Genomic DNA, 288358 nt, shown 5'->3' on the forward strand with positions numbered 1-288358 from the left:
TTTGCTCTGAGTTAATTGTGAGGTACTTTTTGTAATGCCAAAAACGGACTGATATAACAGAGTGCATCATTGTTACATCTTACTCTGCCTTGAAATGTATTTCCTACCCTCCCCACCCCCCCATGAAAGCCTGAAATCCTGACATTTTTTTTGTTTGGCCAGTCCTGGGGCTTGAACTCAGAGTCTGGGCACTGTCCTTGGACACTTTTTGCTCAAGGCTAGCACTCTGCCATTTGAGCCACAGCACCACTTCCGGCCTTTTCTGAGTATGTGGTACCAAAAAATAGAACCCAGGGCTTCATACATGCTAGGCAAACACTCTACCACTACGCTAGACTTCTGGCCCTGAAAATGGGACATTTTAAACTAGGCGCCCCCAAAGGAAATATGAGTTGGAGATTTTGTTCCTCGTATTTTGGAAAATAATTACAGTTTGGTATTTTATCATGTTTCTGTCTGAAGAAGGATCATGTCAATTAAAGGAGACACCATCAGGGTGAAGATTATTAGCTGCTTTTGGAATCACATCAGGGTAATTTTCCTTTCTCTATAATTAATACTGATCATATATTTGCTTAAAATTGAAGTTTCTGAGAGGGCAAGTAATTTAGGTAAAAGGTCAAACTCAAGCCTTTGGTTTTTTGGGGGATTATAAATGAAAATTTAATAAGTATGGTTTTGCTGAGTTATGTCTGCTTATGCAATATTTTCTTTTTGTTCCAAACAAGGAACATTTTGGATAACCAATGAGGCAATATAATCTAGAAAGCTCCTCTAGGAAAAACTATAGGGTAAGGTGTCATTTATCTGAAATAGAAATGTTTTGGATTTTGAATTATGATTTTATTGGAATAGTTGTGTATACATAATATCACACCTTGGAGAAGGAACTGAAGTCTTAATAGAAGACTCATTTATGCTCCTTACACACCATTAATGACAGAAGGGAATGTTACATTATTTTTGGAATATATATATATATATGTATATATAGTTTTACTATGATCTGTCCCATGAGGTTAGGTATGCCATTTTCATGTGCGGTATAATTCAGAAAATGAAACACTCTATTTATTTTTTTAAATAAAACTATATATATTTAAAAAATACAGTTTTGTTGTCACTAAGGTGTTGTACTGAGTGGGTTCCATTTCATAAACGAGGTAATGAGTATATTTCTTTCTCTTTCCTTCACTTCCCCCAGTTTCTACTTCCCCTCCTTGCCTGTAGTTCTGTAGTTTATTTACAGTTTTATATTGAATAGCATGATTGTATTTGTTCACCTTTCCTCCCTCCCTTTCTGGGTCCTATCTTTACTCCCCCGAAAAAGAAAAAAACCCAAAGCACAAACACCACCACTGCTACCCCTCCCCCTCGCCCCCATTCTTTTCAATCAATAGGAGGAGTTACACTTTTGGGCTCCCCTAGTTTGATTGTGGGGGAATGCCTAGAGTCCTCTATAGTTTATCATGTCAAGTTATATTTTAGATCTAATTTCCATGCGCCCTTTGTCTCTCTGAGTTTGGCTTCCTTTCACTTTTTTTTTAAAGAAATTAACATGATTTGTTTTAGGTCCCTCTATGCAAATGACATAACACTGTAATTTCTAATGGATGAGTAAAATTCCATTGTGTATAGATACCCTATTTTATTGATCCACTTATCTATCGTAGGGCATCTGGGCTGTTAGGAATTTTGATTTTGGAATCAAGGACATTGTCCTATAAAAGCACCTTGTAATTGCACTTTGCCATTTGGGAACGTTCGTATCTGGAGATGAAAAATGCCAATGAAGAGTCAAAGTCAAGAAGCCAAAAAGACTTACTATAGTAAATTTTGTGACCTGAAATTAGATTTCGCTGTTTTCTTTCACTCACGGAGCTTTGCATGGTTACATTTGGAAGAAGAATTTTCCGTGGTCCAGGGAGTATCATTTGCTTAAAGCATGGCAATCTGTGTTACTGTAGATTCAGTATACCCTCCATGGTAAAGTGACCTCATTTCAGATGATACACTTCCCTTTTTTTAAGTTTCCCGAGGGCCAGATTATAAGATAGTACACGTAATACTCACAGTAAAATAACATTGCCAGCTGGGAAGGTAGCTTAGTGGTAGAATGCCTGCCTAGCATGCATGAAGCCCTGGGTTTGATTCCTCAGTACCCCATACACAGAAAAAGCTTGAAGTGGTGCTGTGGCTCAAGTGGTAGAATGCTAGCCTTGTGCAAAGGAAGCTCAAGGACAGTGCCTAGGTGCTGAGTTCAAGCCCCAGAACTGGCAAAAAAATAACACTGTGGATTAGTTTCACATGTAGTATGCTTCAGTCATGTCTGGAAAGTTCCTGAAAGGTCACAGCACTGCACATCCCACCCTGTTCAAGGCTGATTGTTGACCAAACAGTATGCATAGCAGTACGCATAAGAAGCAGGATGAGAAGCAATTTCCCAGGATCCTTTCCACTGAGCCACGTGGAAGTGCCATCAGGGAAGCAAGCAGAAAGAGAGCCGTCCCGAGATCATCTTTCCCTTACCTACTTCCCAGTGACTTCCGCATGCAAAGTGTTATACACAGTATGCATTGTACATTTAGCCCAAGTGTCTCTCGTCCTCTAATCTCTGTTGGAGATTCATTTTATTCTATAATACAATAGCTTCCTGGAATTTCTCCTCCCTTTCTCTCTTCCTTTTCTGAATTTTAACAGATGAAGTTTCTAGCAAATCTGTGCAATTTTGAGAAGGTTTTGCTATTCAATTCCAATTTGTGAAAATGTTGGCAAAAACCAACAAGCCCTTATACCACTTTGCTTGAAGCTTTTATACTCATCATTTTCTTTTGCAAATGCAGCTCAAAGGAGGGTGGCATCATATATGATTAGGCTCTTGGTTTTCTTTTTTTTTTCCATGTTGTAATTAATAGAAGGGTTACATTATATTCACCAGATAGAAGGTGCATTACTTCACATACATTGATACCCTTTCTCATGTTTTGGTCCCCATTTCCCTTTATCCACCCCCACCCCTCATCTTGTTTTCCCCCCTTCCCTATCCTATTTCAAATAACCAAATACACATATATCCAATATATCAGATAACAAGATGAAATACTGTAACAATATGAGATAACCAAGGGACAGCAAAAGAGATGAGAGATAACATAGTACATTAAGGGCAACTTGTGTTTTTTAAACTAAATTAGGATAAAAAGATCTGGATATCGATGTTTTGGGTCTTGAATGTACTTAATAATCTTAGCATGCAAAGGCCAAATGGAAAAGTAAAGAATCAGAGTTTTGGAAGTGGCGCTGTGGCTCAAGAGTAGGGTGATAGCCTTGAGCTGAAAAGCTCAGGGACAATGCCCAGACCCAAAGTTCAAGTCCCATGACCAACCCTCCCCCCCTCCCCCAAAATCAGAGATTTGTTGACATTTCCTTAGATAGTCTCCAAAATGTCCTGTGTCTCTCAATGTTCATTTTGTTAATTGTTGTCATATCCAAGCTGGACAAATGGAGGCATCTTTGAAAGGTCAACTGATAATTCCTCCTCTCTCCCCACAACTCTCCCCTCCCCTCCTTCCTACTTCCTCGTTCCCTCCTTTACTCTCTGTCTTTTCTTCTCTCCCCTCCTGTTTCCTCTTTTTCCCTCTCCTTCCTTTTGCTCTGTGTTGCTTTATCTGTTCCTTTTCATTCCTCTACAGGAATAGCTTAGAGGTGAGAATTGTTAGGTCGGGGAGGAGAAACAGCCTCTTTTTACTCAGGTTGTCTGATCATTTCCTTTCAGGTAGCTTGGATTGCCATGGCTTTTACCTCATGTCTTGTGTACCATTTCTTTTCACTTTATCTCTTCCTTCCTGCACATGGCAACTGGTGTAATTCTTCCTACATGAGACTTTCATCAATTTAGTCTTGAAGGGGCTAATCCTAATCCTGGAAGGGGCTGACATGCACGTTCAACCTCCAGATACCTTTCAGAGACAAATCACAACGAGTCCTCACAACTGCTGCATAATAAGGGCTTTCTTCAACTCTGAGTCTTGCGCTGGATATTTCCACGCATGTTATCATGCCCTGCCTCTGCGAGTCTTACCATTCTTCTGTGCTTGCCCTGAATTCTCCCTTCTGAGGGCGGTTCTCTCTGATCATCAGAGCTCATCAGGCTGTATTTCAGGTGACCTCAGCCACCATCGGATGAAAGACAGCCACTGTGCTGATTGCCACCAGAACACAGCTGTCTGTGAACCCAGGGGGCTCTGCTTTCTCACAGTTTTATATTTTATTTTAATTAAACAATGTTCTTTTAGATTTAAACACAGGGTTTCAAGCATGTGCTCATGCCCGAGCATTTATACAAAGATGTGTGTAATGGATCTGTTGTGACATTTCTTCGACTTGCTCCTATTTGGGGACTTTCTTCAAGCTATTGACATCACTGTGTGTGTGCTAGATTCCATGTCGGCATTTTCCTTCCTCTTCCCAGAAGGTGTCACTGAAGACTGTTAGAAAACAACCAAGGTATACAGCCCTTCCTCAAGTGGATCTCCAGTGGCTCAAGGTCCTTGCCTCTCCAGGGGACAACAGGTCTTCCCGAGCACTGGCTAATGCCTATGTCACGAGCGCTGCCAGACCCAAGGCTGACAAAAGCGTCCTGAATAGGATTCCCAAGCTGGAAGGGGCGACAGCTCAGCGTTCACTCAGCCTTTGCCTAGCGAGTACTAGGAGATAAGGGTTGGATCTTCAGAACTGGATTTTAAAAATGTACTTGATTTCAGTATGGGAAAAGTGAAAAAATTGGGTGAAATATGATACTCTCCCATCCCACTGATTCATTTGCTACTTTTATACACTATTTACAAGACAAACCATGTTTAGATTGTAAGAATGAGTTTAGATTTTGACTGATGTTGGGACTCAGTAAGACATTCTTAGAGGTAGAAATCCATGGAAAATGTGTTCATGGGACAAAGTCAGACATGACAAGTGAACCAAGTGCCAGTGGCATCTAGCTGTGAGCCAAGCTATTCAGGAGGCTGAGGTCTTGAAGATTGAAGTTCAAAGGTAGTCTGAGCAGAAAATGGAATGAGACTCCATCTCCAGTTAATCAGCAAAAATGCTAGGTGGTTAGCAAGGCTCAAATGATATAGACTAGTGTGACCAAGATACCTGAGAAAGAGTAGGATGTCCTGAGTTCAAGTTCCTGAACAGGCGCAAAAGGAGAAATAAAGGAAAGAAAGTTAAAAATCTGAATTTCCATAGACCTATTGACTAGAATTTTCAGGTTAGGCTAATCCCATTCCTTGGAAATGGATTCCCTGGATTGATATTGCTACTAGTAACAACTCTCATAAATTAAAAATCTGGAAAAATGTGCCTTTGATGATACAATAGCTTTATTTGTACTTAAATCATCAATCATCTATAAGATAAGATCGTCTTCTTTATAACTTTGGCAACAAAAGCTCTGATGTCAGCTGCAAAAGGACAGAGTTGAGATTTAAATTTAGGGTGTCTGACCCTGTGGTTCAATTTTTCCATCAATCCACGTGGGGAAGGATTTAGAGATGGGGCTTCAAGGTCTCCATAGTGACTTCATAGGTCTCCATAGTGTCTCCATAGTTAGAGATCAGCATAACATGGTAATAGTTCAGTATACATGTCCTAGAGCAATAAGACTTATCCTTGTAATACTTAGGGAGATCACAATTCTTAATTACATTTTGTTTATAATTATATGCTATTTATGTACTATTTGTCATCAGTCCCCTGCGAGGGCAGAAAAATCATTGTTTGATTGATTCTGAGATGTATTTTTCACATTTTAATATCTACGAACTTGGAACTGCATCTTAAAATTGATCTTGTGTTTAAATTTAATTGGCGTCATTTAAATTTTGGGGGGGGAGAGTTGCATAAAATAACTATAGTTCACAGTTAGAATTTTGAAATGCTTGAATGTCTGTTTTTATGTGTGAAGTTTGTAGCCCAGAGTCTGTCCCAATTTGTTGAATGAGTGAGTGAATGAATGAATGAATGAATGAAAGTAGGGCTTTAATCTTACCCTTATCCTTTCTGGATAAAGTCTCCAGTCTATCTGTGGCTCACCCTTGTTCTCCGTAATTCCTGACCTAGAATTTGTACCAGCATTGTCATCTGTGAAGGTGGTTCTCGTACACAATGGGCACAAGAGCTCTCATGGGTAAGGTCGTGCAGACTGAAGCCTGGGAGAAACTGTAGACAAACTTTCCCAACTTTCCAAGGAGCAGTGCTCGATGGACTCTTTTCTAACCAGAAGCAATTTACTTCTTTGAGACAGAAATGGAAAGTAGAATAGGTGTCAGTTGTAGGTTAGGCTCATGCTGTGCTTTTGTCTGCGTTGATGACAATGGCTCTCAGGGATCTTCAAGGAGATTCTTTAAGACACTGGCTGCCGCTCCCTCAAACACAAGGGTGAAATTCAGCCACAGGGGCTTGGAAGATTTTGCAGTTTGCTGGAAAGCTTCAAGGGAATTGAGAATGAGTCTGCCAAACTCAGAATGGTTGCCATCAGCCATCAGCTTTCTGAGAGCTATGTAGTTCACAGATGGCTCTGAACGAGGGTGGTGCCTGCCGAGCCCAGCCAAGAGGGAGTGCGGGCTGAAATGCAGCTAATGAAAGACCAGTGATGTGAGAGTCGCAGGTTTACTGTCATTTTTATTACCTTTAAGTAGCTGTGCAGAGGTGTTCCTGGCCAACACACGAGTTTGTGACTACAATGCCTCTTGTCCCACGTGGCCCCTTTCATCATGGGCCCATCCCACCCCCCACCCCTCCCCTCAATTTTCTTGACTTTGTAGGACATACATAGGATGTTATGACTACATTCTCCTCCTGCTTCTTCTCTTCATTTGTCCACGCCCTTCCCCTTGAACACACTCACTCCCCCCCCCCCACTTTTCAAATGCCAGTTTCCTGGTATTCATTTCGTTGGACTTTGAGTTCGTTTTTCAAGGAATTATGCCATTTGAATTCTCCACTACATATACCAGACTTCGGTTAATACATGTTGTACACTTGCATACAACCTCATATATGTTTATCTGTATATTTTTACATTAGGTCATGTAAGAAAAAATATGTGGCTATTGTCTCTGTGATCTCTCAAGTTTTTTATTTTTCTAGGTCTATCGAATTCTTTGCACAGAATGTAGTATTCTTCCCAAAGGAAGGAGTAAACTTCCGTTGCATTTGTGATGCTAGTAGAACTTGAACTCAGGGCCTAGGTACTGTCTTTTAGCTTTTGTATTCAAGGCTAGCTCTACCACTTGAGACATAGCTCTTGCTTTTTGGTCGTTAATTGGAGATAAGAGTCTCAGACTTTTCTTCCTGGGCTGGCTTTGAACTATGATCTTCAGATCTTTGCATCCTGAGTAGCTGGACTTACAGGCCTGAGCCACCAGTGCTGGCACCAGTACCTAGCAGGGTCACCTGCTGATAGCAGATTCCAGGATCTGATCACTGCTTATGAACAGGGAGGATCAGACTATCCTGCCAGTCTCTACACCTTTTCCACAGCACCCCGAGGAGAGGGCTCTGTGCTTTCATTTATAGTTACAACAGGAAACAGCTGCTTATCAGCACACAGAGACTGAATTGAAAATACCGTGGGTCTTGACAGTAGCTTAATGGTAGAGAATATGTCAAGTATATATGAGGCCTTGGGCCAAACACACACACACATACACACACACATACACACACATACACACACATACACACACATACACACATACACACACATACACACACATACACACATACACACACACATACACATATACACACATACACATACACACACATACACACATACACACACATACACACACATACACACACATACACACATACACACACATACACACACATACACACACATACACACACACACATACACACACATACACACACATACACACACACATACACACACACACACATACACATATACACACATACACATACACACACATACACACATACACACACATACACACACATACACACACATACACACATACACACACATACACACACATACACACACATACACACACACACATACACACACATACACACACATACACACACATACACACACACACATACACATATACACACATACACATACACACACATACACACATACACACACATACACACATACACACATACACACACATACACACACATACACACACATACACACACACATACACACACATACACACACATACACACACATACACACACACATAAACACACACACATACACACATACACACACATACACACACATACACACACATACACACACATACACACATACACACACATACACACATACACACACATACACACAGACATACACACACATACACATACACATACACATACACACACATAAACACACACACATACACACACATACACACATACACACATACACACATACACACACATACACACACATACACACACACATACACACATACACACACATACACACACATACACACACATACACACAGACATACACACACACATACACATACACATACACACACATACACACACATACACACACACCCATACACACACACCCATACACACACATACACACACACATACACACACATACACACACATACACACACATACACACACATACACACACATACACATACACACACACACATACACACACATACACACAGCTTCACTTTCTTTCTCTTTCCTTCCTTACTTCCTTTCTTCCTTCCTTCCATCCTTCCCTTCCTTCCCTTCCTTCCTTCCATCCATCCTCTCTCCCTCCCTCCCTCCCTCCCTTCCTTCTTTCCTTCCTTCCTTCCTTCCCTCCTTCCTTCTTTCCTTCTTCCAGTCCTGGGGCGTGAACTCAGGGCCTGAGCACTGTCCCTAGGCTTTTTTTTTTTTCTCAAGGCTAGAGCTCTACCACTTGAGCCACAGCACCACTTCTTCCAGCTTTTTTCTATGTATGTAGTACCGAGGAATTGAACCCAGGTCCTCATGTATGCTAGGCAAGCACTCTACAAACTCCTGGTCGCAAGAGCTTTCTTTGAAGTTCTCTTTTCTCTTTCTAAGGCAGTTCCTTAGAACAGACCCAATTTCTGTGAGTCATTTCCCCAAAGAGCTCATCAATGGAGGGATAAAGGAGGGATGTGTGTGGGGACTGACACACAGCCCCCCCCCTACAAATATGAAACCTAGAACAGGTGTCTCTCTCCCTTTGACAGTACCCACACTCTCTTCGAGCGTCCCCCTGTCTTTCTGCTTCTGTCTGCTTGTCTGTTTGCTTACCTACCCAATAAAACTCTGCCAAGCTTTCTTAGCATAAAATAAAGAAAGTCCAGACCTGATATTGTACTAAAGCTCAACTAATATTCAGGCCTAAATGTTGTCTTTCTAGTAACACTACATATGGGGCCACCCCAGGCACTGGCTGTGAAATAGCAAATTCCCCACATTCAGACACCAAATGAACCCCCTGGCTTTGCAGTCAGTTTCTGGTGAGGGTGACTCAAGGCTTTTCCTGCCCTAACTAGCCTTGGATGATCAGATCAAATTTGAGTTGCTGGGCTTTGCATTCCTAGGACTAAATCCCAGATTCAACCCTCTCAGCCTTTGCCCAGGCGAAAGACCTGGTGAAGCCCTGGGCAGTGTTGGTTCACCTTGTCATTACAACGAAGATGATCAAGATGTTTAGCCACACAGAATGAATTGCCTTGGTCTCTGTGTGTGTGCAACTGTATGAACATGAGTAATTTATGGACACTGTTTGCTATTTGCATATGAAATAGCTGCTTGTTCTTCACCAGGGGAGAAAATATCTCCTTGGGGTCACAATTAGCCTATCGAGCAATTAGTCACAATTAGTCACAATGCTGGCAGTTCATTGTGCACACAAAGTTGTTTAGATCAAGTAAGACTGAATTTCTTGAGCAATATATTCAAAGCTGTGGCTTTCTATTGTGATATGGTTTCAAGTTTCTCAGTGTTCAAAGAAATTCTTTAAGCATCTCTATTGACTCAAAGCTCATTGTTGAGCAGTGTATAGAATTCAATGCACATCAAAAGTTATGGCGCAATGGGCAGTGAAAGGGCTTTGATTGTTTGAGAAACATGATTAAAGGTTGAGGTTAAACTGTACAGGGTGTAAACAATATTACCCTAACAACAAGGAGTTTTGGAACAGAGGACAGGCCCCAGGCCAACAGCTCCAGAAGGAAGCTGAGCGGCGCAGGCAGAATTTTCATATTCATTCTTGTCAGTGTGGTGAGAAATACATTCGAATGAGGACTGGAAAAAAGTTACATTCTAGCTTACGAGGGACTTGTGTGAGAGTCTGTTGGATAATTAGATCTCCTGGAAGTTAGAAGAACATTCTGGAAGAGTTGGCTCTGGCCTGTCCATTAGTATACAGATAGCTGTGATGTTCAGAATTGGCAGGAGACAGCTGTGGAAGCAGAGTGTCAGCCGGGTTTTAACGGTAAGCAGCTAGGGTCTGTTCTTGGACTCCTCAGTGCCTTTATGATTTGCATCCTTGGTAGTTCTAGTATTCAGGTGGGCAGAGACCCAGGAGTGAGTCTGAAAACTGTGTTTGCTTCCTAACTCTGGTCGGTGCATACGCCTACATGATGATATTATGGATAAAGAAAGATTTGTAGCCTTTGGCCCTCTGCACGGTGCTGTCTAATTCATAGCCATATGTAGAAATTCAAGCAGTATCTTAAAAATTTTATTTTATTATCAGGGTGATATATAGAGGGGCCACAGTTATATTTGTTTTGTTTTGTTTTTTCCAGTCCTGGGCTTGAGCTCAGGGCCTGAGCACTGTCCTTGGATCTTCTCAAGGCTAGAGTTCTACCACTTGAGCCTCAGCCCCACTTCCGGCTTTTTTTCTATGTATGTGGTACCGAGGAATTGAACCCGGGTCTTCATGCATGCTAGGCAAGCACTTTAACCACTAGGCCAAACTCCCGGCCCCCACAGTTATATTTGTATGGGAGTGAATACATTACCTCTTGAACACTGATATTCCTTCCCATGTTTTTCTCCTACTCTCCACCCCGAATTGTAGAGTTCATTTCAAACATACTGTCATGAATATCGTTATTACACTGGTTCATCCTTTGTCCTTTGTCTCATCCTCTGTTTTTCCTCTTCCCTTCCATATTTCAAACAAACAAATAAAAGTATATACAATACACCAGGTACCAAAGTCAGATACAATAACAACAGGGGATAAACCATAAGGGGGAAAAATGAGAAAAGAAATAACTTCACATAGTACATTAAAAGTAACAACCACAAAGATAAACCTCTTGTTTCATATCCTGGAGTTCATTTTGCTTAGCCTTATCCTATATGGTCTTTTTTTTGTCAGTCCTGGGGCTTGAACTCAGGGCCTGGGCACTGTCCTTGGACTTTCTCAAGGCTTGAGCTCTACCACTTGAGCCACAGCACCACTTCCGGCTTCCCCCCCCCCCCCCCCCATGTATGTTGTACAGAGGAATCAAACCCCAGTCTTTGTGCATGTGAGGCAAGCACTCTACCACTAGGCCAAACTCCCAGCCTCTATATGGGTCTTTTTTTTTTTTTTTAAAGATCTTTAAGTAGTTGTACAAAGAGGTTTTAGTTTAACGTGTTGGTTTGTGAGTACAATGCATCTTGACCAACGTCCGAGCTTTCTTCATTCTCCTCCATCTCTCCCAATCCCTCTGTCCTCTCATTGTTCCTGGTTCCATTTTCACACGTGTATATTGACTTATGACTATATTTCGCCCCTTCCCCTCTCCATTCATCTGCCCCCTCCTCTTGGTTTCACCTTCCATCCCAACATATGCTCCTGCTTAATGGTATTCAGTTTGTTAAATGTTAAATGAGTTGTTCAAAGGAGTTGTACCATGGGAATCTTCTCATGCAGCATCTTTTGGGAAGATGTTTTCCTGAGGCCTAAACCACATTCAATACATTCTTTCAAACCTGCAAATGATAGTTGGTCCATAGAGCTAGTTAAGGCAGAGTCTAGGCTTCAACATTTCTAGGTTCTGAGCCTCTCCTCCTCTCCTTCTATGTGTTGGGAAATGAGTCACATCCACATGGATGGTCAAATATAAGGCTGTGCCTTCGGAGTCACAGTGAAGAATGAAGAATGGGCTCAGAGCCACTGCAGCAGAATTTTCTACCATAAATGCATACAGAGGGCATTGCAATTTCTACTGTCAATTAGGGTCAGGAGAAAATGGTCTTAAGATTTCACACTGGCCTATAATTCCTTTTGAACTTGAGCAAGGAGCTTGGTTGTGGCTTGGAGTGGGGGAGGGGGGGAATGTGTTGCAGAGAGAATGCTCTGCACTTTCTGAGTACTCTACCACCTGCCTCAATTTCCCCAAGCCCATGCATCCTTCTTAGGGAACAGTCTTTCAGCCAGGCTCTTGGTTCATCTGCCAGCAACAATTCTTCCTCCTTGTAGGCCTCCTCTGAGAAGCCCCTCTGACACTTCAGAGGGAAGCACGAGCTTCCCTCCCTGCACACTCTCATTGGGCTTTGATGGAGTCCTGATGCACACCTGCAGTGAAATGACATTTGTCTACAATTTCTTTCTCTCCAGAGCATGAGTTCCTGGAGGGTCGGGATTACATCCCCTCCATGGACTAAACTTTTCACATACCTGAATTTTTCTTTGCTTTTGCTTTTTATTACAGAGTGTAAAGTAGCAATTGTAATCCTTGGGTGTAATTAATAAATTAGGTTCTTCTAATCTAAGCTACCTTTCAAGTATTTGGAGGTTTCATTTATGTGTTTTGAGTGTTAGTTTTAGTCACTGCACTAAAGTATGACAGTAAAAGAAGTAACCTTGATAATATTACAGTATATTGTATCAATATTCATTTTCTAGTTAGTGCACTCACATTGTTAAATAATAACTTTGTGACCTGAAATAAACAGGTTCTAAATCTACTCAACATAAAAACTATAGGCCTAAGCTTACTTAAGTTTGGCCTGGAACTAGTACTATAATAATACTATATTTTAAGTAGGTTACAGTAATAATAATTGGCTTTATCCACAAATATTCATGCCAATAATAACCTAATTTACCATAGCTCTATGAGTTTAAAAAAGGCAAGATATTCCTCTTTCACCTTGTAAAACCAATCCAAATGTTTCTCAAGAAAAAAATCCCAAAAATCAAAAAGGAAAGAAATGAATTCTGCATGTATTCAGTTGCAAAATATAGTCCATAACTGATGTTTGTCTTCTTTCTGCAAGTACTAGGTTGTAATTGTATAGTTATTCTAATGGCCTGATGGGACTTGATGATTCTGTTTTTCTTTTCCTTCCCTCACATAGAGTTTATTCATTTATCTTAGTTCCCTAACTTGAAAGGAAAACCCACACTTTTGTTGACTTTAAGGTAAAAGGAACAACTTGAAAGATACATGATGTTCCTGTTGATTGTTAAAATTCATCCGTTTGGGTACAGATTGTTACTGGTGCTTGTATTTATGCAGGAGAAGGTGGCTGCTCTTGGAACCTTAGTCTGCTCCCAGGTGTCTCTAACCCGCAGTTCTTATTTGGGGAGAGCTGTGGGGGAGGCACACCTCTTTCCCTGTGAACAGGCGCTGTGGGAGGCCAGCCCTTGTTTGCAGGAAGGTGTGTACTGGAGACCAAGACACAAAGGACCTTCCCTCTCCGATGTCTTTTGAAAGCTGAAAGGCTGTCACTTTTGTTATTCTCTCGCAAAATGGGTAAATTGGTTCCAGTGTTCTCTGTTAATCAGGCCCGGACTTGTTTGTGTTGAGCAGTAACCTTTCACATGGAGCAGTCAAAGCTCTTTCCTTGGGGCTGTGGAAGACAAATGACTTTAGAATTTTGTATCCCTGAGCCTCCAAAGATTATAGTTGTGCAAGAGGTACAATATGGAGACTGTCTCTCTACGCAGTATCAACTCACTCCCCAGTGAGCTTGACCGGGTGATACTCATCAGTTACACCCGCTTTTCACCTTGAGTCTTTGGACATGACTGCCCATTTGAGTGTCTGGGCCCCACTCCTGCCCAGTTAAGTCTTTTTTTGGGGGGTGAGGTACAGACCCGGGCCATGCAAAGTTACACTAAGTCTCACTTGCAGTTCAGGAATTGGGTGCGTGGGAAACAGATTTTTAAATTAGAATCTGGATGATGGAAAGTGGTGAGAAGGGAGGCTGTGGTAATGGAGTTACCCCTCCAACAGGTTTTGCGTTGGTTTTGGTGAAAAGCTTATACCTACTAAATAGTAAAGAGAAAATCTTTTATTTGTCTGGGAAGACTGACAGAGAGGGCGATTAATCAATGAGATTTCGAGAGGCTTGAAAACCCTAGTGAAACCCCCAAAGCTTGTTGGACAGGAAATTAGCTCCTTCTCTGTGTAAGCATGTCTCTTGGCGATGGAGGGGGAGGTTGGCTCTGTTCAGTAAAGGAGGGCTTCAACAGGCACCTGCAGGAAGCCGATTAGCCAGGCTGGAGTCTCTGTCTCTTCAGGTAACCACTTCACTGAAGAGCTCTTAATACAGGAAGGAAGCACAGAGCTGCCTCAACAGCTGTGGCCCTTCATAGACTGGAGAAAAGAGCAGGGGAAGGCAAGGCAAGATGAAAACAGTGGTTAAAGGTGCAGGGTTTCTCACCTTTGGTCCTCCCAGCCAATCACAGAGCACATGAGGAGTGAAAGAGTCCTCCCAGCCAATCACAGAAGACATTTGGATGGGCCAAAGAGCATCTTGGAGTGTTGCCAGAGGAAGTGTACCTTGTGGGTTAAAAGGAAAAAGCTAGAGGACAAGGAGGGAGGCAGAAATGAATAAGTCAACCACTTCCCTCAGTGTCTATGATTTAACACATTTAAATGTGATGTCAGCTCAGCAATGTAGTTATTTATGCTGCAAATATATGCGTGTGTATGAGACAGATTGGGTTTCCCAAAGCATTGCAGAACCAAGGACCTATTGGCTGAATTTTGTTCCACAATTATGGCTCCATATTGATCAGTGTTAATGTATGTAGCTCTTATTTGGGAGTGCTTTGTAATGAGTCACTCGGTTAATTTAGCCACTGATTGTTTATCATAGGGGTGGGAAGATGGGGAGTCACCCTCTTACACACCCCTGATCAGGGTCACCAGCAATATGTCTGCAAAGACATGTTGTTCCTGGAAATTCAGTGCAGCTAGTCAACTTGGACCCTTGTGTCTGGCATGAGAAGAATTCAGAGAAAGTGATAGAAAAGTTTTATTAGGCAAGAAATACGATGCAGAGAAAGAGATGATGCAGCATGATAACAGGTGAAGATGGCATGTTAATTCATCTTTTGTCATCTTCTGGGTACAGACATAAGCCTGCAGATTCCCTAGAGGAACAGTTAGGAGCAGGGAACACGACTATGCACAGTTTAAGAGTCCTGATTACAGTATTATTAATTATTACTATTATTATTTAGACAGGATCTCACTACATATCCTTGGGTGGCTTTAAGCTCAAAATCCTTTTGCTTCTGTTTCCTGAATAACGGGAACACAGTGTGTGTCACCATACCTGCTGTCTTAGGCCCGCTTTTGGTTTCCTGTCTCTGAGTGTTCCACTTGTTTCAAAGGCCAGTATGGGAAACCAACTTCAGAAAACTACTCACCTGATTGCTTACTGCCATCTCTGAGCACAAGGTATTCTCAGGGCTGAGCGTATGGATCAGCCATGCATAGATCTGACCACTGCTTATTTGGCATTATTCACTTTTTTTGTTTTAGTGAAAGACAACCTCTCTCATGCTAGGACAGCTTAGTAAGTCAGTGTGGGCCGAGACTAACTACAGCTCAAGCTGTGAGGACTGAGGTCACGTGAATGTCTCTAGGAGACTGAACAGTTTAAGGAAGAACATATCCAACTTCACATGCTTTGAAAAATAGCTTTGGAAAACTTTTATTTTAAGAACATGCTCATCATTCTTTTTTTTGTATACATAAAATTTCTTTGGAAGATAATTTCCTCTGTGACAGGTAAAAATTAGAATAATTACTGTTCTGTTTTAGGGACCTATCTCTTTCTTCCGACATTACAATATATATATATATATATTTCTTCATATGGAATCTCTTGAAATCAGGTCATGGAGTAATGTGTTGGATGGGAGAATCTTATTTAAGTGTCTTCTTTGGAAGCCTGTAGTTTTTTCCCCCCCCATCTTGAATCTTCCACGTTCCTACTTGTATTTTTTTTTTCCTGGCCATTGAGCCTTTGTTGCATGTTTTGTTTTGGGCTGACCCCTGTGTTCTCAAGCTGTTACAGTCATTTGCTACAAACTCAGAGGGATCAGTTGAGGACAGTGTTTTATGTCTCCAGGCCAGAAGGTAGAAAACAGTTCAAAACAACAAGGCATCTTTCTGGTTTTAGTGACATTTGGAAATGAACTTCCATTTTCTTCTGTCTGACTTTATGGCATGTAGACTTAGTGTCAAGACCTTTATAGAAAATGGCAAGAATATTGGTAGATTTTAGACTTTGTACTAAGACCTTTTTTTTTTTTTAAGAAAAATGGCTAGAATATTGGTAAATTGTTTATTTTTCTTTAAAAACCTAAACCTCTACCTCTTTCTTGATTGGACTGTCTCTCAGGTAATTCTTCAAGTTTGGGGAAATAAATTTAAATTGAATAGGAATAGCAATGCTCTTTCAGTCTCTTCTTCCCATTCCTTTGTCCCATTTCCCTCTCCCTTCCCCCACCTTTCTCCTTCTCCCTCTTACTCTCCCTCTCCTCTCATTCTTTCTTCTCCATCCCCTGCCTGCCTCTACTCTCCCCTCCTCTTTCCAGGTTGTGTTCTGTGTCTTGAAAGAAACCATTCACATTGTAGTTTTTACATTAGAGTAACACTATGTTTTGCACATATATCTATACTATGTCATATTGGTGGTTCTCTGTGAAATATGACATTCATCCCACAATTTTGGTATGTCTGAAGATACTTTCTGCTCTCAGACCTCAATGGTGGGGAGCTGCGGGCATCTATAAAGTAGAGGCCAAATGCTCTTGCCATGCACTGGTGCAAGAATGCGCCCCTGCCCTATAACATCAATTGTGCTAGATTGAGAGCCTGAATATCTATCTGCATTTCTTCTTATTTGCAGTGGTGGGTCAGCCTCTCTCATCTGTGCACTGCCCGTCTGTATTTAGAATATTCAAAGTTCATTCAGTGGATACTCTTCCCGGTCCCTGGGCATGCTATCTCCATTTTCTGACTGCTTCCACTTTCTGTAAGCTGTCAGTGAGGAGCTTCTCAGTGCTGCGGAGTTCAACATCTCTCTCTCCTGATTTGAAACTCATCAGTGACTCTGTGGACTCTAGATAATGTTTACGATTTCTAATGTGTTCCCACCCCAATATTTTATAATCAGACTTATTTCCCCTTTCCCACTGTGATTTCATAGTCCTTTTATTCAGAGTGCCTTCAGGTGTTTTCCTAGGCTCCTTACCTTTGTGAAGAAATGACTCAAATCCTTGGAGCTTGGCCAGCGTTCTTCCAATGCAGGCTTAAACCCCTCCACTGAAGGCTCTCTCTCTCGGTCTCAATCTCTTTCTCTTTTGTGCTGTTTCTCTCTCTCTCCTTCTCTCTCTGTCTCTGTCTCCCTCTCTCTCCACACGCCAATACTGGGGCTTGATCTCAGGGTCTGTGTGCTTTCCCTTAGGTTTTCATTTGTTCAAAGTTAGCCTCTATCACTTGATCCACAGCTCCACTTGCAGCTTTTTGTTGGTTAATTGGAGATAAGAGTCTAATGGACTTTCCTGCTTGGGCTAGCTTCAAAACCCCATTCCTCAGATCTCAGCATCCTCAGCATGTAGGATTTCTGTGTGAACCACTGGCCCCAGGCTTGAAAGCTCTCTTCTTAATCCCATTGCCACCTCTTGCTAGCCCTACACTAGGTGAGGAGGCCCTCTCTTTTGCTTCTTCTCTGAAGAGGAGGATTGGGGGCCAATATGTCTGATTCTCCTTTGAAGAATCATCTGTGAATGATTTATGTATGTATTTATGTACTTATTTATTTATTGAGGTTACTGAGTTTTAGTCCTCATTACAGCTCTGGCATATATTTAGAGTTTAATAAAAGTTTCTTAGTTAAAAGAAGAGATATAGAAGGGTCAGAAGCCATCGTTCCTTCTCCCTGAAGGGATCATTGGTGAACATTAAAAGCATCGTGCTTAAAGAAGTGGATTAGAACATAATTGCAAATCAAAGGAAAAATAGTTGAGTAAACGGTGGTACCTTCATGTTGAATATTTTACAGTAATTACTTAGGTTGAAACAATCTGTATTAAAGTAAAAAGCAGCAGCGATGTATTGTTAGGGCAGAGATACATAAACAAATTTTATGATGTGATATAAATACAGATGTGTGCACATGTTTGCAGATGTTTGTATGAGCTCTGCGCATGGAAACGGCCAACACTGGTTTCTGACCACATTTCATTACCACCAACCACTGGTGGTGAAGAAGTGAGCAGCCAGACTCAGCAGTGAACTCTAGGAGCAGATAGGAAGCAGCAGACAAACAAGAAAGATAGGAGACAAGGCCGAAGAATATTACTTTAATGACAGAGCTAAGAAATATTACCAAAGCAATTATTATTGTGTAGCTGTGAAATGCTTCGAGGGGCAGAGAAGCAAGTCCGTGAAGATTTAGAACAAATGTTAGCACCGGCAATTTCTGGATGGCAGATGATTTTTATGTCTTGTTGCTTATCTGTATTAAGCAATTTCAAAACAACGAGCACACCTTATTTCCATTAGAAACACAGTGGTACTTCTAAAAATAGAAGGTTCTACATAAAAAGTGCTACCATTAAGCTGTCTTATTACTCAAATCCCTGAGGCAGGAAAGAAAAAACAATTGTATGAAATGTTTACAGAATGAATCTATTTGAGAACAAGGGTTGATTCCTTTCCTTTCAGCAAAGACTGAAGGAAGAGAAGGAAGCCAAGCGAGCTCATCTGGACGGAAGGCATGCCTACCTGCTAGACATTGTAGCTTCCTGTGTGGACCTGAGCAGAGCGGAAGTGGAGGATGCCATTCTTGAGGGGAACCAGGTGTGGCTTTCTCTCTGACTCAGTTGTGGAGCACACAAGCAGTTTCTAGACACCAGCTTTTGGTGGGATCTTGTGTGATGTGTTAGAGGAAAAAATGCTTTCTCTGACGTGAATGGGGCTCAGAATCCAGGGGGCTTTTTTCATCTCCATGTAATGATAGTTTTTGCCCCTATGGTCTGAGTCCCAAAATTCTAACAGCAAGGCCTGTGTCTTGACATCCAATGAGGCTGAACTTTTATGTCAGTTAGGAACCTGAGGTTGAGGAGAAAAAGCTCCTCTCAAGCTGAACTACTAATGAGTTGTTTGTATGTATGTGTGTATGTGTGTATGTATGTATGTATGTATGTATGTATGTATGTATGTATTCACTGATTCTATTTGTCTGGCCACTAGACACATACTTAACTTTATGACAGTTGACTACTAAAATGGTGGAAGATGGCCATATGTATTCCCATAGTTGCTGCCTTTAAATATCTGTCATGTCTACTTGGCTAATGGGGTTTCTGACTGGAGACTGAAAATCCCTTGTATTGAAGTCTAGAAAATTAGCAAAAATGAAAAAACAGTTCTTTTTTCCAATTTGCATATGCAGCAGATATTTCTATTTCTACATTGCTTCTTTGAATTAACTTTTCACTGTGGTGAGACATTTGTTCCTTTGGGGTTATTATGTTGGGAAAACAACTCCCTTCTATGTGGGGTGCATTGGATATAAAACGCCTGTTTGAAGGAGACTCATGACAACAATTGTACTTTTAAAAAAATGCCATCCATGCTGATTTAAATGCAGATTTTAATTCAAACAAAGTGATTATTTTGCCTTTTCCTTTCTCCAGATTGAAAGGATAGACCAACTTTTTGCTGTTGGAGGCCTCCGTCACCTCATGTTTTACTATCAAGATGTGGAGGTGGCAGAAACAGGTATTGAAATATGCTGAGGGGCTGGAAGTGTAGCTCAGTTGGTAGACCACTAGCCAGTGAATGAAAGCAGCAGGTACTGTCTTGGACCTAAAAAAAAAAGTAAATTAAATATGGTGAGACATATCCCAGCAATGTCATTAGACTTGTCTTTGAGTGTCATGAAGAAGAAAACGGTTGGGCAACTAGCCAGGCTTCTCATACCTCAGTGGGTGCCACCGGTGTGGTGGAAATGGCTTGGGGGAGAGGGTGACTTCACCCAGTACAAGGGTGGAGAAGGGTGGGCAAAGCCACTGTGATCCCACTTTATTTCATTTGCTGTGCTAGAACTAGGGGAATAATAATTTTATTTTGAGACTTCCTTTTCTCATACTTAGTTCATTCTATGAGATTCTGTTCTAAAATGTCCAGTAGGCATCTGTTTTTACTGTATAACAGAAATGCTTGCCATAAGCATAAAACCATTTTTTTCCCCAGTGAATTCTCATTGTATTTTCTGCTGATTCTGATTTAAGTATGTAGTGTGGAATGACAGATTTAGTTGTTTTTCACTTAGGAAGAATTTGCAAATCTTTTTTGTAGTTTCAAATGGCTTGTCATGTTATATTTTAAGTAGATTAATATAATTTTTTTTGAGAGAGGGTCTTGCCACAGAGCTAAGGAAGGTGAGGAATTTATCGTCTCCTGTCCCTGCCTCTTGAGATTATAGGTGTTACCATCATTCCTGGTTCTCAGCCGGATTACGAGTGTTACCATTATGCCTGGTTGGTTAATACCATTTTTATGGCCAAACAGGGGCATACTAAATATACATTTATTCAAATATTATATATATCCTTTTATGACCCTGTTCAAAAAGTTGGAAAGTGGTTACTGATCTTGGTATGTAATACCAAAACACATTTTTTAACAGCTAAAGAAAAGATGTGTACACATCCTAAGTGACTGGCATTTCTTTAGTTACCAGTGTCACATTTTGTGCTCGGAAAGCTCATTACCTTTTGATTGACAAATGAAAAGGCACAAGTTTTGATTTTTACCTCAGATCAAAACATGAGCTGAAAGGGAACACCATTTTCTGTGAACTTGGTTAAGCTTTCCTTCCTGTGTAAATTTCACATGCAATAAGAAGGTTAACAGGATATAAACACAGATGCCACAACATGCTCAGAGAGAGAGAGAAGAGAGAGGAGGGGAAGGAGGGAGAGAGATAGAGATAGATGGAGGTGGGGGAGAGCACAGCAGAAGTAGAGACCCTGTTGGTTTTAAGACATGGCCTTTGACCTTGGCTTTGCCACCCACCAGTTGTCTGGGAGAGCACACTGCCTCCTGGTGGTTGTGAGTTTTATTTTATTTATTTGAAAATACTAAAAAAATCACAGGGTTACAGTTACATAAGTCAGGCAAAGACTACATTTCTTTTTGGTCAGTGTCAGGGACAGTGTCAAGGGAAGAGGTGACATTGTCCAAAACATTGTGAGTTTTAATAATACAGACAGAGTACCTGGCAGAGATCCTGGAATACAGCATCTGTTTTCTCACTGTGCCCTGGAACAAGAAATTTAAAATGAACTGTGATCTGGAATCAAGCAGGATTTTTGTTTTTACGTCTCTTAGGAATCAGGCTTGAGATATGCAAGGGGCTTAAGTGTCTGAAGCATAGGGGCAAGACAGTAATGGTAGCTTTTTAACAAGGAAACTTCATCCAAGAAGTGACTGGTAGATAGAAAAACAACATTTGTGATCTTGAAGTTCTTTTACATTTGCAGGGCAAGTGGATGCTCCAGCAGGGGTTGGTCCTGTTTCTGGAAAGACGAGGAAACCTAAGGTGTTTGTGACTGAGGGGAAAGATGCTGCTCTTACTGGAGTGTGTGTGTTCTTCATCAGGTGTGACCCTTCCAAAGCCATCACCTCGGAGAACATCCACCGGGTAGGGGACAATCGCCTATTGTGCATTTCTCCAAATTATATAAACTGCACACAAAGAATGCTTCCTTGTGGAGAGACCACGGTGTGTTATGGGAGTCCAGACTACTTTGAAAGCTTTGGAAAAAAGTTGTCTTTCTTTCTCTCTCTCTCCTTCCTTTCCTTTCTCTCTCTCTTTTTCTTTCTTTCTTTCTTTCTTTCTTTCTTTCTTTCTTTCTTTCCTTCTTTCTTTCTGTTTTGGTTGTTGTTGTTAGTTGTGGAACTTGAACTCAGACAGTGGGCTCTGTCCCTGAACTGTTTTGCTTAAGGCGATCACTCTACCACTTGGGGCCACAGCTCCACGTCTGTTTTTTTGAGGTATTAATTGGAGATATGAGTTTTCATGGGACTTTTCTGTCTGGGCTGGCTTTGAACCATGATCCTCAGATTTCAGCTTTTCAAGTAGCTAGGATTATAGGCATAAGCAAGCCACTGGTGCCTGGTGAAAAAAAAAAAGTAGTGTAAAGTAACAAAGTAGTGCTTTTTGTTTAAAACATTTAAAACAAGCTATTAATAGGACATAAATCTTTAAATCTTTTGATAAAGAGGGCCTCATTATTACATAATTTAATAAATTAACAAACTGACCTGAAATTATTTCTGTGTAAACAGTGAAAGTTTGTCTTTTGAAAAGTATTTCCTATAGATTATTTTCCTCATGGAGAAGTTTGCTGCACTTACAATAAGATTTTTAACAGTGGCTCTCTAACTTTATTTTGTATATAAAGTACACTATTCAAGTATTCCGTCCCCTGATGTGTGCATTCTTGAACAAATACACCAGACAGCGTCTTCTGTGATGTGTTTTCTGTTTTATTTATTTCATCCTTTTATTTAGATGATTCTACATTAGGATGGCGTAAAACTTACTTTCTCAACCAGGGTATGAAAATAATAATTTGCTGAGTAACTTCACTGGATATCTGGTTAACTAACAAACAACATTTGGAAATGACTTCATGGCTGTTTCCATTGAGGGTAGTTTTTACTGGAAACAATCTCCCATTTGTTTCCAGGAGGTGAGCTTCAATGTGTTAGATACGGCAGATGGCGGTCTGCTAAACTCTGTGAGATGCTTGTTCTCTGATATCTTCATACCTGCACTCAAGGCCTCAAGCCATGGCTGGGGGGAGCTAGAGGGTCTTCAAGATGCATCGAGCATTCGACAGGAGTTCCTGAGTTCTCTGGAAGGTTTTGTGGGCATCCTGACTGGTGCACAGGAGAGCTTGAAGGAGAAGGTAAGAAAGAATGGGTACTCCTATATAAACGACCAGATTAACAAGGTAATATTTGTCTCTCTCTCTGTCTCTCTCTCTGTCTCTCTCTCTCTGTCTCTCTCTGTCTCTGTCTCTGTCTCTGTCTCTGTCTCTCTCTCTCTCTCTCTCTCTAGGGTCATGGGGCTTGAACATGGCCTGGGTAATGTCCCTGAGCTTTTCAGCTCAAGGCTACCACCCTACCCTTGAGTAAATCCCCACTTCCCTTTTCTAGAGGTTAATTGGAGATAAGAGTCTCAAGTCCTTTTGTGCCTGGGCTGGCTTTGAACCTTGATCCTCAGATCTCAGTCTCCTGAGTAGCTAGGAATACAGGCGTGAGCCACCACCCCTGGCTCAGTAGATGATATTTCTTTTTTTTAATGTTCTTCCTATATGTTACATTATATTCACAGATAGAAGGTACATAACTTCATAAACATTGATACCCTTTCTCATGACATGGTCCCCATTTCCCTCCCACCCTCCCCCCACTTACAGATGATATTTCTTATACATGATCTTCATTCCACCATGCTGAAAAATCTTCCACAATGTTGTAGGCCATTTTCTTGGCTTGCAGGATATGATGGCAAATTCGCCATGATAAATGCTTTTGGGGGCTCTCTAGAAATGTTGGCAATGATGTAGGATTTTACGCACCAGATGTTTGGCAGTGAAGACAGGAATACGAAATACTGTGACACTGATGGATGAAAGGAATTTGGAGCCACAGTGGTGTGTGTGTGTGTGCACATGACATAGGTGATGGGTGGAAAGTGAGGTGAAGCGCTGGTGGTAAAGTGCTAGAAGAAGGAAAGAGGAATTGGTATGGCTGGAAAAAGCATGGTCAATGTGTGAATTGTCTTCTGCATGACTTGGGCTCCTAAGCACATTGATAATTGTGTGTTTGGAGGTGGTGATGAGGGGGAGAAGGGGAGGAGATGAGCTAACAAACACCTGGAAGGTGAAAGGTCAGGTCAGTCTTGATGGGGAAAGAGAGGAATGGGGTCTACGGTAACCATGGCAATGTAGCTCTTCTCTTCCTCTCTAGATAATACTAATTCCATTAGAATACCTAGAGGGAACAATCTGCTCACTAAAGCATGTAGAGCTGGGCAGCGGAGTAATAGGGGCAGGGCGGCTACAGTTGTTGATGCATTGTATTCCCAGTTAACTGTACTGCAGCAAAGACAAAATGGCAGGTTGGACCAGTGGAACTGCTGGCATTCCATCCCCCAAAGAAGTGCTTGCAAATGGCCCCACATCATGTGGTAGTGTGAGTATTCAAAAAGTGAGGTGGCCTCCTCTTCTCCACCTTAGGAAGATCCATTCTCTCTGGGCCAGACGTGGCTGTGGCATCAGGTCAGTGCCCGGTGGGCCTGATGGCATGGCATCCTGCAGGAGGGCTGGAAGACTCAGGATAGTGGCAGCAGAGCCATGTGGGAACACATTGAGCAGGAAGGCTAGTTCTCAGGTTAATGGAACCTAGTGGCACATTTTTTTTGCCAGTCCTGGGCTTGAACTCAGGGCCTGAGCAATGTCCTTGAATTTTCTCAAGGTTAGAACTCTACCACTTGAGCCTTAGCACCACCTCCAGCTCTTTTCTATGCATGTGGTACCTTCATGCATGCTAGGCAAGCACTCTACCACTAGGCCAAACTCCCAACCCTTTTGTGTTAATTTCCTTCATGCTGTTGGTTCCATTCTCTTTGGTTTTGAAACTTTTTGAATAATTTCCAAGTTCTTACTAATTTTGTGGTCTTGTTACGTGTTCTCTCTTCCATTTTCTTCCTTCCCTTCCATTCTCCCCTCCCTTCTTTCTGTCTCTTTCTCTTTCTCTGTTTCTCTTTCTTTCTCTCCCTGGAGGGAGTATTACATACTGGGTCTTGTCCTTCAAATAACCTTGGTGGAGGGAACAAGATAGTATAGATCAGACACACAATATCTGTGGATCTAAATGTTTACCCCAAAGTGTATGCATTTTTAATAACAAAAACCATCACATTAATATGACTTATTCCATCTTCATTTTAATTTTGAAGGTAAATCTTCAAAAGTGTGACATATTTGAGCTGAAAGCCCTGAAGAAACCTATGGATTACTTGGCTCTAGCCAGCAACCCAGAGACTCTGGAAAAAGTGGAAACCTGTATGAAAGCATGGATCAAGCAGACAGAGCAGGTAATTTCTGGAAACTGGTTTCAGATACTCCATTCTGGAATTGGTCTGAGGAGGACATCAATTAGGACGTTCCCCTGCCAACAATCTGGCTGTGCAGAAGAAGGTGAGAGCTTGGGAGGGACAAGAGAGAGTGAGGAAAGGGCCACACTGAGCAAAATGCATGGTAGCCACATGCTGCTTTGTTGACAGAATGACAACTCCTTTGTGTAAAACATGATAAAATTAAAAAAAAAAAGATGATAAAAATTAAAAGTAAATGAAAAAAGCCTGAAATAAAATCAGATGACTTTACATACTTGAATAACTGGAAGACTATAATTTACAAAAATTATTTTTGGAGAAGTTACCAGTAAAAACTTAACAGTAAAAATGTAATTCACTGTGTCCTCCAAAGGAGAACTTGATCTTTAAACCTTTTGGAAAAGTCTTAAAGGAAGTTGGACATTATATAAAAAAAAGAAGCATATGAGCTGGGAGTTTGGCCTAGTGGCAGATTGCTTGCCTAGCATGCACGAAGATCAGGGTTTTATTCCTCTGTACTATATACATAGAAAAAAGCCGGTAAGGCTCAAGTGGTAGAGCTCTAGCCTTGAGAAAGTCCAAGGCCAATGCTCAGGACTGGTAAAAAAAAAAAATCATACTTTAGAGTAACCAGCTAAGGTATGGGCTTTTCCAAAGGCGTATTGCTCCAGAGTAGTACAGAAAAATGAAAGGTCATAGAGCTTCCTGGATCCCAGGCCTTCCAGAACCTCCGTCACATACTTTTAATAAGTAGGTTTCAGTTAGGCAGGTGGCCATCTTTTGTTGAAGTTTAACGAATGGGTACATGTAAAGATGGAAAGGAGTCATCATTTGAAGTGTGATTGTGCATTGTGCATTGTGATTGTGGTAGTGTGATTTGTTTCTGTTGACTTTCTAACTTTCATCCCTCCAGCCTCATGCAATTCTTTATGTTCTTTCCATACATTGGAAGGTCCTAGCTGAAAACAACCAGCTGAGGAAGGAAGCTGACGATGTAGGACCCCGGGCAGAGTTAGAACATTGGAAAAAGAGGCTCTCCAAATTTAACTATCTTTTGGATCAGCTAAAAGGCCCAGATGTGAAGGCTGTGCTGGTTGTGCTGGCTGCAGCCAAGTCGAAGCTTCTCAAGGTTCTCAGCTCTATTTTGTGCCTTATAACATGAGTAGACATCCATAATTGCGTACAGTGATAAGGGAGAGTATTATCATATGGATGCGAAAAGTCTTTCCAGACTGGATAACATTATTCTTTCTTTCATATATTTTTTATTGTAATTAATAGAAGGGTTACATGATATTTACCAGATAGAAGGTGCATTAATTCACATACATTGATACCCTTTTACATTGAATACTATGGAAATAATCTCTAGACATTGGGTGGCTTTCCACATGAGTAGGTGTATTATAGTGGGCATTGCATATAATTAAACTACAATGATGATAAAATTTCATACACATATGCATATACACATACAATGAATTCAGACCAACATGATGTAATAAAAACTTACCTGATTTATGTTAATTTTTTGGTTCTGCTGTGGTAAAAAATTACTGCAAAACTTAGCAACTGAAAGGAGCAAATGCTTTTCTTTTTCTTTTTCTTTTTTTTTTGTGCATCATGGGGTTTGAACGCTGGGCCTGGGTGCTGTCCCTGAGTTTTTCAGTTCAAGGCTATCACCCTCCCCCTGGAGCCACAGCCCCACTTCCCATTGTCTAGTGATTAACTGGAGATAAGAGTCTCACATTCTTTAGTGCCTGGGCTGGCGTTGTCCCTGAGCTCTTCAGCTCAAGGCTACCACTGTATCCTTGAGCCAAGCCAAGTTTTCTAGAGGTTAACTGGAGGGAAGAGTCTCAGGTCTTTTTGTGCCTGGGCTGGCTTTGAACCTTGATCTTCCGATCTCAGCCTCCTGAGTAGCTAGGATTACAGACGTGAGCTACCATGCCTGGCTCCAGCAAATACTTTTCTGTCTCCATATATGGATGAGAGAGGGACACTTGGATGGAAGAGGCACCCAGCCATCAGGAAAGCTTTGAGGCTTAATCCCAGGGTGACATCACCAATTCGCTCCCCTTCCACTTATTAGAAAGAAGTTCTATCAAGTCCATGATCAAGAGGATGAGATGGTTCAGGGCATGACAGGAGGACAGAGTGGTGATTACAGGGGGACAGCTGGTGTTGTGACGACTATTAGTTGCTATTTGCATAGATACTTCTTCCAGTTCATGATGATTATTCAGATAGCAATTATTTCAACAAATGTGCTTTTTAGATTTGCCTCATAGCAGGGCTCAAAGAAATACGTAAGACCATTCAGTAGAAATATAACCAGTAGAATTTTCAGGAAGTTTTATAGGTTTACTTGCGCTAAATCATTTCCTGTTATTATTTTTCGATTCTGGATCTTTCTGCTTTGAAGTCTCTAGTTCAGAGCATAATCTTGACATATGATTGATAAGTAATAAATAAATAACAGCAATATCAGTCAGTGGGAAAAAGTACAAGTATATGGATAGGGGAAAGGGACCTCTGACTGAAAGAGGAATAGAATAAAAATATTGGAATGAGGTACAAGGTGGATCCAGTGGGCCGAAAGCAGGAAGATGTGGGTTTTCAAGAAGGTACTGTACTCTTGGTATACTCTGGTAACTATAAAATGGGGTTTAAACATTGCTCAAAACATTTAAATGGCTTTTTAGCATAGTATTGATTCTCAGCCGTTTGGGATTCAGTTTTGTGCAGGTTGCAGAGAATAAATGTAGTTTGACCAAATGACTTGCAGTAGCCTTTAGTGGGTCTTCTACTGGAGTTTTTCTGTGAGGAGTAACATTGAAATTGCTTTCTTGTATTGTACTTAGACTTGGCGGGAGACAGATATTCGAATCACTGATGCAGCCAACGAGGCAAAAGACAATGTCAAGTATTTGTACACACTTGAAAAATGTTGTGATCCTTTGTACAGCAGTGATCCTGTGAGTTTCTGCTCCTGTCGTTTACTGACAACCCTTTACACACTAGCAAACCTAAATGCTAAGCTTTGGTTCGTAGATATTACAGCTGTGGGGAAGTCTTAGAAAAATTTCATTCTCAAAGCCATATATATATATATATATTATAACTGTCTCATCTATCTATCTATCTATCTATCTATCTATCTATCTATCTATCTGTCTCTATCACCTATCAAAGACCTTAAAGATGTACTATACTTAAAACTTTATTGTATATTAATTACATTTTTGTATTTAAATGGTCCAGTTGACATTCTGGATTACACTTTAAAATACTGTGGAGATGGCTACTAGTTGGCATTTAAAAATTATCTTTGAATTTATAAAAAGTGTCTGTTATTCATTACAAAATCAATAATGGTCATTACCAGGAAGTTTATGTTTCTTGTGTGGAAATAGAATTTGATGAAATATATACATATGTATATACACAAATATAAAATGACAGCAGTCAACTTTTTGTAAAAGATATTCATACTAGGCATTAAGTACTTAGAATTAAGCTTCACTTAGTCTAAAAAGATGGAGTGATAAGGCTTTTACTATTAGAATTTTTCTGAATTTGGCATTTTTTTCTGAAAACTTTTGTAATGCCTTCCAGATATCCATGATTGATGCCATTCCTATACTTATAAATGCCATTAAAATGATCTACAGTATCTCTCTCTACTATAACACCTCAGAGAAGATCACATCTTTGTTTGTGAAGGTAAGCATGGAGTATAGATTTGATGGATGATCATATATTTATCTGCCAATAGTCAATTTTCTGAAAAATAAAATTTACCACATTGGTTTAATCCATTCTCTCTCTCTCTCTCTCTCTCTCTCTCTCTCTCTCTCTCTCTCTCTTTCTCTCTCTCTCTCTCTCTCTCTCTCTCTCTCTCTCTCTCTCTCTCTCTCTCTCTCTCTCTCTCTCTCTCTCTCTCAGACACACACACACACACACACACACACACACACACACATATACTCACAGCTGTGGTACTGGATTTGAACTTATGGCCTCGCACTTGCTAGACAAGCCCTCTACCATTTGAGCTACCTTACTAGTCTGCATCTTACAAGTTAAGAAGATCTTAGTCCATTGGTAGAGAGAATTAAGTTTATGTGAAAAGTGAAGTCTAGCACATAAAGCATGATTTCCCAAAGTAATTACTACAATAAATATTTTTTATTTATATCATAAAAACAAAATAAGATTCTTTTGGGGATTTCTTTCCTTGTGTGATTTAGCATATCAATTTTTCTTCTAGTGGACCAATTTTAATTAAAGAAAACTATTTAATTGGCTCTTTTCTGTTTCATATTTTATATGCCACTCTTCCACATTTATTTAATGCCACAGTTGTTTACTTGGTGGTATGAGGAGAGTAATAAAGGCACTTACAATGTTTCAGTAATGTCTAAAGTAATTAGAATGGTTCTGCCCAAACCATAATGAAGCTTAAACCTTCTGTCCTAACGCAGAAGCATTCACAGTGAGCCCAGCTGCCATTCGCCTTTAGATCAGCTACTAAGAAGTTAATGACACTTTTTCATATTCAGGGTAGACCTTTTTAACGTTATTTTAAAATAGAAGAACTTGTGACCGACCCATGCTTTATATTCTAGTTGTGAGGAAGGAAGCAAAAACGATCCCTGGGAATAGAGGCCTAGCGTTGGGCCTTCCAGAACCTCCAGCTCTGGCTGGGGATGGTGCGGGATTCTTTCTCAGCATCTGGTTACATAGAAGCTGCATGTCGGTCCCAGAGAGGGCAGCTTCGGGGTAAGGGAGAGTCCAGGGTCTGGTTACACCATGAATCTAGATTTCATGTGTAGTATTTGCAAAGACTTTGTTTGTTTGTTTTTAGAAAGAAAGCTTGTCAGATTACCACTATCCCAAACCATTTTCATCAGAAGTGACCTTGCCCTGGCTGGTCTTATTTTGTTCCCCATATTATCCTGAGCATCCAACCTCACGTCCTCCCCAGCAGTTAGGGAAGACAATTAGCTCTGCATTTGCTTTGTTAAAAAAGCAACCAAGACGTTCTAAATAGGAGGCTTTTTTTTAAAGGCTGGATAAAATCTTGGAGTTTTTCAAGTGTTGGTGATCTTCTTTTGACCTTCCACTGCCAGCCATGGCTCCATGAAATATCAAGGTGGCCTGCACTTTACATGGTGCCAGTCAACGGTGTGGCAGGTGTGAGAACACGTTGACTGAGCAGATCAGGCAGACTCTCATCAGGGAAGTGAGTCCCCGGTTGGCTAACACTTCCTTCTGCATACAGGGTGGCGCTGGAGGTTCGTTTTCCACAGTGCTTCCAATTCTGATTTCAAACAATTTAGACAGTATTAAAGGGTCAGTGCTTGATCACAGTTGTAAGGGGAAAATGAATCCAAAGCTCAAATCTCTGAGTAGTAGAGTTGATGACTCAACTTTGATTTATAATCCCCAGTTGTTATATGCACCTAAGATCATCTTATTGGAAAATTCCAGGTGACCAATCAGATGATATCTGCCTGTAAAGCCTATATCACCAACAGTGGGACTGCCTCTATCTGGAATCAGCCACAAGATGTGGTGATGGAAAAAATACTCTCTGCAATTAGACTTAAGCAGGTAATAGTAATTTATTGAGATTTTGCTATTTTTGAGGTCATCTTATTGAGCAATTATATGATTGGTTGCTACACAAGAACAGTAAATCTTTACTGTTAAGAAACTTGAATGGTAATGAACTTTCTCAGAAACTTACTTCCCTTATTCTACTTTTGTTGGGATCCTCTCATGTCACACCGAGTTCTGGAGACACATGGATGAGTACAAGGAGGTGGGTTTCTTCCAACATCTTGGAGACCAGTGGGAAATCATAGGGCAAAGCCTATTTTGAGTTGCACCAGTAGTAATTGTCTAAAAGCCCAGAAGATGGGAAGAGAGGACATTTCAAGCAGACAGATAAACATGAAGGACAAAATTGAGGAGTTAGGCATCTTCATCCTAACTTTGCTTTTTTTTGACAGCCCTTGAACTCAGGGCCTGAGCCCTGTCCTTGGGCTTTTTTTCCCCTCAAGGCCAGACCTCTACCACTTGAGCCACAGCACCACTTCTGGCTTTTTCCTATGTATATGGGGCTGAGGAATTGAACCTGGATCTTCACGTATGCTAGGCAAGCACTCTACCACTAGGCCAAACTCCCGGCCTGAGGTGGTGATTTTAGTAGCTTTATGTTCCTTTTGTTATTGGTTGTGAGACTTGAACCCAGTGCCGTGTATATGCTAGGTGCTCTCTGTCACAGAGCCATACGCCCACCATTGTATGCTTCCTTTCTCATTCTTGGCTTTTAATTTGCAGGAATATCAGCACTGCTTTCACCAGACAAAGCAAAAGCTTAAGCAAAATCCAAATGAAAAGCAATTTGAATTTAGTGAGATGTATATTTTTGGAAAATTTGAAACTTTTCACCGACGTCTATCCAAGATAATGGACATCTTTAAAACCTTCAAGACATACTCAGTCCTTCAAGAATCTAAAATTGAAGGGCTGGATGACTTAATCATTAAATTTCAGGTATTATGTGGTACTATTATCCATTACCAACTTGTAATATCTTAAATAAACTGTGGTATTTAGGATGATTCAAATCATCAGTCTATAATACAAGAGAATCTTATTTGTATAATAATCTTTTAAAAATAGTCTTAATATGTTATTTTTACATATGTGATTATGACAAGAACTTACCAGTAGTTTAAAATTAAATGACATTAGGAAAAGGATTCTTATATTAGCACAAGGAAAGTATATAAACAGAGCTTCTATTTCATTTATTCACACAGGAACTATTTAATTATGAACATATTACATCTCAAGCATTATTTGATGCTGACTTTCATGTGACATTCAATTATGTGTTTTAGTCATTTTTGACACATTCTGAAAATATAAAGAAAGAGATTTTATTGTAGCTCCAAAATTACAATTATTTCAGTTTTTTTTCTGCTTTGTACTGTGAGGATATCTTTGGGATGAATCTCAGTTTTAAAAGTGGATGCAATGAGATGAACACATTTTGAAGATATTTTTCCCCTGGTAGGACCAGGCTTGAACTCAGGGCCTGGGCTCTGTCCCTGATTGCTCAAGGCTACCACTGTACCACTTTAAGTTACAGAACCACTTCTGGTATTTTCTGAGTTTATCTGGTATTTTCTGAGTTTATTGGAGCTAAGAATCTCTCAAACTTTCCTGCCCAGGTTGGCTTTAACTGTGATCTCAAATCTCAACCTCCTGAGTAGTTAGGATTACAGGCATGAGTCACTGGTGCCAGGTTCATTCTAAAGATTTTGAAAGGGTAAAGTTACAAACTGTTTTTGCATGCTTAATGTGGATATGATCAACTTATTTTTAAGGCCAGTAACATTAATAGTTAAAAGATTTTTTTTCTTTCTTGAATTCGAAAAATATCTTACAATTTGCTACGACAATTACTTTTTATATCTTAACAGTTTAGATCAATATAGGAATCTTTAATTTCTTGACTCTATCCGATTTGGGAGAGAGAGTTTTATTTAAATGAAGTAGATATGTGTCATTTCCAAGGAGAAGACGTTGTGTTTCAAAAGTGTGGTTACATAAAGACAGGATGGACTTATTTTTTCACTTTAGAGTCTTCTGAAATTTTTCCCAATTTTCATGAAAAAACAAAATGTTTGTGAGCACGTTTCAGAGTATTTTTAAGAAATTGAATTGTACATCTAAATGCAGAAAGAAGTCTTTTCTAAACTGTTTAAAATTACTGGGAAGCTGCCTTGAAAATGTAAAGTAAAGTAAGTACTGACTGGAATGGATACAACAAATGGAGATAAGGTGAAGATGGCTTATGAAACCATGACTAGAGGACTGAATGTGTCAGTGCCAGTGTGAGAAACTCAAAATGGCACCAGGGGAACAAATGTTACATGGTTTGCGACACCTCTTCCTCCTCCTTCTTTCCCCTCTTCATCTTCCTCCTTAGTTCCTCTGACCCTTCCTCCTGCTCTTTCCCTCTCTCCTCCTCCTCTTCCTCCCCCTCTTCCTCCTTCTAACTTTCAGTTCACTCCTCCCTCCACTCTGAGAAATCTTACCTATAGATTATTATTTTTCCCCCTCTTTGGCCTCCAGAAGAGTTGATTTAGAAAGTTACAAAGTTTATACAGTTCTATCAATTGAACAATTTGCATTGATGTTTCAGTGGAATTGACATTGAAAAAGAGCTAGTGGACAGAAAGTCAGTCTTCTCCATATGAATTCTATGCATCCATCAACATGGCAGATACCGGAGTGTGAGAATGGCTCAGTACCTGGATAGGAATGAGCATGGAGCATTTTAGCTCATTATTGAAAGCAAACAAAGCACATGGCAATAGTAGCTTCAAGGAGATGAATTGCCTGTTTTTTTTTTTTTAACCTCCCTCCTCAGTATAGATTTGTCAGGAAAGCAGGAAGAAACTAATTCTAGAGAGTTTTGAAGTGGTAGATTTTGCTTTATATTTCATTTATCTGTAGATATTATAACATGATTATTTTTTCCCATGTTAGTTGGTGTTCCTTTAAAACCTCATTTATTTTCTGAAATAGTTTAAATTCTTCCACCAAAGTGTCCTAATCAGTTCTACTCAAGGATTCTTTTAAAATTATTTCAGATGTGAAAAAAATTGAGAAAAATTCTCTCCTAATACTTAAATGTGGCTCTTAATATTTTCAAAAATGCAAACTATTTCAAAATGATTTAGATCCAGAATGGCAGTATTACATTGCTTATAACATAGTAAGGCAGAACAAAGTGAGAACTAAAAACACAGGCTCTATTTATTTATCATTTTATTTGAATTTTTATCTTTGAGTACCTGTACAAAGGTAGCATCTGAATACAATGAATCATGGTCAGTGTCACCCATTTCATTGTAAACATATATTTTTTTTTTATTGTCGGGGTAATATATAGAGGGGTAACAGAGACATTCATCAGGTAGTAGGTACATTACTTCTCACACATTGATCCCCCTTCTCATGATTTTTCCCCATTTCCTTTCCCCCACTCCCTCCCAATTATCTTGCTTTCCCCCTCCCATTCCTATTTCAAATAAACAAATATATACAATATACCAGATAACAAATCAGATACAGTAACAATATGAGATTAACCATAAGGACAAAAAAAGAGAAGAGAAATAACATAGTACATTAAGAACAACAATCACACAAGATAAAGCTCTTGTTTCCTTATTTTAGGGGAAATGCTTATATGTTTTCTGTGTTTAAAGATCATGTTTAGTGACATAGTACAAGAATATTGAAATAATATCTTATTTCTTTCACCTTTCAGGACATTGTTGCAACCATAAAAAGAAAGGAATATGATTTCTTAGACCAGAGGAAAACGGATTTTGATCAGGATTATGAAGAATTTTGCAAGCAGATTGATGAACTCCATGTAGGTTGCATAATGAAACTCTTGTAGACAGTGACATGTTTATTTTCTTTTTTCTTTGTAATTCTGCTAATGCCATCATTCAAAAAAGAGAGTCATCTTTATTGCAGAGGTGACTGACCACAACTTGGATACATTTTCTTTTTATTATTATTTTTAGGTAGTTGGACAACGGAATTGACAATCAACAAAACAATTTATGAATACAACGTATCTTGATTAGTGTTCTGCCTTTAAACATCCTCACCCGTCCCTCCCCTCCCCACTCCTCACCTCACTCTTCTTAATTTGTAGGATGTACATTGGATTCTTCACTACATTTTCCATCTCTTCTCTTCATGCCTCTACTCTTTTTCTCTGGGACCTTGCCCCACCCTTTTAAGTACCCACTTCCTGGTGTTTTATTTTGCAGAAGTTTTGTCTTTCAAAGAAATTACACTATTTGATATCTCCTGTGTATCTACTATATTTCACATGAGCGATGGAGGGCTATTTATTTATCTTGGTTGTGGGGCTTGAACTCTGGGCCTTGGTGCTGCTCCTGAGCCCTTTTGCTCAAGGCTAGCGCTCTGTTATTTGGAGCCACAGTGCCTCTTCTGTTTTCTAGTGGTTAATTAGAAATAAGCATCTCATGGACTTTCTTGCCTGGGCTGGTGTTGAACCTTGATCCTCAGATCTCAGCCTCCAGAGTAGCTAGGCTGACAGGCATGAGCCATCTGTGCCTGTCTGTCTAATTTTTTTCTTGTTTTAAAGGGTCAGGAATACAGCTTGAAATTATAGACTTATACCTGCTTTCTATTTTTGTTTTTAAGAGCGTTAATGCTCCTCTTTTGTTGAAACCCGGTTTCTGTTTGTTTTGTCATAATGATGATTACAATCAGAGGTTAGTCGAGCAAACTATCAGCAGACTATCAGGACTGCAGCTTAGAAACCTTTGACACACAGGGCTCTTCATGTTCCTTTGTCTCCATACTCACTGCAGCCAGCCATCCTGAGCACGGAGAGCCCTATGGACTCCTGAGATCAGAGCTCAGAACAGACCTGTCTCCCACTCCCTGGGGCGGTGTTTGCATAGCCTGGATCTTGTAGAAACCTTTGTTACTAAGATAGGGGAACCAAAGAACTTCATTTTTTTTTCTTTTTGCCAGTCCTGGGGCTTGAATTCAGGGCCTGAGCACTGTCCCTGGTATTTCTGAAGGCTAGCACTCTACCACTTGATCTACAGCATCACATCTGGCTTTTTCTATGTATGTGGTACTGAGGTATTGAACCTAGGGCTTCATGCATGCTAGGCAAGCACTCTACCACTAGGCCATGCTTCCACCCAAGGAACTTTATTTTTAAGCTTTAATTATAATCATACATGGAGGTTCTTATTACTTTTCTTTTATAGAGCAATAAACAAGGTACAATGAGAAATCACCTGCCCAAGTCGCAGAGCTGACAGGTGGTAGAGCTGGGGTCAAACACAAGCGGTCTGGCTTGAGAGTGCAAAATCTGGACCGTCACACCCTGCTACACATCTCACTGATGACAAGAGACACCATTTACAGAACCTGAGCACCTGTGTACTCGAGCAGGCTGATGCAGACACTGGGCTCTGATCTCATGCTTTTGAATGTGGACACAGTTGTGAATCTGTACTCTGTGTTCTACAGTCATGATCTGTTTGGCAAGTCTCTGTCCGTGTTTCCTTGGGGACTTCTGACCACGGAGGCGTCAGTAGCTTGTATGTGATGTGGAGTTAGAGAGAGTGCTCTTGGAGGAAAGGAATTGTATTTTCTTATTTGCTAATATGAAGATGAAGATTGATGGTTAAGTATTTACTGTACAATAGTGACCTAGTAGGTGGGTTATGAATTCAGAAAAGATATCTGATTTGTCACCTGGAATTTTCCCAGTGTTTCCAGGCATGTTGGTGCAGACCCACAATTCCTGCCCTTGGCAGGTCATGAGTTCAAAGTCATATGGGTAGTTGGGTTGATCTCATCTCCAAACAACAAAAAACCCCAACAAAAACAAATTAATAACCCAAACTCAAACAAGAAAAAGAATTGAAAGTGTTAACTTGTTGCTCACAACCAGGTTTTGTGCTGTTTTAGAATGAGTTACAGAAGTTCATGGATGTTACGTTTGAAAAGATTAAAAACACCAATCAAGCTCTAAGTATGTTAAAGAAATTTGAAAGGTAAGAGAAAAATATTGAAATATTTCCCCAAGTTCTAATTTTTAGCATTTTATTATCATTGCTATTATTATAATTTTATACTCAAATGGAAAGAAAAGCCTACTTCTTAAGTTTTCAAAGGACTTAGAGCATTAATTCTATGGAGGATTAAGGATTTGCTTTATTTTGGCAAATAGAGAATACTCTTACCTAGAAATACTTTGTGGCTGTCTACACTAATATTGTCTAATGTTTAAGTAAATTGAAAAAATTACTGTCAGGTAGCTAGTTTTACCCACACATTATTTTGATTTTTTTTTTTTATTTTCTTCTTGTCGGTTATTGGCTTGAACTCAGGACTTCTTAGCTCTTTTGCTCAAGGCTAGTGCTCTACCACTTTGAACCACAGTGGTGGCTAATTGGAGATGAGAGTCTCATGGACTTTCCTGCCCAGGGTGGCTTTGAATTGTAATCCTCAGATCTCAGCCTCCTGAGTGGCTAGGATTACAGCTGTGAGCCACGCTCACCTACCTTACTTTGATTCTTTGACTACACCATACAGCTGTCAACATTTTTGTTTTTATTAACCTATGTTTAAAAACAAATGCTGATAAATTAGATTAGTGAATATTCATTAATAATGAACTTATCCATTTCCCTTTACTTTGCTGTGTGTTTAATCAGATTGAACATTCCTGACCTTGGTATCGATGACAAATACCAATTGATCTTGGAGAATTATGGGGCTGACATTGATATGATTGCAAAACTGTATACAGCGCAGAAACTGGATCCTCCTCTGGCTCGAGATCAGCCCCCCATCGCCGGGAAGATCTTGTGGGCCCGCCAGCTCTTCCACAGGATGGAGCAGCCCATGCAGCTGTTCCAGCAGCATCCGGCCGTGCTGCGGACGGCAGAGGCCAAGCCCGTCATCCGCTCTTACAACAGGACGGCCAGGGTCCTCCTGGAGTTTGAGATCTTGTACCATAGGGCCTGGCTGCAACAGGTGAGCCCCGAATTGTCTTTGTGGACTCTGGTACACAGAAGTCATCTCAAGCAGGAAAGTCTGTGAGACTCTCATCGCCAATAAACTACCAAAGAGAGTTGGAAACAGAGCTGTGACTCAAGTGGTAGAGTGCTAGCCTTGAGCAAAAGAAGCTCAGGGATGGCACCAGACCCCATGTTCAAGCACCAGGACTGTACACACACAGAAACAAAACAAAACAGACAAAACAAAACCAGACTCCTAAGTGAAAAAAAAAAATTCTTGGGGCCGGGAGTTTGGCCTAGTGGTAGAGTGCTTGCTTAGCATGCACAAAGACCCAGATTCAATTCCTCGGTACCACCTACGTAGAAAAAAAAAAGCCAGAAGTGGTGTTATGGCTCAAGTGGTAGAGCTCTAGCCTTGAGAAAGTCCAAGTGCTCAGGCCCTGAGCACAAGCCCAGGTCTGGCAAAAAAAAATTCTTTCATTCTCCTTGACTCAGGTAGGTTATGTGTGTAATCTCAGCTACTTAGGAGGCTAAGATATTAGAATTGTGGTTCAAAACCAGCCCAGGAAGGAAAGCTCATGAGATTCTAATTTCCAAAATAATTATCAAAAATCCATAAGTGGAGCTGTGGCTCAGGTAGTAGAATGCCAGCCTTGTGCTGCCTACGGGATAGTACCCAGGTCCTGAGTTCAAGACCCAGTACTAGCACAAATACCCACAACTCCCTCCACCCCCACACAGCTTGCATTACCATATTCATTAGATTTTCTTTTTAAAATTCAGTAAGATCTTGAGGAAGGCTCAGTAATAGACCGCTTGACTAATAAGCATTAGGCTTTGGTTTAGCATAAGTGCTAGGTGCCTAATGAACATTAGCTCTAGAAGCTCCAGAACTGGAAAATAAATCAATGAGATCCTGAAGGTGTCAGTAAATACCAGTACCTTTGTTAAACAAAGTCATTTTCTTTGACTGTACTCATGCTTAATCAAATTATGCTCCCCTATATTTGTAATATTTTTGTAGAAATGATGTCCTTGCAGTTGTATTCATTGCATTTCTAGATGAGTGAAAGCAGGCTGAGAAACTTTTATTAGGAAAAATAACTGAGTAGGCATAAGTGTACCATTGAGATTAAGGGTCTTGAAGGTCATTGGTATAGCTGTGTCCTTTTATCTTTCATGTGGGGAGACATGAATGAATTTTATTGTTTTGAATTATCTGTGCAACATCACTATCAAAAAACCTGAAGGCTATTTTCTGATCAGGAATTTAGGAGAAGAGTGAGGAAGCCAATAATAATAATAATAATAATAATAATAATAATAATAAGTAGACTGAATAAGTGTTCTGCCATTTAGTAACATCCCTGGCTTCCTTATTTTCAGAAATACCTGAGCCACACACTGTCTTTATAAAACTTTTTGGTAGTGATCCTGTTGCTTCCTCCTGACAGATTGAAGAAATTCACAAGGGTCTTGAGGTTTCTCTACTGGTGAAGGCGCCCGGCACGGGGGAATGGTTTGTAAACTTTGATCCTCAGATACTCATCTTATTTCGAGAAACAGAGTGCATGCGCCAGATGGGGCTGCCAGTCTCACCACTGGCCGCGTCCCTTTTCCAGAAGCGGGATGGGCACAAAAAGAACTTCAGTAACATGAAGGTATAGTGCTTCCATCTTTTTCTGTTTTCTAATCAACTCTGGAATTCATTTTAAAAGTTAGTGGTATATTATATCAGAAGATCAAACACGCCAAGAATGACTGAAGTGGAAAGAGTGCCAGAGACCAGGCTGCCCAGCGGGCTTGGGCCAGACTGGTGCAGATCTTACAGGCCAAGATTTGAAAGGATGGAGTTAAACATAATGTGATTTAATTGGAGGATTTTGAACTAGCAAAAGTTTCATGACCTTGGTGATAGAAGCCATCCTTGCTGCTGGGTGGGAAGTGGGTGGGGGAGGGCAGAAGACTGGGAGGCTGATTTGTGGACTGTTGCATTGGTCCAATGGCTTGATGAGATGGCAACAGAGTTGCAGAGTTATTCATGGACTCAGAGTTCATGCCAACAGGCAGGTCAAGAGGAAACTCAAGGAGAGTTGGAGCGGAGCCTCCCTGAACTGTGAACGTTGATTTCTGAATGATAGATAGCATGCAGGTCCTGGCTGTGGCTCCACTTGTGAAAATGGCACAGGCCTGGACTAGTTTATTTTGGAAGTCCAATGGAAAGCTGCAGTATTTCAGACACCTGGTTGAGATGCTAGCCATGTAATTTGAAATGTGATGTAACGAGTTCATTGCAGCAGTCAGTCTATGGAATGCTGTCATATTACTATCTTTGTTCCGGATGAAAAATTCTTAGGGAGTGAAAACAGAAAGAAGTAGAAGGCTACTGGATTAAGCACATACACCAAAATATGATAAAACTCCCAGTACGCAGATAAAATTAATTATTGGATTTGAAGTGGGTAGGCGAGAAAAGCATAGCAAGGATTGGCTGCTAGGGACAGATGCCACTATACAGAGATGGGATCCAGTGGTTCAAGAGGAGTCAGACATACAGTCCTGGTATTAGGCAACATGAAGAGGAGTACTTAAGCTCTTTAGCAGTTAAAATCATCTGATAACATTAAGGCCATGTGTTTGCTTTACATTTGAAACCATGTTTATGCTCATCATTAATTCTGTGCCAGCTAGGTGGAACAGGTGGAACAGTGCCGGAGCCAGCCGGCAGCAAACCAGGGTTTGCAGATTGGGATTCCTGAAATAGGGGGCAGGGACTAGGAAAAAATAGAAGAGAGACAAACAGATGGGGTTCGGGAGGACTACAGCCCAAGTCAGCAGCCCAAGAAGACTGTGAGTTCAAGACTGCCGCCTAAGACTGTAGCGCAGTTTATTTCAAGTTCCGACCTTAAATACTCTTCTTAGAACTAGGGAACTGCCAGAGTCTACATTCATACAAAATAGTAATCAAGTCACAAATAAGATAAATGAGAAGCAATTAACATTGCCCAAAGTCATCTTGATAAGTGATTGACATTGCTTAAAGTCATCATGATAAGAACTGATTGACATTGCTTAAAGTTATCATGATAAGAACTACTTCCTTGTGTACACAATTGTGTGGGTCCAAGGTCACTGACCCCACAGTAGGTCACTGACCCCACAGTCGGTCCCCAACAGAACAGAATATATGATCATTTTATAGATGAGAAAACAGTGGGTCTAAGAAGTGAAGTGAGTTAGTTTAGGTCTCACAGCTAAGTGACAGAATTAGAAACAGCCCCAGACTTGGTGTCTATTGTCTTTTCATTATATTCTGTTGTTGAAAAGGAAATATTGGCAAGAGACAGACAATCCTCAACTGTGGACTGATGAAGTAGTAGACATTGTATTGGTATTGTGTGAATTGTTCTTGCACATGAGGAAAATGGTTTAGTTAATCCACACTTTCACAAAAAAGTTTTTTTTATTAAGAAACCATATCTATACAACTGTAAAATCAGTAATAAATAATGTTTTCCCCAAAATGGTTGCTTTACTTATTTGTTGTGGAGATACACAACTACCAAGTGTAGCAACTTTTTCAAAAAGAAAGATTTTGTGCTTAAAAGATTTGGGAAAGTCTTAAATGATGCACTTCACTGAGATTGTAGCCTGAGCACCTTGTAAGAACTTCATGTGGCTAGTAGAATTTTTCACATGGCCACTCAGGAGTGAATGTGCAGTGAACAAGAAGGAGGCCACGCAGCCTTTAATGGCAGCCCTGCATGTCTCAAAGATTCCATGCTGTTGTATCCTGTTGGGTTTTGTGAGCCCACGCAGTGTCACAGGAGGGTAGACCCAGTGAACTCACCTAGAGCCACAGGAGGGTAGACTCAGCCCCATGAGTGCAGGAGAGGCAAAGAATGTTTCAAAGCCAGCACAGCTGCAAACAGCAGCTTCAGGAAGTAGATTATTATCTGGTTGACATCTTGAAGGAGTTAAAGGTTCCTGGTCCATACAGGCAGCTGTGAAGAGGATATGTACTGGCATGTTCGTGGCAAATTTACCATGTTGGATAGCTCACAATGGTTTCCAGGCTTCTACGATTAGTATGCCAAAGAGAGTTTGTTTTATTTGTCTCTTCCTTGGAAAACAGTGGAAACTAGAAAGACCAGTGGGCTAGCTGATGATGAGGAGTGTAGATTCCAAAACCAATTTTATGTGGATTCAGACCATTATCCTTGGGTAAATTACTTTACCTTCTAAATTTCCATTTCTCATTTGTGAAAAAGGATGAATAATAGCTACTGGGGTTAAGGGATTAAAGGTGAGAAGTAGAAAGCTGGCTGGAGGCAGACGCCATGAGCCCTCTCCGAGATAGAATAAAAAAATGATGGGTATTGAGAAACAGGTAAGCAGGGGCTAAAAGCCTTAGAAAATGTATAAGTAGCTATTAATAGATTCACCCAATTTAGACTTTTCTAAAGGGGCTTTCATGGAAATTGAAAGGGTATTATAGAAATTATAGAAAAGTATTGTATGAAGAAAGAATTATGGAGCCCACGGGAAATGTTGGGCTCCACAAAATTCTCTAAGCCTTTTTTAAACCTTTATGGTAGATTTCTCAGAATCCTCAATATTAATTGTAACTGTCTAAGAGGATAGATAATTGTCTATAGCATTGTTCAAACTTCTCCATTGAGGAATCATTTTTTTGTGTTATAGAATGTCTAGGACTTATACTCTAAAGAAAATATCCTGACAACACAATCTAATATTAAAGCAGTGCCACTAATTATATTATAAACATAAGTTTAAAAGTACTTATATTTTACAAAATCATTACAGTACGCTCAAAGGTAGGCTAAACGTACCATTAGTCTTATTAGAAAATTGTAACCTGTGGATGAAATAGTGACATACGTCAACATCAGACAGAGGGATATTTCACAGGAAAACCAAAATCACAGGTTTTGGCAATCCTTTCTGATACCAACTGATTTCTCAGTTACAGAGAAATGTTGATCATCTCTTATGTCCCATCTATTCTTTCAGGCACACTGAACAGAGCACATTGAATTCTTACTCTTGTAGAATTTATTTAGACACTCCTGGGTGGGGTTATGGATTAATTATCTCTGCATTGCTTTCTCATGGCTGTGAAGCATTCCTGATATGAACAATTTAGAAGAAAGAAATATTTATTTTAGTTCATGATCCCCAAATGTTTCAGGCTGTTAGGCTGCCTCTGTTATTTCTTGGCCTGTAGTGAGGTAGGATACTGTGGTGGCAAAAATATGTAGGGGAAGGGGTGTGTTTAGCTCATAATGGGAAGGAAAGAGAGAATATCCATGAAAACAATACAACTCCAGTGACTGTCTTTTCCCCGTTATGCTCAACCTTGTATAGTTCTACCACCACCAAATAATCTCTTCAAATTTGGAATCCATCAATGAATGAAACCATTGATTACTTCAGAGCCCTCAGGACCTAATCCAATCAAGTTGACAATCAAAATTAGCAATCGGGGTTTATGTCCCCAATTCATTATGAATTGAAAATAATTTTAATTTAAAAATGCATTTTGTAATCTAACTCATGGAACATCATGGCTGAGACTATATTACCTAAACACTAGAGCACTTGCTCTTGTGAAAAGTGTCCTGCTTTCATTTGTGCAAAGTAATCTAACAATGAGTATATTTTCAAACAAAGTGCTGACATTCATGGAGTTAATTGGATGTCTTAATTCTATCCCAAACCACTGTACACATAGGGCAACAGTTGTGTTCCTTCATGATTGCCTGACTGTCTATGGTTCATTGTTCCTCCTAGCATCTGAGAAATGTATCATAACATCTCTTGTTAGCCTAAAAAAAAATCAAAATTGAAACATTCAGAGTACAAGGCGTTGGCAAGTTAGCTCAGTGGAAGAGCATTTGCCTGGCAAGTGTAAGGTCCTAAGTTGGGTCCTCAGCTCTGTAAGAACAAAATATGTCAGAGTAGAGGTTTCTACTGAATACCATTCAATTTCACACAATTGTAAATTGAACTATTGTAAGTCAGGCACTATTTGAGTAATGAAGAAAATAAACATTATGGAATTGTAACTTCTTTGTACAACTGTTTAATAATAAAAAAGGAAATAAGCAATGAGCAATGAAAGAAGGCAAATTGTATTTATTATGTTGCAATGATAGATTCTGTAGAAAAACAGTAAGACAGGGCAGAGAGTATACAAACGGATTTTGGTGATGGCTTATAATCTCAAGTTATCAGAATAAGCCTAATGGAGAAAGTTGGAATAACTTTTTGAAAGAAATGCGAAGGCCCTAAGTAAGGCTACAGATCAGCAAGGTAGATAGGCAGGAAGGAAAGGGGAAGAGTGGTCAGAGATGAGATCAGAGATATAAGAGGGACAACATTGAGTAGGTCATTGTAGACCACGGACCTCTTCAAGTCTTCCTGTAAAGCCCAGACTTAGATGTAACTGTGTAACCACGTACGCAGAAGAGTAACTTGGAAGGTCTCCTCTTGTAGCTGATTGAGCCTAGATGGAATAGGGAGACAACAGTAGACCCTTCCAGTAATTCAGGTGAGTCAGTGGTGGTGGTGGTTGTGGATGTGCTATGGATTGTGCATGGAGGAATCAGGGATGACTCTGTCTCTAGTTTGGGTGGGTAGACTGCAAGGACGGGATTGCTGTGAGCTAAATGGAGAAGTTTTGGGGTGGAACAAGCTTTGAGTTGGGCAGTGTTATGATTGAAGGTATCTGATAGAATCCACCAGAGACACTCAGTTGGCTGTAGCTCTGTGTGAATCTGGAGCTCAAAGTTGACAGGTGAAATCCTTTGTTTTTGGCATATGGACAGTATTTAACATCCTTTAAAGGCACTTGCCGAAATGAGCAATGATTTCTGACCCTCTCTGTGTGTTTGGGTCTTGTATCAAGACCAGAAATCGGTGCTGGTGCACCAGAAACTTTTCATGGTGAATGTGACCCATAGCAGCCATTCAGAGGAACAAAATGTTTTGTGAGCTAAGCATCTGGAATTGAATGAAGCTAGCTGTAACGCCGGCAAAGGTGCTGGTGCTGGCTTCTCACGGTTCAGAAAAGTCATTTCAAGACTTTTCTTCTCTTTTCAGGCTGTGTAGAGGATGGAAAACTCTGATCCTAAAATTCTTCCCCAGTCATAATTTATTAAATTAGGAATTTGCAATTTTAGAGAGGTTTATTGTCCTCTGTCTCTATTTCGTATTATTTCCAGATGCCAGGCTGGAAGAGCCCCACAGTTCACCACTAACCAAAAAGCATCTTTTATGTAAAAGGATACTAACTGATATAAAAAAGGAGACAGTGGTTGACTATTGAACCTCACTTTGTTGTAGATGCTGCTGGCTGAATACCAGCGAGTCAAGTCCAGAGTGCCTCCCGTCCTCGAGCAGCTGATGGCGCCGCACGTGGCGTATGTGAACGAAGCTCTGCAGCCTGGCCTGGCTGCCTTGACCTGGGCGTCGCTGAATATTGAGACATACTTAGAAAACGCTTTGGCAAAGATCAGTGAGTCTGCCTAAATGATTTCTTTCTGGGTCTTTAAAGGCTGTGTCCTTAATCTATGTTGTATCATTTTTAATTAATATCGTGATATTAGCAATGAACTGAAAAGTATGATTCTTTAACTGTTCCATAAGGAATGATAGATACCAAGCTATGTAATCCAGTAATTTCCTAGAAACTGTAAGTATTCGCCATTTAATTTTATCCTGTGAGATTAGCCACATATTTTCATTTATTCTTAATGTTGGACACTAGAATTTGAAGAATGTTTAGAGTTACTCAACTTCTTATACTGATTGTATTTGAAATTTCTTCTCCTATTCCCCCCACTCCACTCCCTGTTTTCTCCACTTCCTTCTCCTCATCCTCCTCCCCTTCTCTTCCTCAGTTTACTCCTCCTCTTCCTACTTTTTCTGTTCCTTCTCTCGGTATACTGAGTTTTACTTCTGGTCCTGTTACTGTATTTTGGGAGCCCCCAGGATGAGGTAGGGCATTATAAATAGGAACATTGTAATCATTATTTTTCCTTAATGAGGGACATATTACTTAATGTTTTAATTTTATTGAAAGGTAATGTACAGAAGGGTTATAGTTATGTAAGTAATATAATGAGGGTATTTCTTGTTGAAAATTGTTACCTCTTTCTTTCCCTCCCGCCTGACTCCCCTGCCCACCACATTGAAAAGTCCGTTTCCATCATAGTGTCTTGTGAGTGTCACTGTGCACTGGTTCATTCTTGGGGTATATGACTTCTTAAAGAATGTGTGATGTGGTGTGCCCCATATTTGATTTCCTGGAATGTATACAGATAAGCTGCATTGGATTCTAGATTCAAATATGCTTGAAGAAGTCACATGGAGCAGTTAGATGTTGGCTTTCTGGAGGGCTTTTTAGAGCCTTTCGTATGGGAGCATGCCATGGGTCTTTCAAAGAGTTCTTGAATGGAACATTTCCAAAGTTCCTTGGCTGCTATCTACACCATATCAACCCCTGACAGATTTTCTTGTGGTAGGCAGGGGTACACAGGATTATGGGGTACACTGGGGTGTAGGACATACAGTTTGGAACATGATAATGATATATTTCTCCCTCCTTAAAACCTTTTGCATTTCCATTCTTTTGTACTTGATGTCATCCATCTTCTTTTTGTGACCAAGCTCTGCCCACTTTTTATAGCCAGGGTCCATCCTCTGCCATTACCTCATTCTCACACTCTACTTCATGTGACCACTTTTCCCTGTGGCTTCCATTGTGTTTACAGCTGGGACCAGAGTCTCTGTGTTTCAGATGCTTTGCGATGATTTAGTCCAATTTCATCTTTCTCCCCAAACTGACTACAAAGGAACGGAAAACTAGGATGTTTCTCATACTTCTTTCTCAATGAGTCTGGTATAGTAGGTACCCACATACTTATGCATTAACAAACCCCATTCCAACGCCTTAACATCATCACCTTTCTGCTTTCTTCTTTCTGGATCATCTAGACACCTCCTGTGATATCTTCTTTTTATTCTTATTTATTTTCTCTTTCTTTCTCCCTTCTGTCTAGTGATTATACCTGGAAGTAGGAACTAGATTATTTAAAAACCTTAATTTTAAACAGCTTGGCTTATTAGTAGGTTTTTCACTGCACTTTTTTTTAATAACTTAGGGCTCAGAAATATAGCTATTTAATTTTGCAGTTGCTGTCTGATGAATAATATCTATGAAGTGCTGGCCTGATGGTGGGGAGTAGAGTGAGGTATCCCCTCACTCTTTATTATTCCTGGTGGATTGGGATAGTTGAGCTTCATAGATTGGGCTCTAGATTCAAAGAAGACTGATGGAGCCTTGGAGATGAGATGGCCAAAGTGTTTCATTCCACTGTCACTCCATTCTGAAGGTAGAGCAACACAAAGTATCTAATTAGGCAACCATGGCCCCATAGTGCTGTACAGATTTGTAGGAGCATTATTAAGCAGGACCCTGAATTAAAAGGTTGCAAAGCTATGATCCAAAGATACTAAATCTCACCTAGTATCAAACATATGCAAACAGCTGAGATGAGTTCAGTCCAGTTCTCTTGATTTTTTAGCCCATATTCTTTCCCAAGTACGTCTCCCCAGGAAATAAAGTAAGGAAATTGGCTAAAAGTCTCTAAGGAGGCATTTATAAAACTCATAAAAGCTTCATAGTAAGAGTTATCACAATCAAATTAGAACAGGCTACCAAGGCAGTCTCCAGGAATATTCTCTCTAGAGAGTTATTAGGATTAGAGTGCTAGCAATTTGAATGTTTTATTAGAATGTTAGCTGGTGAACAAGAAGATAGTTTCTAAAGAAACCTCTTCTTAGCTCTTGTACTCTATTGTATTTTTCTTGATGCAATTTAAATAAAGAAACTAAAGCAGAACAAAAATTGGGTTTCTTCAGGAGACAAATTATGTTAAATTTCAAGAACAGTTGGATTTCTTATTGGATTAAGCATGCCAACTCTTTAAGCTGGTTATTCATATAATGTGTTGAAACAAGTATTAGCATGCTTCAACATGATAGAAAAACTTGTATAGAACTAACTTTGGACACAGTCTATGTATAAATATTGTTTTTTGAAAACCAAATCTGCTCCAACAAGTTGCTACAAATGAAATGGCTTAAAGTAATACAGTCATGGAGTCATATGGAGCAAAACCAGACTGTCACTGGGGATAGCTTCCTTAAATTGTTCCAGGTGCCTGCTGGTCTACAAGCTGGCTGGTGGTCACCCGTGTAGCATCTTCAAGACCCTTCCATCCTACTTCCATGGTCATGTTCTTTCCTGATGTTTCTGACTTCTGAAATGGCTTCTGTCTCTTCTGATTGTTTTATCCCCATGTGGATACTTCAGTACGAGCACCATCTCTAGAGAGCCGTAGCACTTATGCACAGTCCCTTCTCCTTTGGAAGGTAATGATCCTAGGGGATCAGGGAATAGCAGTCCTTGGGGGACCATTTGCATGATTGTTACAAATGACCTTGAAAATGCTTTGCACGATCTGTCAAGTGGAAATAGGTACAAATGTTGGTTCTTTCTTAGTAGTGAATTCTTTAAGCAGTTTTGAGTCTTGAGTGGCATCCCTAGTAATTACCTTAGCAATAATGGAAATTTCAAGGCATTAGGAAGTAAAGCTGTTAACAAATGCATAATAGGATTACAGTACTGGCTTTTGCTGCTAAGGGATGGTATCAGCCTCTTAGGTGAGTATCCATTAGCTATTGTCCCCGCTTGCAGAATTATTGTTGACTTTCTTCAGAGTTGGCCTTTCTATCTATGGAACTTAATGTTTAACATTACCTTAACAAATCAGAACAAGTTTACCTTATGCTGGTAGTATAAAAGAAAAGTGAGAAGTTTACTTTAATCACATTTGTGGAATGTGTCCTATGGAATGGGTATTGGGATAAATGCTGAAGAGGTGAGGATGGAAAGATGAATTCCCAAAGACCAAGACCCAGGAGTGGGAGGTAGGAAGAGGGAGGGTGTTCTCAGGCTATGGTGGTAGTATAGGACAGGGAGTTATCCTGCTCACGGAGACCCACAAACAGCATCCTGAAAGAAGAGACAGCCAGGGAGGCGTGAGCGGGGGCAGCAGTGAAAGGTGGTACGCCATGACAAACAAGTGTGTAACAGCGGATGGGCGCAGGGATGTAAGAAATCTGAGAAGAGTTAGTCTTGAGGTAATGATGTGTTTGCTTATGCTCACTTCATTCCATTAATTTTTTTTTTTTTTTCTGAAGGGGACCTAGAGCTGCTGCTTGACCGGGTCAATGATCTGATTGAGTTCCGCATCACTGCTGTTCTAGAGGAGATGAGCTGCACCCCGCTTTGTGAGCTTCCTCTGGAGCAGCCCCTCACCTGCGAGGAGTTCCTCCAGAGAACGAAGGTCATTCCACTATGGACGCTTGTTATTACCTTGTGAAGATTATTATTTGCTTTTGTTTTTTTTGCCAGTCCTGGAGCTTGAATGCAGGGCCTGGCACTGTCTGTGGACTTTCTCAAGGCTAGTGCTCTTCCACTTGAGCCACAGCACCATTTCTGGCTTTTTCTGTGTATGTGGTACCAGGGAATCAAACCTAGGGCCTTATGCATACTGGACAAGTACTCTACCACTAGGTCACACTGCTGGCCCTTGCTTTTGTTTTGACTTGAACTGACAGCCTGGGCACTGTCCCTGAGCCTTTCATTTGCTCAAGGCTAGTGCTCTGTCACTTTGAGCCACAGCTCAACTTCCAGTTTTTTGGTGATTAGTTGGAGATCAGAGTCTCATAGACTTTCCCCCCTGGGCTGGCTTTGAACTGTGATCTTCAGATCTCAGCTTCCTGAGTAGCTAGGGTTACAGACGTGAGCTATCAGGATCTGGCTAAATTATTCATTTTTTTTGTAATTTGCTTTTCTATAAAGTACATTTGGGGAAGCATACATTAGTTTTATCACTTGTACTTTGATCACTGTATGATAGATGTAATCCAAATGCAGAACCTTCTGATAATAATTTGAAAATAGAGATATATCTCAACAGCTACTTAGATATAGTTAACAAATCTCTTTCTTTTAGATCAGTAGGAAAGGAACACATGTCTTATTTTTCCAGATTTTATAGAGTAGAGCTGTTTTGCTGCAGGGTGGGAAGTGAGCTGGGGTTAACTGATAAAAGAGTTGTTTTGAACAACTCTTGGATTCGATTCCTTCTTTAAGTATTTCTGTACAGCACTGTCCCCAGATGGTGTTTTGTGGTAGAGTTTTGGAGTCATCTCTGAGGTACTTGGGAAAGTCAAGGCATCTGTTCAACCTACTGAGGGTAAAGACTGGACATAAAGCTTTATTGTATTTGAATAGATTCAAATAGAACCTCACAGAAAAGTTCCATTTAACTTTCACACACGTATCTGCAAGTGGAACCTCTTTTCTCTTGTGCTAGGACAGGTCCTGGAAGTAGAGCTCTGCCCTTTGGGGCCATCACATTTGCCTCATGTACAATGTGGCTGTGGCTGTTCTGATGGTCTGAGATCTGCGATGGTGGCCTTGATGTGCTGTCTGTGAAGCCTTGCCAGGAGACTTGTGGCATTCAGTGTCCAGTTTCACTGTTGTCTCTGGGACAAGGGACAGGTGCAGTCTGGAGAATCCCTGTTCAGTCATTCTCATGCAAGGGACAGGTGCAGTCTGGAGAATCCCTGTTCAGTCATTCTCATGTGTTCTTTCTCCCCAAAGACTTAATGAAGAGCTCATTCTTCCTAGCAATAAAAGCATGTATAGTTTCTGCCGAGGCCTGAAGTTTTTAGTTGGGTCTGACTTTGTAGGCACATTCCCTGAGCGTGAACAATCTCATACATGCACAAACAAAGCCGGTACTCACGACAAACTGCATCATATGACCAAGAGTCCAGGCACAGGAAACTGCCCTCAGCAAGGCAGCTGGGGGAAACTTTCCCAGTCTGAGCTTCCTTGCATAGTCCATGGCCAAACTAAGGGGTAAAATCCTTTCTAAGGCTTTCAGTTTCAGTTTCTGTCTTTCTGTATGATGATGACCTTTGGTTCCCCTTAGGTTGTTATTAAACAGGTGAAATATTGTATCTATCTTTTAGAAAAGTCTGTTTGCTTCTTCTCATCACATCAGTAACAGTGTAGACCTGACACTCCATATGATATTTCTGTGTCTGTCTGTCTGTCTGTCTATTTATCTATCTCTGTCTGTCTATTTACTTTTTGGTCAGTTAAACTCAAGGCCTGGGTGCTGTCCCTGAGCTCTTTTGCAAGGCTAGTGCTCTACCATTTTGAGTCGCAATTCTACTTCTGTTTGTTTTGTGTTGTTTTGAGTGGTTAATTGGAGACAAGAGTCTCATAGGAACTTTTCTCCCGGGACTACCTTGGAGCAGTGCTTCTCAGATCTCAGCCTTTTGAGTAGTTATCATTATAGGTATCAGCCATTGGTGCCTGGTCTATTTCTGTTTATTTTTAAAATTATCTGTATGTCTAAGAAATCTCTTGGCTCCATTGTTCAACATTTCACTTTTCAAAATTTCAAGGTAGGCTTTAGAATATTTTAAAAACAGAAAAATTAACATTTTTTTCCATTGCAAAATTAAAATAATGGAAGTATAACTGGATCTAAGGCAATGAGTTCTGAAATTCCCTGTTTCCTATAATGTACATGACTGGCTTGAAATAGCAGTTTTTTTCCCCCCTTAGTTAATATTTTTTCATGGATATTTTTATATTGCTATATGGCTTTCCTTAGCATTATTTTCATGATGATTCAGAATATTTAAATGAGTAGATGAACCATCACTTAGTTATTTGCTTTCATTTCTGGTTTGGGTTTTGCTTGTTCCTCTTTGTCAAGGAGCTTAAGGTATATCACTGAAGCAAGAATTTGTTGATGTAGGCACTTAGAGCTATAAGTTTTCCTCTGAGTTAATCTTTGCTGTGTCTCAGAGGAGCTGCTTCTTTGTGTGTTCATTTTTGTTACATTCTATAAACATTTGAATTTTCAGTGATCTAGTGGTAATTCGACAATGTATTGTTTAGTCTCCATGAGTCAGAGAATTTTCTTTTTTTTCTTTCAGGTTTTTTTCAATTTTATTTATTATCAGGGTGATGTAGAGGGATTACAGTTACATTTATAAGGTACTGAGTACATTACTTCTTGAACATGGTTACCTAATTCAAATAAACAAATAAATATATATACAATGAGCTCTAATTTTATTTCATTGTGGTGATAGAATGTAGGGAATGATTTCAGTATTTCTGAATTTGTACATATTTGTTTTATGACCTCAAATAAGATCTATTTTGGAGAATATTCCAGAAGTTATTGAGAAGAACGTATATTCTTATGCTTCTGGTGAAATAGTCTGTAGATGTCTGTTAAGTCTAGTTGGTCAGTGTGTCTGAGGTTTTCCTGTTGATCTATCCAGATGCAACAGTGATGTGTAAAGTCATCAACAGTCAATGTGTTTGGATCTATGTGTGGTTTTAGGTTAAATAGTATTCATTTGATGAAGTTGGTCTCTGGCGTTTGGGGTATAGCTATTTTGAGTTGTTATATTCTCCTGCGGTAAAGATATCTTTATTAGTATGTACTGTCCTTCTTTGATGTTTCTCCTCACTAACTTTAATTTGAAGCCTATTTTTTCTGAAATTAGTTGCTATTATGGCCCTGTTTGTGGGGGCCACTTGCTTAGTAGGTTTTATTCAGCCTTTCACTGTCACGATATGTTTGCTTTTGTCAGTATGATGCGTCTCTTGAGGACAGCAGATGGATGGGTCTTGCTTTTTGATCCAACTAGTCAGTCTATGTTGTTTAATTGGAGGGCTAAATCCATTAATATTGAGAGTTAGAACCGAGCAGTGTTTTGTAATTCCTGCCATGTTACCCACCTCATCATCCACTGGAAAAGATGATCATGACCAAGGCTGATTTGTCTTCTGGACAAGGCCTGGGGCTGGCGGTTTGGATGAAGGCTACACATCATGGCTCCATTTGCTTTGTGCTGTAGAAATCAAGGCTCTTCACTGAGAGCAACTAGGGAGACTGCAGGTCACAACTTTTGCAGAGCTGGTAGAGGAAAGTGCCCCAGGACCACAGTAGCATTAGAGGCTTGGTTGAGTTTGGGCCATGAATTCTTAGCATCTTTATTGCCATGAGCTGCTTGAGAAAGTGGACAGGGGATCCTCTTGACTCTGTGGCATGAGGAGGTCACAGACCCACGAGCTGATGTTTGATGTGAGCGCTTCAAGAACAATTTAGAGTCTCAAGACTAACTCACCAATGAAGTGTATTTTCTTAGCCTTATTTTTCATCTGGATGTGAATAACTGATTCTGTCTGTGTATATCACCCATCTCTCTGCATATACCTGCCTATCTAACCAACTACAGAATCCATCACAGTGCCCCAAATTATATTAGTTTATAGTTATTCAATTTCCTTTCTGAGAAATGCAAAATCTCACTGGAGGGGAAGGGAATATAGCTGAAGTTAACTAGGAGGTGAGTGTGGCTTGTTAGCAAAGATGGAGGGGAAGAAAGGCAGATTTATGATATAGGAAGGAAATCTCATGGGCAGAGAGGCTACTGACCACTTTTCCTTCCTTGCTGGAGAAGTGTGGTTTATTTGTCCATCCACCCTGCTCCTGGATACCAGGGGGCACTAAAACCTTAGCTGGAGTTCACTGTGGTGTTGCCATGGCTCCTTCTGGGTACTGAAGACCCAAAGAAGCAAGTATGACCCCGGTCTCATCTTTTATTTTGTTTTGTTTTGTTTTTTAGGACCTTTGTGTGAATGGTGCTCAGATACTGCATTTTAAAAGCTCGTTAGTGGAGGAAGCTGTCAATGAGCTGATAAACATGTTGCTGGATGTGGAGGGTGTGGAGAAAGAAGAAAGTGATAAAGCATGCAGTCACACTAATGCTGATTCAAAGAATGAAACTTCAGGTAAGACCTGAGGGTACGAAGGCCAGGTTTTTCTAGGATATTTACTAAAACTATAAAATGTAATTTTCTAACATCAGTGGATTTCACACCTCTATAAACACTGTCCAATTCTCTTATGATATAAATGAATGTGAAATTATGATAAGGAGCATATGTAACGATGTTAAATTGTTATTTACATTTTTTGGTGTTAGAATCTGTCTCTATATAGGTTGTGAGCATTGGCCCTCTTTCCTGTTTGGCTTGTGTTGGTGTAGGCATTTTATCATTAATAGGTAGGATGGATTATGGACTGTAATTTTCCTTGAAGTATATGTAGATTAGAAAATACCATTTGCTAGGTGGGTGTGAATGCCAAGAAGTACCAGACCAGTTGAAGGGTGTGAGGGATGTTGATGGGAGACAGAGTTCCAGGCCTCAGGCTCCCGGAGCCCAGGGTTGCTTTTTACTGATAGTTTGTACGTCTTTCATTGGTTATTTTCTTCCATTGATGAGGAGAGAACTTGATCATTCCATTTGGTGTTCAGACTTCCTTTTCTGTTCTTCAGTGACTTTGTTTTCTAAGACGTGTGACATTAAACATAATGTATCTTAATTTTCTTTCTCATGATACAAAACTATCTTCTCTCTTTCTCTGACTCTTACCTAGTAACAGCAAAAAGAGAAGAAGGAAATTCTGATGCCTTGGCATCCTCCCTCAATACTGGGACTGGCCCAGTCCCAGCAGTAATCACACGAACGAAGAAAGAAACTGAGGTGTTAGAGGAAGAAGCCTGCGAGCTGCTATCTCATTTCAACCATCAAAACGTGGATGCACTTCTGAAGGTTACAAGGAACACACTAGAGGCCATGCGAAAGCGCATTCATGCGTCCCATTCAATTAACTTCAGGGGTAATGATTGTGTATCCACTGCCTTTTATTCTGAGTAGGTACAGGTGTGTGTGTGTGTGTGTGTGTGTGTGTGTGTGCGCGCCTGTGTGCACGTGCACGCGTGCATGCGAGCATTGCTGTTAAATTTAAATAATTGAAAACTCATTGCTTCCTTGTTAAGCCTAAACATGAACTTCAGTCATCACACAACAATTCTACAAAGTCGATGCTCTCATTGCTCATGTAGAAAACACAGAAAACTGGAACATGGACACGTTAAGTTAACATGTTGACAGTTGAGGCAGAGGTAGGAGGATTGTGAGATTGAGACCAATCTATCTCACAAAACAATGACAACAACAACAACAACCCAACCCCAAAAATCTCCTCCAAAAAAATAAAAAAAAATACAATAACAATTCAAATAGGCTGAGTTGGTAAGTGTGAGTGTCTAGCATGCAAGAGTCCCTGGCTTTAATCCTCAGTGAAATTATGTAACACACACACACACACACACACACACACACACACACACACACACACACACACAGAGGCCTACACGCACATACACAACACAAACTCTACATCATTTTTACGTTTTTAGTCTTTTGCAGTAAGATACAAATATGTAAAACGAATGCCTCCTTTTGGAGGGGCGACCGAAGTGGGAGAGTGCCTGCCCACTACGTTTGACGGCCTGAGTTCAAACTCCAGTACCACCAGAAAGGGGATACAGAGAGATTCTGTCATTGCTCCATTACTAGGTTACTACTCTATCTGATTAAGTGGGAAGAGTCTTATCTCTGTCACATTTTGCAAAGCAGCACTTAATTTGCTATTTTGGTGACATTTCAGCTGTCTTCTTCAGTCTTAATGCCTCATACTTTCCAGGAGGTTGGCACTTCCCAAGTGTGCTTCAAAGATCATGAAATGTAGGCTCAGGCCCAGAGTTCAAGTACCATGACTGACCTCCCCCCCAAAAAAAATACAGGCACATTCTGAAATTAAAATTTAAATTAAAAAGAGCAAAAAAGTAATTAAAACTGAAAAATAATAGGGTATTAAAGCTTTTATTTTGAATACTGAAACTTAATGAAATCTTTATAATAGTTAAATAAAAATAGATGGGTAAACCTGAGAATTTTGAAAGAATATTCTGTTTGGTGGCATGAGTTTTCAAATTAGCACATATTATTTGTAAGAGAAATTATATTGTGTATTTGCATATAAAGTTCCCTGATCAAATCTACCCTCTCTATCATTCTTTTTTATCCCATTTTTTTTCTCATTTTGGAAACAATGTCAACAGCATTTGTTCTTCTATTCTTTTTTTTCTTTTGTTAGTCATTGGGGCTTGAATTCTTGGACTGGGCGTTGTCCTTGGGCTCTTCAGCTCAAGGCTACTGCCCTACCCCTTGAGCCACAGTGCCGCTTCTGGTTTTCTAGTAATTAACTGGAGATATGAGTCTCATTGTCTTTAGTGCCTGAGCTGGCTTTGAACCTTGATTCTCAGATCTCAGCCTCTTGAGTGGCTAGGATGACAGGCGTGAGCTTTCTAGAAGACTTTTGTTCTTCTGTTCTTACATGTGTGTGCAATGTAATTTGACCAAATTCACCCTTTTTGTTTGCCCTTCTCATCCTGCTGGTACCTCTCCTCAACAGAACCTATTTCACATTTCTCTCACTCTTTTTTTTTAGTGTATATTAATTGTACAAAGGGATTTCACCATGTTATTTCACAATGCACATATATAAGTCAGATTAACCTCCTCTGTTGATCTTCCCCCATTCTCTCGTGACACCCTTTATTCAATGGCTCTCAGTGAGTTTCCTTACACCACCTTCGTATGTAGATGTAATTTGATATTATTCTCCACCACCATTCTCTTTTCCTTTCCCTTCCCACCTTCCCACAGTCCCACAATTACAGTCACACACCATGTGCACAAATGTATGTGTTTACCTATATAAACACATATATTCCAAATAAGAGAGAAAACATGATCTCATGGCTTTAAAATTTCATTTTACTTGAGAATGGAGGATAGATCCAGGGGAATTAATAGAACTTACAAAATGTGATGCTAAGTATCAAATCATGGTTGCTTCCTAACTTCATATATTACATGCATTTTTACCCATATAAAGTGATTTCCATAATAGAAGTATATTCACACATTTGTACACATGAATCTATATTATATACTTATATATCTACATACAATGTCTAAAGCTTTTATGATATGTTTATTTGTTGAATTACGTTGTAGGGTTCCTTTATAGAGTATATATCAATAAATTGTACTTAGAAAATGACATGGAATTCATTGAAATGGCATTTATTGAGTAAAATCACAGCCTCCAATAGTTTTCATTTATTCACTCATTCAATAAATATTTGCCTGATTAGATACCTATTATGTGTTCTACTAGATACTTTATTTATTGATATTTTGGGTTAGAAATGAAGTATGTCTCATTTTAAATGGTAAATTCTTATTCTCCCATTTCATGTTAACTCAGACAGTGACAGTGCAACCAAGATGAAGCTGAATCATCTCCCCATTTTCCGGGCCAACGTCACGCTGGCCATTCCCAATGTGTCCATGGCCCCTGCCCTGGAGGACATTCAGCAGACACTGAACAAGGCTGTAGAGTGCGTGGTCAGCGTTCCTAAGGGGGTCAGACAGTGGAGTAGTGAGCTGCTGTCCCAGGTAGGGGGCTGACGGAAACCTTTCATTCATTGGCTGTTTCGCTTATGGATAAGGTGAGGCTGAAAAATACCCTTTTGTGTTGCAGAAAAAGATGAATGAAAGGAAAATGGCTGCTTTGCAGAATCATGAAGACAGTGATTCTGAGACTGATATGGGAGAAAATGAATTTCAAGGTATATATTTTTTTAGTTGTCTTTATTCATTTTATTAAAAATATACTATTGTTGTTGTAACACTGATGTACATAAATCAGGTGATGAATACATTTCTTTTTGAACAGTGCCAACCCTTTCCTTGCTCTCAATTTTTCCCTCCAATCCGTTCTACAAGTTGTATGTAGTTCATTTCCACATAGTGTCTCCTGAGTGCCACTGTTGTCTTTGCTCACTCTCTGACCCCCTCCCCCCCAGCTTCCTCAAATGGGTAAACTTATATACAAGATAAAAGATAAAGGAAACAAAAACAGTAACAAAGAAAAGAAAACCCCTTGTTTCCATTCCTTGGAGTTCATTTTGATAAACATTATTTTGTATAATCGTAGGCACATCACTTTCTTTTAAATGGACTTCGTAAAGCAACATTTATAGAGCTTAAATGTACTTCTCTATTTTTTTCTTGTGTAATTCTCAAATCAATTGGGATTGAAACACTAAGTTATGAGCCAGTGTTAAACTTGTCAAGTATCCAGGTGTGCATAGCTTGAGATTTGCTACCGTCATCCTCTCTGCATTTAAGGTGCTCATCACAGCAGATGCATCTGTGATTTTGGTACAATCTGAACATGAGACTGGTACTGGGTGGCCTATGCCTGTTAACCTAGCTAGCTACTGTGGATCTGAGATCTGAGGATCACAGTTAGAATCCAGCTTGGGCTGGAAAGACTGTGAGATTCTTATTTCCATTTGATTACTAAAAATCCAGAAATGGAGCTGTGGCTTAAGTGTTTAGTGCATCAGCATTAGAATGGACAGCACCAAGGCCCTGAGTTCAAGTTCCAGGACCAGCAAAGACTCTAGGACAAGCTGGGTGCTGGTAGCTCACCCCTGTAATCATAGCTACTCAGGAGGTTGAGATCCGAGGATCTCCGTTCAAAGCCAGCCTGGGCACAAAAGTCTATGAGACTCTTATCTCCAATTAACCACCAGAAACCTGGAAGTGGCACTGTGACTCAAGTGGTAGAGTGGTAGCCTTGAACGGAAGAGCTCAGGGACAGTGCCTAGGTCCAGAGTTCAAGTCCCATGACTGACAAAAAAGATACTAGGACAGCAAGAAGAAGGATTTCTGTTTCCTGGTTGAAAGAGCCCGTGTTCATCTGGGTTGAGTGTTTCTTGACATGGAATAGATATTCTTGATCCAGCCCCAAGTGAAAGACCAGGCACTGTGGGGTTTCTCAGCATATCCATGCACTTCCAGAGCCCCAGAAGGTCAGGGCTGCCAATGTCTTCTCTGGTTCTCTCATTCTCCAGGATGGCTAATGTGTACTGCTCTCACGAGTACCATTCCCTCAGTAGCTGTGAAGCTGTATCACTGTTGATGATGGCATATTTTTATTTTCTTATTTTGGCACGTGACTTCCCTCCTCTCTCCCTTTCTCTTTCCCTTTTCCTTCCCCTTCCCCTTCATCTCTGTCTGTCTGTCTGTCTGTCTGTCTGTCTGTCTGTCTGTCTGTCTGTCTGTGTCTTTCAGTGAAGTTCTTCATCAGGGCAGTTAAAGATATCTTCACTGTAACTTCTAGAGAGCTTGCTGGAAGATGACAATTCCTAGAGACCCCCTTCTCCCTGAGCAGCTCCAAACTCAGCCTTGCTTCCCAGAGAACTGCTGGGCTGCTGGGTTCGGTGGCTACAGAAGTGGTGAGACTCCAAGAGGGGTCAAACCTAGGAGGACACAATGGGGCTGGAGCATTACAGCACAGGAAACTTCCACTCTGGAGCAGTGTGGTTAATCCAGTTAGTAAATGTTGACATTGTTCATTTTTCTACTATTTTTTGCTGTTTTTGGTCATGGGACTTGAACTCTGGGCCTGGGTGCTGTCCCTGAGCTCTTCACCTCAAGGCTACCACCCTACCTCTTGAGCCACAGTGCTGCTTCTGGTTTTCTGGTGGTTAGTTGAAGATAAGAGTCTCATAGACTTTAGTGCCTGGGTTGGCTTTGAATCGAGATCCTGAGACCTCACCCCCTTAGGATGACAGGCGTGAGCTGTCACCAGTGCTTTTATAAAGAAGAATATTTTCTCCATCCTTACTTTGCCATAGCTGAAATTGAATCTTTACAATATACTTTCCATATACAGTTAATGTGAACTTTTCTCTCTCTTTCTTTTGCTTAGATGCTTTGGAAATAGCATCTGTAAATTTGCCCATTCCCGTGCAAACCAAGAACTACTATAAGAATGTTTCTGATAACAAAGAGATTGTAAAGTTAGTTTCTGTGCTTAGCACCATCATCCACTCCACCAAAAAGGTAGGTGAAGCGCTGTTTGTCCAGTTGCTTCCCTTATCAGCAGGCACTTGTGTGAACTTGCTCAGTCTGCAGGCCTCACTCTCCCTAGTGCTGTAAGCAAGCTGTGCAAGACATCTTGTCTGTATTCAACAAACATGCACTGGAGACTGTCCGCTGTAGGAATCACTGGACAGAGTCATTATGCTATTTCCTACTGTGTTCTGTGTAACGTCTTAGAGCTTCTCTTAATATGAATGAGTCTAACTTAACAAAATCTGTTAAGTGCTGGCCTGGAGTTTGGCCTAGTGGTAGAGTGCTTGCCTAGCATGCATGAAGACCCGGGTTCGATTCCTAGGTACCACATACATAGAAAAAAGCTGGAAGTGATGCTGAGGCTCAAGTGGTAGAGCTCTAGCCTTGAGAAAAAATCCAAGGATAGTGCTCAGTCCCTGAGCTCAAGCCCAGGACTGGCAAAAAAAAATCTGTTAAATTCTAACTCACAAGTCAGACTGATTTTACAATTCTTCCTCAAAAAGTCATCTAGAATGAGCTTACAGTTCAGTTTTTATGTCTATGTGGTCAGACACATCAAATAGAAATTTGTATATTTTTCCTTATGAAATAAGGTAGTAAAATTTTGTTACTGTGGAAAACAAACATTCTAGATATGGATGTAAATTCAGGTTAGTTTTTCTGTCAGTGTGAGTTTTGTTTTCCCTCAGTTTTGCTTTTAGTTTCAGCAAACTTGTTCTTGCAGTCAGTAAGATTTTTTTAAGAGCTAGATTTGTTTGAAAGCATTCTAAAAATCTACCATTTTCGTAAGCATATGAGGAAATTCTATTTAGTTTTAATGTGCTCCTGAGGGAACCGATGTCTTTACATGTATGCACATTTAATTTTCTTTTCTTGCTACATGAAAGATACTTATATTTCACTTTGGCCTCGGGACAATGTTTATGTAATTCAGCATATAATGACATAGTATCTGCCTTATAGGAGCTAAACTGAATGATAAAGCTAAGTAGAGTATTTAATAAGTATTCAGAGATTGTTTTCAAGTAGGTCAGTAATCATACAGAATATAAAAATATAAGTTGGTGGTAAGATCTATTAATATTCCTGAATATAACCAGATGTGATTATGAAAATCTAGGTATGAAAAGGAGCTGGAATAACCGTACTGTTGGCAACAAAATACTTGCCTGTGTTGTATCATTTTCTGCAGTAATTCTTTTATCTCATATGAGGAAGTGTACAGATTTCATTTTTCTTCAAAATAGTACCAAGGAGTGTCACTTAGAATAACTTGATTTTTTTCCTTCAGATTTATAGTCCAGTAGGATTGTTTCTGGGCAAATGATGTGGACTTTTGTCACAGTACTAGATGTGGCCAGCTCTGCATAGCAGGAGGCCCTCTTGAGAGATTCTGTCTCAGCCTCAGGACAGCCTGTGATCTCTTCCCTATCCTCCTGTTAAAGAGGATTGGATCACAATAAAAATCCAGTGTATGTTTAGTGCATAGATTGGTTCATAATTAACCATAACACTGCCTGGCTTAAAATGATGAACCAGACTAACCAAAATAACCTTAGTAATGACAGTAACTTAAGCAGTTTCAGAATATATAGTTCATATAACTTTTCATATTTTGCACTGTTCCTGATCCTTGAACTCAGGGTTTGGATGCTATCCTGAGCTCCCCCCACCCCCACCCCACCCTCCAAAACTAGCATTTTACCACTCACACTACATTATTTCCAGCTTTTTGGTGGTTAGTTGGAGATAAAAGTCTCATGGAATTTCCTGCCCCATCTGGCTTCCTTAGTTTTCAGCCTCCCCAGTAGTTAGGATTACAGGTGTGAACTACTGGTGCCTGCACATAATTTTCTTCTTTAAGTTTTAGCTTATGCTAACAAGTTCCAGTCTGCTAAAGGCAGAGATACTTTCTGATAAAATGAGAGTAAAACTTACGTAGTGAAGAGATGATGTATTCTTCATATTTTAAGCTCCTGGATGATAAAAGAGCTCAGAGTTCTGAAACTTCTATAGATACTCAGTGATCTTTGATAATCTACTTCTCCAGGTTATTATATATAGATAACTGTCTCAGTGAGGTTGTAGTGGATTTGGGTTAGGGTGGATACGTCAGCCTAGGCCAAGAATCCTGTGTGAAATAAGCAATGGAAGGTTTACTTCTCTGCATTTCCATGCATGGAAAAATCCCAGCACCTATTAAACCTAAGGCTGTGACAAATATTTTAGCTACACCTGGGGAGCTACATTGAGCCTTTCTTGGATTTGATGGATATTGATGCAATGCACTTAAAACACTTGTGCAATTTGGAATAATTTGTACAACTGTGTAATACTCTGTTGTATCAAACATTAAATTTTCTCTTTTGTCAGTTTTTAAATATTTTTCTCATGTAGAAACTCTAAAGTAATAACTGAATTAAAAGTCTGAAGTAATTATATAACTAGATTAGAAACACCTGATTCCAAAGAAGCATGAACATTAGGAATGGGGAGACATTTGAAAAGATTATTTGTAAATAATATGACTTTCTACTACATCAATCCAAGGAACTAACTGAAAAAAGAATGGTGTCCCAACAAGAGTTAGTAATCATTTGAAAGAAAATTATTTTTAGTTGGGCAATTGTTCACTACTGGCTCATGTCTGAAATCCTAGCTACTCATAAGAGGCTGAGATCTGAGGATCACAGTTCAAAGCCAGCTCAGACAGGAATATCCGTGAAACTCTTAATTCTAATTATCCACCAGAAACCCAGAAATGGAGCCAGGGCCCAAAGTGATAGGGTACTAGCTTTGAGTGGCAAAGTTCAGGGACAGTTCCCAGGTGCCCTGAGTTCAAGCCCCATGACAAACAACAAGAAAAAAAGAAAATATTTTAATTTGTAATGCAATGCACTAAACATAAAGTTGAAAATTTTTATGGTTTGTGATGCTGCATAGTTACTATTAAATAACAGGCATTTTTTGGAAAAAAAAAAAGGATTGTCTTGTAATAAGTAGAATAGAGCAGAAGTAATCATACGAAGTACCCACATTTAACAATGTTATCTTCATAGAACTACCGTGAAAATGAAAGAAGCTCAGGAGAAGCCAGCTACTGAAGGTCTAGAAACCTAGTTAAAATATATAGAGAAAAGCATGCAGAAAGCATACAATAAAAGGTGACCAGACTGATCCAGCAGGGCTCTGCTTTCCCATAGCTTGCTACTGGGAGTTGGGTGAAAAAACACTTGGAGGAGCAGCGCTCCACCTAAGGCCTCCACTCTACCAGCCTCCCCTGCTCACCAGGGCGGGGGTCCTTTCATCCACTCAAGCAGTCTTGGCAGCAAACGACTGTTTATTAAAACAGAGCTGTTAAAATGTACATGCCACTCATCAACAGTCATGGAACCATAATGATACTACTGCGAAATACCCTGTGAGCAGGACGTTGGACGTGAAAATTACTTTTAATACTTAAAGCATTTTAAAGGAAAGTTTGGAAAATAAAGCTGAGAAGATGTATTATTATGGAGAACCCGATTTATTTTTTGCCAGTCCTGGGGCTTGAACTCAGAGCCTGAGCACGGTCCTTGGGCTTCCTCAAGATTCTCACTCTACCACTTGAGCCATAGCACCCTTCTGGCTTTTCTGTGTATGTGGTACTGAGGATTCAAAGCTGAGTGCTAGGCAAGCACTCTACCACTAGGCCAAACTCCGGGCCAAGAACCCAATTTTATTTATGAAAAATATTTATACTTTAAAACATGTCAGTGTGGCTTGAACTTGGAGCCTTGGATTCTCATGTGGCTTTCTTTTTTTTGTCTCAGAATTGGTGTTCTACCATTTAAGTCACATTTCCACTTCTGGCTTTTTGCTGGCTAATTGGAAATCAGAGTCTCTGAGATTTGTCTGGGCTAGCATTGGAACTTGAGTCTCAAATCTCAGTTTCTGAGTATCTACGCCAACTGATGCCAAGCAGGGATTTATACATTTTTGTGGGATTTCATGCAATCTCCCAATGGAATTTGGTTTTGTGGGCCCCTCCCCTTCCAGATCTCATCTCAACCTTTCTCCCTCTGTATGTAAGTCCCTAGACAACACATCCATAGGTCCCAATGGAAGTTTCCAGTGTGCTCAGTCAGTGGAGAATCTTGGAGAGCATGTGAGTAGGAAAAAGGAAACAATACTTCAGTCGTGTTGATTGATGGTAGGATCTTAAGCTGCAGTTTTTGACCTGAGTCTAGCTCTAATCCAAAGGGCTTTGTCCATAAGGACTCTTAAGGACATTTTCTTCCAGTTTCTAAACACTGTTGTCTCCATTTTGGCAAGGGACAGGATTGTGATATGGTTTCTGTCCCTGAGTTTCTGCCCACACCATTACATATAACCCAATTCTTCATCATTCCCAGCTAATCATTAACCATGTCCACTAATGGACTTGTCAACAACTCCATGTCAACACCTGCTGTGGGAAAGCTTTCCTTGTAATGTGATATCATTTCAGAGTCTTGCCCTACTCCACAAATCTGTTGTTATCTGTACTCTAGGAAGTTATCGCTTCCATGGATCACTTCAAACGCTATAATCATGTTTGGCAAAAGGAGAAAGAAGAAACCATCAGAACATTTATCATGCAAAACCCATTGCTTTCTGAATTTGAGTCCCAGATTCTTTATTTCCAAAATCTGGAGCAGGAGATTAATGCTGAGCCAGAGTGTATCTGCGTGGGTGCCATTGCTTTGTACACAGGTTGGTTCCTTGTCTTTAAGGCATATAAATTCAGTGGCATAATTATGTCTCTTTTTCCTAGATCAGTACTCCAGAGAGTACTAGCTGCCTTAAAGACTGACTCCTCTTTTATGAGCCTCAAGCTCTAAGACCAATTTGTAGAGTTGTTTTTATTCCCTTCTGTATAATTATTTATTCTGCACTGTTTTGGAGACTTTGCTGCCAAACCTTGAAAATAAAAGCTTTAGAGAAAGGGGATGAATCTGTTGTGTTTACAATTAAAATTCACTCTTGGATTATTAAGTAACAATAAATATTTGAGGCTCAACTCTGAGAATCTTGAAATGTATTTTTCAGCACTTCTAAAGTGAATTTTAATTGTATAAAATAGCTTCAGAAAATGAATTTGTATGTAATGATTAGGAAAATAAGATTCTTTTTTTCTTGTTTATATTTCACGGTTTAGAGGAGTGTAAGTGGAAATGTATTCATTTGGAGTGAACAGCAACATTATATCTTTTTCATACTGGTTCCGGTTTTCAAGTTGAACTGGAGATTTTTTTTTATAGCTGACTTGAAATTTGCCCTTACTGCTGAGACAAGAGCTTGGACAATGGTCGTCGGTCGCCACTGTAACCAAAAGTACAGGGGTGAGATGGAAACCATATTTGCACTTGTTGAAGAGTTCAATAAGAAACTGAATCGTCCAATCAAGGACCTAGATGATATACGGATTGCAATGGCTTCACTGAAAGACATCAGGGAACAACAAATTCATGTCGACTTTCAAGTGGGGCCTATTGAGGTAAACCAGCATCCTTTGTTCATTATGGGAAGGAATAGTTCTGCACGTTGGATGTCCTTTGCTGAAATACTGACCAGAACTGTGCTGGAATCATAATTGGATACTCAAGAACAAAACATCCAGTAATAATGATGCTGAGCCTTTATAGGCTGCCTTTCAGGGCCAGCCTCTCCTTCCAGGCCAGTTCAAGTCCCTAAGATGAAGGCGTCTGGACAAATGAATTATTAATGGGTGCTCACAGCAGAGTCACATAAACAGGACAAGATGGGGAGGAGAATGCAGAGTGAGGATGTGTCCTCAGTTGCAGACTAACTTCACCTTGATTCTGTGGGGGACTCCACAGCAGGACTTGTACCACACAAATCAGTCCCATTTTGAGGCAGGGAGAGTTCCCTTTGTAACCTATTGCAGGGGTGCCATGCTCTCAACATAAGAAGGGTCCATTCGGAAGGAGACAGTTTTCCTGGAAAGAGACATTGTGATCCTCCATATCAGTATTCTCACTAGGTGTGGGTGGCTCACACCTGTAACCCTAGCTACTCAGGAGGATGAGATCTGAGGATCATGGTTTGAAGCCAGCCTAGGCAGGAAAGTCTATAAGATGTATTTCCAATAAACTAGTTAGAAAAAGCCAAAAGTGGCATTGTGGCTCAAGTAGTAAAGTGTTAGACTTGAGCACAAAGAGGCTCAGGGATAGCACACAGGCCCTGAATTGTTCAAGCTCCAGGACTCAGTACTCTTGGTAGCAGTTGAACAGGACCTTGAAGGGGTGCGAAGAGCCTCAAAGTCCTTAGATGCCCCACCTCATCCTATCTTCACCATACCCCACTTCCCATGGAGAAAGCAGGATACCATTTGGGGGCACAAGTACAAGTATCTTCTGTCATGTGTCATAATTTTGAAAGTGCATGCTGAACTTATAATTTTTCAACTACTCACAGAGATCCAGAGATGAGGAAACCCGAGCTGAGCGGCTCCTTCACCCATTCAAGCGCTTGTAGTTGGAAAGCCAGTGTTGCTCGGGGTGACATTGCTGGGGTGGTGTCTCATTCCATCCTCAGGCCATCAACACCTTGCGTGGGTATAGGTGTCTGACTTGCAAAAAATAAGTTTTCCCTCTTGGTGTAGGAGTCGTATGCTCTACTTAACAAACATGGACTTCTGGTAGCAAAGGAAGAGATGGATAAAGTCGACGCCCTGCGCTACGCTTGGGAGAAGCTGCTGGCCCGGGCCGGTGAAGTCCAGAATGAGTTAGTCTCCCTGCAGCCTGGTTTCAGGAAGCAGCTGATCAGCACTGTGGAGGTCTTCTTAAAAGACTGTCACCAGTTTTACGTGAACTATGACTTGGTATGACACTTGGCTTTCTCCATGTGTGTGTTCAGGGAAATGTGAACAGGACCCACTGAATATAACTGTTTAGAATGCTGTGTCAAAATCCTGCAGAAATCTGTAGGCATGGGAATTTTATTTTATTTTCATTCAGCAAAAGCATCTCCATTTCATAATCTCTTCTTTTATAGATTATCATGAATAATTTCAACATAAAATGGCGAGTGTAAGCAGGCTGTTCGCGCTGTTTCACTGGTTTCTTACTGAAGTTGTTAGGTAGCTTTTCAAATACGTGTAGCCAAACATTATTCAAATGCAATTCGTTTTGCTTTCTCCCGTAGCATTCCTTGATTGTACAAGGGTACAGTTGCCTGCTGTGTGTCAGGCACTGTCCTTCATGCCTAAGTGATGAGTGAAACAGATGGCCCTGGTCTCCACACTGAACCATTTGTGTGGGCTTTAATGTAAAATCTTCCAGGGGAGTGTGTCATATGACCAGCTCTACTTCCAGCCAATCATATAACACTGGAGGAGGGGGTTCTTTTATCGAGTGGTCACTCAGTCAAATACCTTCAACTATGTGAAATAAAACTCTCAATTAGTAGCATATGAAACCACACAAGGAATAAAGCTAGGAGATTCAGTCTGTATAATCACTTCATGGATGCAGGGATGCAGAAACCATGCATTTAAGATATTATAAGAAAACCTTGTTGTGATTGTGGCTAACTTTATAAACAGGTTTTAGACTGTTGTAATTTATGAACTAATAGGGTTACTATTTTTCAATATTAACAATATGTACTTCCTCCAGAAAAATCGAAAATATATAGACTCTTCTGGTCTCACAGAAGAGGTAGATAATATTTTAAATATTCAAGATTTCTTAAGTTATGGGGGCTGTAGTATTCATTGACATTATTAAACTAGAAACATATGGCAAAGCAAAACAGCTCAATCCTTTTGTAAGTGAACATACATTTGATTATTTATGTGACACGTTAATGCTAACTTTGATATGTAAATTCTGTAAGTTACTGAAATTTATACTTTGTTTTGCTTCAAGTTTATTTATCTAAATCTTTGTTTCAGAATGGCCCAATGGTTAGCAGCCTGAAACCCCAGGAAGCCAGTGATAGACTAACCATGTTTCAGGTAACCATTTCTGTTTCTAAACAATGAGCCTCTTAGTTGTGTTTTAAATACCCCTGATTTAATAACAAGACATAAAAAATGTAAGATGTGAGATATACTTACATTGCAAAAATTGTGATTCAGTATGGTTACCATTAGAAGTAGTATCTATGAATTAGTTACACTCATTTCTTATTTACATGTGAGGAGAGTTCATGCTTACTTGTTTATTTGTGGGTGTTTTTCTTCTATGTGTTTATGTATTAATTGCTCTGGTGTTTTTTATTAGAATCAGTTTGATAACATTTACCGTAAATACATCACCTACACTGGTGGAGAAGAGCTTTTTGGTTTGCCGGTTACTCAGTATCCTCAGCTTCTTGAGATAAAGAAACAGCTAAGTCTTCTACAGAAAATATACAATTTGTACAACAATGTCATAGAAACTGTAAATGGTTATCAAGATATTCTGTGGTCAGACGTGAATATCGAAAAAATCAACAATGAACTCTTAGAATTCCAGGACAGGTAAGAAGCATAACATTTAGCACATCAGAGTTATGGGATTTTTTTTCAATGCTTTATCTTTCCAAAGGCTGCCAAATTCTTTTTATCTCAGATTTTAGGCATGTCTTTGGAAAGCATTTGTTTGGAAAGCACTATTTGCCACATGGTTGTTTGTTGACATCATATAGTACTTTGTTTCTTTTCCCTTTGAGTGTGTGCTGTGAGGAGACAAGAACATGTCATTTAAACTGGTCCAATCTTGTCATGCTCTTTTCTGTTGACTTTGATTTGTATCACATCTATCAGACATTTGAAGTTTATGTTAGACAATTTCGCAAAGTAAAAGTAATAACCTTATAATTTTTACAAAAGTACTAAAACATTTTAAGCCTTGTGATTTTCCAACATTGTCTGATGATCGGGATCTAAGGAAAATGAGAAATTGTGTGTTTATTAACTAACAGTGGGCCTCACAGTGTGCTTTGTCTTGGTAAGGTCTCAAAATGTGTCTATAGGGTTGAAATAAATGAAAAGGCACCTCCATCCTTCACAATAATGCTCGGAGGGCTGGGAACATGAATCAAGTGGTGGAGTGCCTGCCTACTACTTGGGTAATTGTTGTGAGGGACTGAATACCTCTCTCCTGTCTTGGAGGAGCAATCTCCCGTAACATACACTGGGATGTCATATTAACAGATAGTCTCTAAGACATCAGAGTTCATAATAAGGCAGGTGTTTGAAAAGACTGTTCTTGCCAGCAGACCATCTTAGACCCGAGGAGATATCTGGACTTCTATAAGGGTGTCCTTGGTTGGTTCCTCTTCACAGGTGTCGCAAGCTGCCCCGGGCACTGAAGGATTGGCAGGCTTTTCTGGACCTGAAGAAGACCATTGATGATTTCAGTGAGTGCTGCCCTCTGCTGGAGTACATGGCCAGTGAGGCCATGATGGAGAGGCACTGGGAGCGCATAGCGGCTCTCACTGGTCACCATCTGGATGTGGGGAACGAAACCTGTAAACTAAGAAACATCATGGAGGCACCTCTTCTGAAATACAAAGAGGAGATAGAGGTAGAGTGGATGGAGTGTGGCCTGGTGGGAGATTGGCTGTGGTCTCAGGAGACTGATTCTATAGCATTCCTTTATTATGGAGCAAACCCTGCTTGGCAGTTGAAGACTTGCCCTGGCTGTCATTCATTCTTCAGCAAGTTGATTGAATGCTCGCTAGGGATATGTGCTGTTCTGGGGACAAAAAGATACATGTGTGCATTCATTTCTCACTGAATGATTAGTATAATTAATTATTACATATGAAAGTATAGTTTTGAGCTGGTAGCAAATAGCATTGAAGGAAAAGTTGTCTGTGATAACAGGATTTGTCCTATCTGAGCATGTGTCAGGCAGGGACTTTTGGGGTGGACAGGCAGGGGAAGCTGGGGTGCATATATAAGGGAATATGGCTATGTGGCATGAGGATGATGAGGGACTTTGAAAGTGCAAAGAGCATTTCAGATGGGGGGAATGCCACGTGTGAGGTATTCCATGTGAGTTGGTGTGTGGAGGGACTGTAGAGGAGGGAGGGGGGAGGCAGGGAAGTGCAGGACTCTTAGAACGTGATATCAGTTTTCATCTCAAACATTGGTTAGCCTATCAAGGGAGTTGCTTTTGTTCATAAGTGAAGACACATTTAGGTTTGCATTGTGTAAAAATCACACTGGTAGGAATGTATGGGAAGAACTGGAAGGACACAAGAGGAGAATGAAGAGAAATCACAGAGAGGTCATGAGTAGTCTATGCGAGAGATATTGGTTTGTTGGTAGAGGGGAATGAATGAATGAATGAATGAATGAAGCTGGAGAGGAAAGAACAGATCTAAGGAATGTTCAGGAAGTGAAACTTAGGCAGACTTTGTTGATGGAAGGAACATGGAAAGCACAGGGAGGGGAAAAGAATGAACTGTAAATTTCTTATTGAGGGGTCTGGATAGATGAGCACACGTTTTTATACACACCCAAGTGGTAGTGTGTGAGCATCAGGTTGGATGGCAAGTTGCCAAGATCATAGTCGTGATTTTGGGCAGGCATTGAGTATTTTACAGGTTTAAACATCTAAGGAGGTGCAATAGCTGGATGAATATGGACCTTGTCAGGCAATTGGAAAGGCGCTGAATGCATGTGCTAGGATGAACTCAGTGTGAGAAGCAAGGAGGGCCAAGACAGGGCTGGACCAATGATGAAGAGAAAGAGGAAGCTCCAGAGGAGACTGGCAGAGTGAGCAAATGGACGAGGAGAAATCAGGCTTCCCCTGCTTTCTCTCTCCCGTGCTACATTCATTGACTTTAAACGTCCTGAGGGGAGCAGGGACTTTTTGAATAATTAAAGTTCAAGATTGAGAAGGTGATTGCATCTTCTCTGTCATCTTCTGACACAGATGGGTGGAGAATTGTATACATGAAGGATCTAGGTGGTCATGTATCTTTCCTAGCATCTACACTCTTTATGACACTGTGCTTGGCATCAGGAAACACACGTGTTTGAGAAGTCTATGGAGTAAATAGTGATGACAGGATCTCTACCAAACCTAGAGTCTTAATGCCGCTCTCATGGGGTAAAACAGGACATCTGCATCAGTGCGGTGAAGGAGAGGGACATTGAACAGAAGCTGAAGCAAGTGGTCAATGAATGGGACAACAAAACCTTCACATTCGGCAGCTTTAAAACTCGTGGAGAACTCCTCCTGCGAGGAGACAGCGCCTCGGAAATCATCGCGCACATGGAGGACAGCTTGATGCTGCTGGGCTCTCTCCTGAGCAACAGGTGACAAAGCCAGCTATCTTTGCCCCTCATGTTTGAGAGCCATAGTAAATATTTCAAGGGGAATCAGTACTCAATTCATACTACTTATTCAGTGTTGGAAGCACTTGCTTGGCCTTTAACCGTGGGCACAGCCCACTTCACTCTGGTTGCATGTCACCGTCCTCTGCTTGGGGACGGGATGTCTTTGAGGCTGGCAGTTGGGCACAGTGGTGCTGCATATAACCTGCCATTTGGGTTTCACTGAATGTTTCAGCGTTGCTACTAACAGGCCTTGCCGCACAGCCGGCAGCTCAAGGGCTCCAGGATCCAGTGGGAGCATCGGTCTGCATTCCAGAACATTCATTTCACTTGGGAAATGTTCTTGTCCACGTCTGTGGTCTAGAAACTCTTTGTGGTATCCACATTTCAATGAGATGATAAATCGAATGGAGGCCTTTTGATTGTAATTCTTAGAGATGTCTGATAGTTTGGTACTAATATTAGCCAACTTGTTACACTTTCCAAAAGCAGTTGCTGCTCACTAGAATTTCAAATACATGGTAATCATGTAACATGTGGACAACATGAGATATCAGTTTTACTTTTAATCTACCCATTCCTTGAAATAATATATCTCTTTCCTTCCTTCCTTCCTTCCTTCCTTCCTTCCTTCCTTCCTTCCTTCCTTCCTTCCTTCTTTCCTTCCTTCCTTCTTTCCTTTCTTTTTCCTTCCATTCCTCCCTCCCTCGCTCCCTCTCTCCCTCTTCCTTAGTTGGCAGTACCAATGTACCACACATTTAACCCTCTTTTTCCCTGATTGTTTTTGAGATGAAGTCTTACTTTCTGTCTGGGTGTGCACCTGGCTTGTGTTTTCTATTGTAGCTGGGATTCCAGCCATGTGTTACTACACCCACCTTTTTCTGATCAATAGCAATACAAACCACAGAAATGTGTGGAAAATTAATACACTTATGTTAACATGAAGACAGAAATACAAATTTGTGTTCATGTGACTCATATTTGAGAAGACTTCAAGTAGACTTCATATTATATAGGGTTTGAGAGATCTGTGAAGGAGTAAGAAAGAAAAGAGTCAAGTAATGTGAGGCCATGCAGCAGGTCTTTGGTATGGCTAGAGGCCAAGGAGACGCTGCTACATAGAGTTCAGCTCTGCACTGCAGACGCTTGCTTCACTTTTGCTGCACATCACCCATCTTCAGCTAAAGACATTCTACCTTTAAGCACATTTACTGTTGCCTAGTTTTTCAGATATCATTTGCTTCTTGGGGGGTGTGGTCTCACAAAATTTATAGCAGAGGAACTCTCATTAGGCCATACACTGATTTAAATGCCACTGATGATAATGTCACACTGACTGATTGCTTCTCAGCCACTGAGCCTGTGTAATGTGCATGTAGGAATTTAACATTTTTGTCTTTTAAATCTCTTCTGAGATTAGAAAAATTATGATTCCATGCTTGGTCAAAGCTGCATGCAATACGTCCACAAAATAAGGCAAGCTTTGCTATGTAATTATTTTGTAATAAAATTGTTTTTGTGAAAGAAGCCTCACGTACAAAATTACTCATAAAAGGTTGGAGTGTGTAGTGTGTAGCTTTCTGATGTAAAAGAAGTCTCAAGGTAGGTGGTTCAAGCTTAAAGATGGATTCTACTTTATGATCAGGAGCCTAAGCTTTTTTTTTTTTCTTCTGTCCTGTCCTGGGGCTTGAATTCAGGGCCTTAGCACTGTCTTTGGGTTTTCCTCAAGGCTAGCACTCTACCACTGCAGCCACAGCACCGCTTCCAGGTCTTCATGTATGCTAGGCAAGCACTCTATCACCAGGTCAAACTCCTGGCCCCAGGGGCCTAAGCTTTGTCGGGCTCATTCTTCTGATCTCATTTTCTCTTCAGCCCTTCTATCCAGTGTAGCCACTCACACCTCAGGCAGAAGAGTGCTTCTCCTCATTCACACACACCAGATACACATCAGAAAGTTGTAGACATCCCAGAGCGTGGTCTTTCCACAGAAGGATCCAGTCAGAGTCCTGTGGGGGGCCCAGCGAGCGTCCTTGATACTGATCCTTCCCACACTGTCCCAGTGGACAGCGGAGAGCAGGAAACGAATGATGCAAAGGGTGGGAACTAATGATGCCAAGCTCAAGCCTGTGACTGTATACGGTGGCAAAGGGGCTTGGAAACTCTGTATTTTAGCTGGATAGCTCAGAGCCCACATAGAAATGGGGTTCTGTATTAATAATAAAAAATGACGTTGAGAGGCCTTTGGAAGCCTTTGACAGAAGGGAAGACAGATTAACTATAGGAGAGGCCGGAAAGTGGTGGGTGGTATGTACACATGTGTGCGCATGAGGTTTTAGGCACAAGTACATAGAAACACAAATGGGTTGGACACAGGCAAGTGAAAGTTAGAAAGAGACCCAAAGTAGGCTAAGGAGAGTCCAGGTGTTATGATCATGGTGGAAACTTGCATTTGTTATCTAATTCCCATAGATCAGTTTCTAATTGCTTTATATTATATGGAAAACTAGAGACTTAATGAAATAGATACAGAAAGTCTTTAGAGAGAGTATTTTTTCTTGGCTGTAGCAACAATGGCAAGAATTCAACCCAGCTCTGGAATCTCATGCCTGATTTGTTCCTTAGGAGTCTTTTACTGTGCTTGGATCTAGTTCAAAATAAAAAATAGACTAAGAGAACCTGGTAAATGGTGATAAATGTATCACTTCAAAGGACAGCAACATAATCAAAGTAAGAAACAGATTAAAAACCATATTATTATTTTGTTGGCACTAGAGTTGAATTCAAGCCCTTGCATTTAATAGATAGGCACTCCACAACTTGACCCACTCTTCAAGGCCCCTTTATGTCATATATTTTATTTTACATTATATTCACCAGATAGAAGGTGCATTACTTCACATACATTGATACCCTTTCTCATGTCTTGGTCCCCATTTCCTTCCCGCACCCCACCCTCATCTTGTCTTCCCCTCTTCTCTATCCGATTTCAATAACCAAATACACATATATACATTATATCAGATAACAAGGTGAAATACTCTAACAATATGAGATAACCAAGGGACAGCAAAAGAGATGAGAGGTAACAGTATATTAAGGACAACAATCACACATTATATGGCTTTTGTTTTTATGTCCTGGAGGTCCTTTCATTTAGTGTCATACTATATGGCCTTATCTATCTAGATTTTATTCTATTGTAAATCTCTGCTAGGAGAGCCCAAGGTTTCTACTAATTATGACAAATGAGGGAAGCCATTGAGCCTATGTTCCTTTGAGTCTGGCTTACTTCACTTAATATGATTTTTTTTCTAAGTCTTTCCATTTTTCAAAGCCCCTTTTTACCTTATTTGTGTGTTTTTGCACAGAGTCTTGTGTTTTGTCTTGTGGGATTACATGTGTGTGTTCCTCCACTTGACACTAAAAAAAAGTTGAGTTAAAAAATAATTTTAAATTTGATGACAAGACGAATACAACCAATTCATCATACTGAGCATATTTTTTATTGTAGGTACAATATGCCGTTCAAAGCTCAGATTCAAAAGTGGGTGCAGTACCTTTCCAACTCAACAGATATCATCGAGAACTGGATGACTGTACAAAACTTGTGGATTTATCTAGAAGCTGTCTTTGTAGGAGGAGACATTGCCAAGCAGATGCCCAAGGTTTTGGAATTTTTGTTTATGATTTCATCAGGATCCCCAATTAGAAAAAATACCTAGGAACTTATAACCCCTTAAAGAAAGCAGTCGTGTTAACCTCTATTGAACCTCTCCCCTCGCAGTTTTATTTTTGTGGCTCATTATTTTACTATTCAAGGGAAGTGAGGGGTTGTGGGAAGGAAAGAGTGAGTCTCCAAGAGTAAGACTGCTATGAAACTGTACTGTTTGGTAAAAAAATCCAGAGCTTGAAAAAACAGAGGATGAATTCCTGCATAATTGATATGCTTCTGCAGATAAGTTGAAGGTAGAATTGGGAACAGTGTGGAATTATGGCATAGTTATCTTGACAATGGTTAGATAATTTCTTCTTTTATTACTGACATTTTAAAATAATGTATGCTATGTTATAGGCTCAATTATATCTGTACTGTAAAATTAAAGGGTGGAGGAAATCTGCAAGAAAACGTCTTAACACAAAAGGCCTTTTTCTCAAGATGCTGGCTATATTTTTCTCATCAAATTGCAATTATCTTACTAGGTATATATGGGCAGATTTTGAGATTTTAAAGACATCTTAAACAAATCTCAAGAACTCTTATTCAATTACCACAAGTTGTTTGTTAAATTATAACATCTGAGCAATCTCTTTGAGTTAGAGAAGCATGATTACACTGCATGAATGTTGTCTTCCTTTACTCCTCATAACTTTCACTTTGGTTAAACTGTAGTAGGCAGATCTCTTAATCATTTGTAAATCAGCCTAATTTTTTGACCAGCAGTATTCATACAATTATATTTCAAGCATTTATTCATTTTTGCTTGTATATTTGTGCATACTTTTCTTCTTGGTAGAGGAATCTAAGTCTGGACTTAATGAAAATTTCCACATGAACTGTTTAAGGATCAAAGTAGGTGTATATATATGTATATGAATATATATATATGTGTGTGTGTTGTATACTTTGTAACACAAATACAATTCTGAGAAAAACATTAATCATATCCTTTAAAAATAATGTGTACATTTTCCACTTTTACTGAAAACTTTGTGTGGGCATCGTGCACAGATAGCATGGGAGACCTGTCTTGGTTATAACTCTGGCCTCAGCCAGAGATAGAAGAACGCTTCGTTCTTGGAGAGAGGTTCAAATGTCCTGTTTGACTTCATTCTCTTAGGAGGCCAAGCGCTTTTCCAATATAGACAAATCTTGGGTGAAGATCATGACCCGGGCACACGAGATGCCGAATGTGGTCCAGTGTTGTGTTGGAGATGAAACCATGGGGCAGCTTTTACCACACTTGCTGGAGCAGTTGGAAATATGCCAGAAATCCCTGACTGGGTAAGTTGACTCAAAAGGTATCAGGATCCTGGAGACAACAGGAAGCAGAGGAATGGTTAAAATTTGCCCAAAGTATCTTATTTACTAAGCCTTAGTTCATGTATATTTGCTCTGCTATTAGACTTGAGCCTAGATACTTGTGTACTCATAGGAACTAGAATTGGGGTGGAGATTTTCTTTAGCGAGTCTTTGTATATTTTCTCTAATTTCATGCACGAGTGTCTCAAGCGCTGTAGCATAGAGCCTTTCCACAATTCCTTTATTCTAGAGAACTGTGCTAAGACGCATTGTTAAAACACCATGCTCATAGCCTATAGCGATATCTACCTTAAGGTGAAACTCTTGCAAGTAAGTAGTCCAAAATATACTTTTTAAAAGAAAAATAGACTCTGAAGAATTAGTGATTCTGATCAGCTTTATAAACCTGTCTTGTTATGTCAGATAACCTACTGAAGAGCATGTGATGAAAAGTTGGGTTTTAGTATTTTATGCTATGCCATTTTTTTAAAACCATAATGTTTACTTTGCATGGCCAACTGTGTTGAGGTACCATTGGAGATTCATGCTCTCAGCTTCAAGATGGAGGACTGGTGGGCAGGAACCACAGGCTGGCTCAGTCACCACTGAAAACCCTGCCGAGCTGTCATACCATGACCTACTCATAGCACTTCTCCCTCTTCCTCATCCCTCACCTGCTGCCAAGGACAGGGAGACATACGGACACATGCACACACATAGACTTCCATTTTCTCTTTTTAATTCTTCCTACTCTGCACACATCTTACTATATCACTTGATATTTTTGCATTGTTTTATAACTCCTCAGAGACAGTCTACTGTAAAATTGTCCTCTTCTTCCTCTTCTTCTTCCTCTTTCTGCTGCTGCTGCTGCTGCTGCTTTTTCCTCTCTTCCTCCTGCTTTTCCTTCTTTTATGTCTTTTGATTCTCCTACCGGAGGTTTCATGTAACTCCAGGGTTAACACTGACTTCTCTGATTACATAAAAATATACTCTCCCATGCTACTGAAAACCAGCATAGACCGCAGCATCTTCACACTGCTCAGATCACAGTTCATGTGGAAGTGAAGCGCAAACCTGTCTAGGAACATAATGGCTTTCTTTTTTCTCATCATAGAGATCATATTTCTACATATCTCCTCCCTAGCTGATCTGACTGGATACAAACATTACCTGTTTCCTGATTGGAGTCAGAGCAGACTGCTATAAGGAGGATAATAAATAATAAAACATTGTAGGGAAGTTATTAAGAATAAATATCAAAGTTATACAAACAGCATTGAGACTTTTAAAGTAATAAAACTAAGAAAAGTAAAAAGCCACCACCCAATTAAGTTTTATAGCACATAAGCAAGAGTTTAAGAAAATCAGAGATAGAAGGAAATAGTTTACTGTGCATTGGATTGAGATTCCTAGAAGTATCCACATTTCTCTGTGACCTCTGTTCCGAGAAACACTTATTCTCCATCCTTAGAGCAGGTCCATTCCTTCTCCAAAGTCCTCACCTACCATGAATTTTGCCTTACGTCTCTTTTTCTTTGCCTTTGTTTTGGGAATAAAATGCATCCTTTTTTCTTTTCTTGAAGAATTTAGCTTTTGCCCCAGTTGATGCAGGCTGTTCAGGCAGACAAGGCCAGCATTTGATTGTGGACCATCATGCACCTCTCACACGGGCAGAGGAGGTTTCCATTAGGCCCTGGTTACTGACACACAGCTTCCCATAGTAAAAAGTATGTTCCTAGGATGAGGATTCTGCTATGATATTGGGATGGGGAGTAATACTAATAACAAGACAAAGCAGAAATTTAAGAAAGCCCCTTACATTTAAAACAACCAGTAACATTTCAGAAAGCCATGGCAATGACAGTCACAGTAAGGCTGTGTGTCCTGGTTCAGCAGTGGCCTCAGTTACTCGGCAGCTGAGGCAGGAGAACTGTTTGTGCTCAGGAATGTTAGCAGAGACCAACCAGGGCAAGAGGGTGGGTGGTAGCTTGTTCCAAAAGACTAAAGCAAACCAAACCCAAGGAAAATAATAGCATTTATTAAACCAAACAAACTATAAAGACAACGCAAAAAAGCTTTAAATTAAAATTCAATTCACCCCAGACCCCTAAACCTAAAAAATATGGCCATGATAATTAGGATAAAATAAACTAGAAAATGAAAGTAGAGAGGTCTACATAAGAAAAGTGCTGAAGCCTGAGGGGCTGCTTTAGCATTAGACAGATGTAAACTAGTCTGTTCTGAACAGGAATGTGCTCTGGGTTGTGGTGGCTTTGGGAAGCAGCAAACTTTATTGGTCATCAATCTCTGCAGTTCTCCTCTGTTCCAATGATGGACTTACTCAGTTTCTTTTAAGGTGTTTGCAATGTTATGTGGTCTTTTTTCTGTGTAAAGCTCACACCATATAGCCTGTGTCTATTTTATTTTGTTCTCTACTAAAGAACTACAGGATATGTTTTTTTTTTTTTTTTTTTTGCCAGTCCTGGGCTTGGGCCCTGTCCCTGGGTTTTCTCAAGGCTAGAGTTCTATCACTTGAGCCTCAGCACCACTTCCGGCTTTTTTCTATGTATGTGGTACCGTGGTATGTGGTATGTTGTATATGGTTCATTGCTAAACCAATGAACCAGAGACATTAAATCATGTGGGAAACTCAGATTGTCACACAATTTCTCCTTTCATCTAGGTTTATTAATATGGAGAAAGGTCATTTACAAACGTTTATTCTTTTCCTCCCCACTTAGGTATTTGGAGAAAAAACGAGTTTGCTTTCCTCGGTTCTTCTTTGTCTCAGATCCTGCTCTTCTGGAAATTTTGGGGCAGGCCTCAGACTCCCACACAATCCAAGCTCATTTACTGAATGTATTTGACAACATTAAAACCGTCAAGTTCCATGACAAGGTCTGCCCCACTCTAATTTCTGGCTACCATCTTGAAGCTACTCTAACGCTCTGTTTACAAAAGATTACTTCCTTGTTTCTACTTCTTGGTTCATGAATAAAAACAAACTTTGGGAGCCAACTTTACCTTCAGAGCCATATCATAAGGGTGTACAAGTTCAATAGTACTTTAACTGTGATCAAGAATGCATGGTGTATAGCATTCATGAATTTACAAGCCAGTTAACTAGAAATTTAACAAGACAAAAAAAATCAATGACTTATAATATCCTAGCTGAAGCAGAATTTCTGTGGGGATTGGTTGCTTTTGCTAGATTTCAGTTTTTGGCATACTTTCTTGAAACTATTATTTTATTTTATTTTATTTTGATTTTACGCTATCATGGTTTTAATGCGGCCCAAAAGAAGTCATTCAACTTGTGGGACCTTAACAGCTGCCAAAAGATGTTGAATCCATTCTTTCACCCACATCCTTAGCAAAGTGACCCTTCTCTTTTAACATTGTATTCAGTTATCTAGTACCTCACATAAACCCTTTGTAACATTGATTTATCCATGACAGCATACAATTTAGTTTATAGAGTGACTACAACACGCCAGATGTTGTGTTTGTTAATGGGAATACTCAGGCACAGGGATTCACAGTCTGGAGGGAGGGACAGAAGGGTAAACAAGTGGAGTTTATAGACTGGTTAGCATAGTGGCAGAGCAAGTCCCTCGTAAGCAGGTAAGAATTGGTCCTTAAGGCTGAGCCCCTAGCCATTGCAAGAATGAAGCTTGGTCTTGAAGATTTAAGGAAGGATGGATACTACTCAACACCGAAGTCATTTTTATGCAGTGTGACACTGAAATTTGGCAATCAAATTGCTAACAGATTTGGACATGTGTTATTATGATGCTTGTCTTTAGCACAAGGAATATGGGAATGCCTATCAGGAAAGCTTAATCTGGTGTGTGGGTTATCAGAGAGGCTTGTGCGTTTGTGTTCTTGCCATAAGATTACTAGAGCCAGGTAGGAGGAGAGGAAGATCTTAATTTTGTGAGTTTTGAATCTTATAAAATAATAGCTATTAAATTACATTAAAAATGTGGAAAGGATCTGTGTTGGTGGGAAGCCCTGAAACTTAAGATTCATCAGCTTTTTGCTAATCACTTCTGTCTAGAATCAAGGAGGACTTCTAATGAAGTACTAAGTCTGAGCCCTGAAGAAAAAGATTCCTTTTCATCAAATAATAGAAACAAACATTTGCATTAATTTAATAATTTGTGGTTTTTTTGTTTAATTTCTGTGAACAGTGTGAGGCTGGTAGGGAAGCAGGATGTTTAATGACCAGATGGGAACAAGAGATGTCGTCACAGAACCAACCGTGTGAAGGAAAACCATTAGAACTGGAATCCTGTTGCTTGAAATATAATGTCTCTCTCCTTATGCCTTGCTGCATAGAGACTGAATGCAGTGGCCAGGCTGGGAGCTGGATTTGATTAGAAATCATTGGAACTGAAATTACTTTGTAATTACTCCGTTCTCCTCCATCATACTGACCAGGTTGTTTTTATGTCGACTGGATAATTCTGTGTTGGAGACTGGCAGGCTCATTTCAATTGGGAGTCTCATATATATATATATATATATATGAGACTATATATATATATATATATATATATATATATATATATATATATAGAGAGAGAGAGAGAGAGAGAGAGAGAGAGAGAGAGAGAGAATGCCTGGACATTGTCTCTGAACTTCTTTTGCTCAAACTAGGTGCTCTACCATTTGAGCCACAGCCCCACTTCTGGCTTTTTTTGAGTAGTTTGTTGGATTAGTCTCAAGGTGTTTCCTGCCTAGGTTGGCACCCAACTTCATCTTCAGACCTCAACCTCCTGAGTAGCTAGGATTACAGGTGTGAGCCACGGGCACTTAGCTACCATTTCTCTTTTTAAAATGTTTATCTATCCACTTATTAACTTTTTAAAGAACAGATTTTTCTCCCTCAGAGTATTGATTATTTGTGACTCCATTATAAATATCATGATTAGCTTTTGATAGTTTTGAAAATGACTTTGCATTGAGGTTTGCCTTTTATTTTAAGATCAGCAGTTTAACTTTGTTTAAAAAGTTACGAATGCAGATTCTTCCCCCTTCCACCTAACGCAGATCTATGACAGAATCTTGTCAATCTCCTCAAGAGAGGGTGAGACAGTGGACTTGGATAAGCCTGTCATGGCAGAGGGCAACGTGGAAGTGTGGCTCAATTCTCTGCTGGAGGAGTCCCAGGCTTCATTACACCTTGTGATTCGACAGGCAGCTGCAACTATTCAAGAAACAGGTTTCCAGTTGATTGAATTTCTCTCTTCTTTCCCTGCTCAGGTCAGCATTTTGAAAATATTTTCTATAAAATGGTAGCCCTAAATCTTAAATATTGCCTATTGTGAACTTCACGATGGCCTAATTTAACTCTGGACCAATATGTTTTTTTTTTAAATTGTATTTTATTGCCAGGGTAGTATATAGAGGGGTTACTGATATTATAGTTTTTATAAGAACTTATTAAATATGGATAAACTTAGAAGACTTCAATTAAAATTATTAGGATAAATACATACATATATTACATATACACTTAACTATGCATTTGGGTTGTGAAAATACCTGTCCTAGTTTCTTGAACAAAACAGTGAACAAGCTGGGTGCCAAATGCACGCTGGTAAGCCTGGCTCCTCAGAAGGTTGAGATCTGAGGACTGAAGTTCCAAGCCAGCCATGGCAGGAAATTCCATGAGATTCTCATTTCCAATAAACTACTCAGAAAAAGCCAGAATTAGCTCTGTGGCTCAACCTTGAGAGGAAGAATCTCAGTCCCTGATTTCAAGCCCCAAAAATGGTACAACCCCCCAAAAACATACCCCCCAAAATAGAGAGCAATGTTTTTTTAGTCATTATGACCAGTAAAGGTATTTTAACTTTGTGGTAGTTTGGGAAAAATCAGTTTAAGACATACTCTTTACATGCAAATAACTTAAAATCTGTTCTAGGGAGAAATGTGAGTTAAAGATAGATGATTTAAAATTTTAAGATAAAGCTTATAGTGACATCATAGAGCTTTATATATTTAGTTGCCAGGTAAACACTAGAAATAGAGTTTCCATGGGTTTTAAAATAAGATATTAAAGGCCGGGAGTTTGGCCTAGTGGTTAAAAGTGCTTGCCTAGCATGCACGAAGACCTGGGTTCGATTCCTTGGTACCACATACATAGAAAAAAGCCAGAAGTGATGCTGAGGCTCAAGTGGTAGAGCTCTAGCCTTGAGAAAGTCCAAGGACAGTGCTGAGGCCCTAAGCTCAAGCCCAGGACTGGCAAAAAAAAAATAAGATATTAAACTGATGTAATCAAGTTGCTACATTGACATAGTAATTATAAATTATAATTATTAATTATGGTGTTATTTGTACCAAATTATGCAATATTTAAATATGCAATACATACTTTATAAAAATTTCCATAAGGTTGGATTGTTAGGAATTCAAATGATATGGACCCGAGATTCAGAAGAAGCCCTTAGAAATGCCAAGTTTGATAAAAAAATCATGCAGAAGACCAACCAGTCTTTCCTGGATCTACTAAACACCCTGATCGACTTCACCACCAAGGAGCTGAGTTCTGTCGAGCGAGTGAAATATGAGACATTGATTACTATTCATGTGCACCAAAGGGATATCTTTGATGACTTGGTAAGTTCTTTATTAATGCAGTGGCATATACAAAAAAATAAAAGCAAGCTGGGCGCGGTGGCTCACAGGAGGCTGAGATCTGAGGATCAAGGTTCAAAGCCAGCCCTGGCACAAAGGGACCTGAGATTCTTATCTCCAATTCACCTCCAAAAAAAAAAGGGAAGTGGGGCTTGGATCAAAGGTAGGGCAGTAGCCTTGAGCTGAAGAGCTGAGGGACAGTGCCCAGGCCAAGATCAAGCCCCATGACTCACAAAATAATAAATAAATAAAATAAAAATAAAAATCAAACACTAGACACTGTGTTTACTCACTGAAATTAGGCTGAATTCAAGGAAAAGGTTAAATTCAGGCAGAGAAATCTTTCTGATCAGAGTTGGTTTGTCAGGCTTTCTTTTCATCCTTAAATGGAAATTTCAGATGTGTTCTGCTGATCTATCCTCTGTTACTATGGCACAGTAGGCTGCATTGGCAAGTTCTCTGTGTGATAATCTGACATGCTAAAATGTCACATGGCACCCTGAGAAGTTTCCATTCATCTTGTGCTTTTAATTATTGGTGGAAGATCACCAATTTCTTGCTATGGGGATAACTAGTATTGGCAGTTAGAGCTCGTTAGAGTTTCTTTTAGGGATTTTGATAAATCCCATCCTACAGATCTTTCTACACATTATGTCACTGATTATAAAGTGGACTTTCTTAAAATGACCTTAGGGTATTGTGCATGTTTTCTGCCTTTAAGGAGAAAACAAGGTAGAAGGGAGAGCTGGGAAATTAAAGAAATATGAAATGTGAAAAGAAATAAAATTTGCCACTTGCTGCAAAATGCAATTACTAGATAGGAGGCTAGAGCTCTTACTTTCATAATAATTGTCTGGACTGTATCTCAACCCCATTATGTAAAGAAGATTATGAAAGATTTGTTCTGATGTAATAGATGTAAAAAGACAGCACATTCAAGCTCTTTTGTGCTAATCTCCTCTCTTACTAGTTAAGCACAGTTTGCCTCTCAGAAATTAAGGACTCAGGGTAATTTCAGATTTCTTATTTGTCATGAAAAAATGGTTAGAGTGACTTAAAATTGTGGTTTAAACATTTAGACCACTTAGACATTCAAAGTCTTGGTCTGCTGTAAGTTCACAGAAAAAATAAAGGATTTAAAAATAACTTAGTAGTAAATATTGTCATTATCTTAATAGATAGGCTTCCCCCCCCACCCCATGACATTGTTTAGTACTATCTTTTTACGTGCTAACCTGTTTTCCACAGACTGTATTTTATGTACTATGTATTTGTAGGACTATATTTGTAGCATTATGATATTAGGAATTAAGGAGTATAATATATAAAATAAAAAACAAAACAAGTCTCCCCCTTAACTTACACCATTTAAACCGGTGGGGGCATGGTGAATTCTGTTAGGTTTTCTTTACCTTTGTCTTCTACGGTTTCTTTGTTGATCAATAATTGAATGGGGTCGGGTATGATAAATGATGCCTCTGACTTAATTGGGTAGTCTTTTAGTTCCATTCAAAGCTATTATTAAGTATTTGTTCAGAGAGGTTACAGTTCTCTGTCAGGTGATAAGTAGAATGCATGCTGATCAATGCTGCATCCCCACCCCTACCCTCAAGCCACAGAGTTCAATTTTTATATAATATACATTGAATAGAATCACTTTATGTACTTTATGTTCTGCATAAATAAATACTGATTCCTATGGAATAAATGACTGTCATCTCACTTTTAACCTTCATCTTTTGAATTTCAGTGTCATCTGCATGTCAAGAGCCCTACGGACTTTGAGTGGTTGAAACAATGTAGGTTTTACTTTAATGAAGACTCTGACAAGATGAGCATCCACATCACAGATGTGGCTTTCATATACCAGAATGAATTTTTAGGCTGCACTGACAGGCTTGTCATAACTCCACTCACAGACAGGTGATGGAAAGAAAGATTCTGTGATTTCAAAACCTCTTCTCCCCTCCCAGCAACAGCTTTATTCTCCTCGGTTGTTTGGAGGAGAGCCATTGTCTTCATGTCTCTGTAGGGTTTGGAGTCTCTTTCCTAACAAAGCATTTGTAAATCCTTATTTCTGCTTCCCACCTGTGTCTCCACATTGGACTTTCGTTTGTGTTTGTAATAGACCTGGCTCCCTTCACCTTAGTCTTACAGAGGCAAAGTATAAATGTCTCTGGGGATGTTCAGCAGGCCAGAAAGGCAGCTAATTGCTGTGTGTCACTAACCTAAGCATTTTTTTCCTCTGCTGGTGTACTTAGGATATTTATTGAGTAAATTAGAGCCTGTGGAAATAGGTTCCAAGACCATCAGAGGATGCTTTCGGATTGGCTGCTCTCTCTATCATCAGAGGGTATCAAGAAGTATGAATAGTAGGCATTCTTTCCTATGCAGATATACTTAGGATATTTACTTAGTAAATTAGGCATGGTAAGAGATGAACAACTCTTTAGGAAGAAATGATAAAATATATTGCATAAAGTTATACAAATGTCTTTTATCTCTCAGAATATATACTTGATATTTTTGGACTGCAGTTGATGCCAGATAACAAGAATGGTAGAAAATGACAATTCAGAGAAGGGCCAGAGACAGAGAAAATGTTAACCATGATTTTCAGTAGGAAGGAATGCAATTCGTTACTAACTTCTTTGTGTGAGATGCTCTGAGGGTCTCACAAACACAGGAACAGAGAAACCTTGACAGGTGTCCCTTCCCCATACAGCTTCTCTGATGGCTGTTGGACTGAAGCTCCTTTCAGAGCAGAGAAACTAAGTTCGTGGCTCTCCCAGGGTGCTCACTCACTTTTTTTTCATATTATTTTTTATTGTAATTAATAGAAGGGTTACATTATATTCTCCAGCTAGAAGGTGCATGAATTCATACATTGATAGCCTTTCTCATGTCTTGGTCCCCATTTCTCTCCCCCCCCACGCCCACCCCTCATCTTGTTTCCCCCCCCTTCCCTATTCAATTTCAAATAACCAAATACACATATATCCAATATATCAGATAACAAAGTGAGATACTGTAACAACATGAGATAACCGAGGGACAGCAAAAGAGATGAGAGATAACATAGTACATTAAGGATAACAATCATTCATTATATGGCTTTTGTTTCTATATCCTGGAGGTCCTTTCATTAAGGACATACCATATGGCCTTATATATCTAGGTTTTGCTCTATTGCAAGTCTCTGTCAGGAGAGCCCACGGTTTCTACTGATTATGACAAATGAGGGAAACCATTGAGCCTATGTTCCTTTGAGTCTGGCTTACTTCATTTAATATGATTTTTTCTAAGTCTCTCCATTTCCTAACAAATGGGGTGATGTCATTCTTTCTGACAGCAGCGTAGAATTCCATTGTGTACAAATACCACATCTTGTTGATCCACTCATCACCTGAAAAAGAAACAAAAATGGCCTATAGACACATGAAGAAATGCTCCACATCTCTGGCCATAAAAGAAATGCGAATCAAAACAACTCTAAGATTCCACCTCACTCCAGTTAGAATGGCCAGGAGCAAGAAAACTAATAACAACAGATGCTGGAGGGGATGTGGCCAGGAGGGATCACTATTACACTGTTGGTGGGAGTGCAAACTTGTTCAACCACTATGGAAAGCAGTGTGGCAGTTCCTCAAGACTAAACATAGAGCTCCCCATGACCCAGCAATTCCACTACTTGGCATTTACCCCTAATCCACTAGCACAACGATGTTCATTGCAGCACTATTTACCATAGCAAAGATATGGAACCAACCCAGATGTCCCGCAGTTGATGAGTGGATCACTCTTCATGTATGTAGGATGATTCAACTTAGCTATTTCTTCAGTTTAATTGCAAACCCAACATAGAGCTATAAACCTCGGCATAAGGAGGATTTTCAGGACAGTAGCGAGTGACTAGAGGTGGTAGAGATGTATTTTCTACCCTGAGCAGCTGGAGTGTCCCAGGGTCCAGCATTGAGAGGGCTTGGCTTGTGTCCATGGGATGTGCTAAATCTCAGTTTTACTGTGACTCCAAGAAAAGTTCACCTCCGGGAGCCTCCTTCCTCACCTGGGAATGGAAAAAAAAGTGCAATACTTTCCTCGTAGGAGTCTTTGGGCATTTAATGAGACACAGTGCTCCAGTTACACTGTTGTTATTACAGAGGCTGCTCTGAAAAGGGGGGCAAAAATGCCAAAGGATCTTTGGTTGAAAGGCAAACTGAGAACCTGAGCAGGTGGTCTTCTGATTCGTCCACAGACTGTCTCCTCCGAGCCCAGCTCTGTGTGCTATCAGGGCCTAGCCATTCTTTGCCTTTTTTGGGGGAGCCTTTTATAATAGAGAACCTAGGAGATGTATAGGCGGTGCTGTTCACTGTTCACTCCCCTCTTATGCTGGGAAATGACTTGCTTTCCTGTAAGATCCTTTATATATAGTACAGCCACTAGTGGCCACGCGTTTAAATTGTCTCCTTTGATAACACCAGGTGGTGCTGGTAATCAAGCAATTTAACAGCACATTTTCAATATGAAAAAAAAGTTTTTCCTTCCCAGTTGTTTCTTATAGTCTCTTACCAAATTTATTTGTTAACCTCATAAAGACAGACATGGAAGGCTGAATAGGCTTAATAGATGCTCACCAAGATTCAGGATGTGCTTACTCAGCAATGTATGACAAATACACAAACCATTTTCTCTTGGTGGTATTGGGGTTTGAACAATGCTGGACAAACGCTAATACTCAACTACCTCAAGCTACCCTTGGACTTGATATATAGTCCACGCTTGATGTGTCTTGAGGTGGAGCTGTCGCTTTTGCCTGTAAAGTGCTGGGATTACAGACATGTACCATCATGTCTGGCTTGTTTATATATATATATATATATATTATGTTTGTCAGGTAGTGAATGCATTACTTCTTGAACATTGATACCCCTTACAACATGATGCAATGGAATATTCTGAGCTAGTGAAATGGTTATCAAAATTAAACAAATGAACATATCTATAAGATTATATAGTTAAGATTTCAGACAGACTTTTTTTTTCCAGTCCTGGGGCCTGAACTCAGGGTCTTTTCACTGTCCTTGAGCTTTCTTCAAGGCTAGGGCTCTACCACTTGAGTCACAACACCACTTTTGGCTTTTTCTATGTATGTGGTACTAAGGAATCAAACCCGGGGTCTCATGCATGCTATGTAAACACTCTACTGCTAGGCCAGATTCCCAGCTTGCTCTATTTTTTAAAGATGTTTACAAATGTGTAAAAAGAAAAAAAGCAGAAACTTCTTAGCTTTTCATGGAGGGCACTCAGTAAATGCTATTATATTTGTTGTGCTATCATTACTATTAGCAAAACCTGGAGGCAAGAACTTGGGTCATTTAGCATCACTTTGTAGGAAATGTTTAATAAATGAAGTGGAGAGAAAAAAAAGATTTCAGACAGAATGCGCAGCTAAATTCTACTCTCTTTAGTCTGATCTTTACCATCATACAGTTTTATTAACTGTAACCTTTATGTTTATATTAGACCTGTGTACCTATCCAGCTAATAGAAGTGGTATTGTATCCTTGGATCTGCATCTCCACATTTCTTCATCCTTCTCTGCCTTTGGCAGCCCCTGTCTCATTCTCTGTGTATTCAGCCTTAGCTCTCACCCCTGATACCACTTGTAAGTGGCAGCATGCAGTACTCGTCTTTTTGTGTCTGGCATTTTTCCACTTAGGAAAATGTCCTTCGGGTTTGTATACCTGTGTGCTAAATGGTAGGATTTTCTTCTTTTTTAAAAGGCCAAATAATACTCCAATATATAAATACATTAGACCTTAAAAACCCATTTATCAGCTGACCATTGGGTCATTTCTTGACTGCTGTGAGTAATGCCTTGGTGAACATGACAGTTCTGGTGTCTTTATGAAAGTATTTTAATTCCTATGGGTTTGCACCCAGAGAAGAACTTGCTAAAACATATTTTTTCTTCTCCTGATGCTGTCTTTTAAAAGAACTTTTTATTATAGAGGTGATATACCGAGGGATTACAGTGACAAGAGTCAGGTATTGAGGACATTTCCTTTCATACAATATCTTCGGTTCTTCACTCTCTCCATCTCTACTCACAAGTTGCATAGTTCATTTTCATCAGCTATACTCTTGAATACACCATACATAAGGTAAAGAAGGTAGAGCCATCAAAAACTAAAAACTAACAGAGAAGAAAAGGAGAGGTCTCTTAGAATTCCTTTATTAGAGACCATCTTCTTTTTTTCTTCAGTGTACTGAAACATTTGTAAGGATCAATTTGTTCAAGAATGTGGTTTTGTCAGTCTGGGCTGGTGGCCCAGATTCTCTGCCTTTTAGTTGTGGCTGGCCTCGTCTTCCTGTGATGTCTAGGAAGGTTCCAGGGATGCTGTCCTCCCTGCAGGTGCTACATCACGCTGGCTCAGGCCCTGGGAATGAGCATGGGCGGAGCGCCCGCTGGGCCCGCGGGCACAGGCAAGACAGAAACCACCAAGGACATGGGGCGATGTCTTGGGAAATACGTTGTGGTTTTCAACTGTTCAGACCAGATGGATTTCCGAGGACTTGGACGGATATTTAAAGGTGAGAGTGCTATCTTTTATTCAGTGAGAAACCAGCTGAGGTGGAGTAGCTCATTAAAGCTGTTATTATTAAAAGTGAGTAGTGGAACATAATAGTAAATAAAGCACATGTTTAGCTTGAGTGAGGTCCTATGCTTGATTTCCAATGTCAAAAATCACCAAACCAAACAGAAATCAAGCCAGACCACACTACAATAAACCAAACCAACACAGAAAGAAGAGAAAAAATGTATTTCTGTTCAACAGCTAAATTTCAGTGTGATTGTTTTTCATCTTTGTAATGCTTACTGGAAAATCTTAACTCTTACCACTGTTGTATGTACTAAGTATTAAGATCACTTACCCTTTGTGACTTTGGCTTTATTAATGTTGTTGAGTATTCACAGGGGCACTGTCAAATTGTGAAATCTTTTGGGCCACTTTAGATCTGTTCACCTTCGTTTTTCAACGAACCAGTTGTAGGCTCATTTTGGCAGTTGTATAACGTCATTTTCTTGGCTTTCCCAAACTATTTACTAATTAGATTTCAATTTAATTTCCTTTCCAAGGGTTGGCACAGTCTGGTTCCTGGGGTTGCTTTGATGAATTTAACCGGATCGACTTGCCAGTTCTCTCGGTTGCAGCCCAGCAAATTTCTATTATTCTTACATGTAAAAAGGAGCGGAAAAAATCTTTTATTTTTACTGATGGGGATAATGTGACTATGAACCCCGAATTTGGACTTTTTCTGACTATGGTAAGAAGACACTACAAATGTCTACTAATGTTCAGCCTTTGGTCACAATCTTCCCCTCTTTTTGTGGTCATAGGTCAATCTATGTTTCATGAATAGAAATTGAGACTGTCATTGCCACTCCAATTTAAAAGCCTTTGGAATTAAACAAAGCTCATTAATAACTCATAACTTAGTCTGTCCAGGTAAAAGTGAGATATGTAAATGCATTTTTCTGGTTGTTATTCTAGATTTGTCATGTGTACATAATGAATCTTTTAATGTCATGCCAGTTGTGTCCTTGTTGCCCCAGGATGTATCCTTCATCGTTGGATTTCTTTTCTGTGTAGAATCCTGGCTATGCGGGGCGTCAGGAACTCCCAGAAAACTTGAAGATCAACTTCCGCTCAGTGGCCATGATGGTTCCGGACCGTCAGATCATCATCAGGGTGAAGCTGGCCAGTTGTGGTTTCATTGACAACATTGTTCTGGCCAGGAAGTTCTTCACACTCTACAAGCTGTGTGAGGAGCAACTTTCGAAGCAGGTGTGTTGTTCTCAAGGCTTTTGTGGACTGAGGCATGTTTCCACTTTCTACTGAGTGGAGTGTTTGAAAAAAACCCTAGACAGGATCTTTTTTTATTAACAAATTGACTTTATCTTCATGGATTTTTTTTTTCTGGTGCTAGGGCTTGAACACAGGGCTTGGGCACGGTCCCTTCTACCTCTTCAGCTACAGGTCCGGTTAATTGGAGATAAAAGTCTCACAGATTTTCCTCCTGGGCTGACTTTGAACGGAGATTCTTAGATCTTAGTCTCCTGAATAGCTAGGATTACAGGTCTGAGTTATTGGTACAAAGAACTAGTCTTGGTTTTATTTTTCCAAATAGAGTTACTCCATTTTCTCAGATTCTTCTCATTCATGGAGTTTGACAAAGAAAACTACTAGTTTGCTCTACCCCAGGCTGGCTACTTTTGAGATTGTGTCTTCCTTTCTTCCCCTGGCTGGTCTAGACTAGGGTTCTCCTGCTTTGCCTCTTCTCATAGTTGGGATATCAGACATAAACTACCATATCCAGATTGTTCCTGTTGAGATTGGGGGTCTAAGGAACTCCTTTGCCTGGACTGGCTTTCAAATCTCAGACTTCCACATAACTGGAGATGAATGTACGGAACCATTGGTAGAGATAGAATTTTATTAACTTTTGTTCTGTGCTGGCCTGGAATCATGACACCTCCTCCCCCGCCCCCAATCTCTACTTTTCAAGAAGCTAGGATTATGGGTGTGAACTTCTGATACCTGGGTGTATATGATTAAGAGTAAGTTCAAGAGGATGTCTATGTTCCAAGAGGGAATTTATCCATTTCTACATTTATGTTTTTTTTTTTTTTTGCCAGTCCTGGGCTTGAGCTCAGGGCCTGATCTCTGCCCTTGGACTTTCTCAAGGGTAGAGCTCTACCATTTGAGCCTCACCACTTCTGGCTTTTTTTTTTATGTATGAGGTACTGAGGAATTGAACCCCGGGTCTTTGTGCATGCTAGGCAAGCACTCTACCAGTAGGCCAAACTCCAGGCCCCAGTTCTGATCTTTTCATTTAAACGGATGGCAGTCCTAGGGAAGATTCTTCTGGGTATCAGTAATTTGCTTGCGAACATGCGCTATAGAAATTTTTTGACCCACATTATGTTGAGCTTATTCTGAAAGGAATCCAGTGTTCATTTATTATGGTGGATTTTTTTTTCTCTTGGTGAGCCCAGTGTTCCTCCTCTTCTTCAGGTCCATTATGACTTTGGTCTGCGAAACATTCTGTCAGTCCTGCGGACACTGGGGGCTGCAAAAAGAGCCAACCCCACGGATACGGAGTCCACGATTGTCATGCGTGTGCTGCGTGACATGAACCTTTCCAAATTAGTAAGACTCACAGATGGACGTGCCCCACCTGCTTAGTTATCACTTCCACGCATGAAGCACACATGAGATTTAGAAATATTTATTCAAAATGTTCATTTTAAGTGCTAATTATCACCACAAAGTACTGGAGAGAATAGATATAAATGATAACATTTTCAAGAAGTTCTGTCTACCTTAAAATGTGTGTGTCTTCCAAAAGAATTAAAGAATATTTAAGAAATCTAAGTGAAGGTGCCAGACACTATAAATCATTTCTGTGCTGAGAAGCTAAAATTATTGCCCTCTTTATAGTCTGTAGAACCTAGTAGGAGGTTATATTAAAGTTTACAAATGTATAAGGATTTTACCTTCTTATAAACACTGATGGTCAGTGCTCTGCAGCCTTGAACACATGCAGGATGATAGAACAATATATTTTAATTTAAAGATAACACATATCCATCTGAATGCATTCAATTCCTACCATTCAGAAGTATTTATTTTAGCTTAGATTACAAATTATAGACTGCTATGTTCCCTAATTTGCTTTTATGGAAAAGTTATCATGTAAGTCATGTTTTCTTTCCTTCTTTACTTTTCTCACCTTTATTTGTTTATTTCAATTTTTAAGAAAGAGCGGGAGAATGCTACTCAAAAATGAAGTAGGTGGTATATTATTTACTGATGCCTATGCTAATATAACCTAGATGGTGCTGGGAGTTTCCGCTCTACCTGTCCATTCCTAATGTTTGTGGTAAAATCGCTGTTCTGATTTCTTTCTGTTATATTTTCAGATTGATGAGGATGAGCCCTTATTTTTGAGTCTGATTGAGGATCTCTTCCCAAATATTCTCCTGGACAAGGCTGGTTACCCTGAACTGGAAGCAGCGATTGGCAGACAGGTAACATGTTTCATGCTTCTTCACATGGTGTATCTGCTCACATGGTTCTGTCATGGTGTGTCTGCTCACATGGTTCATGGTTCTTCACATGGTAGATCCGCCCACATCTTTACCTGTAGTACTCCATTCTAGTCCTGAGGCTACAGAGCTATACATCATCCACAGAACTCACAAATTTATGTTGAACTTAGATGTTCAGTTCCATTATCTATGCAACTAAACCTTCACACTATATTTGAACCCAACAATTTATTTCTGCTCACTGTTATATATTTACAGATTTATCATGTACTACAAAAAGTCAGATAAGGAGATAATTAGTTAACACTTAGTTTGTTAGGGAGTGTTACAATTAATTTATCCAAACGATGAACAGACAGTTTACAGAATGAATTATCATTCCTTCTTGGTCCTGTGATTCAGACTTTAACAATTTTAAAACAATATATATATTAAATACTACCATATTTAGTTTTTACTGAGAATGTCTTCAAGGAATTAAAATGCATCTGATAAACATAAACAGATAACATAAAATAAATCTTGTGTGTGTGTGTGTGTGTGTGTGTGTGTGTGTGTGTGTGTGTGTTGGTCCTCGGGTTTGAACTTGGCCTGGGCTCTGTCCTTGAGGTCTTCAGCTCAAGGCTCTTGCCCTATCCTTGAGCCAGTTCCCACTTCCCATTTTCTAGAGGTTAATTGGAGATAAGAGTTTCAGGTCCTTTTGTGCCAGGCTGGCCTTGAACCTTGATCCTCAGATCTCAGCCTCCCGAGTAGCTAGGATTACAGGCCTGAGCCACCGTACCTGCCAAAATAAGTATTTTTCTGAAAGTTTCTTCATAGGAGAGCAAATTGTATCTCAGTAAAAATCAAATGGAGATTTAAATTGAATCTCACTTTGTGATTATAAACTGAACATCTTTGGTAAATTAGTCATTCTGTGCCTCAGTTTCCTAATCTTTACAATGAAAATGAAGATATGAATATTGCCAATCTTTTTATTACTATCTTTGTCTCCGTCTGTCTGTCTATCTGTCAGTCTGTCTGTCTGTCTGTCTGTCTCTGTCTCTCTCTCTGTCTCTCTGTCTCTGTCTCTGTCTCTCTCTCTGTCTGTCTCTGTCTCTGTCTCTGTCTCTCTCTCTCTGTCTCTCTCTCTGTCTCTCTGTCTCTCTGTTATACATATGCATGCTAGGGCTTGAAATTAGGGCTAGGAACTGTCCTTGAGGTCAAGGTTAGAGCTCTACCACTTGAGACACAGCTTGACTTTTGGTGTTTTGTTCATTAACTGGGAATAAAAGTCTTCTGGACTGTCCTGCGCAGGCTGGCTTTGAGCCCTGATTTTCAGATCTCAGTCTCTTGAGTAGCTAGGATTCTAGGCTTGAGCCATGGGTGCTCAGCTCATCATTTACTCTTAAAAATTACCAAAAAACCCCCTTTGTTTAATTTGCTGAACTTTCAAAGATTGTATAAGGGATTGCAACTTAATATTTCCTTGTAAGTGCCCAGTGCATGTTGAGTCACCCCTTTGGTAATTCTCTCCATCCTGTCTGCTTCATCATTTCATTCTGAACATTAATTAGAATAGTGTTTGACACGGTGTAACTTCCATGCTCGGTTATTTGACTGATTAAAACTACAAAGATGCCGGGCACCAAAGGCTCATGCCTGTAATCCTAGCTACTCAAGAGTCTGAGGTCTGAGAATTGTACTTCAATGTCTGCCTGGGCAGAACGAACAGTCTAGGAGATTCTTATCTCCAATTAACCACCAGAAAACTGAAGTGACACTGTGGCTCAAAGTTGAAGAGTGCTAGCCTTAAACAAAAAAGCTCAGGAACAACACCAGGCCCCAAGTTCAATCCTTATGACTGATTAATTGAAAAAAAACCCCACAGATATAGTCAGAATTGAAACTATAAAGACTGCTTGAAATAAGTTTTTTTTATCAAATTTCAACCAACCACAGATGCTATGCATTTTTCTATTTACAAAATTATATTTTAATAAAGCATTCAAAATGCAGTTTTGTTATTTGAACCTTCATTCTTAAATTGCTCCTTGGATGTATGTTCAATAATAATATATGTGAATTCAATTCCCAAAGAGAAATGCAGACATTTCTTACTAGCTTGAGATAATATTTTGATGATGTTGAGCTTTTTTTGTATATTCTAATTTTTTTGTGTTACAGATCTTTATTTTGGTAAAATGGACACCATAAAATTTCTCAAATTAGCTTCACGCTGCAGTGTTCAGCCTAGCTGTAGTAGGTCCAGTGACATTGTTGATTCATCCCTGCCATCTCTCCTCTGAATGCTTTCACTTCACCACATGAAGACTCTGAACCTATTTAACACTATCCTCTCCCTGTTGCTCTTGCCACCCTATGTCTACGCATTTCTAAGTACGCTGGTAAGTCTAGATCCGTGTGGATGTTGTCCACTGTGGGCATTTTGTTATGCTTCAGGTTGAAGAAGCTGGCTTAATCAACCACCCTCCCTGGAAACTGAAGGTCATCCAGCTGTTTGAAACACAGAGGGTGAGGCATGGAATGATGACACTGGGACCGAGTGGAGCAGGGAAGACCACTTGTATCCACACCTTGATGAAGGCCATGACAGGTATGGGACAGCTGTGACAGGTATGGGACAGGCACATTCACTGCCCTGGGGACATTAGTGAAATGGTTGTAACCCATGTGAGGGCCCAAGAGGGAGACAAAGGGACACAAAATGTATTAATGCATTTTTATAGGAAGAAATGTTGCTTTACTGAGTATTAAATACATTTGAGGGGTGGCATATTAAGTTAATGGACCAGAGAGAAAGGCATTATGATTTCACTGTGCTGTATGTTTTGTATGTTGTGTCATTTAATTTTTGTGATCATCTTGAGAGATGGCTATTGTTATCCTTCTTCAGTACAAAAAAGTTGAGGCTCAAGATCACAGAGATGGGAAGTGATACAATTCAGGGCCCCTTAACAAAAACCCAGTTTTTGCCCCAGTTTACCACTTCTCAATTAATGCAAAATATAATACTACCTCCCCATGTCAAAAATAATTTCAAGTCCAAAAGTCTTAAACTTTGTGAAACTTTCTGAATCCACTTAGAGTTAAATATTATTTTGGTTATGTTAAATAAATGCATTAAATTTCCAAACATTGATTGCTAAGCTTTACATCTAGGTTGATTATCCAGGTCAACTCAGGACAATTCCATATGGCTTTTATATTATCTAATCCACACTGAACAACATTGAACATTGATAACTTTTCCTAAGTATATGATTAGCATGTAGCCATGACAGAGCAGAGTTCAAAATTTCATAGGATTTTGGAATGTTTGAATGAAACAAACCTCTCCTTAGGAGAGAGATGCTGGTTGGGTTTTTCCAGTCAATTCATGGATCTTTGGTGCCTCGATGTCGGTACACTGTTGGAGGTTATCTAAAATTGCCAGTATTTGTCGTATGGCCATGTGAAACCTGGGTTTTTATCTTGGTTTGATCTTGGTCCCTCAGGTGTCAGGACACTGTGAATTCTATATAGTAGGAATCTATCAGAATGGCCTCAGATAGAGATGAGCTCTGCTCTGTATTTACAACTACATTCCATCTAAGAATTCATACTTACAGTATTTGTAACATCGTTTTACGTGTAAGCTACTAAGATTATTTTATATACTTTCAAGTGATTTTATGCTCTTCCTATCAAACTGTACTAAATAGTTTCTACATATTTTCTAGTGGTCAGGGGATTTGAACTCGGGGCCTTCTGCTTGCTAGGCAGATGGCTCTACAGCTGCCCCATGTCTCCAGCCCTTTTTGCACTGGTTAGTTGTTTTTTTTTTTTAAAGATTTTATTAACATTGATGTTTGAACTGGCTAATTTAATATGGTATCTCTTGTATTGTCCAGCTGAGTACCTGGACCACTATCTGCTTATTTTTAGGATCTCTTCTGCAACTAGGAAGACAGGCATGTGTACCCTGCCCAGCTTTCACTTGAGAAAGGATTGTTGCAAACTCTTGCCTTCCAATCTCCCTTGCCCAAGGAGCTAGGATTACAACTCAACATGAAATTCCTCTGAGGAAGACTTTTCCTGAATAGAGGCAAAGGAGATCAAAATGTTTTCTAAGGAGCTATAGAAAGTCATAGACAACAAGTGTCACTTTATCTGAGGCTTAAGAAGAACAGATGGATAAATGGCATTTTAGCAGAAAGAGCAGCGTTTTCTATAGCAGTATTTCCTCCTATAGAATGAAGACCAAGTAGAGTGTTTGCATGGATCATATATAATTCGTTTGTGGGGTGAGAGTGCAGAAGATGTGGGTGGATCCAAAGGTATAACAGGTGCAGTTGTTATACAAGGCCATACTCCTTCACCCCTCCTTTAATGTACAGATGACTGAGTGGGAGAGTATTCCATTTCTTTACCAGTACCAATTGTAGCAGTGTCGACTAGTTGATTTTTAGCTTAAGAACTTTGCTTGAAGTCAGGGAACTGGCTCAGCCTAGAAATCAGAGTTGGATGAGAATTAATGTTCCTATGGCATCCAAACCCTTAACGAATGGGGAGGAAAAAAATGAATGGCCAACAGCCCACACTTCCTTTCAGAGGACCTTCTGTGTTTGGCCAGTTCACGGATCACCCTCTCACGTTTGCATGCCTTTATTTTAACTGCTAATATTCAAGTCCTTGTTTCAGGCTCTTCATTCAGAAGAGTCCATACTAGGGCAGGAGGGCTGGGACAAGAGTTTTGTAAGTCACACTAAAACCTTTGGCTTTTCTATAGTAATAAAAACAGTTTGGTACTGGCATAAGAATAGGCCTTCAAAACAATGGAGCAGAATAGAAGAGCCAGAAATAAGCCAACAAACATATAGCCACCTAATATTTGATTAGGGAGTCAATTAAAAAAAGGGTTGGAAGAAAGACAGCCTCTTCAACAAATGGTGCTAGCAAAGTTGGATATCTACATGCAGGAAACTGAAGCTAGATCCTCAAATATCACCCTGCACCAAAATCAATTCTAAATGGATGGAAGACCTTGATGTAAGGCCAGATAACATGAAAATATTATAGGAATGGATAGGGGAAACACTAGGGCTCCTGAGCATGGGTTGGCTCTTCCTTAGTAAAGATCCAGAATCACAACAAATCAAAGAGAGGCTGGATGAATGGTAGTGTATCAAACTGAAGATCGTCATGGCAAAGGATGTTGCTAACAAGACTAACAGAAAGCCCACAAATTAGGAGATGATCTTCACTAGCTATATAATAGACAAGTGTGTTATATCTAAAATATACTTAGAATTCAAAAAATTAACCCAAAATAAACCCTCAAAAACTCCACAATGCAATCAATAAATAGACCAAAGACATAAAGAGAGATTTCTCAGAAGAAGTAAGAATAGCCAATGGACACATAAATTTTTTTTCAACATCTCTGGCCACAAAAGAAATGCAAATCAAAATAACAATGAGATTCTACCTCACCTCAGTTTGAATGGCCATTATCAAGAAAAGTAACAAATGCTGGTGGAGATGTGGCCAAATGAGAATTCTATTACACTATTGATGGGAATATAAACTTTGTCAACCACTCTGGAAGGAGTGGGGAGATATCTCAAAAGACTAAACAAAGAATTCCCCTATGGCCCAGCAAGCCCACTCCTGGGCATTAATCCAGTGGACCACAAAGAAGGCCATAGTAAAGCTACCAGCACAACCAGGTTCACTACAGCATTGTAGGATATGGAATCAACCTAGATGCTCCTCAGTAGACAAATAATGAATGTTTTTGCCAGTCCTGGGGCTTTAACTCAGGGCCTGAGCACTGCCCTTGGGCTTTCTCAAGGCTAGAGCTCTTCCGCTTGAGCCACAGCACCACTTTCAGCTTTTCCTGTGTATGTGGTACAGAAGAATCGTACCCGGGTCTTTGTTCATGCTAGGCAAGCACTCTACCACTAGGTCAAACTCCTGCCCCCCTTCAGTGGACAAATAGATCAAGACAATGTGATATATATATATATATATATATATATATAATGGAATTCCACTTTTTCATCAGAAAGTATGGTAATGTACCATTTGTAGGGAAATGGGAAGACCTGGAAAAATTATATTAAGCAAAGTAAGCCAGACCCAAAGAAACATAGGTTACAAGTTTTTCCTCATTTGTTGTAACTAGAAAGTGAATGATTAAAATATACATACATACTGGGACCTGTATAGGAGTGGATCACAAAGACTCACTAGCTATGTGTATATGATCATATAAAATAATATTTTATGAAATGAACTCCCCAAAGAAGAAAACAGGGTATTTTTTTCAGTTGCTGTTGCTGAATTTGTTTTCTTTTCACTTGTCTTGTTTGTTAGTTTATATGTCTTTGGGACGGTAAGGGGGTGCACCGAAAAGGTGGAACAAAGGGTGAGCCAATAGACAGTGGTATTCACTGGACACTATGTAGGAAATGAACTGTATGTCTTGTGGTTGTGGCTGGGAGGGAAAAATTAGGGAGAGAGTAAGGGAAGGGGTGACAGGGTTCAAAAATAATTTTACTCATGTAAGTATAACCCCTCTGTATATCACCTCTAAATAATAATAAAATATTTCAAAAAATAGAACTTGGCTTTTATTCTATAGATCATGGGATGCATGTGACAGGGAGTGACATGTAGTTTCTGTGTATAGATGGCCAGCTGGTATGAAGAAGAGCTTAGGGTAGGGAACTGGAGGGGGAAATCTCAGGGCCTTAGGAGCAAAGGAAAGGTTCCTCTGCTACAGCAAGGTCCATGAAGTTGATGTCACCAAGACTGAGCCAAGAAATACTTCTGAAGAGAGTGAAGAAGCACTTAGTTTAACCAACATAGTGAAAGTTAAGCACTTTTCCCCTAGCGTGTGCTTATTAAAATTTATGAAAAGATTTTATGCTATCTTAAATGAAAATGATGGAAATCTAGCAACCATAATAATGAAGTAATTTTGACAGTTTTTTGTATGTGTAACATATCAAGTTCAGTTGTCGCTTACGAAACTCACACATTTTAAGATTTTTCTGACCTTTTGCAAAGTGTGATTCAATTGAAAAAAAATGTAGTATCACTAGAGTGTCACGGATGGTATCATTTGTAAGTGGTATCATTTGTGGTGAAGTTGTACTTCAGTGCTGTAAAACAGAATAAATAATTCTCCTGATAGTTTTTGTGGTTTCTGAAAATTGGACACATAGTTCCATTTTTGAAATGGTGTCTCAAGATATTCCAGAGACACATTCGAGGACATATACCCCTCTCCCCCATGTCAGACCACTACAGAGTCCTAATGAATAATTGGTCCACATAAAAATGGAAACCAAAAAGACCATGGGCTGCATGCCATCTGTAAGTGGGGGATCCAAGCATGATAATTAAGCAAATTAAGCCCCAAGAACACTAGAGATGATGATATATATCTTAATCCAAAGTCTAGGGACTATGGAATGAAATATCCCATATCTCCCAAATCCCATAGATCCTCTAGGCAGGAAGGAAAACAGGAGACTCCCTTCTTCTGTGCCTTTGTTTTGTTGGTGTCAACAGATGTTAACTATCTGTGATACTTGTGTTACTGAGTCCACAGGTTAAAGTACGGGTCTAATCCAGAAACATTTTTTTATACAAATACTCAGAAACAGTTCTTAATGTGGAAATTAATGTGGCCAGTGATGATGGCATAGAAAAGTAATAATCACAGTGGGTTTTACTGTAATATCTTTTCTAATGTGTACGTTCACATTGGCTTGTGCTCGTTGATCTTTCACACATGTATGTATTTTAGTATCTGTTTTCTGATTTTGTATTGGATTTGGATTCTGATTTTGTATTTTAAATATATGTCATTCTTCTGCTCATTACCTATAGGGCAGATGCATGCAGGATCTTAGACCATTTAGTAGTAGTTTTTAGGATGGGAAGGATATATTAAAATCATTTTTTTGAGCTTGGCTACAAAATAAAGCCCTTGATTTGCACAAAATTTATTTAGTTTATCTTTTCCAAGATAAGCAAAGGAAGGTATGAGCAAATCAAAGCTGCAAATGGACAGAATGAGTCATTGTCTGCATTTTAGGAACAAGATTTAATCTTGTATCAGAAATCAAAGATTCTTTGGGCTGTAAAATATAAAGGAGTTCCAGACTTTAACAGTATGTTCACCATTTCAGCATGATATGTTTAAAAAAATCTTATGACAAATACATTATTCTTTTATAGACTATAGAAAAGTACCATAGTCGATAAAGTACAATGAGGCTAATCAGGATAACTTGGAATGTAATGTGACATATATTTCCAGTGTAATTTTGCGTGTTTTATATTTTGATAGTTTGCTGACAGAACACCACAGATTAGTGTAATGTTCCTTTGTATTGGTTTATTCTACCTCTGAGATACTTAAATGTGGATTTATCTGGTATAGATTGTGGAAAACCACACCGGGAGATGAGGATGAATCCTAAAGCCATTACTGCCCCTCAGATGTTTGGTCGGCTGGATGTGGCCACAAATGATTGGACTGATGGAATATTTTCTACCCTTTGGAGGAAAACATTGAGAGCTAAAAAAGGTAGGATATGAACTACAAGTATTATTAGGTCTTTAACATGAACTTCTAATTAAAATACATGGTGGCTGGATAGAATTCACAAAGTAGCAGTCTTCTTTACAGCATGTGAATATCAAGACTAAGTCACATCACTACCATATTAGTAAATGTTGAAATAATGACATTATTGATTAGTGTCTTTAAGCTACCCTTTCAAAGCATTCTGTTAAGACTATATTTTCATACCCTTTTGTCATCTTACAAAAAATAGACGGAAAAATTTTCTTAAGGAAAATTAATAGCATTGAATAGTGATTTTTACCACAAGTATTTTCATTGAATGTTTTCCAAGTGCTGCTAATTTAAAAAAAAATTCCCATAGTAGATCATAGTAGAAAATGATCTTCTTGGAGCATAAAATTTCATGTCAAAAATGAAACCAGAAAATTACTCTGTATGGATGGACACCTATTGGGTTCTTTCAGCAAATGTGTTAAGATCTAGTGGCTTGGTGGGCACTGTTTTTTCACTTATTGATGTGTTCTTAGAATGCAGCTCCAATGGAAGGGGTGCCCTCAGCACCCCTTCTCATGTCTGAGTGAGCAGAGCAAAGGCAAGGGGAGCACAGTGGCAGGGGAGGGAGCGGCTATTTATTCTCACTTCCTGAGCTCAGCCTTGAAGGGTTGGATAGCAGCTTCCTGCTGGTAAGTGGCAAAAGTAGCATCAGTGAAGTTCTTAGATAAGGGAAGTAGTGGATTGACTGTCCATGTGAAATAAAAATCACCGCATTTCTAAAGTGCTCTTCTAAGCAGTTATTTTACTAGGAAAAATCCAATTTTGTTTCTATTTTGATGTAGAAATCTAGTGTAAATGTAGATCCAAGTGGAATATTTTTTTCTTTTCCCCTAAATCGGTGTCAGATGCTTACTCTTTCAAAGGGACTTGTGGTTAGACCACCGGTTCACTTCCATTGAGGTTGAGTGAGCTAACTTAGAATTCTCAAAGCATTGCACTGAAAATAGGATATACACAAGTAGCTGCATAGCAAAGAAAAATTGGAACCACATACTTGGGCAGGATGTTAGTTGGGGAGAGAAGAAGCTGGTATTTAGTAAGAGAAACATTATTACAAGGTCAAATTCCTACATCTACTGTCACAGCCTCTGCATTCTGCTGTATTTACCTTTTTTTTTTTTACTATTATTTCTGTGTTTAGATAACTCTTGTTAGATTTTGTCCCTTGTCTCCTGAAATTATACTATGAAGGACTTTTTAGACTCTGGTTTGTCAAATACAGACTGCTAATTCTCAGTTAGACTTGCTCTCAGTACCACTGTCAGAGGTAATCACTCCCTTTCTAGAACCTTCCTCCCTTGGCCCTAGAGATTCTTTATCTTGCTTATTTCTCTCCAACCTCCATTTATTGGGAGATCTGGATGAGAGAGAAGTCAGCTACAGAAAATGTACAAGGAATTTAGATGCTTCATTACCTTGGGACTCCTATCTTTCTCTATGCATTTTATTTAGAAGAAATGGACCCAGTCTCACGGCTTTAAATGTTATATCTAAATTGAATTCTTTCATATTTTAATCTCCAGCCCTGATCTCTCCCTTGAGCTCCCAACCAAACAACTCTCCTGGGATTTCTGAGACATTATCAAGTGCAAGCAGAATTTATTCCACAGCTCCGCCTCCCTTGCCCCATCTACCTTGTGTATTATGCATATATACCTCTCCTGCCTTCATATTGCTAGTCAGGTTCAACTTTTTCCCTGGAACATATTCACTTGTGTTAGTTCCTTTGGGCTGCTACAGCACAGTAGCATTCTACCATAGATCAGATGGACTGTAGACCATAGGTATTTATTTCTCCCAGGTCCAAAGGTATCAGATAGCAGGGTACCAGTGTGGCTGGGTTCTGAGGAGGGTCTTCTTTCTGGTGGGCAGACTACTAGCTTTATATCCTCACATATACAGGAGTAAGGGATCCTTTTCTTATAAAAAGGCACTGTTGTTATTCAGCACTTAGTAACCTCTCAAAGGCCCAATTCCATCACCGTGGAATTAGAATTTTAACATATAAACTTTGAGAGGCCCCTCTATAAAACAAAACAAAACAAATCAAAACAGAAAAACAAAGCAAAAGAATTTAAGAGGCAAAACAGTACATTGCATTGCCCTATGCTTGTTTCTGTCTCTGGGTCTTTGCACTTTTTATTTCTAGACTAGAACATAGTACTTCTAGAGCTTTCCATTACTTTGTTCTCTGTGTGAAATCTTTCACTGATCCTCTTATTTTTACTCCTGCAACCTGCTTAGCCTGTGTCATCTTCCTCTCTGCCTATTTGTTTTGCTCTCTATCTCTTAAAGTTCTCTGAAGGCAAAGCATTATTTTATTTACTATAGTATCTCCAGACTCTAGAACAATACAGACGGCTGCTGAATGGATGTCCAGTGAACAAATAACGTTTTTGAGTTGATTGTGGCTCTCATGTAATTTCTGTATAAAGACTTTGAGAAGTCCAATATGCTGAAATAATCTTTTAGATCAACCTTTTCTTGAAAATCATTAAAATTATATTCAGTTCTAGCACTTCTTAAAACTTAATAGCTATGCATGGGCCTGGAGTTTGGCCTAGTGATAGAGTGCTTGCCTAGCATGCAGGAAGCCCTGGGTTCAATTCCTCTGTACCACATACATAGAAAAAAAACCAGAAGGGGTGCTGTGGCTTAAGCTGTAGAGCACTAGGCTTGAGGAAAACCCAAGGACAGCATTCAGGCCCTGAATTCAAGCCCCAGGACTGTCAAAAAAACCCCCAACTTACTAGCTGTACATAACTGTTTATGTTTGTTTTTCCTCTTTGGTGTCTTAGGGGAACATATCTGGATAGTTCTTGATGGCCCAGTCGATGCCATCTGGATTGAGAATCTGAATTCTGTTTTGGATGATAATAAAACACTAACCCTTGCCAATGGGGACCGGATTCCCATGGCTCCAAACTGTAAGATCGTTTTTGAACCCCACAACATTGATAATGCTTCTCCTGCCACCGTCTCGAGGAATGGAATGGTTTTCATGAGCTCTTCTGTTCTCGACTGGAGTCCCATTCTTGAGGTAATCTGAACCCTTTTCTAGCATAATTTCAAAAAGAAAAAATAGATCTTTTAGCAGGATTTGAGTGTTTGTCCTAGAATTTTCTGTGTTAGGCAGAGCAATTGATTTTTTATTCTGATGTTTATGGAAGACCTTTGGTTGCAGGGACATACAAATCTTGATTGCACCTCAAACTCTGCGTTCTAATCACTTTTAAACTCTAATTTCCAGTAACTGCCTGGCCCACATGACTCAATAATCCTGCCAAACTGTGTCTGAGGATTGAATAAGTAAAATTGTATTTGATCACTTCGGGGATTTCTGGTAGTTTTAAAGGATAGTTGTTCTCATAAAGTTCGGGACTAGACATTTTTAGATATTAACTTAAAGTCAATTTGTTAAAATCACATATAAGGAGTTTTTTTTTATAAGATCCAGTAATCATACTATTAACTTTAAATTTGCACTTGGATATAATATTTGAGATAATATCTTCAGTTCATGAGCAAGTATATATTATTACCACCAATATATTAAGGATATATCAAATTAGAATTAGATTAAAACTGAGTGCCCTGTATACTTACATATTTTAACTAAATCAATACTGTATTATAACAGGATTTCTTTGTCATTGCTAATCAGATTTATTATCTTTATATACATTTGGATTTTGAAAATAGTTTTGCTTGCGCATTTCCCAGTTTAAATAAGATAGATGTTCATTTTACTTTCCCATCACATTCTTTTCTCTAATTTCAATGTGGATATAGCCTAACTTTTATTAATGTCTTTCCAGAAGTCCTACAACTCTGTGGTGCAAAAAGGTCTAGATTGGGAAACATAAGAAGAGGTTTAGGGGAGGATCAATCATATAGAGAAACAATGCTGACATAATTGAGCCTGTCACTACAAAGTTTTCTAAAGATTTAATCTTTCATAATTAAATTATTGGTCTACTGAAGAAAATAAAGGTCAGGATTGTTTTGGACCTACCTTTCTGAAATCAGCAACAGTTCTTAAAAATACAATGGGTTGGTCACTTCCCAATTCTGCCACACTAGAATTTCTGGGAAGACCTAGGACTTCTCACATGGAGCTGCATCACAACAGACTCTCCATACAGCTGTGCTTGGTAACTATGGATCCAACAAACCCTAAGGGGAATGGATTTATGAGAGTTTTCCAAAAGATTTGTTTCACAAAGATTGATGAGAAATATTTTTATATTAGTAGGCAATACATAGAATTTTTTTATATAAACTTCTATTACAGTCTCTCTGGATTGAAGCTGAATGAGACCTTTCATATAAGAGCTATGTGTATCTGATAAAAATTTATAAGCCTTTAAATAATTTAGTTTCCTGTGGGAATGAATAGACAGAAGCAAACCTCACCCTGGGATAGATTGGAAATGGTAGACAGGGCAAGGCAGCTCTGAGATAGACATTAGAAAGGCAGACTCATTGAGATAGAGGTGGGAGGTAAGAGGTGGGATTCCATGGGCCTAGCTGCTGGGCGAATGTCCCCTTTTCTGTGCTATCCACTCTAAAATACTGGTATATTTTTGTTGAAGTAGAACAGAGCAGATTCATGAATTATATAAAAATTCAGAATTCACGTTTGTGGGTCCCTATTGAGGGATGAGTTAATCTCTTCAAGAGAATTTGCCTCAGTATAGGAAATGGATGTATGTTAAATGATATTTTGTTATGAATACCATGCACTTTCTTAACATAGGGTTTCCCAAATTATTTATTTTTCTCACCATTCCTTCATATTTTTCTATGATATCTGTTGATTAAATTAGAAAAATGAAAAGAAACTACTGATTGTGGCCAATTTTTGTATCCCATTTAAAGAAATGGAGTGTGGCTTTCCTTCCATCAGTTACTGCCATCTGGATATCTACTTCCTTTCTTCTAGTGTGTTTTAATGAAGAGCTGAAGACTTGTTCTGCATTTGGCTTCATAGCCTCAGTATACATGTTATGGAGTCAATTATATTTGTAGATGTGGAGGTCAGACTCCTGGGCTTTGTATTCTGGCCTGGCTACAAACAAATGGTGATGGGATGCTGACAGGTTACCAAACCTCTTTAGGCCTCAGTTTCCTCATCTGTGAAAGGGGATAATAATAGTTCCCATTTCATGTACTTGCTTTGAAGAGTTAAATGAGGGAATATGTCAAAGCCATTATACAGCAAGGCCTTGTGTATCTTCAGGGCAGCATAACTATCACTTATTATTATTAATAAGTGATAGTTTGGAAAACAGTTTTCTTCAAATAGTCATTTTCCTGTTAGGTTCATAGGTGTGACTAATGCACCTGTCGTGAACTCACAGGGTTTTCTTAAGAAACGCTCCCCGCAAGAGGCTGACATTCTGCGCCAGTTGTACACAGAGACTTTCCCGGATCTGTATCACTTCAGTGTTCAGAACCTAGAGTACAAGATGGAGCTTCTGGAGGCCTTTGTGGTCACACAGAGCATCAACATGCTGCAGGGCCTCATTCCTTCAAAGGTCAGTGCTCCCTGGAAGGCCCTTCTGAACGAGTTCTCCCCTGCAGACATTAGAAATGGAAACTAGATCTGCCCAGAAAGAAGTGGGGAAGGGTCAGGGATGTGTTCATCTCTATGTCGATGTACATATCTGTATTTATATATTACTTTTGGCTTTCTCAAAGCAATGTGCGATTTCGTTGCTGGTTAACAAAATCACCTAGTTTACTTAAAAAACAAAAACCAAACCAAACAAAACAACCCTCCTCTGCCTTCAGCGCCCTGCTTCGTCCTGAACTTGGGAGAAAATCTTCTGTTCCTTTCCTTTCATTGAGCCAAGTTCTGGTTTAGGAATGAAGGCATTCAAATCCTAGATTCATAAGGCCATACAGGATGAGGCTAAATGAAAGGATCTCTGGGACATGGAAACAAGAGCTTTCTCTTGTGCGATTGTTGTTCCTAATGTACTATGTTATTTCTCTTCTCTTTTGTTGCCCTTTGGTTAATCTCATATTGTTATTGTATCTGACTTTGTTACCTGGTAAATTGTATATAGGTTTATTTGTTTATTTGAAATAGGAAAGGGAAGGGGGGGGAAACAAGATGATTGGGAGGGGGTGGGAAATGGGGACAAAAACATGAGGAGGGGCATCAATGTGTGAGAAGTAATGCATTACTGCCTGGAGAATGTAACTGTAACCCCTCTGTACAGTACAGTAATAAAAACAAAGAAGTAGCATTCAAAGCAGGGCGCCTGTTGTGTCCCCAGGAGCAGGGCGGCGAGCTGGGGCCAGAGCACCTGGCCAGGCTGTTCGTCTTCGGCCTGCTGTGGAGCCTGGGCGCAGGGCTGGAGCCGGAGGGGCGCCAGCGCCTAGAGCTCTGGCTGCGCGCACGGACCCAGCCCGCGCTGCCCCTGCCCCCGGCCGAGGACCCCGGGGACACCATGTTTGACTACTTCGTGACACCCGAAGGTGAGTGGTCCGGGCGAGGCTTAGCCTACTCCCGAAATGTCTAAAAAACTATCCTAAAAGACTTCAGGGTGAACTTGAAACGGAGATGTCCTTGAAAGGTCACCATTATGCACAGATGATGTCCACTCAATATTTGGTTGGTGAGGTAAGGAAAGTGGGGGAAGAAAATCTTCTCCTTAGTTCCATTTCAGCCATCCACTCGATGTAAGTGAACACTGCATATACAAATTGTCGGCTGAAGTACATTTCTTACCCAATATGAGTCTCGGGGTTTGTAGATTTAACTATTTCTCCAAACACATATTTTGGAATCTCTTTATCTGCTTCTAAGAATACTTCTGTGTGCAGATCCAAACATAAAGCAGTATGCATACATAGAATGCACGGCATACACGAAATTACATAGTATTTACATGTGCGTGTAACTCTGCCTCACCCCGCTGTCATATCTCAGTCTATGCTTCTGTCTCTTTCTCTACAAGCTGTCTCATCCAAGAGTGTTTCAGGTAATTTAAAAGCTTGGGAAATATGACATTAAAAATGACCATGCAGGCACATGCTGCTCCCACTCAGTTCTGTTATTTTTGCATGCTCTATATAGTAAAAAAAATCATATTTTCTGAGTGACTATCACTTCGGAATAATACCTTAAGGAACACTGAACAAGCCAGCTCATGTGCAGATCCATCCACCGGCCCTGGAGGTCTCTAACATTGATTTTTATCATGTGGGAGCATTTGGGAGGCATCCTCATGAGATCTGAAGATGTCTGCTGTTTAAAGGAGTTGTTCATGACTGAGCGGGGGCTGTGCGTGATCTTGGCTCCCCAGGGACCTGGCTGCACTGGAGGGCACGCACCCCAGAATATGTGTACCCTGCACAGGCCTCTCCTGAGTACAGCTCCATCCTGGTGCCCAATGTTGACAACGTGAGAACCGACTTTCTAATCAGCACCATCGCTAAGCAGGGCAAGGTAAGGCCTCCTGCTTCTATTGAAGAAGAGAATATTTGGACAAAGCCACTAGGAAACATACAGAATTCTTCATTTTTAGAATAATTTCTGATCCTGGCTGGAATAAATGAGCATATCTCTCTCTCTCTCTCTCTCTCTCTCTCTCTCTCTCTCTCTCTCTCTCTCTCTCTCTCTCTCTCTCTCTCTCTCTCTCTCTCTCTCTCTCTCTCTCTCTCTCTTTTCCCCAGTCCTGGGCTTAAGCTCAGGGCTTGAGCACTGTCCTTGGATTTTTCTCAAGGCTAGAACTCGACCACTTCAGCCTCAGCACCACTTCTGGCTTTTTCTAAGTATGTGATACCAAAAAATCGAACAAGTAAATGTTGACTTATTTCTTCAAAGAGAAATCATTAAAAATTAAAAAATAAAGTTGATCTGGTTTGCTAGGATTATCAAGTGCAGTATGGTTACCTAAACCAAAGCCTCACTGGTGGAACAATTAATTTCCTTTCTCACAGTTTTGGAGGCTAGAAGTTTTCAGGGTCGACTTCTTCAGTGGCCCTGCTTCTTGGTTTGTAAAGGACACCTCTTTGTGTCTTCCGTGGCCTTTTTTGTTTGTATACATCTCCGGTGTGTCCTCTTTCTGTAAGGACACCAGTTAGAGTGAATTAGGTTCACTTTTTATCAGTCTGTTTTTCAAGAGCCCTCTCTCCAAATGCAGTTACTTTGAGAGATTCTGGGTTTTAAATCTTCCACATATGAATTGGGAGATGCCATACTATCTAACTCATTTCATTTCATCCTCAATTCTTTTATTTTAGGCTGTGCTATTGATTGGGGAGCAGGGAACAGCCAAAACAGTCATAATTAAAGCATTCATGTCAAAATATGATCCTGAGTGTCATATGACCAAGAGTCTGAACTTTTCTTCTGCCACTACTCCGCTGATGTTCCAGGTACAGCTTCTTCCTTAATGCACATTAAACTGAAATTAGCAATTAAACAGAGATCTGAGAGACTCAGATCTCTGCTTTTCTACTTGAGTCCACTGGGGCTTTCTCTGGGTTTTAGTAGCCATAAAATAACCTGTACATTGTCTTCAATTATCTCTATTTTTCAATACAGCAGAATTTCTTTTTAGCTAAACTATACTGTATAATCTTAAATTATGGAGAATTACAAAAGTTTATGTGATGTGCTACAGACCAAGAATCTATTGAAAATCTTCATGTAGGAAAGCTTGGGAACATGCAAATATCCCAAACTAGAAGAAATGCCATTTATGCCTGCTATGATAACTGCTTTTCTGTGGATATTGCTGTTTCTCTAGCCTTTAGAGTCTTTTGTGTCGTCTTTGATGACTTTTTTTTTTCTCCATTTCTGGTGCAGATACTATAGCTTGAACTCAGCCTGGGAACTCTCTTAGCTTTTTAACTTAGAGCACACTTACACTTCCAGCTTTTTGCTGGTTAATTGGAGGGAGATAAAAGCTTCAGGGGCTCTTCTATCCAGGCTGGCTTCAAACTGTGATTTTCAGACCTGGATGACACATGTGAGTCAAGGATGTGGACATATCTAAAGAAATGCCTTGTACATGTCTTCCTATTTCTCCATGTACCCGTTCTTCTCTACATAATCCATTGCTCTGTGATTCTCTGGTTTACTAGCATGGAAGAATCCTGAGCAACTCTCTAAGTCTTTTCTTTCAGTCCAGATTTTTTTCTCTCTTCCAATCTTGTATTTCCTGAGTTTTTCATTTCCCTTTGTGTTCCCGATTCACATTTCACCATGGCTCCTACAATGAATTAGATCAGTTACACAAAGGTAACAAAAACCTTGGATGCTTAGCTGAGAAAATATATAATCTCATTTATATCATATATTCTATCACACCATACCCTATCATAGTGAGAAAAAATTGCATTGCTTTCATTAGTAAAACTTCTAGGACTAACCAGGCTTGTGATGGCTGACAGATTCTTTTTCTCTGGTCCTAAACTGTGCCAAACTTTACTGAAATTGAGGATGAAATTCTAAATGTTGATTCGTATCTCAATCATTTGCAAACTCTCTTATTTTTATTAGATTATTAATAAATTGTCAAAATTCCAAACTCACGAAATGTAGTCTTTGATGGACTTTGTTGTTCTTATTAAAATGAAAATATCAGCAAAATGGAGATTGTTGGGAAAGCGTGGCTAAATCATGACTTTTATCACTTAATTAAATCGATGACAGCAGAGTGCCAATAAACTAAAACCATTGATTAAATTTCCAAATAAGGTTGTCAACTTCATTAAACATCTCTGTTTGAGATGGACTTTCTAATATTGCCTTGCCTTCTATCAAACAAATCCCATTTATACAGTGTCTCGTGGGAAGGTCTGGATGAAAGGTCAATGTTAAATTGTAGAGACAGCATTGGTATTTTTGCGCATGGGGAAAGAAAGGCACATTAAATTATCCTAGACTGGCAAGATGCTTATATTATCATATTTTATTTGTATTGGTTTTCATGTTATTTGCAAATTCAGAAAACCATATAATAATTTTCTAGAAATAATACCATATTGAAGTACAATACTTAGAAGAACAAGAAAGAAGGTTTTGGAAACATAAAAATAAAAACTGTTTTTTTTTTAGATTCCCCTTATCTGATACACAACTGCTTTAGGTAGTTCTCTCTTTTATTTCAGGGTTAAGAGCTATGTGTCACAGCTTCTTTTCCAGTCTGGACACATTCCAAAATCACCTGCTTTGTTTATTGACTGAGCCTGCTTTAACTGTTGAGTACCAAGGCTCTCTATTAAGCAAGATTCATTAATTTTAGTAAGCTTTCAATTAGCCAAACTGCACAAAATTAACTTTCTCACTATAACTTTCACCCATGCATATTAGACAGAGTGGATATAACAGAGCCTTTGTCTTTGTTTCATAATTATCTGGAGCCCGACCAAAATGAATTGGTCGAGGAGGTCGTAGACGTTGCCGGTCCCTTCTGTCACCATGATGATGCACTGTGTCATCAAGACCAGCCCCCTGCCATTGCTTACCAGGGCTCCCTTGTCTTTTGCCAGCATGTTGGATTTACATCTTTCATAGGTGGACTGATACATGTCTCTCTTTGCCTAGGGCAGTCCACTGTCTTACTTCCACTATCTGAAGTGAATAATTTGTTGTAGCTTCCCCCCACCTCCAAAGGGTCTAGTTTGGATAAAAATTCTCAGTGTGGGAAGGAAAAGACGAAAGTGAAAATTAAGAGAAAGGAAGTTCTTTGTCTTTTCTCTCTGGCCCTTTCTTCTCTCCTCCTTCCCTAACTTCTTTGCTTTGGCTTTAGTTACTTTTCTTAAAGGGAGTTGCATTCTTGCCGAGGCTAACCTAAGACTTTCATCCTCCTACCTCTGACACCCATGTTACTGGAAAAAAAAGCACAACTCATCACACCTGGCTTATTTTGTTGAGATCGGAGTCTTGGTATTTTTTTTTTTTACCTGGAGTGGCTTACAACCATAATTCTCTCCATCTCTTCTTCCAAGAACTTAGGATTATAGACCAGAATTTTCATGTCCAGCTACTTAACAGAATTTATTTTATTTTTTAACTTAAATCAACATTTTTATGAAATTAAGTCATTTACAATCATGACTATAACTGTATGCATTTTCTTGTGTTAAAATCTTTTTTTCCCACATTTTATCTATTTGTCTTTAAATAGTTGCACATAGGAGTTGCTATTAAATAAAGCAGTTTATGAATACAAAAATATATCTTGATTCATGTCACCCCTTTTACGTTCTCACCCAGCCCTGCCAACCCACATTTTCCTTCACTTTTCTGAATTTTGTAAGATATGCATTGAATTCATGTCTTCATTCTCCCCACCCTCTCCTCCTTTTTAGCCTCACTCCTTACCTTTCAATGCCCACCTCCTGCTGTTTATTATATTGAACTTTTGAGTTTGACTATCTAAGGAACTGCACTATTTAAGTTCTCCTGTGAATCTACCCTACTGCAGTTAATACATTTGTGCTAACCACCCAACATATTCAGCTATATGTTTATAAGTTAGAGTTTGCTTTTATATATGAGGGAAAACATACATCTTTGTTTCTCTGGACCTGACTTACTTCATTTAACATAATTTTTAAAGGTCTTTCCATTTCTTTGCAAATGATACCATATTATTCTTTCTAATGAATAAATATAATTCCATTGTGTTTATATACCACATTTTCTTGATCCATTTGCCTATCAAGGGACATCTCGGCAGATTGCATATCTTGGCTATGATAAGTAGTGCTGCAACAGACATGGTTGTGCTGGTGGCTTTACTTTATCCTGGTTTGTAACCTTTTGGGTAAATGCCCAGGAGTGGACTTGCTGGATCATAAGGTAGTTCTATCTTTAAAAATATTAAGGAATGTTTGTAATACTTTCCAGAGGGGTTGAACAAGTATATATTCTCTCCAACAGTGTATTAGCATTCAGTTTTGGCCTCATCCTTGCCAGCATCTGTATTTGTTTGTTTCCTTGATAAAAGACAGACTACAGAATGGGAGAGTTTTTGTTAGTTATACATGAGACAAGGCATAATATCTAGAATACACAGAGAAGTTAAAGAATTAAATCATCAATAAACAACACTCCAATTAATAAATGGGCTAATTAGCTATAGAGAGTCTTCTCAAAAGAAGTAAAAATGGTCAGTAGCCACATGAAGAAATGCTCCACATCTCTGGCCATAAAGAAAATTCAAATCAAAACAACATTGAAATTCCATCTCACTCCATTATCAAGCCACATTTATTATTAGTGAAAGATTTTTAAATGAATATGTTATTTAGGTATTAGATTTTAGCAAAGGGACCAAGTTCTTTAATTTTTTATCTTTTAGCAAATAACACATATGTAGACTTAAAATTAAGTTCATTTCAGTCTAGCTGTATACAGTTTTGCTTAAAAGAGACAGGAGCTTAAACAGAGATTCACATAGAAATAAACATTTACATTTGTATTATGAATTAAGTGTGTATACATTCTTTTCTCACATATATCATTATATGCATGAATATATAGACACTTAATTCTGAATTTCTATTCAGAAATATTAAGTAGTAAATTAAATCACAAAATTGGTAAGTGGGAAAAGTAGCTTAATATTTTTTATTCTGAATTTAAACCCAGTCAGAGTTGGGTCAGACTGCACGTTATGAAGATTCTGCATTGTATCCTATATACAGAGTCAGTTGGGAACTACACAAAGCCAAGAACTGGGAAATGCACAATCTCCTCAATTATATGAGTTCCTGCCAGTATTGCTTCCAATGCAAGCTTCTTTCCTTAATTATATGAGACTCTGCCAATACCCCCTTCCCATGCAAGCTTCTGCTCTCCTCAATTATATAAGACCCTGTCGGTACCCCTTCCAAAGAAAGTTGGCCATGATTTTAGGGGAACTTAATGTTTACATTATATTGCTTTTCATGAATTCAATTTTTTTTGGCCAGTCCTGGGGCTTTAGCTCAGGGCCTGAGTACTGTCCTGGGCATTCTCAAGGTTAGCACTCTACCACTTGAGCCACAGCACCATTTCCAGCTTTTTCTGTGTATGTGGTACTGAAGAATTGAACCTGTGTCTTTGTGCATGCTAGGCAAGCACTCTAGCACTAGCCCAAACTACCAACCCTAAACTTAATGTTTACATTATATTGCTTTTTATGAATTGCAGGAAACTGAACTGCCTCTAACTTTATAATTCCTAGCTTAGAGCAAAGGATGAGAATTTCCTTCTCTCCATTCCTAAACTTACCACCTCGCCTCGTTTTTACTTCTAAATAAGTCAGCCACACAACTGGAGCTAGTGTTTACACTCCATTTCTGTACAGTTAGACAGAAAACAAGACCAGAATCATATTTATGGCTATAGCATGCATAAGGTGATATCATACTATGATTCTTTACTTCCAGAGTAAAGTTATTGCTTATCTGTAGAAAGTATAGATTTCTCTTTGTCTAGTTCTGTGCTAGAGATTTCAGTTTTTTAAAAATCAATAGCTAGGTTGAAGGAAATGACATTATGGAAAATCTTTCATCTAAGTCAATATGTCATAAAGTGTGTTTAGTTAATGGTAATCCTGTGTGCCTGTTACTTTTGGTTTAGAAATGAATTCTCTAGGAATATGTAAATAAGATTTCTATAATGAATCCATAGACACCCAGAGACAAGCATCATTATTCTGTATGAACTAGAGAGGCTAAAGGGACCAGACAGCAAGGTATCAGAACCAAGAGATTAAGAAAGACTGTTTAAGGATAAGTGACTGGTATCACAGAGTTCCTTGAAGGTCAGTCATTGGGGTCCTGTAAAGGGTTGACAGGGTGACATGGTACTTTAGAGACTTCTTTTTAGCTGCAGAGTAGAAAACATGATGGGAGAAAGATGGCTGTAACTGGAGAGACCCAAGAGCAGTCGTAGTAATAGTTCCTTAGTAGGAGATTGGGCTGGACCATAATCTAGAAGGGAATGTGGGAAGAGAAGGAAGCAAACTTTGTAAAGAATATTTAGTAAGAGGAGTTTGTATTTGGACATGTTGATTTTTTTTAATGATGCTATGTATGGATTATTCACATTGGAAGTACAGTGAGAGACAGCAATTTAGATGTCTTCTAAATGTCCTATTAGAAGATGCAGCTATTGTATTTCAAGCCTTCAGGCAGGTCCTACCAAACTTTAAAATTCATTTGGCAATTATAGAATAGGCAGCAATTCCACAAACATATGAAAGTTTCAACTTTGAGGCTCACAAGCAACTTTACTTTCTCCTTCTTTGTGTGTGTGTGTGTGTGTGTGTGTGTGTGTGTGTGTATGTGTGTGTGTGAGAGAGAGAGGGGGGAAGGAGAGAGAGAGAGGGAGAACAGAGAGAGAGAGAGGAAGAACAGAGAGAGAGAGAGAGAGAGAGAGAAAGAGAGAGAGAGAGAGAGAGAGAGAGAGAGAGAGAGAGAGAGAGAGAGAGAGAGAGAGAGAGAGAGAGAGAGAGAAAGGGCGAGAGAGAATTGAGAATTTAGCACTTTATCAGGGTCATAACCAAAGTATAGGTATGTGGTATAATTCTAAATGTATTATTCTAATTATCCCACCTGTGGCTTTTTATCTCTTCGAGAGACTCATAAGACATAAAATCTTCACATGCTAAAGAATTCTCATTAATAGACATAGATGTCTGTTAATGGGAAGGCCCTGGGTTTGCTACAGGGGGTTGTCAGGAGATTACTAATTGGTTTATGCATTTAAATTCATTGAGAGACAGAGGTAAATTTAATCTAGGACTATTCAACAGTGTGTTTTTATGTCAGGGGAATATGAACTTTTTGCTATTGTAGTATTTCATGGGAGGGTTGTTTTGTAATTGAATGAGGGGTGCGGCATTTGCATATCTTTCTGTTAAAATGATGGAAGAATTCATATCACTCATTAAAATGGTGATGGAACTTACAGTTGACAATTATTGCAAAAATTTCCAAGGACACATGTATGTCTTTTTTGTTGCATCTTGGTGGCTTTTATGGTTGCATCTGGATTAAAAAAATCATTTTTAACTGGTTTACCCTTTATCATGAAATAAAATGTTTGGATAGGAAAAGAATTCGTTTGATCTCTGCAAACCTTTACTTTCCTTCCCATATTTACATGTCATCTATAACACAATTTGAAATCATGTGTGAGTTCATTGCTACAATTGTAGCAATGGCATGAGAGTTTTAGGATTTTGAGCTTGTAGAGGCTAAGGGCTTTGGAGCTCTCTGTGTTTTTGTCTCTGTGCTGGACTCTTGAACAATTAACTGATTTCCAAATCAGTTCATAATACTATGGAAAGAGTCTGAGATCTCCATCATCTTCCCTACCCCTTTAACTCTTTCAGTGCTCTTTTAATGCTCTTTGCTGCATTGATAATTTTTTTTTTGGCCAGTCGTAGGGCTTGAACTCAGGACTTGAGCACTGTCCTTGGGCTCTACCACTTGAGCCAGCACCATTTCTGGCTTTTTATGTGTATATAGTACCTAGGGCTTCGTGCATGCCAGGTGAGCAAGCTACCACTAAGCCACACTCCCGGCCCCAGAAAGTTTTTAAGAAAACACAATGGGTCTACTCTTCTACCACCTAAATTTCAGACTGTAGGAATGAGAGCAGAGACTCAAGTGGGTTTTATTCTTTTCCTATGTTGAACTGGAGACTGAGAAGCCATTTGGTGTGATTGCTTCTGCCAGGATTGGGTGAGGTTACAGGAATTGCTTGCCTTCCTTCTCTGAGGACCATAGTCCTTGGTCTATGACAAACATGCAGCTCGGGAAATAGGCTTTATAAAGCTTTAGGCAGTAGTCCTTTTCGGCATTATCTTTGATTATAGGATAGGGTTTGCAAAACTGGGGCCTTCCAGTCATGGGGAAGATGATGTCATCTGTATGGACACAATAAGACAAAACTAAATCATGTAACATGGGCAGAACAATTTCATCGCATTCAGTTTTTATATGGATCAGAGCTTCATTGACTCCTCAAGTAAGACATGTGCAAAGGCTGTGAATATTAAACAAAATAATGTAGGTACTTTATAGATTGTTTGATGTGTTTTTTTTGAGGGAGGAGCTTTTGTTTTGCTTGCTTTTTAGTAATTGACATGATGTAAGAGAAATTTCTCAGTCTGTCATTGACTTCTTTTTTAACAGAGGACAATAGAGAGTTATGTGGATAAACGAATGGGTACAACCTACGGTCCTCCAGCAGGAAAGAAGATGACTATATTTATTGATGATGTGAATATGCCAATAATCAATGAATGGGGAGATCAGGTACATTGATCTGATTGTGCATTTTATTTCTTTGAGCATCAGTTTATTCTCTGATGAATAAATACTTTATACTTTTGAAGCCTACAGTTCTTGAATTCCAGTGTTCCTTCGTGCTTCAGAGCACTCAAGGAGTGCAGAGCTGTGAAGGGCATTTTCACTCTGTAAGTTGTCTTCTTTAGGTTACTAATGAGATAGTACGACAGCTAATGGAACAGAATGGGTTCTATAACCTAGAGAAGCCCGGGGAGTTTACCGGCATCGTGGACATCCAGTTTTTGGCTGCTATGATCCATCCTGGAGGTGGACGCAACGACATACCCCAAAGACTCAAGCGGCAGTTCTCCATCTTTAACTGCACCTTGCCTTCTGATGCCTCCATGGACAAGATCTTTGGTAAAATGGATGGGAAATGGGGAGTGAAAGAACACCTGCTTGTGCTTCTAGGAGAAACTCTTCTTCCAGAGGGGACCACGGAAAGAACCTTGGTGGCTCCTTAGTCCACAACCTCATCACTATCTGGTGTTTACTCTCATAAAGTGTTGTGTTATAGATACGAATACGTTGGGTTTCCTAATAGATCTTTCCTAACTTTTTTTTCTTACTGTTATTTATTTTATGATCTTTAAGTAGTTGTACAAAGGAGTTGCCATTTAGAAAAGTAGTTTAAAGGTAGAAGAATAAACGGGGTGGAGAATGGGGACAAGGCAAGCCCCAAGTCGTACCACAGAACGGAGGAAAAATATGGGAAGAGATAGGTTGTATGGGGGTGAAGTTGTTGAAAGGATAACACAGACCCAAATGTATTATATACATATATTATTTGTAAATGACAAAAAAGTCAATACACAACCTAAAAATAAAGAAAACTGAAGGAAGGTGTGGGTTGGGAGAAAAAGTTTAAGAATGTATCTTGCATCAGTGTGGCTTGGTTTAATTTTATTTAGGTGACTATCAACAGCTTTTGCAAGCAGGAAGACTAAACCTTAAATGAACTTAGAAATTACATGGCTTCCTCATGAAATGTCTGGTTACTTTTCCTTTATGCTAAAGCTATATGTTGCTGATATTTGAGGCAACACATGTAACAGTTTTGTCCAAAGGAATGATGATTCATAGAGCAGATAACTACCCCAGTCTGGTTATCAGAATAATGGACAGAATTGTAATTGACCGATTAAATATGTTTTAGTCAAAGATAAGTTAGTTGAAGTTAGTTGAAGCCCAATATACCATTATATATATTTAACTGAGCAAAGAAACATGTCTTTATGACTGATTGTGGAATGATTTCATTTTTAGAAAAAGAATATAAATTGGTGAACAACTCCTTGTTGAGATAAAACTCATGAAGGCTACTAAAATTAATTTCTGGCTGACTACAGTGTCATCTTATTACCCTCAGGCTAGGAGAGTATGGTTGTAATCTGCCTACAGTCATAGCAGTGGCGAGGTTTGGAAACCAAATGACATTTGAATTATCTAAACTCAAGAAATGTAAAGAGGGTTAGAAAGAAGGACCATGGTGGCTTTTAATTATTCTTGAAGGCTTGGGAAAATTTGCAGATAAGCATATGCAAATTTTTAATAATGTATGGAAAGGCAATAGCAGAATGGTGAAATCTTTTAACAAATATTTTTCATATTTTTTACAAGTCATCTTTATAAATTCTTCATTTGATATAATTAAATGAGTGTAGTAAGAGTTTTTAGTAGCAGTGCCTCCCTTTTGTCTTATCCTGTCTCCCTCCTTCCTCCCCCTGCTTTTTCCTTGTAGTTCTGGGGATAGAATCCAGGGCCTTGTGCATGCTAGGCAAGAGCTCAGTCAGTGGATCACAAACCTACTCTCAGTAGTTTCGATTAAGCATTTAATAATATGAATATAAAAAGAAAATAAATTTATTTTCTTTCCTATGTGGCTGTTAAAAATGTGTAATTACATTTGTTCAAATTCTGCATTGTAGTATTTTTCAATTTAACTGAGTTTCTTCAACATGTTGTGATCTCCCTTTATAGGAGTGATTGGGGTTGGCCACTACTGTACCCAGCGGGGTTTCTCAGAGGAAGTGAGAGACACCGTTGTGACATTGGTACCACTGACCCGTTGCCTGTGGCAGAGGACCAAGGTTAAAATGCTCCCAACTCCTGCAAAATTCCACTACGTGTTCAACCTTCGAGATCTCTCTAGGATCTGGCAGGGAATGCTGAACACCACTTCAGAGGTCATCCAAGAACCTGATGTAAGTGATATTTAGTAGCAGAAACTAAGTAACCATGCCATTTATCCTACAATCTAGATATTTTTAGTTTTGACTTTTATGTAAAAAAAATAGAAAAAATTATCTTAGGCCATTTCAGCATGCTTATACCTTTCCTCATTGGTCACCAACTAACATGAATAAGGGGAAAAATAAATACATATGAACATTTTAAGATCCAATTATCTTAGGCTTATGCTTAAGGAAATAGTATACACAACTATTTATAATTTCTAAAATCAAAAACAATTGAATTCAGTTTATATTTTTTGTATACTAAATAATGGATGATTTTTATGTTAGCATTAGTCTTCATATTTTAAGTTTGACTTTTAGGCTAAAAATGTAATTATTTCTATAAATAAACATTCAGAACGAAAGAAACCATTTCTTGTTAACCATCCATGATTTTGGCCATATAACAAGATACACTCAAATAATTGTCCATGCTACTAAAAACCAAAAGGAAGCAGAAGAGTTGAACATTTAATACAAAAATAAGCATTTGTCCATATACTGAATTGGATTGTGCTCCATATACTGAATTAGATTGTGCTCAGTGCTAGAAGAATTCTATTAGATGTAAGAGCGTGATATTAAAAATCCAGTCTGCCTTTTCTTTCCCTCTTGCAAAGCATGGCCTCTGGCTAACGTTGAATTGGCCTCTTTTGCAGCCTCTCTTGAGCGTAGGTGGTAGGTGAGCAAAGGAGGTTTGGGGAATTTCTCCCATTAATTCAGAACAGTGAATTATTATTGTGATGTCATTAAACAATAAAATGTCATGAAGCCCCTCAAATGTTGAACTTTGAAACACTCTACAAGCCTGCCCCAGATGTTCATAAGTAGATAACCACACTTGCTAACTTGAAGATTAGACACTGATGTGGGAAAACTCACAGTCATTTTAACAGAGAATCGAGAGACGGCTTAGTGTCAGCGGATATTTTTAAGCTGAAAATTTTCTCAATATTATTAGTGAGCTTATGGAATTGTAGAATGTTATTAGAATATTATCCAGTATCTGAGTATCCATTTTCAATTTTTTTGATGATTATTTTAAGTCAGTGTAAACAATTCCAGCAATTGGAATCATAATAAACTTCTGTCTTAATGGAACTGTTGAATATATTCTACTGTACTTTGCTTTTCTGGCATCCAAACAGTATTTAATTATTAGCTATATAGTATGCTAAGCTAAAATCATTAATCAAAGTAAAGAATTTCCATTAGTCTTTGAGAAACAATAACGAACTGAGATAAACATTTGCCTATCAGGCCAAGGTTATAATAAAATTATTTTTCTCAACTTACAGTGAACTTTGTTTCTTTCAGATTACGTGATTGTTTTGTTCAGATACCTGTGCTTTGTCCATATATCAAACAGATTCATTTAACATAAACATAAAACCTTTTCTTAGAATACCAGCCTGTTGGTTGATTAGAGTGACTTATTGTTTTGTGAAGGTATTTTGTTTAGATTTAGAGAACTGCAAAAGAATAAATTTTAGGGCCGGGAATTTGGCCTAGTGGTTAAAGTGCTTGCCTAGCATGCATGAAGACCCGGGTTCGATTCCTCGGTACCACATACATAGAAAAAAGCCAGAAATGGTGCTGAGGCTCAAGTGGTAGAGCTCTAGCCTTGAGAAAGTCCAAGGACAGTGCTCAGGCCCTGAGCTCAAGCCCAGGACTGGCAAAAAAAAAAAAAGAAAAAGAATAAATTTTACTTTCCCATTAATATTAGTTGAACAAGACCAATTTGAAATGAAATGTGGGATTTTTTTTTTTTTGCCAGTCTTGGGGTTGGAACTCAGGGTCTGAGCACAGTCTTTGGGCTTTCTGCAAGGCTAGGGCTCTGCCACTTGAGTCACAACACCTCTTCCGGCTTTTTTATGTATGTGGTAGCAAAGAATTGAACCCTGGTGTTAGTGCATGCTAGGCAAGCACTCTATCACTAGGCCAAACTCCCAGCCCTGGGCATATTTTAACCCTAATTTTTATAGAAATTATATTCATATTTAAGTTGTTGTAAAAATAGGTTACCATTTACCATGCCAATTTATAAGTGCCATGCATCTTGATGAATAGTAACCTTAACCTTTAGAGTATTGCATTTTAAGTACAGAAAGACAATTCTCTATAAAACCCCAAGTTATCTTTCCCATCATTCCCAAGTAATTACTCATTTAATCACACTGTCTGCAGGAGCTGTTAAAGCTTTGGAAACATGAATGCAAGCGTGTGATCGCTGACCGTTTCACAGTGTCTGATGATGTGACCTGGTTTGATAAGGCTTTAGCTCATTTGGTAGAGGAAGAATTTGGTGATGAGAAGAAACTCTTGGTAGATTGTGGAATTGATGCATACTTTGTGGATTTCTTGAGGGATGCACCTGAAGCTACAGGTAAACTATTGGAGCAGAATTTAAAATTCTCTAAACAGTGTTCTTAAGGGGGATTCTGAAGGCAGAAGGTCAATTTCCAGAAGTTGAGGTTATGCCTAACATGGTAATGAAACAAGCCTGAGACAAAGTCGGTGACCAATAAACATAGCATGGATAGATAAATGAGTGATTATGGAGTTCAAAGATTAATGACTCCAATGCTGATTATTCTTGGATATTAAATAAATTAGGAAGGCAGGACAGAGAAGAAAATAACTAGGCACATGTAGTCTATCAGAGGTAGTTTAGAGGAAGGAATCAGTGCACATTAGCTAGATGTCAATGAACAACTTTGAACCTCACTCTCATGTATGAAAATGTGAGTAGATGCATGGTGGGCCCTGTGGGAAATAAGCAAAATGTCATCTGTGGAGTCACGTGGGCATCTGTGGACTATAGTCACAACCAAATGGTGGCAAAATGAGAAGTGTTATTAGGATCATCTGAATGTTGAAAATAAAAATAAAATTCTTCAAATTACAAGTGGCTGTGCAATATAATTACAAAGAGCTATGGTTCCATGAAAAGTTGATATTTATGACTTTTCTAATGAAAAGAGGTAGTACTCTGATTATTTCTCCTCAGAAATAACTGGGCATGGAGAATTATTATTCTTTCTTTTAATAGCTCCTTCCCAAACTGTGAATGAGTCTTAAATTAATTTGCATAATTTAAAAAGCATTTGGAAGTACCTACTATTTTCATCTTCAAAAATAGTTGCAAGTGGTCAGGCAGTCTCTGATTAATTTTGGTAACAATTTGACTCATGAAAATTATTTGCATGCTAGGCTTGGTGGAACCCACATGTTTTCCTAGCATTCAGAGGCAGGAGGATCAAGAGTTTGAGACCATACTAGATTACACAGTAAGACCTTGTCTCATAAAACAAACACAAGCAAAACATTTTAGACTGATAGTTGCAAAATGATGTTTTGTTGGCTATGTAATCAGAGAGAAATGAATATATTCTTTGTATCTTAAATCAAATACATAATAATATTTCATAAGGGCATAGACAATTAGAATTTATGTAGTGCATGTATTTTATACTACATGTATTTCATTTTCTCTAATTCAGAAGGATAATTAATAGGTTCTAATTTTCAAGGAGTAAAGCCTAACTTTAGGGGACAGAACAGATACCAGTGAGGAACCCATAAAGTTCTGTGACTTCAAACCATTTTGTTTCTCAAAGTTTGAGCTGAGCATTGGTGAATACATTGTGAGTATTGAAGTTTGAGGAGAGAGAGCTTTGCAAATAGATCAAAATTCCCAGCTTTATCATAAAGAGGCTAATTGTATTGTCACTTCAAAATAATTATGTACAACAAGATTTGGAAAATCTATTCCTTTGTTACTTGGTGAATTGCTAAGTTATTTTCTGGTATATTCAACCAAAGTATTACTTTTTCCACTTGCAATTACAACTGAGAGTGAATTTATATAGGCCCAATTTAGCACTTTTGGCATTAAGCTTTACAGTTCGTTTTGGAAAAGTATTGTCTATTATGAGCTTTAGATTTTTAAATAGTATTTTAATTTTAATATACTTTATCAGTGACATAATGCAATGTTTACTTAAGAAATTACTTTTCTGCTTTCTTTTAACCTTTCCCCTTCATTTCCTAAAACTGACATATTTTCCCAATTAATTTGAAATTTCTCAATCATAATAGTTTTCTGGGCAAATGCAATGACCTTTTCCTTTATAATCTTACTTAAAAATCATGTGATTCTTGACCTTCCTTGTGAGTTTTGACATTAAGTCTCTCCATACTTTTGACTTTCACTTTAGCCATTAAACTCATATCTCTGGGAGAATCTTTGGTTAATTGTCAGTTGTGATTAAATTCAGTGAATACATTTTGTGTACATAAGGTCATATAGGATGAGACTAAAAGAAATGAACTCTAGGATATGGAAACAAGAGCTTTATTTTGTGTGATTGTTGTTCTTAATTTACTATGTCATTTCTCTTATCTTTTTTGCCCTTATGGTTTATCTCATATTGTTACTGTATCTGACTTTGTTACCTGGTATATTGTATATACCTTTATTTGTTTATTTGAAACAAGGAAGGGAATGGGGGAAACACGATGATTGGGAGGGGGTGGGGGAAGGAAAAAGGGACAAAAACATGAGAAGGGGTATCAATGTGTGAGAAGTAATGCACTTACTATCTGATGAATGTAACTGTAGCCCCTCTTTACATTATCCCAACAATAAAAAAAAATGTAAAAAACAAAAAGGGCTGGGAGTTTAGCCTAGTGGTAGAGTGCTTGCCTAGCATGCACAAAGACCCAGGTTTGATTTCTCATTACCACATACATAGAAAAAAAAGCCAGAAGTGGTGCTGAGGCTCAAGTGGTAGAGCTCTAGCCTTGAGAAAGTCCAAGGCAGTGCTCAGGCCCTGAGTTCAAGCCCCAGGACTGGCAAAAAAAAGGTAAAAAAAATAAAAGAAAATGGCTTTTGTTTATTTTTTGTCAGTCATGGGGCTTGGACTGTGGGCCTGTCCCTGAGCTCTTCAGAAGAGCACAAGGCTACCACCCTACACTTGAGCCACAGTCCCACTTCTGGTTAATTGGAGATAAGAATCTTATGACCTTTAGTGCCTGGGCTGACTTTGAACAATGATCTTCAGATCTCAGCCTCCTGAGTAACTAGGATTACAGGTGTGAGCTACCAGTACTCAGTGAAAATGAGTACTAGATCTGGAAGAATTATACCTAACCATGATCCTAAAAATCCCAATGCTTTTTGCCATTTCCTGCTTTCTTCTTTTTTTCCCCTTAAATATAAATAACCTGACATGGGGATGGAAATTGATATTATGCAGCATTGAATTACAGAGACATGAGTGTACTAATTTAGATCGAAGTTAATGGTGAAGTCTAGGAATGTGAGGATGCTTAAGAGTTTCTTCTTCCTTACCAAAGGAGAAACTCCTGAGGAGATGGATGCTGAAATGCCCAAAGTTTATGAGCCAGTTGAGTCCTTCGATCACCTGAGGGAGCGTCTGAACATGTTCCTGCAGCTGTACAATGAGAGTGTCCGCGGTGCTGGCATGGACATGGTGTTTTTCGCCGATGCCATGATCCACTTAGTGAAGGTACCATGGCTTCACTTCACGAAGTGACTGGCAGTTGCTTTCCCACCACATGCCCCTGGTCCTTCCTTTTCATCTCCTGGAGGAGTATGAGCATTAAAGCAAACTCAAGGCTCACTTCCAGTCTAACTTCCATGCTGACTGTATCAGGTTATACCTTGTAAGTTTAAAATAAGAGCACATGTACTTCCAACATGTGATGCCATTATTGTCTTCACTGTTCTGCACGGCTTCCACCTCAGTGTTGTCATCACATGGGATAAATGTGGTGGACATTTGAGTTCAAAGCCCAAGAGAAGGCTGCTATATTTTTTAAAATCATGTAGTGATTATCACTATGAAAGAAGTGCATGGGCCAGGAGTGTGGCTTACTGGTAGAGAGCTAGCCTAGCATGCATGAAGCTCTATGATTGATTCCTGCTACCACGTACACAGAAACGGCCAGAAATGGTGCTGAGTGTCAAGAAAAAGAAAAAAAAAAGAAGTGCATAAACCATGGAGACATTAAGCTAGGTGAAGCAAGCCAAACAGACAAATGTTGTAGGATTCATTCAAACCATGCTTGGTATGGGATTATTAAAAATGATAAAGTCAGGCCAAGAGTGTAGTCTAGTGGTAGAGGGCTTACCTAGCATGCACTAAGCTCTGTGTTTGATTCCTCCATACCACATACAGAGAAAAAGCTGGAAGTGGTGCTGTGGCTCAAGTGGGAGAGCGCTAGTCTTGAGCAAAAAGTGTTCAAGTACAGTACCTAGGCCTTGAGTTCTGGGGGAAAAAAAGTCAGCCAGTAGAGTGCAGCCCCATCTAGGGACTGGGTGGAGAGGGGAACACACCGGGAGTTGGTCGTAAATGAGTAGTCTCAGTTTTCCAAGATAGAATACGCTGTGCCCAGTAGTATTAAATTATATGCTTTATACTCTTTATGATAGTGAATTTGCTTATGGGTATTGATCATCTAAAACCAGTGTAGAAACAATTGCCTTTTAGTAGGTGAAAATTGGATTGGAATGACATCTACTGGGAAAGTTCTCTCTTAGTTTCATTACAGTATCTATTATTTTTAGGATACCTGGCCATTAGAGGTTGGAAGTAAAATATATTAGTTTACTTATGTGACTATATGCTAGTTTACTTATGTGATGTAGTTAGATATCTCATATGAAGTCCATTGTTGTTGATATTCTTCCTTTGCTGACCACAGTTGCTTTTTCAGATTATATCCTTAGAAAAAAGTCAGTTTGAGGTTAACTTCCTTTACTTAGGTTTAACCAAGAAGAATAATCTCATAAACATGTGTTTCCTCTGGGAATCTTAGATCCTCTTGCTGGATCGTAGAAATGGAGAGATTTGAGAGCTTGTGATAATGGGGTTTGCCTATCTGATTATTTTTTCATTCCAGGAAGGAAGACAAGGAAAACATTTATGTAAGGATGCATTGGGTCTGGGAGAAAGAGGAAGGTAGAGGTAGAGGTAGAGGGCTGCTTTGGGGTTGAACCCCTATTAAATAAGTGATTAGCCTGGTGACTGAAGCAACCATCTATACTGAATCATGATGTTTTTCAAAGCCAAATACTACTAAAAGTAGTTTTGAATTATTCCCATTTATAATCAGTTAGGAGCTTAATGTTTCATGAAGAACAAATTTATAAGTCATGATTGATAGTTAAAAGGAAGGAACGAAAGAAAGGGCAAACATTTGAAATGAGTAATATTAATTAATGGTGAATTCATGATGAAGCATCTGTTTTGAAATGAAGAGGGCATTTTAATGCAAAACTTAAAGCACACCTTGAAGTCCTTTTCATTGATCTTCTTAGAAACACAGCCAGCAGCACTCTGGACTGTGTGTCGATCTTTCTTGCTGCAGCCCTTGGGGTCCTAAACACATCTGACTGTTGCCACTCTAACTGTGCATCCAAGCTGTGTGCTACTTCAGAAATTTCCTCATTCCTTCCACCGGCATATGGCGCCAATCTGTGTCTGAGACTCTCACAGTTCCTACACTGGCCTTCCTCTTAGCTAGAATGCAGAGGGAAGATGGTGTACTTGCATGTGGACAGCTAACCATGTTTTCTATTTCCTGCTGTAGATCTCTCGAGTGATCCGTATGCCTCGGGGAAATGCCCTCCTTGTTGGAGTGGGCGGATCGGGGAAGCAGAGCCTGACCAGGCTGGCTTCCTTCATCGCTGGCTATGCTTCTTTCCAGATCACCCTGACAAGGTAAAAAAAAAAAAAGCATGTACTTTCACCTAAAATGGAGTTTGAAAGATGCTTCCCAGAACCCGCCTGAAGTTAATAATGTAATGTATTTTTCTTCTAGCCATGGAGAGCCAGTGGTTTCCTCTTTCTGAATGTTGATATGGTTTTGGTTTCTCCTTTCATGTGCATATTTCACATGAAGAATCTGCTTTTGAGACATTTCAGCCTCTGAAGATAGTGAACTCTTGCCTGGTTGTTCAATTATAGGCAATTATAGGAGCCTCACATGCACTCTTTTTTGTTGATTTTGGAAGAAATTTGCACTTTGTGAGTGATAGTACAAATAATTTGGCATTGATTATTCATTCAGATATTTCAAGATATCTATTGATTGTAGACTCTGTGCCCAGCACTGGCTAGAAGCACAGGTCGTGATAGCCACTCCATATCTGACATAATTAAAGTAAAAGGCGGAAGGATTTAGTTTACCTCCCAGTTTCCAAGGCTTCAGCCTGTGGCTGGATGTCTTCATATTTCTGCCTGTGGTCAGGCAGAACATGGGTCCTGAGCACGGGTACTCACCTCATGGTGACTGGGACCAGAAAAAAGAAAGAGACTGAATGTCAGGGACCTAATATTGGCTTCTAGGGACCCCCGCCCCCCGCCCCCAGTGCCTTACCTGCCTTCCACTAGGCCACAGATATTTTTTTTTGTCAGTAGGACTTGAGTTCAGAGCCTGAGTGCTGTCCCTGAGTGTTTTCGTTCAAGGCTAGGGCTCTACCACTTTGTGCCAGAGCACCGCTTCTGGTTTCCTTGTGGTTAATTGGAGATAAGAATCTCATGGGCTATTGTGCCCGGGCTGACTTTGAACTGGGATCCTTAGATCTCAGCCTCTTGAGTAGCTAAGATTACAGGCATGAGTCACTAGAGCCCAGCTCTTTGGTAATTTGTTTTGAGGGGGGATTTCTACCTGAGAGAAATGGCATACATATACTCTTATAGTTTGTGGATGGAACCTGCACAAAACAATTGGACTCAGAGTTTTGTTCCCTGGGATAAAACCTTATTGTTTCCAAAGCACTTTTACATAAACAAGTTTGATTTGGTGTTTCAAAGAATTTGGGGGTTGGTGTTGGCAATCAGGAAGGGATGGTTCATTTTACTGATGTCCAAGAAGGAGCTAATAAACCGACTTCAAGACTTTGTCAAAAGAACTATGTTTCAAGTCTACTGTGGCTTCTACTGCATTGTAATGCCTCAGTAAATGCACTGTACAGCAGCTCCTGGGGTAAGGCTGGTTCTTCGCCTGTCATTCCTGGTCCATTCCCAGTGAGAGGACAGGCAAAGTCCTCCTCACTTGCACTCAGCCTTCAAGAGACTGCTATCCTCCTCAGTCCCTGTGTGTCCCAGGCTGTGATGCAGGTACCTTGGGAAGCAGTTTGGTCATTGTTTGATATTAAGTTATTTGAGGGGTTGCCCTTAAAACAGGGAGAATTGCCTGAAAATGTTCCTTATGTCGGTAGAAGCTGAATAAAGTATTTTTTTTCTTTGCGTTCTTTTTTTAAGAGTTGAACTGTGTTATTTTTTATACAGATTTTTTATTGTAATTAATGGAAAGGTTACATTATATTCACTAGATAGAAGGTGCATTACTTCACATTGATACCCTTTCTCATGACATGGTCCCCGTTTTCTTCCTTCCCTCCCCCCGCTTATCTTGATTTCCCCCCTTCCCTATCCAATTTCAAATAACCAATTAAGCACATATAAAATATATCAGATAACAAGGTGAAATATTGTAACAAATTGAGATAACCAAGGGACAGCAAAAGAGATGAGAGATAACATAGTACATTAAGGACAACAATCACTCATTATATGGCTTTTGTATTATTAAAATGCTTTCGTGAGTAGGTGCTGGTGGCTCAAGTCTGTAATCTTAGATACTTGAGAGAGTGAGACCTGAGGCCCAAGGTTTGAAGCAGCCGGGTTAGGAAAGTCTCTGAGACTCTTACCTGTAATTAAACACATCAAAGTGCCAGAAACAGGGCTGTGGCTCAGTGGTGGAGTGTTAGCCTTGAACACAAAAGCTCAGGGACAGCCCCTCTACTTTACCCACCTCCCCCAATAAAAAGAGCAAAATGCTTCTGTGTTCTGGTCATCTGTCTTAAGTCTTCTAGAAATATGGATGCATAGTTGTGGTATTTTTTAATTATAGTGTTTATAGATTAAAAGAAATAAAGACAGGCTATAGAACTATTTAGTAGCTTTAGAAAATCAGATGGCTCTTTGTCCCTATGCTCTGGATTTTGAGTTTTTAATGCCACAAAAGAGAAATAACAATTTAATAAGCCAGTCTCCAGGATTAGAATATTTTCGTTTCTACTTTTGATAGCTGTGGACTACTATTTTGAGACTTCTCTAATGTTTTGATTATAGATTAACTTCTTTCTAGAGATCATTTTGAGGAGTGAACGCGGATTTGTGGTGGGATTTATTTCATGTTTTCAGCTACTGCTGTATTTTGCTGCAATATACCAATGTCTGGAGAAACTGTTAGTGGAATCCAAAAGTTCTGTGGACAGTGATAATGCTGGGGACCACTTTTAACAGGATGTCTCTTCTCTTTATAGACTGAAAGCTTGAGTTTACTTTTGTTTCACTTATGAGGTGCTTTCAAAAATAATCTCCTAACGATCATTTCTAAAAAATATCACTGTTCACACATTTTCAAAATGAGACGTGGTTTATGCATTCAAATGGTGTTTGCTTATGATAAGAAATTGTATTTTTGTTCAGGTTAAATTTTTAAGAAATTGTCAATAAGAAGTTGCACGAAGGAGTCGCTATTCAACCAAGCAGTTTATGAATACAATGCATCTTGATCAATGTCACCTGGTTTCGTCATTCTCCCCACCCCTCCCCACCCAGCCTTCCCCTCAATTCTGATGAGTGTTGTATGCACTGGATTTTATGACTGCATTTTCTCCCTTCCTCTCTTCATTTGTCTATTCCTTCCCCCTCTCCTTGAACTTGCCAAATGCATGAGACTTTGTTAGGAGGCTGTGCGTGTCCCAGTGAGATACTCTAGCTGATGCCGCAATGACCATGACCCTCTAGGTCCTACAACACGCCAAATTTGATGGAAGACCTGAAGGTTTTGTACCGCACAGCTGGTCAGCAAGGAAGAGGAATCACCTTCATTTTCACGGACAATGAGATTAAGGAGGAGTCCTTCTTGGAATATTTGAATAATGTCCTGTCCTCGGGTGAGGTAGGAGTGCACTTGGTCCTGCGCTTGTCTTTAGACTCTCATTCTTTATCTACTATTATCTTTTATGTAGCTGCACAATGGGTTTCAGTTCAACATAGCATGTATGAGAACAGCACATCTTGATTAGTGTCACGCCTTCTGCCATTCTTCTCCCCTCTGACCTGGCCTCGCCCCTGCCAGTCACCTCCACTGACCAGCTTCCCTTTTCACATGCATACAATCAATATGAGGAATCTGCTCACCCGTCGGCCTCCCTCTCTCCGTTTATTATTCTTATTATTGTTTTGATTAAGTCAAGAATGCCTTTGGCGATTGGATTTTTTTTTCACAAGAGTGCACAGGGCTTTTATTTTTATTATAAAAACACATACAAGAGTTAAGCAATGAAGAGTAAGACAGGTCAGAGTCCCGGCGAGTTATTGAACCCATTTTCTATAGACAAAGATGAAGATTCTCAAGTGGCACATCACCCAAGGCGAGACACAGGGTGGCATGCGGGAGCCGTGGGCCGGCCACCTGCTCCCTTAGCTCCTTCCACTCTGCTGCTGAGGGGCGTCAGAGACACGGGGAGCTTGGGGAGCGTGGGGACAGGGCGGGGAGGGTGGGGACAGGGCGTGAGCCACCCTGGCCTTTTCATAGTCATTCACTTGAGCTCATCAAATCAAGTCCAAAGCAGCCCAGGAACCAAGTCATGCTTTTCTCCTGCTCCACTCATTATAAAAACGACACTCAGTTTAAAAGGCCACTCCTGGGACACTTTCTGCAGCAGAAAGAGGGCTCACTGCCAGGTGTTCAGTTTGACCCCAACGCGGTGATACCACTGACCCATCACAAGACACAGCAGCAGGGCTGAAAGGCCTGGTGGAGAGCAGGCGCGGCTTGCTGGTCCCTCTGCCAGGCAGCCCTGCACACAGACCGCGGCCCCACGCGGGCCTGCGCCCCCCTCCCCAGACCGCGGCCCCATGCGGGACTGCGCCCCTCCCCAGATCATTGACCCATGCGGGCCTGCGCCCCCCTCCCCAGACCGCTGCCCCAAGCGGGACTGCGCCCCCCTCAGACCGCGGCCCCACGCGGGACTGCGCCCCTCCCTCCCCAGACCGCTGCCCCACGCGGGACTGCGCCCCTCCCCAGACCGCGGCCCAAGCGGGACTGCGCCCCTCCCCAGATCATTGACCCATGCGGGCCTGCGCCTCCCTCCCCAGACCGTGGCCCAACGAGGGACTGCGCCCCTCCTCCAGACCACGTCCCCACGCGGGACTGCGCCCCTCCCCAGATCACTGCCCCACGCGGGACTGCGCCCCCCTCCCTCGGCCCACGCGGAAGAATGTAAAGGAATGAAAGTTCACCTGCAAATGTAAGCATTTGAGCACGGATGCCTCAGGGAATTCTCCAGGTGAGGAAGGGAAAGGCGTAGAGTGAGAAGGGAGCGGGTTAGGCTTGGGGGGCCGCTCCCCTCCTCGGGGGGCCAGGCCCCCATCCATGACCAGATCGTCTGCGCATCTCCAAGTGTGGCTCGTCTGGTCTGAACGCGTCCGCTCAGGTCTCACAGGAGAATTTAGGTATACACCTGGGGAAGGGCATTGCACCTCTGGAGCTGTAGGTCTTAGTTGCTTTTATACGTGCGGATTCCTGTATTTCTTTCCAAGGTCTCCAACCTTTTCGCCCGTGATGAAATGGATGAAATCCACAGTGATCTGACCCCAGTCATGAAGAAGGAGTATCCCAGGCGCCCTCCCACCAATGAAAATCTGTATGAGTTCTTCATGAGCCGCGTGCGACAGAACCTTCACCTGGTCCTCTGCTTTTCACCAGTGGGGGAGAAATTTAGAAATCGCGCCTTGAAGTTCCCTGCTCTTATTTCAGGATGCACGATCGACTGGTTCAGCCGGTGGCCGAAGGATGCCTTAGTGGCTGGTTAGTGTGGTGGAAATGTCTGTGTTGGGGTTTCTGGTCCACTGTGTTGATTTATTCATTCACATTCTGTGCTGCTGGCTGTCTCCACACAGCTCCCTTCATCTACTGTTCAAAGAATTTATTATTTTTTTCCCCTACAAGATGTTGCTCTTTTTAACTTGGCAGCTAATTTTCCCCAGAGTGTGACTGTCAGAGAGTGACATCTTCACCTTGTACCCCCGAGTTAATGTTGAGTGATTTTAATATTTCAATGATATTTGAAGACTTTGCCTCAATTGCATCCTCAGGCAATTTCTGGGTGCCACCGAAGGCCTTGAGGTGTTAATCTCACTGTTCTTTTAAAGTGTGCTTTTTGACCCCAGCACAGTTAAAACCAGGTGTTCCTTGGGCACTCCTGTCTGGCTGCTGCAAAACTTAAATCAAGAAGAATGTTATCCCGAAATCTTCTGAGGGCTTCTATCCTTGGCAAAAGGTGTGGCTGGACCACAGGGCTCTCTGGCAGGAGCCTTGCTCCCTCTTCTGTGGAATGTTCCATCTCAGGAAAGCTTCATGTTTTGTTAACTCTGTACATGAAGTTGGAACATTTAAGTAATACAAGAACTATCAGAGATCATAGAGTGGGCTCACTGTGGATATTTTTCTTTTTCATCTATGGCTATTTAAAAGGCTGTAAGCCGTCAAATTTCAACCCCGAATGACTGCTTCTGCGTGGTTGGGGTGCCTGATTCGGTAGTTTTCATAACCTTTGTTGATGGCTATGTTTTAAACCAAAGAGACTTTCTTTCCAGTAGGGCCTTATAGTATTTCCTCATAGATACAACAGGAAAGGTAGGAGGGAGGAGGGAAGAGATATAGATCCTCATCTTCTCATTTCCTTCACTGTGGCCATATCCACTTCTCTCAAGCTCTGTGGTACCCTGTGTGAAGATGGTGGAATCTCTTGTCTACTGCCCTTGGGTAGAGAGAACCTGGAGAGGGATTTGTCAGAGGTGGAAAGAAATCAGTACCGGGGTAGGATCAATACATACTTAGGATCTAGGTCTGTCTATCTATCCATCCATTTATTTATCTACCTATCAGTTTACTGTCTGTCTAGATATCTATTACCTATTAATCAAATATATATATATATATATATATATATACTAATGATTACTATGTAGCTCTTGACTCTTATTTAAACTTATTTCTGGAGAAGAACACATGTTGGCATGGTACTATTTACAGTAATGTTTTCCCAACATTACATTTCCCAGCAGTATCAGGTGATAAATACCACAATATACTTTGATTAAGACTTTTTACCTTGACACAGAGCTCTTCACATTTAATTTTTATTTCACATATCCCTTCTAGTGTGAGATAAATTATCGATCCTTCGCTTTGTTAATTTCTCAGAATCCTGACCTTATCTTTTAAATCTCATTTCACTGACCCAATCCAAGGTTTTGTGAGTCATGGACAATTTCTCTTCTGTATTCTCAATTCTAAAGGAGTGGCTTGATTTTCATGCACGGATGAAAACGTGTTTCTTACACTTGGCATTTATGGAGTCACCATACTGGAGGGGAAGGGAACTTGTTTCTCATCTCTAGATTCTTTCCCAACGAGAGTGTATGTACATTTTTTTGCCTGGTACAGCCCATTAACTCTTATTTGGAATTTGGTCTATTGGCTGACTCAGAATCTATGTATTTGTTTGCCTATGTGATCCTTCCTCATGGCTGTCTCACAGATTCCTTAAATTCAAACTATCTGAAACGGAACTGGTTCTGTCTCCAGAGTGCCACTATTACCCATCTGGATAGACAGCCTTTTTTCCTTTCTTTAAACATTTATTCTTCCTTCAAGTCATGTATAATCTGCCTTCAAGTCATGTCAATTCCATTTCCTAAATATTGGCAGAATCACTTTTTTTTGTCTGTTCACTTTCTTTTTACAGACATCCTGTACCAAGCCATTATTGTTGTGCTCTGAGCAAACCCATTAGCTTTCTAGTGAGCTCTCTTCCTTTTTCACTTGCCTTTCAGCCATTAGCCTTGCTAACAGAATAATGGTAAAGACACAAACTCAATCACATTATTTTCTGATTAGATCTATTCAGGTCATTATATTGTTCCCTAGTTGTAACACACATACACATGCACATACATACATGTATATACACATGCACACACATGTATGAGATATATAAAAATGCTTATGATAATTTAAAACATTTTGTAGTTTTAATTACAGTAGGTACTGTATGGGGTTGAGATCTAGTTTCATATTTCTCTTTCACTCTGTGGCACCCATGACAGTGCTGGATATATAGTAGGCATAACATGTGTATACACATGTATATGGCAATTGATTTGTTCTTATATCATGGCTTACTCTTAGGGGTTTCAGTTCAACCTGTGTGAGGAGGGGACAAAGCATGTTGACCAGTGTCACGCCTTCCATCATTCTTCCTTCCATCTCTTCCAACCTGACCCATCTCCTCATTTTACTTAGTTTTATTTTCACACATGTGCACTGAATACTTTCACTGTATTCACCCACCATTACTTTCTCCATTTTTCTGTCCTACCTTCTGTAAGTCCCACCCCCTCAGGTCAAACATGTTGCAGCTTCCTGGCCTTCACTGTGTTAAACTGTTAATTGTTATGAAGGGTTGCTCCACCGGAGTCTTATTACAGGACTCAGAACTGCTCCACTCGTAGGCATTACAGGGAAGGTAAAAGCCTCCAGCAGAAGAGTTTGTCACAAATATTTCTAAACGACCCTGTAATCAGAACTGACCACAAATGGGCGCCTGCTGCACTCAGGACCAAGACTGATGTGGGCATTAAAACAATTTAGTGATAAAAAAATTCATGATGAAACACTTGTGTGTGCCAAATGCAGTTTCAGATTAGAGGGAATAAGGGACTAGCAAGGTCTGCCTAAAAAAATAATAAACAGAATTGTTCAACAGGACTGCCAGGTGCACACTGAGGTCCGAGTTATTTGTATCACATTTGTCCTTATGTAAATCATAAAACAGACTGGCTGCTGCCCAGAATTTGCAGCTGTGTAGAGGAGATTTCTCGGCAGAAGCACCAGGAAACAGTAATGGCGAGAGGCGTAAAAATCTTCCATAATTTTATATGTGAAAGAAAAAATAAAATTGTTGATGTCTTAGGCCTGGGGCCAAAAGTACTTACCTAGATCTACCTAAATGGGACTACAAATATAAAATGTAGTTCCAGGAATGTCTTAAGTCTTTAAGAAATACTTACATAACCTTGAAAATGTCAAATCCTGCCCCAGTTTTACATTCTGTTGTCTTTTATCTTTTAGTGTCCGAACACTTCCTTTCTTCCTATGATATTGACTGCAGCTTGGAAACGAAGAGGGAGGTGGTACAGTGTATGGGCTCCTTCCAGGACGGGGTGGCTGAGAAGTGTGTCGATTACTTCCAGAGATTCCGACGTTCTACCCATGTGACGCCCAAGTCATACCTCTCCTTTATTCAAGGCTATAAGTTGATATATGGAGAAAAGCACATGGAAGTGCAAACTCTGGCAAATAGGTAAATGTAGAGTTCAAAGTTACTTTAAAGCAGTCAGCCTAAACTGCCCATCAAGGGCATTTTTCCATGACCAGGGACATAGTTGTTGGTCATAAATGGTGTAGGCTTGGGGACATAATTGACATCTAAAAGCATCCAGGAATGTTGTTAAGGAACCTCAGTGGACAGGAAGGATACCCCTCCCCTGACTCCAGTAAAGAATTGCCCAGTCCCCAATTTCAATAGTGCTTACTGTAAGAAACCTTCTTTCAACATATGCATGTGCATTGTATGTACAACTCCAGCTGCTCAGAAGGTGAAGATCAGGAAGATCATGATTTCAGACCAGCTTAGGCAGACAATGAAATCCCTATCTCACCCAAGATCTGGACTTGGTGGTGTATGTGCTTGTAATCCTAGCTATACTGGAGGTATAGGTAGGAGGACCAAATTCTGAGGCTAGTTCTAGACAAAATGGGAGACCCTAAGAAAAAACAAAAGCAACAGCAAAAGAGATGTGGCTGAAGTGGGAGATTTCCTGCCAAGCAATTGTGGAGTTCTGAGTTCAAATTCAGGAGCGGAAAGACAGAGAAAGATGGACAGAGACAGATAGACAGAGATATGATCTTCTCTTAGGTAGTTAGTAGACTATACCACTTTTGGTGATTAGCCCTAGAAATAATTAACAAGGAAAAGAATTGAGAGCTCATATATTGCCTCCTTCCTCCTCTCATCCTACCCCTCTGAGTGACCAGGTTAGAATTAGCCTGGTGACTTTTATGTCTCCTGCAGAATGAATATTTTGCCTCCCCAAATCACTGTCTGCTCTGTGAGTCTTTTTCAACATTCAGATTTTTCTGCTTGAATAGCCAGCATCAGCTAGGGCTGCCATGTCAAGGATATCTGAGTGAACGATTGGACTAACTGTATCTGGAACCTCCCATCCCTTAAACTCACAATACCAGGTTCACACAGGGACCGACTTCCCTTTTGGAACTGTTCTGATATTTGTTTCTTTCTTCCTAGTATTTCTTCTTTTCACTTTATAGGACACTTTTAAAAATAGAAGCTTAAAAAACAGAAAAAATACTCAGAAGTTTTACATTTTTTAGTGGTTTTTAAATTTTTTTTATTGTCAGGATAATGTATAGAAGGGTTACAGTTACATTTGCCAGATAGTAGATGCATTACTTCTCACATATTGATTCCCTTTCTCATGCTTCTGTCCCCATTACCCTTTCCCCACCCACTCCCAATCATCTTGTTTCCCCTCCTTTCCTTTCCTATTTCAAATAAACAAATAAACATATATTCAATATACCAGGTAACAAAGTCAGATACTGTAACAATATGAGATTAACCAAAGGGCAACAAAAGAGAAGAGAAATAACATAGTACATTAGAAACTTCAATCACATCACACAAGATAAAGATAAATCCACTAGCACAACGATGCTCATTGCCGCACTATTTACCATAGCAAAGATATGGAACCAACCTAGATGCCCATCAGTAGATGATTGGATCAACAAGATGTGGTATTTATACACAATGGAATTCTATGCTGCCATCAGAAAGAACAACATTGCCCCATTTGTAAGGAAATGGAAAGACTTGGAAAAAAGCATATTAAGTGGGCCGGGAGTTTGGCCTAGTGGTAGAGTGCTTGCCTAGCATGCACAAAGACCTGGTTCGATTCCTCGGTACCACATGCATAGAAAAAAGTTGAAAGTGGTGTTGAGGCTCAAGTGGAAGAACTCTAGCCTTGAGAAAGTCTAAGGACAGTGCTCAGGCCCTGAGCTCAAGCCCAGGACTGGCAAAAAAAATTAAAAAAAATCATATTAAGTGAAGTAAGCCAGACTCAAAGGAACATAGGCTCAATGGTTTCCCTCATTTGTCATAATTAGTACACATCTAGGACTTTCCTAGCAGAGGATTACAATAGCTTAAAGCCTAGGTACATAAGGTCATATAGGACGAAACTAAGTGAAAGGATTTCTAGAATATGGAAACAAGAAGTTTTATTTTTGTTTCTTTAGTGATAGGGCTGCAAGCATTTGAAGTAGGTTGACTTTAGGCTTAAAGTCATGAACCTATTGTCTGCATGATACGGATTCAGATCTGCTGTTGTTCCTCCTGTCATGAGCACATTTCATTGAGCTTGCTCTTCCTACATACATTTTTTATGAGAAATGAGGATGTTGCCTGCCTTGGATTAAAAGCTGGGCTTTTCTGAAGAGCCCTTGTGGGTTTTATTATTTGCATACTTATTCATTACTCGAACTTAATTAGTCCTATGTTCAGGTGGAAACATGCTCACATTCTGCACACATTGACATTTGCTTGGCTTTGCTACTCTAGAATGAATACTGGGTTGGAAAAACTGAAAGAAGCTTCAGACTCTGTTGCAGCCCTGAGCAAAGAACTGGAAGTTAAAGAAAAGGAGCTGCAAGTGGCCAATGACAAGGCCGACACGGTGCGTGGACATTTTCACAGCGGCCTCATTGCCTTAGACTTCCCATTTCACAAATGTTACTAATGCATGTACTTTGTAACCATGGAATTACAGATTTGTTTCCCCAATGGAATAAAAGACTATACATTTTATGCTGAAAAATTGGGATGCTGGACAATATTGGCAGTGATCTGTCCCGTGTGGGGAAGTGGCAACATTTAATTTGATATTATTTCCGTTCTATATTGAATTAGGTCTTAAAAGAAGTCACAATGAAAGCCCAGGCTGCTGAAAAGGTTAAGGCTGAAGTCCAGAAGGTGAAAGACAAGGCCCAGGCTATTGTGGACAGTATCTCCAAAGATAAAGCCATTGCTGAGGAGAAACTGGAAGCAGCAAAGCCAGCGTTAGAGGAAGCAGAGGCAGCATTGCAGGTAAATCTATGGAAAGGAGCAAAGACCACCTTTGACTCCCTGGAGAAGATCTTAAGGCAAAAAATGATCATAATAGCAAGGAAATAGTCTGTGGGTCAGACCCAAACTCTCATCAATGGAATAATGCCAAGTACGATTTTCTGGGCAGACTTTGTTACCTCTTTATAGATTTCTCTCATGGGAGTTAGCATCTTGTCCTCCCTACTAATGAAGTGGGCAGTGTCAGACAGTTGTGGCCAAAAGTTGCCAGTCCTGAGTGCCATCAGTAAGGGGTGTCATGTTTGATAGTCATGTGAATTTTCTTCAATAACATTTCCTCATTCATTAAGAGAACTTTAAGGCAGGTAATCTAGAAGTTACAGCAGTCTCTGAATTTGTCTGTGTTTTGTCTTGAGAATGGCTTGTCTAATGTAGTTCATGAGCCAGGCCTCCAATACATGTAGCCAACGTAATTACACAGCAATTGCAGGAATTGTGAAATTAAAAAGTTTGCCTTCTGAAAAATATAATGTGTGTAGTCAGTTGGGGCTGACCTTAAAGCTCGGCTCCAGTGTTGAAGACTCAATTTAAGATTAAGGATTGTTTTTACTTCTATCTGACTTGTCTGCCCCCTTCTGTTATTGACCCTAGCTTCAGAAATGGGTAGAGAAGGGAATTCTGCTATCCTTCTTCTCCAAACTCAAGTTATTTCACCTCAGTTGAGCATGCAACATTACTTGGGCATCATTTTGTGTTTTCTCGCTTACTACTTCCTAGGCATGCTGCTTGAAGCATTTGTAAATCTTTTGTAAATCTTTTTGATCAAAATGAAGGCTTTAGGCTTTTTGATATAAAACATATCCAATATAGAACATACTGCTTTCTGATTTGGGGGTGCTGTGGGGGAGGGCATGACTAACATGGACTAGACCCCGAGCTCAACCTGCTGCAGCCAGACCCCAGCACCACCATCACCAAATCACATGCATGCTTGTTCTTTCAAGATAGTGAAGAAAGGGCCTCCTCTTTTGTTGTGACTTTTCATATTACTCTTGCATGGAATATGTATTTCCTCATTGATTCTCCCTTCCTTCATGCACTGGCTAAATTTCTGTCCCTAATCCTGTATGTCCTCCAGGGCCTTCGGTTTCTTAGATTTGTGGATGACATAACTGTCCTCCTCTCACCTTCACTGCGGTGTTTGGTCAACATATTGAGAACAATCTTTAAGACCCTTGCTGAATCCCCAGTCCCGCAGGGCCTCTCAGGTCTTGATTAAAAGGCTGGTCTCTCCTGCTTTAAAAGAGTTGGCGTGTCTTTTACTGTGACAAAATGTTTCACTATGTCACCACGCAGTGCTGTTTACCACTAAAATATCTGAGATCACCTCCTTATTGGGGCAGGAGTGTACAGAGATATAAGGTGATAGGTTCATACCACACAACTTTGTGTTACTTTACTGAAGTGGCCAACACAATTATTTTATAAAGAGAACAGTTCTGGAGGTTCTGCTTCCCAATCACTTACCTGTTGCTTCAAGCCTTTGACAAGGAAGTTCAGCCTAGCAGAAGCAAAACCACTTACTTCATGGCCAAGAAGCAAAAGCAGAGGAAAGGCCTGGTGCCTCAAAATCCCCCTCAATTGCATCACCCCTGTGGTTTAGCCACATCCTGAAGGCCCTGCCTGCTGAGGATTCCCCCCTTCCTCAAAACACTGCCTTGGGGCGCAAACCTTTAACACATGGGACTTTGATAGACATTCAGCATCCTAACTCTAGCAGGATGTGTTAGGTATTTATTAAACAATTAAAAAAATTGGTTCTGCCTCAATCTTCATTGCTTCTTTGTGGACTTTGAACAGCTTGCAGTAGGGTCCTACAATTTTATACTAAGTTCTCTAATATGGCATCAGGCTATTTTAATTTGTACAATAGATGATGATATCAGCAAAGAATATGTCCCTTCCCCTCTTAATGATTGATCTGAAAATAAAATTTCTCTCCAGCTGTTAACTAGCTCTGACAGTGCCCTGGTATGTACGAGAGTACGTAATAGTCACATTACTTTGCCTGCAGTAAAAGGGGAATTCAATACTTACACAACAGATTTAACTTTAGATTGAGGACCCCGAGTACTCAATGGAACAGCCCAAACCTCTCTCAAAGTTCAATCTATTAAAGTGAAAGCAAAATTAAGCCTGCCCACCTCTTACTTTTTTTATAATTTTATTTCTACTTCCTCAACATATGCCAATCTACTTACATTCTTTATTTCAAGGCTTCTATCTCAAACAAAGCCTGGCATTTCAGTTCTTTTCCACAAATTCTCAGTGTCTACCTGTCTAGCTATTGCACATGTTAACATGTTGAATAAATCTTTTCACGGTATGTAGTTACATTCCCAGATCACCAAGTCCAGTATGTGTGTTCCTTCTCAGTCTTCTGAGAAAGCTCATTAGCTTTGCTGAGGTCATTGATTACCTTCTTTTGACAGGAAAGATGTAAATGCAAACAAGATGGAAGATTTGCCAGACAAAGGATGTAATCCATGCTATTTGTCCCGCAGAGAACAGTGTATTGGTTGTTATAGTTAATATTTTTCCATACTTATTTCATGAAGTATTTGAGAGAGACTATTCTCAACCTAAATGAGTCTGAGTGTTAAGTAATTTATGCTAGAAGAATAGCTGCACATAAATGGAACTTTTCTGAGAGCTTTGTGAAATTCAGATTGCCCAAGTTCTTCCCAGGGAAGAAACCTCTAATTATTCAATCTGTCAGCCCTGCGGCTGCCCTCCAGTGTCTGTCCACCATGACAAGTCTCAGTTGCTTAATAGAGAGACAGATTTTTGACCCACATTACTAATGTGTAGAAAACAAAACAAAAAAAAACCCCCACACAACCCCCTCCCCCAAACTCACTGCAAGTGTAGTACTTTGCTAGTTTCAAATCTACTTACGTACTGAGTATAATTTTTTTTTAAATTTTCAATATGTGCTTTTTATTTTAGACACAAAGTAAATTCCTACAGTTGCACTCCTTATCTGTTCAACAACATTTCTGTCCACTGACTAACTGTATAAAATGTGAATACTTTTGGACACACACTTCTTTGGGATTAAACAGGGATCTGTTCTTCCTATTTCTGCATTTAACTTAAAAAATCTGATGTGCCCTTGAATGCAGTGGTGGCATGTGGACCTAAGGGCTGGGTTTCCAGTGCTTTTTTGCCATCAGCAGTTGCACAGCCCCTCCTCTCCCTCTGCAGACCATCAAGCCTTCGGACATCGCCACGGTCCGCACGCTGGGAAGACCCCCGCATCTGATCATGAGAATCATGGACTGTGTGCTGCTGCTGTTTCAAAGGAAGGTCAATGCTGTGAAAGTTGACTTGGACAAAAGCTGCACCATACCTTCCTGGCAAGAATCCTTAAAACTAATGACCGCAGGGAACTTCTTGCAGAACTTACAGGTTGGTAGTTCACTCACGAGGAAATGAGAAGAGACTTAGCTAGCCGCAATTGCTGAGTCCTTGGGTAGAATTTGTCACTCTATGTATATATTTGAACATACATATTTTTTTCAGTTAGTTTTTTTTCCTCTAATGTTAGAGATTATAAGTGTTAAAACTTTTGTGGCAGACTTTAAATATATTGAACCTTCATTGGTGATACACAAACTTCAATAAAAATTCAAAAAGTCATTTGAGGGGGATGGGAGCCCAGTCTAATGGTAGAGTACTCACCTAGCATGCACCAAGCCCTGGGTTCAGTATCTCAGTATCACATACACAGAAAAAAATAAGCCAGAAGTGGTGCTGTGGCTCAGGTGGCAGAGCACTTGCCTTGAGCAAAAAGTGTTCAACGACAGTGTGCAGGCCCTGAGTTTAAGCCCCAGGACTGGCAAAAAAAAAAATATATATATATGTAAAAAAGTCACTTGAAGGAACCTATATATGTGTGTATGCATGCAGATGGTGCATACACATTCCAAAATAACTCCATCCTCATTACTTTAAGAGGACTGGTTCAAGGTCCCTATGGGCACAAAAATGTCCCTTAGATAAAATAATGCAACATTTTAACCTAGATGCTTTAAGTTACCCTCTTTCCTCCTATGTAATTATAATGCCACTACAATATAAACGCTGTGTATCAAGCTGCTGTACTGTATGTTTGCAAGGATAACGATAAGAAATAGGTCCATCCAAGTCCAGTGCAAATGCAAATATTTTCTTATTATTGAGCTACCACTGGCTGCATCTGTAGATGCAGAAACTAGATTTAGAGACACGCTGATACGCAGTGGACTTATGCCTCAGAGGTGATTAGTTGTCCCACACCTTCTCCATTTTCATCCTGTAGCTATTCTGGCGGGTTTATAGTAATGTTTTATTAAATTTCTATTTCCCTTGGAATAGTGATCCTGGAAATCTTTTTTAGGCTTATGAGCCTTTTGGGAATTCTTCTGTTCAGAAATCTTTTGTCTTAACATTTGAATTCTTTTGTATACTATCACAGTTACCTTCTGTTACTTCCTGGCTTAGCTTTTCACTTTATTTATATAATCTTTTGACAAGCACAGGTTGTTAATTTTTTTATGCCAAGACTGGGACTCATATTCAGCATCTGATGGCTTTGCTCCACTGACTTTCACTTTGTCACCTGAGCCACACCTCCAACCCCTAAAGATCGTAATTTAATTATCAGTATTTTTGTTAGTCATGTTTTACTGCTTTCTGCTTACCGCTGAGAAACAGTAATTCTCCTCCATTTTTTCCCTAGACATTTTATTGTTTTGTTTTTCACAGAGATACCCAAACCATTTCCATTTTAAACTGTAATTTTAGTACAGTCTTGACATTAGTCTTCAATTCATCATGTTTGTGAGCTTATTATGTCTATAGTATCTTGTGAGACAATTTCTTGCTGCTGCTGCTGCTGCTACAACAATATGTAGCTTAGGAAACTTTTAACAGAATCCTGAATAGATGGCTCTGATTCCTGCCTTCTGCATCTGGTGGTAGCTTACAGCTCTTGCAAACTTTTTTTGTTGTTTTTCATTTCCTTACCTCATCCTCTTCTACTATGCTATGCATTTTTTCCATTACTTGTCAAGTCTTCTAAAAGAAACGTGTCAAGCAAGGTTTGAGTGAATGTGCATTCTTACTCTATGTTATGTGGTGGGTTATTTCACTAAATTATTTAGGTGCTTACTTGGTATCAACTTAAAAAATGTATAACCATCTCCAATAAGATGAGAAAACACCACACTCTTTAAAGGTCCAGCTTTATTGTCAGGCCAGTTTTTTCTTTGTGATATAGCAGGATATTCTCAGTCCATTTCTGTTGCTGTTTTAAAATTGTATCCCTCCAGAAGATAATAATTCTTTCATATTCCTGATAGCTTTATGATTAAAAATTAATTCACCATCCTCAAGGTCTAATGTCCAAGTTATTATCTTCACATTTCATGGGAGTTTAATAGAACTTCTGTCTGAATGTATTAAGCATTTAGTGTCTGATAAATGCTAAATCTATATGTCCTTAGGCTGAATGTATCTCTGTGTGTTTGTTTTTCCTTGTTGATATTATGGGCTTGTGATTCACCTACTTAGGATTAATGACAAGAAATTTTTATTGGTTTAGAAATTCTAATAACCCCATTAGTGCTAACCACCTAACTAATTTGCTGTTTCCCTGGATCCCAGGATACTTATTTAGGGCTGGCATCTCCCGCCTACAGTAAACAGAGCCCTAACAGACTTCTTTTGCAATCCTGCCTTGCTGCTTTCTCACCTTGACAGTTTTTGCCTGATATCTTGTGATGGTAATAGTAGGTCATGCTGTGCACTCCATTTTTGGCTAGCCAATAGTTTTACTTGCATTCAGAGCATCATATATGAATTTTTCTTTAGGAAAAGAAGTATTTTGATTGATTTTACTCTTTTCCTCTATAGCAATTCCCTAAAGACATGATCAATGAAGAGGTGATAGAGTTATTGAGTCCTTACTTTGAGATGGCAGACTACAACATTGAAACTGCTAAACGTGTGTGTGGAAATGTAGCTGGACTTTGTTCCTGGACCAAAGCTATGGCATCCTTCTTTTCTATAAACAAAGAAGTGTTGCCTCTGAAGGTAAGCCTCCGAAATGGGACTTGTGTGAACCATGCCTGGCTGGGAGGCTCCAGGTCAACTGAACTTATCTTTGCCCACCTTCTCAAGAGTCTTCATCCTCTAGGTTACTGGCTTAGATCCTCAGGGAAAGACAGAGCATGAGGCTGTAATCCTATTCCAACCACGGTTATGTGAACCCTCATGGATGGACTGATTCTCTTTAGAGCACTATGTCCGTTGTGGATTGCCAGTTATTTCTCATATACAATGTGAACTCTAGCAACCACAAGTTATGGACAAGAAAAAAAATCTTCAGTCATATTAAGTGAAGTAAGCCAGACCCAAAGGAACATAGGCTCAATGCTTTCCCTCATTTGTAATAATTAGTACATACCAAAGACTCTCCGAGCAGAGGATTACAATAGGCAAAACTGAGATACATAAGGCCATATAGGATGAGGCTAAATGAAAGGACCTCCAGGACATGGAAACAAGAACTTTATCTTGTGTGACTTTTGTTCTTAATGTACTGTTATTTCTCTTCTTTTTTGTTGGCCTTTGGTTAATCTCATATTGTTTCTATCTCTTACTTTGTTACCTGGCATATTTTTCATATAATTTTTATTGTAATTAATAGAAGGATTACATTATATTCACCAGATAGAAGGTGTATTACTTCACAAAAATTGATACCCTTTCTCATGTCTTGGTCCCCATTTGCCTCCCCCCCACACTGGCACCTCATCTTGTTTTCCCCCCTTCCCTATCCAATTTCAAATAACCAAATACAAATATATCCGATGTATCAGGTAATAAAGTGAGATACTGTAACAATATGAGATAACCAAGGGACAGCAAAAGAGGATGAGAGATAACATAGTATATTAAGGACACCAATTACTCATTATATGGCTTTTGTTTCTATGTCTTGGAGGTCCTTTCATTTAGCATCATACTGTATGGCCTTATATATCTAGGTTTTGCTCTATTATAAATCTCCACTAGGAGAGCCCAAGGTTTCTACTGATTATGACAAATGAGGGAAACCATTGAGCCTATGTTCCTTTGAGTCTGGCTTACTTCACTTAATATGATTTTTTCTAAGTCTTTCCATTTCCTTACAAAGTGGGGCAATGTTGTTTTTGCTGACGGCAGCATAGAATTCCATTGTGTATAAATACCACATCTTGTTGAGCCACTCATCAAATGAGGGGCATCTTGGTTGGTTCCATATCTTTGCTATGGTGAATAGTGTTGCAACGAACATTGTTGTGCTAGTGGATTTAGCATGTCCTTGTTTCTGGATGATTGGGTAAATGCCAAGTAGTGGAATTGCTGGGTCATAGGGAAGCTCTATGTTTAGTCTTTTGAGGAACTGCCATACTGCTTTCCACCAGCAGTGTAGTAGTGATCCCTCTGGGCCACATCCCCTCCAGCATCTGTTGTTATTAGATTTCATGATCATGGTCATTCTAACTGGAGTGAGGTGGAATCTTAGAGTTTTGATTTGCATTTTTTTTATGTCCAGAGATATCGAGCATTTCTTCATGTGTCTATAGGCCATTGTTATTTCTTCTTCAGAGAAGACTCTCTTTTTTTTTAAAGGGTTAAATAATAGATGATTTTTAAAAATATACTACATTAACTGATGCAGAAATAGTCTTGCATCCAGAGATAAATTCACCATCGTCCCAACATATGACTTATAATATGCTTTTGAATTTGGCTTAGTTAGCATTATATTGAAGAATTTTGTAGTTACACATCTTGAAGATACTGGCCTATACTCTTATTCTTTTTTTAAAATTTTTTTAAATTTTTTTTTATTGTAATTAGTAAAAGGGTTACATGATATTTGCCAGATAGAAGGTGCATTAATTCACATACATTGATACCCTTTCACATGTCTTGGTACCCATTTCCCTACCCCCCCCACACCACCCACCCGTCTTGGTTTTCCCCCCTTCCCTATCAAATTTCAAATATCCAAATACAAATAAATTCAATATATCAGATAACAAAGTGAGATACTATACCAATATGAGATAACCAAGGGACAGCAAAGGAGATGAGAGACAACATAGTACATTAAGGACAACAATCATTCATTATATGGCTTTTGTTTCAATATCCTGGAGATCCTTTCAATGAGCTTCACATTATATGGCCTTATGTATCAAGATTTTGCTCTATTGCAAATCTCTGCTAGTAGAGCCCAAGGTTTCTACTGATTATGACGAATGAGGGAAACCATTGAGCCTAAGTTCCTTTGAGTCTGGCTTACTTCACTTAATATGATTTTTTCTAAGTCTTTCCATTTCCTAACAAATGGGGCGATGTCATTCTTTCTGACAGCAGCATAGAATTCCATTGTGTACAAATACCACAACTTGTTGATCCACTCATCAACTGAGGGACATCTAGGTTGGTTCCATATCTTTGCTTTGGTGAATAGTGCTGCAATGAACATTGTTGTGCTAGTGGGTTTAGTATGTCCTTGTTTCTGGATGGTTGGGTAAATGCCAAGTAGTGGAATTGCTGGGTCATAGGGGAGTTCTATGTTTAGCCTTTTGAGGCACTGCCACACTGCTTTCCATAGTGGTTGAACGAGTTTGCACTCCCACCAACAGTGTAGTAGTGATCCCTCTGGGCCACATCCCCTCCAGCATCTGTTGTCATTCATTTTCCTGATCCTGGCCATTCTAACTGGAGTGAGGTGGAATCTTAGAGTTGTTTTGATTTGCATTTCTTTTATGACCAGAGATGTTGAGCATTTCTTCATGTGTCTATAGGCCATTTTTGTTTCTTCTTCAGAGAAGACTCTCTTTAAGTCTTTGGCCCATTTTTTAATGGGATGGTTGTTACTTTGGAGGTTAGTTTTGGAGTGATTCAATGTTTTGAGTTGTTGATATATTTTAGATATGAGGCCTTTGTCCGTTGTTTGGTTGGTGAAGATCTTCTCCCACTCTGTAGGCTTCCTGATTAGTTTACTAGCTATGTCCTTTGCCATACAAAAGCTCTGAAGTTTAATGCAGTCCCACTTATCTAGCCTTTCTCTGATTTGTTGTGATTCTTGGTCCTTATTAAGAAAGTTTCGACCTGGGCCAAGGAGGCCTAGTGTATCTCCTATTCCTTCCTGTAAAGTTTTCAGTGTGTCAGCTTTTACCTCGAGGTCTTTGATCCATTTGGAGTTAATTCTAGTGCAAGGTGACAAAGAAGGATCCAGCTTTAGTTTTCTGCAGGTGCTTAACCAGTTCTGCCAGCACAACTTGTTGAAGAGGCTGTCTTTCTTCCATTCTATTTTTTTGCAGAGCCATAAGTATTAAATAGATAACAATATCTGTTTTGTACTAAATTTTTGTTATATGTTATCAACTATACTGTTTGTTTTTTTACATAGTATGTCCTTTAGTTCTTACAAAAAATCTGAGAAGGAAGTTTTTCAGTATTTTAGTGAGTACTTATTATTTAAGCAAGCTGAACAGTATTTAAGCAATTCACATTGTTTAAGCAAGTTGCAAAAAATTCTAGAGCTTCTATATTGGGCATCTGTGTTTGAATAATTATGGTTTGTTTCATTTAAAATAAATGTATTGCTTTTTGCCCCCAAATAAAGCAGTAGAAAACACTGGCAATCCTAAGGCTGTGATAACTGAGTGGGTTAGTTTAATAAGATTTTACACACACTATCTTTGTTAGTTTTCCATGGCTATATCACAATATCTAAGAAAGACCAGTTCCCATTTCCAGTAGTTCTATGGTTTTGTTTTCATTACTGAAGTGTATACCCAGGGCTTCTCCATGCTAGGCAAGTACTGTCCTACTGAGTTAGCTTCAGGCTATCAGCGTACCATTTTAGACTCTATTGTATGTTTATTGGTATTTAATGATATTGCAGATGGGCAGTAGTTTAGTACAACTGTCAAACTGAATCGCTGTCATGCAGTGCCCCATAAGGTCTTAGGTGTTTGCCCTTGGCACTTGTGTGGTTCACCCAGAGGTATGGCTCTGTCTAGTATCTTGAGAGTTGTGTACCATATCTGGCACTTTACAGAGAAAAGTTTGCTGACAAGTATATTCTGGCTATGAACATTTATCTCAAGTCACATTAAGATTTTGTCTTAATGGCTTGTGAAGATCCTAGGCATAAAATGAAGGAATAGGGAGAGCATGTGTGTGTTTTGTGGCCCTCAACTTGAGACTGCAGAATGTCTGGCTTTTCCTGATCTGCTGTTTGTTGTCTCATGCAGGCCAACTTGGTGGTGCAGGAGAACCGTCATGTCCTGGCCATGCAGGACCTGCAGAAGGCACAGGCGGAGCTGGATGACAAGCAAGCAGAGCTGGATGTGGTGCAGGCAGAGTATGAACAGGCCATGACTGAAAAGCAGGTAACATCCTGGCGGGGAAGCCTGCATCCCTTCTCTACTTCCTCTCTTCAAGGGCTTGACAGGCACAGGCATTCATTGAACTGATAACAGAATATATCTACATACCCTTGGTCCCTTACTGATTCTGAGAGTTTGTTTCTCACAGACACCAGAAGCCTTTAGGGAGCTGTCAGGGTGGTTCATCCAGAGGCCACTGAGTTTTAGAACTTCACTGTCCTGTTTCCTGATTCATGCTGTTGGTGGTAATGGCTGTCTCTTGGGTAAATTTTGTTATGTGCTTCAAATCATGTCTCACCTCTTTATTTCAGTTTACTTTTGAAATAGTCTTGGAAGATAGATAGGGTGGGAGCTTTTAATTTACAGAAAGGGGCTAAGGTCTACAGAGGCTGTCAGAGGCTTCAGTACTCTTAGCTTGATGAATAGAACTAACCACATGGCTATATCCCAGTGACAGTGACTATTGACAGCCTTCTTCTATCTATGTATATTCTGGAGATTTTGCAGGTTTTAGAGTCAAGGGTTATATGTTACCTGCCTACTAGCTCTTTATTTTAGTTATACCAATCCAGATCTATTGAGACTTTTTCCTTCTGGTGGTCAAGGCAGATTTAATGCAGAACTAGCATAGCTAAAACTTCAGAGTCCCTTACTTACATAGGTGCCAAGAGTGCTGCTGGGTTCCTTTACAAGGTGGGGGAGCCAGGTGAAGATCAAAGGTCAAAAGTTTCGCTTTCTTTCCCTCCCTCCCTCCCTCCCTCCCTCCCTCCCTCCCTCCCTCCCTCCTTCCTTCCTTCCTTCCTTCCTTCCTTCCTTCCTTCCTTCCTTCCTTCCTTCGTATTTTGATTTTTTTTGTCAGTCATGGGGCTTAAACTCTGGGCCTGGGTGCTGTCCCTGAGCTTTTCAGCTCAAGCATACGACCCTACCCTTTGAACCACAGCACCACTTCCCATTTTCTGGTGGTTAATTGGAGCTAAGAGTCTCATGGACTTTAGTACCAGGGCTGGCTTTGAACCATGATCCTCAGATCTCTGCCTCCTGAGTAGCTAGGATTACAGGTGTGAGCCACCTCACCTGGCTTCAACAGCATTTCTTTTAAGGTTGGCAAGATCACAGATGAAGGACACCAATTTTCCAAGTCACCATGAAAATTTTCTCCTATTCAAAATATACATTCCCATTTGTCTTTTATATTTATAGAAAGTTTCTAATGACTTTTTTTAAGTGATCCCTTTCCCCAATAAGATAAGTTCGTAGCACTGTAACATCTGCATTTGCTCTTGATAAACCCTGTATTTGATAAATAGGAGCCAGATTTACTCTTTCCCTAAATAGTCTATGAAAATTGCCTCTGTCCGATCTCAGTCTTTGCATGGCTAGCTTGAGATTCCTGCTGGTAATGCTTCAGCTTCAGTGCATGTATAATGCGTGCCATGTTCTCTTAAAGGACAGAGCGGGAGGGACTGGGAGGGAGGCAAGGAACAGTAGACACTGTGTGAGAGGAAATGTCCTCATTACCTGACTCATGCATTTCATAAGCCTTCTGTAATAACAGTATGGTAAAACTGATTTAGAAAGGCAAGTCTCCTGAAAAGCAAAGCAAGAGATTTAAAAAGCCTTTGGGGAAATAACAGCACCTGTATAGGTTTGTATATTTATGCCTTGTAGAATCCCCTTATATGACCAACCAATTAGCATTGCAAATTGAAAGACACTACTCAAAAACCGTGAAAAGGAGCACTCATTTCTGGTATTTGGATACTCATTTGTATCAGGAAGGACTACTGCACATAGTAAAAAAGTACTGCTATACTTACTTATTCCTTTGTTTGCACATTAGCATTTTGTATTAGCACTAAGTTACTCAATGAATGCTTTTGATTTTGACTGCCTGAACTTGATCAAATCATAGCAACACTACTGTAAGAAACACAAGTTTGACTTAAACCTTGTGTTTTAATAATGGCAAATTTCTAATAAAATAATCTGGCATGAGCCTTCTGTCAACAATGTGTGAAGCTTTAGTCACTTGTGCTGTTCTTCTCTCTCCCCAAGGGCTTACAGGTCATTTAGAAGGGGTGCAGGGCCTACTTCACTGTGGCCCAGGCCTGTACAGCCTGAGGGAGGAGAATGTGGCCGTGAATGTTTATAAGGTCATAGGCCCCGTGCTTAGGGTCTAGCTTCTGTTGGCCTCCTGAACACTGAGTCACCTCACTGCAGTTAAGAGAGGATAGACCTAGGGGCTGGGACCCCATGAACTATTCACTTCAACAACACCTCACTAGAACTCTGGGGAGTCCTTGTTCTTCCTGTGCCTTCAGAGCCCTCACTTCTTCTCCTTCCCCATATCACAAAACCCCAGAGAAACCTGGGCTTCAAGAAAACAAAAGCCAGGAAAGGATGATGGATGGAAGAATAGCAAGTCAAATGGAAAGTGTCCATTTAGTGAAAATAAATGATTTGAATACTGATGTGGAATCAAGCATGACACTGTGGGCATCTTTCCTCTGGAAGGAGAAGCAGATTCATGTGGGTGGTGGGGAAGTGGGATGTGCCTCTCGGTTGGGCATTTAGTTTTCTGCACTGACTGTAGGGGAAAGAACAGCAAGGGAACTAGGACAAACTGCATCCAAAAGCTCATTTTCAAAAACATGTTATTGTATTATTGCAGAAACAGTCTGTTCATTAGAGAAAAAGTATTTAGGTAACCCTGAAGAGGAATCCTAATAATATTTTATTCTTTATTATCTGAGAGCTGAACATATATCCTTATTTCTATATATTTTAAGCCTGTTTACAAATACAACAGTCATATTCACTGTGTACCTTTTTTTGGTGCTGGTCTTGGATACCATCTCTGAGCATTTTGCTCAAGGTTAGCATTGTACCACTTGAGCCACAGCTCTACTTCCAGCCTTTTGTTATAAAGTTAATTGCAGGTAAGAGTCTCACAAACTTTCCCAGGCTGACTTCAAACTGTGGTCCTTGGATCTTAGCCTCTTAGTAGCTAGGATTACAGGCATGAGTCACTAGCACCCAGCTGCATACTATAATGTAAGTATATTATAATGTGAGTTTTTAACTCAGAAAAATACCATGATCTGCTTTATTACTGAATACATGTGATGATGATCCATCTGGTGAAGTTGCCAAACTGCTATTACCGAATCAGTATGTTCTGAGAGGAGGGCCCCAAAATGGAAGAGGCCTGGTCCTTGGTTACCACGTTTGTAATGTTATCAAAGAAAAGAAGAATTTTAAGACACCTTAAGGCCAAGAAGATGAAATATTGTAGTAAAGCAAAGCAAAGGCAGGATAGCAAGCTACTGTACAATTCAGACATGTGAGGGCCCCACAGCTAGGACATGCAACGAGTGCCCTGACATCAGTGGCATGTATGTTGAAAAGGTAAGATGGGGTTTTTCTCCGTTTCACCTTAGGATTAGTGCTTCTCTTTATTCTAATTCCTGGCACATTCTGTGCTTCTTAATGCTACACTGTGTTATCATTTGGGCCCAGAGATTTCAAGGTTGTCCTTGTTAAACTTGGGCCATTGACATGTGGGCATCATTTCCTGCAAAGGATGAGTTCTTCCATGCATTGCCCTACATGCTTTCCCATCCTTGAGATAAGTATTTTCAAATGGGTTTTGTGCCAAGGAAGTCATTTTCCCAAACATTTTCCCCAAATCCAAGGTAAGTTCCTTTCTTTAAGCTATCCTTGCTCCATTCTCAGAGCACACTGATTATTTGGGAGAGAGGACACATTACAGCACAGGAGAGAATGTAAGGCTTAAAGCAAAGGAAATAGTGCTTCTGTGCTTTTAACCAAACGCTTCATTAATAGAGTGTCTGAATTCCTGGCGGCTATGTTTCCCTGATCTACCTGCTTCACTTTCTTGGTTATAAAGCATTTAGATCATTTTTAATGGCCTCAGAATATTCATGTTGATATAATAATTTAAATAATCCTGCAAAAGAAAGAATCAAAACAAGATCTCAATACTATGATATATGTATATCTATATACTCAGTAAAATTATACATGTATTTGTTGTTATTATAAATGAACATTCAATATTCATATAGTTAAGGCTTTGTCCATTGCCATCTTATTTGGTGAGCATAAATCTTTACAGATAGAATTATTAGTTGTTTCCTGAACACAGAGGCATTTGGGTTAAAGAACTAAGGCCCTGAGCTGGAGCGTATTTTAGTCATAAAGTGTAGATACACCCCAGGTCCTGGGTTCTATCCCTAAGACATGCACATGCACATGCGCGCGCGCGGACACACACACACACACACACACACACACACACACACACACACACACACACACACACACAGAGCACACAGTTGGACTTTGTGCAAGAGCATTAGAAGAAATAATCTGAAGACAACCCTAAATTTCACCTGAAAAAAAAGGGGTGGAGTTAGATAAATAAGAAACAAAATCAGGCTTTAACAGGAGAGTTATTAGTAAATGTTTCTGAAGGAGATCTGTTTCTTTACATTGTGCTGTATGATATTACAGGCATGCTAGTTTTTCTTTTTCTTTATTATTTCTGTTGTCTGTCAGTTGTTAGTATGGAAGACAGTCTCTCCCGCTCCCTGGCTGTAGTTCTAAGGAACTTCTCCGTGTTTTGTGGACAGGGAAGACACAGCGCTGGGCTGTACAGAGCCAGGAAGATGGAATCCTCTGCTTGCTGTGAAGTGTCCAGCATCCATGCCCGGGAAAGGCAATTGATATAGATTGTAAAGTATATTTGAGGAAGATCAACAGTTATATTTTCTCAGTCAAGCACTTCTTCTGGTTCTGCTTTTATTTAGACCCTGCTTGAAGATGCGGAGCGGTGCAGACACAAGATGCAGACTGCTTCCACGCTTATCAGTGGCTTGGCTGGAGAAAAAGCACGATGGACCGAGCAAAGCAAAGAGTTCGCTGCACAAACCAAGCGACTTGTAGGTCTGTAAAAGTCTATTATGAGTGAGCTTACATGTTATAGAGGGTTAGCAAACTTAATCTTTAATCAAGCAACTCTACATTATTGCATTATTTCAAATTCGTGCGTGCACACGTGTGTGTGGGTGTGTGTGCGTCTGTGTATTAGCACACGTGTGTATGTGTATACGCATAACCAGTTCAGAGGTTTGTATAATGTTATCTATGGGCTAATGACCTTTACACTTGCTGTGATCAGGTCGCTTTTAAATTGTACTGAGTACATAGGAATGTTGCTGGATACTGAATGAATGCTCTGTCTTCTGAGGTGCTGTGCATCATCAATGTCTCACTTGTAACAAAAGTCAAACTCTTCCCATGTTACTTGCAGCTATTACTTGATAGGCTATTTGGGCCCTGCTTAATCACAATCAAACCTCTGCCTATTTATCAAGTGGCATCAACATGTGCTTATGTTTTAAAAGAATGTAGTAAGCAATGATAAGAATGATCATGCAGTATTTCACGGATGCTTCTTTTCTGTTTTAGGGGATGCATTGTTGGCTACCGCTTTTCTGTCTTATTCTGGTCCATTTAACCAAGAATTTCGAGACCTGCTGTTAAATGATTGGAAGAAGGAAATGAAAGCTCGGAAAATTCCATTCGGAAATGATCTAAATCTCAATGAGATGTTGATTGATGCCCCCACTATCAGTGATTGGAGCCTTCAAGGACTGCCCAATGATGACCTGTCCGTCCAGAATGGAATTATTGTCACCAAGGCATCACGTTATCCTTTGCTAATTGATCCGCAGACTCAAGGCAAGATCTGGATTAAGAATAAAGAAAGCCAAAATGAACTACAGGTGATTTGGATCTGAGTGTGCTGCCGATCAAGTTTTATCTCCTCAGGTTACTGAGAGTCCAAGAGAAAGGAAATGTTTAAAGCTATGTATGTAGCTGGGCAACCCCAGGGAGAGCAGGATCGGAGCCAATTAGGGTCCAATAACAAAAATCTCTTCTATAAACCTCTCATCACTTGCATTTGTGTTCATCTTTACGAAAACCATCTTTCAGACAATGTGGATTTAATAAACACGGAGGCCAGAGTTGAGCAGATTATGTGTGCAGCACTTACAAGGGCATTTCTTGACTACTTATTATGATTTGTCACTAAATTGGTTGTGAGATAAAAAACACACAGTGTTTCCTGGCATATCCAGCAAAGGAAACAATGGAAACAGGCCAAATTTTCTGTACCATCTCACTCAATAGATTCCCAAATTAAGGGCTATGCTGCATTTGCTTCGTGTTGTTGGAGGCCTAAAGCTTTTCATGAAGACCTGTCTATGGAGATTAACCTGTTACCCTGTTTCTAGATCACGACTCTAAATCACAAGTACTTCAGAAATCACCTGGAAGATAGCCTTTCCCTTGGAAGGCCTTTGCTTATTGAAGACATCGGAGAGGAACTGGATCCAGCTCTGGATAATGTCTTGGAAAGGAACTTTATTAAAACTGGATCTACTTTTAAGGTAGGGTAAGCAGAGTCCACATGGAAGATGACATCATTGTGACATGACTGCAATTGTCATGCCAGGCCACAATGCAAATTGGAGTCCAAAGTGAATGGAAAATTTCTTTGATGAACTTCCTGACTGAAAATATTCAAAACAAACTATTTTTGTAATCAAGGGGCTTTTATTCCCATCCTAATGGCTTGAAGCACTATAAAAATTTAATGGCAGGTGTGTGTGTGTGTGTGTGTGTGTGTGTGTGTGTGTGTGTGTGTGTGTTTGCTGGGGCTTGACCTCAGGCCCTGAATGCTAGAGCTCTACCACTTGAGCTCCACTTAAGTTATCACGACTCCACTTCCGATATTTTGGTAGTTGATTGACAATATGAATCTCATGGACTCTCCTGCGCGGGCTGGCTTCAAGTTATGTTCCTCAGATTTCAACCTCCTGAATAGGATTACAGATGTGAGCCACTGGCACGATTATTATTATTTTTTTGTATACAGATCTTTTCCGCTTACAAAGCTGGATAAAGCAGTACTTAGAAACAGCAAAGTATACCTCTTTAAAAATTATTTTTAATTTTCTTTCAATATAAAAGGTGAAGGTTGGTGACAAGGAAGTTGATGTTATGGATGGCTTCAAACTGTACCTTACCACCAAACTGCCCAATCCAGCCTACACCCCAGAAATAAGTGCTCGTACCTCCATCATCGACTTTACTGTCACCACAAAAGGCCTGGAAGACCAGCTTCTGGGGAGAGTCATTCTCACAGAGAAACAGGTGGGCGAGGTGTGGCTGACCACACTGCATGTGTCTTTCACCAATGAACGTAATAGAAGATGCCACAAGGTCTATTTCTTCTTATGCCTTTTTTTCTCTACTAATTCCTAAATCAGTTTTTTAATCTAAAAGAAATGATTCACCAATTATATACCCATGATTTTCATATACATCTCATATATTACATTGGTCATTGGTTTCTTTTCTCCACACTGATGATGTATCTCTGAGATAATCAGTGTCATTATTCGATTGTTGGCTTTTCCTGAAAAATTTGTTCCAGTTGGACTTCTCTTTAGCCGTTGACTTAGAGTTTTCGAATGAACATGTGTTTCTTTCATTTGATTCCTTATGTGCTTTTAGAATGTGAGAGGAAAACTTTCTATGTGAGCATCACAGCTGACATTCTAGATTTAGAAGAGAGCTCTGTGCGTGAGGTGATGGGTGATGTGAGGTTTTGGAACTTGTGACGATAGAGTTTGTAAAAAGTGGCCCAGAATTTATATATGTATATATATATATATATTATATTCCTTTTCTCAAGTCAGTGTGTCCACTAGGACACGTGTGAAGCTTAAGCACAGACGTGTAGAGCACATTAATGAGGCTGCCATGATGAAAGTGCAGGAGCACTTGAAGATGCTATCAACCTTCTCTAGAATTGACTAGCAATGAATTTAGTTTACTTCATGGCCCCTTTCATAGGTCAAGACCACCAGCAAACATCTTAGAATCCTCATTTCCCACTATATCTTCTTTCTCTGTGTGTTGTCTCAGGCTTGATCTTCTAGCACTACATGTGTTTCTCTGTTTCTCATTCTCTTCTTTTCTCTGGCCTTCTTTTCCTTTTTCTGTGAATTTTCTCTTTGCTGCTCATGACGCATTGATTCATAAAGTCGATAGTAGCTTTCAGAACCTTTAATCCAACTTCATAAATGCATGTGTCTGGCAAGAACCAGCGCTGTAGTTCTAACAACAGACTGAATGCTGAGCTCGTAACAATCTTTAAAATAACCTTATCTGTGAGTCCTCTCTTGGACCGCAGTAGAGTTATTTTGAGGAATTTAGCTGTCATATCATTCCTTCTGGAAAGATAAGGATCGGTGCTCAGTAGCATGCATTGCTAAGCAAGTTGGAGTCCTGAAGGTCTTGCGGCAGCCTCTGTTACGGGCTTTCACCTGCAGCGTGGCTTCAAGGAGATCAGGAGGTCTGGTGCTGAATGCACGACGTGTTGGCTCGTAGTTCTATTCTATATTTAGTTGAGATGTATACAATTTCCTTGAAAAAAGTAAGCCACCCTGACAGATGTTAGAACAAAACAAAACAACAAAAAATAAAACAGTAACTACGGCTCTCGCACTGAGCCTTACTTGTTGCAGTGGAGGTGGCAAGGGGCATTGGTGAGCATATTTGAGAAAATGTTGAATAGCCTTACAAAGCTGGTAGGCATCCACAGCCAGACTTTCTCATTTGGAAAATCAGGTCTCTTGAGAAAACGACTTCCTTACTTTTGTCCACATTGACGATGAAGAGTTCTTCCAGCTGGACTCACAGCTGTCCCCCAACTGCTCAGGAGCCTGCAGTCTGGGCTTCTTGGTTCTAAATCAGCAAAGCCCTCAAGTCTCCATTTCCAATTCATGGACAAAATGCCAGACTAGAGTCAAGGCTCAAATGATAGAACGCCAGATGAAACAAGAAAGGTTATTGAGAACATGAGACCCTGAATTCTAGCCCCGTTATTGCACAAAGCAAAACAAAACAATAAAATATTATTTTCTAAGAAGTGTGGCCAAGACTAATTCCTAAACCTCATTATGATATAATATGCATCTTTATTTTCTAAAATAACATCTTAGGATGAATGACATGAGTTGGTGGACTAACTTTTGATGGCCCCTACGTCATTGCTTCTTCAGGAAGACTTTTCTTTTACAACATCTGCTCTTATCATATTCTGGAACCTGCCCCCATTGTTGAATGGCTCAGCCTTGGTGGTACATAGAGGGTAATTGGATCTGAGGTGAACTCTTATGCTCTTGGGTGATTTTTCTCACAATCTAGTGACCCCATTGAGAATGGCTTATTTCTGTGCCTTATGGACACAGAAATAGATACATTTAAGTCCAAATGACTCCTTTGATTTCATTGACAATGCAGTGGCAGCAGCCACTTCTTAGATGATTATACATAGAAAGCTTTGCTGAGTCAAGGTGATATGGAAGGTGGGAAGAAGCTACAGTTAGGAATTGGTCTTAGAGAGCGGGAGGAAGTGAGGCCTTGGTCAGAAGCAGCTTCCCTGGAGATGGCTCCTGCTCTTAGGAGTGAATCTTCCTGCAGAAGGAAGTTCTGACCCAGGAAAGGACTGGGTGCGTTTTCCTTGCCGTGAATCACCTGTCTACTGTCCTGGGAATACAGACACGGGGAAGGCTCCTTGTCAGACAACCTGGGGCCTCAAGCTCGCTCACGTGTAGACCTGATAGATGTTCAAGTCCTCCTGGCCCCAGGAAACAAGACAAATATAAGGAAGCAGAATTGATGCATTTATTGTTTCTCTGTTTTTGCAGCATGGAGGAAAGGACCTGCAGTCTCACAATTGTTAGCAAGTGCTTTGCTACTTGAGCTATACTCTTACCCCCCCCCTTTTTTTTTTAGCTTTTTGAGACTCAAGGTCTCACTAATTTTGCTATAGTTTGTTTCAGACTGGTGTCTTCCTGAATTTACCTGCACTTTCTCAGCAGCTGGGATGATAAGCATGTGCTATTATGTTTGCCCAAAAAACAAGATGTTAAAATGATTTCATTTAAAAATGATTTTGAGAGTGATTTCCCAATTTTCACATTGTGCTTCAGTACAGTTATTCATTCATTATTATTATTTTTAGAGATGCTTTCTCTTTTTTTATTTTTTCATATATTTTTATTGTAATTAATAGAAGGGTTACATTATATTCACCAGATAGAAGGTGCATTACTTCACAAACATTGATACCCTTTCTCATGATATGGTCCCCATTTCCCTCCTCCCTTCCCCTGCTCATCTTGATTTCCCCCCTTCCCCATCCAATTTCAAATAACCAATTAAGCACATATAAAATATAGATAACAAGGTGAAATATTGTAACAGTGTGAGATAACCAAGGGATAGCAAAAGAGATGAGAGATAACAGTACATTAAGGACAACAATCACTCATTATATGGCTTTTGTTTCCTTCTTTTTTGTGGCTTCTATTTATCCTTTAATTCTATTTGTTTTATTTATTTTTTTTGTGTAGTATGGGAGAATTGAACCCCCATTCAGTCTGGGTTAGCACTCTGCCACTAGGCCTCATTCCCAGTCCTCATTCCTTTGTCAGGCTTAGGACTTAAACCTCATAGTCAGCATGGAAGAGGTCTATAAAAATTTTCCAGAAAGGAAAATAACTTTTTTTTAATAAATAAAAAGGCTTTTCATGTAAAATAAAAAAATAATAGACATGATATCATAAGCTTACTGGTGATAGAGAAAATAATTTCTGTAATCTCATTAATCTTTCCATGTTAATTATCCATGTAAAGTACAACAGAGAAGTTACCTTTGCCAATGAAACCTTCTGACAGAGAAATGAGAACTCTGAATAACTGCTTCATTGATTGATTTCAGAAATTTGGAACTCAATGAGATTTATGTACAGAAATAATTTTAGTTTTCCTTTGTTTTTTGGTTAGGATACTTCTTTGAGCATTTTAAAACAAATATATTTATGAGCTTTTAAAATGGTTTCTGTACTTAATTCACTTGACATATTGTTTCAAGAAAAGTTAGCTTAATCACGATTTTGTAAAATTTTTCAGTTTGCAAACATCATGTAGTATATTTAGCACAGATGTTTACTTCCTTATCTGTCTATCTATGTATCTATTATCTGTCCTTGCTAAGGGATCATCTCTTCACTGAGCAAATTTAAAAAGTGCTATCTTCTTATGTATTGGTGGAATTAAAGTGATAATTTAACAGAAATACATTTATATCAGCCATATAAGTGAAAGCAAATCATATTCCAAAGTACATTTTAAGTCTTCTCATATTGAATGAAAATAATAATTATTCTACTTATCTTCCCAAATAATATTTTCTTTCCCTCAGCCACAGTGTGTTTGGCTATTGCCTTCTATTTTATATTCAGATTGTTTATGCAATTCAAACTGGCACTTTAAATTGTATTAATTATGTTAGTTTATTTTAATGGATTTCAAACTCGGGGTGATAGAATTTTTAGTGCTTTTAAAATTGTTTGGGGATATAGGAAGTTATCTTAATTGGCTAATTTATCTAATTAGTGTTGATAATAATGATAATTACGCTGGACACAACCATCACTGTACTATTTAGTCTGTTCATTTTCTATTGCAATAATCGCATGATGTTTCCCTTATTGCATACATTAATGCCAATTTTCATTCATAACGGCTTTCAAAAGCAACGTGGAGGCCAGCTTTTAGCTGACACCACAGGCTTCTCAAGAAACCATGAAATGTAGATCGTAATTGATTTATAAACTATGTTGAGAATTTGGGACCTTTCATGGTCTGACTGGGAGAGTGAAAGGGGATCACAGAAGAGAAAGACAACATGAGTAGGGAGACTAATTGTAGCAAATCCACAAGTGAAGAATTGAAGCCTTAATTAGGGTTGTGGCGTTAACTGGGAAAATGAGCAGAAGATAAAAGGTAACTGTGAGGAAAGAACCAAGATGACTTGGTGCTTATTCCAGGACAACTTGGAATGCTTCAGCATTCTAAACTTGAGTAGACTAAAGTTCTCTTTCTCTTCTCTTCTAAGAGACTTCATTATATAATTATACAATAGTATGTGAGATTAAGTTGTCTTGTGTTAAATTGAAGTGTACATTCATTTTTTTCAATTTTTAAATTCTCTGTTGTGCAAAAGGGTTGCCACTTAACAAAGCAGTTTATGAATGCAATATATCCTGATTGATGTCGTGAACATTTCTATTGGCTGTAATGTGATTTTTAATACAGGGGTAAAGATCCCATCAAAGTAAGTGATATAGCTGTCACCTCCCACATTTATCAGCTCTTTGTGTTGGGGAGATTAAAAGCCTCTTGACTAGTTATTTTGCCCCATGTAAGTTAATTATTGTCAACTGTAGTTATACTATTGTGTAGAAATTATGCCTCTTATCCAACTACACCTATACTTAGCCTTTCCTCTCTCCAACACTTCTCCATCTCCTTACTTTTTCCAGCCATGACAATCAATAATTTTTTCTCTTTTGAAGCTCTTTTTTAGCTTCCACATATAAGTGAGAATATATATTTCTTGTTTCACTTAACTTAATGTCTTCTAGTTTTTCCATGTTGCTACAAATAACAGGATTTTACCCGTACTTTTTTTTTTCTTGCCAGTCCTGAATGCAGGGTTTGGGTACTCAAGGCTAGCAGTGTGTGTGTGGTGCTGGGGAATTGAACCCAAGGCTTCATGAATGCTACACAGGCACTCTACCACTGGGCCACACCCCAAGCCACTTTACTTATTTTTATACCTGAATAATATCAGTGTTTGTGTGTGTGTGTGTGTTTGTGTGTGTGTGTGTGTGTGTGTGTGTGATTTTCTTGATCCATTCCTATAATGATGGATAATTCCTTGTTTTGGCTATTCCAAATCATACGTACTGCAGTAAACTGAGTAGTGCAAATATCTCATTATTATTGATTTCACTTCCTATGGATGCAGAATTAGTAGTGGAATTTGTTTCGTGACAAATCCTAAGTTGATTGTTTAAGTGCCTTACTTTTCAAATGACCATTATCATGCTTCTGAAGTTCTATTGGAAATGAACCAGGAAGAGATGGAAGGTAAGAGACAATTTTGAGCAACTATCTTAATACTGTCCCTGCCTCAGTTGTGTTGCTGGCAGTGTCCTCACAATCTTTCTGTTAGCTGCTTCTCTGCCTGTTTGTCAGATGAGGGACCTGAGGCCCATAGAGTTATAGATGGTGCATGTATTGATACAAACATATGCCATTCTGCTGCCAAGAAGCTTCCTTCTCTTCCCTTTTCTTCCTCTTTTCCCCTCCCTTTCAGTCCCTTCCCTTGCTTTTCCTCCCTTTTCTTTCTCCTCCCCTAGTATTCAGAAATGAAGAACTTTACAGTAGTTCCCCTGTAGGAACTCAGAATGCAGATTAAAATTTTTGGGAAAAAATTTTAAAACTTATTATCATTTCATTTTCCAGTACCTCTCTAATAGGAGAACTTTGAAGGCAATTGCTTATGAAAGGAATTTTTGTAGCAATCATAAAATGTCGCATGTTTATTCTGATTTTCACATTTCTTGAAATTTGAAATTCTCACTTAGTGAATAAATGAATCAGAATAACCATCAAGGAGGCTTTCAAATGTAACTGGATAGCAGATGGAAGCAATGGTGCAGATTTTTCTTGACTTGCCACAGCTCAACAAGTAAAGAACTAATGGAAGTGCAGATTTTTTTTCCTCTTAAAGATAAAATTTATCTTTTCTAAAATATTCATGGACCTTACTCTTGAGTTTTAAATGATGAGTTCAGAGCTAGGTAGACTCCTGACTACCTCATCTGTACAACCAGGGTGTGTTAATTGTGTGTGCAGAACAGAAAGCAGAGACCATGGGTTTTTACCACTGTAAGCTTAATTTTTAGCTCCATGTTTCTCAGTGAAAAAATGTGCATCATTATTAACAATGACAGTTTTGGAGAGGTCTAGCTTCTCCTTTCTCCATATGTTATATGAGTTATATGATTCATCATGGTTTAGATTTCTATTCTCTCAAAGGAGAGTGGAATCAGAAGCTCTGCTGGACCATATCCTGAATGCCCGGATGTTTTCCTTTCTGAAGCTGCTCTAGGAATTTGAATGTGGCACTGTATCTCCAGGGAACTTTGTACTCCCTGGACACAAAATGAGTCACACTCTGTATTCCAGAATTACTTTCTTGTGACTTCGTTTTTCAGTCATCTGCTTTTAACCCTATACCTAAAGTTCTGTGGAGATACTAATTATATTTTTATTATTAATGTGGTTTGGCCCATTGTCAGTGTGCAATATATTTAGAAAACTTTTCAAAAGATACCCTGAATTTATCTTCCTTTCAAAAAAGTTAAATTTAAAGTCAGGTGCTATTGGCTTACATCTATTTCTAGCTTGTCAGGAAGCTGGGACCTGAGGATCACAGTTTTCAGTCAGCTCTGGGCAGGAAAGTCTGAGAGTTTCTTCATTCCAACTAACCACCAAAAAGCTGGAAGTAAAGTCACAGAGCCTTGAGCAAACAAGCTCAGAAACAGCACCTAATCCCAGAGTTCAAACCCCAGGATTAGCACACACACATAAACCTTTTAACTTTACTAATTTTTCATTTCTTTTTAATTTTGTTTCTTAGCTTCGAAATTGCAGTCTTTCCTATAATTACTTGACTTTCATGTGAAACTTACTTTGGTTCCAGGAAACTATTTTATCTGTTGTCCCTAGGGACTTTTGTCACACTCTGTCACTTGCATTTCCTCTACTGTTCCTCTCCATGCTGCCAGGGGAAAGAAAGAACCAGAGAGGAGAATGATCTCCCCAAACTCTACTCTCCCAGATAATTAGAACATCTTTGAGAAAACACGCAAAACCTTACTTCTTTTGGAGAAAGAGATACTTATTTTTAGGCCAAGATTTTTCAGTTTTTAAAATTTAATTTCCTTACTTCCTTTTCTTTTGCCATTTTTTTTTTGCCATTCCTGGGGCTTGAACTCAGGGCTTAGACACTGTTCCTAAACCACTTTGTTCTCAAGGCTAGTGCTCTTCCACTTTGAGCCACAGCACCACTTCTGGTTTTCTGGTGGTTCGTTAATTGGAGATAAGACTCTCAGGGACATTTGTGCCCGGGCTGGCTTTGAACCACAGTCCTCAGATCTCAGCCTCCTGAGTAGCTAGGATTACAGGAGTGAGCCACCAGTGCCCAGCAAAGATATCACTTCCTATTTCTTCTTCCATCTATTAATTTTCTTCCTCCTTAGTTGATGTTTATGAGTCTTACAGTCAGCTATGATAAATATAGTAAAATACAGAATCTCAAGAGCTGATTGGGTTCCTTTTTTATAGAATGTGCTCCCCCCCCCCGCAAATAGTTAATTCAGGAAGGAAATGTATTTACACAAATGAACAGGAATTGGAGAAAGAGAGAACTCACCTTATGGAAGATGTAACTGCGAACAAGAGAAGGATGAAGGAGCTGGAAGATAATTTGCTTTACCGCCTGACGAGTACACAGGGGTCCCTGGTGGAAGACGAGAGCCTCATCACCGTTTTGAGCAGCACCAAGAAGACTGCCGAGGAGGTGACTCAGAAGCTGGACATTTCTGCTGAGACAGAAATTCAAATTAACACAGCCCGAGAGGAATACAGGCCCGGTGAGTCGAATAACGAAGGACACATGCCACCGGAAATTGGAGCAAAAAAGGAAATGAAAATTGAATGAAGTCAGGAAATTACACAAAGGACTTTGCAAAATGGGGAGGCCAATTAGAGTTCATGGCATTGCTTTTGAAAACTGTAAATCGCAGATGGGAAAAAAAGACAACTATATAATGCTTTAAACTTTCTAGATGCGGTTCATAGTAGGGAATCCTTCAAAGTTTTTATATACCCTTATGGATGGGGAAAAAAAAAAGGAGATTGAAAGAAAGTCTTGACTGCAGATCAGTGACATTGGAGACACTGGTGTGGCACTGTAGCCTGTTCTCTAGTTGTTTATCATTTGAAAATCATGCCAGTATGTTGTTCACAGACTTTGTGCTAGGAAAGTGATTCCCTGGCATTGAGTCTCAGCCACCCATTTGCAAACTCATATTCACTGGCAGCTGCCGTAATCCACCATTAAATATTTAATCGGCCATTACTTAGTAATTTATCCTATCTCCTAGGAAAAGTTAAAACTCTATCCTCAAGAGCAGTATCTTTGGATTGCTTATTTTGCAAACCTGAGGTTGAGCGTAAGTACAGAGTGTTCATGAGCTTCAGAATGAGGACCTAAATCCTGGCAATATCCTTTACTGGGTGTCAGCTGTAAAACCTCTGAAATTCCTTGGCTGTCTTTGCTGCCTGTGCTAAAAGATAGTAAGATGTGTTTATAAGGTGTCCCGCGGTTCTGAAATGAGAGGTACCCTTTGCTTAAGACATAAAGCTCGTACATAAACATAAAGCAGATTCATAAATAAATGAGCATTGCTTTCTGCCCTCTAGTAGGCCACAGAGAAGACAAAGAGACAGAACACATTTTAATTTACAGTTTAGGCTACTGTGTCTGTAGGTCTCATTTATTTTCCACCCACGTAATATGCGCAACCTTGGTCTCTGTTCTTCCAGTCGCTACTCGGGGAAGCACTCTCTACTTCCTCATCACAGAGATGTGCTTCGTTAATGAAATGTATCAGACCTCGCTCCGTCAGTTCCTGGGCTTGTTTGACCTTTCCTTAGCCAGGTATGTCTGCATTCAGGAAGCCTGGCTGAATTCTTTATCCATGGATTAGAATGATGACATTTATCGTTTTCTTTCCTTTTGTTAGGAAGAATCTTTTATTTAGTTAGTTATTGTTTGTTTTACCTTTTCCAGAGCTCAGGTTGGTGTAATTACTAGTGTGTTAACAAATCATTCTGATTCATCATTTTATGCTCAGAGAAAATGATAGCAATTCTTCATGCACTGATTTGATTCCTTTCAAGTGTTTTTGCTAACCAAGAAAATTCCCAACACATTGTTGTGAGTGATCGTGCCCTGTGGGTAAAATTGATTCAGGCAATGTTGAGGATCCTGTTATGTGATTTCATGTTGAGAGAACACTTGTTATCTTAGATTTAGGAGGCTTATGCATGATGTATAGAAACAAGAATCTTCCTGAAAAGTTACTTACTCTCCCTTAAAGATTCTGATTTTAGAGACAACTGAAAAGGGCAGGGGAATGTGCCTGATTTCAATGTTTTTTCTTTTTTCCCTCAGGGCTGGCAAGAGCCCGATTACAAGCAAGAGGATTGCTAATATCATCGAGCACATGACGTTTGAGGTGTATAAGTATGCTGCTCGAGGCTTGTACGAGGAGCACAAATTCCTGTTCACTCTGTTGCTAACCCTGAAGATCGACATTCAGAGAAACCGAGTCAGGCATGAAGAGTTTCTTACTCTTATTAAAGGTCAGTAGGAAGGATTATACACAGATGCAAATGTCAGCATCATTCTGAAGATCCTTCTCTCTCTCTTTCTCTTTGTGTGTGTATATACATATACGCTCAAGGCTACCACTCTCCCCCTTGAGCTACTACACTACTTCTGTTTTTCTGGTGGTTAATTGGAGATAAGAGTCTCATAGACTTTAGTGTCCGGGCTGGGTTTGAACCTTGATCCTCAGATCTCAGCCTCCTGAGTAGTTAGGATTAAAGGTGAGAGCCACCACACCCCGCTTGGCTATATTTTTAAATTATGCTTTGCTCATAATGATTTCTTTACATTTCCTTTAAGAGGTGCTTATGTGACATTTTTTTGCCAGTCCTGGGGCTTGAGCTCAGGGCCTGGGCATTGTCCTTGAGCTCTACCAGTTGAGCCTCAGCACCACTTCCGGCTTTTTTCTATGTATGTGGTACCAAGGAATCATTCACACTAGGCAAGCACTCTACCACTAGGCCAAACCCCTGGCACAGTGTGTGACATTTTTTATGTGTTCATTTATTGAATGAATAATGAATAATGGACACTTCCTGAAGACCTACTGTGTTCCAGAGTATTGAGATAGGCATGCTGATGAAGGAAATACCTTATTCGAGTGCAGATGGATTCAGGGAAGAGAGAGACATCATATGGTAGACTGATAAGTTTGAAACTTTTAATGGGGTATTTATTGGGGTAGTCAATGTTATCTCTAAAAGTATTTCTTCAGAGGTGGGCAGGTGGTTGAGATTTGAAAGAGATAACCATCTTAGGATTATTCAGTTGTTTTCTGACATTTTATCACACATATAGATTTATATACCCACAACTGTATTCAGGGTACAGGATAGGCCCACCACCATAAAATGTGTGCTATGCTACCTCTATGTAGCCACCACCCATCAAAGTGACATTGAGAAGAAGAATGTTGAAGGCGAGGGACAGACAGTGTCCAGGCTTCTTAGTGGTAGTATGGTAAGATGGAACTATAGCAAAGTAACCTGGATGACTGGAGCACAGAGGCTGAACAGATTGAACAGATCATGTCATTGATTATTAACTTCCTTTAATGAAGTATTGATCCCAGGGAATCTGGGAGACAAAAATTCATCTTCATGCTCTTGAATGTTTGATCATAACAAATTGCTGTAGTGTTAGATGTTTTACTGACACCTGTTATGCCCAAGTCTCAGGACGACCACCAAGAGACCACCGAGACAGACATTCCGAAATGCAAAAGCAAGGCTTTATTCAGGCGGTCTGTCAGCGAGGGCTTGGTCAGCGAGGGCTTGGTCCTTTACTCCCTACAGCGGGAGCCTAGAAGCCCCGGACAGCTTTTCTACAGGGCTTTTAAAGGCAAAGATAACAGATTTACATCAACACAGCAATCAGCTATTGGAGTGAGATAAGGTAGGGGTTAGGGACAGTTCAGGGCAGTGGGAGCTAAGGGAGATTCCCATGCCAGTAGAGTCCTAATTAGCTGTCTGAGGGTAGTTTTATGGTTTTAGAAAAAAAATGCCATCCCTTGAATTTATATGAGTTCTGCTTTAGAAAACAAAATGCCATCCCTTGAATTTGCACGAGTTCTGGTTAATTTTAACACAGACAGGTCAGTTCATGGGACTTAATGGCACCACAATTCTGTTTCTTTAATTTTGTGCACTTTTGGGTCACTCACAGTTTACATAAACAACAAGATGGTTGCTGCTTCAGAATGGGGGCACTTTTTTTAGCTCTTCAACCAAAACGTATTCCTCCCAGTTCTGGAGGCTGGAGGTCTAAGAGTAGGATACAGGAAGATCAGGTCCCTCTTCTGGGTTGTGGACAGCCGACTTCTCATTGCATTCTCTCATGGAAGGAGGCAGAGCAGAGCAGAGAAGCAGGTCCTCTTGCTTGATTCCACTGAGAACACTGAGCAGTAGTAGCTGCGAAGGCAGAGTCTTCATGATCTCATCTGATCTTAACTCCCACTGGTGTCACTTCTTGATCAGAGTGGCCATTAGAGTTAGGAGATAAGGTTTCATCCTATAAATTTTGAGGCCGGGGGAATACAAACATCCTCTGAATAGCATTTTGAGTTATTTTAAATAGTTTTAAAGCCCTTGAAAAGATAGTGTACACCAAATGACTAAAAAAACATCCACAGCACAATTATTCTAAAGCGTCCTGTAGAATTGTTTCATGAAGTGTTATTATAAATAGCTGTTGCATGTCAAAGATGCACAGAAATGTGTCCAACTCATGCCTGCACTGGACTAATCAAAACAGGGCCCTGAAGGTTATGGTGACAGGGATGCCCTGGGCTCAGCCTATTGCCCATGCTAGGATTTACATGAATTATGTGAATTCTTAACATCATCACTACATATATTTTGCTAATCTTGAGTTGTAGCAGTGAAAGTGGAAGTCTGAAAAGAGTAAATGACGTGTGAGGGCATTTTATCAAGGAAGTGACCAAAGCGAATGTTTTAACTGTTACCCTCTTACCCATAAATCTCCTATTTGCCACATCTTACCAAACCATGATTTGTAATATGCCCACCACATATGGACACTGTATACTTTTCTCTCCATAAGAAAATGCACGTATGCATTTTCTTAAGAATGTGAAGAATAACTTCCCATTAGGAAATCTTCAATGGCTGTATGACCAATCACTGATTCTAGAAATTGACTATGCATTAAAGATTCATTCAAGAGGGGAAGGTAGCTCTTACAGCCATGTATTTGTCTCATGTGCTGTGTCTCTATGTGCTGTGAATTATTCCTTTCTTAGGTATCTGTGCATCGAGGGTATGTTTGATCTGGTGTCTTGTTATTCTAAGAATAGGTCTTTCACTCAAGTAACAATCATTCCTTTTACCCCATTTTTCAGCTTTGGAGCAGGCTAGCTGCAGCTTGCCCTTCTCCAAACACAGAACAATGCTTTTTCCTGCAAAGAACAACCTTTCTTTTCCAGTAACAGCCTTTCCTTTAATCTATTGGAGAGTACCTTTATTCTTTTGGGGTTGATGGAAAATAGGCAGTTGCCATGGAAATTGGTGCCATATTTATTCAACACAATGCCATTGTCATTAGGTCTTTAACTGCTTCCTGGAGTGAAAACAATCTGCCTTCTCTTTATGAGCTCATATTTCCATTTAAATAGCTTGAAGGCTACATTTACCTTGTTATAAATATACTAAGATGGATTTGGCAAAAGATAACAATTTAGTGGTGTCGGCAGTGTGTAGATAAAGCAGAGATTGGCTCAATAAACATTTTGGATATTGTTATTTGTCTATAACCTATTCTGTTCTATGAAGGATTTCTAAAGATGGCTAAATGAATTGGTTATCCTTATAAGAAATACTTATAGAACCTACTTTTCCCATAATAATTAACTTGGTTTTTATTTATTAACTAATAGACTTTATCCAATAAATAATTTGCCAGTTCTCTGATTTACCTATTGAGCTTTTCAGAAGTAGGCAAAATAATATTTTTAATGTGTCATTTATTACTTTGGATTCTGGGACAGTGAGGTGGGTTGTGAAGACTTATAACCTGTGGACAGCTGTCAGTGCCATTTGGGACTTTTTGTTGTGGTTCAATTAACTGAATATATGTGATGTGCCTTTGGGCTGGGCTCAACAAGAGTATAAAGACTAAATGCCATGTTTTTAGAAGAGAATCCTTCTGGCATGTAGAGAGCTACTGAAAAGTGTGGGGAAATTCTCTATAATTAGCTGTGTGGATATTGGGTTCTTGCTGTTGGCTTGATTAATATTGAGCTATTAATATTGGCTTTTTGTTGTTTGTCGTGTTGTTGTTTGAACTCTGGGCCTGGGCATTTTTCCTGAGTGGCTCAGCTCAAGGCTAGCACTCCACCTCTTTGAACCACTGTGCCATTTCTGGTTTTCTGGTGGCTAATTGGAGGTAAGACTTTCATGGACTTTCATGCCTGGGCTGGCCTTGAACCACCATCCTCAGATTCCAGTTTCCTGTGTAGCCAGGATTACAGGTATGAGCCACAAGTGCCTGGCTTGACTTTTCTTAATAATGATTGTTGCTCATTTAGTGACCCCTGTCTTTGTCTTCAATCCTTGAGAATGACTCCCAGGCTTCACTATTTCTATTTTATAGATTTGGAAATAGAAGATCAGGTGAAATAGTCCTAGTCCATGGTCAGGCATCTGCCTAATTAGGAAGCTATATTACTGATTATTTATATTCGGTTTTATAAAATCATCTATATATTTATTACTTTTTTTTTGCCAGTCCTGGGCTTGAGCACTGTCCTTGGACTTTCTCAAGGCTAGCACTCTACCACTTGAGCCTCAGCACCACTTCCAGGTTTTTGCTATGTGTGTGGTACTGAGGAATCGAACCCGGGTCTTTGTGCATGCTAGGCAAGCACTCTACCACTAGGCCAAACTCTCGGCCCCATATTTATTACATTTTAAGGAATGCTACTCACTTTGATTTATATTACTGTGCTTAAGAAATGTCAGTCTAGGGCCCGGAGTTTAGCCTAGTGGTAGAGTGATTGCCTAGCACACAGGAGAACCAGGTTCGATTCCCCAGTACCACATGCATAGAAAAAAGCCAGAAATGGTGCTGTTGCTCAAGTGGTAGAGCTCTAGCCTTGACAAAGCTCAAGGACAGTTCCCAGGCCCTGAGGACTGGACAAAAAAAACCCAAAGAGAACGAAATGTCAAGCTAGTTGGCACTGGTGGCTCATGCTTGTAATTCTAGCTACTCAAGAGACTGAGATCTGAGGATCATGGCTCAAAGCCAGCCTGGGCACTAAATTCCATGAGACTCTTATCTCCAATTAACCACCAGAAAACCCGAAGTGATACTGTGGCTCAAGGGGTAGGGTGGTATCCTTGAAACAAAATGCTCAGAGACAGGGCCCAGGCCCAAAGTTCAAGCCCCATAACTGACCAAAAACAACAACAACAAAAAGAAATGTCAAGCCAGTAAAATAATTGCAATAAAATATTGTAAACAATACATTTTTTTTTTTTACAATGGAGTCTCAAAAGCCTAGGTCAAGTCAAGTGCCTGCCTAGAAAGTACAAGTCAGGGAATTCTACCTCCAGAACCCTCGATTTAAAAAGATTAGATTGTTTCATAGGAAAGAAAGAAAAGAACCTGCTAACCTCAGGTGTTTAATTTTAAAGGTGGAGCCTCACTGGATCTTAAAGCCTGTCCTCCTAAACCATCAAAATGGATTCTGGACATGACGTGGCTGAATTTGGTGGAACTGAGCAAGCTTAGACAGTTTTCAGACATCCTCGATCAGGTAGCTTCGTCTTTGACTACAGTGTATTTAAGTGAATGCCAACTTATTGCGGCTTGTCATTAGCTGCAACATGTGTGCAGGAACGAGGCCCGTTAATGTCACTCTTGGTGGTATCTCACGCGCTTGGCCTTCGTTCATCCACACCCCCAAAACACAGCTGCACTCATGGCAGACGGGTCCTTCCGGAGGAAATGTAGCAAGGAAGTTGCTCTGGTGCTTCCTTGGGCCACATCTCATCAGTGGAAGGTCCTCAAGTGGAAAAGCTGATTAATTCATTAGGCTAAACAGTTATGCATATTTGAAAGACTTTTTCTTCTTTCTAAAGATCAACTAAAAAGAAACATGAACATGATCCACCTAAATACTCTATCTCCTTCCCTCCTGTTCTTCCCTCACATTGTTTTACTGAGGAATGGACTGGACACAGAGACTTGACTTCTTACCTTCAGACATTAGCATCATTTGTTTCCTGGTGGTTTGTGTGTGTTGGAATCATGGAAGCTGCGGATAGAGAACTGAGTTGGAAATGGCCAGAATGCAGGTTCTTGATCACCAGGTGACCATAGGAAAGTGACAGTGGCCACAAGGGGACATCATTGTCCATAGGCTGAAGTTTCTTTACCCCCTCAGTAAATGTCGTAAAGTTGATTTTCACTTTTTCAGTTTAAGTTCACCAGATACATAAGCTCTGTTACATTTTGACGTTTTGTATTGGCTGAGATTAAAAAAGTTATTACCATGAATTTGAGGTATAATCCCTTCTTTGTGGTTACATTTATTTAGGAGATGTTAGTGTATTCTGATTTATTCCTCTTGGGAATGATCTCAGTGACCTTTCCCAGAGCCCTGTGTGTGTGAGAAGTCACTGACTTTTCTGCATATGGTGTTTTTTTCCTGAAACCACTCTACAATATATTATAGTCTTGTAGGATTAAAAGAAATCAGTTTTATTATCACAGAGTAATTTCTATAAATATTGACCTGGGATGATTTTTTTCTATGTCTAGACAAAAAGGCACCTTTGAGGCTTTCATCAAAGGCAATATACTAGTGAAAATTTTATTTAATCTGTAGATGTTATTTGTTTATTCCATATTTTTGATTTGCTTGCCTCTGTGACTCTGCTCTCCTTTGATTTCTAAGCTCTAGAGGATAACATACCATGTCCTTTGACTTTTTACCAAATCCCTAAAGGTAGCAGACATCTGATCATCCATTTGATGATGAATATAAAGTGGAATATGTCAAATTACTGTGTTGTAATGGAGTATTGACCAAAACCTTGCTTATTCAATAACAACTGGGTATTAAATGTCTTCCTTTGTGTCAAGAGTGGCTCTGGGAAATTAGGAAACATGAATGAATAGGGAGCAGTTTTATAAAACAAATCAGACTTCTGTGAAATAGGGAAATCGAGCTTCCATTGATTTTTTTTTATTATCCTTTGCAAATTTGTTACTAGAAAGGATACAAGAAACCAAACACTCCAGACAGAACCTCCCTATTCAGGAGCTGGCTGTAAATAGGCAGTAATATAGACTTACATTAAAGCAAATTACATATGACGTTCTACTACCAGACTTTGTGAACTAGCATATAAAATTTTAAAATAGCAAAGGGATATATAGTTCATACATGTATAGAAAGGTTAGAAGGTATAATGAAAAGTATTCATCAGTACTACTGAAGGATTTTTCTGTGTGACATGACATAGTTCCTACCTTCTGCTACTTTCAGATATCAAGAAATGAGAAAATGTGGAAAATGTGGTTCGATAAGGAAAGCCCTGAGGAGGAGCCTCTTCCTAATGCCTATGATAAATCTCTTGACTGTTTCAGGCGACTTCTCCTTATTAGGTCCTGGTGTCCAGATAGAACCATTGCCCAGGTAAAAAGTTCCTATTAAACAAAACATAGAAGAACATTTCAAGGGAACATTTTTTCTTTACATTTAAAATAGTATTTCACATGTTACGTTACCAATGAGAATTTCCTTGTACACTTTTCTGTAATTTTCTAGCAACACAAATGTGAAGAATGGAGAAGTAAACCACACATAAAATACTGAAGTGGACATTGGCCTAAGTGATTTATTAACTGCTTTTAGTCCAAGTGGTCTGACGAAAGTACTGGAGAAAACCATGATTCTAAGCTTGGCATATAAATGTAACATAAAGATAATGCTTTATTCTTGTGCATAATTTTATCCTACCTCAGAAGCAATGTGGCTTCACTGGTTTGTGTAGTAAATCTGTGTTCTTGAACAGGAGGAAGACAGAAGCCTTAGGGAGAGAGCAGTTCAGAAGATAGCACCCATTTTCACTCCCATGCCCATTTTTCCGGGAAAAATGCTACCACCACTCAGAATGTAAAAAAGTACATTGTCCTAAAATGGCTTTTGTTTTAAAAAATGTGGATCCTGCCCTTCAGTGATTGTTTTCCAAGATCTTTAATCTGTTCCCCCCACAACCTCAGAGGCATTTATCTACTGAAGGGATTTAGGATTTGGTTTCATGATTGAAACTTGAACTCTAACACTCAGCAAGGTTGACTCCTGACAGGCTTCTACAGAGAAGCCCTGAGTATACTCTTCTGCAGTCTGTAACAGTCGGCAGCATCCCCCTCATTCTCTCCAGCAAGGGGTGAGAACGTCCCGTCCACCAGCTCCACCCAGGGCCCTGGGAATTATGAAAAGAACCAGCTCCAGTGGAGTTTTCCCATTCAGGGCACTGAGATCCCTGCTCCTTTCCGTTTTTCCTTTTCAAGTTCAACACTTTTATCTTGTCCAATATGTATTGTGAAAGTTATCTTTTTTTTCCCTTCAGGGAAAAGGAAAGTTTGACTATAATAGCTTCCCTCCCTCTCTTCCTCCCTCTTTTTCTTCACTCCCTCCTTTCCTCCTTTGCTCTCTTCCACCTTTCCTCCCATCATCTTCTTTCTCTTCATCTTCTTTCAGTTCCACTTTCTCCTCTTGCTGCTCCACTTTCTCTTCCTCCCCTTCTTCTTTCTTCTTTCCTCCTCCTCATCCTCCTCCTGCTCCTACTCCTCCTTTCCCTCCTTTTCCACCTCTACCATCATCACCTTCTCCTCTTCCTTCTGCTTTTCTCTTTTCTCTCTTCTTCCTCATTTTCTTCCCCTTCTTCTTTACATTCTAATGGGAAACTGCATATTTTATAACAATCCTTAAAAGAAACCCTTTGCCCTATCATATGAGCGATAAAGCCTGTTTGAGGGAATATCCATGTATCAGGGGGAATCTAGAAGTAGAATAATGTGACCTCCAGCAATGTAGACTCAGCTGTCACCATTTTCCATCTCTTACTAAGAAAGCGTAGGCATTGGTAAGCTAGGCAATTCCCTCCTCATGGTAATTGCTCTTCCTTATTGCTAACCTAATGTGAGGAACATTGCACCAAATGTATATGTGAGCTCAGAATCCTGGAGTGTAACAAACATTTTGAGGCTAGAGAATGAGGTATTTCAGAGGAGGGCAGGACATGTTATGGTAACTTAATCCAACTCTGGATGATGCTTTTAAGCCAAAGGTAACAGTTTAACAAGCCCCCTCTCTCCTTGAACCCAGGTGTAACCCAAGCACCTCTGATTCAAGGGATTTTAGCTTTGTCTAACACTGTTTCTTCGCCAGGCAATGATTGGGGAGGCTCTCTATTTGGATTTCTGGAAGGTTATAGCGAAGGAAAGTCCTACTTATTATGTGAGAATGACTAGTCTAAAGATAAATTCTGGATTTTTCCTTATACCCATGAGTTGGGAGAAGACATAGGAATCGAAAGAAAAAAATTGAGTGCATCCATTGTTATCCAGTGAATAAGGGTCTTCCAGAAAATAGTGTTCCTTGAAAAAGAACTCTTATTCTTGCCTGCAAAAGGACTGTATTTGAATAGAGATGATTTTAAAGGTAGTTAATGGAGTTGACGAGGTAATGGATCTTATTAAGGACATGGGTTTCATTTAGACCAAATTCACAGTGAAAGCATTGAACAAAAATGTAAGTGATGATGACAATGAAGAGAAAGATTAGAGGTTAAAGTGTTTAAATCATTCATTTCCAGCTCTGGACCTTTAACTGTAGGATTTCATTTGACAAGTCACGTATTCTTTCTTCCTGTAGATTGAACTTCTACACAGACAGCAAATAAAACAAGGAAAAGAAGCTTCTATCCTACTTTCCTTGTGGAATTGTGACCTTGCCGGGGACACCTTTGAGAGAATGAAAGGGCGCATTGCCTCGCATGCCTGAGGGGGTTGCAACTGTTTTTGCTGACTTTCATCTTGTTTTGGCAGGCCCGCAAGTATATCATGGACTCCCTGGGGGAAAAGTATGCAGAAGGCATTATCCTTGACCTGGAAAAGACTTGGGAGGAATCAGACCCACGGACGCCGCTCATCTGTCTCCTGTCCATGGGCTCGGACCCCACAGACTCCATCATTGCTTTGGGGAAGAGATTAAAAATAGAAACCCGTTACGTGTCCATGGGCCAGGGCCAGGAGGTCCATGCTCGAAAGCTCTTGCAGCAAACCATGGCAAATGTAAGGTTACATATCTAGTTCCAAAGTTAAGCCAAAGATCTTATTCTCTCTCTCTCTCTCTCTCTCTCTCTCTCTCTCTCTCTCTCTCTCTCTCTCTCTCTCTCTCTCTCTCTTTCTCTCTCTCTCTTGATGTGGCTTGTTATTTGTTTCTTAGAGTGATTAGTCTTCTGTGTTCTAGAGGTCTATTCTTGGTGTCCAGTACTCTGAGAACTCAGGAGGAGATGGTCGACCGCAGGTCTTTTCGCATGCTGATTTCTTCAGTCTAGACCCCATCTGTTTGGTCTTCTGCAGAAATGGAACTTTCCATCTTCCATTAGGGGCAGCAGGCACATGATGGGGGTAGCATTTTCCATCTTCTTTTAGCCCTTCTCCTCCACTTCTAGAGGGACCTTCTGCTGTCTGTTCTTGAGTGATTGGGGAGTTGGGGAGTTATGGATATAAATCAGGTTACATCTCAGCTTACAGTGCATTTCAGGTTACGTTCCTTTTTATTAAGTCTGTTTTAAATGCTGTCATATTTTCATCCTCGTTCTCTTTATACTTAGGAGCCATGACTTAAAGCCATCCCCTTTACTGTAGTTTAGCAAATTTTAAAGAGAAAGCTAATCCAAGTGGATATTTTCAACCAAACATCTTTCCAAAAGATAAATCCTTTCTTATGCTTTTACTTTGGTTACTGCTACAATGGGTCATTACTACAATTGGCATGGTTTTATACTGTCTGAAAAATACGTGGAATAAAATCAACAACAAACCCCTAAAACAGCTCAGTTAAACATTAGCATATCCTTAGATTTGACCTAGTTTAAATCAAAGAGACTAGTGATTCTGTACAAAATGTCAGTTAGTGAATTTTGAGAGAAAGTCATCATTGAAATCTCTGGGTGAATCACAGAATGACTTCCTGTCCCTCTCTTGTTGCTGACTTAGGGAGGATGGGCACTTTTGCAGAACTGCCACCTCGGACTTGATTTCCTGGACGAGCTCATGGACACAATCACAGAAACGGAGCCTGTGCACAGTGCCTTCCGCCTGTGGATGACCACAGAGGGGCATAAGCAATTCCCCATCACACTGCTGCAGATGGCCATTAAATTTACCAACGAGCCTCCGCAGGGTCTCCGCGCAGGATTGAAAAGAACGTATGGTGGTGAGTCCAGGAGTGCTTCAGTGTCAAGAAGCGTTTGTGAACATACACTAGAGAAATTAGAAAAGTAGAATTATCAAGTGGAACTACATTTAGCTTGTTGAGGAGGAATTTCTTGTCCTCCATGGTGAAAGGACTCTGTCATGATTCAGGAAGCTGTGTCATCATCTCACATTTTCAGATTTGTTCTTTTTCCAATATTATCCCTTTGGAGTCTGGAACGTTCACCAATTAGCATGAAAAATGGACGGTTTTGTTGCTTATGGCCTGTCTGCTTTTTCCCGAAGTAAATATATAGGAGCCTTATCAATAGGAGAGCGAGTTGAAATTGTATCGGCTAGAGCCACATGTGAGAACATCAGCCAAATTAAAAGTGAGATGATAGCAAGCAAACTGGGCAAATAACCTCTGGACCTGGGCTTGTGCTCTGGTCTTGGCCTTTTTCTGCTGCATAATGTTGTGTCTGGGACTCGTGAAAGAACATGGAATGATTATGCTCTTTCCTGCTGACATTTCCCACCTGGCACTCATCCCTAAAACAAGCCATATGTAAAATGAACAATAAAATCCATCCAGGAGGAGAATATACATTATAACTAAAACAATGTATTTCACAATAATAATGTAATTAGTATATTTCAATTTTAAAATATCAAGGAGACATTTGTGGGGAGGGTTCTCCCCACAATCAGTTCCCCGCAATGTAACATGGTAGTGTGAGGGTATGACATGTGGGAGGATACTGATAACAAAAAAATAAATACATAACAGGTAAATGCATAATAGTAATTATTTGGGACATACTTGAATTGCAAATAGTTCTTATATACCTTATTCTAACTAATATTGAATTAATAGTAGGCTCCAATTATGTGTCTCAGATATAGTAATTATCACTGAGAGCTATAATAGTAATAATGTCATTTATCTTAACTGTCATTTTCATTCATCTCCATTTTATACTCATATCACTGTGTTAGGAAGACTTCTTCACAGAGTGGTCTGGTTTTTCTATTTAAAAAAATACCTTTAGTTATACAGGAGGTTTCAGTTCAACAAGTCAGTTTCTGAGTATGTTGTATCTTGCTCAATGTCACCTCTTCCACCATTCTTTATCATCTGTTCCAACCTCACCAACCACCTCAAGTCACCTAGTTTTATTTTTCACATATATGACTTTATTCTTCCACCCTCCTTCATTCCACTAGTCTGGAGGTCAAGGGACCGATCTCTCCATCTCTGATAAAGCATATTTTATCAGAAAAAAAGTGTTTTTAATTGCAGTCTTGAGAGAGAAATGGTCTCTGGATATGCAACACTTGCACTATAATTATGTGAAAGAAATAAAAATGTCAAATTCAGTTGACTTTGACACCTAGAAATTTGCAAAACATAATTGCTTATACGGGAGGTGGAAAACTCTAGCATTCGAGGGCTGGTAAATCTGTTCGTCTGATTGACTACACAGGGGTTAGCCAGGACCTGCTAGACCTGAGCTCCGGGGCCCAGTGGAGGCCCATGCTGTATGCGGTGGCCTTCCTACACTCCACAGTCCAGGAGAGGCGCAAGTTCGGCCCCCTGGGGTGGAATATCCCCTATGAGTTTAACCAAGCGGACTTCAACGCCACTGTGCAGTTCATCCAGAACCACTTAGACGACGTGGATATCAAAAAGGTGCTGCTGTGTGTGCTGCCAGGGATGCTGGGCCTCGGGCATGGGGGGACAAGCTTTAGTGAACGCTCGGCTTTGGAGTGGGCTTTACTGTGCACAAGGGTCTTCACGTCCCAGCAACTTTGGAAGCCTTGCCTCAGTGATCACTTTAATTTCTCAAAACTAAGTGGGCATTGAAAGGACTTTTTTTTTAAATAGGGCTGAAACATGAAATGGAGATACTGTTTTTAAAATCTTAAAACGAATGCCAGGATCTGATGGTTTATTCTTGTGATCCTAGCAACTCAGGAGATCTGAGAATCTCAGTTTGAAGCCAGCCTGGGCAGGAAAGGTCAATAAGAATCTTACATCCAGTTATCCACAAAATGCCAGAAGTGGAGCTGGTAGCACAAGTGGTAGGATACTAACCTTGAACAAAAGAGCTCAGGGACAGTGCGCTGGGTACAGGCACACACACACACAGACACAGACACACACAGACACAGACACACAACACACACACACACACACACACACACACACAGTTCTTAAAACTAAAACCAAGAGTCTAAATTGTGATTGAAGAGAACATGCCCTTCAAAGAACTGCCTTTGTATTTTCAAACAATAAACTTTAAAACTATTAATAAATATTAAGGAATTAACAGTACAAATACATTTAAGACAGTCTTATTTCAAATAACAAACAGAAGAGCTTTGAGTCGTTCCTCATTTTGTTTGGTTTAATTTTTGTCCACATTCTTCATATCCCTGATGAAGAAGGGCAGGCTAGTGGATAGGAATGGTGACAGGCCATGGTGACAACGTGTACATGATGTTTCATGGCAAGGAAGAGAAAGATGAGCCGTTGGTCAGCTCCGTGTAATTATCCTCTAAACTTTCCCAGGGCATCTCCTGGACCACTGTCCGCTACATGATAGGAGAAATCCAGTATGGAGGGAGAGTCACTGACGACTATGACAAGCGATTGCTGAACACATTCGCAAAGGTGTGGTTCAGTGAAAACATGTTTGGACCAGATTTCAGCTTTTACCAAGGATACAACATTCCCAAGTGCAGCACGGTGGAGAACTATCTTCAGTATATCCAGGTTTGCCATGCGTCGAGAATGTTTCACCTTTGTGAGATTCATTTACACATTGTGTACTGCAGTGAAGATGAATTTTTCAAGATGACTTTTTCATGATGATATATACAAAAATGTTTGCGGTAACTGGATTGTTTTTTATTTCCATCTTTTCTTGGTGATTGCATTGTTCACCTTCTCTCTGTCTCTCCCTCTCTTCTCACTGCCCCCCCCTGCCCCGCATTGTGTGTCTCTTTCTCTGTTGTGTGAATTGTTTCCCTATTTTCCTTCTCTTTCAATACCCCTGTGAGGGATCTTCTTTGGGGAGATGGTGGGGACCAGTTATAGGAGACTGTAGAAGTGACAAGGTGCTGTGCCAGTGAGACTTCATGTCCCACTGCTGGTAGCTGATAGCAGCTTCTGGACTCCACCTACTTCTTTTCTCAACGCATTTGGCTGATCCTGGAATTTTCATTCCTAATCTGTCATATAGGATTCCCAGGAACTTGCTTTGTATAGGTGTTTCTTTCAAGACAGTTTCTTATGTTGGCAGTATTGACATTCAGGGCCAGAATATTCTTAGTTGTAAGGGACTGTCTTTTGTAGTGGGGTGTTTAGAAGCAACTACAAGATGTCACTGCTATTGCTGTACCTAATTATAAGTCCCAAAATGTTTATAGGTATTTCTAAAAATTCCCAGAAGAGAGTAAGGTTGTCCCTGGTTGAGGAACATTGCTGTCAGAAGGCATAGGTAGATTTTAACAGAAGACTGGGAATATGTTGTGAAAAAAAACAAACAAACCCTTGATTTTTCAAGAAAACTTCATTTTCTGTCTTTACATCTTGAACTCATTAGGCTGTGATTTAGTAGTCTCTTTGGCCATTAAGATTTATTTATCACATAGTAAACAAATGAAATCCCAACAGCTCCAAAGGACTAAATTTATTAGTATATTTATAGGTTTTTTTTGATATATAAACATAATGAGTTTATCATATATTACCACCTTTACATTTTTATTAATTCAAATCACCAAATATATTTGTCTCACTCTATTGTATGTATCTTTAAATCATTATCAGTGAGTAGAAAAAATACTCAAGAAGGTATAAATTCTTGGATGTCTGTACACATATTCTTAATATACACCCCCATTTCACAATGAAATTCAGGCAGTTTGTAAAAAAGCTATCATGTAAAAAGGAGAGAGGAGAAGGAAGAGAAAGCATGACTAAGACAGCAATTGAGTTAAGGATAAGATATTTCTATACATAAAAAGTATATATCAATAGTTGAGGAAGTTTAAGGCTTTTTCTTGCTCTCTGTCACTGTTTTTCTTGGTCTCCCTCAATATTTGTCTTTTTCTAATCTTCTTGGGAAAGCATACCTCTTATTTAGGCCTCTCATTTCTTGGTTATATATGAACATAATGACCATGAGATTTGCATTTTCTTAAACCAGCTCAGACTACAGAAAACAAAACACCAATTCTCTGCTCCTCTTCTATTTCACATATTTTCCCCAAGGAGAATATCTCTGATTGAATTTGGTTGGCTGTAGAGGCCTTAATGAACCATGTGCATACTTATGCTTCTTACTGATAACTTTTTTCTAGGTAACATTTTTTTTTTAAGGGAGGAAAGGTTTACTGGGGTTTGAACTCACGGCCTGACACTTGACACACATGCACTTGACTTGTGCCATGATCCCAGTCCATTTCTTGTAGTTATTTATTTATTTTTGCCAGTCCTGGGGCTTGAAGTCAGGGCCTGAGCACTGTCGTTAAGCTTTTCCCTCAAGGCTAACCTCTGCCACTTGAGCCACAGCACCCTTTCCTTTTGTGTATATGTGGTACCTAGGACTCGAACCCAGGTTTTCCTGCATGCTCGGGCAAGCATTCTATCACTAGGCCAAATTCCTGGTTCTACCTGTAGTTATTTTTTGAAGTGGGGTCTTGTGTTTATGCTTAGACCAGCCTGACGACTGCACTTCTAGAGCTCTTCCTCTGTAGCTGCAATGATAGCCATGTAAGGGCATCCTCAGCTGTTATTGGTTGAAATGGAGTTCTCATGACAATTTTGATTGGCTTGGCCTTAAACTGTCATTCTTCTCATATCTGCCTCTGGAAGACTTGGGATTATCAGCATAAGCTACCACATAGAGCTCCAGATAGCTTTTAAGTTTTGATTGTTTTGAGAAATCTTGGATGTTTGCAGCATGGCAGAAGTAAGTTATACATGAACATGTTTCCTAGTGTTTGCTTCCTGAGATTGTACACATTTTGCTGGTGTCTGTGTTCACAGTTTTGGTTTATCTGTACTATTTGGTGTCCAGAGCTTGCCGGCCTACGACAGCCCTGAGGTGTTTGGACTGCACCCAAACGCTGACATTACCTACCAGAGCAAAGTGGCCAAAGACGTGCTGGATGCCATCCTGCGCATCCAACCCAAGGACAGCTCTGCTGGTGGGGACGAGACGAGGGAGGCAGTGGTGGCCCGTCTGGCTGATGACATGCTGGAGAAGCTGCCTGCAGACTACAGCCCATTTGAAGTGAGTGGATGAAATCTCAGCCTCCTAAGTAACTGGGATTACAGACATGAGACCCTGGCACCCGGCTCCTCTGGTAGTTCTTTATCTAATTTGTTTTAAAGTTGATCATTTTGGTACCCAAGTAGCTCCTAAGTAGGTGTTTATAATTATAAATGTTAATATTGTAGACATTTTTATTGAGTACTTTCAATAGATTTACCCCAGTAATATTGTTTGGGAAAAAAGCCACAACAATGTTTGTTAAGTCACAAAGCAAATGTCTTGCTTTCTCTACAGTCTTTAGAGTTTACCTGGGTTATTCACATGATCCTCAGGTCTCACAGCCACTATAAGATTTGTCATGTATGTACGCGTGCTCATGCTTGTGCATGCATGCGTGTGTGTGTGTGTGTGTGTGTGTGTGTGTTGACATTTTCTACTTGATTTTCAAAAGAATAATAGAGTATTTTGCCTTTGCTATCCCGTTGTTTTCTCTGAAGCAGGGAATTTTGCTGCTAGTACTGTAGATTGAATTCAAGGACCCGTGAGTAAGGAAATAATTTCTCTGGAGGCCTCTCTGATCACTTGCTTGGAGAAAATCAATAGGGCTTTCAGCTTTCATAAGCTTGCTTCATTATAAGATCAAGGGATGGGTCATTTACATTTATTGTTGTTGAAATATTTATGAAGTGATTAAATATCTAAATACCAAGTGATAATTACATAAGCAAGCATGGAAAGTAGATTTAGATGAGACCTTTCTGTGCTATCTTAGGAGAAAGCAACTCAGCCTGTAGCAAACCTATTATATAGCAGGTCATCAGTAAGTGTTGATGGAGTCGAAATGCATGATGGGTGGTTGGGGAGACAGATGAATGCTTTGTTGGAAAAAAAAGATTTAAAAATAGCAGTACATTTAAAAAAAAATTTTGGCAATACTGTAGTTCAGGGCTTTGTGCATCTTAAGCCATGGCCTTTGCTACTGAACATCACCATGGACTCTGACTTTTATTTTAATTAAATAATTTATTAACATTGATTTTTACATCGTATTTCAAATGATGTGTTTAACAAACAAGTATTCAAGAAGGGAATCTCTATATACAATCACTGGCACTTAGATTTTAGAACATAATTAAAATTAGGTTGAGGGTTTGTATGTCATAGATACATATTAATCTATGTAATGAAAAATTATGTTTATAGAGTCATAAATATTTATGTCTATGTGGTTGTGTTAATATTTCTAATGCCAAGTTCATAGCATTAAGTACGTAAATATTGAGTCCTCGATCTTGTACTGTTTGGATCTAATAGCCACATAGGAAGGATACCTTGTGCCTTTTGTTCCTTTGGTCTTGACTTGTCTCACTCAACATGATTTGCTCTAGATTCATCTACTTCCCTGCTTTCCAGAGTGGCTGAACTTGCTTACAATCCCACCAGCAGTGCAGTAGGGTTCCTTGTTCTCCACAACCCCATCAGCATCTGTCATTATTTGACTTCAAATTCTTGGCTATTCTTGTTGGGGTAAGGTGGTATCTTAGGGATGTTTATATTTGCATTTCCTTTATGACCATGGATGATGAGCATTTTCTCATATGTTTTTCTGCCATTTTAAACTCTTCTTTTGATAAGTTTCTCTTTAGTTCCCTTGTCCATTTAGTGAATGGTTTGTTGGGTTTGGGGGGGATTAATTTCTTTATTTCTTTGTAGATACTGGATATTGAGCATTTGTCATATGTATTATTGGTAAATATCTTTTCCCAGTTGGTTGGCTGTCTTTCTATTTTAGTAGCTGTGCAGAAACTTTTTATTTATAGGTAGCCCCATTTATCAAGTCTCTCTCCAATCTGTTGTGACCCTGGGATTCTGTTCAGGAATCTTTTGCCTGTGCCTTTGAGTGGAATTCCAATGTCTTTCCAACTCTATCATGTAGCACTTTCAAGGTTTCTGGCCTGATATTGAGGTCTTTGTTCCATTTTGAATTAATGCTTGTGCATTAACCAACAGCGAAACTTTGCCCATGTTTCTTAGCAGCACATGGAACATACTCCAAAACAGATCATGTAGTAGTTCATACAGAAAACTTAAGCAGATCCAAGAGGATTGATATAATCCCGTCATTTTATCTGACCACAGTGGAATCAGGCTTGTTCTGAATAACACAGTAAAAGGTAAAAAATGTTCAAACACTTAGAAGCTGAATAACACACTTATGAATAACTCCTGGGCTATAGAACAAATCAAAGAAGAAATCCAAAACTTTCTTGAATGTAATGACAATCAAGATACATCACAAAGGAACTTATGCGACACAGCAAAGGCAGTTCTAAGGGGCAAATTCATCACACTAGGAGCCCATATTAAAAAGACAGAAGCAGACCATGTAAATAAACTACAGAAGAAATTGAAGCACCTAGAGGAACAAGAAAAAGTTAATTCTAAAACAACTAGGAGGACAGAAATAACAAAAATAAAATCAGAAATATCAGAGATTGAAATAAGATCTACCACACATAAAAATAATAAATTAAAATGTTGGTTCTTTGAACGAGTCTACAAAATTGACAGACCCCTGGCAAGATTAATCAAAACAAGGAGAGAGGAGACTCAAATAAACATGATTAGAGGCCCTACGGGAACAATCTTAAATAAATATAGGCTACCCACATTGAACCAAGAAGTGGTAAGCAAATTGAACAAACCAGTTTCATACAATGAAATAGCGGAAGCAATCAGGGAAATGCCAACCAAAAAGAGCCCAGGTCCAGACCATTTCACTTAGGAATTCTACAAGATGTTTAAAGATGAAGTAACACCTATACTCTTGAAACTCTTCTGAGAAATAGAAGCAGAAGGAGCAATACCAAACTCATTTTTATGAAGCTAATATTACACTCATCCCCAAACCAGGGAAAGACCCAACAAAAAAAAGAGAACTATAGGCCTATCTCTCTAATGAACACAGACACAAAATTCCTCAATAAGATACTAGCCAACAGAATCCAGAAACAAATTTAAAAAAATCATACACTACGATCAAGTAGGCTTTATCCCACAGATGAACATTCACAAATCAATTAATGTAATACATAATTATCAATAGAGCTAAGGATAAGAATCATATGATAATTTCTCTGGATGCGGAAAAGGCATTTGACAAAAATACATTAATTCATGCTGAAAGCATTAGAAAAAATAAGAATAAGAGGTACATTCCTTAAAATAATCAAAGCCATATATATCAAACCTACAACCAGTATTATACTAACTGGAGAAAGCCTGGAACTATTTACCTTAAAAGCAGGAAGCAGACAGGGATGCCCACTCTCTCCATTTCTCTTCAATATAGTGCTGTAACCCTTAGCTAGAGCAATAAGGTAAGAGAAGGACATCAAAGGGATCCACATAGGGAAAGAAGAAATTAAACTATCCCTATTCACAGATGACATGATCCTTTACCTGAGTGACTCAATAAGCTCCATTCCCAAACTCCTAGAATTAATAAACCACTTTAGCAAACTGGCTGGATATAAAATTAACCTTCAGAACTCAGTAGCCTTCTGGTATACCAACAATACACAAATAGAAGGCCAAATCAAGAAAATGATTCCATTTGCAGTTGCCCCCAAAAGAATAAAATACTTAGGAATTAACTTAAGATGTAAAGGAATTATTTAATGAAAACTATTAAAGCCTAATGAAAGAAGTTAAAGAGGACACCAGGAAATGGAAAACATCCCATACTCATAGGTAGGAAGGACCAATAGAGTGAAAATGACCATACTGCCAAAAATGATATACAAATTCAATGCAATCCCCATCAAAATCCCAAAGACATTCTCTTCTGAAATAGAAGGTATAATCCAAAGATTCATATGGAACAAGAAAAGACCTAGAATAGCCAAAGCAATTCTAGGCAAAAAGAGCAATGCAGGTGGTATTACAATACCAGACTTCAAACTCTACTATAGAGATATAATAACAATAACAGCATGGTGTTGACACAAAAATAGACCAGAAGATCAAAGGAAAAGAATAGAAGATCCAGAAATAAAACCACATACCTATAGTCAACTTGTATTTGACAAAGGAGCCAAAGATATACAGTGGAACAAACACAGCCTATTCAATTACTGATGCTGGCCACACTGGGCAGCCACATTCAGAAAACTAAAAATTGACCCTAGCCTTCCGCCATGAAATCTGACTTTTTGTGGGTAGTTTTTTAGATAGAAGTTTGTTTCCTGCTTGGTAAAATACCGGGACATTCCACCTATGTGAGGTTTCCTGGTAGGTAGAATAACAGACATGTGCTATCCTTCAGCTCCTCAGTGAGGAGACTCACGACTACTTTCTGCCTGGCTTGGTCTTGAACAACAATGCCAACAATGTTAGTCTACCCAGTAACAAAGATGACAGGCATGAACCACTGCAGCCTGACGGGAAGTCTGATTTTTTTTTTTGCAGGTGAAAGAAAGGCTACAGAAGATGGGGCCCTTTCAGCCAATGACCATCTTCCTCCGGCAGGAGATAGATAGAATGCAGAGGGTCCTGAGCCTCGTTCGCAGCACCCTGACCGAGCTAAAGCTCGCTATTGATGGTGCAATCATCATGAGTGAAAATCTGCGCGATGCATTGGATTGCATGTTTGATGCCAGAATCCCTGTGCGGTGGAGAAAAGTAAGTAGCGTCTTACTTTTGTTCTCTGTAAGCATTTACTGTCACTAGTCCTTTGAGTTGCAAGTCAAGGATGCTTATGAATAATTTGCTTAGGTCACTTCTTTGCTTAGTGATTTTAGATACATGGCTATTTCAATTATAGGTAGATAACAAGACAAATTATATGTGTGTATTAGGTACTCTAGTATGCAGTTTATACATGTAGTTTACTTGAGTTTTCATTTTATTACCCTTTCTTTGAAGGCAGGGGGTTTGGGAAAGGTTGTATTTTCCAGATCACACTTGTGAGAAGTGAAAGAATGAGAATATATGCATAAGCGCTTAGATTCCAAAGCCTATGATATTAATTCCCTTGGGGTAAATATGCCTAGATGCACGTGATTAATACATTAAAATAACATATTATATTAAAAGCTATGCAAAAACAAGAAAGACAATGTACCTGATGTGCCTATAAACATCATGCACAATGTGTCTAAATTGCTCAGGGTAATTATTGATCTTAATGTATTTGGGAAACAGTCATTGTTCTCTCCTATCCTGTAATTCCTGTGGAAATTAGGATTTTTTTTCTTCTTTACTTTTTTTTCTGGTCTCTATAGACAGGTGGGGGCTGATTACTCATTTATTCATATACAACACCTGGAAGTGTTAGTAAAATTGTATAACTGTTGATTGACAGCTGTCAAGCAATGCTGCTACTGATAACACAGGGGCATCCATACCAGTTATATCTTAATGGAAGTTCCACAAATGAAATCAGACAGAAAGATACAGGGAGAGAATGCACATATTAGTATGTGGTATAGTGTCCTGGGTTTCCATTTTTGTTCCTTAATGAGAGGAAATAAAAGAGCATATGAAAGGGACAAGATTTCAGCAAACTATCTTGTCTACCTCATTAAAAATAACTAGGGAACAGCTTCTATGGGTATTGTCCACAGAATATTGTCCATAGAATAGTTTCTATGGGTATTTTAAATTTTTATGGTGAAGTCTTTGGTTATGGTTATATATATAAACATACATACATAGATATTACACATAGATATACATTCAAATTATATATATCTATACATGCATATTCTTGTGTATGTATAAAAGTAGGTATATATATGCAATAATATGTATGTATATATATATATATATATATACATACAGGCACATATACTGTGTGTTTTGATTCTGGGTCTTGAATTCAGGGTCTAGGTGCTGTCCCAGAGCTGTTTATTGTTCAAAGTGAATGCTTGACTACTTGAGCCCCAGCTCTACTCTGGCTTTTTAGTGATTAGAGATAAGTGTCTTCTGGTCTTTCTTGCTTACTTACAGTTCTTACTTAGAACTATGATCCTTGGTCCTTATTAAGAAAGTTTTTACCTGTGCCAAGGAGACCTATTCCTTCTTGAAAAGTTTTCGATGTATCTGCTTTTACCAAAGACTGGATAGGTGGGATTGCATTAGACTGCAGAGCTTCTGTATGGCAAAAGACATAGCTAGAAAATTAACTAGAAAGCCTACAGAGTGGGAGAAGATCTTCACTAACCATACAACAGACCAAGGTCTCATATCTAAAATATATCAACAGCTTAAAAATTGAATCACTCCAAAACTAATCTCTAAAGAAACAACAACCCCATTAAAAGATGGGCCTAAGACTTGAAGAGAGTCTTCTCTGAAGAAGAAATAACAATGGCCTATAGTCACATGAAGAAATGCTCAACATTTCTGGCCATAAAAGAAATGCAAATCAAAATCACTCCAAGATTCTACCTCACTCCAGTTAGAATGGCCATGATAAAGAAGCCTATAACAACAGATGCTGGAGGAGATGCAGCCAGGAGGGATCATTACTACACTGTTGGTGCAAACTCATTCAACTACTCTGGAAAGCAGTAGGGCAGTTCCTCAAAAGACTAAACATAGAGCTCCCCTATGACCCATCAATTCCACTACTTGGCATTTAACCAATCATCCATAAACAAGGACATACTAAATCCACTAGCACAACGTTGTTCATTGTAGCACTATTTACCATAGCAAAGATATAGACCCAACCCAGCTGTCCTTCAGTTGATGAGTGAATCAACAAGATGTGGTATTTGTACACAATGGAATTCTATGCTGCTGTCAAAAAGAATGACATCACCCCATTTGTAAGGAAATGGAAAGACTTAGAAAAAATCTTATTAAGTGAAGTAAGCCAGACTCAAAGGAACATAGGCTCAATGGTTTCCCTCATTTGTCATAATCAGTAGAAACCTTGGGCTCTCATAGCAGAGATTTACAATAGATCAAAACCTAGCTATATAAGGCCATATAGTATGACACTAAATGAAAGGACCTCCAGGATATAGAAACAAAAGCCATATAATGAGTGATTGTTGTCCTTAATGTACTATGTTATTACTCATCTCTTTTGCTGTCCATTGATTATCTCATATTGCTATAGTATTTCACCTTGTTATCTGATATATTGGATATATGCGTATTTGGTTATTTGAAATTGGATAGGGAAGGGGGGAAAACAAGATGAGGGGCGGGGGTGGGAAGAGGGAGAAAGGGTATTAATGTTTGTGAAGTAATGCACCTTTTATCTGGCAAATATAATGTAACCCTTCTATTAATTACAATTATAATAAAATATATACGGAAATAAAAGAACTGTGATCCTTAGCTCTCAGCCATCTGAGTAGCCAGTATTATAGGCACACAAGTACCTGGGCACAGCAGAACATATTTAAAAATCTTAGTGATTTCTCCAGGTGATGCCATGAACATTTTTGTAAATTGAACTCCTGTTTTGTTCTCTAATCTATTGAAATTATTTACCTGGAAGATAATGGAGACCTAGCCGCTTCAATAAATAGTTTTGAATAAATAAATAAGAGACTTGTTGGGATTAAAACCTTTTAAGGATGATTTTTTTTTTTTATTTTTTGGCTAGTGCGAGGGCTTGTACTCAGGGACAGGGCTCTGTTGCTTAGCTTTTTTTTGCTCAAGACTGAAGCTCTACCACTTGAGCCACAGCTCTGTTTCTAGCTTTTGATGTGTAATTGGAGATAAGCATCTCATGGGCTTTTTTGTGCCTCTGCTGGTTTCAAATCACAATCCTCAAATCTCAGCCTTTGGCATAGCTAAGATTACACGCGTGAGTCATCCTGGCTTCTGGCTTATCATATTTTTCATAACATCAATCTAAAGAAGGAATAACAGTATGAAACTTTCCCATGTCAAACCTCAAAGGAGACTTATGATTTAGGAATGTTTTATCTTAATTTTAAAAAATGTATTCTATCAGTTTCCATGGCAGAATTAATCTTGTAATAATGAACTGTTTTCACATATGCATTTCAGGAGTCATGGCTATCAAGCACTCTGGGTTTCTGGTTTACTGAACTTCTAGAAAGGAACAGCCAGTTTACTGCCTGGGTTTTCCATGGGCGACCCCACTGCTTTTGGATGACAGGCTTTTTTAACCCTCAAGGATTCTTAACAGCAATGCGACAGGTAATTGCTCTGATGTGTTTCTGTGCTACCATAATCTTCTGCTACATTCTTTTGTCTATTCTTTAGAGTTTTAAAGACTATAAGAAGACAATGCACAAGAAGTAATGTACCCACTACTTGATGAATGTAGCTGTAACCCTCCCTTTATATCACCCTGAAAGTATAATACAATTTTTTTTAAAAAAAGACAGAATGGCTACTTCCGTTCAAAGGCAATTACATTGTGAGGAATGTAAATTTGATCACTTATTCTCAGGCTGCGAGGTGACATTTGTTATTTGTTTTGTATTTGTCTCAAGTTCATACGGTTCTTTTATTTGCACACATAGTTTAGTTAGGATGGCACAAATAGTTAATTAGGGTAGTTTTATGAGAGAATCTTTTATTCTTTAAATAGCATTCTTTCAACTTTGAACTTAGGTTATTTGGAGCTAACCTTTCATTATTGTTTTTCAAAAATTAAAATAAACCTTTAGTCATTTCCCGATCCTTTTGCTCCCCTAAACAGGAAATAACTCGTGCCAACAAGGGCTGGGCCCTGGACAACATGGTGCTATGCAATGAAGTGACCAAGTGGATGAAGGATGATGTCACTGCGCCACCCTCCGAGGGAGTCTATGTGTATGGACTGTACCTTGAAGGTGCTGGCTGGGACAAGAGGAACATGAAACTCACCGAGTCAAAACCCAAAGTTCTCTTTGAGTTGATGCCTGTCATAAGGATTTATGCAGAAAACAACAGTAAGTTGTCTTATGCAGTCAGAGGGTTTATTGAATTTGCTGACATTTGAACCCAAGATTTCACTGTAGTGGTTGTAATGTAAGTAGCGATTTTACTGTTTGGTCACCTAGCTTTATATTCATGACCATGTTTAATGACCGTTTTGTTGACCTCTAGTCACCTCCTTGAATAGGCAACAGTTCTAAAACTTTTTTGCATATCTGACAAAACAGTATCTATTATCTGTCTATCTCTATATTTACATATTGGTGAAACGTTCATGACATGCAGTAGTATCTGAATGTGAAGAGGGTGCTGAGTAAGGGTAAGAAGATACCTAGACAGAGGCATGCCTGTGAGGGGCTTACCAGGAGATGATGGCTGTACCAGCTTAGACAGGGTGGGGAGCAGTTGAGGCAGGTTGGGAAATTGAGATTGAAACTAGGGGTGTTTGGATTAATCTTATATCTAAGAATAAAATACTGGGTTCCCCTTTCAGCCTGTGAATAGAACACTTCTATGAAGCACACGTATTATTTTACTTTGACAATATTATTAGATTTAAATAGTAAAACTATTTTCTATCATTGCCTTTATGTTTCCTGGAAGCTTCCACTGCTTTCTGCTCAGCTCATTCTTCCTCAGGAAGCACTGAGTATTAGGTACTGCCATTCATTTTAGAAGTGTAGCCATTAACTTTAGAGATAGTCATGATAATGTATAGAAGTACAGATTTAACAATAGAAGCACAACAACTTGTACGACAAGTAAATTTGTAAAATAATTTCTCTTTACAAGACAGTAACCCAGATTTGGAAACTTGAACCAGGGAAAAGTATTTTTAAAACTATAAACATTTTAAGCAAGCATTTGCCACCACGCTTCAGTGCTGGGATAAAAAGATAATTATTAATCAAATCCAGCCCATAGGGATGCTCAATCTAGTGAGCAAAACCAATAAGTAGACAAATAATTAAATTGTAACTGGATACATGCTATGATAGAATCAGGCCCAAGAGGCTTTAGGAAACCTACGAGGCAAAGTACAACTATGCCTTGGAGGTTAAGGGAGATCACTTTTGAGATACAGGTGGGAATGTGTGTGATTAAGATTTAGGTAGAGATTTTACTCAGCTGAGAGACATGGTAGATCTTTCTTTGGTCATTCAGTGACTTTGCTCTAGGGATGGGCAGGCGACAGTGAAAATACAATAGGCAGAACCTCCATTCTCATGGAGCTCAGTCATAAAGCAGAAGGAAGATAGTCATGCAAGAAGCCACTCTTGTCAGATCCTTTACCTCTGCATTAGTGAATTTTCCTGCATGATAAAGTTTCCTTGTAATCCTCATATCAATATACACAGGCATTCATAGACCTGCATGGAAAGGCAAAACATTTGAGCTGCTCAAAACACGTTTCCAGCTGTGGCTAACTGCTGGATGCTTTGCTTCACCCTTTACTTCTTATCCTGTAAAAAAAAGTCCTTTTGTGATTGTGCAGACAGGTTTTCATTTACTCATTCATTTCCTTTTGTACTTAGTGCTTAAGGCACAGGGAAGCTTTCAGATGCTCTGGAGAAAAATGTACATGTGTGAACTACCTTCACATATGAGTTGCAGTGATGGTTGCCAAAAGCTCAATATTAATTAATCAACAATGCATTTAAGATGTATTGTTAAATACAAACACATGTCAAACAAGGTTTTGTATTGAATGGCTGGTAACTGGTTGCACGGTCTTATGAACAGAGGTTTGTGGCAAGATAACCTTGTATTCTCTATCAGAACAGTAGCTCAGCATTGTTGATTCAAGTTCATTGTCACTTCATGGGACAACCTATCATGAACAATGAGGATGCTCTCTAAACAAACATCCTGATTTCAGGTAGTTCTTGTTTTACTGAAACAAAGCAATGGAATGTGAATGGCTTACATAGAAAAACACATACTTGCATAAGATAACATAGGAGTTCACTGAGGAGAATAACTGAACTTAAGTCCAAGGAACAGAGCCTGACTGCACAATATCAAGAAGCAAAGGAAGAGTGCAGCAGCAACAGGCAACAATGATGTGCAGTGTTTGAGGAAGAGAAAGTGAATGCCACTGAGAAGATGGTGAAAGACAAGCGTAGAGAAGTGAGAGTGTCTGACTGTTAGCTCACAACCCATTCAGAGCATGATGAGCAAGGGCTTCAATATGGAAGTGCCTTCCCCCCTGGGGACTTTGAACATATTCTTCAACCTCTCAGTGCAAATCCAGTATTTTGTGGTTGGAGAACACTAGTGGAGGAGAATGCCTTTCAGAGACATAGTGGTTTACACCTGCGTGTGAACAGCAGTATGGGGGTGTCCCTGATGTATCCGGAGTTGCTTTGTAGACTCTCAAAAAAACCCTAACAAAACAACAGGATGAAAAAAGCCCTCTCACTGTTCTTTTTGATGTGGTGTGTACCATGCATTTCCTTAGACCTTTAGAGAGACCATTTTTTTTCTTTCCTGCAGTGCGGGCTATCAAACCCAAGACCTTGATTCTACTAGGGAAAAACTATAACCTTGTTTTCTCCTAGAATGACTGGAAAGGTTGTTGTTCTTCATATTTTACCTTTATCTGTGAAGAAGATTGGAAGTCTCAGGCAATGGGACTTGCTTACAGTTAATAAGCAGTAGAGCTGGGATGTCAGACCTAACTTTATTTGACTCTTGATTCAGCTTCTTCTACTATGCTGTCTCATTCTAAAAGTCCAGATGTGGGATTTAGAAGACAAGCTCAATTGAGGCTATTTGGAAGCAGTGGTATTTAATGAGCAGGAAAGCTTCTGCATGAAGGAGTTTCTTCAAGCAGAAGATGGGGATGAGGTGATGGTGGGAGGAGAATGATAACATTTACTGAGGACATTTTGTATGTAGATTCTGCACTCTTGTCTATGTGAGCCATATAATTTATTAGAGATACCTGGGAGAGAGTGCCCTGGGAGTGCACTATCCTGCAGGATGGAAGAAGGGAGTCAGCTCAGTTCATAGCGTTACTTAATAATAGTTTTTAGCTGAAGCTGAATGGAGAAATGGACATTTGTCTGTTAAACTTAGACAAACTAGGTAAGTTTTTGTTCTTAGGTTGGTGTCAAGTCCTAAGGGTAGTGGTTTTATAGAAATAGTGGTCAAATGTTTTTTTAGTCAGAAACAAATTAATATTTTAGGCATTTTGCTTTATCACATTGTGTCATGAAAATGTTTCTTATCAAGTGAAAGAAAACCTTTCTTACATGGAGTCATGTGTTACTTTTCTTTGCTTGTGATGGGACTATAGAAATCCAATGTAACTTAACATTGGACAACTCAGCATGGCAATGACACAGTAATAATGTCATAATACAGGGGATCTTTATTACTTGAGAACAGATTTTTATCACATAGCTCTACCCATCCTGCCATGCATCAGTCAGGGACCATACTCATTAGAACCAGGAAAGTGATGAAATAAAATAAATAAAGGAAAAGGGGATTAATATGAAGGTATTTTAAAAAAGTACAGCTTTGGTTATGTACTCTTTTCTGGTGTTAGTAAGAGATAAAAGAGGCTTGTCTTGCTAAACTGTTTTGTTGTTAAAGAAACGTTTGTTTAGTGTAAGAAATGAACATTCTTATTATAATTTTCATCCTGTATACTTCATTTTCAATTAATTTTGATAACAGAATAATGTCTAATTGAGACTAAAAAGGTGCCGCATCACTAATGACCAGGAACTACATTTAAAAACCAGAATTCTTAGAGTTAATAGCTTTTACATGAATATGATAAGTAATTTATCACTCTATGTAAATTTATTATTGAAATTCACATACAGGAATGGCTTAATTTCAAAAAACATAGTAAACTTTCTTTAGCTCAAAAATGGAGTGATCTACTACTAATTTTTAAAATTCATATTTCTCATGAGGACATTCATGGGAAAATACTCAAATTTTACTAAGTTCATTGAGATGAGCATCACCAAAACAAACCCAGAATCCTCTGTTTTCAAAGGAAGCTGAAAAGAATCAAATAGAGGAAAAAACTGATCTTTTTACAGATTCACTGTATGGATGGGGTAATATTTTTTAATATATTTTTAATGGAGGGGCTGGGAGGGGTCTTAGGGCCTCTGGAATTCATGGTGTTTTTTTGTGCTAGGGAGTTATGTTCTTAAGAATCCCCTCTGACTTGGGTCCACAACTGTAGAATTGTGGGGTGGGAAGAGGTCAGGTAACTAGCAGGCTGCCATCTCCTCATCGCTGAGCTCCACAGCAATCAATCCATTTCCAGAATAAAAATCTGAAACCCTTCCAAGGTCATAAGAAAATTTGTTTCAGGAAAATGTAAGTAAAATTTATGTGCATGTGGAGGGAGAGAAAAATGAGTAAATAACGTATCTTAAGCTTCTACTACATTCCAGACATAGTACTGTTGTATTTTTACTGTATATGCACATACATTAACTCATTGCATCATTGAAACAGCTCTAAAGTTTCTCATCTCCATTTTGAAGACGGAGAAATTAAAGTTGGGTGACATTAGGCCATTTGTCGATGATTCTTGGTTAACACATGGCAAAGCTGGCAGTGGAGTTTGCCTATAGTGGGTGCAAGTAGATCTCTGGGAATTCTTGTGGTTATTGTTTAGTTTCAGACTCTGCAATGAGGGAGTTCCCTTGGATAATCTGGGGTGATGTTTGAAACACAGCTGACCTTAAATGGAGGATTTCTGTCTGACACATCAAGGTCAGGGATGTGTTTTCCACTGGTACCTTGTGATGGAAGCTACGAGGATTTACAATGAAAGTCTTGGCCCTCTATGAGTGGAACTTGCAGGCTCATTTTCAAGCTCAAGCTTCTCATATTTCAAGCTCAAGGTTCTCATTCTCTCTTCACCAAAAAAGGACTGTGAGCCAGAGCCAGACATCATAGAGTTGCTTTCCAGGTTATTTGACCCTAGTACTTAGCCAAGTGGCTTTGATAGAGTCTCAACTATGCCCCAAGTTGAACTCGGGTACTTTATTTTCCCTTTTTCCTGCATAGATATAGAGGTCCCGATGCACAACACATATCCAGAACTGCAGAGTTTGAGTACACAATGGGCTTTGGGTCCATTCAGGCCAGGGTTGATTCTAGAGTGTGTCACTAGATTTATGACGTTGTGTTTCAGTTTTTCAATTGGTAAAGTGACTTATAGTAGTAACCACCACAGAGGTGGTGAGAGACTAGAACTGACAACACTGAGCAAAGAGCGGATAGATGCCAAGGAGTAGGATTGCTGGGACACAGGGGAGCTCTGCTTTCCAGAGTGGTTGAACGAGTTTATACTCCCACCAACAGTGTAGTAGCAGTCCCTCCTGGCCACATCCATGCCAGAATCTGTTGTTAGATTTCTTGATCCTGGCCATTCTAACTGGAGTGAGGTAGAATCTCAGAGTTGTTTTGATTAGCATTTCTTTTATGGCCAGAGATGTCGAGCATTTCCTTATGTGTCTATAGACCATTCTTACTTCCACTTTAGAGAAGTCTCTCTTTAAGTCTTTAGCCCCCCTTTTAATGGAATGGTTGTTTGAGGATTTGTTTTTGAGAGATTCAATTTTTTTAAACTTCGGGTATGTTTTAGATATGAGGCACTTATCTGTTGTAAGGCTAGAGAAGATCTCTCACTTTATGGGTTTTCTATTTAACTTGCTAGTTATGTCCTTTGCCACACAGAAGTTCTGTAGTTCAATGCAGTTCCATTTATCCAAAACTTTCTTTAATTGGTTATGTTTCTGTGTCTTTATTAAGAAAAAGTGTTTTGTTTTTTTTTACCTATACCAGAGACTCCTAGTGTATCTCCTATTTCTTCCTGTGAAGTTTTCAGGGTATCTGCTTTTACCTCAGGGTCTTTGATCCATTTTGAATTAATTCTGGTGCAGGGAAGACATATAAGGATCCAATTTAATTTTTTTTCAGGTACTTAGCCAATTCTGCCAACACCATTTGTTAAAGAGGCTGTCTTTTCTTCCATGTTATTTTTTTGCTTCATTATTGAAGATTAGGTAGCCATAGGTCTGTGGGTTGACTTCTGAGTTTTCAGTTCGATTCCATTGGTCCTCAGGCCTGATCTTTTGCCAGTGCCAAGCTGTTTTGATTATCATAGCTGTGTAATAGATATTCCTCCAGTATTATTCTTTCTGATAAGGAGGTTATTTTTTGCTATATGAGGTCTTTTTTAAATCTGATATGAATTTTTGGATTGCTTCCTCTGTTTCATTAAAGAAAGATACTAGAATATTGATGATTATGACATTGAATTTGTGGATAGCCCTTGGCAGGATTAAAGTACGAGATTTTTAAGATTAAAAAAATGACATTTACAAGAGTAACTGTCTACGCATTTAAATGTTATTAACATCAAGAAAGTTTTTTAAAAAAGGAATGATTTGGAAACTTATAATAACATTGTTATTTTGAATATTTAAAAAAGTGTACCTAATGTATGCTAATGTGTGGTAAAAATGTAAAATAGAGAGGGAAGTTGCATAGCTAGATAATAAGATTCTTCCAAGGAGTTTTATTATTATATATATATATATCATGTGTATATATACATATATTAAAATAAATTAAATTATAGAGTTCATACAGAAGGTTTTATAACTTCTTTTGTTCAGCTATTTCTGGAGTCCTAAGGCTTTAAAAATATGTCACTGATTTGTCCTAGCTACTAGCATGCTTATTTTCTTCTTCGAGCTCCTTGTCTAAGCAGGGGATGGTTGCAGATCAGCTATGTGACGGTGTCATATCTGGCAGCATTTCTGTTGCAAAACTCTTTCCACTTTTCTAGTCCTGCTGCTGAAGCTGGTGGCATACTGTGACTTGGCAGGTGTACCTTCAGTCTGAAGCAATTAAAAATAAATAAAATTAGCTAACTGTTTCAGGGAACAATCTCCATCTGCTTATTGAAGATTTCTGTGAATTTTAAATTCCAGTTTATTTTGGAATTCAAATCCAAGTAGTCAAACGCATTATAAAGTATAGTTTTTCTAATTATCACAAAGCTTGGATGTCATACACTGATGTCTTACTTCAGGGTTTATGAAGTTTACCAAAGATTTATCAAATCAAATTTTCCATAGAAAGAACAAGTTGTTATATATTTATTACAGGTCTACTGGTCCTAGGATTAAGGAATTTTTAAGTATCAGTTAGCAAAGTTAAAATTCCATGATTCAATGTCATTCACTTGACCAGAATTTTTAGTAGGTACATACCTAATGGCTATTGCTAATAATGACTGAAAAAAGCATCCAGGCTTGAGAATTAGGAGTTATCTTATTTTTAGTTGTTCCTCATGATCAATTTCATGGGCATAAGTAAATGCTGAGTTTTAAAATATTGCAAAGTATCTGTGACTTTGTTGTTTTAGAAGAGGATTTCTCAGTTTTGCTACTATTGATATTGCTGGTCTGGATAAAAATTGGATAGTTCTGTTCCTGTCCTCTACCCTCTATATCTGTCAGGCCGATAGGTGTTATAGCCAAAAATGTCCCCAGATGTTGGCCAACATTCCTTGAGCCACCTCTAGTTAAGAATCATAATTTCAGAATACTCATTGACAATTGAAACTTGTGTCTCATATTTTGGTGAAATGTTTAACTTTTTCCAGTCAAAGTAATTGCATTGAGAGTGGATTAAAAAGGTGGCATAGCAGAATTAAAGTCCCGTGGGGTCAAATAGGGAGATTTTTATGTTTTGGTAGTGCATTGCTTTTGAAATTTGTTAGGAAAGATGGTTAAATTATTGAGCAAATTAGTTGTTGGCAGTACATTCATTCATTCTGCTATATTAAGATTGTCTCTATGTTTCAGTGCTTACTTTTATTATACTCATTCACCACCAAAGTAAAGTCTTCCTCTTATGTATAGATGATTTCAACTCATTGCTATACCAAGATCATATAAAATTAATATTATATTGGCTTTTTAGGAGAATTCAAGGATGTTTTCACACATAAGTTTTTTTGTTGTTTGGTCCCGGGGCTTGAACTCTGAGCCTAGGCATTGTCCCTGAGCTCTTCAGCTCAAGGCTACCGCCCTTCCTCTTGAGCTACAGCCCCACTTCCCATTTTTAGTGGTTAGTCTTTAGTGCCTGGGCTGGCTTTGAACTGCGATCCTCAGATCCCAGCTTCCTGAGTAGCGAGGATTAAAGGTGTGAGCCACCGCACCCAGCACATGTAAGTTTTTGTCCTTAAAATTTTTGTATTCTGGAAGAGACAATAAAAGACCACACTACTCCTAGAGATGGAAATCAGGAAAAACTACTGTGAGCACAGTTGGTTTCACAAGAAGCTAATGAAGCTGAAACTCTCAGGCTACTCCCAGTTAGGACTCCTTTTACAGCCCACTGAGTATCTGCATATTCTTACTCATGTTCTTGGGGAGATTCTGTACAATGGTGTAGGTTCAGTGCCCTCCAGAGGCTCACATCAGAGAGGATGCTTGAAGGAGGGGCTGACACAGGTTGTCTTCCTTGGTGTATGTGCTTTGGGGATCCATGGTCACTCTGCTATTCCAGAATGGAAGAGTGGCACCTCAGCAAATGCATTTCCCATGGCCTCATATACGTTTTGGCTCTCTACTCCAAAGGGGACTCCGAACATGGGGTTTGGACAGCAGGACCTGTGATTTAAGATGGGATGCACAGAAGGTTGAACAACAATGATGATGATAATAATAATAATACTTACAGAATAAAGCTGGATTAAAAGTGGCAGGCTACTTGTGCCACAGGCAAGGCATCATGGTAAAAGAAGGGCGATGCATATAGGAATTGATGGGGAAAGCAAAGAGAATGGGGTAAAGTGAATGTTGATTGACTGGTAGAAAAGACAGAGGAGTCATGTGGGAAGTGGTGTCTGTAAAGGTCATGAGGCGAGGGGTTGGATGGGCCAGTCTAAGGGTGTCTGGGTGTATTTTCACACCTAGTGTGACAGTGACAACCCCAGGGTAGGAAGTGTGTGGCCTTTGGGGTTTTCCTCATCTTACCAAACCCCTTTTTCTTTGAAATGATCTTTGGAAGGGTTGCACAGCCTGGCTTGGCATCAACCCTGAGATGCTTGCCAGGCATTTATCGAGATCTTTGCTGAGATGTTTATGTAAAAATTTATGTAGATGTTTTCTCTTATGAATTCTTTTGTAGCTGTAAGAGATCCTCGGTTTTATTCCTGCCCCATCTACAAGAAGCCCTTTCGGACGGATTTGAACTACATTGCTGCCGTGGACCTGAGGACAGCGCAGTCCCCCGAGCACTGGGTGCTCCGTGGGGTGGCCCTTCTCTGCGACGTCAAGTAACGTCTCTGCCTCTCCCCTGCAGTGCTTTGGAAGACTCAAGCTCCCTGTCCGCCTGCCTGTACTTCCCTAAGAGGGCTGGGCTGCACATGAGCCAGGGTTTTTGTGATTCCCCAGTTCCTTAGTCCAAGGTTTAGTTACATTTACAGCTTACCAGGGAAGGATGGCTCTCCAGCTTCTCCTAGTGTACTTTCTTCTTATTTCATTCTGAAGACTGGCGTGGTTAACCAGCCAGTCTTTCCCTTGAAGGGATTCTCTGTTCACACTGGTGGTGGCTGAGTTCTCTCAGGTAACTCTGCCAGTCTGCCTTGGTTTTTGTATCCACTGACTTTTTGCATTTAGGTCAGATTACAAGAGAGTTGCTTTCTGGGCTTTCAGCAGACATTAAAAATATCTTTTTAAAAATGCAAAGAGGATGAATAATAGGTTAAGAATATAAAAAGACAACATTTGTAAGTCTGTAAAATAAACATATAGAATAATGTTCAATCCCATTTTACATAGCAATGAGAAGATAATTTATGTCTGTAGTAATAATTAAGGCTAATAAACATATAGTACAGTGCTTCTAAAGCTAATACATATATAAATTGTTAGAGCAATGTTATGACCTACTTTATAAAAGTAGTGTAACTGGATAGACTTTCTTATATTTTCTTTCTTATATTTTCCTTCTTATTTTCTCCACATTGATGTGGAAAATGATATAAATATTATGTAAAGTTGTATTTAATAACAGAAAACAATGGAAATGCACAATAATAATAATAATTGCTCAATAATAAACATGCTAATGGGAATTAATGGTATTAGGCAAATAAGTAGCATGACATGAAGGTTTTATTATGTGAAAATGGCAAAGTGACAGTATATAAAATATTAGGTTACAATGTGATAACAACTATGTAATGAACTTGCAGGTAGGCATGTGGGCAAAAATTAAAAACATGGAAAAAATTACGAAGAGGTATTATAGCATGAAGGGGATTATAGCTCTCTTGAAAAATTTGATGAGAAGAAAATAGTGTAGGACACACATTTATTTTAGATGGTATGTAGGGATTTCACAAAGTTTTTTTAATTAACTAATAAAATAAAGACAAGGAACTTTACATTTACTTTTATTTTAAATTCTGGTTATAAATCATGTACTGTTATGCAATCTATTGAGTAGAAAACTTGGGCAGTATTAATTAGACTTGTGGTTTATGCATGTTTGATTAGCTTAAGTTCTGTTTAGCTCTTCTTGCTGGTCCCTCTCAATGGCTTCAGTCCAATTGATAGCATTTTATATTAACTATGATGAGCATCTTGAGAAGTTTATGAGATTATTAATACATTTTGGATGATACTGTTTTCACTAGAACAGCTTATTTTAGTACAGATTGACACACCAGTTTACTTGTGAGAATTGTGGCTAACATGTTATTTTGAACAACAAATATTGAACATGTGACTGTGATACATATTAATAAAGAATTGTTAGCAAATTCCTGTGTTTGCATTATTATTTATTAGAAAGGAAGAAAATTTCCCTTAAGCATCTAGAAAAAAGGATTCTCAAAAATGTGTTTTTAGCAAATAAAATGTGGATGGAGAATTCATATATCTGTGGTACATACCTGTTAATATGTATGTAGAGGTCTCAGAGAATCAAAGTAGAAAAGAACACCATTGGAACAACTAGAATTTTTTTTGTCAGTTTTGGGGCTTAAACTCTGGGCCTGGCCTCTGTCCCCAAGCTCTTCATCTCAAGGCTAGCTCTCTACCACTTAAAGCTACAGCACCACCTCTGGTTTTCTGGTGCTTAATTGGATATAAGAGTCTCACAGGCTGTTCTGCTCAGGCTAGCTTTGAATGGTGATTCTCAGATTTCAGCCTCCTGGGTAGCAAGGATTACAGCATGAGCCCCTGGTGCTCAACTACAACTAGAAATTTTAAGAAATGAATTAAACAAGGAATGCGCTGCTGTGCCCCAGCAGCTCTGCTGAGGTGCGCTGAGCAATCTCCTGAAGAATTGGTTAAATTTGCTGGGTGATAGAGCGTGCCTGACTACTTTGGTAGGAGAAAACCAATTGCAACCACTGCTGAGTGATAGAGGAACTGGTTTTTTTTTTTTTTTTTTTCTATATCCTTCTCAGCACTCATTTATTGAAGCTTTATTTCTCATCTCCTGCTGGTCAGGCCTTCTGCTGCACTGGTGCTATAATGGTGAAAACATCAGCATCTCAGTGCCTGATCACACGGAATTCATCTCAGAGGAGTAGAGGTAGGAAACAAACAATCAGTCAGGTGTGTCATTACATGGAATGCCCGGTTTCAGAGCATGATATACATAAGATGTATAGAAAATGGTTTCAAGACTGAGGGTTAAGTACTATGAAGGAAAGTACCAGAGTCCATGAGTATGATTAACAGCATAACAATGTTCTTATCTGTGGGTCAGAGATGAGCAGGCATGTTGCCATTTAGTTTAATTCTGGGGATTGAACCTCCTGTCTTGGTCACATTAGGAATTGAGGTCACAGCCCTAAGAACCATGAGGCTATTTTAACTAAGGACACTGAACATAACAGGGGAGGCATTCCTGAGAGCTGGGCTGCCGCTGCATAACCTTGCCAGTCTTTTCTCTCATCCTCTTTCTTTTCTGTCTCCCATAGCTGCACCCTTTCTGTGTAAAACGGGAAAGAGAAAGATTTGCTTCACAAAGAACTGCCCTTCTATGCATTGGGCGTGGTTGCCTCATTGATCCTTCCCTGTGCTCTGAACTTTCTTTTCAGTGACCTTGGTAAACATGGAATCATCTCAGCAAGATCAAGATGGTGTGTCCCCCAGAGGACTCTGAACAACCCTGGTCCAGCCGTCAGTGAACAGCAGCTCTACCCTGCATGCTGTCGGCCTGCAGCCGTCGAATTGGATTAGGCCAAGGAGAAAGAGTTCTGAGCAGATGACACAAATGTCATTTATATGTGAAGGAGAGACAGGAGAAAGAGAAATAGTTAATAGCCACAAGTTGTGGGGACTCTCCTAGTCCCTAAAGGGAGAAGCTGAACTTGGTGCCTGAAAGAAAAGCGACAGGGCAGCCTGGCCTGGAGCAAAGGGATTCAGAAATCCTTCCCCTCATCCTCCCCCTCCTCGTTCTCCTCCTCCTCCTCCTCTTCCTTCTCCTCCTTCTTCTCTAGTCCCAGGTCTGGGAAAAAAAAATAAAATAAAAAAAGGTTAGGAAAGCTGCCAGACCCTGAGTTCAAACACCAGGATGGACACACACACACACACACACACACACACACACACACACACACACACACACACGCACACACAGTCTGAGCCTTACCCTTGGCAAATAATTGAGGATCTACCTAAGTAATGACCAGAACAAGAAGGGTCAGAACCCTTCAAGCAAGAGCCTGTCTAGCAAGCATGAAGTCTTGAGTTCAAACTCAAATACTTCTATAACTGATATACTATTCCTCAAATACTACTGTAACTAATATACTATCCCTTGTCCCCTGGATTACGAACATTTCAAATGCTAACACTACTATGGTCTAACGTAATGCCTTAAAGGATTTCATTTCAAAGTCCTCAAAATCCTCTCAGCAACTCTTTCTCAGAGACATCCAGAAAACCAGTCTGCATCTGGCTAATGAGTATGCCTTCCGCACCTCCTTTGTTTGTGCCTTCTCTGATTTAGGACTCCATTTAGTTTTTCCAAAGTTTTGGATTTATAGGCACACTTAATTGTTTCCTCGTTTTAGCTTATGCTGGGTGGGTTTAGAGCCAAGATCAGGAGCCTTGTCCCTCTCCTTAATTTGCAAGCCAAATGGTGTTTTTCATTGGGCAATACATTATTGCTCCTTGCTGTGTATCTTGTGAGTATAGCCAAGATGTATGCGCAGCATGACGCCTTGCCCTGTTCTAGTAATGTTTTATGATTACCATAATACCTTTCTTCATTTATTTCTTCACTTAGGCTAATATGCACAGCATTCACACCAAGTGCAATGCAAAACTGATTTACTTGGAAAACCAATGAACTTTTCCTCACTACTTTGGGCAAGAGTTAGTTTTAATAAGGCCACATAGCCTATTCATTCAGACTAGCTGAAAAGAGAGAAAGATTAAAAGTGATGAAAGACACCAAAGAGACGGCCTGAAAAGTCACAGATTGGAGTGATTGATGAAGAACTGAGAATCACGACCTGCACTTGTGGCTGATACTGAGTACCCCTCCTCAGCCGAGAGAGCAGTTTTATATTCCTTCACTCCTGACCTTGCTCAGCGCAATCAGCTGTGATACATCCTTTATGATTTATTAATGTAAGTATTTAAAGCAAATCCCAGGATACCTGTAGCAAAGGAGCTTATAAAACATCTTAATGTTTGATCGTTTAAAAATATTTGCCTGTATTAATGAAATTTTTTGCTATTCTAACAAACAAGGAAAATGGTTTGAGTGTTTTTGAAACATCACTAGTTGCTAACACTCACATTTCGTATGTACTGATGCATTATTTGTATACACTGATACTAAAGGTATCCAAGTGGTACAAAAATGAGGGGCTTTGAAAAATATGACCAGGGTAAGCTGAATCCTATTCTTTTTTATTTTTAAATTTATTTAGTTATTGTTGTTATTTAAAAGTGATGTACAGAGGGGTTACAGTTACATAGATCAGGCAATGAGTATGTTTCTTTCTAAGCACTTTGTCTCTGCCCTTGTTTTATCCCTCTTTTCCTTCCTGGCCCCCTTCTCCCATGAGTTATATAGTTCATTCAATGTTAGACATATTTTCTTGCGTTTTATTTTCAGTGTTATGTTTCATGAGTTTTGTACATAAACTCAGGATACTTTTCCTTATACTGTTAGACTCTCCCTTTTTAAACATAATTATATTTTATTTAGTAGGGGTGAAGTATACAGGGATTATCCTATTCTTGAGAGAAATATTTGGGTTATCTTAGAAATTAGAAATTTGGGCATTAAGTGTAAAAAAATTAAGTTAAGTACCTATATGTCTTTGCTTCAGCTTGCTTTGGTTTATTCTACTTAACTTTTTCTAATCAATTTTCATGCTGCTAAACATCATCAATAGTCTTCTGCAGGAAGAAAAAACAAAATACATGGTTTAACTCATTATTAGTACCTATAAGATGAGAAATTCACATAACTGATGAACTTGACCTCAATATAGAGTGGTGATATATGTTACCATTACTTATATCTATATCTATATTTATGTCATCTTTCACTATAACATATCTCCTTATATTAGTCAACTCTAACGAAGAATAAAATATGTATTTTACAGGAAAATGCCTGAAACTGGAAATTATCATTTTGAGCAAGATAAGCCAAGCTAAAAATGAGAAATAGCTTATGTTTTGCCTTCTATATGTAATGTACCTAAAATGAAGATGATAAGAAGAAGACATACATGTACACAGGGTTTTCTGTGATGGATCAGCAACAAAAAAGTGGTGAAAAATGATGCTTCTTGAGGTACAGAAATCGTAGGAGATACATATGTTTCTCTTTGTAGTGTAGCAAATTTCAAGGCATGCTAAAAGAATCTCATATCCCATATATTCACTATCCCTTGGGTGAGTTAATAAGAGAATGCATGCCAAGTAAAATGACTTCCAGCATTCCTTGCATTCCAGATTTCTCCACTGAGACCCAAAGTAAAGATCAATGGCTCTTGGAGAAGTATAACCTCTCCACATACTAACCTCAGTAGCCTTTCCCTCCATTGTGAAATCTCACCCATTAACTTCTCATGGAGCAGCAAAGGTTCTTGTTTATATACGGGGCATTCTGAAAGTACAAGTTTGTTCATAATTTCAAAATCAACTGGAATTATTGGGGGGTATTCCTTACTCCTCACCTTAATGGAAATTCAAATGTGATGGTTAAGATGAAAGGAATTTCTAAAATATTTTCAGCATTTCTGACATATAATTCTGTCCAGTGTGAGTTACTAAATGTTTAGTTAGTAGGTAGAGACTATTGAGCGCTTTCTACATCTCCAACAAAGGGTTTATGCTGTGAATTTGCTCTGAGTAGACCAGATTGGAGGAGTATCCAAAGATTTTTCTACAATCCTTACATTCATAGGGTGGCACTCCAGGGTGAGAGTTCATATGTGCCGAGTCTGGCTTGAGGAACTGGTGAAGTCTTTCCCACAGTTCTTATACTTCTTAATAGGAGTTGTCTTGGTGTGAATACAAATGTGTTAATATGAAAAATATTGAAATAATTCACTGCATGCCTCACCTTCAAATGGTTGTACTTACTATGAGCTTTCCCACACTTCTTGTATTCTTAGCTGTGCCTCAAGTGTGAGTGCTCACCTGTTCACAGAGGTACAAGGAGTTGGGAAAGACTTTCACACTCTATTAGAAGAATTCACATGCTGATAAGCATAAGGGGACAAACTGGTGAACATTTTCCGACATGTCACATTTATAGGATCTCTACTGTGAATTCCTTCATGTATGGGGACCAAGCATGCGAGACTTTCCCACACTTGTTATATGTACAGGGTATCTCTGTCTCTGTCTCTCTGTCTTTCTCTGTCTCTCTGTCTGTCTGTCTCTCTGCCTCTCTCTCTCTGGTAAGGTCACGCATGTCCATGAAAGTGGGTAGAGGAAGCACAGAAAGCTTTCCCACACTCACCCCATAAACAAAGTCTCTCTCTACTGTGATTTCTCATGAGTCTTTGAAGATTGGAAGAGGAAACATGGAAATTTTTTTCAGACTCCTCTCCTTACCTTTCTAGAGTCTCTCTTCACTGTGAGTTCATGAAAATAGAAGCAGGAAGCTTCTATACTTGTCATATGCACAGAGTCTTTCTCCATGGTGAGTTCTCAGATGTGTGTGTAGGTAGGATGAGGAGGCATGAAGATATTCTTACATTCCTTACATTTACTGTGTTTGTCTCTACTATGAGTTCTCACATTCCTGTGGAAATAGGAGGAGCAAGCATGAGACTTTCCCACATTTATCACATTTACAGTGTCCTTCTCCACAGTGAGTTCTCACATGTTTATGAAGGTAGAAGGATGAAGCATGGAAGATTTCTTTTTGTACTCTTTCTAGAATCTCTCTCCCTGTGAGGTCACTCATGTCCATAAAGGAAGAAGGAGACTTTCCCACACTCAAGGCATTTACAAAGTATCTCTGAAATGTGAATTCTTATATGCCCATGAAAGTTGGAGGAGGGAGTATAGAAGTTTCATGTTAGGAATATGTCCCATTCTTGATGCATCTGGAGTATCTGTCCCCTGTGAGTTCTTCCTACATGGTTATATAGAAGTGAAGTGCTTGTTTTTATTCATCTTCTTTAAATCTATTTTTGGATTATTCCTAATGTATATTTTTTCTTCATGTCCCATGTTCTGACAGTTTTTAAATATCTCATCATGAATTTAAGCACAAGCCTTTTCTTTTTGACATGATTTTAGCCTCCTAGTTTTGCCTTTATTTGTTTATTTCTATTGTTGAGCAATCATTTGTTTTTAGGACCAAAATATAAATCCTTTAATTAAATATAAATAGTTATATCTAATATTTAATAATTTTAAATTTTCTTTTTACCTACTTATTTCTTGTTTTTTTCCTTTTGCAGCTATCCACACATAGCTGCATATTGAGACTTCTTGTCTACACTTTTATTCCAAAAATGTTTACCATTTGCTACCTTATTTATTTACCAAAGAACCACAAAATGTCACAGTAATTCCCTTTCAAGCTTCAATTTCAAAGAGCATAATTTCTGTTTTTCCCCTTCATTTCCCATGGAAGACTGATGAGTATTTTTTCTTCGCAATTTAGAAACTTAGGTAGTGTGGTTGGCATACCCTGGTCACTCAACCCTTTCACTGTCTCTCCCTTCGCTTCTTTTCACTCACTTAATTAGTATTTATTCGTGGTACAAAGGAGTTTCATCCTGATGTTTCTGTAGACAAATACAATGTACTCCAGTTAAACCCAGTCACTCTATCATTGTCACTTATTTTTCCTCTCTTTCTTATAAGAACATCAAAGAATTTCATTATTCTACTTTCATATAAATACTTCAAGCATATCGTTCCCCCCTCTAAGTGTCTGCTCATGTCATAGTCCCCTTTCTTAGTGACATCCACCTGCAAACAGAATTTTTTTAATTAAAGAATTTATTAACATTGATTTTTACATCATATTTCAATTGACATGTTTAACAAACGAGTATTCAAGAAGGGAATCTCTATATACAATCACTGGCACTTAGTTTTTAGAACATAATCAAAATTAGGCTAAGGGTTTGTATATCATAGATATGTATTAATTTATGAAATAAAAAAATTATGTCTATAGAGTCATAGGTTTTTATGTCTATGGAGTTATGTTTATATTTCCAATCTACCCTGAACATCATAACCCAAGATATGATAAGGACACCTGCTCAGCTATGTTTATCTCTGCCTTATTCACAATAGCCAGGTGATGGAAACAATCCAGATGCCCTACTGCAGATGAATGGATACAGAAAATGTGATACATATATATATATATATACACACACACCCCCCCACACACACACATATATATATATATATATATATATATATACATAGCCAACAGACAAGATAAAATAATAGCATTCGCAGGGAAGTGGATGAATCTAGAGCAAATCATGTTGAGTGAGACAAGTCAAGACCTAAGGAACAAAAGGCGCATGGTATCCTTAGTATGTGGCTCTTAGATCCAAATAGTACAAGAGAGAGGACTCAATATTTGCATATACAATGCTATGGATATGGTATTGAAAATATAAACAAACAGAATATTTTATATCCTTTCCTTTAGGTTTAAGGGATACATTATACTTATAGAAAATGTATTTAACTCTACGGCTTATTTTACTTAGCATCATAATCCCCATCTTCACCCACTTTTCTGCATCTGACATAACTTCATTCGTTTTGTGACTGATAATACTTGGTTGTGGATACAAGCCACATTTTCTTTGTTCATTTGTCAAATGATGGACACCTAGGATTTAAGACACATATTTCTTCATGTAAATGTCTGTTACTTATGAAACTGTTCCTTTATCTGTTTGTCAATTGGGTTACTTAATTCTTTGGTGTTTAAATTGAGAGCTCTTTATCTGATGTATAACGTGCAAGGACTATTTTCCCTTTAAAAAGTTTCTTTTAAACTTTTCTTTGCCTTAGATCTTGCATGAATTTAAGAGTTGTATAATGCTAAATTCCAGCTATCTACAACAACAAATCTTCCAAAGATTTTGAACAGGAAAAGTATCTTCATGCAAGCAAAGATAAGGGAGAAGGGATAGCAAAGAAACCTTTTTATGTTAACCCTGGACTTACAGTTTAGGATTCAAAAAGTACATTAATGTGCTTTTCTGTAAAGTATGTTACATAGCCATTTACTATGTCCTAAGACTTTAGAGAGCACACAGTGGGTGAGGAAGCACATTGGGTCTGTTCCCCAGAAGTCTCTGCACCCCAGGAATTCCTAGTGTAATTTTGTTCATGCTAGTCCATCATTTACTGTCAGCTGTATGATCCTCCTTACAAAGTTTCTACATCTATCTATCTATCTATCTATCTATCTATCTATCTATCTATCTATCTATCTATCTATCATAGATCTCCTGGTATAATTTGTGAAGTTGGTAAAAGGATCAACTAGTTGCTTGAATATATTAATAAAATGACTTTGTCCTTATAGAACAATTGTAAAAGTGTCCAATAAAACCATGATACAAGTATAATCTTTGCCTTTTGTGTTTGTCTATCATTTATAGACAAAAATATTGACAGACAATGTCTTTAGGAAGATAAAAATCTATTTTCTGTCCATGAACATGGTTATAAGAGATCTCTAATTTTCTGTCACTGCATAACTTTAGGGCTACTGTTTTAATTTCTCACAATATGTTTTTAGACACGATGTCTCTGTTGTGAAACAGTTATTCTTTTTACCCTATCAAAACCATTTTTTTCTCAAATCTCTATGCATTCTAAATCACAGCATTGAATTCACCACCTTGTTTACTGTAGGCAACAATACTTCTTTTCCCTGAGAGTGGTGGCACTCATCTGCCATTCCATCTATGGGAGAAGGAATATAAACAGGAGGAGGAGGATCCAGGCTGGGTGCACCAAAATGTGAGGCCCTAACTCAAAAAATAATCAGAGCAAAGAGGTTTGGACGTTTGATTTAAGCAGTAGCACACTTGCTCTGGAAAGTGCATAGGCACAAATTAATCTGAGACATTAAAAAGTTTTTTTAAGAAACATAATATCAAATTAGATATCAAATAACGATCATATCTCATTTATATTCCAGAAAAGCCATGTGCGGGATCAATTACCTTCACTCTACATATGAGAAAATGGACACTCAAAACAGTTAATTAAATTTAGCCACATTTACAGAGCAAGTAAACAATGTAGAGTGCCTAGTTGCAGAATTTATGTTTATTCTTCTGCATGTCCAAGATTCAGTTCCAGCTCCCCAGTGGTACTATTAACTGCTGTTTATCTGCTTATTTACCTTGTAGACAAATATTTGCAGTTCTTTCTTGACCTTCATGTTAACTCAAGGTTAGATAGCCCTGATTGCTCATTTCTTCCCTGTAGTACCAATGTCTGAATTCAGGTTCTCATACTTAGTCTGTTGGTGTTTTGCCACCAGAACCATACCTTAGATTTGGCTCTTGGCTGGTTGTTTTAAGGATTATAGGCATGAATCATTGGTGCCTGGCTGACAAAATATTGTGATTCCATTCTCTGTGAGCTGGGCTCCAAAGTTGCAATTTTTTGTTGAAAAATGAAAATTTTTATACACTACCTTGATAATAAATAAAATGATAAAAAATGTAAAAGTAGATACCAAACACACATGTACTGAAAGAATATCCATCAAATCAAAGCCTAATGGTAAAATGTTATCACGAAGTTCTTATGAATATCTCCTCCTTAAAAGAAATAAAACCATCCTTATCTTCAAGAAAAAATAAATAAAAATGAAGAAAAAAGGAAAATAACAATTTAAAGTGTCACACGATGGCAATTCCGTGTCCTAACACTACCAGTCACCCATGAGGATTATATTTATGGTTTGTTTCATCTATTCCTTTAGAGGTTTGGCAGAACCCATTTTATGCATTGTTTCCCTGGCAGTATGTAATTTCTATTTAGAGTATTTATCACTCCTTTTTTTTCTTTTGATCTATCACTCTTACGTTTGTCTTTTAGTATAGTTGTGTGTGGGTAGCTCCAGAATCATGTTAAGTCACTTATGTATTAAATTATATAGTTTAGCTCCCTGGTGAGTTAGACTGTTTTTGCTAGTTTTTGTATTTTGTGATTTAAAAAAAATATATACATTGAGCCAGGCGCAGTGGCTCATGCCTGTAATCCTAGCTACTCAGGAGGCTGAGATCTGAGGATCAAGGTTCAAATCCAGCTAGACACAGAAGGACCAGAGACTCTAATCTCCAATTAACTTCTGGAAAACAGAAAGTGAGGCTTGACTCAAGGTTAGGGTGGTAGTCTTGAGCTGAAGAACTCAGGGACAGCTCCCAGGCAGAGTTCAAGCCCCATTACCCACAAAATACACACACACACACACACACACACACACACACACACACACACACACAAAGCCAAGAATGAGTAGGTAGGAAATTCTTTCTCTCAATCTTTCTCTCTGTCTCTCTCTCTCTGTCTCTGTCTGTCTGTCTGTCTGTCTGTCTGTCTCTCTCTCTCTCTCTCTCTCTCTCTCTCTCTCTCTCTCTCTCTCTCTCTCTCTCTCTCTCTCCCTTTCCCCCTCGCTGTCCTGGGGCTTGAACTCTTAGCTTGTGCTCTGTCTCTGAGCTTTTGCACATGGCTAGTACTCTACTGCTTGAGCCATGTGCCACTTCGTCAATGTAAATTTAATCTTCCAGTTCATTATGGATGGGCATGGTTTTACTTTTAATCTCTATCATTTCCTAGAAAATTCCTACTGGTAAGAATACCTGATTTTTCATTCAGGATTTTTATCATATATATCCATTAATTTCCTTAAACAAAAAAATGTGCTTGGAGTACCTCAGAAAAGGGGACCCTATGTAATCATTTTTATCTATCATTTCGCACCACTTAATAAATGCCACACATTATGATAAAGACTGTGTATGTTAACTTATTCATAATTCTTACAACTATGTCCCATTGATACTTTGGCATGTCCAGTATATGGACTTGCTCAAGGTCATGTTGATAGTAAATGGAAGTCTGTTTAATTATTATGAGTCCAAAAAGACATTATGAGTCTGGCTTTCATACTGTTTCTCCGAGTTGGAGGCTGGGCTCAAGCCGTCTTCAAAGGACTCACTGATGGTGGTGACATCTTCAACTTAGCTCCCTGGAGGCCGAAGTAGAAGGATCAAAATATTGAGGTGATTGTGCCATGAGGTATTAAGATGCCCATGACCCTTACATGGACAAATCATTGCCTAGCGCACGGGGAGGGGAGAAGCGTTGAAATATGAAAGACTGTTGTTTTACACAATGGAATCTTATGAACAATGAGTCAGACTGCCCAAGGAGCAAGAAGGTTTTAATTAGCTGGAGAGATAACTACAGGTTTACAGTTACCACTAAGACCCAAAAGCCAACCATAACATCATTCCTTGCCTTATTTGTGTCTGAGTAAACTAGCAGAGTCAGAAGTTGCACAAGAAGAAAATTAAATAAATCTACTTTATTTCAATATCTTACAGAGAAAGCTGTTCGGAGAATTGGCCTCTTGGGTTATTGCACAGGACTTGGCTGACATTCAGTCTCAGGACCCACACAAGCACAGGCAGTGCTTAATAATGGCTGCTCAGGAAACAGCGAGGGACTGGGAAGCAACAGGGAGAGGAAAAGGCTCCCTCCCCAAATCCACAACGACACACAGATACAAGATGTGTGGATGAAAAATGGGCAAAAAGAGATGAAATCTGAAGTTAGGCAGAGTCTGAAAGAGTGTTGGGAAATGAGAGAATGTCACACAAGCACCTGCAAAGGCTGGGGAGAGGACCACAGACAGAGGACAGAGCACACTGGAAGCCGGGGCCCTATGAAACAGTCACTCCTTGAAAGCGGATGTCTGGCCATTTGCATTTCATCGACATTTGCACTCGATTTCCTCATGGAAAGAGGATGCACTGCTCTGTTGTTTCTCTAAGCAGGAATGATGGTCCCTCTTGATTTATTTATTTCCCTTCATTACTTATTTAAGGTATTTATGCTTCTGCTCATTCGCGTTCTCCCACAGATTGCAATGTTATTCAAGTTAATTTTCATAAATAAATGATTCCAACAATGGATTAAGTATAAACTAGTTGACATAATTGTGCATCCATTTTGGTAAATACAGAATGTGATGTTATGCTAACATAAGCTCTTGGTTTCTCTGATCGTGAAGAGTTTCAGAATAGTAATAACCTGTGACATTCCTTTAAATGAGAAGAACTTCAAAAGAGGCTGATTGAAGGGAAAGAAAAAGGATTCTTAGCTGTAATCCTTCCTAGGATACAACAGTGTAGAAAACACATTCATGGTTTCCTTTCTTGATGAATTACACATTCCTATGTGTAATTCATTTCTTTCTGCCTTAATTTTTCAGAAAAGTCACAAATCAGTAAGATTGAATGTAGTCCTTAAAGAATTTCAACAAGTGAAAATTTGTAACTCTTCCCATCACACAATTCAAAATGACTTTGTGCTCAAAGATCATTCCGAAGCTGAAATGATGAATTTCAAAGATGTGTTGCATGGAGAAGATTTCTGATCAATGTCTTTTCTCTTTCATTTTCATCTTTTATTTCCTCTCTGATTTCTAACCTTGTATTCTTCTCTTTTCTCCCCTAAAAGACTCAGACTTACAAGATTTTCAGTTCCCTAAAACCTCCAGAAGACAGTGCCTCCCGCCACCCCCATTAGAAAGTCCAACAAAAACCCTTGGCAGGCTTTCCTGGCCTTGCTCCCACAATATCCTCCAGTATCAAGAGGCTAGAAGAACATGGCTGACAGTATAGAACTTGGCTATGGTATAATATAAACTAAAGGAATGGACAGAACTACAGGAAGGTATTATCTGGGCGGTTTTGGAAGTATTCTTTTTCTAATAAGAGAAAAAAAGTGATTATAAAACTATCCATCAGTGACCTGTTGGGCTTTTGACTGGCTGTGGGGCTTATGTTCCAAGATCAAGGCATCCACCAAGAGCCAGGACACATAGAGGCACAACATGTCTCAATCTCAGAGCTGTTGAGTTTGTGGTAGTATAGAGGGAGTCTTCATATTCATAGCTCTTTCTCTTTTTCCCTTCCCTCCTTCCCTCCCTTCCCTCCTCCCTCCCTCCCTCCCTCCCTCCCTCTTCTTTCTTTCTTTCTTTCTTTCTTTCTTTCTTTCTTTCTTTCTTTCTTTCTTTCTTTCTTTCTCTCTCTTTCTTCTCTCTCTCTCTCTCTTTCTTTCTTTCTCTCTTTCTCTCTTGCTTTCTTCTCCCCCTCTCTAGCTATTTCTGGCAGCCTCTCTGAAACACAAAACCTTAATTAGCACCCCTGCCCCTGCCACCCACTCTTCTCAGCTCTGCAGAACATTGATGTGGCAGTGTTTGGATACCTAAGGATGTTTTGGTTTTATATCCATAGCTTTTACCCATTTCAAATTAACTTCAAATAGATATACCAATAAATTTCTGATAAATATAGGCTCTGGCAAGGACATTTCCTTCAGGTATTTTAAGACAAAAGGAGAATGAGAATATTAGGGAGGTATTGTGACGCAAACTTTACTGGCTATATCTTCTTGACCTTGGGACGGTATTGGTTTCCTCCTCTAAGAAGGAAGGACACCATTGTGGCTTGCAGGGTTAACTTAAAGACTCAAGGAGACTATTTAGTGTTCATTAACAATCTGGCACTGTGCTAACACTGATGACTCCACAAAATTGCTCTCACAAGTCACCGTAACCTAGCTCAATTATGGGAGACAATTTAGCGTAGCTTATTCATATTGCTGAAATATTCCCAGCATTTGTTCTAACACTGTTTATGGCTACTCAAAATCCATGTCTATGAATTTCAAGAATTAATGTAGAACAAATAACTTGATGAGATTATAAGTGCCTGGCTCACTGTAGAAGTTGCTTAAATGGAAGTTTAGATTAAAATGCAGTCAAGACCACTGGAACAGGCTGTGAAAAATGTGTCATCTGATCAGCAATGTGTGTTTTGGCTGAAGTCCCTGTAGAAGTTTTAAACTTTCAATAGTTGTGTGTAAGATTATGTATAAACCATGAAGTTCATGCTCCTATTTTGTTTTTATATGTTTACTTTTAGAGTGCAGAGTATTGAACTCAGGGACTGGAGCATGTGAGGCAAAAATATCCACTCAACCCTCAACCATATTTCATTATTATCAGTATTTATTATTTACCTATTTTCAACAATTTGTGAGTTTGTGTCTTCTACATCCACCTTGATCCCGAAGGGTACATAGAGCCCAAGAAGTATGAATTTCTGAATGTTTGAAAAACAGGCCTGAGGGTGAATCTCAGGATCCTGTGCCTGGCAGGCAAGGGCTGTCCACGGGTCGACATCTCCAGGACCTGCTGTAGTTTTTGGTCAGAGCTCTCCAATCTCTCCAGACATTCAGACTCTTCACTGGAATAGAATCAATAGTACTAGATTTTCATTTAACCAAATTTGCCTCCTGATCATATGCTATGCCATTAGCAGTTGGTAATACAATAAATAAAAATTTAAAAAAACTAATCTTGGCCCATAACATAATGTAAACATTTGCACCTTGATGAGGTATGAAAAATAAGTCACCATTTAAGAATGTCTTAACTGTGGAAGCAGTGGCCTGGGATTTAGGTCCTGGGGTTCAGACCCAAGTCTTAAATGCTGTGACATTTTCATTCTTGAACACTTCTGTGTATACATCTTAAAAGTAAAAAAGTCTGATTGAGTGAAATTTTGCAGAGTATCGATCTACATTCTCTTAAAGGCTTTAGAAGCACAGCTTTAAGAGTTATAACATTATTACCTCTAGTTAACTGTTAAACCTCTTGTTTACTTTGGACTTCCTGATGTTTCTAAATGCCTGGCTAGGATTAAAAAGGTCTTCCTTCATGAGTGTGAAGAACACAGTAGCATCACGGCGGAAACCAGCTGATTCATTTACATAATATTTTTAAACCCTCATCTGTTTTGTTAAGCTGAGGGGATCTATCAGCAGAAAGAAGACAATTTAGATGCAGCCTATTAAGTATAAATAGATTTTGTCAATCATTACTGTATTAAAGACATGTGATATTTTCTTTCTAATCCCAATTTTTTTCAGTGTTTCAGTATTCTGCCTCATATACTGATACAATCAACCAACCAACCAAATAGATCAGAAGACAGAAAGAAAGAAAGAAAGAAAGAAAGAAAGAAAGAAAGAAAGAAAGAAAGAAAGGTAGGAATAGAAGAAAGAAAGAAGGAAAGGAAATTAATCTACATAAGGTACACAAAAAATTAAAAATAAATCTAGTTTTTAAAATCATGCAACACGAAGAACCTCTATTGCCTCCTGTGTGTTACACATTTGTGTAAAAGATCATTTCCAGTAGGTGTCAGTAAAGTAAGCGCGACAAGAATCACAAGGAGCTTCTTATGCTTTATAACCATTTTTAGATAAATTATAAGAATGCTTCTTTTAAAGAGCAAGATGCTAATAAGGAAGAAGCACACTTCCTGATCAAAAACATCCTCTTCATCCTGCCCTTCTTGTGCACAACATGAAACAAAACACTAATTCTGAAATACTCAATAGAAAACAATCTACCCTCCTGGCTTCAGATAACATCGAAACAGGTGTCTGAGCATAGCTGAGAAGCAAAAGAAAAAGATATTTGTTTGTAAATTCAGAGACATATGTGGGCATATGTATAAACCTAAGGAAATACATATTTATTATATTTATGTATAATATATAGCTACCTAGTAATAAAGATACAAATTTTAATAGCTGTTGCACTGTGAAGGAGAACAAGATAGAAAAAAATGAGCTTTTGAAAAAGGCTTTAGCCTAAAACAAAATCATGCTAAGTGAAGCAAGCTAAGCTCAGAGAGACATACAGTGCATGTTTTATCACATATATATGCTGAAGTTAGATCTAAAATGCACCTGTACATAATAAATTATAATGGTCTCTAGAGATTCACACACACACACACACACACACACACACACACACACACACACACACACTGTGGGACCAAAAGAAGACACTCTTAGGAGAGGAACAGAAAGGCACAATACCTATGTGCTTCAGATCATATGAAATATTATTTATCAAAACAAATTCCAGGAAATGGAAGCAAGAATTTTTTTCTTTGTTGCTGTTTTCTTTTTGTTTATTTGCTCATTTACATGTCTTTGGGAGTGTAAAGAGAAGCACAGAAATGAAGGGACAAAGGATAAACAAATGCAACAATGGTACTCACTGGACAGAATGTAGAAAATGAACTACACAATTTATGGTTGAGGATGGAAGGGAAACACTGGGAGAGACGGGGACGGGGTATTGTCTTAAAAGAAATGTACTCATTACCTGACGTATGTAATTGTAATCCTTTGTACATCACCTTTACCATAACAGTGGAAAAAAGGAAGCTCACAGATGTAGATAAACAGTATCAAAATTGTCGTCTAAGTTCCAACTCCTTGTTCATCCAGGTCAGTAAGAGCCATTTGTTTCAAGGCAATGCTGAACTCAATGCATCCAAAAGAGCTCATTTACATGTTATATTTTAGAGCTCAGATACCTGACTCCTATTGAAGTAAATTCTAACCATTTACAGAATCAAAGTATTTCTTGCTCCTTCTGTCTTATGACTGCTTTCTGCCTCAAAACTTTACAAATACCACTTGCCTGACTCCTCCCTTCTGAGATGTCATGTAACTTCCATGAGTGATTTGTTCCTCTTCCTTATAGTAAGTATATGCTCCAGGTATGCTCATGGCTGTCTTGGAATTATGGCATCCACATGTCACCATTCCTGTGTAAACATCACTCACATGGAGAGATGACCTATGACACTGCATTCCGAAGACCATTTCTGCACTCCTGCCTCTTCATTACCTGTGATGAGTCACTGTTGTGACTGCTATTATCACAGCTTGTTTTGTTCATTTAAAACATTGAAAAAATAAAGAAAAACATATGCACATTTGTATGCTTTCTATGTTCAGTAATATGTTTGCAAAATACCTTGATTTGCATGTGTAGCTGAAGCTCATGTATTCTCCATGATATGCCACTGTATGAATATACCACTGTTTATCTAGCCATCATTATCAGCCCCTTGGGTTGTTTCCAGTTCAGAACTATTACAAATGATGCGTTGTGAACGCTTGTGTCCATGTCTTTTGGTGCATAGATGCATGTAGTACTTTAGTTGTAGGCAAAGGTTCTGTATTTGCTCAGCTTTATTGTTAGAGCAAAACATTTTTCAAGGCATTTGTATGTTCATATTTTGACAAGCATTCTATGAGGCAGTAAATCTTTTCACACTCATCATATTAAGTTAAAATTCCTTACAGTTGAGGCCTGTCTCAAAGCAACTAAACTAGAATCTTTATGGGTGGGGATTGGACTCCTAGTTCTTCAATGATTCTTAGTTTATCGAAAAAATGTAGATTAGGTTCATAATCACGAATTTGAAGAGGTTCTGGGACCAGAAGCACTGTGTGACAAAGGAGACTATCACCTAATAGAGACTCAGACAGGCTTTAATCCAGACCTTCAGTCCAACCAATCTCTCAGAGAGGTGGAAATCCTTTCCCAGAGTTATTACCTGTGGATTTGTGCATGCTGTGACATGTCTCTGGCTTATATGGTTTGTCTTCCTCTAAACCATTTGTGGGAAAACTTGGAGGTTTAATTCATAAATTTATCCTATAGCTTATGTGATATCATTATTGGTGGGGCTATGACTTTGGTGTACTAGAGAGGCATTTAAAAAAATACATATTCTACTAGAGTGTTACCACTGATTACTCTTTCTCCTTCCTCCTTCACCACAATCCTACCACTAATTTTTCCTGCTAGATTTGCTTCTCATGTCTCCTCTTTTACCTACAAGAATAGGTTCATCTAGCCATCAACACTGCTTCTGACCAAACTGATTTTCCTCGTTGCAGCTGGAGTTATCTTTCTAAATGGAGACTAGCTCCATCTTGGTCCCTGCTGTATTTAGAACAATTTCGTACCTCCCTGTAATCCTCAGGAGAGATGAGAAATCCATTATCTTGCCTTGTAAAGTCATTTCTTCCTTCTATCTGCTGTTCTCCTCCACTTCATCTCTCCACATCTGCTCTTTGGCACTCTTCTTTGCAATTACTAGTTGGAAATCTATTTCTGGATGTCAGGCCTGCTCTTGCTCTTATTCTGTTGTGTTTGGTTTGGTTTGAAGGATTTACTTCCTCCTTTCATACTCCTTAATCTTGGTAATTCCCATTTACTCTGAGATTTTTGGTATAGTTCTCACTTCTCTGGAAGGAGTTCCTGTCCCTTTCCCCAGCCAGTATAATCCATGAATTCTTATAGTTTCTTAACCTGTTCTGAGTAATTAAAAGTCCAGGATTATATCTGTCAGATTCACTATTTCTTCCCTAGTATCTAGCATTGTATAAAATGGTTATGAATGTACATTAATGCTGACTGATTTTTTTGGTGGGGGTGGGAAGACTTTGTTTAGAAGAAAAATATGGGTGTTCCTTGACTGAGAGGTCACGTTTAATGTGATATTCTCAGATACTGGTCTCTTTTCTGTGTCTTGTTATTTCATTTGTTGAGGTCTCCTCTTTGTGATGTCTTTCTTCAGCAGGACAAACAAATACAGCAATGTATCTTTGCATTGCCTGGAAGGAGCAGAGCTAGAGACAAAAAAAATTCTCTTTCACAATTTCGCATAAACAGTGGAGAAGTCCCAGCAGACTGAGTAGCCATGGATGGGCTTTATGTCTTCTTTATTGTGGGGATTTGGAGGCTCATAGGTTTCTCTGAGAAATGTCATTCCATTACATGACGATATGCCCCAAATGCCACTGGATTTGCTCTCTGATAGTGACATTAAGGACTGCTTTGTGTAGAAGTTGTGTGTGTATGCAAGTACGTATGCCACATAATTGCACAATTGCAGTTTACTATAAAAGTGCTAGAATTCAGCAACTTTTAGAGGTGTAAACTTTTAGAGGTGTATGCTGCTAAGATAACATCAAATGTCTTTGATTTTAATCCAGTTATTGATTCTCTCTAATTGTGCCCCTGATTGCAGTTTTCCCAGATCAAAACTTTTCTCAAAGGGTTTTCTAGAGAAGCAAGTCCTGCAAGAGACTCACCACAATGAAACACTCTGGTATTCAGTTTGCAGACTGCACATCCAAGTTCTCAACCCACACTACAAACCAGATGGTGTGGGCTCTCTGTGATGGATGTGAATGCAGACAATTACTCAAATCAGCATTTCCCATACATATTTAACCACAGGACCCTTTTAAAACTTATTAATTTGCTATGGGATGCAGTTTAAGAATATTGATCATATACCTTCAGGCTTTTTAATTTCTACTCTGGTGCTCCCTTTAGTCTAACCTGATCCTTATATTTATTAGCAAGTATTAAAAGTAATCATAGGTATCATGAAATTCTGTGTTACTGTATCTAAGTACTTTCTAGGCAGTTGCTCTTTCATCTCCCCAGTCTTATGGAGTAGATGTCACTATGTGTGTTGCATATTATACACTGAAGCATGGAGCATGTTCTGAATGAAGGGCATTAGTCTTAAGAATCTAGGCTCACACCATTTATGATGGCATCTGTGTTCTTTCTCGACATCATATGAATCATGGTCATGTCCAGGGCCTGCAAATGTCTCACTTTTATGGAATGGTTCATGTGACATGAACCTTCTAGAGTTCTGTCTTTGATCAACGAAACAACTTTCATCTCATCCACATCATTCCTAACAAGGTTATTGCCTAGAGTTGGCTGAAACATTGACCCATCCCTTTGGCTCCCCTCTCCAAGGCTGGATGCAGTCTAGGTAAGAAAACAACAGGAACTGCATTGAATTCCAGGGCCAGCACATGGTAGATTATCTTCAAATAATCTGCCAGAGCACAGCTTGAAAAACATGCTATAGTCATGGGTCACAAAACAAACACAGACATCATAAAACAGACTGCCAGAGGATAACAAACATTTGAATATAAATTAAAAGAAGCTCTGCAGACACAGCATAACAAAAAGCCCAATTAACAAAACCAACCATATGCTACCACCAGAATGGTTGGACACAGTGGAAAACACACACACAGTAAATGCAAAGGAATCTCAGATGAAACAGCTTCATCAAAGAAACTGGTGTTAGTGCCAAACCTAGATGCTGCTGTGATAAAAGAGATTCTCCAGGGAGTCAGTTTAAATGTCCCCCAATAAAATCACTATTAAAGGTATTCACACCCTGAAGCACTGAGCCAATGGCTGTAGAAAGTAAAGCAGAACAATAAGCTTTGGGTCTGTTTTATTATTTCCTCCACAATGAATTACCCCAGACCTTGATTTATTTGGTTACATTTTAAAGAAGTGTGGTAGCCTGGTGATGCAGAAGAAGAACCACAGAAACAGAAAGACTGGGGTTTATATCTAGTTGTGCAATATGCCATCGCCCCTCCCTTCGAATACCGAGTCCACGTACCAGCGGCAGCATATGAAAATGAGAATGTCCTTTACTTGTTATGCTTTTATGAAGCATCAGAGGATTGGCCACAGAATAAATATCTACTCCACAAGCAAAAGCTATCACTAAATATTTTTGAACAATTGAAATATATTTCAGGAAGTAAATTGGAATCTGTATTTTGAGACCAGGCCTCCAGCCTGGAGAGTTGTGTCTTTTGTATTTGATTGTAACAATAGAGACAATGACAGGTCATTTGTTTCCATATGCATTCATTTATTCACTCACTCATCTATTCACTTAACAAACTCAGAGGATGAGAGCATCCTGCTCCAGATGTTGAAAATGATGATCAACGCATGGCATACACCCCTATGATGCCCTTAGATCGGTAGAAAAGGCACTAAGAAAGTAGAACCATAGGTATTATAAATTCTTAAAAATCCTAAGTTCGGAATATGTCAAGAGGGCTAAATTTTGTTTCATCTGGGATACTCAACACATCATTTGTCATTTGTACTAGATTTTAAGGAATGACCATGATTTAAAAAAATTAGGATTTGGTCTTGTATTGATCTACCTATTCTCTTTACTGATTACATGAATGGACCTTGGTTCTCTGGAACTATTTTATCTCCATTGAATAGGAATGAATTTTTAAACTTTTTACCCATTTTTCCTCCTTCAAGCTCCCAGACCTAGAGAGAATTCTACAGGTTAGACTTTGTTTTAACATGTAGATATCTAAGAGAAAATATCGACTGGTGTTTTATAGACTTGACCATGATTTTCCCTGCTCCTTTCTTGATGTGAGCTTCAGGGAAGTAATTTAATTTCTTTGAGCTTCACATTTTCATCTGTACAATCAGAAATTATATATAACTTTATTAAGAATGAGCAGCCTGTGGTTTTAAGGCAACCCTCAAGATATTAGGGATGAAGGTTATAAGACTGTTCTCAAAGAGCTGTGAATCTAATAGGTAACATTTAAAAGCTTGAACTTTTAATCAAAAGACTAAAGCAGGATTCATAAGAGACAGTAGTTCCTCTTGGGCTTGTATTTCAGAATTATATAATGGTAGTGATAAGGACTTTCAGGTTTTCTACTCTTAATTATTAGGAGACATGCAATACTTAAAAAAAAATTAGTGCTAGAGTCATGAATTCTGAGGCCCGCCAGATCACCAGAGCCCTAGAATAGAAGAAAACAAAGCTAAAGAAAAATCCTGAATTAAGGAAAGAATGAATCCCTCAATATGAAAGCAGTCAGTCACAGAGATATAGAAAAATAAATCTTTAGATCAAAAGTTCTATGACAAGTCACATAATTGGCAGTTTCTGTATAATATTTACAATGCAGATTCATAAAACAAATGCCAAGTACCAGTGTTATGGTTCAATTTGTATTTCAACTCGCTGTGTTGAAGGATGCCCAGATATCTGGTAAGAATTATTTCAGGTCTATCTCTAGGAAAAATTTTAGAAAAGATGACCAGTGAAGGAATTGGTAATCTGAACAAAGGGACATTTACTGTGACCATGGTGGGAGGTCGCCCTCCAGTCTGCTGGCTGCTGGACTAAAGGAAAAGAGAGAAGGCAAAATTCTCTCTCTGTAAGTCAGCCCAGCCATTGTTTCCTTGAGGAAGCCAAGGAACCTGTTTCAGGGACCCTGGTTTTGGATGGAGAGATGAATTTGTATCACCTTGTACTCAGCCATTGGGTTTGGAGTAACCCCACTTATTATTATTATTATTATTTTTGGATCTGCAGCTTGCAGATTATAGGCAGTAGAGTTTTGGACTTGGCCACAATAATCACACTAGTCTCTGACTTAACAATACACTTTCCCATATATTTGAATATATCGGATTAGTTCAATTTCTCTGGGGAACACTGACTAAATATAATCAGGTATTATACAAAACTTTTTGCATGCATTATTTAATGTGTTTCACAAAACAACTTTGTGATATAGACTTTGTTAAAAGCTTTAACTTTCTTCTCAAGATAACTAAGGCTTGTTCATCTTGGCCCAAAACATACACCTTGTATAACTCAAACTGGAATTTGAATCTCAGTCTGGTGATTAGCTTCTGTGGCACATTCTGCTCATGTGTGTATGGCTTGTAGATGGATGATTTTCATTGTCTTTTAACTACTGTGTTATCAGATATCTAGTTATTTTGTGTTGAAACAACTTAAAGGAGACAATTAAAAGTCACACTAAATTCTTCACTGTCCTGAATAAAGATTTGTGGATATTGATAAATCAATTTAGTATAATGACACCCTGGCTTGAAAAGAATATACACATTTTTTTCCTTATCTGAGTATCACTCCTTCTTATTCATAATTTTGATTTGAATGTTTGGAAAAAATAATGTGACATCTCAGAAATCTTTTGCCTTATGAAAGTAAAAATTTTAAGAATTGTTCCAGACCTCTCAGATGGTTGATTTGAGATGACTGAATTATTTAGCTAGTTTGAAAGTACATCCCAATGTCCAACTCTATAAGGAAGCACGGGGTAACAGTCTGTAATAAGAAGTGTGAGTGAATTAATTTGAGAAAGAAGAGATGATGTTGTGCTATATGAAATATCATTTGTTTATTATTAAAATATTTTTCCAGAATTCCTTCACTAGCTTCCAGTCCTCCAAGCTCTCATGTTACACATGATTTGAGTTATTCTACTGAAGAATGCTTTGTCACTTTAAGAAACCAAATGCTAGGAAAGGCCTTCCACCACTACGTGGATGTACTTATCATTCAATAAGTAGTTACCCCTCTAGACAAGGAATTAAAAACACGAGAGTTTGTGATTTGCCAGGGTGTCACAGAGTTCTGACCATCAGTGTTTGGCTAGCTGAAACTATAAGATTAAAAATAATCCAATAAAGTAACAACAGTGTATATTGAATTGGTGCTGAACAGATGGTAGAGTATCCTCTATTCATCATTAATTAATGTTCATTTGGCACCCACAGAGAATAACTCTGGGTTACTGCTTCTGAAAGATGGAGGTGGAACTTATCCTATACAGAAGAAGAAAGTTGCCATAAGGGCTTAGGAACTGTTGCGAGAACTGGAATTGTTTCATGGAATAAATCGTCATGCAATCCATGGAGAGTCTTCATGACCTTAACAAAGGACTTCAGGAATAAGGAACATACAAACTAAATGTATACTTGTTTGAGAAGAATTTTAATTTGTACATATAACTCTTTTCTCTACTGAACCTGTTGGCAGAGATTTTTTTCATATATTTTTATTGTAATTAGTAGAAGGGTTACATTATATTCGCCAGATAGAAGGTGCATTACTTCACATACATTGATACCCTTTCTCATGTCTTGGTTCCCTATTCCCACCCCCGTCTCTCATCTTGTTTTCCCCCTTCCCTATCCAATTTCAAATAACCAAATACAAATGTATCCAATATATCAGATAACAAAGTGAGATACTGTAACAATATGAGATAACCAAGGGACAGCAAAAGAGATGAGAGATAACATAGTACATTAAGGACAACAATCATTCATCATGTGGCTTTTGTTTCTATATCTTAGAGGTCCTTTCATTTAGCGTCATACTATATGGCCTTATGTATCTAGGTTTTTGCTCTATTGCAAATCTCTGCTAGTAGAGCCCAAGGTTTCTACTGATTATGACAAATGAGGGAAACCATTGAGCCTATGTTCCTTTGAGTCTGGCTTATTTCACTTAATATGATTTTTTCTAAGTCTTTCCATTTCCTAACAAATGGGGCGATGTCATTCTTTCTGACAGCAACATAGAATTCCATTGTGTACAAATACCACAACTTGTTGATCCCCTCATCAACTGAGGGACATCTGGGTTGGTTCCATAGCTTTGCTATGTTAAATAGTGCTGCAATGAACATTGTTGTGCTAGTGGATTTAGTATGACCTTGTTTCTGGACAATTGGGTAAATGCCTAGTAGTGGAATTGCTGGGTCATAGGGGAGCTCTATGTTTAGTCTTTTGAGAAACTGCCATACTGCTTTCCATAGTGGTTGAACGAGTTTGCACTCCCACCAACAGTGAGCTCAGGAAAAACACACTGGCCCAGAGTTCAAGTACCACGACTGACAAAAAAAAAAAGAGCAAAGTTTTGTCTACTGCCATACCACCCTGAACATGACCAATCTTGTCTGGCAGATATTTTTTATTTATTTATTTATTTTTAAATATATTTTTTATTGTAATTAATAAAAGGGTTACATGATATTTGCCATATAGAAGGTGCATTAATTCACATACATTGATACCCTTTCACATGTCTTGGTACCCTTTACCTTCCCCCCCAACCCCCCCATCTTGGTTTTCCCCCTTTCCCTATCAAATTTCAAATAACCAAATACAAATAAATTCAATATATCAGATAACAAAGTGAGGTACTGTAACAATATGAGATACCCAAGGGACAGCAAAGGAGATGAGAGATAACATAGTACATTAAGGACAACAATCATTCGTTATATGGCTTTTGTTTCAATATCCTGGAGGTCCTTTCAATTAGCTTCATACTGTATGGCCTTATGTATCAAGGTTTTGCTCTATTGCAGATCTGTGCTAGTAGAGCCCAAGGTTTCTACTGGTTATGACAAATGAGGGAAACCATTGAGCCTAAGTTCCTTTGAGTCTGGCTTATTTCACTTAATATGATTTTTTCTAAGTCTTTCCATTTCCTAACAAATGGGGCGATGTCATTCTTTCTGACAGCGGCATAGAATTCAATTGTGTACAAATACCACAACTTGTTGATCCACTCATCAACTGAGGGACATCTAGGTTGGTTCCATATCTTTGCTATGGTGAATAGTGCTGCAATGAACATTGTTGTGCTAGTGGATTTAGTATGCCCTAGATTCTGGATGGTTGGGTAAATGCCAAGTAGTGGAATTGCTGGGTCATATTTTTTAAAGAATAATATTGCCTTGACATTTTAATTTTATGGATGTTTAGTTTATATCTTGTATCTATTTTTTTCTTTGTCTTTTTGCTCTTGACCTTTAAACAATACTGGCATAGACATGTGAATAACATTTACAATCAGTAAAATGATGTACTAACCAAAAAATTCTTTGCTGAGGCCTTCTAAACAGCGATCTATGGATATTTTGATCATATTTTATCAAATATATGTGGATATTGTGATCATTCTTATCAAATATCTGTGGATATTGTGATCATTCTTATCAAATATCTGTGGATATTGTGATCATTCTTGAGGATTTTTTCCCTACTGTAGAATGTGTAGATTCATGTTTGTTTTTAGAAGTGGAGCTATGGCTGAAGTGGTATTGCTGCTTGATAACCTTGAGCACAAAAGCTCAGGGATAATACCCACACCCTGAATTTAAGCCACAGGACCAATCAGTACACACACACACACACACACACACACACACACACACACACACATACACACACACAAAATTTGTTGCTCAAAAATTTTCATAATGCTTAGAAAGTATACTTTGAGCATTCTCATTATCTTCACACTTCTGTTCACTCTTCTCCTCCCCCCAATACCCTGCCACAGAACCTGCTATCCATTATTGTCTCTTACATTTTAGTGTATAGTATATGCAAAGGAGTTCACTGTGTTATTTCATACATGCATGTGTTTTACCTTGATCAGATTAACTGCCTCAAGACTCTGGCTCTACCCACCCTATATCACTTATTAATCTATAGCTTTGTGAGTTTCTTACCTCACAGATGCAATGTATTTGGATAATATTTGGCTTCCATCATTCTCTTTCCCACCCCTTATCTCCTGAAACAGTCCGACAGTTGCAGTCACATTCAATATGTACATTCAATATGCATGTAGGTTTTAGGAACATGAGATTTCTCATGTGGTCCCTGTCCTATCAAATTTGTCTCTCACACAATCTTCAGTTCCATCCACATTTTTCTTACAAATGATCTGATTTCATTCTTCTTTAAGACTAAATGATAATATTCCACTGCCTGTTCATACCATGCTTGTTTATCCATCTGTCAGCTGTAGGACATCTAGGCTGCTATCAGAGCTTGGATATTGTGAACAATGTATTCTATCTTACAGAGTTTTCTTAATTTTCCAGAAAATGTCTTAAACTCTTTCTTCCATCCTACAGGTTCTTAAGTTTTGTCTTCTAGCTGTGTATGAAAGTTCTTATATGTTGTAATGCTTATTGATTGTGTTTTTTGTTAATGGCTTTTGCAGGCATGGTATGTTAGTGTTTTTATATTAATTGTATTTCTATATTGTTTTTACATATGTTGAAGTTTCTATTTTATTTTCTTTCAGTTGAGGGAAGAGACAGGGAGAGAGGGTGAGAGGGACAGAGGGAGGATGGGAGGGAGGAAAGAGAGGGAGGGAGGAAGGGAGGGAGGAAAGAGAAGGAGGGAGGAAGGGAGGGAGGGAAGGAGGAAAGAGAGGGAGGGAGGAAGGGATAAATGGAGGAAAGAGAGGGAGGGAGGGAGAAAGGGAGGGAGGGAGGGAGAAAGGGAGGGAGGGAGGGAGGGAGAGAGAGCACCAGCTATAGTACCAGAGTCAAGAATAGGACAAACCAAAGAAATGACTGGTAGCCTCAGCTTCCTCCTGAATAAACTTGTAGAGGATGGAACTTGAGTTTCAGATAAAGTGAAAACTTAACAATGATTAGAATTATTGGTTTTAAAAGCAAAATAAAGTGAAGGCAGAGATGGGGAATGGAAGGAAATAGGAAGACAGAGAGAAGGCCTAGGGAAATGTAATATGAGAGAGTTCCACGTGGGGACTGTTACAGAGAAATACAGAATGTTTTGATAAGCAGAAACAAAGGAGGAATCACTTTTACACAGGCTGAAAACAGAACTAAATAAACCAACCAGTCTTTCTTGTTGAGGGGAAGTGCAGATGCCAGCTGGGTCATGGCGCAGTGTTCAGCCCCCCCCCCCCCGAAATTCGTCTGCTAGTCATTGTTTCTGATACCTATGTGTTGAGGTGTGCCACTCCTTGGAAAGTGTACCATCTTCGTTGAACCCTCATGGCCTTGTGTTGGGCAGCTTCCATGGCTGGCTAAGAATGTAGATGGGGGGCGACTGCCAGAGGGAGTGAGGGGTGTCAGGTTCCATGAAACAGGAGAAATGATACTCTGGGCTGCTTTGTCTGGGTTCTTGAAGCAGTGGGGCCCTCCTGGGACCTATGAAGCAGCTGGGGTGGAGTGTCTTGGGGAGGCTAGTGGGTCAAGGAGGATAGGGACCAGCCACTCTTGATGCCCATACCTTGACACGAACAGGGAATTCAGCGACTGCTGTGATTTGACTGTGTTGAATCTGGCAGAGTGTTCAGGGCTTTAGCCCATGTTTTGCTAGTTTCTATGCCCACCCTTTTGTCCCTGTGTGCCATGTGCCAGCTAGAGAGTCAGCCACTGAGCAGGTTCATCCACCTGCTAATCCAAGAACAGGTATATGGGCCTTTAATTAGCCTGTTTAGCTGAACACCTCTTGTGGACAACTGTGTTTGTGTCTGCATGCTGGGTTAGGCTGGATGGCCCCGTCATGGAAGAGCTAAGTACAGGGAGGTCTTCCTGACTGGCCCGCAGGCTCTGTGTGCACTTTGTATCTTTTGCTGAAGACGCACTCGTGGAACAGTTCTCTCATGCAGCATGGGCCAGCACGAGTTATTAGCGTCTTTCATCAGCATGCTTAGCCACAAGTCCCTCATGAGCAAATTGTGTTCGTGTCTACATGCTGGGCTGGGCTGGGCAGGCTTCTTACGCCCTTCGGGTTTTGTCCTGGGTGGAAGGACATAGATGCCAGTCTGTTTCTGTCCAAGTGGCCCAGGCCTGGCTTCCTGGCTTCCTGTATGGGTGACACCTAACAGAAACAGGCCCACAACAACATCAGCAACATCTTGAGAAGGAAGGGAGGAAGCAGCTGCCTACTTCTGTGAGGTAGACTTGGGCTCCACTCATACAATGCTTTTAATGTTTGTTATTTTAAAAATTTTCCCTGGGTGTCATCTATCTAGGTTTTTATTAGTGTCTGCTGTCCTTCCTTGAAGTCATGTTTCTTTGTGATTCAGAGGAAACAGAGGAAGGCAGTGCCATGTCAGCAAGCCACCCTCCTGAGCTCTCTGCTGAGAATGCCTTGCTAAGGAGTTTACTTCTCTGAGGCAGATAACTTATATTTCCCAAAATGATCAAAGACAAAGCAAGGAATTAGAGAAAATGAGATGCAAAGAGCTTAATGAGAGGAAATTGTGGCAATCAACAGAAGGGATGTACTTTTCTTGAGTGTGGGGATGAGAATGCTCAGAGATTAGAAATCAAGAGAGTTTGTGATGTCAAGAATGGTACTGGAGGAAGCTCAAGTCTGATGGTGTCCGTCTTCTGAGAGGAATAGGATGCTCCAGGAAAGAAGTCGAGGTGGCGGATGAAGTGAAGGTGGAAACTTTCGTGATATCAACCACTGTTGGAAAAGGGAATGAGGCAGAACTGAAATAAAATTGCTACTAATTGGTAGAGAAGGCCTAGTTGAAATAGATAATGAGAAGTTATAGTTAAGCCAACTGCTATGGCTTTATTTCTTTACTTCTAATTGCCAGAACTTAGAAGTGGGAGTAGGAAATAAACAAGAACAGATGGTCAGCTCTTCCCAGGTTTGGTCAAGCGCAGAGTGGACATAGAAGAACGATGAGGTGGTCACAGCCAAGCAAATTGGGGAAATGATTACAAATGGCATCCCATTTGGGCAAGGCAAATGACGCTGGAAGGACAGGGTACCACTTGGGCTCTGAGAGAAGGACAAGTCCCCAAGTCTTCCAGTGTCATCTGACGGGTTCCACCCTAGTCCTCAACTAAAGTACCTTGAGGTTTCCCACACCATGTATTCCTCCTATACAATACAGAAAATTGATACCCAAGGATTCTAGGAAGTCTGTAACATATGTGCCATTTGACCTGATGTATGAATAAGACCCCGTGAAACCCCTCCTGGGCAAGGTTTGTGGTGAGGACCCTTAGGCACTCATGCCAGGAAAGATGCACAGCTCACCAGTCCTGACCACGGCAGGTGCTAGTGGAAAAGTGTTCCTCATTTGTGTGTGATTCCAGGGGCAGGGCCTTCACATTGGCTGTCACTACTCCCATCTCTTCCATCATCCGTGTATTCTGAGGAATAGTTATAAAAGCAGGGAGAGTGGGAGTTGGAGTTTGTTATCTGGGTCAAATCTTTGTTCCTGGTTTTTCTAGAAAGAGCCAAGTACTGAAGGTTTCTCCAGTTCATTCTTCTTTTTCCTCATAGGTGAAATGGATTAATGCCTGCACTAATCCCTTGGGATAATTATGAGGACTGGTGAGATAGAGGTCAAATGCTTAAAATAAAGCTTAATATGTGTGCACAAGTGATTTCTTGTGATGATGTGGTTGACTAATGTAGTATCTGCAAGAGTTCAGTGGCATTTGCATTAATAGACATCCATCATTCCCTTAACTTGGAATGGCTGGAACTTGAGTCCCAAAGATAGAACTAGGGAAAAATTATAATTATTTATAATTATAATGTGTACACATTTGAGGAATATTACAATTAAATGTCTGGCCCAGGCTCTCCACATTTTATTTTATTTTTTGGTCTGTCATGGAGCTTGAACTCCGGGACTGGGAGCTGTCCCCGAGCCCTTCAGTTCAACATTTGTGCTCTACCACTTGAGCCACAATGCCACTTCCATTTTCCACATTTCAAATACAGGTAAAATAAACATAAACTTCTAAGAGATATTTAAATTACTTAATGTTTTTTAAATCTTTAAAAATGTCTTAATGTAAACATTAATTGTCTGAGGTAATTACAATTCTTCAGAAGCACATTAGTCAAAATCAGCATAACAAATACACATAATCTCTCCACATATATGTAATCCCACAGAGCTACAAATAATTGTGACTGTCTTGGAAATTGTACTTTCTTCTCACAGTATCATATGTTGCTATTAGTATGAATATTATGAATACTCTGGTATTTTATGCTGCTATAGTTTGTCTTTAAGTCTCTGGCTGAACCTTGGTTTCCTCTGAACTCCTTTCTCTCTTATCTTTTCATTGTATTTTGCTTCATTGTACCATTATGAGTCACTTAATGGCAATCCAGAAATGGAGGGAGAAATCAAAGCTCTGTTCATCTTCCACGTCTGTGGACTCCTTTTCAGCTCCACTAAAAATTTTGCTTTGAATTCTGTGTTGTGCAGCGGGTCATTCTTAACAAAGCGCCTTTCATGTCTGCTCTATTAGTGATCATTAGACTCAAGGGACAAGCCAAATAGGAGCTCCCAAGAACCACCCTAATATTGATCAAATACTCGAAATTCAATATCTCTCTAATCCTAAATCCACATAAATATTCTATATAGGAAGCTGAAGATATGTCTTTCTACCTGTAATGCATACTATATTCTTTCCAATAATCCTCATGTATCAATGCCCATAGATGGAGGGAAGGCTTGTAGGCAGTGGTTCTGCACGCATGCAGTTGATTCCCTGCAGTGCTGCCACCACGCATGTGTTGGCTTTTGATTTCAAACTGTTGGATGTGCCACAGCGTTCCACATAAAATACTCGCTTGTTGACCTGTTGACAACATTCTGATTATTTTCATGGATTTAAAGAAGAAAATACAGCATTTTTCTACAGCATCACATCAGACGAGTGAAAGGAAAAAGTTATAAAATCCACAAATGGCCATTTCATGCATATCAAATTATTCAAATTTATGAATAAAGGTAATAAAATCATGATGTTCAATGTTAATGTTGCACGAATCCTAATATTAATTTTGTTGCAACTATCATATTTATCCTTGTGAAGTATACATGAATGAGGAAAATGATAGAAAATAGGTTTTAAAATATTAAAGTTGGAACAATTGTGTTCGGTAATTGCAACACTATCAAATTTTTCACCAAAGAACTAGAGAAAAAAATTAAGTATCCTCAGGAATGACAGGAAGTTCGCTAAGAACAATTTGTGAGTGTTAAATGAATTTAAGTAAAAATTTTGTAATCTGAGTTTATAATAGGTTACAGTTGCTTAAGTATAATTTAATCTGTACACCAAAGCTACACGGACTCCACTTACTTACAGAGAGGTGTAATGTCAATAGTAATTTTTATAGCATTACAAAAGGCACAAAATTCTGTTTTCTTGTTGTCATACCAAAAATAAGTGACTTTTAGTGAAAGTCTCAGGCTAAGAAGTCATCATTAATTTTAGTTTGGGACATTTTGCTTCATCCTGGAACCATCAAATAAAAACATCGCCTTACTTTCACATGACTCTTCAGGAGATTATCTGCAGCTTCATATACCTGGTGTTGCTTGGCCTTCAGAAGAAGGCTAGAAGGCTTGGCTGGGACTTTCAAGTTGACTAACAGTGTCTAGGTACCCGAGTCAGACCGACAATGTGTGCTCTCCAGCTGTATGAGTGAGTGACCCAACCTTTCCTTCCTTACCTGTTGTGGTCGGCCCACGTCCTCATGTGAGTGTTGAGTGAGTTGTCACATGTGAACATTTCTGTGTTACCAACAAGCCTGGCTGCTGGCCCTTATTTGCAGGTGAGAATACCAGGGTGGAGGGGTTATGCTGCTTCTGAGAAGTGTTTTCTTTTCCTTTCAGAGAGGTTACCTTTCTTTGTGAAATAAAGAGACAGGGGCTGATTGGTGCAGCGGACAACAATGAAAAATGAAGGACTGTGCTTAATATCAAGTCTATTTTCAAGGACCACATGAGTTACTTAAGTCTTGTTTACTTCTTTGATAATTTACTATAAGAATTACCATTTTGTGTACTTTAACAAAAAGGGAGTGCTTTTTAGTTTTGTACCAATGATATCAAAGTAATAAAGGATTATAGTGATAACAAGGGCATTGAATACTTTCAATTATATGTTGCAAGTATTTTATTTGTATCTTTTTCATTTCAACTCAAGTACATTGCAAGATTAAAGTATAATTGCATGTTTTCGAAATTTGAACTGATAACCAACTCTTCTATATCCCTTCAAACTGACTTAAGGTATGGGCACAGCATGGTTTATGATAAGTAAGTAATAGTTTGTTTTGTTTAGAAGAATGACAGCCTTTGGTAAGAGTGAGGTCTTCAGCCAGCAATAAAAAAGAGGCTATGCATTTGTATGGTGAATTATCCAGTTTCCTCTAAATTCCTATCTTTCTTTTTAAGTTTGTTTCAGCTTTTTGCCTCTTCTCAACTTATGTGTCTGTACTGGCTAAAATCATGAATATTTTGTGTCTTATATACCAACTAACAGTATGTAATAATGTACTTATTACATTTAACACTATAATTGTAATCACAAATAAGATACAGTTATGTAACACATATTCTTTTTAGTGCCTACATCTAGATATCCACATATGTAGAAGTTTCCACTTTCCAAATTCCAATCATGATACCTATCAATTTTGTAATCTGAATCATTAGTTCCTATGATGTGTGTCAAGTGCACTTCTTTACACCAGGACATTTTTCCTTTCTGTGCTGATATTTGTTTTGATAAAATTGCTCATCATTGTTAAGAATTGTTTTTCTCCCCTTATTTGTGTATTTCTAACCCTGTGTCTGGAGTTGTTATGCTTTCCCACTGGACTTCTGTGTCACTTCTTATCATGATTCACTGTTTCACGAAAATGTTCTGAAAGTTCTCATCTTACCTTTTCAATGCCCAGATCAATCAAGACCTACTGTAGTGCCCTCTATTTTGTAATTCTTTTTTGAAACCATGAATTTCATACCGCACCTCATAGGATAAAGACACAACTACCAATATGTATCTCACAAAAGTAAGAAGAATGATAAGAGTGGGAAAGAGAGGGATGGGTGAATACAGAATGGAGTCACACTGATCAAGATACGTTTTATTCGTAAACAGCTTTGTTATATGTATAACTACTTAAAGATAATAAAGAGGCAACTATCACCCAGAATAGTATTAGACTGTAATCTACAATCATCATTAGCTACAACTCATGCATTTTTAAGATACGCTAATATTTTCATTGTTTCACCTTGTATCTATTTATCATGTATTATTTGATGCTTTGAAATATGAATATCTTTTGTAGAATGGGTATGTTGAATGACCTCATCTACATTTGCTCACATGCTGTATTTTTTGTGGTGAAATTTTCAAGAATATAAGACATTATTATGAACTATGGCCACCATGTTGTGCAATAGATCTCTTTAAGAATTTTCAATCTTGGGGCCAGGATTTTGGCCTAGTAGTAGAGTGCTTACCTAGCATGCACGAAGACTCGGGATTGATTCCTCAGTACCATGTACATAGAAAAACCAAAAGTATGACATTGGGATATTGATGGGTATTGCATTGAATTTGTAGATAGCCCTTGGCAAGATTGTCATTTTCACGATGTTGATTCTTCCAATCCAGGAGCGTGGGAGGTTTTTCCATTTCCTTAGTTCTGCTTTAATTTCCTTTTTCAGGGTTTAAAGTTTTCATCAAAAAGGTCCTTTACATTCTTAGTTAAGGTAATTCCCAGGTACTTTATTTTCTTTGAGGTTATTGCGAAAGGCGTTGCTTTCCTGATTGTTGCCTCATTCCCCTCACTGCTGGTTGTAGAGGAAGGCAGTTGATTTTTGAGGGTTAATTTTATACCCTGCTACCCTTCCAAAGTTTTGAATCAGCTCAAGGAGCTTGGGAGTAGAGTCTATAGGATTCTTTAAATACAGAATCATGTCATCTGCAAAGAGGGATAGTTTTACTTCCTCTTTCCCTATTTGGATCCCCTTTATGCTTGCTTCTTGCCTTATTGCACTGGCTAGGAATTCTAATACTATGTTAAAAAGGAGTGGAGAGAGTGGGCAGCCTTGTCTCGTTCCTGATTTTAGAGGGAATGGCTTTAGCTTTTTGCCATTAAGTATAATACCAGCTGTTGGTTTGTCATACACAGTCTTTATTATACTGAGGAATGTTCCATGGATTCCTAGTTTCTCCAGAGCTTTTAACATAAAGGGATGTTGGATCTTGTCAAATGCCTTTTCTGCATCTATTGAGACAATCATGTGATTCTTGTCCTTGCTCCTGTTGATGTGTTGAATTATATTAATTGATTTGCGTATGTTGAACCAGCTTTGCCTCCCTGTGATGAATCCTGTTTGGTCATAGTGTATAATTTTTTTGATGAGTTGTTGTAGACGGTTGGCCAGTATTTTGTTGAGAAGTTTTGCATTGATTTTCATTAAAGAAATAGGTCTATAGTTCTCTTTCTTTGATGTATCTCTGTCTGGTTTAGAGATGAGGGTTATACTGGCTTCATAGAATGAGTTTGGTAAAGAACCTTCATTTTCAATTTTGTTGAAGAGCTTGAGGAGTATTGGTGTGAGCTCTGCTTTGAAGACCTTATAGAATTCAGCTGTGAATCCATCTGGCCGTGGGCTTTTCTTAAGTGGAAGTTCTCTTATTGCCATTTCTATTTCAGTGCTTGAAATAGGCCTGTTTAGTTGGGTTAGTTCTTCTTGGTTCAGTGGGTATGTTAATATTGGCTAATGTTCATTGCAGCACTATTTACCATAGCAAAGATATGGAACCAATCCAGATGTCCCTCAGTTGATGAGTAGATCAACAAGATGTGGTATTTGTACACAATGGAATTCTATGCTGCTGTCAGAAAGAATGACATCGCCCCATTTGTTAGGAAATGGAAAGACTTAGAAAAAATCATATTAAGTGAAATAAGCCAGACTCAAAGGAACATAGGCTCAATGGTTTCCTTCATTTGTCATAATCAGTAGAAACCTTGGGCTCTCCTAGCAGAGATTTGCAATAGAGCAAAACCTAGATGCATAAGGCCATATAGTATGACGCTAAATGAAAGGACCTCTAAGATATAGAAACAAAAGCCATATAATGAGTGATTGATGTCCTTAATGTACTATGTTATCTCTCATCTCTTTTGCTGTCCCTTGGTTATCTCATATTGTTACAGTATCTCACTTTGTTATCTGATATATCAGATATATTTGTATTTGGTTATTTGAAATTGGATAGGGAAGGGGGAAAACAAGATGAGGGGTGGGGGTGAGGGGAGGGAAATGGGGACCAAGACATGTGAAAGGGTATCAATGTATGTGAATTAATGCACCTTCTATCTGGTGAATATCATGTAAACCTTCTATTAATTACAATAAAAATATATGAAAAAAAAAAGCCAAAAGTGGTGCTGTGGCTCAAGTGGCAGAGTAGTAGCTTTGAGGAAAAAGCACAAGGTCAGTGTACAGGCCCTGAGTTCAAGCCCCAGGACAGGCACAAAAAAATAATTTTCAGTCAATGTTATTTTATTATCTTTAAATTATTGTCTCTAGGGGTTGATTTAAATGGATAAGTACAGTGTGTCTTGATCAGTATCACCCCATGATTCTCTCCTGCATCTATCTGAATATCACCCATGCCCTCAAATGGTTTTCATTTTATTTTTTGGATTTCTATTTTATTTTATTAACTTTAAATAATTGTAGTAAGGGCTTCTGATTCAGCGCACATATATCTTTATATCTATCTATCTATCTATCTATCTATCTATCTATCTATCTATCTATCTATCTATCTATCTATGTATCTCCAGTGCACCTTGCAGTGCCACCTCTTCCACATCTCTCCCACCTCATCTAGTCCCTGAAGACTTCTAGCTCAGTGTCTACATATGTTCATTGAATGTTATGACTACCCACCATTCATCTATTCATTTTCCTACCTCCTCTTCACTCCCGTCTCATGAAAATTACCCTTCCTAACATCTTTTTAACTCTTCTCCTCTCTGAGCACCCCAGCCTCCTGTAAACACAATATTGTTTCAACTTTTATAGATGTTTTTCATGCAGTGTTTTCCTCCAAACACCTTCAGTTAACATGATCTATTGAAAAGTAGTCCAGCTTTATCTCTGTTGTCACAAATTGCAGGACATTTTTATTTTTTAAAGATGAATTATATTCCTTTTTCACATGTACCCCACAGTATTTTTTTTCTGGTCCTGGGACTTGAACCTGCGTGCTGGCCCTAAGCCAGCTCTCAAGGTCAGCACCCTACCACTTGAGCCAACACTCCACTGCTGGCTTTTTGAGGCTCACTGGAGATGAGCCCCATGAGCTTTCCTGCTTGGGCTGGCTTCAAACTACAATTCTCAAATCTCAGGCTCCTGAGTAGCTAGGACTGATTACAGGTGTGAACCATGGGTCCCAGCCTTCCCATCCTCTTTTTCATTCTTCACTGATTAGCACATACATGGATCTACTATCTTAGCAATTGTGAATAATAAAGCAATAAAGGTGACAGTGCAGCTATCTTCCTGACATACTGACTATAATACTTTTGTATTATAGTAGTTTGATTGATGAACCATATGTGTCATTTCTATCTTTATTATCTTGAGGAACTTCCAGATTGGTCTTTAGAATGACTACATTAATTTATAATGTTATCAACAGTGTACAGCGAGCTATATTTTGACTACTAACGTATAACCAATCACTTACTTAACATTCCTCCAGAATATTTAAGTCACTAACATCTATCATTTGACTCCCTATGTGAAATTCCTTGGCCTATGTTCTTGTAATTTTCATCTGCATTTAAACATTAATGTTTATTTACATTGTTATTTGTTCCATATGTCATTGTCTCGTTGACTAGGCAAACATTATGACTGATTTTCTAGGTATTGAGTTCTACATGTAGGTTTGAATAAAGGAAGAGGGAAAACAAGAAAGAAAAGCAAGGAATGAAAAGGGAAAGAAGAAATATCAGCCTATAGTTCAGCATTGAATTCCATTCTTCCCCTTAGCTGTATTATTTGATGTTTCTTTGCAGATGGCACTAATATTTCCAAACAAAATTGCTCTTAAAATTTAACACCAAGAGCAATTTCCATTTCAAAATTGTGCCAGTTATTGAAAATGTTTTCAGTGGTGTTACAAATGGTTTCAGAGCTTCTCCAAATGTACTAGGCTTTGGTTAATGGGTGTCTCTGACTATCTCCTGGAAATTGTTTATCTAGTTATCTACAAGAAAAAAAGAGGAAAGAAGAAGCCTAGAGAAATAATCATCATGCTGTGTATAAAATAAGTGCAGCAAATAGCTCTATAAAGTAATATGTTAAAAGAAACTCCTTTTTTTGTTTTGCTTTGTTTAATGTACCAAAACCTTCCAACTGAGAATTAAGAGACAGTGCTACAGTGAATAAAGTTGTCTGAAATTACTTTGAAAAAGCAAAATGTAGAAAAAAGAAAGAGATTGGAGAAGTGTTTCAGATATATTTATGTTCTAAATAATAAGTGTGCATAAAGCTGGGACTCTCATTATGGTCTAGGATGAGGGAATGTCCTCCCAAGATGAATATCAAACAGAGGGATTGTGCAGGCTTGTGCATTCTAACTTTGCAATGTCATCATCCACAATACCAAAAGATTCTATGACAAAATAGTTTTTCCTCAAAATGTTGTGATTTTCATATTAAGTGAATTAGCCAGACTCAAAGGAACATAGGCTCAGTGGTTTCCTTCATTTGTCATAATCAGTAGAAACCTTGGGCTCTCCTAGCAGAGACTTGCAATAGAGCAAAACCTAGATACAAAAGGCCATATAGTATGACACTAAATGAAAGGACCTCTAGGATGTAGAAATAAAAGCCATATAATGAATGATTGTTGTCCTTAATGTACTATGTTATCTCCCATCTCTTTTGCTGTCCCTTGGTTATCTCATATTATTACAGTATCTCACTTTTTTATCCGATATATTGGATATATTTTGTATTTGGTTATTTGAAATTGGATAGGGAAGGGGGAAAACAAGATGAGGGGTGGGCATGGGGGGGAGGGAAATGGGGACCAAGACATGAGAAAGGGTATCAATGTATGTGAATTAATGCACCTTTTATCTGGTGAATATAATGCAACCCTTCTATTAATTATAATAAAAATATATGAAAAAATGTTGTGATTTTGACATGAAACTCCCCCCCACATCTCTTACCATCTACAACTAGATGAATATAAAAATTTAGTGATACCAGTGTGCCTCTGATCTATGTCTCTCAGGTGCAGCTGGAGTCTCAGAATGTCTGGGAATCTCTTTAGCAGTCTATTGAGGGGCTCCTCCCCTGGACAGTATGTCTGTGTAATCCCTGGATATATGTGTGGGCCCAGCAATTCTTTTTAAATTTTCTTTTTATTTTTAAATAACATAAGTGATTCAGATAGATTGCCACAGACAAAACTAATCATGGAAAGCAGGGTACTCTAATACTTAGCTCATACATATGTGTATGCATGCATGTGTGTACATATTTGTCCTATCTTATCTATCATTAATCTGTTCCTCTCTCATTGATGCCTTCATTATGAATGTTTCCATATGGATAGATGTTCCTCTTTCTGTCTTGCCAATAATCCTCCTAGATCAACTATTATGGAGTCGCTGTTATGACCAAGACAGAAGACAGAGACCATTCTAGGACTTTCAAAACAGAAAATGAATAGTTTACCTTAAGGAATTTATCCATGGGGAATGGAAGACCTGAGGGGCTAAGTAGTGGTGTTATATATTCCCAAGAGAAGAGCAGTAACAAGAGGTGTGCTGCCCAAAATTAGAGAAACCACAGGAAGCAGAGGTACTGATGGTTTTACAGGGCCCAGGAACCAAAGCCACCAGTGAAGGATGTAGTGGGTTCCAGTTCACTACAGGCCGTACTGCATGGAGTAGAGTCATCCTCTGCTTCCACTTATCTGGCTTATTTCCTCTTGCTTTCAGTCTTTGGAAAGTGTCTTCCACAGGTTGACTATGCACAGCCCTTGTGATTTAGAACATGTTGTTCCTTAGAAGAAATGCCAACATATATATATATATACATATATATATGTCTATACACATCTATCTATCTATCTATCTATCTATCTATCTATCTATCTATCTATCTATCTATATGAGCATACATGTGCCTAGTACAGTTTTTATACAAGCACAAGCTCAGATGAAGTGTGAACTCTGTTTCTATCTGTCTAGGCAATAGTGACTCTCCATATGAAAGCACCTGGCTATGTGCTATTATGTAGGAAGTGAGAGAATACAGTAATAAAAGTGAAAAATAATTGGGATAAAGCCAAAGATAAAGCTCTGTATTTCAGTTATCATTTCCTCCCTTTCTTTCTGTCCAGTAAAGGTCCTTTGCTTACTTCTCTCCCCTTTTTGTAAACCTTTGTCCATGATCTTCTACCATCTTCAATGGGAGGGAATGGGTTGGAAGCAGGGAGAGGACTGGGACAGACTACGATGATGCCCACTATTGATTTTGGTCAGTTGTGGGCCTGGGTGCTGTTCCTGAGCTTTTTTACTCAAGACTAGTGCTGTACCACTCTGAGCCACAACACCACTTCCGGTGGCAAACTTAACTTTGGCATCTTGAGGAAATTGTGGCTCAAAGCCAGAGGCAGCATACAATTCTCTGAAGAAGAAGGCAGAAAGTTAAATTCAGACCAGTATTACTGTCTCTGTAACTGATATCAAAGTACAGTGATCCACCTGTTTCATGCAGTCATCATGCAAGTCCTTGAGTTAGAGTAGTCAAATAAAACAAGCAATTAAATCATCTAAAGGAATTTCTAAAAGAAACGTTCTGCATTCCCATGCCTGCCTGTCCCATGTCTGCCTTCTCATGCCTTTGGTTGACCTGGAGAAGGTGTGAGTCTTAGGCTGGTGTTGGTTATGTTGAAATCCTGGAGTGATTTCCCCTAAGTGTTGTGAAAACCTGCCTCTCAAAAAGCAAGCAGAGTTGGGTCACAAAGCAAGGCAAAGAGATTGTACTTAGCCAAAGTGGTAAAGCAAACATTTCAGATGTGTGGAAAGGCAGCATGTATTGAATGGAGGCTGCATGTGTTCAGATCGGGGTGCCCAGCTATGTTTTCCATGCGCAGGAAGTGGGCCTTGACGCCAGCCCTGGGAAGTCCGCTGGAAAGGCTCAGGAGGCGCTGGTCTTCCACTTGGGTCCGCTGTGGGCTACCTGAATATGTTTAGATATGTTAAAATTGCAGTGCTCAGAACTAATTACTGTTGTGACTTCATTTATTTAGCATAATCAGCACCTTCAGATAGTCTATTACCCTTAGGTGGGAAAGTTCTGATATCACAGATATTCCAAGAAGGGAAGTGGTGCCATACTTTAGTGCATAACTACTCACACAGTATCAATCAATGGAGGCTTTTTCTAGATTTAGATGATGGCAAAGTAACAGGCATCCACTTGTCGAAAAAGACGGTAGTGAGAGCTGTGTCTGTAAGACTGCAGCAGGCCTCCCTTTTGCTGGGTGGCCAGTGGTCAGCCAACCTCCTCGTCAGGTCCTGTCCTGCTGTTGCTGTTAGCTATAGGAAATCTCCCACCTGGTGTGCCACATGCTATTTTGGTGAAGTAAAATAGTTCTTTGGGGTCAGCGAGTGGACAGATTGTGGCTTTGCAGATTCCTGGCACCTTAAACCACTTAAAAATTGCCAGTAAACAAATGTTCATTCTTTTTATTTCTCTGTTTTATAATGACCTTCAAATCACCTATTGCTTAATTCAGGTTGCTTGCGTTCTAAGCTGTACATCTTATCATTTCTAGAAGTCATTGCCAAATCACTTTTTTCTTCCCATTATCTGCTGACAAGGGAAAGGCTTGATACAGTGGCCTTTCTTCATTTTCTTACTGAAAGGATAGACTAACTCCACAAATCATTGTCCAGCTTGACAGAAATCAATGCACTCTACCACTAGAAATTCACATTTCACCCAACAATATGAAAAGGCAAATAAATAAAAGTCTCTTCAATTCTATGAGTGCTGTGCAAGCTGTGTCTTAAAAGAAAAAGAAAAATAGGATGGCTTCTGTGATTTAAAATTCATTAGAGTGCTTCAATCCAAGGAAAGTTTATGGATATTCCAGTCATCTTTACATGGAATAGCTGAAAATTTTGCCTGGCTTTTAACCTTTGTAGAAGAAGTTTGAGGTTCAGTGGACATTTTCTCCTACGTCATTCCAAGTTTGACAAAGGCGCTACTACTTTCCTTGAGGGGATTACGTTGGAGAGGTGGAGAGCTAATGAGGATGAGACAAAGACCATTCATGCCATCAGTGATGAGCAAGCTTGTATGTTATAATAATTACTAGTAAAGACTGCATTGCCATAATTAAGATCTAGAAAGTTTCTCCACTGGCTGTCATTTTGTGGCTACAACCGTAAAGTAGGATTAGAAGATATCTTCTCTTAGAACTTTCTCATAGAGAGACCAAGTATAGATTGCAGATTCAGGAAATGACTTCTAGTGAAATTGCTTCTATTCCTGGCTCTATTGTAGCTACCCTAGAGTCCAAATCTCTATCCTTCACATCTGTGTTGTTCTTGCTTCCATGGTAGAACAGGTTCTGCTCATTTGTGACTGCCAAAACGTATCCCGAAGGTTGTTTTCTCCAGTGTCTTTGCCGTTGGAAATACTGGGATCTACAAAAGCAAAAACAAAAGTTTAAGATTCTCTGGGATAAAGTAACTTTGGACCTAATGATGAGAATCGGCACTGCCAATCCAAAGCTGGTTAAGTCCACAGCCAGTTGGAACTACCTTAGGAAATGAGGCTCCAGTTCTACGAGTTAGAAATGCTGTATGCTGCCATGAATTGTGTGAAATTGCAGGTTGAAGAGGAAGTCAGAAGGTAACCTATCAAACTGCTCATCCATTGGTTCTGTTCAAATTCTTGCTGGTGAACTGGGTTCTGTGGTCCACACCTGTAATCCTAGCTACTCAGGAGGCTAAGATTTGAGGACTTCAGATTGAAGCCATCCCAAGCAGGAAAGGCCATGAGATTTTTTTTTTAAACTCCTGTAAATTACTCAGAAAAAGGCAGAAGAGGTGTGGTGGCTCAAGTGGTAGAGCACTAACCTTGAGTAAAAGAAGCTTAGAAAAAGTGCCTAGGCCCTAAGTTCAAGCTTTAGGGTGGAAAAAAAAAGAAAGAAAGAAGGCAAGAAAGAAAAGAAAGAAAAGGAAAAAAAGAAAGAAAGAAAGAAAAGGAAAGAAAGAAAGAAAAGAAAAGAGAAAATCCTGTGGATGCTTAAAGTATATGCCTTGGGCTCTAGATAATGTGATAAATTTTTCTATTAAAAACAATTATTGGGATGGGTGAACACTATTGAAATTGGTAGTAGATATTTCTTCTTTGTTGTTTTTGGAATGACACATTACTTTTATTCTATTTTTAAATTTCATTTTATTTTATTATAAAGGTGATTACAGAGGTGTTACAGTTACATAAGTAAAGGTATTGTCCTCTCCCTCATTTCCTCCCACTAAGTAGTTGTGACAGTGTTTGCTTTTTAAATTTTCCTTATTATCCTGCCTTTTTAATGAAACAAGAATGCATTGTTTTTATAAGAGAAAGTAACATTTTCAAATACAAACACTTTAAAGTAACATTTTCAAAGAAAAACCAAGTTTACTGGCCATGGTGGCTTACGCCTGTAATCCTAGTTACTCAGGAGGCTTAGATCTGAGGATCAAGGTTCAGAGCCAGCCCGAGCACAAAAGGACCTAGGACTCTTATCTCCTTTTAACCTCTAGAAAATGGGAGTGGAACTTGGGCTCAAGAGTAGGGTGGTAGATTGGATCTGAAGAGCTCAGGGACAGTACCCAGGCCCAGTTCAAGCCCCATGACGCACAAAAACAAGAAACAATCAAAGAAAGGTTGATGAAAGGTAATTTGGCAATATAGCCATGATATATGATAAAGTTATTATGGATTTTCTTTAAGCAAACACATTGAAGGACAATAAAATGTTGTCAATTACAAGTTCATAATTATTTTTCTAAAATTTAAGACTTTAGTATTTTGTTGTGGTTTATGGCTTAGAATTATATCTTGCTATACAAATCTCTCAGAAAAGGAAAGAAGATGTAAAATTCTAAAACAAAACAAAACAAAAAGCAAAACACTGGGGAATAATGTTCTGAAAGTGATATGAGTATCAGTAGAACCTCCCTATAATGCCTTAAAATTTATTGACATAAAGAAAACTAATTGTTAGGATACAGAAGTACTTTATGACACCAAGATTGACGCCATTTCATTCTGTCAATCTTTTGATCGCATCCATTACTGCCAATATAGCCATTTCCAATTTGGTTTATTACTACCCAACAGTATACATAATCATACTTAAATAACACTCAGAGAAAAAGAAATATTCCTATTAAAAATAGAACACAATACCTTTATATTTACATAAAAAAATCCAAGCCTTTTTATGATCTGGTGTGTTTGTGCTATTTTTTTCTTTGTTCGGACAGCTTCATTTTAGTTCTACTTCTCACTTTCTGCCTTTCCTTTCCCCTTTCTCCTCTCATAGCCTGTCTTTCCTCTCCTTTCCTTGTACAATCTCCTCTCCTCTCCTGTCCTTTCCTGTCCTCTCCTGTCTTCTCCTCTCCTTTCCTCCTTTCCTCTGCAGTATACTTTCCTTCCATCCAATATCTGTCCCTCTCCACCCTTTCCCTCTTTCCTCTCCTCTACCCTTATTCTCATTTGTTCTTCATAGTCTTTTCTTTCCCTTGTCTTTTTTCCCCTTCTGTGAGCTGTTCTCTTGTTCTCCTCATTTTTCAGTGGTTCTGGGGTTTGAAATTGGAGCATTGTGCCTGCTAGCCAGGTTTATCTATTGCCAATGAGATAGAGTCTTGGAGACTTTTCTGTCAGGCTGGGCCTGAAACTAGAAGCTTCCGTTTCAGTTTCCCATGTAGCTGTGCACAGTTGTGTACAGGGTGGTACACAGCCACTTTCTACTAAGTTTTGGTTACAAAAGAGCTTTGGGCCTCAAGTCCTGATCCTCCTGATCTCAGCCTCCCAGGAGGTAGGATTGCAGGTGTGAGGACATCTTTTTCATTTAAAATTTTTATTGTTATTATAAAGGTGCTGTACAAGGAGTTGCAGTTATGTAAGTCGGGTAATGAGTTTTTTGGACCGTATCACCCCTTTCCTCCCTTAGAGGGTTTTCCCTCCTGTCCCCACCCTCAAATTATAGTTTATTTTCAATGTAGTCTAGTGAATACCACTTTCTTTTTATATTCATGGAACTGTAGTAAAAACAAAAAGGTGAAAAAAACACCAGACATATGCTAATTAATTGGATTTTTTTTCTGTTCTCTGGATATAAATGAAAAGCTTCATTTGCATCTTTATGGCAAATTATTATCTTTTAGCTTATTTCTGAATCTTATTCTTATGTCAGAGAGCAGCCTGGCTGAAGTTGACCCATGGCCATATTTTATCTTTGATCAGGTCATATGTCAATTGAGCATTATGTTACAATGTGAATAGGAGGCTTTAATTATTCCTAATCATGTGTTAGGAACTCCTGAACTTTCGTGTCATAAGTTAAAAACTTCATAGCTGCCATAACTTTGTAGCTCATGTAAGACAATGAGAAAATAATAAGTTTATGAAGTTAATATAGGTTAATTAACATAGGACAAACCTGTTCCAGCTTGTTTTACTCAACATGGAAATAAATCAAAACAATGGTATTTGTCTTTCATTTTGGAATTCATTTAAAGAAATTAAATCTTGTAGATAACAGTTATAATATCTGTTTTCCTCTCTATTGCTTGAAGTAGTAACTTTCTTACAGTGTTTCTTGTCCTTTCTAGGTGCTTCCATATATTATTAAGCACTCATTTCTGTGGAGAATATAGTCATTTGTGTGCATTAAAACTTCACAGAGGTATTACATTCTCTGTTTTTGTGTGTGTGTGTGTTTTTATAGTGTGTTATAGTTTTGATATCATCCATGAGCATGTGTGTGTGCTGATAGTTCGGATGCTTGTGCCATTCTAAACTTGGTTTGTAATCCCTGGTACAATGTTATTCAGAGGTGACATGTGTGTTCAAGGTGGGGCCTCTAGGCGGCAGTGAGGGACCTGCTATCAAGAATGGGACTTGCATCTTGTGAAAGGAAGTGACAGTCTGGTAGGGCCATTTTTCTTCCCACTGTTCTTCCACTTTGCTGTGTGGACGCCATTATGAGGTCCATCTTGAAGCAGATAGCAGCGCTAATCAGGCACAGATTTGATTGCTATCTTGATCTTGACTTAGCCCACAGAATGTTCCCATTATAAATTATAAAGCAGTCTTGTGTGACTCAGACGGTAAGGACTGAATTCTTTCCTTTTAAATGTGCTAAAGTTTCTGAGATACTCAGTGATTTATCAAGTGAATTTCCAAGATTTGCATTTACTTCATTCACTGATAATTAATGGCACACTGAATTTTAAAATAAATAAGTTTTCAGTTTACTTATTGATTTTTTTCATTCTTTCTTATCATGAAATAGATGATGTATAAAATTTTATTTTTTCTTTTCTTTTTCAATTGTATAATTTAAAAATTTTATGTTTAAAATAGTTTGAACAATGTTAATCCTCTTAATCCAGGAGCATGGGAGGTTTTTTCACTTCCCTATTCCTGTTTTAATTTCCTTTTTCAGGTCTTTAAAGTTTTCATCATAGAGGTCCTTTAGTTCCTTGACTCACTTAATTCCTAGGTATTTTCTTTTGAGGCTATTGCAAAAGGAGTTGCTTTCCTGATTTCAGCCTCCCTTTTCTTTTTGTTGGCATTCAGAAAAGCTATTGACTTTTGAGGGTTAATTTTAAATGGCAATCCTGACAAAAGCTATCTACAAATTCAATGCAATATCCATCAGCATTCTAATGAAATAGAAAAGCAATCCAAAAATTCATATGGAATAATTAAAGACCCAAAATGGCAAAAACAATCCTTAGCAGAAAGAACAGAGCTGGAGGAATATCAATACCAAACTTTAGACTCTATCACTGATCTAAAGTAATAAAAACAGCGTGGTTACTGGCACAATAATAGGGCTGAGGACCAATGGAGTAGAACTGAAGACCCAGAAATCAACCCACAGACCTCTGGCAAACTAATTTTCAATAAGGGAGCCAAAAAAACAGCCTCTTCAACAAATGGTGCTGGCAGACTTGGTTAAGCACCTGTAGAAAACTTAAGTTGGATCCTTATATGTGACCCAACACTAGAATAAATTCCAAATGGATCAAAGACATTGAGGTAAAAGCAAACACTTTGAAAGCTTTACAGGAAGGAATAAGACTAGGTCTTCTTGATACAGGCCTAAATGTTCTTAATCAAGGCCCAGAAACACAACAAATTAAAGAAAATTTGGACAAACGGGACTGCATTGAACTGTAGAGCTTCTGTATGGCAAAGGACATAAGAAAGTCCACAGAATGGGAGAAGATCTTCCCTAGCCATTTAACAGACAAGGGCCACATACCTAAAATATTCCTACAGGCCAAAAAATTGAAGCTCTCAAAAACAAATTCCCAAAGAAACAAGCATTCCATTAAAGGCGGGGGTGGGGGGGAGGAGAGAAGTAAAGACTTAGAGACTTCTCTGAAGAGGAAATGAATGGCCTATAGACACATGAAAAAATGTGGACATAAAAGAAATGCAAATCAAAACAACTTTGAAATTATACCTGTCTCCAGTTAGAATGGCCATGATCAAGAAATCTAATAGAACAGACAATGGAAAGAATGTGGCCAGAAGGGATCGCCACTACACTGTTGGTGGGACTGTAAACTTGTTTAATGACTCTGGAAAGCAGTATGGTGAGTCCTCAAAAGACTAAACATGGAGCTCCCCTAATACCCAGCAATTTCACTCCTTGGCATTTACCCAAATTTCCATAAACAACAACATACAAAAGCTACTAGCCCAAATATGCCTGTTGTTACCATAGCTAAGATATGAAACCAACCCAGATGCCCTCAGTTGATGAATGGATCCACAAGATGTGGTATTTATACACAATAGATTTCTATGCTGCCATCAGAAATAATGACATCACCCCACTTGTAAGGAAATGGAAAGACCTGGAAAAAATCATATTAAGTGAAGTAAGCCAGCCTCAAAGGAACATAGGCTCAATGGTTTCCCTCATTTGTAATAATTAGTATGCATCTAGGATTCACCTAGCAGAGGACCACAAACCCGAAAAGCTATGTGAGACTATGTGAAGTGACCTCCAGGATATAGAAATGAGAGCTTTATCTTTGTGATTGTTGCTCTTAAAATACTATGTGAAGTTATTTCTTTTCTCTCTTTTTTCTTTTCTCCTCATGGCTTATCTCATGTTGTTACTGTTATTCACTTTGGTACCTGGTGTATTGTATATACATTTATTTGTTTATTTGAAACCAGGAAGGCAAAAACAAGATGATTGGGAGGAGGTGGGGAGGGAAAGTGGGAGAAAAATATGGGAAGGGGTACCAGTGTTCAAGAAGAAATGTACCCACTACCTGACAAATGTAACTGTAACCCCTCTATACATCACCCCAACAACAAAATGTAATTATTAAGTAAAACCAAAATAGTTGTAACATATTTGCAAAGGCAAAGGCAATATAGAGTTTCCATGTATCATTGCCTTGCATTTTTGGGAAGCATATGTTATAATCACTAAATCACTACTGCTGAATGAAGAAGAAAATATTTTATCTGTCGGTCCTTAGTTTTTGTCTAAGAATCCCATTCAACACCACAATCCACTTGTCCTCTAATCTCTTTAGATCCCAGTTTTCTACCTTTCCTTGTTTTGATGGTGTTTATACTTTTCAGTTATTATTTTTTATTATTATGCAGTCATTATTTTTATTATCTGTCCTGCTATTGGCATTTTTCTGATGTTTCTCCCATTTTACCTCTGTGGGATAACGTTATCGCAACTATGGGAAGTAGAGTATGTGCCCTTTAATTTTTAATACTTATCTCTTTTGTGGAAAGAAACTCTTCCTTACTAATACTTTCCTATTCTCATTTAAGGGATGGTTTTTTCTCACTTTCTCATCTACTGACCATATATTGACCTATCTATATCTAGGCACTAGTAACACATTTATTTGTAATCTTTTAAAAAATATTTTCAGTATCTTTAAGTAGTAGGATTTGCCCATTCAACATATGTAGCCTCTTCTGCTGTCAAAAAAAAATAGAAACATCCAAGTGCAGGCTAACTTGAAGGCAAAGTATTCCGTTACATGTTATAGAAATTTTAATTACATCTAAATAATCATTTAAAGCATGATTGACCCAAGTATTTGATTTATTTTGGCTCACAGAATAAGTCATTTAATCATAAAATGTCAATTTTAGCTAGGAAATATTGGTAGCAAATATGTAAACAGGGCCCGAAAAATAAAACCTGCAACACAGTATTATTTTTCACCTAAACAAGATGCAATATTGGTGTGTCATGCTGAGCATAAATGATTCTTTGGATCATTCAGTTTCATTTTTCAGTCTACCTAGGGAAATTATCTTCGTGCCAAAATGCATAGTTTGGTATGCTTTTACATAAAAACTGAGAGGTCTTATATTTCATGGAATCTAATGAGTATTACTTCAGGTCATTTTTAATACCCTAGTCTTAAGAAAGAAGCATATAATTAATAATTCAATACTTAATGGAACTATAGATACTATTTTGAAACTTCATCAAATCTTATCACCAAGAATCTGATTTCTTGAAACTTATGTACAATTCTTGGATCTTTTTATTACTCTAAGTTTAAAGTAAACTACTCCAAGTATTAAGCAAAAGAGATGACGAGAAGGAGTTAGGACTTATGGCTGAGTTGTAGGTATGCTTCTGCCACTAAGTAGTTGGAGGAATGGCTGAATTTTCTGCCTTTGGTTTTCGTGTATGTTGAAGAGCCTTTGGGTTGAAGTTTATTCTGTACTTAGGATAACATGAAGTAACATAAATGATTGCCAAATCGCTAGTTATCGAATTGGTAATTATAATAGATGAGGCTCTGTTTCGTATATTTGTTAAGAAGAATGTTGATAAACAGATGTATGATGGTTATGAGAGCATTTCTGCCAATTGATGTTTTTCAGGTCTGCCAACAAAACTCATTATTTAAGATGCAAGTTTATTTGTTCAAGTATTTATTTATGTCTTTTTATCATGATGGTTCTGTAGGAAAAGGGTAGGTTTGTGGTCTCCAGGTCCAGATTTGAACTTGTCTTTCACCTGTACAACAGAATGTTCATTGTGATTATAGAGAGAGGCACAAGCCGGGCACTGGTGGCTCAAGCCTGTAATCTATGGTTCAAAGCCAGCCTGGGCATGAAAGTCCATGAGACTCTCATCTCCAATTAACCACCAGAAAAACAGAAGTGGCTCTATGGCTCAAGCGGTACAGTACTAGCCTTAAGCTGAAGAGCTCAGGGACAGCACCCAGGCTGGGTTCAAGCCCCATGACTGACAAAAACAAAATAAAGGTGAGGACCATATACAGATTATTTTTTGTCAGTCCTGGTACTTGAACTCAGGGAGTGGACATTGTTCTTGGGCTTTCTCAAAATCTCTACCACTTGAGCCATAGCACCACTTCCAGCTTTTTCTGTGTATGTGGTATCAAGGAATGCAACCCAGGGCTTTGTGCATGCTAGGCAAACTGTATCACTAGGCCATGCTCTTGGCCAAGTACAATTCTTTTTGAACCAAGTCTTCCCTTTTGTCTGTCACTTTTTTTGCTTTCTTGATCCATTCATCTTCTGAGGAGCATCTGGTTTGGTTCTAGATCTTAGCTATGCTAAATAATGTTACAATCAACATAGCTGTGCTGGTAGCTTTAATGTGAGTGTGTTTGTGATCATTTCAGTAGGATTGCTGGATCATATGGGAACCAGTTCACATTTCCAGCAACAGTGTTCCCTCTGGTGGCATCCCCACTGGCATGTGTTATTTGTTTGCTCTTGATAATGGCCATTCTAGTGAGTTGATGTGGAATCTTGATATGGTTTTGAATTGCATTTCTTTTATGGCCAGAGATGTTGAACATTTCTTCACGTGGCTATTCTTATTTCCTCTTCAGGAAAAAATCACATTAAATAAAGTAAGTCAGACCCAAAGAAACATAGGCTCATGGTTTCCCTCATTTGTCTCTAGGATAGTCCTAGCAGACCATCACAATCACTCAATATCTATGTACACATGACCATATAAAATGCTATTAATCAAATGAACGACAAGATATGGAAACGAGAGGTATTTTTTATGTACTGTGTTCTTTTTTTCCTTTGCTTTATTCCCTGTTGCCACTGTTTTCAACTTTGGTGTAACTGTTTTTAATTTTGCTACCCTATGTCTTGATCTGAGGAAGGGAAGAGGAACAACAAAATGCTGAGACACAGGACAAATATGAACCAAGGCAATAACGATACTCACAAGACACTGTGTTGGAAATGAGCTTTACAACTTGAGCAGGAAGGGGAACTGGGATGGGGAGAAAATGGGAGAAACAAGCAAGGGATTAACATGTTTGACAAGAAATAGACTTAATACCTTACTTATGTAACTAACTGTTCCGTACATCACTTTCATGATAAAATAAAATAAAATTTATAAAGGAAACTAAACTAAACCAAACCAAACCAAACCAAAAACCACAACCCAACCCAATCCAACCCAAACCAAATCAATGGTACCTTCAATTTATTCTTATTGAAGGATTTGTATATATTCACTGCACGCTCTAATCTTCATCAGGGTAGATAGGAAGTTTTTTGTTCTGACTACAAAGAATGAAGATTTTAATGCTGTCCTTTTTTTTTTGCCGTTCCTGGGCTTGGGCTCAGGGCCTGAGCACTGCTCTTGGGCTTTCTCAAAGATAGAGCTCTACCACTTGAGCCACAGCACCACTCTGTTTTTTTCCTATGTAGGTGGTACTGAAGAATCAAACCCGAGTTTTCGTGCTGCTAGGCAAGCACTCTACCACTAGGCCAAACTCCCAGCCCCTAGCTGTCCTTCTTAGTTTTTTTCAAAATATTTTTATTGTAATTAATAGAAAGGTTACATTATATTCATCACATAGAAGGTGCATTGCTTCACAAACATTGATACCCTTTCTCATGTCTTGGTCCCCATTTACCTCCCCCCACACCGGCACCTCATCTTGTTTTCCCCCCTTCCCTATCCAATTTCAAATAACCAAATACAAATATATCCAATATATCAGATAACAAGGTGAAATACTGTAACAATATGCGATAACCAAGGGATAGCAAAAGAGACAAGAGATAACAGTACATTAACGACAACAATCACTCATTTTATGGCTTTTGTTTCTCTATCCTGGAGGTCCTTTCATTAAGGACATACTATATGGCCTCATGTCTCTAGGTTTTGTTCTATTGTAAATCTCCGCTAGGAGAGCCCAAGGTTTCTACTGATTATGACAAATGAGGGAAACCATTGAGCCTATGTTCCTTTGAGTCTGGTTTACTTCACTTAATATGATTTTTTTTCTAAGTCTTTCCATTTCCTTACAAATGGGGTGATGTTCTTTCTGACAGCAGCATAGAATTCCATTGTGTATAAATACCACATCTTGTTGATCCACTCATCAACCGAGGGGCATCTGGATTGGTTCCATATCTTTGCTATGGTACATAGTACTGCAATGAACATTATTGTTCTAGTGGATTTAGTATGTTCTTATTTCTAGACAATTGGTCAAATGCCAAGTAGTGGAATTGCTGGGTCATAGGGGAACTCTATGTTTAGTCTTTTGAGGAATCATCATACTGCTTTCCAGAGTGGTTAAACAAGTTTACACTCCCACCAACAGTGTAGTGGCAATCCCTTCTGATTACATTCTTTCCAGTGTCTGTTGCTATTAGGTTTCTTGATCATGGCCATTCTAACTGGAGTCGGTTTTGATTTGCACATCTTTTATGTCCAAAGATGTCGAGCATTTCTTCATGTTTCTATAGGCCATTCTTATTTCTTCTTTAGAGAAGACTCTTTTTAAGGCTTTGGCCCATCTTTTAATGGGATGGTTGTTCTTTGGGCTGATTCAATTTTTTGAGCTGTTGATATATTTTAGATATGAGGCCTTTGTCTGTTGTATGGTTAGTGAAGATCTTCTCCCACTCTGTAGGCTTTCTAGTTAATTTCCAGTAGTCCTTCTTAAGAGATGGGAGTGCAGGATCAAACTCATCTTCTAGGGCAACCTAAAGAGAAAAAAAATGTTTATTTTTCATATCCATGCTATCTACAGACTCTCAGAGAACACTTAGGAGCAAGAGCAAGTGGACATGCTACTTCAATTATGTCTTAGAAATATCTACTTCAAGTAGATATTGAGGTGCAATCAGCAGGAAACAAACCTTTATCAAAAGCTACCAACAGATCTCAAAAAGGCTCAAATGTCTCTCCTTTTTTCCAGTGAGATACAGCTGCTCATTCAGAAGTATATCATTTGCTGACTTTGTAGTGCACCAGGGATTCTGCAGAAAATACCCTAGGAGAAATGAAAATGGCCCACCAAAGACTCAGTGTAGAATAAGAGAAAGACTGAGTTCCAGTTCTGGATTCTGGCATTCACAAATAAATGTCTCTATGAATATTTGCAGGCTTTTGTTTCAACTTTATATTCATTGCCACATGGTTCTAGGCAGGGCAGTGGAGGATTAAGAATCTCTCTCCAGTTCTGGCTAAAGCTGTAAATAAATGAATTTTGCACGGATTAGGTGTATTACATCTTTTCTTCTAATATTGGCAAGCATGCAGACCCAGAGTTAGGCTTTATAGTGAAGACAGTTCCAATCATCCTCAATCAGCATTACCATTTGTGGACAAACGTGCTCTTCCTTTGAGCTAGGGCTATGCAAGTTTCTTCTGAAATGGTATCCAAGGTGAGTAACAAAATACAAAAGCTGTGTCACCTAGGGATTTCAGGGGCTTGGAAACTGCCATCTGACTCACTGGATAATGGAGGACTTTATTCACTCTTCAGGGGGTCTGACTGGCAATTCAACTGAAGATGATTGAGGGCGTATAGCTGATATTTCTGCTGCAGTCATGCTGTGCTGGGCAGAGCCCTGTCACCAAGAGTCACAATAAAGATGACACACAGGCCCATTTGTATCAGAATCTTGAGTGACATTGGCCTGAGGGCTCTATTTAGAGTGTCAGGAAAGGCCCTGCATCAGTTCTCTGCAGAGACTTGCTTCAGTAGTACAAAACTCAGGAAGTCAGAAAGGAAGTGCTTAATCAGCCTCGGATTACAGCTGTTTCTGGAGGGATTGGTTCAAAAACAAAATTCATTGGCAACTTCACAGAATTTGTTGGAAAAATGAAAATGAGAACAACAACCTGAAAATTTATAAATTTGACCTGACCACTTGTCCTGAACAGAGGTCTGTAACAAAGCTTATTGCAAGAGACTCAAGACTGTATGCAATGCTTCAGGCAGGCTCCCTCCCAAGAACACCTCCAGTGGGTTAAAACACTTCCTGCCACCAGTCTTTCCCAAGTTCATTTTTCTTTTCCTCTCCCCCTTGCCCACCCTCTCTGCACCCCACCCATTGCAAGTATCTATTTCCTGATATTTATTTGTTGGGCTTCAACTTATTTCTTCTAAAGAGTTATACTATTTCCACTCTCCATAATCTATTATTCAGTTAATTTATTTATTACTGCTTCCATACCACCTACTCTGTTTACTTATAGATGTACAGGCACATTCTACATTCCATAAATGAAAGAAGTCATCCAACCTGTCCTTTGAAAAAATTGATAGGCCCCTAGAAAACTTAACTAAGAAGAGAAACCACCCAAATAAATAAAATCAATGATGAAGAAGGAAATTGGAATATTACAAGGGAATACTTTATGTACATCGATGGCAACGAATTAATGATGGAACTAGGAAGATATAAGCCAACTAAACAGACCTATCAAAAGTGCTGAAATTGAATTGACAATAAAAGATCTCCCATCCAAGGAAAGGCTGGGACCTGAGGACTCCACAGATGATTTCCATCAGACCATTAAAGGAGAGCTAGCACCAATACTCCTCAAACTCTTCACTGGAATGGAAATGGAGCAAACATTACCAACTCACTCTTTTCATGTTAAAGAACAGGATGCTGCTTCAGTAGCTGCTTCTTTGATGAAAGTAGGGTGTTGGCAGTGCCTAAAAGAGAGCGGGGAAGGGGGAAGATGGGGGGAAGTATCTTCCTGTGGATGCTCATTGCAGACTTGTTTTACATTTCTGTTAGCAGAGGCTAATTGTGCAAAGGAGTTTTATTATGATATTTACATACATAAACATAATGTACTTTGATCAAAGGCATCCCATTTCTTAGATTTGCTCATACTCTTGTAAACAGTAAGCATTTCTTCTAGCCAAGAGCTGCAGGTGTTGCAGAGGTACTAGGAGCACAGAGGGACAAGGTGGAGAAACAATTCCCATGATAACACAATGCTTTGTTCGTCTTTAGAAATGCAAAACGAAGAGCTCTCATTTAATTTTCCAACCTTTCTACTTCTGCAGCATTTTCATTGGTCACCATTGTTTTCAGTTGAATGTTATGGATATAATGAATTTTAATCCGTTTTCAGCTATTAAAACTGATTTTAATGTGAGAGTCTACAATCTACCATGGTAGAAAATTTGGGCTATAGATAGGTAGTACTTTTTCCTCTGAATCATAATTTAAAAAAATTCTTGAAAAAGACTCTGATATACTACCCATTGAATAGTAATGTAGGGAGCAGGACTCAGAGAAGCACTTTATTTTTATTTTTCAATGCCTAGGTTTTTTAAATTTTTTTATTTTTTGCCAGTCCTGGGCTTGAGCTCAGCGCCTGAGCACTGTCCTTGGACTTTCTCGAGGCTAGAGCTCTACCACTTGAGCCTCAGCACCACTTCTGGCTTTCTTCTATGTATTTTATTTCATCCTTTCTTCATTTCTAAAAGTACTGCATAACATTAGTGAAATTAAATGAGACAAAGGAAGTGGAAATCTTTCATCTGTTTTCATCCTCTGTACAGTGATAGTTGGTAATAGTGCATGTGACTGGTCAAAATCCTGGAAACTGGTGGTGAGGGATCACGGGTAGGTTCCACAGATGCTGAGAATCCTGGTCAGATACTGTTTAAGGTCCCCAAGCTGCAATAAGAGCCTGGCAGTGCCAGGAATTCTCAGACACAGCTATGCTCATATGTAGCATGCTGGCATCTTCAAAAGCATGCTACAGCTTCAAGTGAGCTGAATTTTCCTGGTATATATTGAGATGAATTGTCATACTTGACAACAGATTTAAAATATCATCCAGCTTTCTTTTTACGTGGACTCCATTTTTATCAGAATCCAATGCCTAAGGGAAACAATGGGAAGAAAATAAGAGTCTTTCACAAATAATCATTTATTGATTCCTGAGCTGAAGGACTAAATCCACACCAAATTCCTACAGCAAAACCAGAATCTAGAAAGGGATAGAAACACTAACACAAATCCCAAAACTCCCTACATCTTTTTTGTAGACTAAGATATTTGATAAATGACCTTTAAAATTATAGTATACAGATTATCCAAGATCAGCACTGCCACAGAACAAGAGAAAGGAAGCATTGTAATTCGACAAGAATTAAGGAGATGAAAGCTTGATTTTTCCCAGCCAGATATTGAACATCAAACACTGTGTTATTGGAGAATGTCATGTTTTTTTCTTTATATTTTTGCTGTTGGAAATTTGAGTTGTATGACTCTAATATGCAAAGGTTATGTGACAGAAAATTGACCTTTGTGAGTTTTGCCGATGTCAATTCAATAAAATTTAATTTAATATTACTGGTGATATCTTGAAGCAAAAATTTAATATGAAACCCATTAATTCAACATAAATGTTTTGTAATTCTAGGTAATGGCAGATGCTGTGCAAGGTACTATGGACTCTAATGTTGAAACAAATTCATTCTGAGATGAGCCAGAAGCCTAGAAGTGGTTGTTGCAGGAAAAGGCTTTGGAGTGCTGATGTGGCATAATACAATGACTGAGTACAGACCCTGGCACAGTTAGGAAAGATAGAAAAGGCAAATCTTTAAGGGGAGGTGCCATAAGTGATTTAGTATTCTTCAGTGTCTATGGAATCAGATGGACTTGGTGAGGTGGGAGGGAGGAGGTGAAACCAGATATGGTGTGTGCGCTGCTTCACAGCTCTGTGGGCAGACAGAAGCCACTGAATGATTCCTATGTACCAGAGACACATAGTGATGTTTAAACTGAATAAAAGAATATTGTAGTCAAAAGGGGAAAGCAAGAATATACGAAACACAGATGAGGCTGGAATAGCTGAGCTCTATTTCTCTTATGGAGTCAGTATTTATACGATGTTGATCAACTGAAACAAAATCTAAAACAGATGGTAAGTCAACTATAAATTAAAATTGAATACTTGTGGCAGACATTTGACTGTCTTGATTTATATAATTCAGTAATTATGAAGGATTCTGGGAAGATGGCTGAGGTTCAGGTTGAGTGTATCTGAGCTCTTGCTGAGATACCAGTTTTAACATTCTAACCAAAAGTTCACAGCTAAAGTGTCACAACAAGTAACTATAATAGCACAGAGATCTTGGCCAGAAAGGAAAAACATCAGGCAGCTTGCTTAAGAAGACAGTTTTGAGCCCACACCAATGGCAACGGCAGCAGTGGCGCTGGCAGCGGCTGTAGCTACAACTGTTGCTCTCCAGAGCAGACAAAGGCATTGGAATCTGAGCACTCAGCACTTCACATGCAGTCCATACTGGGTGACTACAAGCAGAAATCTTCATCCTGTGGGCTACAGATGGAGAGAGATTGCAGATGGCTCCAAAAACCAAGGAGAAAAGTCAGTACCCCACAAAACACAGTCTCATTCCTTCTCACAAATCAACACTAGGAAGGTAGCCCTTCCCCCACCAGCTGAGAACAGTACCATCTTAGCTACTGGTAAAGAACTCGCCAGACCAACTGGCAGATAACTGGAGCCTGAGAAGCATTGTCTGCAGCACCATTTTTCAAAAGGAGAGAGTGAAAATACCTGTCTAGGATTATGAACCTCTATAGTCTGTGTAGCTATAGAATACTGGGTTGGTTCTAACCTTAAATTGTAATCTTGTGTGGTATTAGTTTTTCCCAAATAGGCAGAACCAAAAACCCAGGAAAAATGGCGAGTCAAGAAAGCTCATCTCTCACTCAAAATAAACAGATAATGGAGCAGTCATTGAAAAACCTAGAGGAGAGACCTCAAAATGCTCAACAAATTCCAGTGGTAAACATGATGAATAAAAAGATTGAAAGTATGAATAAGGCTATATGGGAGGCGAATCAAAGATTAATGGGAGAATTCATGGAATCCACCAACAGAAAGCTGAGTGAATTCCAACAAAAGGCCAATGAAAGGATAGCCACTCAGGTAAAGATTTTCAGAGAGAGCACTCAAAACTAAATCAAGGAGGCAAAGAAACAATTCCATGCATGATCTAAAACAAGAGGTTGGAAGCCATCGAAAATGACCAACTAGAAGAAAGGGAGATAAAAAACCAAGTAGAGAGTATTGATAGCAGGTTAGGTGGTTAGATGATGCAGAAGAATCTCTAGAATTGAAGATAGCCTAGGTTTTGTAGAGAAAGACCACAAAATTATTCAAGACAAATCCAAAAAGCAAGACAGATCTCATCAGGAGCCCCAAGATAAAAATTGGAAGCTTAATTTAAGGATAAGTGATATTGATTAGGGCCTGCAGAAGGAAGTTAATGGAATAGCAAATATATTTAAGGAAATTATCCCAGAGAAATTCCCAAATATCCAAAAGGACAAGCCCATCCAGATACAAGAAGCTTTCAGAATCCCAAACACATTAGACCAGAACAGGATACCCCACCATCACATTATAATCTATACAGATCAATAGAGATCAAGGAAAGAATTCTTAAAGCTGCCACGGAGAAGAGAACACTCACCAATAAAGGGACAACCAATCGGAATTACCACAGATTTCTCAGCAGAGATCATGCAAACAAGAGCCTGGAATGATGTATGTCATGCCTTATAACTGCTATGCCAAATAACAATGAATCAAGAATACTGTACCCAGCTAAGTTCTCATTCATAACTGAGGGAAAATTAAAAACTTTCCACAGCAAGGAAAAATAGAAATAGTATATATCAACCAAAACCAGCATTACAGAAAATTCTCAAACATATTGTACACATTGAAAACCAACAAAAACATGATATTGACAGAAAAATGGCACCTAAACAGAATACCATGTAATGAGAGCAGAAATTGACAAGACACAGTTCCTTTTTAAGCCCAGCTCTCAATGTCAAGGACTTAACTCTCCAGTTAAACAACATGGACTGACTAGTTGGATAAAAAAGCAAGATGCATTTTACTGCTGTCTTCAAGATACACTTCCTGCACAAAAAACAAACATATTCTAATAGTGAGAGGCTGGAATAAACTCTATCAAGGAAATGGTCCCCATAAATAGCCTGAGTTGCTATCCTTATATTAGATAAACTAGACTTCAAATTAAATTTAGCAAGAAGAGACAAAGAAGGATATTGCATACTAATGAAGGGATCTCTTCTTAGGAGGATGTTATCATTCTAAATACCTATGCACCAAATGCCGAAGCATCCAACGTCATTAAAAAAAAAAAAAACTCTACGTACACTAAAAACACACATAGATCCAAACATGGTGATTGTTGGTGACTTTAACACACCACTGTACCCTCTGGATCAATCAACAAGCTAAAAGCTCAACAGAGAAACCTCAAAACTGAACAACTGTAGAAAGCAACCAGCCCTAATAGACATCTGCAGATTATTCTTTATTTCCCTGTTTGCATATGACATGATTCTGTATTTAAAGAGTCCTATAGATTCCACTTCCAAGTTGCTAGAGCCGATTTGAAACTTTGGAAAAGTAGCAGGGCATAAAATTAAACCTCAAAAGTGAATGGCTTTCCTGTATGCCAACAATGAGAAGAATGAGGCTGAAACCAGGAAAGCAACTCCTTTTTTGATAGCCTCAAGCACAATAAAATACTTAGGAATTAACCAAGGAAGTAAAGGACCTCTATGATGAAAACTTTAAAACTCTGGAAAAGGAAATGAAAGCAGAACTAAGGAAGTGGAAAAACCTCCCATGCTCCTGAATTGGGAGAATTAATATAGTGAACATCCTGCCAAAGGCTATGTACAAATTCAGTGCAATACCCATCAATATCCCAATGCCATTCTTTAATGAAATAGAGGAAGCAATCCAAAAAATCATATTGAATAATAAAAACAACTTGGTACAGGCACAAGAACAGGCCTGAGGACCACTGGAATAGAACTGAAGACCCAGATATTAAACCATAGACCTGTGGTAAACTAAGGAAATAAAAAAAAATAGGATGAAAGAAAGATGGCCTCTTCAAAAATGGTGCTGGCAGAATTGGTTAAGTAAAAAAACCTGTAGAAGTTGGATCTATATATATATCACCCTGCACCAGAATTAATTCAAAACAGATCAAAGACCTTGAGGTAAAAGAAAACACCTTGTAAACTTTACAGGAAGGAATACACTAGGTCTCCTTGGAACAGGTTGAAACTTTCTTAATAAAGGCCTAGAAACACAACAAATTGAAAGTTTGGACAAAGAGGACTGCATTAAACTGCAGAGCTTCTGTATGGCATAGGACATAGCTAAGCAAGTTAAATAGAAAGCCCACAGAATTGGAGATGATCACAAACAGACAAGGGCCTCATAACTAAAATATGCCCACAACTCAAAAAATTGAGTCTCTCAAAAACAAATCCTCAAAGAAACAACCATTCCATTAAAAGGGGGGGAAGTCCTAAAGACTTAAAGAGACACTTCTCTGAAGAGGAAATAAGAATGGCCAAGAGACACATGAAGGAATGCTCAACATCTCTGGCCATAAAAGTAATGCAAATCAAAAAACTTTGAGATTCTACCTCATCTCAGTTAGAATGGCCAGGATCAAGAAATCTAATAACAACAGATGCTGGCAGGATTGTGGCAGAAGCGATCACTACTACACTGTTAGTGGAAGTATAAACTTGTTTAACTGTTCTGGAAAGCAGTATGGCAATTCCTCAAAAGACTAAACATAGAGCTCCCCTATGACCCAGCAATCCCACTCCTTGGTATTTACCTATATTTGTCCATAAACAAGGATATACAAAAGCTATTAGCCCAAATATGCTTGTTGCAGCATTATTTCCCATTGATAAGATGTGGAACCAACCCGGTAGATAATCTACATGTGTAATATTTATACGCAATGCTGTCATCAGAAAGAATGACATTTCCCCATTTGTAAGGAAATGGAAAGACTTGGAAAAATCATATTAAGTAAGCCAGATCCAAAGGAACATAGGCTCCATGGTTTCCCTCATTTGTAATAATTAGTACTCATCTAGGATTCACCTAGCAGAGGACCACAATGGCTCAAAAGCTATTTGCTTATGGCCATATAGGATGAGGCTAAGTGAAATGAACTCCAGAATATGGAAACCAGAGGTTTATCTTTGTGATTGTTGTTCTTAATATACTATGTAAAGTTATTTTCTTTTTTTCCCCTCATAGTTTAACCTATGTTTTTATTGTTGCTGATTTTGGTATATTGTGTATAAGTTAAATTTGTTTATTTGAAATAGGGAAGGGAAGGGAAAAGCAAGGGCACTGGGAGGACTTGCAGGCTGGGGAAAGTGGGAGAAAAACATGGGAAGGTCTATCAGTGTTCACGAAGCAATGCACCCACTACCTGACAATACATCACCCCAACAATAACATATAATAAAAAACAAAACAAATAAAATGAAACAAAATAAATCAGCAATTAATTTTTGGTAGATAAAAAAGAATCTGGTCATTTCACTCACAGTTTTAGAAGACTTCTGCCCCTAATTCCTTTACTTCTTCCTTCTCTTAAATACATTGAAGTTAATACACTTTAGCAAGTACTTTAGAAATAATTGGCAGGATAATCAACGAAGGATGCTTCTCTTGTTAAGCTCTCCTTAAGCTATCAGAAGCATCCCCAATTCCGAGACCCTGTCCTCTAGTTCATACACAGAGCTTTGTTTACTCAAGTTTCCTATTCTCCTTGTCCCTTGATCCTTGAGGTATACTGTTAATAAAGCAAAGTCAAGAGACAAATAGGCCAGAATCACCAGAATGCATCACCACCATGGTGCCAGCGGTCTGTTTCTTTTGGGAAGCAGAGCTGGAGCCAGAGACAGTGAAAGCATTTCAGTCTTGGAAGGAACACAGATCCGAATGGTGAGTGAAACAAATCTACTGTCTTCAGTCACTGTGCTCCCAAAGGGGCAAAGTCATCAAAATAGAGCGTGTTAGGAGGTAGAGGCCACTGGGAGACAGAATTATGAGTCTTCATAGAAAAACCTAGGAATACTGTAGAAATGAGCCATGCAGGGCTTGGTATGAAATAACAAAGGCCCTCACACAGCATGGTCTTGACTGCACCTGCTTTCCTGACAGCATTTGAAAAGTCAGCCACCAGGGATGCCTCTGACACCTTCTGAGCAGCTGACGTCCTCTGTGCCAAGGCTGGCATTCTTTTCCTGTGTTCCTCTATCTTCATTTTAGTGCCTTTGCATTCATCTGTACAGGTGGTAAGGCTTGGCTCAGAGTCTGGGCACTGCCCTTGAGCTTTTTTTAAAAAATTTTTCTTTGGGTAAGTGTTTTACCACTTGAGTTACCTACTCCATTATTGGATTTTTTTGGTGGTTAATTGGTGATGAGTCTCTAGACTTTGTGCCCCAAGCTGGTCTCCCACTGCAATCCTCGTAGGGCACTCTCCTCAGTAGCTAGGATTACAGGCATGAGCCACCTGCACTAGGCTCCTTAACACATTGTAAAGTAAGTCTTCTTCATCTTTGCTATTCTTTTTCCTTTCTTCCTCTTGGGCGTAATCCAAGGCTTCAGTCTGTTGGAGTGATGCTTGGACTGCGGAGTGAGGATACAGGAGATCTCGAACCAGGGTGATGGAGTTGTAGCTGGGGGCCAGGTAGCATTTGACCCCATGCTGTGGTCTTGGAGCTAAACATCCCATGCAGTCAAGCATCCTGTGGAGCAGGAGCCAGCTGTCTTCCACATGTCAACCCGAGGTGGCTATGGGCTCCCGCATGAAGGTGGAGATTGCTCACCTCCAAGACAAGGCTGCTGCCCTGTGCTGAGGACAACTGTCAGGTGAGGAGAAAGTGAGCGATTCGTGCTGGGCACTGGGAGGGAGCATCAATCTGAAAGGTGATTGCCCACAAAGGCATCTGGGATCCACGGAAGGAGGGCGTCAAACTACGCTCAGATTTGGAGTCAGGATTTTCCACTTACACCCAAGAGATAGTAAATGTCAATATTTTTTTTGTCTCTTCCCCGCTGTGTCCTAGGCTGGAGGAGAGAATCCTCAAGGTTGGAGCCATGGAGATTGTGTAACTGCTGTGGAGAATATTTGCAACCAGTAAGTGGGGCCATTCTGGTATTTTCTCGTTTCTTCTATTTCCCAAACTGCAGTCTAAGCAGCAAGTTCTCTGGCAAACATTACCTGGCAAACATCAGGGCAGCCTAGTTTGGTTGTGCGTTGGATGTAGCCTCAGAGAGCTGTCTCTCCAGCCCTCCGGCATGTGCTCATCCATCTCAGACAGCCTGGAGAGCGGAGGTGGGCATGGTAGCCAAGCTGGCTGCCAGTTCGGTGTAGTTCCTGCTGTGGTTCCAGTTTTTGGCAGCAGTTGAGTAACCTATATTCACATTTACTGCCTTTATTGGCATCTAAGAGAAGCTACATAGCTTGTTCTCGCCAGTGGAGTTTTAGCAGGAAAGATATTTGACACTTGGGCCCCTGAGCATAAGGGGTAGGTCTGGCTATCTCTTTCTCCCCTCTGCTGGTGATGTCTGTGCTCCATTGGTGGACAGGCAGTGAGGAAGAGACCAAACACTTGACTCACCAAGTGGAAAACACCTGCAGAGAGCTGCGCTAATCATCATAGAAACAGATCAACCACTGAAATTTTGGCCTTTGCCATTAGAGCAACTCAAGGTCATTTAATGAACACAACTCTATCGTCTATAGTTTCCAGTGAATTCAGCCTCACAGAAGATCCTCAGGTAAATTAGCAGGGGGCAGGTAAAAGCTCAGAGGGAAGACTTCCCAGTCATGTTGTAATAAGTATATGCATCCAAAGTAATGTAAACATCTCCATTGAAATGTAAGCTTATTAATACAAAGGTCATGCCAGAACTGTGGATGGGATGTTTGTGTGCCCCCATTGGAGTGCCTGCTGGGAAAGTGGCAGAATTTAGTAAAGTCTTTAACCAAATTTTTGTTAAGCTCAAAAATGTTTCTGTAGTATAAGCACATACATGATGAAGACCTGGTCATTTGGTTAATTTGGTCAAAGATAATTCTGATACTACAAAGTAGCTCAGAAAATATAGAAGACAGTGCTGATAAACTCAGAAATAGATGTTGTGGGTGCTGGGAGTTTATTTGTCTAGATATGGTGTCTCCACACACAATTCTCTTATATTTTTGATACACTTGAAGTTTTCTTTAAAATTCTCTAGAGATTGCTACTTGTGATGTAATTCCTACTTCTTATGTCTCCATGGAGAGACACTAAATGAAGTTTTAGAATACTAATATGAGCATTGCCTAAATATAGATAAGGATTCATGATGATCTCAATTGAGTTGGGTGGCCTGGTTTGTTTACGAGATTACAGGAAAGTATTTTAAAATACATCATAACTTTGTGTCATGAGAATAGTTTCTTGTCTCCACTGTGCCTTATGAAATCAAATTTGCATTAAAATTTTTTTCTAACTTGCATTAAAATCTATTTCTAACTCTCTGCTAAAGGCAACCCTTTCCACAGAATGGCAATGGGGCTAACAACACTTTGTAGATTGGAGCAATTAAAATGTGAGAGGAAAGCAATGATTATGATTCTGTGTCTTTAGGCAGTTAAATGAGGGTCCAGACTAAAGCTCGATTCTTTTCAAATTTTTACAACATTCTTTATTTTGGACTGAGGTGCTAAGAGCTCATGCACAGAGTTCTGTCTCTAGATTACTGAAAATAGGTCAGGTGTTGGCACCTAATTCAGAAAAAGAAATCCTAAGCTATTTCTCTTATTTTATTTATTGAAAAATTGTAAAAGAACTTGAATTTGCTGAAATTTTAAGTAGAGCAGAGAAAATACAGTAAAAAGTAGATGTTTCCCTGAATTACTACCCCATTAGCAAGATGAATCAGCTATAATTCATTTTCTCTATATGTGCATATACATATTCAGACATGCAGATTCATACAGATACATAGTATGTATATATCTCTATATATCTGTATATATATTGTATATATGTCCTAGGTGGGGAAATGTAATGTTATATATAATACATAGTATTTATTATATATCATATGTTGCATAGTATATTATATGTTATATGGCATATATCATATATACAAATAGAATATATCTAAATACATACATTTATTTTCTCAATTAAAATACTAGATTATATGTATACCTAAATATTTTTTTAACTCAAGAATACTCTGGACAAGTGTTAAATAGGGAAAAAGACAAGTTTTTTCATATATTTTTATTGTAATTAATAGAAGGGTTACATTATATTTACCAGATAGAAGGTGCATTACTTCACAAACATTGATACCCTTCTTCATGTTTTGGTCCCCATTTCCTGACCCCTGACCCCACCCCCTATCTTCCCCCCTTCCCTATCTTATTTCAAATAACTAAATAAGCATGTATACAATACATCAGATAACAAGGTTAAATACTATAACAACATGAGATAACCAAAGGGCAGCAAAAGAGATGAGAGAACAAGTGAAGTAAGCCAGACTCAAAGGAACTTAGGCTCAATGGTTTCCCTCATTTGTCATAATCAGTAGAAACCTTGGGCTCTACTAGCAGAGATTTGCCATAGACCAAAACCTTGATGCATAAGGCCATATAGTATGACGCTAAATGAAAGGACCTCTAGGATATAAAAACAAAAGCTATATAATCAGTGATTGTTGTCCTTAATGTACTATGAAAAAGACAAGATTTAAGTCACAGAATCTTTATAAACATGTTTATATGCACATTAACACTTCTAATGCTTGAGGTGAAAATATCAATCAACATTTTAAAAATGAACAAGAAGTATGAATAAACATCATAGAAAAAGGACACGGGGATATTAAATAGAAAATGTGTTGAAGTTCATTCACTTCAAGATGTCTACAAATATAATTCTACCTTGAGGCACCATTTCTCACTTACCACACTACAATTTTTTTTTTACAAAGTTAGCACTTTATTTTATTTTATTTTTTTTTTTTGCCAGTCCTGGGCTTGAACTCAGGGCCTGAGCACTGTCCTTGGACTTTCTCAAGGCTAGAACTCTACCACTTGAGCTTCAGTACCACTTCTGGCTTTTTCTATATATGTGGTACCAAGGAATCGAACCCGGGTCTTCGTGCATGCTAGGCAAGCACTTTAACCACTAGGCCAAACTCCCAGCCCGCATCCACACTACAATTTGGCATCATTTTTGATGAACAAGTGAGGAACAGATTTATTCATGCAGTGCATGTTTGAATAAAACAGCAGAAAGTTTTCTGATGACAACTTTTGGAGAGATTCATCTTTTACTTAAAGTAAGTAGATAGATTCTTTTTCTGCTAATTTCATATCTATGAAGTTTCACCTCAGACACTTGAAAAGTACACTGGCAATGAGACATGCTGACACTTGAACAACTATTTATGCAGAGTCTTAATGTCAAAAGACTGCAAATACACATATTTATCCGCAGAGTAGGTGATTAAACACACAACGATGTTATAAAATGGAATGAAGATTATGTTATGCACCGGTTGACATAGCTCATACAGGTGTGTATTTCAGTGATGAAAAATCTATATACAGATCTACATAGGATATATTGACAATTTTTCAGAAGGAGAATGCATATGTGAAATATAGGATTTTGTTTTTGGAAGGTGTAGACAGAAGCCCACTTCTCCTCTATTTGAGAAGGGGAAGATAAAAACAAGTGCTATGGACATCTCTGAATATTATCTCTAGGTGTTCTTTTCATCATTTCCACTCTGGTTGCATGAAATTGTTTTATCTAATGATAAACAAAATTTTTATATCATCCCTAAAATAAGCATATATTTTATTATTTTGAAAGAAACAAATATATATGTAATGACAGAACTAATATGTAATAATAATTATTTTCCTAAGCAACCAAGATTCTTAGCGTAAGATGATGCAATCAGAAAATGGGTCACATTCCCACAAACATACAAATGGAGAAACCTATTTTTCCGCATGTCATATTTGTTTCCAGAGAAAACAAATAGAATTTGTGACTAGCACCATAAAGATGAGTTGCTGTAGCAGCTAGATGAGGATTATTTTACACTAAAATTTACCATGACTCTAGGAATGGAGGTAAAATAGAAGATCTGGATTAAGAAATGTATTAAGTAGGCCTGAAATATCATGTTGTTTTAAAAAGCAAGAAGGTGACCTGGGTGAAGTTGGGTGAAAGGTGACATTGATCAAAATGCAATGCATTCATGAACGGACATGTTGAAATGAAATCCTTTTGTGTACCTACTTCGAAATAGTAAAAAGATGAATAGAAAAGCAAAGACAAAAACCAATGAAGGCATCAAAGACTACCGAGGGTTTTGTCAAAAGGATAAAGGAGTCTTCTTAAAGAGATGTTTTAATAGCCAGAACGTAAACAATGAGACCATGAAAAATAACATAACCTCAAATAGGATTTAGTTTGATGGATTTAAGTATAGTGAATTCAAAAGAAATTCCAAATCACAGTGATTCCTCTTCACTGCGCTCCCCAATATTCTAATTTGTTATCAACCTGAACTTTCCGCATAAGTTCTAAAATAATCTGAAACACAGACCAGCAACAAAAACTCCTTAAAAACATCAGGCAGAATTCACCTTTTACAGGCAAAGTAAGCTTTTCTGGAACTTAATTTAAAATTTTGATGGAAAGGAATTCTTACGGAGTAAGGTTTTTTTTCCTGATTTTTGCCTGTTCTATTCCATGTGCCTAGTAGTCTAGAAGTGTACAGTATAATATTTTGTGTTCTTCTCAAAATTTTAAATTTAATTCCAGAAAAGTTTACATGTTATTTCTTGCTTCTTCCTATTGGTCATTACTCCTAAAAGTTTACTTTTCAGCTTTGCCTTGTTAACATTCATGTCAAGTGAAAAATCTCATTTCCAAAGTAACATAGAATAATCATCCCTTCACAGGAGGCATTATGGAAAAGAACAGAGAATGACAAATGGCAGACCCTATGACAGGTAAAAGGGACAAACTTCTAAACTGCTTCATGTAACCTTCACCAATTGTCCTGGTGGGCTTTTGATTTTTTTTTCTTTTTGTTTTTGGGTTTTTTTTCTGTGGGTCATGGGACTTGAACTCGGCCTGGGCGCTGTCCCTGATCTCTTCAGCTCAAGGCTACCACCCTTTCCTTGAACCAAGCCCCACTTCCCATTTTCTAGAGGTTAACTGAAGATAAGAGTCTCAGGTTCTTTTGTGCCCAAGCTGGCTTTGAGGCTTGATCCTCAGATCTCAGCCTCCTGAGTAGCTGGGATTACAGGCATGAGCCACCACACACAGCTTTGGTTGTTTTGTTTTTCATTTTTTTGTTTGTTTTGTCTTTTAAAAAAATCTTTAAGTAGTTGTACAAAGGAATTGTCTTATCATAAAGCAGTTTGTGAATATATTTTGATCGATGTTGCCTCTTTCAACATTCTCACGCATCCTTCCCTCAGCTACTCCTTCCATCACAATTCGTTTAGTAGGAAATTTTAAATGTCAAACTTGGTTAAAAATACTGGGATAACGTTACTTGTATATAAGCTACAAACTAGTCGTATCAGAAGATTTCCCACTTGATCTATACATATACTTTCAGCAGATTTTACTTTATTAGAGAGATGCCCACTTCTTACACCTCCTCCATCCCTGCTGTAGGAAGCAGTTCTCACATAAAAAAAACCCTCATGTTTTATCCTTATGTTTCATACTGGAAAGGTAAGACTATTTGCTAAGTTTCAGTTAAAAATATGTTGGCACATAAGGAGGGGCTTTTCAATGGTATTTTCAATGACTTGTAGGTTCTTTTAACTCTCTCTGTCTCTCAGTCTCTCTCTCTCTCTCTGTCTCTGTCTTTCTCTCTCTCTCTCCCTCCCTTTCCCTCTCCTCTCCATCTCCCTCCCCCCCCCACAGAGACATACACATCTCTTTGCTGTTGCAAAAGCTTGGTGACAATAATTTAAATGTAGGCTCATATTTCTCCAGGATACTAAGTCTGGGTGTCTCACTCTGGCTAAGGAATTCTTTCTTAACTGTTGCGTTTTGACTCTGCAACTTGGTTGGTTGGTTGGTAGGTTTTCCTCCTGCAGTATTAATGTGACAGACTCAGAGGGCTGCCTTCCCACCCCATGGTGGGTTCTGGAGCAGGGGGTGAGTGTGGGGATGGATGGCGCCTAGGGACGACCCACCTGTCCCGCAAGCAGAGCTGTTCCACTTATCTCATGAGAAATGTCCTAGGATTCCGGATTAAAGGCGCTATGGGTTTTGAAGAGGAAACCTCACCGCAGTTGCTTAGCAACAGCTCACCACATGTCCTGGTATTAATCACAAAGAATTAACACTGCCACTAATAGAGATGCACACTGCCTGCCACACGGACAGCATTATTTGGCAGGATGCTGGCATGAGTCGAGTGCCCTCAGCAAACTCTTTCCTGGGTGCTGAATCTTGTCTATGAAATTGTGGTCTTATCTATGAAATTGTCGTAGTAGCCCTTCCTACCCTGGTTGTATCCGATAGAGTTCTGTTGGAAATAGGATTGTACTCAGAACCTTGGACAGGAGAGGCCGTCCTGAGAAACTGCACAGCTGTGGCGAGGTTAAGGGACCCAGGACGCATGCTGAGGCGCAGGGCTGGCAGAGGGGGAAATCTGAGAGGAGTGGAGAAGCTTTCAATCATGGGATACAGCTGACCTGATCCACAGCGTTGATGAGTGGGGAGCGCAGGGAAGAGAAATTCTCCAAGTTCCCCCCCTTTCCCACTGTCCCATCTCTTACTTCTGCCTCTACTGCCTTAAGTATCAGCCGTTCAGAGAGCTTGGTCTTTCTGAAGAGTTGCACTATTTGAGGGCCCCGTGGGAGGGGTGGGCTGGGATGGTGGTGGTGGTGGTGAGAAGGATTAAAAGGGTGACATTGATCAAGACGCGCTGTCTTCATAACTGCTTTGTTGAGTGACAACTCCTTTGTACAACGATTTACTGATGAACCCAGTAAAAGAATAAAATAAACTTTAAAAATAAAATCATTAACAACAACAACAACAGCAACAACAAAGAATTCAAGGAGCCAGGAAAGTCCAGTCTTTTAAGGAGTAGACGTCTGGGGATTCAGAACAGTCAGAAGAGGGTAGAAATTAGAATATGATGAGATGTGTAGAATAGCTCTATGTACCGTTTAGCAGGTTCAGTAGCCTTTATAAGCGAAGAAGGTAGAGCAGATCTGGTATAAGAGTCCTCGGTCATACTGACAAGTAAAAGGAGCTCTTGAATGCCCATCTTCAGAGACAGTATTTCTATCTTGACAGTGGCTCATTATCAGGCCGTTATGTATTTTGTGACAGTACGATGCTTATTTACAGACTCAGAGTTATTAGTCATCCCTTGTTGTTTTTAGCTTGGCTAAAGGTGCCTCAGTGTCTAACCCCTGTCTGTGCTCTCTCCAGCCTTGTCTGTTTCCTTTTTGCAGCCCTGGGCCCTCGCTCACTTTTCCTTCTCCTCACACGCTCCATTTTCATGTTTTGTGCAGTTTGTAATTGTTGTACCTGTCCCAGGTATATCTTCTGCCAGCTCTGTTTTTTTTTTTCCACATTGCTCTCAAATCTCTGCTCACCCTTGGTGTACCTTCTCAGGCAATGTCATTTGGAAATGTCCCAGGGCCTCCTCCATTATAATCTGGGTTGTGCACCTTTCTCCAAACACAAAATACTATTTGATAGATATAATCATAACATTAACCACATCCTACTGTGTGTATCCCATACTTGGCTTGAAAAAGAAAATAAATTCCATTTTATTTTTCTTTATATGCTTTTTGACTGCTTTCACACCTAGCCTCGTTGACTTCATTCATGGTTATAATTGTGGAACACTGAATGAATAAATGTACTCTTTTATTGATTCATTGATTCACAATCATTATTTTTTGTGGGGAGAAAGAACAGTATATCTTTTATTTTTATTTTATTTTATTGTCTGGGTGATGTACAGCGGGGTTACAGTTACATTCATCAGATAGTCGGTACATTACTTCTTTCTTCTTGAACATTGTTTCCCTTTCCCATGGATTTCTCCCACTTTAACATTACATCTTAATGTTCTTTGCACAAGCACAAATTTTAGTATCTCTGGTTTTATTTCAGGGCACGCACTGCAGTGCCAAAAACTTGACGTGTCATTCAGCTTCTCAAACAAAAATAATTCTTTTGATATCGAACAAAGCCAAGGGAAAATGGCTAAAATGAATTTGACTGTAATGTTGACTAATGGCTATCTTCACAGGCACATTCAGCTTAGCAGACTAAATAAATCCGCCAGACAGTGAACAGAGGGTGAATGGAGAATGATCCTCAGGGGATGAGAAAAGGTGACATAGGTTTGAACACTGCTGATAATAGAGGTAACTTGAACTGGGAAACAACCCCGGAGGTATTGAGGCACCAGAAGAAACAAATTGCCCAATAAAAACTTCAGATAATAACCTAAATAGGGTATTTGGCTTTCCCTCTGGCTCTTGCTTATGCATGTTTGTATATGTACATGGGTGTGTGTGTATGTGTGTGTGTGTGTGTGTGTGTGTGTGTGTGTGTGTGTTTCCATTTGGAAACAGAGAAATAAGAGGGAATATGAAGTAAAAGAAGGGAATGATAATTAAGAAAACAGTGATAATTAAAAAATGAGAAGCAGTGTCCTGAGGTTCAGTAAGACAAGACTTTCCCAAAGTTCTGGAGGCATGGTGGAGAGTGTGGCAGTGCCAGGAGCAAGGCTCCATGGAGGGATACAGGTTGTGACTAAAGAGAATAGACAATATCTTCTGTTGTCTTCTATTTCCACATCTTGTCGTAGCTGGACCATGATTCCTTTATGGTTTTAGTTGAGCATTAAAAGCTAAATGGACTGGAATAAAAGCTGCTTAATGTCGTAGAATTGGAGCTGGCAGGCCAAAAAAAAAAAAAAAGACCCAGAGAAGAGGCCCAAACATTTCCTGAATTGTAAGTGGATGGCAAGGCAATGAGGAAGCATCATTGAATACAAAACAGGGAATCAGAGGTAGTATTATTTAAAGTGCTGAAACTTCGAAGACCTTGACGCCATAGGTTGAAAACTTCAGTCAAATGTTCTTCAGAAGTTCCATAATTTTCTTGAAGAAATTAAAATTTAATTTTGTGAGCTTTAGATTTCAAGAAAAATTTTTAAAAGAGTTTTTTTTTTCAAATGACCAGTATCTGCAAGTATTGGGGACACTTATTTATGTAGCATTTAGAAAGAACTCTTTTGACTAATAAAGTGAGAACAGTGCTGGTGTATTTGGCATACATAGTTTTAAAGTATTATTCAGAAGTAGCATATGTCACAGGGGATTTAAGAATATGGGATAAACAGATTTCTACACAAAAGTGACACAGAACTTAAGGGAATTAAGAATCACAGTGAAACATGTAAATACCACCATTTAAAAAATGTAGTTGTAGTATAAGGAGATTTGGCATAATTATAGTCTTAGTGCTGTTTTGGGAGAAAGGAAAAATTAACAGATCATTTTTCCCCCTATGAAGTGAAAGAAACATCCAGAATGCTTTTGAGCTACATTGTGTGCTAGACAGTAATAACATACGTAGGTTTTAATAAAGTATTGAAAGCTACTTTTGCCCTCTGGTGATAAAGGATTTTACTATGCATTTCAATAAGGTATTTAACTTTTCATTTGGCAGTGGATTGAAAACTTCCCTTTTCCAAAGTGACAATTGTTCTCTGGAGACTGCGTTGTGGAATAAAAACAGTATCTAGCAAGCGTGGATGAGACCATTTTCAAGGAACCTAAACTCCAAGACCAGAATTGTGACTATGTTAACATAGCTTGGGAGAAATGTTCAAACTTGTTTTGAAGAGTGGTTAAAAAAATACAAGCCCTCAGCCACCTTACCTCTCCCATTTCCTGTGAAAATAAATACTGGAAGATTGTCTTCTTTTTTCTTATTTCTATATTAACAAAAGTATTTGTGAAAGCGACAGAAAGCTACATGATTTGGATGGTATTTTATTTGTTTTTCTTTTTTTATAATTTTGGCGTCAATTTGTCTGGATTACAGGAATACCTAAAGAACTGGTCATTGTGTTTAATGTGCCTGTGAGGGTGCTTGCAGAAGGTCTTGGCTTGTGAGGTTAGGTGGATTAAATTCGATCTGTTGTGAGCCCAGATAGAAGGACAGAAAAGCATATACATCTCTCTCACTGTTGAGCTGGAATACTCTCTTTCCCTTCCATGGAAGCATGCACACACACCTGGATTTGCAGTAGTGGCTCATTGGGGTCTTAGGCTTTTTGCCTTGGGCTAAGCCAAGGTTTTCCTATCCCAGGGTCTGTAACTTTTGAGCAGTTTGTTTTGGAAGTTTTCAACCTCTAATATTAGAAACTATTTTTCCAATTTCCTAAGTAAATCTTCTCCACTCTGCACATCTATCTCTACATACAAATTTTGTGGGTTGCCCTCCTGGAGATTCTAATGCATATATCTCTCCCTGAAGATCCTAATGAATATATCTACATGATATTTAATATGTGCCAGGAGTGAAGAACAATTTTACAGTAGAGTGTACATGAGAAAACAGAAATATTGGAAATGTCAAATGATGATGATGATAATGATGACGACGACGACGATGATGATAATGATGACCATGACAACAAGGACAATGATGATGATGGTAATGATACAGAGGTAAGTTTTCGACACAAAGGATGAGGTTGTCTTATTCTTTAGTCCATCACTAGACACCAAATCTTGATTTGAATCTGAGGGTTGAATTCTCCTGGAGAAAGCCTCCCAAGGCCACAAAGGACAAATCCTGATATTATATCATTACCATTTTCAAGGTAATATGAAATGGAAGTGATTAATAATGAGGTAGCTCATGCAAATAGTCATCAAGAAGTAATCAAGACATGTTGGGCCATTGCTGTACTGCATTTATTTTTACTCAGCATTAGCTTTGTAGAAATCAAGCCAGTGTCATGCTCATTTTTGCATCTTCAGCTAATTTCTGGATACACCCAAACCCACCCGGCTACTTTTGCATTAAAGTCAAGCCTGGGTCCTACAGAAGAAGACACTGGCGATGGAATTAAGCTCTTCACATAATGTTCTTCTTCACAAATACGATCTCAGCCTCCTGAGAAGATAGTCTTGCCCCTGCTCCATGGACCACACACACCAGAAGAGTACATAATTGCCGCCCCCCCCAGGCTTGTGCACACCAGCTTGCTGCCCATGGACTCTAGTGTTGGGAACAGTCTAGAGAAGACTGTAGTCAGTCTCCCAGAAGCACATGTAGACACATCGCAGACCATTACTCGTGGAGTTACTCAACACTTTCTGTGTGAGGTGAAACTCCAGACATGCTTGGAGTGTGTGTTGGTGTGATGGTACTGTGACCAATGCCTGAGACAGTTTATAGAGATAAAAGGCTAATTTTGGTTCTTCGGGCGGTTTCAGTTCATGGTAGCCTGAACCCATTGCTTTAGGTCTCTGGTCAGAGGCCAGGGACTGGCACAGTCTAGAGGAAGCACATGGCACAGCAAAGCCATTCACCTCCCAGCGAGAATGGAAGAAGAGAGAAGAGAGCATGGTTGTATCATCCTCTTGGCAGCCTGCTCACAATCACCTCAAATGTTCCCCTGGACCCCACTTCTTCTTTCATCTACCAGTTGCAGGGTACGCAGTCTTTAACATGTGGGCCTTTGGGAGACATATTATCCAAATTATAGCACATGTGGATGGAATTTTAAATGGACTGGAGCTGCCTGGATCATGGCTGTTAACACAAATTCCGGGTACTCTTTGGGTGTCCGGGGAAGCTTCTCCGTATTTCCATATGAGGTTTTCAAAATTGGAAGTGCCTAGATCTCTAAACATTTCAAAGATCAACAAGTCAGAGGAGCTTTGAAGGGAGGATGCGATTTCTTTTCACACAGCAGGTTAAGCCAGGTTAAGAGATTACTATTTTTACCACATACTGATGTGGACTGGAGTATCTGTTCCTAACTACAGAAACTGTGGCTCCTGATTTATGTGGCCTCATTGACCCAGGACAGACAATCTTTTTAATTAAGATGGTTCTTGTCATTAAGTCTCTTATGTTTTTTTTCTTAGTATCTGCTTTCCTTAAATATGTTTTGATACACTAGCACCAGTAATTACAAAATTGAGAATTCATATCATCCAAGTGAGTCCATTGAGTCACAGAAATTGATCGGTGGGAAAGCTGTTGATGGAAAACAGTATGAGAAGAGGGCAGATGTGTTGTTAAGGAAAATCTGATCTATGTACAAGCTTATGAAACAGTAGTTGTTCAATGAGTGTTTGATTGTAAGAAATTTCTTCATGTTATTTTGAATATTAGCTAATATATTAAAATACAATTAAAATATATCTTTTAGAACTTCTCTATGACAACATAGCTTGTTACTTTATTGTTGGTAGTATTGCTTGAACTCGGCCTGGGTGCTGTCCCCATAGCCTTGAGCCAAGCCCCACTTCCCATTTTCTAGAGGTTAATTGAATATAAGAATCTCAGGTCCTTTTGTGCTTGGGCTGGCTTTGAACCTTGATCTTCAGATCTCAGCCTCTTAAGAAGCTAGGATTACAAGGCGTGAGCCACTACACCTGGCTCTTTGGTAGTCTTAATGAAATTAAATTAAAATTCTTAAAATATCTAGTTATAGTTAAATATCTAGTTTTCCGTATATTTACATAATCTCAGAGAAAATTCATCAGAATAATAACTATCATAGTGTTTTGGAAAAAAGGAAACAGAGAAATAATGTGAATGAATTCTAGTCCTCTCACATTATGATTTACACTATGGAAGAAGATTTAATGGGGTAGGTTTGTGTGTTTTGACACTAGGAGATTTCCATGATAGATTATCAAGGTAAGAATGCATATGTACACACACACACACACACACACAAACACACACACACACACGCACACACACACACACACACGTACTTACCCAAACACACAAACATAAAATCTTCCACATTCAAGGATTAGACACATATTCAGATTTGCTCAACTGTACGTCAAAATATTTTTAAAATTTTGTCTTTATTGAATATATAGAAACATTTTTTCTTGTCATTAGTGCTTAGACAGTCCAGTTCAACAACTATTTGCATAACATTTATATTACATTAGGTTTTATTTAGAAGGGCCTTCAACTATGTGGTTGACATGTCTAGGATACATTCAAATGTTATGCCTTTATGTCTTTTCCTAAATACAAGACTTATAAACATAAACCAAGGTCTTAGTGTCTGTGGACCAATCCACAGTGAGTATTAGAGAAAAACTATACATGCATATGAATAAACTAAGGTCTTATTTTCACAAACATTGAAATATAATAGTTAATGTTTATGTAAAATGAGAATTACCTGGAATTTTTCTTAAAGTAGATATTTGATTTAATGAAACATAAAACCTAGCAGGTAAAATAATTAAGGAATTTTTATATCTTCACCATACATGGAGGAAACAAAACAAAATGAAACACAAGAGGTAATGTAGTTTGTAGCACATAGAAAAAATGAGGCACAACTTTCAAAATTACCCTAAGCTTCCCTCAAATTCTCTGAAGTTCAGCCAGTGAAAGCCATATTTATATCACTGGGAACATCTCATTCTTTTTTTTAAAGTGTTGGTTCCTTTTTCCATCCTGAAATTTATTTCTCTCCCTTATATGAAAAGTCTACTGACTCTGACATCTCTCTCATTCATGCTACTACACAGCTAGACTAGATGCTGGGTATTTTTAGCACACAATTTTAACAGATTTTTTCAAGGGAATTCATAAACATATAGTATATGTGTGAGGTTGTTTAGGATCTCTCTGGTAGATGGTATTTTTGCATTCACATCATAGCCACTTTCTATCATTAGCTTACCAAACATGAAAACATGTTCATAGACCATCATAACTGTATTGAAGTCATGATCACATGAGACCCCTTCCATGTGAAGCTTTAGGAACTTTCCCAACGTCACTGTGAGTATGCAGGGAGGTGAAGGGGAGGGAGGAGGATAGAATTTCAAGGTCTGGTCTTTGGTGGGAGCCAGCTACATTCTAGAAAACTTTTCATTTGTGTTTCACTGTTAGGTTAGGGGTTCTCAAGTAGTGCTGTGAGATGATGTCCCCACTGCAGGGAGTCAGAGGTTCTAGTTGCCTCTCTGCCTCCAGCGGATGATGGTTGGGAAGGCCTCCTTGGCTGTTACAGTCTGGCACAGTGGATTGTGGTCTGGCTACTTTGTGGAAGACTTAGGGAAGGTATGAAAAGTTTTTGCTGTAGAACTATGAGTGACAGATACTGATTTTTCTAATGAGAAATTATTTTATTTTTTAGAAGATTGGATTTTACATCTAACTAGCCACCTTATTTGTTTTTAAAATTTATTCAAGAGGTTATAGGTTATTATACGATAGGCATAAAATGTTATAACGTATTTGTACCAAACTCGTCTTTGTTCTTTGGTTTGTATTTGAGTTATATTCTCATGAAGTCATGTTTAAATTATATTTGCATACTTAGGGAGAACCAAAGAAGCTCTTTTATTTTTTTTATTCCTAAGTCTCATATTATTCATATAAAACAGTATAGAAATGGCTGATAATTTACCAAACTCAGCATTACAATACTATTTTTCTAAGAGTAAATTTCTGTTTGTAAAATTTCCCTCCAAGACTGAAAATATAACTTATTGTACAAGCTATTAAGCCCAAGAGCAACTTTTTGAAGATTGAATTAGTTTGAACATATTTTAAGCACCAAGAGGGAAAAACATGAGATAATTTTAAAAATTTATATTCTTTTTGCAACTTTAAAGAATGCCTTTTGCCATGTACCATGATTTATGTATCCACAAAGAAAACAGAAGGAAGGAGTTAGTTTTAAATAGCAACTGTATCGTCTCTGAAACAAAATACTATAGAGGAAATTCATCTGTCAATTGGATGCAGGTAGAAAGTGTTGATTTTTTTTATGATAAGATTAAACAAGTTGAACAAGCCTCCGAGTTCAGAGGGTAAATAATAATTACCTATAACCTTTAAATTATCATGTAAACATTGATCTTTGATATGAAAGACTAACTGCACCTAAGTAAACAATTGTAACCAAATACAAATTTGTTAATATTAACTTACCAAGCTATTTTTATACTTTTAATCTTCTAGAAGAAATTGCTGGAAGAAACAAACTCAAAGCAATGTTCCATTCTTTTCTCAAATTAAACATGAAAATCATTTAGGGACTAATTAATATCTTCCGAGTTTCATTTAATTTCGTCTATTAACTACTACCCTTGGGCAGAACTAATTAAAAATCTTTAGACTGGAATTCGTAAGCATAAAAGCTGAAGATATGAATATTTGTTTGCTTAGCTTAAACAAGTTCATTAAGAGTGAGTACTGAGCTGAAGTTCTTTCAGGCTAAAGAAGGTAAGTTTTCCTTCTATTACCCCATTTGTGTAAAAGAAGATTATTGAGAAATAAAGAAGGAAAGAGCACTGTCTGTCCCAGTCGAAAAACTCAGAATTCAAGACTTTTCATCTTCCTTACTTCCACTGGTATACAGTATTGCCTTACTTTTCTGGAAACTGAATATAAAGAACATCCTCAATGGTTCTATGAAATAGAAGGGGAAAAACCCTGTGTATATATAACACTTGTACCAAAAAACAGAGAAGAACAGAATTATAGACCAATCTCATTTATGAACATAGATAAATAAAATCATTCAAATTTTATGTGTTGAAAGATCTATTTTTAAGTTAGATTGCATTAGTTCCAGAGAATTTCATTGTTATATTTCCAAACAGGTTTATAACATTGTCCAATCAACCCCAGGCTCTCTTTTCCTCCTTCATCTTTCCCCACTTCCCAAAACCAAATTCTAACCCTCCATGAAAGAGATGGAATGAGGACATTTAGTGTGACAATCTTAATAAAAATTTTGCACACCGAACTCAACAACACACTAGAAAGAACATTTTGATCAAGTTGATGTGCAAACAACAAATGTAATAGCACTCATCTCAATCGATAGAGAAAAACCTCTGACAAAAATTCAACATCTTAAAAAAATTCAACATCCTTTAATGGCAAATGCTCTGAAGGAACTAGAAATAGAAGGAACATACCTCAATATTATAAAGGCTATATATGACAATATATAACTGACATCATGCTAAATAGTGAAAAACATTTTCTTTAAAGTCAAGATCAAAACAAAGGTATCTATTCTGCCCACTCTTTTCAATATAGTTCTGGAATCCCTAGCCAGAGCAGTAAGTCAAGAGAAAGAAATAACTGAGATCTAAAGAAAAAAAGGAAGAAATCAAATTATCCTTGTTTGAGAATGATATGATTCTATATACTTAGAAGACCCTAAAAATTCCACCAAAGAACTCATAAACCTGAAAAACACTTTTGTAGTAGAATATAAGAATGTAGTAGGATATAAAATCAATATACCAAACTTGATAGCTTTTTTATATACCAACAATGAGCAGAATGAAAAAGAAACTAGTAAAATAATCTCAATTGCAATAGCTATGGAAAAACCAAACCATTAGGTATACACTTAAGATCTCTACAATGTAAACTATAAAACGTTACAGAAAGTACTAGAAGAAGACAACAAGGTGGAAAGATCCCCGGTGTTTATGGACTTTCAAAATTAATACTGTGAAATGCCCTTAGTATCAAATGCAATCTACAAATTCAGTGCAATACTCATCAACGTTTCAATGTCATTCCTCACAGAAATGGAAAAGTCAATCCAAAAAGGTATATGGAAATACACAAAACCCTGAACAATAATTAAATCATATTTGTCATGTGGTGTCATTTAAACAATACTAGGAAATTATGTTAGAGAATAGCCCTGCCTTAAAAGTCTGTTATTAGAGATGACATTGAAAATTGTTGTGATGTCCTTTCCAGGCCTGTAAGGAAGGAAAAAGCCCAACTTTGGTGATGCCAGCCTCTTCTTACAGTGTTCTTTGTCAGGCTCGTTTCTAATATGCAGGTCTTAAGAAAACTATTTTTTTAGGAAGATATTTTTTTATTGTTTCTTTTCTTCTTAGAACTTGTAGACAGCTTTTGTTTTAAATTCATCAGCTTGCATGTTTACCTATTTCTCAACAACAAAACTAAACTAAGAGAGTAGGGCTTGTGAGTCCATCTATGCCTAGATGAATACTTAGCACAAAATAATGCAAAACAGGTATTTGTTGGGTGAGTGAATGGTTGAACAAAAATAAGATAAACTCTGTGCATATTGCAGAGACTTGGGAGCAATTAGAGGTAGAAACAAAATATCTGGATGGAAGATAAAGCATGCTCACTCCTTACAAAATCTCTTCACTATTTCTGAGACATTCAGTAGTACTTCTCATGTTACATGTGCCAAAATTATAAGATGCTTTTACATCATAAAGTCACATTATCTGGGAAAGAGTACATACTGTAATACTTCGTTGTCCTTTTAAGGCATTCTTTTACTATTTGCATTCTGTATAAATATAATTTTTAGAATTATAATAACATGGAAATGAATTCTTTTTGTCAAGTTTTCCTCAGCCATACAATGCAGTGAATGACCATTTAAAATGAACTTTTTTTGTAGAATTTATGTCTCATCTAATTGAGTTTTCTGAGTAGTAAATGCTTCATATAGGCTAAGACTTGTGAGGGAAATCTCTTTTTATTTTTTTCTTTCTTTTTTTTAAAGCTAGTTTCTTTTTTTTAAAGATTTTATTAACGTTTATTTATACATCATATTCTTATTTCTTAATAAAGGTAGACAATTAGAAAATGAGATTAAATGCCAAAATGAGTATATATATATAATATGGATTAAAACATTAAAGAACCAAAATATCAATACAGGCTAGAATTGTTTACACAAAAGCTTCATCTACTGTTCAATGAAAAGTGAAGTAGGATTGGGTAGCCCTGTTGAGGTCTGGGTATCTTAAAATATTAATGTAATTTCTAACCTCAGCCACTTGTGAAAAATTGAATAAGTATGTTGAGGTCATCTGGAAGGTGGAGAACTTAGGACCGAATTAAGACATAAAAGTAGTGATGTATTTCCAGAAAATTGTTATTAAATGACCTTCTCATTGTAGAAGACTTTGGACCTTGTGTGGCTTGCTATATGTATTACATTTTTCAGTATCTCACTTGGCAGTTAATTATACTTCTACATTAATATATTGATTTACCATCATTTGGATTTTTGTGGAATATATTTTCTGAGTTAAATTCATTTCATTTTACTTGAAAACTGCATACCAGCAGAGCAGGTAGGACAGGGGTATCTGTGAGTGTAAATGTCTGCACATTCAGTGTAGGTTCACATACCTAGTTTTGGCCATACAAGTATTTGGATTTCACAGGGATGGATGGCACGCTCAAGTGGTTGCATAGGACGTGCATGGCCATGCACATATATCTGTCATAAAGTTACTGAGCAGCCATAGCGACAGCTTAATGCTTCCACTTGAAAGGCGTAGATATAAAACCCTGTGATAAGTCATAAAGCCAGTCAAAGCACACTCAACAACAGCAACAAAACCCACTTTTCTAAACGACGATTTATTATTTATTATTGAGTAGGTAACAAGAAAGTAATTCTTTTTTCACACATATACCTATGTTGTCTAATAACATCAAACACTTGATTGTTTACAAGTTGACTGGTTTTTTCTTTTTTTCTGGGTCATGGGGCTTGAACTCTGGCCTGGGCACTGTCCCCGAGCTCTTCAGCTCAAGGCTATCACCTTACCCTTGAGCCACAGCTCTACCTCCCATTTTCTAGAGGTTAATTGAAGATAAGAGTCTCTCAGCTTTGTATTGCCCTGGCAGGTTTTGAACCATGATATCCTCAGATCTCAGTCTCCTAAGTAGCTAGGATTACAGATTTGAGCCCTCATGGCTAGACTGTTTCTTCAAGTAACAGAAAATCACCTTTTGTCAGTTGCTTCAGTGTCTTGTTTGGTTCCTTTGCTGGGCTATAACTTGATCAGGATAAGGACCAAAAAATATGACAAGAAAATATTTGTTTACTAACCATGAGATTTAGTTCCATAAGACATTCTAGTTTCTTTTAAAGGGCATTTCTTACTCATAAATCTGTAGGCATCTTTCTCAGTCTCTGGAAATTATTATTTTTTTTCTTTTGTAAATCTTATGAAGATTGCTTAGGAAAAACAGATGTGGTTCTATTTATATACTTCAAATTAAATGTGCAAGGAAAACATATCTGTCAAATTGTTCCTTCAATAGTTTAAAGACAAATATAAGTGCTTTGTTAAATTCTTTTCATGATTCTAAATTTAGCAAAAGTAATTTATATTTGGGCAAAGTCTACATCTAAATGTATTCTGTTGTTTCTGATTTTATCTTTTTTGTACATTGAAGCCTATTGTCTAAACAAAATTTATGCATTTTTCACAAGAATAGTAGGCTTCTTTCTGCCTTCCCCACATCTACTAGAGAAAATGATCCTCACTTTTCTTTTTACTAGCCACATCTCCAAAATGTGAAGTATATCTAAGTTGAAAAATGTATGAATCAGTTTGCCTGGTAGAACATTGCATTTAATTAATTACATCAAATGATATTCTTGATAAACATTGCCAGGCAAGGTTGGCTTACAACAACAAATCCAGTATTTCCCAGGCTGTGCATTCTTTCCTATGTGACATCCAATGCAGGTTGGCTGGGTGGTCTGAGACCCAGGCTCACAGAGGCTCCATCTTTTTTTTTTAAATTAACCTCTTAGAAAATCAGTTTGACAGGGAAGAGAGCACATATGGGCCGCATCCACTCAGATGGGCCAAAGCATCCCATTTCTCCCTAACACATTATTGCCAGGAATAGTTGCATAGCTCCTGCGAATGGGGTATGTTGGGAAGTTCATGTTTCTATCTCTCATGGGTTGAAGATCTCTTCCCATCATCAGGCCAGCCACAGCAGTTATTTCTGTCATGAAGATTCCCTTTATTTTTGTATGCCCTTCTTGGGGCTTAAATTTATCACCTAGTCTCTTGTTGCTAAGCATTTTTATTCAAGGCTAGTGTTCTACCACTTGAGCCACGGATCCACTTCTGGCATTGTGATTGTAGCTTATTGGAGATCAAACTCCCCTGCCCAGGCTGGCTTCTATCCACCAACCTCAAATTTCAGCTTGGATTACAGGCATGAGCCACCAGCACTTGACGTGTTTTAGTTTGTGGACCGTCCTGAACAAGGCTGTTAGGTGTGTCTAGAACTTGCATTACTTTACATAGAAGATCAGTTGTATTTGGAAATGTATGGGCTTTATTTTGTACCCAGTATTTGGACCTGGAAATTTTAAAAGGTAAAATGTTAATAATCATTTATATTTGCTACGTTTAGAGAGCCTCTGTGGTTCTCAATGGTCGAAGGAATGCACCACCAGGTCTTGTGGCTTAGTGAAGGAAATCTTCATAATCACAGACTTCTGTGTTGGCAGCTCTTCCCCTCCTCCCCAGGGATGTAGAGGTTAAACAGTTTAAAATGGAGGGTGCCAAGTTCGGATTTGTATCAGTGTGGCAGTGATGGATCCGATGCCACAGAGACTCATTAAAATGGAGTCTTGGTCCTCCATCAGCTGTCAGTTTTCTAGCATGCATGGCAAACCCAAAATGTCATCTGGACTTGGCTGGATTTCTGATAGATTGGACTGCCCCCGAGTGGAGCCAAGGCACTTGGTTCTCACGTGGCAATAGAGCTATAAATCATCCCACATGAAGGCCACACACAGTCGTCAAGAACATTTGAAGGTAGAGTCACACTCTTAGAAAAGCCATGGCCCACTGTGGTCACTTAGAGACATAATGTGACCATGGACACAGTACACACGAGGTGAGATGTCTTTCCTTACCATCAGCACAAGCCACAATCTTTTGAATGAATGCCCAGTGCATTCCATTTCAGATTGGCTGAAAGGCAAAGACAGAATTGCAGGATGAATTAGATCTAAATCTTCAAGATAGCTGTCTTAAGAAATAAAAGCAATGGCCTAAATTTTCTATTATTATTGTGGTAGTAGCTATTTTATGAGTGGATCCTCAATCTGTCTAGTATCTAAATCAAATTTCTCTTTGTTTTGCTTTAGTGTCTGGGATCGTACCAATAATGTTTGTTTCAAAGCACTCTGTTTCTTACTCTACAACTGTGAATAAACACAGGTGCTATTTTTATACTGTTTGACAAGCAACTTTACTTTCTTCTATTTCAGTTTATTTAGCATTGCTTATATTTGGATTCCGGATACTGATGGGAGTGGAAGTCTATCTATCTATCTATCTATCTATCTATCTATCTATCTATCTATCTATCTATCTATCTGTATGTATGTATATAAACGCATCTATATCTTGGAAGTATATACCTTTATTCTACAGACTTCAACATTTGGAGCATACAGTATATATTGGAAATGTTATTTCTAAATGTTAAATTAAGTTGTGAAATTAAGATTGTAAATTACGATGTTAAATGGAGAGTAGTGGGGAGATCATATGGGAGGATTCAGGCTGAGCTTTAGAAGGAAGTGTGGCTCTCAGTGGTCTTGGGTTTGAATTCAGGGACTTGCTTCTGTGCTCCTTGACATGCCTTCAGCCACATTTTTTCTGATGGTGTCTTTCTAGCTTTTCTCCCTGGGTTGGTCTTGAGTCAGATCATCATTCTTTCAGCTGAGTGGCTAGTTTTACAGACAAGAGCCACTAGTACTCTGCTAGAGAAATTTTATCTTTTTAGTAAATCACAGCATACTTACTAAATGTATTTATTTATTCTAAGTTCTGTGAGTGGGATGCATTCAAT

At 38.9% G+C, this 288358-nt stretch overlaps 1 protein-coding gene across 2 annotated transcripts; it reads left to right on the forward strand.

Moving 5' to 3' along the window:
* The first annotated feature begins 10470 nt into the window (after positions 1-10470).
* Dnah5 (dynein axonemal heavy chain 5) lies at positions 10471-202790 on the forward strand. 2 transcript variants are annotated; one of them, XM_090332123.1, is made up of 79 exons: positions 10471-10534; positions 19017-19151; positions 19991-20075; positions 21842-22002; positions 23054-23275; positions 25333-25470; positions 26444-26620; positions 28353-28466; positions 29107-29214; positions 30985-31107; positions 31840-32055; positions 34850-34957; positions 37057-37142; positions 37806-38127; positions 39566-39772; positions 45480-45651; positions 49404-49549; positions 53937-54102; positions 54758-54994; positions 57497-57687; positions 57773-57860; positions 60014-60147; positions 64692-64893; positions 65442-65677; positions 66806-67024; positions 68099-68161; positions 68430-68668; positions 69476-69716; positions 71262-71461; positions 74991-75144; positions 76318-76481; positions 79244-79400; positions 81558-81770; positions 82905-83129; positions 84898-85070; positions 89563-89741; positions 90289-90476; positions 90803-90997; positions 92228-92362; positions 93136-93243; positions 95707-95860; positions 101705-101851; positions 104704-104945; positions 107269-107445; positions 108193-108394; positions 109225-109367; positions 110165-110299; positions 118067-118189; positions 118369-118582; positions 120203-120426; positions 122647-122845; positions 125821-125993; positions 128080-128210; positions 131310-131463; positions 133110-133377; positions 136705-136936; positions 139277-139391; positions 139625-139801; positions 143048-143251; positions 145739-145918; positions 150148-150285; positions 155115-155250; positions 155776-156092; positions 156606-156761; positions 157345-157527; positions 165713-165956; positions 166912-167026; positions 167543-167733; positions 172912-173033; positions 174771-174920; positions 177338-177583; positions 178514-178733; positions 180199-180404; positions 181287-181490; positions 183802-184017; positions 188470-188682; positions 192037-192189; positions 192698-192929; positions 202108-202790. In XM_090332123.1, the coding sequence occupies exons 1-79, from the start codon at positions 10478-10480 to the stop codon at positions 202257-202259; spliced, it is 13872 nt and encodes a 4623-aa protein (XP_090188249.1). In that variant the 5' UTR covers positions 10471-10477; the 3' UTR covers positions 202260-202790. The 2 variants fall into 2 exon arrangements, with proteins under 2 accessions (XP_090188249.1, XP_090188250.1); XM_090332124.1 differs by having other exon boundaries at positions 54830-54994.
* Positions 202791-288358: the final 85568 nt, after the last annotated feature.

The sequence above is a fragment of the Megascapheus bottae genome, chromosome 4 (genome assembly GCF_031878675.1).
Source record: "Megascapheus bottae isolate mThoBot1 chromosome 4, mThoBot2.hap1, whole genome shotgun sequence".
Classification (NCBI taxonomy): domain Eukaryota; kingdom Metazoa; phylum Chordata; class Mammalia; order Rodentia; family Geomyidae; genus Megascapheus; species Megascapheus bottae.

Coding starts and splice junctions, on each gene's coding strand:
- Dnah5 (XM_090332123.1), top strand. CDS start 10,478: ATGTTCAGAATTGGCAGGAGACAGCTGTGGAAGCAGAGTGTCAGCCGG. Junction 143,252..145,738: donor ACTTCTTGCAGAACTTACAG/GTTGGTAGTTCA, acceptor TTTCCTCTATAG/CAATTCCCTAAAGACATGAT. Junction 177,584..178,513: donor TGCAGCAAACCATGGCAAAT/GTAAGGTTACAT, acceptor TTGCTGACTTAG/GGAGGATGGGCACTTTTGCA.